Source organism: Orbicella faveolata, unplaced genomic scaffold (genome assembly GCF_042242905.1).
Source record: "Orbicella faveolata isolate gen_17 unplaced genomic scaffold, um_ofav_v1 contig_36, whole genome shotgun sequence".
NCBI classification, from domain to species: Eukaryota; Metazoa; Cnidaria; class Anthozoa; order Scleractinia; family Merulinidae; genus Orbicella; species Orbicella faveolata.
Genome location: NW_028301565.1, coordinates 10,739,508 through 10,958,558, shown reverse-complemented (window position 1 = coordinate 10,958,558; position 219,051 = coordinate 10,739,508). Strand labels below are relative to the sequence as shown.

General features: G+C 38.4%; 14 protein-coding genes, 5 long non-coding RNA genes and 1 pseudogene across 27 annotated transcripts in view; 13 read left to right on the top strand and 7 right to left on the bottom strand.

The window, feature by feature from the left end:
* Nucleotides 1-3,820: 3,820 nt before the first annotated feature.
* LOC110066324 (transmembrane protein 163a-like) lies at nucleotides 3,821-6,429 on the top strand. The gene has a single exon (XM_020773544.2). It carries the CDS (start codon nucleotides 4,840-4,842, stop codon nucleotides 5,659-5,661), a length of 822 nt encoding a protein of 273 aa, XP_020629203.1. The 5' UTR covers nucleotides 3,821-4,839; the 3' UTR covers nucleotides 5,662-6,429.
* Nucleotides 6,430-7,058: 629 nt separating this feature from the next.
* On the bottom strand, nucleotides 7,059-26,403 carry LOC110066321 (kinesin-like protein KIF14). Its single transcript, XM_020773541.2, has 39 exons — nucleotides 25,509-26,403; nucleotides 23,851-24,082; nucleotides 23,278-23,300; nucleotides 23,122-23,203; nucleotides 22,852-22,950; nucleotides 21,980-22,032; nucleotides 21,315-21,345; nucleotides 20,760-20,867; nucleotides 20,190-20,333; nucleotides 19,642-19,766; nucleotides 19,142-19,240; nucleotides 18,444-18,517; nucleotides 18,184-18,322; nucleotides 17,827-17,890; nucleotides 17,619-17,721; nucleotides 17,121-17,190; nucleotides 16,963-17,006; nucleotides 16,571-16,629; nucleotides 16,314-16,351; nucleotides 15,787-15,921; nucleotides 15,133-15,217; nucleotides 14,980-15,054; nucleotides 14,564-14,650; nucleotides 14,377-14,442; nucleotides 13,921-14,022; nucleotides 13,725-13,797; nucleotides 13,377-13,462; nucleotides 13,141-13,176; nucleotides 12,685-12,789; nucleotides 12,412-12,521; nucleotides 12,216-12,286; nucleotides 11,848-12,021; nucleotides 11,351-11,431; nucleotides 10,858-10,974; nucleotides 10,350-10,528; nucleotides 9,794-9,931; nucleotides 9,497-9,640; nucleotides 9,087-9,167; nucleotides 7,059-8,630 (listed from the first exon to the last, which is right to left on the bottom strand). The coding sequence occupies exons 1-39, from the start codon at nucleotides 26,261-26,263 to the stop codon at nucleotides 8,058-8,060; spliced, it is 4,860 nt and encodes a 1,619-aa protein (XP_020629200.2). The 5' UTR covers nucleotides 26,264-26,403; the 3' UTR covers nucleotides 7,059-8,057.
* A 105-nt stretch (nucleotides 26,404-26,508) lies between these two features.
* LOC110066322 (mitochondrial thiamine pyrophosphate carrier-like) lies at nucleotides 26,509-37,031 on the top strand. The gene is made up of 10 exons (XM_020773542.2): nucleotides 26,509-26,840; nucleotides 28,203-28,282; nucleotides 28,912-28,963; nucleotides 29,131-29,206; nucleotides 29,861-29,964; nucleotides 30,866-30,935; nucleotides 31,508-31,608; nucleotides 32,006-32,122; nucleotides 32,376-32,513; nucleotides 36,083-37,031. The coding sequence occupies exons 1-10, from the start codon at nucleotides 26,652-26,654 to the stop codon at nucleotides 36,194-36,196; spliced, it is 1,041 nt and encodes a 346-aa protein (XP_020629201.1). The 5' UTR covers nucleotides 26,509-26,651; the 3' UTR covers nucleotides 36,197-37,031.
* On the bottom strand, nucleotides 36,632-40,419 carry LOC110066326 (protein C10-like). Of its 2 annotated transcripts, none has more exons than XM_089275602.1 (3): nucleotides 40,100-40,419; nucleotides 38,329-38,508; nucleotides 36,632-37,709 (listed from the first exon to the last, which is right to left on the bottom strand). In XM_089275602.1, the coding sequence occupies exons 2-3, from the start codon at nucleotides 38,501-38,503 to the stop codon at nucleotides 37,570-37,572; spliced, it is 315 nt and encodes a 104-aa protein (XP_089131728.1). In that variant the 5' UTR covers nucleotides 38,504-38,508; nucleotides 40,100-40,419; the 3' UTR covers nucleotides 36,632-37,569. The 2 variants fall into 2 exon arrangements, with proteins under 2 accessions (XP_089131728.1, XP_020629204.1); XM_020773545.2 differs by lacking the exon at nucleotides 40,100-40,419 and adding an exon at nucleotides 39,640-39,775.
* Nucleotides 39,797-48,309, top strand: LOC110066323 (transcription initiation factor IIB-like). Its single transcript, XM_020773543.2, has 10 exons — nucleotides 39,797-39,848; nucleotides 39,975-40,079; nucleotides 42,950-43,031; nucleotides 44,059-44,160; nucleotides 44,410-44,496; nucleotides 45,349-45,478; nucleotides 45,859-45,968; nucleotides 46,153-46,247; nucleotides 46,690-46,766; nucleotides 47,639-48,309. The coding sequence occupies exons 1-10, from the start codon at nucleotides 39,838-39,840 to the stop codon at nucleotides 47,770-47,772; spliced, it is 933 nt and encodes a 310-aa protein (XP_020629202.1). The 5' UTR covers nucleotides 39,797-39,837; the 3' UTR covers nucleotides 47,773-48,309.
* A 3,816-nt stretch (nucleotides 48,310-52,125) lies between these two features.
* LOC110066353 (uncharacterized) lies at nucleotides 52,126-84,048 on the bottom strand. Of its 2 annotated transcripts, XM_020773580.2 has the most exons (7): nucleotides 83,232-84,044; nucleotides 81,436-81,714; nucleotides 79,918-80,151; nucleotides 78,745-79,041; nucleotides 75,315-75,611; nucleotides 56,564-56,860; nucleotides 52,126-55,069 (listed from the first exon to the last, which is right to left on the bottom strand). In XM_020773580.2, exons 1-7 carry the CDS (start codon nucleotides 83,965-83,967, stop codon nucleotides 55,026-55,028), a joined length of 2,184 nt encoding a protein of 727 aa, XP_020629239.1. In that variant the 5' UTR covers nucleotides 83,968-84,044; the 3' UTR covers nucleotides 52,126-55,025. The 2 variants fall into 2 exon arrangements, with proteins under 2 accessions (XP_020629239.1, XP_089130754.1); XM_089274628.1 differs by lacking the exons at nucleotides 52,126-55,069; nucleotides 56,564-56,860 and adding an exon at nucleotides 66,146-66,235 and having other exon boundaries at nucleotides 83,232-84,048.
* On the bottom strand, nucleotides 61,072-65,267 carry LOC149102272 (uncharacterized; annotated as a pseudogene). Its single transcript, XR_016202314.1, has 5 exons — nucleotides 65,154-65,267; nucleotides 64,698-64,853; nucleotides 64,164-64,298; nucleotides 63,422-63,567; nucleotides 61,072-62,942 (listed from the first exon to the last, which is right to left on the bottom strand). The product of XR_016202314.1 is annotated as an uncharacterized LOC149102272 (transcript).
* LOC149102271 (uncharacterized) lies at nucleotides 66,515-73,788 on the top strand. The gene is made up of 2 exons (XM_089275245.1): nucleotides 66,515-68,016; nucleotides 73,727-73,788. The coding sequence occupies exons 1-2, from the start codon at nucleotides 66,933-66,935 to the stop codon at nucleotides 73,786-73,788; spliced, it is 1,146 nt and encodes a 381-aa protein (XP_089131371.1). The 5' UTR covers nucleotides 66,515-66,932.
* Nucleotides 73,867-79,282, top strand: LOC149102270 (uncharacterized). The gene is made up of 2 exons (XR_016202315.1): nucleotides 73,867-73,997; nucleotides 78,794-79,282. It is a non-coding gene; the product is annotated as an uncharacterized LOC149102270 (long non-coding RNA).
* A 7,172-nt stretch (nucleotides 84,049-91,220) lies between the features above and the next one.
* On the bottom strand, nucleotides 91,221-120,055 carry LOC110066368 (uncharacterized). Its single transcript, XM_020773597.2, has 7 exons — nucleotides 119,230-120,055; nucleotides 113,860-114,138; nucleotides 112,134-112,523; nucleotides 111,576-111,854; nucleotides 104,990-105,289; nucleotides 94,344-94,640; nucleotides 91,221-93,581 (listed from the first exon to the last, which is right to left on the bottom strand). Exons 1-7 carry the CDS (start codon nucleotides 119,975-119,977, stop codon nucleotides 93,532-93,534), a joined length of 2,343 nt encoding a protein of 780 aa, XP_020629256.2. The 5' UTR covers nucleotides 119,978-120,055; the 3' UTR covers nucleotides 91,221-93,531.
* Nucleotides 115,075-116,758, bottom strand: LOC149102269 (uncharacterized). Its single transcript, XR_016202336.1, has 2 exons — nucleotides 116,623-116,758; nucleotides 115,075-116,180 (listed from the first exon to the last, which is right to left on the bottom strand). It is a non-coding gene; the product is annotated as an uncharacterized LOC149102269 (long non-coding RNA).
* LOC149102268 (uncharacterized) lies at nucleotides 117,088-118,389 on the top strand. Its single transcript, XR_016202335.1, has 2 exons — nucleotides 117,088-117,224; nucleotides 117,989-118,389. It is a non-coding gene; the product is annotated as an uncharacterized LOC149102268 (long non-coding RNA).
* Nucleotides 120,056-123,854: 3,799 nt separating the features above from the next.
* Nucleotides 123,855-133,776, top strand: LOC110066376 (transmembrane protein 198-like). Its single transcript, XM_089275589.1, has 8 exons — nucleotides 123,855-124,081; nucleotides 127,183-127,310; nucleotides 128,092-128,176; nucleotides 128,624-128,772; nucleotides 129,639-129,750; nucleotides 131,733-131,864; nucleotides 132,493-132,554; nucleotides 133,362-133,776. Exons 1-8 carry the CDS (start codon nucleotides 123,964-123,966, stop codon nucleotides 133,386-133,388), a joined length of 813 nt encoding a protein of 270 aa, XP_089131715.1. The 5' UTR covers nucleotides 123,855-123,963; the 3' UTR covers nucleotides 133,389-133,776.
* Nucleotides 133,777-135,594: 1,818 nt separating this feature from the next.
* On the top strand, nucleotides 135,595-155,187 carry LOC110066349 (bromodomain-containing protein 3-like). Of its 4 annotated transcripts, none has more exons than XM_020773574.2 (26): nucleotides 135,614-135,772; nucleotides 136,044-136,194; nucleotides 136,343-136,504; nucleotides 136,589-136,735; nucleotides 137,831-137,899; nucleotides 138,449-138,557; nucleotides 138,828-138,991; nucleotides 139,822-140,010; nucleotides 140,693-140,776; nucleotides 141,520-141,621; nucleotides 141,736-141,864; nucleotides 142,770-142,946; nucleotides 143,229-143,470; nucleotides 143,573-143,688; nucleotides 143,964-144,208; nucleotides 144,383-144,434; nucleotides 146,181-146,348; nucleotides 146,937-146,980; nucleotides 147,350-147,425; nucleotides 150,239-150,646; nucleotides 151,052-151,108; nucleotides 151,227-151,258; nucleotides 151,481-151,618; nucleotides 151,968-152,059; nucleotides 152,610-152,733; nucleotides 153,883-155,187. In XM_020773574.2, the coding sequence occupies exons 1-26, from the start codon at nucleotides 135,708-135,710 to the stop codon at nucleotides 153,949-153,951; spliced, it is 3,411 nt and encodes a 1,136-aa protein (XP_020629233.2). In that variant the 5' UTR covers nucleotides 135,614-135,707; the 3' UTR covers nucleotides 153,952-155,187. The 4 variants fall into 4 exon arrangements, with proteins under 4 accessions (XP_020629234.2, XP_020629233.2, XP_020629235.2 ...); XM_020773576.2 differs by having other exon boundaries at nucleotides 135,640-135,916; XM_020773577.2 differs by having other exon boundaries at nucleotides 135,660-135,772; nucleotides 139,822-139,995.
* Nucleotides 155,188-156,297: 1,110 nt separating this feature from the next.
* Nucleotides 156,298-162,755, bottom strand: LOC110066352 (protein yippee-like 5). The gene is made up of 6 exons (XM_089275590.1): nucleotides 162,518-162,755; nucleotides 161,903-161,946; nucleotides 160,772-160,811; nucleotides 160,349-160,417; nucleotides 160,020-160,052; nucleotides 156,298-158,407 (listed from the first exon to the last, which is right to left on the bottom strand). Exons 1-6 carry the CDS (start codon nucleotides 162,614-162,616, stop codon nucleotides 158,336-158,338), a joined length of 357 nt encoding a protein of 118 aa, XP_089131716.1. The 5' UTR covers nucleotides 162,617-162,755; the 3' UTR covers nucleotides 156,298-158,335.
* A 475-nt stretch (nucleotides 162,756-163,230) lies between these two features.
* Nucleotides 163,231-169,454, top strand: LOC110066350 (protein yippee-like 5). Of its 2 annotated transcripts, none has more exons than XM_089275094.1 (7): nucleotides 163,231-163,277; nucleotides 163,357-163,471; nucleotides 165,288-165,331; nucleotides 166,932-166,971; nucleotides 167,378-167,446; nucleotides 167,741-167,773; nucleotides 167,961-169,454. In XM_089275094.1, exons 2-7 carry the CDS (start codon nucleotides 163,373-163,375, stop codon nucleotides 168,027-168,029), a joined length of 354 nt encoding a protein of 117 aa, XP_089131220.1. In that variant the 5' UTR covers nucleotides 163,231-163,277; nucleotides 163,357-163,372; the 3' UTR covers nucleotides 168,030-169,454. The 2 variants fall into 2 exon arrangements, with proteins under 2 accessions (XP_089131220.1, XP_089131221.1); XM_089275095.1 differs by having other exon boundaries at nucleotides 163,234-163,277; nucleotides 163,361-163,471.
* A 24,107-nt stretch (nucleotides 169,455-193,561) lies between these two features.
* Nucleotides 193,562-196,357, top strand: LOC149102267 (uncharacterized). Its single transcript, XM_089275169.1, has 3 exons — nucleotides 193,562-194,940; nucleotides 195,235-195,426; nucleotides 196,173-196,357. The coding sequence occupies exons 1-3, from the start codon at nucleotides 194,882-194,884 to the stop codon at nucleotides 196,285-196,287; spliced, it is 366 nt and encodes a 121-aa protein (XP_089131295.1). The 5' UTR covers nucleotides 193,562-194,881; the 3' UTR covers nucleotides 196,288-196,357.
* A 358-nt stretch (nucleotides 196,358-196,715) lies between these two features.
* On the top strand, nucleotides 196,716-198,545 carry LOC149102266 (uncharacterized). The gene is made up of 4 exons (XR_016202553.1): nucleotides 196,716-197,087; nucleotides 197,297-197,356; nucleotides 197,460-197,614; nucleotides 197,929-198,545. It is a non-coding gene; the product is annotated as an uncharacterized LOC149102266 (long non-coding RNA).
* Nucleotides 198,546-202,626: 4,081 nt separating this feature from the next.
* On the top strand, nucleotides 202,627-214,702 carry LOC110066359 (uncharacterized). Of its 2 annotated transcripts, XM_089275043.1 has the most exons (12): nucleotides 202,627-203,091; nucleotides 204,205-205,078; nucleotides 205,413-205,702; nucleotides 206,378-206,701; nucleotides 207,381-207,536; nucleotides 207,995-208,397; nucleotides 209,200-209,331; nucleotides 211,485-211,630; nucleotides 212,149-212,229; nucleotides 212,963-213,014; nucleotides 213,575-213,717; nucleotides 214,099-214,702. In XM_089275043.1, exons 1-12 carry the CDS (start codon nucleotides 202,645-202,647, stop codon nucleotides 214,342-214,344), a joined length of 3,294 nt encoding a protein of 1,097 aa, XP_089131169.1. In that variant the 5' UTR covers nucleotides 202,627-202,644; the 3' UTR covers nucleotides 214,345-214,702. The 2 variants fall into 2 exon arrangements, 1 of the variants encoding a protein (XP_089131169.1); XR_002298550.2 differs by lacking the exons at nucleotides 212,963-213,014; nucleotides 213,575-213,717; nucleotides 214,099-214,702 and having other exon boundaries at nucleotides 207,995-208,327.
* A 3,056-nt stretch (nucleotides 214,703-217,758) lies between these two features.
* The window catches only part of LOC110066360 (uncharacterized), a 2,681-nt gene continuing 1,388 nt past the window's right edge, over nucleotides 217,759-219,051 (top strand). Inside the window, exons 1-2 of the long non-coding RNA XR_016202472.1 lie at nucleotides 217,759-218,031; nucleotides 218,205-218,294. This is a non-coding gene — a long non-coding RNA (uncharacterized LOC110066360). The remainder of the gene's footprint in view (nucleotides 218,032-218,204; nucleotides 218,295-219,051) is intronic.

Here is a 219,051-nt window from a genome sequence, read left to right as displayed (position 1 = left end):
TGGAAGACTCTAGCAAGGAAATCACATGATAATCGTAACGCCATCATTTTCGAAAAGCTCCGTTTTCAAAGTGTTTTGTGGCCAGACCGGCCTTTTTGAATTCCTCCGATTTCAACAGCGTGTTCGAAAAGCTTCGTTTTCGTGACGAATTTGTATGGACGGTAGGTCTAACCGTAGGAAAAAGATGCGTTTTCAAATTTATCCGGCGTAGTGTGGACAGAGTGCGTGTGTCACTTTATGCTTTTGCGCGGGTGAAAACCACCTTTAACCAGCCGATACCGAGGAAACTCATCACTTGATGTAAATAAGCAAAATTAATCAACAAGAATTTATCTAGAATCATAACGAAAATAATCTTACTTGCCGCTCAGAATGGATGTAGACTTTCCAATTTGACTCGATTTTTTCACAGAGACAACGGACCCGAATGTTTTATAAGCGAATAGTGAACTAGAGCAGGTAGTCTAATTGTTTTAGTAGGAAAGTAGTCCACTACTTTTAGGTATTTTAAAGCCAAAAATAAGGAAGCATTGCTATTCTCTTGAAGATACATCAACCTTGTCGTGCATCGACAGGCCAGAAACCAGCGATATCAAAAGACTGCTTGCGAACATGTGATCCCTTGTCATCGCTACTATGGAAATCAACCTCAGTCCAGAAAATGCATTCGTTTTCCTTGAAAATACAAAAAATCGTAACCGTAGTGTAAAACTCGTTCCAAAAGACACGCTATACATTTGCTAATTTATTAATAACCCATTCCTGTCGATGTTAAAAAGCTGCAAAGGTCCTAAAACAACCTCATACTACCCTGATGGGCTTATACAGCGATAGAGTCCCAAAAATAATCTCTCTCTATCTTCAGATGACAGCGCTAGTATAAGAGTCTCGCTTATCATAGATTCGAAGTTATTACTCACCAAAACTCACAACCTTTTACGAGCATTTGTGTGGCGAGAGCGATTTTCTTTTCTTCACTACACACAAAATTGAGACGCTTAGAGTCGCGGCCTGTGCGCGCTGCCGCGTAGAGTTACTCGCCTGTAAAACACTAGGTCGGGTTCATCAGGTTATGCAGTGTATCTATAGAACTAGCAAAATCAAGCATAAATTCTGTCAAGCTACTCGACAAGCCACCCGTGAGAAACGTGTCTTTCCAACTATATGTTGGTCTCTTTATGAGGCTTTGAGATTGCATTCAGTGTAAATATAAATTATTATACATATCTAAACAATCGATAGGCAAACAACGAGTGAAAATATAAAGCGATACTACACACCAAAACATCTATTAAGAGATTTATTATTCAACTGCTGTAGTCAATAAATTTATCAATGAAAGAGGGAGAGTGTGACAGTTTTGTGTGCGCGCGCCGTCCTGTCCGGCAAACAGGTTTTCTACTGTACAATAACTCTGCAATATCGCTGTATATTTGCACTGTTATTTGGATGGTATTCGCTGTAGTTGGATAATAAAGTGTAATATTCTGGCGTCTCTGTTTTATGGGCTGCTGACGCGGAGCCTGGGCTTGTAAAATTATTCAGTGACATCAACTTCGCGTTGGAGTCAAGTCTCCTTACTAGACGAGCCCGGTGAAAAAGCCAGGGAACTAAACTCGACGACGTTAGCAACAAAAATGTTGAAGGAGTTGCACGCTTGTACAAACTATATATATTCGGCTGACTGTATGAGTAAATGAGTGAGTGTCAGGAAATAAGAACGGCGAGTAATGTCGACTTGACGCTGATTCCTTAACTGAGTTATTTTGCTAATATTCCTTCCGTAGAGCTGATTTTGAATCTCAAACTTATTTTTTATTCTTTTCTCGTTCAGTCAGTAACAACATCTATAACTTAAGGTCATTCCGCTGAAATAGAACCTGCACTGAGATTTTTGTGAAACTTTGCCTATCGATTGTTTATATTATAGAAACTTAAATTTTGACATAAAAATGAGGGGTCCTCATGTTTGTTTAGGAGCAAAAGCACCTTGTTTATACCCATATAAATCCTTATAACAGCACCATGATTGTAGTTACGATTGCTTGCTAAATTCACGTTTCCGACGATTGTTTTTTGTTCTACACTAAGAATTGGTCCTTATTTATTTTACACAGAAAAATTTATTACTCAATTCAAAACAGCAGAAAAAAATGGTAGGTCACCATACTCTTTTGCGAGAAAATGACGATTTACCTCTATGGCGAGGTCCAGCCGCAAAGAAAAAGCCGCCACTTTTTAATGCGCGCGCGCTAATCACGCGTGAAATTATGCGCAGTAGGGATGCCCAATGCAATACTGGGGAATGACCTTAAAACGAGTTAACAAATGGTAAACGCCATACCGTGCACTATTCAGTTATGGATGCACGCGGGAGGTTGCTAAGCACGAAAAAAGCGTAACAGTCGCACTCGGCTTTCGCCTCGTGCAACCCTAGCTTCTTGAGTGCTTAGCAAACCTCCCAAGTGCATCCATAACTCAATAGTGCACGCTATGGCGTTTACCATTTGTTTTATAACATAACGTTGAGACATTGGAACAACAGAAGTCCTTTTATCGAGCTACATCACAAAAAATGTTCGTGTAGTCTTACATGACAAAAGAAAACAAGCGCGCGAAAATTCATTCATGACAACCGACTGCACACCAGTAACTCGATAAAGTTTTCTCTTCAGACAACTGTGAGGACAGTTTCGCATTTCTGGCAGAAGAACGTCGGCCATTACTTTGGAAACAATGTCTGTCAAAAGATTTGCTTTGTAAACATTAGCACACACGTCAGCAGCGTACACCCATGGGCAAATAGTAGACGCTAAATTAACCAATCAGAGCGCGCGCTTTGCTTTAGTTATGTTATAATGTCGTTTAGTTAGCTTCATCTCGTGCGATTTACGTTGAATAGGAAATGATTTTATGTTTATTTGCAAACCATTGTGTTGTAACCTCGTTCCCAGGAAGATAAGAGACCCTGGGAACGAGGTTTTAAATTGTGTTGTTGCTCGGTGGCAAACTGAGGATATTTCAGTTCATAGTCTTACGAGCTGGCAGGTGGGATGGGGCTGCAGCGGAAATTGTGAAGTTTTTAGGGCAAAACGCTCATGATTTGGGCAACAGCACTTGGGAGGAAACATTCCGAAAGGTTTCAAGCCCTGTAGGCTACTTGCATTGCCAAATCGGACTTATAGCCAAATAATATAAGAGATCCAGGTATGCTGCTTAAGAAAAGCCAAATGTCGGTTGAGCTTAAATGAGAATTGTGGTCTCCATTCCCAATTTTCCATCAACACAACAATGACAAACTCAAAGCCAGTAATGACTAATGTTTGTTTGCCTAGTGGTTTTGAAGAGCCGTTTTGAAACGGCTCCACAAACAGCCGTTTTAAATTCTATATTTTTCTTGAAGTTTTCGTACGAGGAAGAAATAACTTTTTTATAAGTTGCAGATTTTACTATATGAAAATAATAATAAATAAATATATTTATGCAGGATGACCATTTCAGTTACAAAAACTGCTATCAACATGGGTCCTGCGTAAAATAAATAAATGAATAGTTAATAAAATAAAAGTTCATAGAATACACGAGGTTTCAAAATAACTATTTTTGAAATTATAGCAGTTTCGTTGGACTTGAGAATTGTGAACCTTTTTATTTCACTGCAATTTGAGTGCGATTGTATCCCTATTTTAACACTCACCCATTCGGAAATTGTGTAATTTTTTTTCGGGTAAGAAGGTCAACCCCCCTGCAGAAGTCCGAAGGTGCCCGTACGCCTATGTTTCAGTTTCTCCATTGTTTTGTCTGATCTTTGCAGCCGTTGATTCGACACGTTTCTTTCCACGTCGTCTTCAGTTAAAAATAATACGTTGACTGCGAAATCAAAGAATATCAAGACTTATTTAGGTAATGAAAAATTTACGTTTAGCCATCTTGAATTTTTATTTTTTTTAGCCAAAAGAGTGGGTGTTGGGAGATAGAGGGAGACAAGACAGCCTTGACGGTAGTTCCGATGAGATTTCACTTCATTGGCTAAAGTCTTGAGTCCATAAGTAATAAATCACACTATCTTCCAATAGCATCATTGCACAACACCTGCCTCTAAGTCTCCATTCTTCGTTATAACGCAAACGATGTTATATTTTTCGCGATTTCTGCATTTTAATTTCACTCGTTAATTGTATTTTGCGGGGAAGGACCGCGAGAAGGCAAATTAACAAAACATTTGAAATCAGTTGGAGACGGTATTGTCGAATTTCAATCGAGGTGTCCACCGCGATCTACTTTTTCTCGGAACTAAATTTTAACATTTTCTTGTTTCACGAAGTTCGCTAATATGAATATTTAATTGAAATCGCTGATCGATCAACGTCCATTTACACATTAGATTCAGTACGGATCTAACTTTTCCTGTGGCGATTTATTTACCCAGAAGAAAACCACATTTTTTCCTCTTTCGAAAAGTGACGAGGAAGTCCACCGTTCGTCAAGAAAGAATTTTCTTCTACTGCATTAGTAAGACTGGAACAGGCAACTCAACCTGGCTGGATAACACACTGGTCGGTAAATCACAAACTGAATGTTTCTATGGAAAATTAATGACAACTGTAAATGCTTATTCGTCTTCACCGTATAAATCCAGACCAAATGGATTATAGAAAATTACCCTCTGAGATGTAGCAACTGATTGAAGTTCACTTTGAAAGGAACGTAAACGGTTTTGAAGCCGAGAATTCTCAAAGCCTCTCGAAAACTGAAATTATCGATTGAAACAGAGTAAAATCAGATTTACCGGTCAAGAGACAACAACGTTAATAGCTGGAGTTGGGAAAGGACAGAAACATGGATAAGGCACGAGCCGACAGCGATGCATCTATGAAAACTCCAATGCTTGACAAAGAAGTAACGCCGATTAGTGTTACCACAGAACCGACAAATCCTCAAGACGATTTTGGCACTTTTCCCTGCGTTTCGCCTTACGACGACGACACTAAACAGAAGAAAACCAAACTTTCAACGCAGGAAAAGCAGCGATGGCGGCGTGCGGCTTTAGCCGTGTCTTTCGCCTCCATGTACGTTACGCTTATGCTCAGCATTGCTTCATTTGTCAGTTCGGGATATTCTGAGAGTTCTGCGGCGTTCGCCATCGCTTTCGACGCCATGCTCGGCGTTGTATCTTCAGGTATGATCGTGTGGCGTTTCTACCGAGGAGTTAACGGCGACTTGGGTCCCGGTAAAGAGCGCACGGCTTGTGTAGTTATAGCAGTCTGCTTCATCTTATCTGCGCTAATGATGTTCGCCAGGGCGATAGAGTTCCTTGTCAGCGATTTGGAGCCAAGAAGAACAATCGCTCTCCTTGCTATTTCAGTGGTCGGATTCCTGTGTTATTCCGCTTTCTTCTGGCTAAAATACCGCATTGCTGATAAGCTACAGAGTGTGGCGTTAAGGATCGACGCGATAGATTCCGCATGCGGGGCAGCAATGGCGCTAGGCTTGATCATAAGCACCATCATCTACAGTGAAATGCATTCCACATGGTGGCTGGACTCCGGCATTGCTTTAGCCATCGCCTTTATTACTTTCTGTTATGGTTGCTTGATTATTGTTAAAATAGTGTGGAAGAAAGAGAAATTTGGAGTACCCGAGGAATACGAACTGTTTTGAAGAGAGAAACACAAACATTAATTAAGTTAAGTTCTTTTCTTTAACGGGGCTCACAGTAGATCGCGGTTTTTTTTCTCTAATTTATTTTTTTTAGACAAATACATATATTTTTTTCCGCTGTAAGATTTTAAATTTATTCCGGATGCCTTTTAAGCTAACAAAACACCTGCCTCATATGCCTTTGCTTTTTCTCCTAAATTTCGATTTAGTTCAGTTTAAATTCAAAATGTATGCGATTTAAATGTAAGTAAAAGAACTGTATTTTAAAAACTTGAACTGAAAATGTATGGTTTTTCCCGCCGATTTACCCTAAAAAGAACATAATGGAAATGACCGACAGTGCAAGACTGATCATGATGTAAAACTGGACACAACGGGTGCTTAACATTTAGCAAAAAAATGCGGAAATTTCGGTTGAAAGTCAAATGGAACAGTAATTTTCCGGAAAATCCGTTCGGAAATTGTAGGCTACCTCCAGAGGTAGTCCTTCTTTTTCCGTTCGGAACGGAACGGTGGAAATTTCCTTACCATTTGCTAAATTTTCCAGTTTCCAGTCTCTCATCAACCGAAAACAATTACGAGAAATCGAATTGCAAATGGTAAGCGCCATCTCGTGCGGTTGGTTTGCTGATTTTGAAAAAACCGTTATCATTATTCAACGGTCATCCCAACCGGTTTATTCCGCTGACAAATGGTAAGCACCCAACGTTTAATGTTGCCAACTTGTAAAACTAACTGTACAAAATAAAGTTTCACATGACGGAGAAAGGTCTGTGTCATTTGACATCAGTAGTCGATTCTGCACTCTCACTCTGAATTTACGCGATTTTCCACAGGAAATATTGAGTTAATTCAAATAGGCAGGAGTTTAATTTTTATTGGAAATCAAATTCCCCTCGACACCTGCCATTGTAACGATTAAGTATTCTAAAGCTAACTGCTTTTCATGATTTCAAGGTTTCATTGCAACTGGTTTGTACGAATTCGCTCATTTTTTTAAACTATATTTTCAAGCTTTGGTTGGAAACTGTCTCCCGATCAAAATGTGCACTCCCCTGGGTGCTAGAGTTCATGATTTTTTCTGTTTTTTTTTTTTTTTTTTGGTTTCATAGCGGAGCCCCATATCTTAGAAAATTTGGTAACCCATCGATTTCAAAAATTTTGGGTACAATCTTGGGTAAAAAAAATAGTGAAACCACACGCTAAACAATCTCATGCTCACAATTGATCAATTTTTGGGTTTCTGATCCAGGGAAAAATATCCCCTTTTCTGTAATGGTTAATTATTGTAATCAGGGGCTCCGCTTTTAGGCTTGGCTAAATCTATATATTAGCGTTCTAAGAAAGTGACGAAAGACCACAATACCACAATGAGGAACAAAAAGCACACGAGACAGTTTGCTTCTAGGCGTTTCTCGTTATACATTTATTTTTGTTCTATACATTCACCAAGTGATTCATAAGGAAATTCGTTACCAGTCATTCTCTGCAGATCTTTATATCTAGGCCATAGAGGGAAATTCGAGCTCAGGCCCTCTCACATAAATTCACTCTCTCGTTAATCCCTCTCTCGATAATTTTCCACAGTCACACTTTCTCCCCACCCGTTCCCTCACATATTCACACACTCGCCAGTACCACCACACTATATCCAGACGACTATTCGCAGGCCGTCACCACATTTAGTCTATACATCACATTTGTTTCTATATAGCCGTTGTTCCTTTGAACTGCTCAGCTGCATTTCAACCAACTTTTCTTTAGTAAATTAAGGGCGGTGCCTACTTTTGTTAGTGCGCACACGTTCTGCGCATCACGCAAGGCATGGTTTAGGCGCCAGGCGCGCGTTGGGTTCACATTGCCGCAATCAACTACTCTACCAAGTACACGACTAAAATGAAAGCAAAATTTTCTTGCCGTGACCAAATCAAGTCTAATAAACCTGTACTTAAAACAGGAACACCAGAATAGCAGCATATCGCTAACCACTAACTGTTAACGTCTTCCAGCTGAAACACCAGCTGTTGTCTGTCGAGAATTATGCTGAAATCCAGCTGTAAACATGTACCTGCAGATGGCATAGTGTGCCCGCAAAACAAGTGCGAGATACGCAAATGTTTTACTTACTGGGGAGGTGACAGGAAAAGATGTAACGGGCACCGTAAAAGTTTTCAAAAAAAGATCAATAAAATTCCAATAGCCCTTGCAAAGATCTACTTTTTCCGCGTGGTCCTAATTTGGCGCAAAAACCTTTGTGTTTAGTAGGCACCGTCCTTAAATTTAGTGTCGTTGAGAACAAACTCGTCTTTCGTACCATTTTTAACGAGCCTGTTCTATAAAGCAAACGGTAATGAGTGTTTCTTTTCACCTCTGCTTAATCGAAAATGTTTTTTTTGCTAAATTGGTGATTCTTTGCTCCATAGTTTTCGACTACTTTTTGATTCCTTTCCGCTATATAAATCTCTACTCCTAGACGCCAGAGGAGTCCTAACATGGTTTGACCGACGAGTCGACGGAGAGTGCGTGTCTTCGTCCGAATCATCCTTGCCAGTTCGAAACACTCTGAAGTTCCTTCTTTTTTGTAAGGACTTTGGCGGACTAAGAAACAGAAATCTCGTCAAAACTTTCCTCAAGTCTCCAGCGGCTAGTTCAACATCATTGGATTTCTTTTCTAAATACTCCATTTCATCCAAAATGTTTTGATTAGTCCCCACAGCAGCTGAATACTCCGTGTCGATAAACGCTCGTTCTTGCCGCACGATATTTCCTGCCGACGTTGATATTTCCTCAGGCAAGGAAACGAGTTTCTCGAGGTCCATATCTTCACAAGCCTTGCGTACGTTTGAAGCTAAGTCTCTTGTCCTCTGTAGCAGCGTGTTCACACTGCTTACGAACTTCCTCACAGAAATCAGCCGATTTCTCCCTGTGTCCTTCCGGTTATTTTCGTTCGAAGTTGAGACAAGCTGCATCTGAAGAAACAGAAAAAGACAAAAAAGAGACGAATACGGTAATAAATGTGATACAGACCCAGACAAATGGTGCCGGTTTGCCAGCAGACGAGACCCGTACTATTAAACTCTATCTTTTTTTGCCAAACCTTGCTGAATCCAGCAGACCGCTTATCGACATTCTAAATCTAGGCCATCTTAAACCGAGATCGCCACTGCGTTCAAAACGCCCACTGCTCTTCCAATTACGTCCCTGTCGGATACCCTGTCAGTTGAATCTTGTCTCTCGACTCAGTCTCCTTAGGACTGAGCGCATGGTTTTGGTAAGAGGTTCTGGTTGCTAAGTAACATAACATGGTCTTATGTAACACCTCAGTTTCGGAGTGCTCAGAAATGCTCATTCTGTCAGACAATAGCAATCAAAGACTGGTCATGTTCGTATAACTCGGACCGAAAGCGGAAGTGATCTGAAATTACCTGTACTTCTCGTCCTTGGTGAATAAAATCGCCAGTGGTTCGTATAAGTGAGAGCACATTTTCAGTTATTTCTCTTTCCACCTTAAATAAAAGAAAGATGAATTGGTCAGCCTTCTGATCCGTGAAAAGGCTGGGAATGTAGTCCTACAAAAGCTCAAATGAAGAAAACACTAAAAGCCAATTCACGGTTAGCCTCTACGCAGACATTCTGTTGGGAAGGAATTCATGACGAGCTAAAAGAATGTCTGAACAGGAGGCTGACTCGCGATTCCTTTAAACCTGAGGTTGGCATGGCAGAGGGGATGAAGAGAAATTTAATAGCGCGTGTATGTCAATCAAACCATATGAACCAATCAAAACCCTAGCAGACAGACCACTACAGCGCACAACAACGGTTTCCTTTCACGCACCTCAGTATTGCAGGAGTCTAAAGTGTCTGTCTGAAGTTTTTCCTGAATTTCTGATATGACAGAAATGGAATCACGCACAGATATTTCCAAGGACATGTCCTGTCCTTCAATAAACGCCTTGTTTAACTCGTTATCATTTTCAGTCTGAAACAAGAAGACAACTTGATTAGTACTCCACTACAACGAAAGAAATATTATAGATGGTTTATGAAACTAGAACCATAAAGGAGGCACGGGAAAACAATTAAAAATGCGTGGTTTACTCCGCCCCTCTCGCCGTGTGATAAAATCTCTCACCGAGTCGTTCCAGTCTATTGCTTGTTCCTCATGTGATGAAAGAACCGCCATTTTGGCCGTGTGACGAACAATGTGTCTGACGTCATCATTGAAAGCCGAGAATAGACCGTCCATGTTTGAGGTCGATCCATCAAGAGTCTAGAGGAAAAATAACGATAAGCACCGAATGAAAAATTGATTACTCCTCAGGATTTGCCCTCTTTTATTTTGTTCCAGGCCCAACGTTTTTAGCTGTTTCTTCTTTTGGCATCGACAAACATTTAAATAATTTCTACTAACTAGTCTACCATTTGACGCGTTACAGCCAATTAGGATTAAGAGTTGTTCGACTACAATAAAACCACAATCAGCCGATGCGAGAAAACATAGGTTTGTCACGAATTCACGAATCTCGTTATTCTGAAAATAAGACTACGTTTAAATTGAGATCCCTTCCTTCCCTCGAACACCACGATACTAGTACAATAGTGGAAAACAGTAAAATCTCACCAAAAGTAAATTTCAACAGCATATTTAGCAATAGCATGTTCACAGGTCACACAAGAAATGCTCGTACCTCAACAATACCGATCACGTGACCAGCTAGTCGCTTGACAGTGTCAAGCAGTTGTGAGCTCAGCTCAGTAAAGTGCACGTTGTTGGTTTCTGAAGTGCCCCATATTCGCGCATGCTCAATAAGAACTTGTAAGGCCAACGTGGCGGCAAGACAACACTGAGGAACTTCTTTTTGGATTCCTGACATTTAAAAGAAAACGATCAGTGTAGAGTAAGGACAATAACAACACAAAAACAAAAACAAACCAACAAGACTATCCATAAGACAGCAACTTAAACACTGGACGAGACCACTCAACGATTATGGTTAATCATACCGAATTTAGTAAATATGTGGAATTTCATAAGAATCCATTGCAAACTCATAGAAATATAGGACCTCAGACTTGCCAGTTTTACAAAAAATGTAAAATGGTCTATGTAGACGATGTAGACTTCGATGACGCAGGCTATCTGGGTAGACACAAACTGCAACTGAAAGAACTATCAACAGAAATGACTTTACTGACCTCCGACAGAAGACGTTTTACCCTGCGCTTTCACAATGCTTGTTACACTGTTTCTGAGGTCCTTGACGCTTCTTAATACTTTCTCGTACAATGGCTCGTTAAACGGATCAGACATGTCTAAAGAACAAACATACCATAACCATGGCCATTCAATATCGATTCCATTTCACTGCTAGCAACTCGAAACATTGTAAATGTAAAGTGTCTAGTCTAATAACACAACCGAACGAACACTGGTCAGCGCTGGAACCCAGACCTCTTGACCCGAAACCAATGCCCGCTCATTAGGCCGGCATGTTTTGCGTCCTCTGATAATTCGCAACACAAGAAGTAATTCAAGTCTTTCCGGTTTAACGGGTTTCGTTGTAACGTAACTAGGTTCGACTTATATTGCTAAGGAAAATAGATTGCTCTTCACGCTAAAGAACACATATGAACTAGCACACTGAACTTGTAATTTAGCTTGATCTGTAGTTTGTGTTTTATAGCATACCTTTTAAAGTTGCCAGCTGATTCTTCAATGAATCTCTACATAACCTTGACACGGATGGTCCAGGTCTTCTTGTTTCGCTCACTGCAATCAAAAGAGAGGTGAATTCTACATTCATGACGAAGGAATTATCCGATAGACTTACAGTGGCAAGAGAAAATCTAAGCCCTGTAGTCTTGATAGAGTAGACGTCATTATGAGAATTGAATACATATTAGTTATTCTATAGAAAATACCGTGGCCAGCATAATCAGTGCAACATACGCGCACGATGGGAGACCGTCGAATATACAATGGCTTTCCTGTATTCTGGTTAGCTTTATTTTCTTTGGCATGGTATAAATTTTTGTAACAGCGAACACAACTTACTCTGCTCCGCTCAACTATACAGTATTTTAAGGAATATTCCTTCTTATGCTCCCCTTAATCTTGTTTACTTTATTAACTGGTCAACCTAAGTGAAGATATAACGGAAGTAAATTAGATAAAAATGCGCTTACTTCGTCTAGTGGAAGGAGCCACAGGAGGTCTGCTGGATGTCTCTACAACAGGCCTTTCGGGTGAAGTCTCTGGGTCCTCAGAAGGGACCTCGGAGGCATCTGAGGATGACGAGCCTTGGCTCTGTTGATTACGATACTTGGCAAAGATACTTTCAGCCTTGTTTGAAGAAAATCCTGAAAAAAAATTTGCCTTAGTGCAGTCTTAAAACGTAGGTTGATGTTTGACGACACCAAACAAATACCAACGCCGTTCAAAAGTACCATTACTGTTGTCAGAGACTTAAAATTGTTAACTTTTGCCAACCCATATCGTTCTGCAAACAAAACGCAAAATTGCATCAGAGTTTACTGTGTATTACATGACGTACCTTGTGGTTTTCCCGCTGATGACGACCTGGCACGAGACGACAATCCTGAACTACTGAGAGATGAAATACGTCTGTGGAGGAAGATACAGTCACGTGGTCGTGTAAGTGAAATGCACAGTTGACAGTCTATGACACATGCACAACTACTACTAGAGTCTACTTGTCAGTTTAGTATTCATCACAATGTCTCACAAACCTGCTACTGGACGAGTCCAGTTTGAAATCCTTCTCCCATTTATCATCCGGGTCATTGAAAGGATCAACTTCGTCACCAGACTCCCCTGATACGCTGTCGTTATCGCGTTGCTGTTCGGAAAAGAAGAACAGAGTTGACAACAGAAAATTTATTTGTCAGAAAGCATGAAAAAGTAAGTAAGTAAGTAAAATCTTTATTTAAGTGTCTGTGTTTAGCCTAGATAGACTAATTGGGGACACTAGTACGTTTCACTGATCTGGGAGTGTTTCTTACCTGATACAGCTCTCTCATCTGCTCCAAGGCGCTTTGAAATTTCTCCAGAGACCACACAGTCGTCAGACCTTTCTTCGTGTTGTTCAAACGAATCTTCATTTCTGACTGTAGATACAGCAAAACGTTAAAACGTTATGCATCGATTTAGAGTGAACTGAACATTGCAACATCAAGCAAGAATTAAAAGTTTCCTTCTGTCACCATCTGGATATGCGAGGTAACACAAAAACTGATTTTAGCTTTGTAATGACCATACTCCACAGTGTAGTCAGTGCGGTACAGGTCTGGAGTATGCTTATTTAAAAGGACACGACAAACTACAGTTTTAGGATAAGAAAGCGATAAAGAAAAGCGTTTTGATCTTGAATGACTGACGGTTATCCCACACGTAATATGTTTTGCACTTTTCACGAGCAAAGACGTTCTCCACGACAAACACAAGAGAGATTTTGTTACCTTGCCGTCGACAAAAACATCATCCCGGCTAAAGGTCTGCAATGGAATTAAAGAAAGCCTTAGAACTTAACATAAGGGTACAGAGGATGATACTGAGATGCAATTCACAGGAACCTTTTAAGAAAAGGTAAAATTAGCGAATAGAAGGATCTGGGTGGATGGTGGAAGTCTGAATTGAGAAACTTTTATACACGGAATTCGAGTAAATGGTGACTGACTGTCTTGTTATCACTTACGATGTGTTTTGACAAGCTCTGGCTGATCTTGTTGGCCTCTCTTAAAGACATGGTGATTCTTAACAGCTCCTTCTTGTTCGGATCATCTGCAGAAGTCATCACAATTAGTCAGATGAGGAGAACATTATCACCTTTCGCAACCATGTGCAAAGGTAAAGTGTTAAGTCGTACTTTTAGATTATTCTTTAATTTCACTCCTACAGTTAATTAATGGCCACCTTACTAACAAAAATCAGGTAATGACCCAGTTTTAAATCTCTTTAAATCCCTTCTAGTACTCTCTTATCATGCTGGTTCACCACCAAAAAGAGGACATTTTCTAGTTCCATAACATTACAGCAAGCTTACCAGCTAGAGAATTTTTCCTTCCAATGCTGTTAAAAGACGCCCTAAACTCCTCTCTCACCTTTTCGCGGTTTTGCTTGGAAAATAAAATAAAAAAGTTATCGCAACAACGAATGTAAAAAAAGCTTCTTTAGAAAGGATATTTTTTGCAAAAATAACCAAAATACCAAAATCACGCAATGTTGAGGTGTGCTTTTACCTTAGCATCTTTTAGTTTCTGTACATCATCCTGCATTTTCTTCTTTTCTTTCTCCAACTCTGTCATAATTCGAACCTGGTTCATTTTGGTTTCTTCCAAAGCCTGTAAATGCGACAGTGTTGGTTTCATATCATTGAAGTCCTATAGCTTGTTTACGCTGTTATACGAAGGCAAAAGGCGACGCGCGAGACGAGAAGAAAATGGGGGAGGGGAGAGCAACCTCGTTCTCGGAACGAGGTTAGGGAGAGGACAAGACACAGAGAGGAAGTATACCGTCCCTTCGTTTTTTCGCGCCCTGCTTCCTTTTTGTGTACCAATTCTTCAACTCGATTCACCTAAGTTGAAGAATGCATGTTGTTCCCTAGTTTTGCTCTTTTGCTTTGTCAAGGAAAGTTTTATTCTTTCTAATCAGCTGCAGACTATGAGCCAAGTGTTTATTCTAATCAGCATACTGACCTGTTTGGCGGCTAGAGCTTCCATTTGTAACCTTTTTCTGTTGTTCAGGATTTCTTGCTCCAATAGCTGAGAAAAAGTTGAAAGACAAATTAAGCCACACAATTATAAAAGCAGCGTGAAAATGAAAAAGATCAAATGGCTTGTTCAACATGGATACGATAAGTTTATACCGGCACATTAGACCTACCAGTCTGTGTGCTTCTAGTTCAGAAATCTTTTCCACCGCTGTTTGTTTTGACAATTCAGCTTCTTTCTTTTCTGTCGTGAGAGATTCCTATTGAGATAAAAAAGCTGCTGTTTAAAAGATAGTTTAGTCCAGTTCTACGCTGTTATTAACGTCTTAGACGCCAGCCACTTTTGTCAAATACAGAGTAGGACGAAAACTCTTGGCGCGTCACGATCTCAATAGCGCATCCAAAGTGTAAGAAGTACCATGTAATATCGGTTTAACAGACCTACTCAGTTCTGGATATTCGGTTCATTATACCTGGTGCTCTTGATATATATAACAACCATCAGTCAATGCCTTTACTGGTGAAATGGTCAGTATGTTTTTTCTATCGCGGACGCACAATAAGAATAGCGATTTTTGACAGCACTTACCATAGCTTCATGGAGATGTGTAACTCGTTCCTCGTACTGTTCCCTCTGTTGCGACAGTTCCTGTTGAGCGGCCTCCTGCTCGACAAAAGCAAACACAAATTACCTTCTGAAATGCTGGATTCGTTTAGAGTTATCCATTGTGACAATTATTACCTTAGCTTCCTGTATTCGAACGACGATTTCCTCCTGTGCTTTGATTCTCGCCTCTTCTCTGGCTTCTTCTAACTCAGCTTGAAGCCTGTGATGAGAAGTGCACAAGCGATTAAAATGCATTAAGAGTCACCACGTTAATGCGGCCTAGTCACCTCGTTATTACGGCCAGGGTGCTTTGCATTATGCCAGACCGACCGATCAGAGTCCGCTGGGAATACCCGAGGAAAATGGAACGACATTTTCCGATCAAACCGGGCCAACCAAGAGGGATGGCTCTTACCATTTTTCATTCCTTTTCCGAATTTCCTACATAAGTGAAATCTACTGGAGAGAAGTAGGGCAATGAACTGATTTGTCAAAATGGAACGGAGGTGGTCCCATATATTCCGGTCGGACTAAACCGAAGCCGACCTTTCCATTTGACTTCTGACCGAAATTTCCGGAATCTCTGGCATAATGGAAGCACCACTAGTATACTTGATTGGCTAGCACAAAGCGCTCCAACCAATCAGAGAAGAGATTATCTCTTCCACGTTTACCACAAGCGTCACGCTTTCCAGTGCTTGCGACAAATAACACAATTTGCCGCCAGCTCTGATTACAGGTTCATTGCACTCTTTGTATGTCACGGAAACACCACTCTGTGATATTCACCTTGCGTCCTGTGCTTGTGCTAATTCATTCCTTGCAAACTCAAAGTCTTTAACGACTAAAGGTTCTTGATTACTTCCTTCTGGGGCCGCAGAAGTACTCATCTTTCTCCTTCTGACTTCTTTAGGATGGTTTAACCTACAATACAATCAACAATGCATTTGGCGCAGAAAAGAAAACATAAATTGCAGGTTTCGACCCGCAAGAAATACGTAAAAACAAGGGGATAAAACTAGCTGCAAGGACAGGTAAGTGGCTGTAATACGTGCGCCGACAAGCATTGCGAACACCTTGTCACCCCTTGTCACAGTAGCCGCATGTACCTTCACAAGTACCTACTTTTCAATTCACTCACACACACACAATCAAGCCTTTTGAAATGTTGGCAGAGAATTTAGATTCCAGCCAGATCGGGCTTAAAATCGCCAAATATTCCAAGATCCGTTTCCGGCATTTTCGGGAAAAAGGAAGACGAACTGTTATAATTTTAAAGAAAAACGAAGCAAAACAACACAAAAAACTCTATATACCTGAAAAAGTGGTCGCCTCCAATAACAACACGGTCGCCCTACAAGTATAAGATATATAAACAAATAATGTGGATGAGCAAAGCCGTAAATTGAGAAGTACACTACTTATTAGCGTACCGGTTATTAGCGTCCTGTTTATAAGCCCATCCCAAACCCCTAATGAAGTTGTATACGCCCAGGGCTTATAACCGGAAATTTATCGGCATGCCAGAAGCTAATATTACTCACATATCGACAGTCAATTTGCGATCACTTACATGATGAAGTATTGTCTCTTCCACAATCAGCTGACCATTGACGTACGTCGGCGCATCTCCTAAAACAAAACTCTGTGTCAGAACAAATTACAGCATTTGTATTTGCGCGGACACTTGTTTTGAACACGAATAAGCGACAGTCGACAAAAAGCGGTAAAAAGGAATAGATTTAAAATTGCTCTAGACGCAAAACCAACATCAAACTTAACCTCGCTGCTCTATGTGCTGTATTCAAGTAGGCAGAATTAAGTTTTTATCACTCGGCGGTGTTTCTGAGATGATGGCGCAATTCATTCCATTGGCCCTACTTCACTGGAATTTTTGAAAAGTTGAGAATTGACCATCGCTGGAGATTGAAGAATTGAAAACAATATCAAGTGGAAGTAATTTACCTATTGGTGATACAGTAACCTTGTCTCCCTCATTTCGTAAGACACTGAAAAACAATTCGTAAAATTAAAATACGCACAATTTCACCTGCGCTAGAAAAGGTCTTTCAATGGAAAAAGAAAGCACAAGCAAACAGCTATTTGATTAATCAAAAGCCTACCAATGAGACTCTGCCACAAGAGCACCATTCAGTTTAATATCATGATCATGCTGACCTACTGTCGTCTCCCCTACAAACAAGCAATTTGATTTTAAAGTAGTCAGAACAGTTTTTAAATCAGTAATAGATCATATCTGGCCAATCACAATAACCATAGATAACAGAGCGAACCAATAAGAAATGGGAGAAAAAACATGCAACTGGTGCCAAGCGCGTAATTGTCCCTGTTGGTTTTGATTTTGTCGTTGATTGGTTGAAAAACTACACGTTCTCTCTAATTGGTTACAGCACGAATCACGTTTTAATTACGTTTACTGGTCGAAGTTTTCCGCCTCAACACACCATACGATGCAATATAACAGCGTTGAAGAATATGGAATATCCCATCTTTATACGGGACAGGAGGCTTTTGTTGGGTGGTAAAACGCGCAGTTGGTGCTATCATCAACATTGATTCACTCTCTGTGAACCACACTCCACTGTAGATTTACCGCATACCTTCTTTCAACATGTACAGCAACATCTCTGACAGCTGGGGGTCTTCGTTTAAATTGACAAGATTCGGTAGTCGGTTATCCACCTTAAACGAGATACCCGCTTTCTGCGAAATAACGAAACAACAGCTTTAATAGGCTCAAAAACACGAACAAAAAACCGGTGAATCAAGTTTGAAAATTTTCGTTAAATATCTTCCCATTCGCATTACCTTCAACTTTTCTGCCTCTTCCAGTTTTCTCCTTTCCGTCAACGCAAGTTTTTCTTGCCAGTTCCTTGATGTTGATCCGGAGAAACAAGAGTTAGTATTACATAAATCCCCGAGTTCGCCCAGAGAAAGACTTGCTGCCCCAAAGGGTTCTTTCAATTGTGTGTAAGTATGTAAAATGGCGGAAGCCTGAATAAGTGCGAGCGCAAGGGGGTGTGGGCACATGAAAGAACAGTTGGCGTGAGAACATCCCGCATTTTCTGATTCGTCGGAATCAGAATCGTCTTGGGTATGATAACAAGGGCTTTTTACCAAAAATGACAATCTCTTGTTTCCACAAAAAACATATGGTTAACTGACCGAGTTGATTCAGCCAGAAGATATTGGGTTTCTTTGAGTTTCTCTCTCAACAGAGCAACTTCTGCCAGAGCTATTGCACTTATTTCCTGGTTGCCGTCTCCATGAGAAAGTTTCAGCCTCTCGATCTCGGCTTTCAACTCTGGCGAGAGAAAAAATAAACTACATCATTCTGAAGTACTTATACCAATCTTACGGCTAATTAAAGCCACACCGCGATGTTAAAACACCATTAGCGCGTGCGTAAAATATTTCCAACAAACCTCTTATGATCTTTGCATTTGGATCCTCGTTGATAACCGCTCTGTTGACAATTGTACGGGCTCTCTGAGCATATTTGAAAACAGTTAAGGAAAAAAAAGCAAAAATGCACGGTTTGGGAAACAGTACAAAAAGTTAGCTTTGAGCATTATAACGATCCTATGACTGGATTCAGTGCCCTTATGCCAATAGGCGTCACCCCTCAATTAAAGTTGTCTAGTACGTCATACGCGCCATGCATTCCGGTAAGTTTACCTCTAATACGATACGCTCTAAGTTTTACCTGTACTTTGTTTTTGCTTTTTTTTTTCTGTTTGACTATTCTTCTTCGCCTTTATGGACCGTGGACATTACAACACGTCTATTGTACTGTCTAAAAAACACAATAAGCTCCTATTTGCCAATTTATTGCTCTCCAAGATACCGAGTTTAGCTTCAACAGTAGCGAGTTGAGAAAGATTTATTTGTAATTTGTAATTTGTAAATGGTGTTACCAAGGTCACAGTTTGTAGCGTGGGCACTTCAGAGATGTCAGGTAACAAAGTGAAATTACCGCACCGTCCCAAATATGCACCTCTCCCCCCTATTCAGCTACCAAGTTTAATAAACACCTCGGTGGCTAAAATCTGAGGTGACTGATCAGCGAGTGGACCGATGTTTTTAGTCTCATTGTCAAAAATAGCTGTTTGTAAAAGGATATCGTAATGTACTCAGAGATTCTCCAAACGAAGTGCTTGCAGGACTGATATTTGCTATCATGGCTGTTTTGGAGTTTCCACCTAAACTGTCTTTTAGTAACCTGTCAAGGGAAGTGACAGCGTTAAACTCTGACTTGTCCTTTGTGCAACGAGTCGAAATGAGGGAGAAGTGGTAGAGAGTTGTAGTCTGACGTCTTCAGTATCACATTTCTCTTTTTAGCGTCAACTCTGCAATGGTCTCATGGAAGAACACCCCGTGGTCATCTAGGGGGAAACCCTCAACGATTTGTTGCTTCAGTCCACATAAATAGAGAGAAATCTGAAAATGCAACTATTTCCTATCTAGATTGGCCGTAAGTCTATGCAAAGCAGTTAAAACATGAACTAAAAGAAAATTCATTGTGCATTTACATGCATCTAACTTAATCATAATCTGGAGAAATATTGGTCACCTAAAGTAATGAGAAAAAGATTTAGCATCAGGCATGCTTTTCACCCTTACCATGTTAGAGTGGAGTCCCTGTAGGGTATGTACATTTTCTTTTTGGCCTTTTCCGTTTCCCTGTCTGACAGTAGGGAGATGACTTTACCAAGGGTATGCAGTGACTTGTTGATACTCCCACCCTCCTGGAATGCAAGTCAACAACATCAACATGAAGTTGAAGCAATCAGCATTACTTGGCATGACAAATGAAATGCAGGAGTTAAGTTGAATCTGCCACTTGCTCTTATTTGGTTGATTAATTATCATGTGGCAATGGCTAAAATCTAAATGTTGCCCGACAGGTGACAATTAAGCAATTGTGACCTGTTCTCCCACTAACCAGATGTTACTTTGAATTTGGGTTATTCTTTTGGCCTTATTACTTTACACTAAACTTAACTCCAACAAAACAGTCACTAGCAAACTAGCAATAATCCTTATTAGCTCAGAAAGAAATTTACATGGAAGATATTAAGGTTAGTTTTGTTTTCCCTTGCATCTTGATGTGTCCTTCAACTTCATCATGCAAAAAATTGAAATTATAGAGAAATTGTGTATATTGTTACCTTGAGTCTGAGCGCTGCTGTGTCTGCTGTCTTGATCACCTGATTGTTTAGCACTTGACTTGCCCTCTCACTTCCGGCCAAATCAATCAAGTTAATTTTACTGGCTGTCGTCATTTGTGTCTCTGAGTCTTCAAATATTTCAGTCTACAGGCAAACAAAAGATACTACTGCAGTTAAACTGTTTTGGAGAAGTCACTGGAGTTAACTAAGAGCCTTTTAACACTGAAATTCAGTGCAACAGGAGGTTTGACTTATTTTATCAAAAAAGTTGGAAAAATAATTTCAACTAAAAGGACTCTCTGGGGTCAGTGAGCACATGATTGTATGTATGTTGTATGTGTATGCTGTTGGGAAAAGTCCCTCTCTCCACCCAGGTGTATACTCTCAAGCAACCTGACAAGACACCACAATCAGTGACCTAGAACAGGCTAGCATATAGCGAGAGTACGAATACTCTTGGTCACATCATGCTATAAAAACTGGAATAGACTCTGACGGGTGCAGCTACCTGACTTACTAAGTGCTAACAGCCCATACCAGATAATTAAGTTTTACAACTAGACTAATTACCCTTGTCTGCGTCATAACCATGGTAAAGACTGAATGAGAACGACTGCTCTTGTCATTCATTCCTGTGGCAGCTGTAGCTCTGATACTGTTTCCAACAGCTAGCCAAGACTAAAATAAAAGCAGAATAATAATAATAAAAAAACATTAGAAGAAAACAAATTTGCTTTCAGTAAATTCATCGCCTGCATCTTAAAGATGAAGAGCATTATGATTTCTTGTACTTGCTCAGAAAAAAAAAAAGGATTTCCATCAGTAAACCTAAAGCGAATGCTTTGGAGAAACATAATCTTGAGCTAATTCAAAACAAAGTCTTACAGATGCTGGAGGATGTGAGAAACAGACTGGGAAACAAGACTGATATTTTTAGCATCAGCAAAAATATACAATGTCTTAAAGCCACCTTGACTTACTTTTCAAGTTAAAAAAAAAACAGTTAGATTGTGGTATTTATAATATCCATGTGCAAGAGTTCCAAGGTGCCAATTCATGTACTTAAAGATGTTAAGTAAGATTTCTAAGCATCACCTATAATATCACCAGTTAAGATTTTCTCACCTCAACATCTGCAAATGAACTTGCAGTGTATCTAAAGAAGAAACGAATGAAATGGACAAAATATTTGTAAAGGTCAATCAAGCATAGTACCAAACTGTCATTACGAGCCATAACCCCTAATACCGACTGAGTAGGCTTGATGGGCCCTGATGTTTTGGGTGAACTTGCTTGGGGTTGATACAATTCACCCACAAATCAACAGGTTTGTTAAGGATGTGAAGATCAAGCCAACAAGTGACTTAAGACATACATTGTATTAACAACCCTGACTACCATTCGTTAAATGTATTGACCAGTGTAGTCATGCATCCTAATGTATAATTTGAGGAAAGATGTAAATATAAGAAAGGGATGTAGTTTCCAAGCACATTCACATTGCTCATCACCAGGTGAATACAATATTATTAGATTAAATAAGTTTTATTTACAAGGCTAAAAAATAGTTATTTTTTTTAGCCTTGTAAATAGAAATTATTATTTTTTAAATCAAAGCAAATATTATGGACATTATTAGATTACTTGTACTTTATTGGAATACAATAGCAGACTGTCTAAGATAGGATTTTCATTATAATAAATGATGACAATGAAATGAGGTTAAATGAGTGAGGTTGTCTGGTAAGCATTTTAGATGAGATGAAAATGATTTCAAAGTGTTAACTTACGTGGATAAATCTTGAACAAATGGTCCCAGGATTGGATGTTCTCTGACCTTCAACTACAACAGAAATGAGATGAAATGAAAATAGCTGTAGTCAGATTCCATGCAACTCAAAACACAGTATTGATATCAGAATATACATTAAACAAGCTAATGGTACCAAGGTTCTTCGTATACTTTGCAGGCAAAGTTTGGTTGATGCGTGTACCCACAGCAAGACCAAACAAGCCTGATACATGATTGCTGTCTAAGTGTACTAAAAAGGTATGATCAGGCGCCTGAGGTAAATCTGAGAAAATCTGGTGATTGGGCAGTAAACAGAGGCTTATGAATGGAGAATTCCAGTTTGAGTACTGTAAGAAAATGAGAAACTACCACCAGCAGCAGATTGGCCAAGAGGTAGAGTAGTCAACTACTCCATCTTCCACCAATTATTATTCTTAACAAAATTTATTAAGTGTTAATCTGAAGTTTGCAGTGTTGCCAACAAGCTTTAATAGCTGTAGAAGAGTATCCAGTTGTGCTGTATGCCACTTGCAGATTGCAGACTGAAGACTACATTTAGGCCTAAATAGTGCTTGGGTTAGCCTGAATAACTCTCAGGTTAGCCTGGTTATGATCTCTCAGAAATGGAAATGGACAACGATATCAGTTTAAAAGTCTGCAGTCTGAAAATGTCACACACCAATCCAGGAGTCCTGTGAAAGCCTACTTTGTAGGGAAAATTACTTCTTTTGTTCCTGTCCCTTTATTGATTGTTGGCTTGAGCCAAACCTATACCAAGTTGTGGATGCCCAATTTACAGGTCATTATTTAGCATAACTATGCCATCAAACTTTGAACAGAGTTTCCAAATAACAAGCTTAAGAAATTTACCTGAACTTTTTTGTTGTCCTTCTTCTTATTGGGTGCCAACAAGTCATGAATCTTTTCATTGTAGATTTCAAAATAACTTATCTCCACTGTAAACTGCAGCTGCACGTGATAAATAAAAGAAATCACAAAAAAGCAAGTAATACTGACAGGTCTTCATACATGTCTTATAAACCCCTGAATGATAAAGACAACTTTTCTTTGGTACAGTGTAAGAGGCTAAGTAGAATTTGAATTTTTGTAGCATTTACAAATGAACAGTATTTAAATCACCTCATTCCAACATTTGATCCTGTCAAACAGCTCTTCACAGAATCTTGGTAAAACACCAAGTTCATCTCCCTGGCCCATGATACTGAAAATTGAGCAGAAAGTATGTAAAATAATTCATTTGTACATGTTTGAATTAATCTGTTTAATGTGACTAACCTGTATGACTTCCCTGATCCTGTCTGTAAGAAAAAAATGTGAACAGCTGATTAGAAAAATATCCTACACCAGAGTGATTTAAAACTGCAATGACTAACATTCTTAAGCCAGGTTTAAACATCGAGCTTTGCATGAGCCCAACCTATTTAATAATACACATTTTAGTTGACTCAAATAAATAAGTTCTGCAGCAGTTGATTCAGAAGTCAATCCTAATTGCATTGAATTGCTAATTATAATTCAACACAAAATCTTTGAAGTAAAATATATTTTAGATTTCACTCTGTTGTTTTCATTCTATTTGACTGGGGTAATGGAATACAATGGCCAGGTCGACCCAGATATAAATGCGTCAATCATTACTGATTCAGATGTCGAACTTTGGGGTCTTCTCTAATATTGAAAAATATATCATTTTTGCTTTTTCAGTTCCATGTTGAAACGATGACTCAACTTTAAATACAGAGTGACTCTGTTGTTCTCTTTAATTAATCCCTAACTATGCACCTGAATCAAGGTGATTGATACCAGTACTTCCTTAGATCATTGTTTCTACTGAAGTACATGTATTACCTGGCCATAAGCAAACAGACAGGTGTTATATCCTTCAAATGCACTGTTCAGAAGAGGACGTCCCATCAATTCATACAGCTTCTCTTGTCCAACATAATGAGCATCATTTGGATCACATGACCAAATGGAATAGTCATATACAAATTCGTATTCCATTCCAGCATCTGAAGTGATTACTGTCTCGTTGTCCTTCATAGAAATGCAAAGCTTCACTTTCGGGTCACTTTCTTCTCTGTGAAGTAAAAACAAAAACTTTATACATTTGGTTCTTTGTTACTAGGTGTAATTATAAATTATTAAATGTATATACCTAACAAGTGTGTCAGCATTGAATTTCACGAGTTGTGCAAAAATCTACCTTTAACAAAGTAAGGATCTCATGTAGCTTGATGAAAGTCTTCATTTTTCTTTCGAGATGAGAAAGACATTAGGATCCGTTGTATTACATTTCACTATTGTACTAATAACATAACAATAACGACCTAGCAGGGACCTAAAGCATCACACTCCATTAACCGTGCTTCAAAGATTTCCTTTTACTAATAGCCCTTTTATAAGAACCTTTCCTTATAGTTTGAAGTTTCATCATACCGGGAGAAATGTTATGTCAGTAGGAAAAAGCAGTGCATTATTGATTTTCAGGTTTGCATTTGCAATAATTTATGGCTTAACTGATACATAAATATGTACAAAACTCTTTCTCTTTGCATTTTGTTACCTGTGGTTATCATGTGGGTCTGTAATAATTTATTCATTTCATTTGGTTAATGACAGAAGCATTTCTCAAGTTCTATATTTTACAATATTATTAATTCTATTTCCGAGAAAAAAGTCATAATTTCTTACATGTGTGCTTGATAGCATCACTTTGTATACTTAAGATAAATTATGAGAGTCATACTGATTCAATTGAGGAACTGAGTTTTTAAATAATATTAAAGTCTTAAGACCAACTGTTGCAGATGGACAAAAAACAATGAGAATGACCACTCAAAATTAGAGCATGTAAGCCAGCTCCATAGCACACAAGCATCGTAAATCAACCATTCATCTCTTATATTGGTTCTTGAATTATCTTTAAATCTTGATGAACAGAAACAAAGGTGCCGATCACATACAATAGACACAAATGAATTAACGAGGCTTTAATTAAGTCGTCATTGGACAAGAATGTTAATTGTGTAAACAAACGTTTTGGATGCTTCCTGCTCGAATGCTTAGCAATACGAACGTGTGACCAACATCTTTCTTTCTTCTTTTGCGGTGACACGAAAGCAATGATTTGCACGTTGATTTACAAACCAAGTACTCCAATATTGCTTCAAGGTTATGTAACACACTATCGTCAAAGCGTGTTGCATTGTTTCCAAAATTAAAATGTACATCCAGTAAGAATAAAACGATACCAACTTCTCCCAACACCAAAACTTTGTTTGGGCAAACATTTATCGATAAGAAATCAATCATTGCACAACGAATTCTGGATAGAACATGATCGTGATCAGCTGATGATCAATATAAAGTGTAGAGTTTGTCACACTTGCGCATTGTAATATACCCAAGAACAAACAAATTCATTTATAAGCGGTCACAACATTTGCCTTCTGTTAGTAACAGTAAGCTGTTATCGTGTTATCACACAAAACGTATCACATTACCTCGGTAAGAAAGGTCGCACTCTTACACCAACCCGCACACTCGATCCCTCGCCATCATCGCCGGAGAACGGTTGTTGTGGTGTTGTTGAAATGGATGGTGTTCCCGCCATCTTTGCTTGTAAAACGCCGAGTGCGTTGATCTCGGAAGTCTTAGGTGTCAACAAGCCCTTTAATACAGCATTACCATTATTCAGTTCCAACGCAGACTGCAGTTTATTGATTTTCAAAGAATACTCTTCCTCATGTTTAGTGGACGAAGGTTTGTCTTCAGGATTCGTGATCAGGTGTTCTTCAATGAATTGTGGTGTCATTGGCAGAACACGTGCGATCTTTTTCTCAGTACTCCCTGCCTCTTCTTTTGCCTCGTTACCTTCCATTACCGTGGTTTTGTGAGGACCAGTAGAGAATTTGTCTGCAATATTGGCCACCACTGGTCCGACGGTCCCCTTCCGCGTTGCTCGAGGAGAATTATAAGGTGAACTCGTATTGGAACCACTATCGCTCGACGAGAGATCTTTCCTTCTAGAACACAATTCCGATGAAACCTTCGAATTCATGATCGGGCCGTTCTTTTGCTGCTGCTGTGAGTTGCAGTTTCTGTTCTTTTTCACATCACCACACGCAGAGTCAAAATCAGTCCTCTTGGAGATGGTTGATTTCGGCGTCGTTGTAACTATGCGATCAACACTTGCCGCTCTGTTGAGAGGAACGTTCGGCAGTGCGCGCTTCCCTCTTGCTTTTGTCGGAGTAGACATATTTCACATTTCAAGCGAAGAAAACCAACAACATAAGGCAACAATTACCAAAAATCCATAATCTATCAAGTTTCAAAATAACGAACGCATCGAAACCAGCAGCGGGTCGATTGATCATCACGAAAATAAATTCCACAGAGTTTGAAAGCTGATCCGCCGACTCCGAAATAGAACAACCAATCATATGTAAAGAACTCCGCACGTGATAATTTCAAGATCCCGCGGGAATTCGTTGTGGAACACAGTCCTCCCTCTTTTTCACAGTTCGCGTGAACATGGTCAGTCAACATGGCCGACGAAGTAGCGCGTGCAGCACATCACAACTATGACACAATTGTCTGTTCATGGTTTGTTTATTTCCGTTTAGTCAATGATCAGTTGAATGTAAATGGAATCGAAAAATGTTTTCAGTGACGAAATGGTGGTTGGGTTTGATCCTGGTCGTAAAGAGAAGAGCTTATCTTCCCTGCAATGTGGTCTCTGTGGCGCTGTGTCAGGCGTGGTAACAAGAGTGGTTGTTCAACCCCTTGATGTTCTTAAAATACGGTTTCAGCTACAGATTGAGCCAACATCTAAGGTATTATTACATCTAACTGAATAAGAATTTTGCGTTTATCTACTTCTCACAAATACAGTATATATCTTCTGACTTTTGAATTCAGTTTTGTTTACATAATTTAAGCTTCCTTGTTCTTGTGTATTTCACTTACTGGAGCGAATTTTAAACAATGCAAATTTATTTGTATCTGAGAGGAACTGTAACAGTTGTAGTTTATAATTTCTATACAAATAACAGAACTGGAATATTGGCCTGATTGTCAGTAGCCCTTATGCATATGATGACATCGGACAAGAAAATGTCACCACCGAGCCTCGCTTTGAAAACCTTATCATGGACAAATTTCCAAATCGGCAAAGGCGAAAAGAATACCCTCATGAAAAACAAGCCTAAAGCTCCAGGGGTTTGAAAAAATTTTGCAAATGGAGGCTTGGTGGAGAATTTTGAGTGCGTGATGTAATCATGCATAAGGCATATTGCGATATATCTGATTACGTGTGTTATTGTACGATGAAAGATAATTTGATTATTTAATTCTTTTGGCTAATTGACAACATGACAACAGGACTACAAATTATTCAAAAATTGGTATAACTTATAATTTGTCGATAATTTCTGTATTTGAGAGAATTATTGATTAAAAATAGAAGTAAATAAAAAAAGACACACAAACCTGTAATTTGATTATTATTGAATCAAAAGTATTGTTTTCCTGCTCTGGAATCATGATTTTAAAAAATAGAAAGAATAATTTCGGTTCTCAGGGTGTAGTTAAAAATCTTAAAAATGGGATATCTATAACTGTCTACTGCACTTTGTCAGCTGCAATACAAATGTTAAGAAAGGTTATATGTGCATTACCATCTTGAGGGGACTAAAATAGTGTCATAGATGCTGGCTAATTCAAAGCCATTGTCTCTGTTCAAAGAGGGCTTACATAATCTGACCTCAATTGCCTCTGTTACGTGGCATTTGAATGTGTTGCTTTCCGTGGCAAGAACTTTTGTTTTGGTAGATTCCACTGAATGTCCCGTGAGCTGGCAATGTTCATGAACAGATTATTATTGCTCAATTTGTCAATGAGATTTGGAAACACTATATTATAGGGTGGTGAAGAGGAAGTTTTGAACCTTTTTTAGATACTAGATGTTTTTTGCAATTATACATACATTGCATCACCTCTAGTCCCACTGTTTCATTTTATGTATCGTGCATATTTATTTACCCTTTATGCTTGCAAATATGGCACAGAAAATATGTGCAGTATATGTCAAATTGATCTTGAAAAATTTTAAATTTGAATGACTGATTCATAAACTAAGTTGTAATCTCAAGTTGTAAAACACTGACTTCCAGTAGCTATCTTTTTCCATCTTTCAGAAAGCTATCACAGGGAAATACTCAGGAATATGGCAGGCATTCAAACTAATTTACAAAGAGGAAGGATTTACAGCACTTTGGTAAAGAAAGTAATTTATTAAAAGATCTATAATTGTGTGTTAGTAGAGTTTTGACTGTAAACAGTCTATATCTTTTCTTAGCATGCAAGCAAAGCAAAAGAAGAACAGTCAAGTGGCAAGAAGCACAGGCAGGGAAAGAACAAAAAAGAAAGAAACTGCGAGAATTTTTGATTTTTCTGCTTTGCCATCTTTGACACCTACATGTATATTTGATTGATAGTTATGCTCAGTTTGCAAAATGACATCATTAGTGTTGTGTAATTGATTCAATATAAAGGTCTCGTAAACAAACCATACATCCATTAATGATTTCTTTGGCGACTTTAGACAAAGCTTTGGTAAATAAGACTTTTACCAAAACTGGTTAACGTTCTTTCTATTTGAAAGTGGTTCAGTAGTTTCTTGTTGTTCGAGCTTGAGAATTATCCTGCCTAGTTTGCCCTTACATGCCCCTTTCCTCACAATCTTAAGAATGTTCTTATTTCTTTCCCTAATTTGCATAATTTTAACTTTTCCAATCCCATGGAGGATTTCAGGAACAAAACCACTGCTTACAGTCTACTTAGAATGACAATTAAGTGACTATGCTAAACAATTTTGACCGTTGATTATCTGTTTTAATCTAATAGGAAAGGTCATGTACCAGCACAAGTTCTCTCAGTGGTGTATGGATATGTTCAAGTAAGGAATTATAATATTAATTAAATAGCGATATCTACGATAGCTAGTAAAGAACTTTTGTAAGAATTCCTGATTGAAACAGTTAATTGTAAACTCAAATGACTATTTATTTGACATCTTTACTTGAATACTAGAAGATTATTCTGTCTGTCTCTCTTTTTTTTCAGTTCATGTCATTTGAAGCTATTACAGAAGTTATCTGGAGAACATATCCAGCGAGTACAGGTCCAAAATGGAAACCAGGTCATTAAAACTTTCAGTATTCATTTCGTGCCTTAGAAGCTCATTTTTGTCATTTTGAAAGGAATTAAACATTAATATTAGTTGTGTTGGACGAGGTGCATTGGCCTACTTGTTGTGCGTTGCATTTAACTGTAAAAACTTTCACTGAGTATAAGTTTTGAGCATAACATTTTTATTGTGCATTTTTTATGCTGTTAAATGCAATTTAACAAAGTTAACAACAAAGAGTAGCTGGTGCTTCCGGTCAGTGGTATTTGTATGGTATTGCAGGCTCAGTGCACTTCACCAATGTACTAGTGTGTTCTGGCATGGCGGTCCCTGGAACGTTTTGGTTGTAGGATTGAGCAGTTTCTTGCACATCTTTGGTCTATTCATCGACATCCCCCCTCAGTGTTCTCAATTCTTAGATCCACTATAACAGAACTGTTAACGAGATTTGATACTTTTTACCTAAAAGGCAAAGCTTCTCTTTTCTTCCTACAAGGTTGTCATTCCAGTCAAAAAAGTTTAAAAAATGTAATTTCAACAAAGAATGGCCTGAAGCAGTTGTCATTGTTTTAGATTCTGCAGACACTCAAGGACACTGAAACCTGAATTTTATACTCACTTCCATCAAACTGAGTTGTTTTCTTTGGGTTTTTTGTTACAACACAGTGACTCACTTTGTTAGTGGAGGCCTGGCTGGATGCCTGTCGTCCACAGTAGCCCAGCCTTTAGATGTTTTACGAACAAGGCTTGTTGCACAAGGAGAACCTAAAGTAAGGTTACTTTTGGTGTCTTTCATTTAATAAATAATTTAAAAATTTGCAATACGTATCCTGCATTCTGATTGGCTACCCAAGTGGGAATGGTGAGGTCCTCGTGTTCTACAAAGAAATAGTGCTCTTTAAACCATCCAGTATATCCTGTATTGGCCAAGCAATCTGAATTGTGGTCGTTTTGCCAGTTCAACCGAACTGTAAGTCGTTTCGCCCAGACTGTTAGCTCCATGGTAAATGAGTTAAAGAACGAAAAATGAACACGTTTTGTGTAATTTTGCTTTATAATGCCAGCAATGTTTTCCTTTACACTTGTTCAGTGCTCATCCTTCTTTGGACTTTCAGTCCAGGCAAAACAACTTATTGCGGGCAAATTTGCATTGGGTGAACTGGCTTTCAGGCAAAACAACCGGTTACCGGCCAAGCTCTTTCAGTCAAGATGGTTGGATATATAGTGTAGGCCTCAGACTTGGTCAATATTCCATAAAATGGATACTGGTCAATAATGAGGAAAACCTGCCTTGGGGTATACGTAACCTGTGACTGAATAGCATTCTGTTCAGGAAGGGGAGGAGTACCCAGCTGCAAACTGTGAAGCTGTTGAAACCGTTTGAAGCGATTGGAATCCTCTTGTTTTTGTGGAATACCTTCATTGGAACAAGCTTATCTACCTATCTTTAACCCCCAGTCTGTGTTAAAAGTTTATTTTGAAGCTGTACGTAACTTATTTTCAACTGCGACATAAAGTTACCTTTAAACCAAGGGGAACACAGAATCGGAATTAACTATTTATCTTGATCAGTCACAGGAAAATATCATAATTATGTTGCTCTGCTGCCCCCTTAGAAAAGAAACATTAACAGGTTCTATTGTTTTAAAATTCAACACATTTTTTTTCCAGGTTTACGAGAATCTCTTTCAAGCTGCGAGTAAAATGTATGCTAATGAGGGAATTAGGTCATTTTATAAAGGTGAGACTGCTTGGTGTTTGCTTCCTCAGGTTCTGATGTGTATGGAATGATAAAAATTATCACAAATGGCCAATTAATGTGCCTTCCCATGGCCCTAATTAAAAGTACTTTATTTACAATGGAACTTCTTGCAGCGGGCAACATGGATGAAATTTAAGGAATTGAAATGTTTATTTATTGAGAACTATGTTTATTTATTCCACTATGGATGACAATCTTTTTTGAAAACAGACTGATAAATTTGAAGCGTATGATAGTAATTAGAAAATATCAAAGGAAGACTAAAAAATTTGGTTGTACTTGAATTTGAATACTACCAACTCCTCTAAACTGTTAGAATCCCCTTGTTGGCTAACTGTCACATTTTGACTTGAAAACGTGTTAGGAATTAGAGACAGAATCAGGTGGTCTGTCTAATTGAAGGTTTTAAACATTTAAAAGATTTGTGTGGAACAAAATTGCTGTAGGCATCCTACATATTGGGATAACTATTGGTCAGGACAGACTAGCTTCCTTGATGTAAAATTAATTTTGGAAAAAGTGAACTTGACATACATAATGCATTTGTTTAGGGCTGGTTCCTACTCTAGTACAGATTTTCCCTTATGCTGGGCTACAGTTTGGCTTTTATGCCTTTTTCAAGACTCTATGGGAAATGTCAATTAGGATTAAGGTATGTTTCCACCACACACAGTTTGGGACTTGCATTTATACCACCAAAAATGCTATTAATGCAGATTGGAATAATGATTGAAACCCATTTGTGGTTGTAAATGAAAAGGTCTTTTTGAGTATAAAACTTTCACAAGTACACTATTGTATGTTGTTACATAATAGAAAGAAATGCAAACTAAATGTGTCAGTTGATAGCCATCATGTTACATTCAAGGTTGTTCTGTCAGGAGATTGTTGTCTGTTTGTTTACACCAGTGCTAGAATTGACTCTTAGCCAGTGTTGGAAATCATGAATTTTAACAGCTGAGGCAAAGTTGAGCACCATCAATTGAGCATTTAACCAAATGAATAACCTATAACATGTAAACAGAGTTTTAACAATCATTCTGTTACAGCAACCAGATCCATATAAGCCAGCTGATGTTGAGGAGAGCCTTGTGTGTGGTGCATTGTCAGGGATATTTAGTAAAGGAATTATTTACCCCCTTGACATGGTCAAGAAGAGACTACAGGTGTGTGAGATACACTCACTTTATACAGTACCTGATACCTGATATGAAGCTGACTTCAGTTGACAACTATTCTTTTATTAACAAGGTGGTCAGAAGTAAGCTAGCTGCTGGCAAAATCACTATCTAGGCTGGCTACTCTGCTACCTACTCCGACAATAACGTTGCTTACATCAAAATATGTTGACAACCTGTGGATAAGGAAACACTGTTTTTCTACATCTTACACCTTACATCTTATTTTTGTTTTTGAAAGGTGCAAGGATTTCATGAGGCCAGGGAGTCATTTGGCAAAGTCCAGAAGTACAGTGGTATGTTAGATTGCTTCAAGGTTATTTTAAAAGAAGAGGGTTCCACTGGCTTCTTTAAAGGACTTGCTCCAAGCACAATTAAGGTAAGGAAGATAGAGCAGTGACATGTATGTTACAAGTATCGTAGAGCAGGGTTGTTTCCAGACAGAACTCAGGATCGCCGGTAACAGCAACAAACTAATTTATTTCCATAAGATAACTTCACGAATTTACAGCACTAAGCTTCTTCAAATTTGAATCAATCTGTCTTACAGCAGAACCTCTCACTCTAATATACCTGAGGCTTAAAGTTCTAGAAACTTCTATTTGGAACTAAATTAAGTAGTTTGACACAGTTTCTAATTTGAGTAATTACATAAGGATTAGAATGTTCTGGAATGTTCTTATACAAATTGGTCACGGCTGAATGACTTCCGGTTCTAGATTGTTCTAGAAATTGACCCAGACAATTTTTCGTAACAATGTATCACACCTAATGTTACGATTGCTCAGGTATAAGTAGGCTTGGGAAACAGTAAATGCAAGACTTTCCGAGAAGGTAAGACCAGCTTTTTTCCTTGCTAGCCCAAGACATTTTGACTTTTGAAATTGCCAGGACCAAGACTTCAAAGTGTTATAAATGGCAGTGAGAGTGATTCAGACTCTAAGATGTTCAGATGTCAGTCATAAAACCAAACAATCAAATTGGACTTAGTCTTGTAAAAACTGTAGATCCCCAGACAGCTTTTTGAAAACTTCATGACTGCAAGATGTGCATGATTATGGAACGCCAGAACTGTCTTATGATACTTTTTTTATTATATTGGGTGGTTATGTCATTATATTGAGTCCTTATGTTATTATATTCGGTGATTAACTCATTATACTCGGTGCTTATTCCATTATACTCGGTGCTTATTCCATTATACTCGGTGCTTATGTCTTTATATGCGGTGCTGTCTTCATTATATTCAGTGCTCATTCCATTATATTCAGTGCTTCCCTCGTTATATTCGGTGCTTTCTTCGTTATATTCGGTGCTTTTTTCATTATATTTGGTGCTGTCTTTATTATATTCGGTGCTTTCTTCGTTAAATTCGGTTCTAACTTTATTTTTGTGTCTTCTTCATTATTACGGGTGCTAACACTATTATATTCGGTGCTCTCTTCCTTATATTCAGTGCAAAGGCCATTATATTCGGTACTTCTTGTTCGGTGATTACTTCATTATATTCGGTGCTTACTTCATTATATTCGGTGCTTTCTTCGATATGATCATCACCAGTCTTCGCAAGGGGCCGTACAATTTGGAGGTAGTCTAGGGAAAGCCAGGAAAAATGGGTGTCGCGAAAACTCAGACCCCTCGAAATTAAAAACACAGTTGTTATCATCTGAATTGCTCTATGGCCACAATGGGGCGAGATGTTTATCTTCTCCGGTTTATGTTGTCGCATCGATCGAACGGTGAAACACAAATATTTAACTTCTCAGGTTTATCGCTGTCGCGTTGGTCAAACAGTGAAGAACTAACAAGGTTTAGAACAGCAGCCGACACTGTTTTCCAAAACAGACCTTTTTTATGCAATCTTATGCAGCAAAAAGATGTGTTGTTCTCTGAAACATACTCGTTTGATCGCAATCTGCTTTTTGACTTTATGTGCGTTGCATGACTGTCGGCATGTAACCCGCAGAAATTAACAAAATTTAGAAAAAAAAAGAAGAAAAGAGTACATAGAGATAGCTATGTTTGCGTTCCAACTTATAACGGGAATAGTGAATATTTCTTACAGGAAACAGTAAGTTTCAAACCAAACACTTCTATTTCTTTTTTTCATACCGCTTAGATTAGTTAATTATTAAATCTGCCTCATGGCGGGGCCTTCACGCCAGTTTTCAATTTTCATTCACTCACATTTCGAGACCAGACATGGCGGTTCAATCGGTTCGACCTTCACCTGCTTTTTACGTGTTGACTTTTTACATGCCAACAGTCACGCAACGCACATAAAGTCAAAAAGCAGATTGCGATCAAATGAGTATGTTTCGGAGAACAACACATTTTTTTGCTGCATACGATTGCATAAAAAAGGTCTGTTTTGAAAAACAGTGTCGGCTGCTGTTCTAAACCTTGTTAGTTCTTCACTGTTTGACCAACGCGACAGCGATAAACCTGAGAAGTTAAATATTTGTGTTTCACCGTTCGATCGACGCGACAACATAAACCGGAGAAGATAAACATCTCGCCCCATTGTGGCCATAGAGCAATTCAGATGATAACAACTGAGTTTGTAATTTCGAGGGGTCTGAGTTTTCGGGGTCTGAGGTTTCGGGGTCTGAGTTTTCGTGACACCCGTTTTTCCTGGCTTTCCCTAGACTACCTCCAAATTGTACGGCCCCTTGCGAAGACTGGTGATGATCATATCGAAGAAAGCACCGAATATAATGAAGTAAGCACCGAATATAATGAAGTAAGCACCGAATATAACGAAGTAGTCACCGAACAAGGAAGTACCGAATATAATGGCCTTTGCACCGAATAAAAGGAAGAGAGCACCGAATATAATAGTGTTAGCACCGTAATAATGAAGAAGACACCAAACAAAGTTAGAACCGAATATAACAAAGAAAGCACCGAATATAATAAAGACAGCACCGAATATAATGAAAAAAGCACTGAATATAACAAAGAAAGCACCGAATATAACGAGGGAAGCACCGAATATAATGGAATAAGCACCGAATATAATGAAGACAGCACCGCATATAAAGACATAAGCACCAAGTATAATGGAATAAGCACCGAGTGTAATGAGTTAATCACCAAATATAATAACATAAGTACTCAATATAATGACATAACCACCCAATATAATAAAAACAAGTATCATAAGACAGTTCTGGCATTCCATACATGATCTCTAAAAGTACAAGACTGTGAGATCCTTAAAATTTGACGAAATTTTGCAAGACCAAGGGTTTTTAAAGAACCATCCACCAGCAGGGCTCGAAATTGCTACTCACTGGTCGCCAATGCGACCAAAAATTGAGCACTGGCGACTTCCGTTTTGTCCGATAACTAAAGAAAACCACGACACAACTTTTGTTTTTAAATCTTTATATTAGGAAATCAATCGGATATGGTAGCTAGTATACAACTCACCTTTCCGTCCCCAGTAAAATAATGTCTGAATATTGCAAGATAATCGAAAAAATTGAATTTATTTTGACACGTCGATACCATGTTCACGGCGTGCCATATTGTTTCAGCGGCTTCTTCCGAAACTGAAAAGGTACTTCATGTATGATACCTTATAATGTACCGTTATATACACCTTAGGACCAGAGACATGCCACCTGAGAACGGCGGTAGCTTTATAACTTAGTGTTACTCGTGTTGTTTCTAATTGGTTTCGCTCTTCAATTGTGACTTTTCTTACATGCAAAGTAACGTATAAAATCGTGTTCTTGTGTAAGGTATATATAAAATAAGTTGGTGACCAAAATTTACGATCTGGCGACCAAAATTTTTCCGTTGGTCGCCAGCTGGCTCCCAAACAAACAGTTAATTCGAGCCCTGCACCACCCCTATAACTTTGAAGGAAACCTGTATATTGGTCCATTGAGCCCAGCCTTAACTTTTGAGAGTGAACCAGAATTTTTTACTTTGTTTCAGGCTGGTTTGTCAGTGGCTCTTATTTTCTGCACATATGAACAGTGCCTGATGATGGCAAGAGGGTACATTCATGATGATGACGTGCCTGTGAGCACTTCCACATCACCAAGTTAACAACATCACAAGGTGTAAAGTCCTAGAATTGAACACTTATCTTGAGGATGAAAAGAACTCTTTTTTATTATGCCAGTCACTTTTATTATGAAAGTAACTTTGACAAGATTGGTATATTAGTATTAAATAATGCTTTGAATGTTTTACTGTCATATAATACTAGATTGTATGTAAATAATAGTAACTATTATTTATATTGTCAGAATTAAGTTAGTATATGTTATTTGACAGTTAGGTTTTTCATTTAACGTGTAATATAATACTTATTAAAAGCCGATTAGAAGTTTGAGGTTCTCGTTATAAGTCGTAAAACTAAGGAACTGTATACAAACAAATTTTTGCAATATTAGGGAAATACTATTTTGACATTCTGAATTTCTCACATTCACATTTACATTTAATGCTACAAAATTAATATAGGAAGACATCTGGAAATGTCAGTCAGTTAATATATTTATTTTGATGCACTACTTTCAAAAAACAGAGCAACAATTTTACAGATATCATATAACTTATGATACAAAAAGCATGTTCGCCTTTTTTAACAAGTAAGTTTTGGGGTTACATTTGGATTCTACAATTTTTGTGCACAAATATGATTTATATAAAATATTATTATTCAGTAGTGAAGGTGGATTTTTGCTGGAAACCTTTGATCTCTTTTGGTTGAAAATCTAAGTTACTAAACAAAAATTATTACTACAGAATTTTCAAGTATCTTTACTTATAATACTCTTACCCCTTTTCTGGGCATTTTTTATTACCAAATATATGTATCTTGATGAGATTTTAAAAATTACCTACAGACTGCAATAAAATCTTGACCAGCAGCAAACTTCTATTTAACTGAGTTTCCTTTTAACCTTTCATCTTCAGTTTACTTATAACAAATTCAAGAGATGGGATACAAGAGTAAACAACCTGATCATCTCAGTAACAAATCCTATGTTGAACCTGAGCCAATCAAAATGTCACTCCTTTTCGACATGAAACTTTCATTAACATCAAATTTGCTCAAGAGAGTCATTGAGAGATTTCCTTTAATTTGACTCACACTTGCTGAAAGTTAAAGAAAACTCTTGCACAGTTCTCATCCATAACTACTTATGGCATCCTTGCCTCCCTTATAAAGGTGTCATATTACACCCTATCTCCCTATAATGACCACCCCACCCCCTACACTGTATTTACAACATCAAGAACATATTAAATTATGAAAGAATGTGTAGAGTCTTTCCTGTCTTTGTAAATAAAGACATCATGGTCCTGTCCATGACGTTTCAAAAGGTAATATACATTTCATATCTGTTCAAAAACATATTTGAATGATGATGTAATTTAAATTGCAAAATCAAAATTTGGGGCAATTTTGATCATGTGACATCCCTTGGAACAAAGAGAGGTGGGTGTGGTAGAAGTGGAATGAATCTTGTCTTCAGATCTGCGGCCATTTTAGCAATTTCTTCATCATCTCTTTCGAATAACTTGATGGCATGTGTGAATGTAAGGGAACCTGTTAAACAATGAAATTACTTAGTCACTTTTACATTTCCATAACACAGTATAACCTAATATTATTTAACTTCACTCAAACATCCCTGTTACCCTGGAAGCAGTTGGTTTATCCTACGCCGAATGTTCAGCGTAGGAGAAACCAACTGCTTGCAAGGTACATCCCTGTGTGACCATCTCTTAAAAGTAACCACTTTTTCAAAACAGTGATCAACAAATGATGTGACTCCATCAGGAAATGAGGGATGCATTACAATCTAAAACATGTGAGCAAGGGTAGGGGATAAAAGACTTGATGGATGATCTCCAAAACGTCTTTGTTCCATGTGTCACATTCCTGATCATAAACTGACTCTTCATAGCGGAGGAAACAAGTGCCATTTTTGAAATTGACTAATTTCTTTGTTGAAGCATTCATAAAGCTTCAGATTATTATTATCCAATCAAAGAACAGCAAAACCACAGTAGAGTAATCACTTTATGGCATGTTCAGTAACTTTGAGGCTCAGTCAGTATCAGACAAAATTCACCATTAACTCATACTGAACTGTTTAAGCCATTTGTAGAATAATTATTGTTCTAAATGACACAGCTGTTAGAGAACAGACGGTTCAAGTTACCTTGATCCCCATCATCTGAAAAGCCATGACTTTTTATCACCTCTTGCTGAATCTCGGCAGCAAATGGCAGTCGATCTTGAAGAAGCTTTACCAAGTCATTTCCTGCATCCTGTTCAATTTCCCGTATTTTAGCCTTGTTTTCTGGTTTCTCAAAGGTTTGCAAAATGTCTCTCATGGCAGCTGTTAAACATAAAAACAATTCAGTGATAGATTTGGAGAGTGGTGCCAGGGTATATTTTGTTATAATTTTATCTCACAGTAAATAAGTCCATGCAAGGATTTTAATTTTGTTGTTTAGTGATTAATATAACAGAATAAATTCAACATGTTTCCAAAAAAGGGTTATAAATTTTAAATGTTAACTGACTGTGTAGGATGAAGATTACACATCAATCAGCAGCTTCCCCCCACAGGGTATGATCCTTGGGGACCCTGGGGGATTTGTTCAAAAGCCCAATGAAATCTCATAGTGGCGACCCCCTGTTAAGTGTTAAGTACCCAGTTATCAAATTCAAAGTCCCTTCCCCCCCCCCCCCCTCAAAAAAAACGTGGACTTGCAAAATGTTTGTATTTGAATAAATAGTCATTTCTACAAAGCCTCATGCTAATTTCTGACAAATCAGTCTGCTAGGCGGCTAACCCCTATTAATTAAGCAGCCTGGTCTCTTATCAAATATAAGAGGTTCAAAATGTTTTTTTAACAGGCCATATTTCTGTCATTTCTAGCCCTTAAGAAAGAAGGTTTAGAATTCATAGCCACTGATATGCAAAACATTCCCCACCCTTCTATGAAAAAGGTTGGTTTTCATGGGAAAATTCCAGTCCTCGACCCTCTCCCTCCCCTCTCTCAACTCAAGAAGCTACTCCCACGGCAAGATTGTGATCAAAACCTTGATTCTCCATTAAAAACAGTATTAACTTCCCTTAGACTCCTACGTAATAGGGTAATAATACTGTGTTACTGGCATCAATTCCCTGAATTCCTGGAGTACTCTAGCCTAGCATAATAATACCCTGAATAATAACATTGTTCTTTCGTATTCCACAGAAGATGCGTAGATGACGCGCATTTCTGAGAGGTTCAGCTGTTCGCGTCTCGTGTAGTTCTATTTTGAGCTGGATCCTTTGGACAGGACAGATTCAACAGATTTTTCATTCCGATTGCAACTTAAATGCTTAAACAATCTCAGAGTATTTTCCGGTCGTCAAGTAAAGCAGGGAAAATTAGAAGCCATTAGAAAATTCTGTATGCAATTAGCAATGAAAAATTTCACTGATTAGATCGTAAACAAGGGAACTCGGTCATCCCACCTTTCACTTGTTCCACCGTTACATTCGACAACCGATTTTGAGCCATCACAAAATGAAACGAAACTTCCAAAAGCCGTCGTAAACACAGAAAGTCCCAAATGCCCAACCTCTTCCCCCCTTACGTCACTTCCGGTCTGGAAGCTATAAAGAGCGGCACCTCAGCACTTTCTACCAAACTGTGTTTGACACGAGTGCGTTATGGCGAGTGGGTCAGTACAATCTGTTTTCCGTTAATGTTTACAGTCATTTCTGCTGATTTATTTGACCCTAATGTGATCTGATATTCTGTAGAGCTGGTCCAACTCATTTCCTCGTTTTCTCGCCTTGTATTTCAGTTCGCAGACGATAAAATGTTCGCATCATCCCGAATCTCCGTTGATCGAAGACTATCGTGCGGGAGATATGATTTGCTCAGAATGTGGTCTTGTTGTCGGAGATAGGTAAGATTCTGAGTATTTACCTCTAAAATATACTTCTCTGATTTCATAAGAAACCGGTGAGTTCCTTGGCTGCTGTTGTTGTGTCTCAAACAGCTTGAGATGAATTAATTTTAAAACCACTTCCACGAGCACCGAAACATATTTTCCAAGATAGAATCACTTTTCAATTTGGCTTCTTCCGTGTTCAGTGCTCTTTTTCCTTTCCATATGTATCTGATTTTTTTTCTTTGGCGAAGATAAAATTTTGCCAACCTGTTGGTTATAACGTGAAACGCAAACACGTTAACACCGGTGAGAACTGGAACTACCAGTCAGTTCCCAGCGTGTGGGTCACTGATTCATGACTGCATATTGGTGTGCTGACGTCATCTTTTTATATAACAAGGAACTAAAAGCTGCAGTGGATAATTACATTAAAGGTTGATGCTTGGATAAGTTCTGCTCTTTCACTTACTAACAGTTGAAAACAAAACACTTATATAATGAGGAACTAGAAGCTGCAATGGATATTAAAGGTTTATCCTTGGATAAGTTCTGCTCTTCCAATAGACCATTTTACAGTCAGTAAATACAAAATGCAGACTGCAGACTGGGTACAAAATGCAGACTGTACACTGCAGACCGGGAACAAAACACAGACTGAGAATAAAGACTGTTTTTTGTCAAATGCATGATAACATGTCATTTTCAACTTACCGAGTGTCACGCAATCTCTTTTCTGCAGTCATCTTCCACTGCTTTTTTTTTTTCATCTAATAAGTGATAACATGCTGTAACATGTCATTTTATAGCTTACTTAGTGTATTCTGTGATCATCATCCAAATTGTGGATTATTCTTGGCTATATTCATTATCTTCTTTCTTTAACAGAACTTTTAAAAAGCTTTCATAACTTGTTTCATGGAAATATTATCTGGATCTATCTAAGAAAAAGTGAATAAATAAAAGTGAATCTTGTAGCAAATTAAAGAAAGTCAAAGTTTCCTACACGTGCAGTGTGTCTTTAAGTACAAACGAAGAACAATCGGCAAATTCTTACAGGAAAAAGCAAAGCGTCATTTTCATGACTGGTCGTTTGTTTACTTTTCTTGTCACTGCTTGGTAACTAGTTATCTACGCAATCATTAAATAATATAGAACAATCAGTGAGTGTTCACCCTGAGCATTGAAAAGCAGAGAGGTCTGTATCAAAGCAAGGTCACTGCCAGCCTTGCTTGCATTCATAGGCCAGGTAACTAAGCGCACAATTGTAACATGGCCTCTATAGGGGTATTTATTTAAGGTTACTTCCCACCTTCACAGGTGCCCTTCGAGAAATAAATCGTACGCGCGCCAGTTTCAATAAAACCCCAACAAACTATATATCATAAGAAAGCTTAGTAAATGTACTTTACGAAAAAAATACAATTTCAGCAATGCATTCTTTTAGGAAGTGTCAGGAGGCGGTAAGGCGTGAAATGACCAAGGGTTCTTCTATTGAATTTATCGGCTATCGAATTCCGCAGTATGAGCAAAATGGCTGCACAGTCTTATTCACAAGGCATCAATCAACAAAATTGTGTCGGGCTTTTTCGATATTCTGATTGGTTGTCTAGATATCCATATCTGAAGTTGGAGTAGCTAAAAATCTGCGAGACGTGTTGCGTAAATGGACGCCATGGGGAAAATGTGTTAAATATCAAAATATCCCGACACACTTTGGTTTGTCATTATCTCTGGAATGTTCTGGCGAAATTTCACATCAAATCTGCATACCCTATAAATTCGCTCAAAGTGGGTGTATTTGGCCAAAAATTAAATGCGAGATTTTAGCTTGTAAAGGTTCGTAAACAACTCGCGTCACGCCCGGAGATTATCACGCCTAATGAAACCGCAAACCAATGGACCAACAGGACCTCCTAGTGTCTCTGACAATAGATCAAGATTTCCCAGGAAAAGCATTGCATTGCAACATGTTTTTTTTATCTCGCTCAGTGGAGTTCAATTTAGGACGGCGACGTAATATAATGGGCAAAGACGCCAAAGGCAAAGGCAAAACCCACGCCAAAAATGTTTAAGGCGGAAAATGTGCTGCTGAAAAACAAGACGTTAAGGAATCGATGGACAGCTTAAGAAATACCTTTATTGCTGAAATGAGTTCCCTTGGGTAGGTTTCATTTTCTTCATCGCTTCCGCCAGATTCCGACAAAGAATCTTGTTCGCAGCCTGCACTGACGTTGACTTTGATTTTTAAGCTACTTGTTCCAAGAATATTTGAACGCTCCGGATCTTCAGCAGATGCCGAGATTGTCGAAGGCGTTTGGCCAAACCAAGAGCCTTTGTCGCTCCTGGCAAGGTTTTTTTTTTTCTTTCCTTGACAATATGGAGCTTTTTCTTTCTTCTTTGGGCCAGTTTTTTTCGTTTTCTTTACCCAAGGACTTTTTTCTGCTTTTGGTTTTTCAATAGGAGTTAGCGTAAAGAGCTTTCATGGGGGAATTTTTATCAAGTGCGTGATGTAAATAAAAATATGCAAATGATATGAAATATGAGCGATGAGCGTTTGCCGCGAAAATTTCCCCAGGGTTCTCACCCGTTGACAAGATTATGACACCTTCCTAGTTTATTAACTTTATTTGAAAATACGTTTTTACTAAATAACTCGGCCACTTTTTGAGATTTTTAATGTTTTTCCTTTGGAAACACTAGATAAAATAACGAACTTAAATTTTGTCAAATAAAAGAAAAAACGATTTTTTTGGCCTCTGAAGGTGGGAAGTAACCTTAAAAAAATAGAATTTAAGGGGGAGTGCTTATTAGAAAGGGGCACTTACAGGAAGGTCCCCTCCTGTAAGCCAACAATTTAGCTTTATTTGCTCCTTTAATTTATCCAGGGTTGTTGATGTTGGCTCAGAATGGCGTACCTTTAGTAATGAGAAGTCCACTAGTGATCCATCTCGTGTTGGAGCAGCCCAGGTAGGACGGAAGGCTAACAACAAAAGTCAGCAAAATCGGATTTCTCCCCAAGATACATCCATGAGAGTAAAGAAAGTATCAACTAGATACTACAAAAATCAACTTTCAATGTGAGAATTGCTAAGGAAGGAGATCAGCTGGGGAAGAAATGAAGGTGTTATGAATGCATTCATAACATTGGACTTCACGCCTCCAAGTTCGACTTGTGCATGTCTAACTCAACAAAAGTTGTTACCAGACTGCTGCCATCCACATAGAACACCTTGCAAATATTTTGTTTGAAATCACGTAATCACCACCTTTGAAAACACTCCTTTTGACTCCTCTGTGGCACAAGTCACTGGTAATAGATGGTCCTGAGCTTGACTTTACTTGTAATTATTTGCATAAGAAATATCTCTTCTAAACATTTCAATGCAGATCTTGCCAGTCAATCAAGGAATTGGGCATTTATAGCTAGCCCACTGGGCTAGGAAAGCACTTTTTGCAAATGAAAACGTTTGCTAGCTATTGAAGTCAGCCTTACCCATTTTCTGAGCCCTGTTTAAAAGCATTTTAACTAATCAAGGTTAAAAATTAGTTGCTCATATCATGCCCACCCCACAACTAAACAACGTAAAACTTGGAAATTAAGTTATCGTAGCAGGGTGGTTTCAAATTTGTCTTCTCAAGATGACTGGGAAGCATAATCAACAAATTGGAACACCCAAAGCCTGATTTAGTTAAACTAGTTTAGTTTGTGTGAATGGGACATAAGTTTTGATCCAGTGACAACTGTTTTACTTGACAACTGTTACTGTTTTGATGTGGTGGCAGTCAGTGTGAAGCACTAGCAGTAACAACCCATCTGGTTAGCAACAGACTTAACCTTCTATTCTTCTTACTAGCAACTATGTTATTTAATTCGCATCCAAGTTGACAAGTAAGAAAGAAGTTAGAATTTTTTCCAAAGGGATTATTACACAGGAATGTAAGAAGACATTTAGGAGAGCTTTGAGGCTGATGGACTGTAAATGTTTGTTTGCAGAATCCATTGTTGGGTGGAGGAGACCTCTCCACAATCATTGAGAGGGTGCCACAGGGAAACAGTGAAACAGACGGCTACTCCAAATACCACAATCGAGGCGGGGTTAGTTATTGTTGTTGAAACACATGTTTGTAATGTTTGCATAAAAGAGATAGCATAGTTTTTTTATGTGTCATCAAGATGCAGATTTTACACAAACCTAATACTTACTCAACTGTCTGCTGCACACAGTACTTCAACACTTAAAAAAATTAATAATATCGTTTTATCATTTTTTAGATTATTATATTAAATGATTTTTCTATAACAGTCTACATGTTTTTAATAATTATTTGTATCTTGTTCATTTAGTTAACTGGTTCAGACAGAAGTCTCATGAATGCTTTTAGAGAGATTGGTATCATGGCTGATAGAATAAATCTTCCCAGGAAGATAGTGGTAAGCTTTGTTATTTGTGACCCTCCACAGGATTTCCTACATAATGGTGATGACACCGTGCGATGACACGGCACGCTGAGCATCACATTTAACACTTGGTTTATTGCAGAGTAGTAGTTGATGTAAGACTTTTGCGATTTTGACCATAACCCTCAGTGGGTATAGGGCCAGGAGTAGTTGATGTAGCAACATTATTCAAGAGAATGTAACCAAAAGAGGGATTTGTTGACAATGAGACAATTTGCTTTAAACTGGAGAGCCCAAGCTCTCCACAGGAATCCTCAGTGGTATAACAATCAAACGTTAAATTTTATAAGTCTATTTTTTCCCTGGAGTCAAAGTATCCCCAACACCCTTTGACATGGGAATTTCAACCATATACACATGTAAACACTTGCATACCTTCCTCTGAATCCAGACAAATAGATATTTTTGTATATTTATTAGCAAAAAGCATCCTTAATAATGCAATCCCCATGTTTTGATTTAGGGAAGTTGTTCCTTGAAAGACAGCGGAAATGGCATTTTCAAGTCCCTAAAAATACATGACCCTAAACCCCATAAGTGGCTCATCCACTCAATTAACTTTCTCTGGAATGCATGCTCCAGGAAAATTGTGCACTACACCCCTGCTTGAGACCCTATTTGTACATTACCCTTGTGCTCTCCATGTGCCTGACAGTAAATGTTCACTGCAGCAAAGAATTTAGTAGACAAGTTTATATTAAATTATTCTTGTTGACTGAATAAAATCTTTGTCTCCGGTTTTCTCAGTGGCAAGAGATTTTTGTGTTTTTGTTACTGGCAGTACAAGTGAACTAATTAAGCTATTTGTGGTTGGTTTATCCTCAGGACCGTGCGAATCAGCTTTTTAAACAAGTTCATGAACAAAAGAGTTTAAAAGGTCGGAGCAATGATGCTATTGCGTCTGCATGTTTGTACATTGCCTGCAGACAAGAGGGAGTACCAAGAACATTTAAAGGTAACAACAAATCATGCACTAAAAATAATACTGTGAACACATTCTCTGGCTAAAATTCATTCTATTTTACCCTTTGAAGACTAGAGACAGACATTTAAAAGTAAGGTGTTTCAAAGTATGTAGCCAGAGAAGGTGTTCACAGTTTTGTTGTTGTTGTTGTTGTTGTTGTTGTTACGCCCCCCTTTTCACATTGCATCGAAATTTGAAAGGAAACTGATTGTTCTCAAACTTGTCGATAGTTATTAAGCCTTATATCGAAGCAGAATATTAAAAGTTGGTAACAGTAACGAATTTCGCCTCAATTTAAATCTCTCTATGTAGCATAAAGCTAAAAAATCTCGGAGATCTCGGATTCACCTCTGTTTGTCTTTTGTTAACAGAAATTTGCGCTATCAGTAAAATCTCCAAAAAAGAAATTGGTCGGTGTTTCAAACTAATATTGAAGGCGCTTGAAACAAGTGTGGATCTTATAACGACAGCGGATTTTATGGTAAGTCAATAAGAGTGTTGTACCACATAACCTATGAGGCCAATCAGTTTGAGAGAAAAATTCTTAGTCGATTAAAACATTATGTATAAATGATATCTTCAACAAAACCAACTAGTCAACCAAATAGTGCATGACCTTTGTGATATCCAATTTTTGGAGTCGTTGAATTATTTTTTGGTTTTAGTCGAGGTTCTGTTCCAATCTTGGTCTTCCGCCGGATGTACAGAAGGCTGCTACACACATCGCCCGTAAAGCAGTTGATTTGGATTTAGTACCGGGGTAAGTGTTGTGTTGGACGTTCTTTTGTCAAATAAGTTGCAGTTTCGGTTGTGAAATACAAAAGAGCTGGCGTCACCATTCTATTCGCACATCCAACGATCACATAAAAATATGAGAAAATAGAGAGCTGTGAACAGTCTTATTGTTTGCTTCTAATATGACGCTATAAAAGTTAAAAATAACTCTCAACAAAATTTAAAGAGACTGAGATCAAAATTGATTCTCGCATTCTCGCACGAGCTGACCAGTAGCTATTCCATAATTATCCCAGTCTGGTTTTGTACAGAGATTGTTTCATTATTTAGTTAATACAACTCAGCACCATTTTTTCAGTTACGTTCTTTAATCACCAACTTTTGCCGTTTTAATCCTACTGAGCAAAGGGTATCATACATGTACTTTCCTCCCTGATGTGTCTGTATTTCTTGTTTCTTTCCTTTAGTCGAAGTCCTATTTCAGTTGCTGCCGCTGCAATTTACATGGCTTCTCAAGCATCAGACGAAAAAAGATCGCAAAAAGGTTCAAATGAAAGATTTTTTCCCTCGTGACTTTGAAATACTGTATTACTGTATGATCAGTGTTGTCTCGATCACTCACTGAATCAAAAATTTTACTTGTGTGTCAAATCGTTTCAGTATTCACTGGTAATAATCGAGGGGTGTGTTACATTCATTACCTCTCTCCCTCCACATACAAGTTTAATGCATTACTGCGCTTTCCAGTGACATGCGGACTCCAAAATTCAGAGCTCAACCGACAAATGCGTTTTACGCTACCGTGAATCAATTGTTCGGCGGCTCCTCTCGGCTTCCGACTACTGCCGAGCACTGTTTCGCTGTCTGAACTTTGCTCAACGATTTGATTACCGCGCGCTCGGCAGTAGTCGAAAGCTGGGAGGAGCCGCCGAACATTTGATTGACGGTACTGAAAAACGCATCTGTCGGTTGAGCTTTGAATCTTAGAGTCCGCGTGCTATTGAAAGGCGCAGCAACGGGTATCGACGCTGTTAGTTTGTTTCTGGTTCAGTGGAGCTGGAGGGTGTGGACTGCTGGCAGCTGTTTTTTTTTCTCTTAGAGTCACTTAGAGTTGGACGAGTGTTTGGCCATCGGAAGCGCAAAAGGGCGGTATGGCCGAGTAAGGAATGCCCATCCTTCGACCCATTCCCCTTTAGGCTAAAGCGTCTCGCTGCGTCTCCCTGCTGAATTTTGAGAGAAAAATAGACTGCCAGCATTCTAGGAGGGTGTGAAATAAATATATTCCCTTCTGTTCGTGGAGAATTTGAGAGAAACAGCTTAAAAATTCTACAATCAGTTCAAGTACTCGGTCTTAAAGTAGACCTTTTTATCCCAGATCAGTCATAAAAATCAATACACTGTTTTTTCTTTTTATAGAAATCGGCGACATAGCTGGTGTAGCAGATGTTACAATTCGTCAATCCTACAGACTTATCTTTCTACGAGCAGCAGAACTCTTTCCAAGCGACTTCAAATTTACCACACCCGTGGATAAGCTTCCAAATCTTTGATCCGTGTTCTCCGGCTCCTGCTTTTTCTCAGTTTAGATATTTATATTTATTGGCAAGAAATATTCTTCGATTACTTGTGACACTTAAAACGTGACCATTTTTTCTGTGTTTCAGTCTATCGTATCGACATTTCTTTCAAACTTGGTGAGTTCTGGGTTCACTTAATTCTACAGGCCATTTAAATGCGTGGATTCTGACAGTGTCGGGTTTGGCCTGCCCTTAACCTATCAGTTCAGTGCAAACTAAACGCTACTGACCAATGTATCGTCGGTAGAGTTGGAAACATGGCTCACGATGTCGGGTTTACGCCGGTTTCGCTACCTGTCGAGTTCGCTACATGTTCGCTGCCCACGGACACCAGCAAACACCAGCAAATACAACCAAATCGGCGATTCCTTTATAAAAATCATTTTTAATTGTATTAAAATAAATTATATTGGTTTATCGTACAGTTGCAGCGAAGTTTGATGATGTGTAACAGCCGTTTTTACCCAGGAAAACGTGTTAAAACAAGTATTAAACTTCAGACAACCTTAACTTATTGCATTTCTGATATTTTAGTAAGCCGAGCAATATTCTCTGCACATGACACACACCGCAAACAACAACACAAAGTCTATAACCTCCAAATGGGCCTGGCTATGTAATCAATAAATTCGGCGCATTTGCTAGAACTAGATGATGCTAATAGACAATTGCGAGATTATTAGCAACAATATCGTTCTTTTTTAACGATGTGTACCAAAGGCTGCTTGAGAAAATCGTCGCCTCAGTAACGGGGACAAGTGATGAGGATCTGATCCCCTTTGAAAGGATTTCTCGTTACTATGCAACATAGGATGGGAAGCACGGTGGCCTCATGGTTAGTGTGCAAGACACCGGATTGAGCTGTCCAGGTTCGAGTCCTGGCCGGGGTGTGTTCTTGGGCAAGACACTCAACTCTCACAGTGCCTCTCTCCACCCAGGAGTATAAATGGGTACCGGCTAATTTAATGCAGGGGGGTAACCCTGCGATGGACTAGCATCCCATCCAGGGGGGAGTAGAAATACTCCTAGTCGCTCCATGCTACACAAACCGGAATAAGGTCCGGCCTGATGGGCCACTTGGCTCGTATTCAGACTTTACCTTTTTTATGTACGTTAGGATGACCTCGTTTATTGAAAGGTTAGCAACAGTTTACAGCAAAGATATCATTTACTGGCTAATGAACGAAGAAACGCATGCACTGAGCACAAACAACACGCCGTCCGTTGTCGCTTTTTCGAAGCCCCTTTGTTAACCTCTTAATTCCGGTCTAGTGCGCAGGCTGTAGTTTACATATGTACACTTGCTAGTCTGTTTGTTTTACTGCCGCGATCTATGACCTTTTATCGACTGTCCACTATACACAGTAACCTTCCGGTAGATTCAATAGGACTCGTTTTCAATTGAAAAAAAAGCATAAATAAAACATAAATAACATTCATTTATATAAGGCAGACATCTTTACCGTGCTACGCGCCACCAGACACACGACTTAAGACTTTTTTCAGCGGTGGTGTTTCCCTTTGCCCAATCACTGGTTGTAGTCGCACGAAGGGAATCCGAAGGGAATCGTTTCGACTTTCTTTAGCGTTTCGTGTTGACATAAACTTAAAAAGACGTTTCTTTGGTGTTAGCTTAGCGATGACGAACCTCGTTTCCAGGGTATCTCTTCTTCCCGCACCCAGGAGCGAGACAGAGAGACACCGGAAACGAGGTTGAGTAATGGCACATAATTTAACACAGTAGGTGTTCCGTAATTACTCCATCTTAAAAGATCCAATAGACCTTTCCCGCATTCCACTTCAGTGCGTAGGAACAATAGCACAACAGCGAGGTTGCGGTGGACATTTTCATACATTTGCTGTATTTTTGTCCACCCTAACTTCGACTCGGTGCCATTGTTTGTTGGAATGCGGGAAAGGTCTATTATAGGCTCGATTACCAGTCGCTGTTCGGGAAAGGAGCCCCCGAAGATATATTTCTTAATAATAAAACCAAATCATCTCAAAATAATATTGTTTTTTCGGGGAGGAACGTAGATCGGACAGGAGAGAGCGGCGGAAATCGAGCCTACATCTATTAGGGACTGGTCAAAAAGCACGGGGGAGGAGGGGGTGGACCAAAGCATTTGGAAATGAGGTGGTTAGAAACCCTTTCCATTTGACACAAAACTGAGTGACCCACCCCTAAACGAGGGTTGAAAATCACATGACCAACCTCTAAAAAAACATGACATTTTTGGTCGCATAATCTAACAAAGCCACATTTTGTGCATGAAATTTTGATATTATTTACGTGTTAGTTATATTTCTTAATACTAATACCAAGTCATCTCAAAATAATATTGTTTTCCTTTACTCTTGCCATTTTAAGTCATGTCTGTAAACTTCAAGAAAACTTGACCTTAAACCTTTCACACTAGGCCTCCAGCCTCGCTATGCGTAGAACAGTGATCCATCTAGAAAAAGGGCTTAGTGAGTCCTTGGAGTCACATAGCCTGGAGACTACGAGTCCCAGATCTATGAACATGTGTCCCGTACCCTTGGGGACAAATAGCATGTGGACGCAAGTTGGCCATTTGATGTTCTTGAAGACCAGCATGTCGACAGAGCGCGGTATTTTGAAACTTTCCGCCCTGGGACTCCTTGCTCTATCCATTAGACTTTTTAGCTTTCGTACAGATTTTACAATACATGAAATTGTCATCCCTATTGTACTAGGAGCCATAATCGGCTCCTGATTGTACACCAGCCACTTTCTCAACCATGGCTCGCAGTTTTCGTCTTTTGAAACTGGAAGGAGCTATCTCTGTTGTCGATTGTGCCAAATGTGCGCCAATTCCTGATAAATAAACAGGATGACGCACCCCATGGGTAGCTGAAAATTGAACGACCCACCCCCTACGAAGGGCTCAAAAACTGATGACCCACCCCCTCTCTGCTCCAGCCCACCCTCCAATAGGAGGGGGGCGCTTAAATTTACCTTGATATCCCTCAATACGAAACAATTGTTAGGCCAACGGGAATGCAGGGGAAATCCAACCCCTTCCCAGGGCTTTTCTCATAATGAACGAGAGAAAAGGCCTGGGAACGAGGTAGGTAAAAATCCGCTTATCATCCTGGAGGGGAACCAATGGTATGGTAATAGTTAATGTGCGATCTTGCAGGAACAGACTTTGCCAACAATGAAGAATTTGTTACTTCTATTTACTGTGCGATTCCCACATTCAAGTGGGCAATCTTTGAGAATACAGAAACTATTTATCTCAGTAGGGTGAGCTTGGATGCGGTCAATTGAAAGAAAAGCTGTAATGTTCCCTTGCAGAATCCGTTACTGTGTGATGGAAACCTCTCCACAATGATTGAGAGAGTACCATTTGCACCAAGAAATAAGGATACTGATGGTCATTTCAATTATAATTATAATAAAAGTGGAGTAAGTTGGTTTCTAGTGTAGACATGTGAAACAACGTTAAGCCCCATCCACGCTGATACTGAAGAATTTGAGATAAATGTGGTATCAGGTTGACAGTGAAGGGGCGTGGCCATCGTTGACGTTCAAGCCTCAATTCTCGGAGTCATTGTGTCGTGTTCTTTAAACAAGACACTTAATTCTCATCGCTGTCACTCTCCCCTCCCAAGAGTATAAATGGGTACCGGTAAACTGTAAGACAAATCTGACTAGTCTGGGGGAGGGTGGTGTGGGGGTAACCTAAGCTAACCTATGATCCGTTCGTAACCAAACGCGTCTGTTTTCATCAGTCACTAGTCTCCGAAAAAGCCTCCTTTGTTGAGTATGGCGGGGTGTGGGAGATCGAAATTGATTATGGTCGTTTTGTTTTGCTCAGAAATTAGTTTCATCAGCAAGTATTACAAGTTTGAGAATTTCTTTCGCACCCGTCTTTTAGTTGATGTATTAGTTCGGTTGTAGCGGATGCAATTTGCATGGCCTCCAAGGCATCGGGGGAAAAAGAGGTCAAAAAAAGGTTTGCAGTATTTTCCTGTTTGTCAGGTCTTCAATGTTAGGCAGACTCTGTTATCACGTTTGAACGAGTCACAATGATACATTTGTTTATTTTAAATCAAAGTTCCCACTGAGGCAAGCTTAATTTTGTCTGAATTTGTCCGTGGGAATGTTGTGTGATATGCTAAACTTCGCCCCTGTGTTTGCATTTACTGTGTTCCCGTCTTTTCAGTTTCACATCTAGTGAGCTGACAGCATCTTTGTCGCAAATTATAGCTATTCCGCCAGCCCATGATAGCTAATAACAGTTTTATTGACATATGTCCAATTCTTTTTGGCTTCGTGAGCGATGCAACGCAAATGAATCGTTATAAAATCACTTTATTTTCTAATACGTGTCAGGGTATTTTACACTGCAAACAAACATTTTCCCTTAAAACAGAAACTTGATAAAAATCCCAACCGGCCGGAGGCTAACCAGTTGGCCAACTGGAAGGCCAACCGAAGCAAATAAAAAATATTATACGATACAATTAAGAATGTATTTGTGTAATACTAATCTCTTACTAACCGAGCGCAAGGGTCGTCCTAGAGAATTGAAACGGTCCGCACGGCAAAATCCCAAACAAGAAGGAACCAATCAGAACGTTCGGATTTACCTGAAGACAACCTTCCCGCATTATTAAGTGTAGTATATAACATTTTCCATTTGCTTGAAGTCGACAAAAAAAAAGATCTACAGTCGAACCCCTATTAAACGGCCACCCTCGGGGAAATGGATAGTTGCCGCTTTAATAAAGGCGGCTGGGGCCCGTTTCTCGAAAGCCCCGGAAACTTCTCGGGCCCGTGCAACCATAGCAAACTCTCGAATCTTACGATTACAGAGCTGTTTTATTCACATATTCTTAATATGAAGAGAAGTTACCTCCATACAATAAGTTTCAGGCGTAAACACTTCTCCGTTTTTAGATACAGATGGACTAAAAATGGCTTTACGGACCCGAAAGGTTTCCGGGGCTTTCGAGAAATGGGCCCCTGGCCGCTTAATAGAAGTAAAAACAATAGAAAAGCCATCATTGCGACTTTGATAACTGGTCGCCAAATAGGGGTGGCCGCTTAATAGGGGTTCGACTGTATTTCTCTGTTTCTCTCTGGCGATATTAAAGTGCACTATGTGATTTGATGAATATTACTATTGGTTCTCTAACCTGCGACAAGCTGAATCCCTTGTTTCTCTTCTCCACAGGAGATTCCCCAGATGTTCCATGTTTCCGTTTTGTCTCAGATCAGGGTATGTGCCACTTCTATTTTTTCTACTTCGTCTTTCATTTTTATTTACGATTTGTTAGTTTTAATTTTTTTTTCTTTTCTATCTATGATTGTTCCGTTAATAATAACATCAAATGTATCGAAAGTTAAAAAAAATGCTAGTTATTCAGTATTGTATAAATAGTGTAAAGTGGCTGTGTGAGCACTGTAGTGTACTGACCGAAAAAATGTAAAATATCTTATAGGTATTGCCAGCAATGTGAAGTAGCTGTGTTTGTATTTTAAGCTGTATACGTAGATGTATTGTAATGTTAGTTGTGTAAGTATTAGTAGTGTAAGTTATGTAACTGGCTGTATTGTATGCAAATAAAAGTTTATTAAAAGAAAAAGAAAGAAAGAGAAAAAAGATGTTTCCGTAAAACAAAAACAAGATAAGTGACCGAGGATGATAAGACTAGAAAGTAGTCTGCAGAAAACACCTGCAGAGCATTTCCCACACGTAGGCAAATTGTGCAAGATAAATCCTCCGGCAACAGATCTGCTTAGCAGGCTAATTCGCATCTTCTACTTACGGGCACTTTCCATTCGACGAAAAACTCCCGAAAACTTTCGAAACGGAGCCAAATGGTAGGGAAATTTCCTGGAAGGTTTAAAATATAGTACAAACCGCGGTCACTTTTGAAAATGTATGTTTTCTAGCATACGAAACGTCAAGTTTATAAAATGCGTTGGAGTACAATGTTTAACGCCGCTGTTTGTGTTATACTTTCCTGGGAGAATTTCTGGAAAGTATGAGAATTATTAAATTTCCGAAATGCGAACCATTTAACCGAAAATTCTGGAAATTCCGGGAGGAAAATTGACTGGAACGGAAATTTCCGGCAAGAAATTTTCGCAAATTTGACTATACGTAGCAAGGTTGTCCTCTTTTACGGAAATTCCGGAAAATACTGTTCCCGATTCGCCACTGGAAATTTTCAGAAGGCAATACCGGAATTTTTCGTCGAATTGAAAGCGCCCAGAATCCGATCAAGGCTTTGAATAATAATATCAGATTCCGCTCTTTGAAATCAGAAATCAGCTGTACCTAATATATCTAAGTTTTAACCATCTGATCAAATGTTTTGTATGTACTATCAATTCGAATCAATAAACTACACAACAATGGGCCACTTTTAAAGGAGTATCTATATATCTTGTGGTTCCGGCTGGGCTGGACACTGAATTTACAGAACAGGGAAAAAACGATATAAATTTGTTTGATCTACGCAACTGGCGCTCGTTTGTCTTAGAAGTGCCCCTCCCCTCATGGAGCGAGAATGATACGTTTTGAAACCAAACAAGCCGGCTGGTAGTTGACTTAAATCCTGAAGCAGCCCTTTATGCTGTAGTTTTGTCCTAGAAAACACTTGTTAATTCTAAAATAGACTGTGAATGACTCCTTCCTCTTCCTAGAATTTCCATTTGTTCAACCAATGAGAAATACACTGGAAGAAGACCAAGTATTTATTCCCTTGTACCTTATTTGTTAAGTTAGTTATTAATTTTCCTAATAAATGTGGCCCGAGATTATAGCTATTATCTCTCAAGATTCCTGATCCTGGACAGACTCGACATCTCATTTTGCCATGTAATCCAATTCCTAACCTCATTCAAAGTGTATGAACCCTGGCGGGTACCTGAGACCTAAGTTATACCCTCCCTCAAAGTCTATGAACCCTGGCGGGCACCTGAGACCTAACTTATACCCTCTCTAAAGTGTATGAACCCTGGCGGGTGCCTAAGACCTAAATTATACCCTTTTTCAAAGTGTATGAACCCTGGCGGGCACCTGAGACCTAAAGTATACCCTCTTTCAAAGTGCACGAACCCTGGCGGGTACCTGAGACCTAAATTCGATATACCCTCCCTCAAAGTGTATGGGCCCTGGCGGGTACCCAAGAGCTAAATTATAACCTCCCTCACATTATCGAACATTAAAAGCGTACAGCGGCACCTAAATTAGCTTCAGTTTCTTCTTTATGGCTCTCATGTCTTCCTCTGGAATCGAAGTGCAAAAACGAATAATTAATTACAAAAGTACATTAATAAATAAATGGATTTATAGATAGACTCAAAATTGCATGACTTCTTGATCATATTGAGTTTTGTTTTCGCGATACCAGTGCAGTGCGCCACCAACTGAGTTATCAAGCCAACTGGGAGCTGGTCACTTTGTGAGTTCGTAATATACCCGTACGGATATGTTGTTGTATTAGTTGTTGTTGTTGTTGCTGTTGTTATTGTTATTGTTGTTGTTGTTTTTTTTTGTTGTTGTTGTGTTAGAAGTAGACCAAGCTACATTCACGCCATTAGTTTTCAGCACGACAGGTGGAATGGCGGTGGAATGTAATCGATACCATAGTAGACTTGCTGAGTTAGTTGCTACAAAGAAGGGCGAAAGTTATGCGACTACCATGTCATGGATCATGGCAAGAGTGTCTTTTGCGCTGATGAGATCAGCATTACTTTGCTTAAGAGGCTCGCGAGCTTCTTTGAGAGTCCACTTAGAACTGTCGGACATTGACTTAGATATTGAAAAAGGACATGCAAATATTCGTGAAGGCACTGAGAATGCTGTTTCTGGGGAACTCTAGCCAAAGCCAGGAATACTGAGCCAAGAAGTGTTTGTAATTTTTGTACTTGACATAATACGATGTTTAGACTACTTATAAAGCAAGTTTTTTTATTAGGTTAACTTTTTTGTCACATTTTCTGGAAGCTGAGCCATTATTTTGTTTTTCATCTTATGTCATTTATAACAAGGGATTAATACAGTCTTCTTATTATAGCTCGTAAGTTAATAATTTTTTCTGTATTTTATTGTTTTGTAACTATTCGATGATTTGTAAATAAAATTATTATTATATTTAAAAATTTTTATGACAACAAGAACTTTATTAAAATTTCCTCAGAAATCAAATTATTATTATTATATTTATTATATTATATTATATTTAGAACTTTACTAAAATTTCCTCAGAAATAAAATTATTATTATTATTACTATTATTATTATTATTTTTATTATTATAGTGGAATGTGTGAAGATTTGTAAATAGGTTTTCTAAGGAGATTTCAATAAAGTTCTTGTTATAATTATTATTATTATTATTATTATTCAGGCTTTAATTTTACAACTGCTTTAAAAGTTGTGTCTATAACTGCGATGATGACTAAACTCTTGTACGTGGATGAAAATAAAACGGTCATGCACACTTCCCAGTTTTACACAAAGCAAAGGCTCTATGCCTACAAATGGTTCCCATAACGAAGTTTATGAACCAACAAGTGTTGAATAAAATGTTCTTATAACAGAAAAATGTCTTGAGTTGTTCTTAGTTTTCAAAAAGTAAGCTACTTATTTACACTGTCCTCCCTCCTCTCTCCTTCCTCCAGGACCCTCAAGTCTCCTCGCACCTGCTGGCGTTCTCTGTCCTTCCCCCAATTAAGAGCCCGTTCAAAGGATATTATTTTACTTTCATCTTCTCTTACCTACAAAATAGGGGCTAATAGCCTCTATAACATCCACGCGTTTCATGTCGCAAAAATTTGTGATCAGTTCCTCCACGGTAAATGTTGGTTTACGCCTTACGATGTCGTCTAGAACTTCTTTAGTAGGGCTCTCAGCAGATGGCGGTTGAAGGCTCTCGTACTCGTCAATGGTAATACCACAAATATCCGCTAGATCTTTGTAGTTTTTTATCTGGGAATTATCTGCTCCATTGAGCATGCTTGTGACATCTCGCATCAAATCCAAGTCTTTGTACAGGTCATAAATCGTCCCCTTTCCTGTTCGTGAGAATCAAGTACGCGTATATGGTTAAAGCACAGTACTAAAAATCGACTGCAGAGCATCATGTTTCAGCTTCAGTTTCAGTTTTTTATTATTGCACACTATTTACAGAAAAACAACTTAACATACGATGGTTTAAAATGATATAGGAAAAATAAATACAGATAGAAATCAATTAGAAGAAACAATATTTAAAGGCTTTTGTTCTTGGGCCATCGTAGTTTAACGAGGAATAAAACACAAATAGCGGTGATAAACATATTAAACTTACGCATTTTAATAACTTGACGTTTCGTATGCTACGCAACATACATTTTCAAAAGTGGAATAAAGACCGTTACAATTTTTGAAAACTATATATGAAATGTAAATAAGGGGTCTGGAAACGAGATTAAGAAACATCTGTTTCTTAACAGTAAAACAATAAAAGCCTAAGCTTATTAATAAAGTATCAGCTTCTCACTGCTGACGTTTACATTAAGAGCCGGCTTAAGTTCTTGGATGAGCAAAGTTTCTTTAATTTTACAATGATAATCTGTTTTACCAGAAGCTAGAATATCAAAATGATCCCACTTGATGTTGTGACCTGTGGCTTTTATATGGTCGGCAATGGCTGATGTGGGGTCATTCTTAGTGAGAGCCTTGAAATGTTCCGTTTTCCTATCATGAAGCCGTCGTTTTGTTTTGCCTATGTAAAAGTCACTGCAGTCCCAGCAAACAGCTTTATAAATGACCTTAGATTTCTGTGAACGATTTAGACGGTCCTTGTATTGAAAGGAAGATTTGATTCGGCGAGTGCTTTGAAAAATTATCTTAAGATTGACAAATGAACAGAAATCGTATACACATGATTTCAGACGCTTAGAGACTTGGTCACTTTGTACACCTAAGTAAGGTAATAAGATGATAATATCTTTCTTCGGAACTGTAGGGACGGGGCTGCTTGGCTTGTTTCTGTTTCTGTTTAGGACGTCGTTAATGTTGTAAGTGATAACACCTAGTGGGTAGCCATTTTGAAGCAGGAGTTTGCGAAGGTCATCAAGGGCAGATTTAAGCAGGAAAGCGGAGGAGCAAATTCGGTAACAGCGATAAGTAAGTGTACGAATGAGATTTATTTTGTACTTGCGTGGAGTGAAGGAATCCCATTTAGTATAAAGGCCACTAAACGTCTTTTTCCGGTAGATGGATGTGGCAAAAGTGTTGTTTGGGCAGCATTTGATGAGGATGTCTAAAAAAGGAATTTCATTGTCTTGTTCAAAATCAATAGTAAATTTGATACTCTCGTGACGACTGTTTAAGTATCGCAGGAACTCATTAGCAGTGTCTTTGCTGTCAAACATGGTGAAAGTGTCATCAACGTACCTATACCAGAGTGACGGACGAATTTGACCTTTCGTGACCCATCTTTCTTCAAAGTGACACATGAAAATGTTCGCCAAAACTGGGCCTAACGGTGAACCCATGGCTACTCCATCTATTTGGTCGTAGTATTGGTCATCGAAGAGAAAATGGCTTTTCTTAGTGGCAAATTCTAATAATTTATGCAGAGCATCACGAGGTAATGTCGGAGGATCGGGTAGAGAATACAGTTTTTCAAGACAAATCTGTATTGTTTCATCAAGTGGCACATTTGTAAATAGTGAGCAGACATCAAAGGAGCACATTATTCCATTGTCATGTTTGTGTTTTTTTGCCCAGTCTGTAAAGCTAAAAGAGTCCTTAACAGTGTGTTGGTTTGTCGAAATCGGCTGAAGTATACCAACAAGGTAAGAAGCAAGGTTGTAGTTGTAGGTGTTAACAGATGAAACTATAGGGCGGAACGGGCAACCGGTTTTATGAACCTTTGGAAGACCGTACAGCACACCAGGAGACGATCCACTGGGTAAAATCTTGTGGAATGTTGCTTCATCAATAATTTTATCATTTCTAAGCTTGCGAAGATATGTGGACAGACTTTCTTCTCTAGATTTAGTTGGATTGTGCGTTAATGGTTTGAATTTGGTGCCATCAGAAATTAACTGTTTCATTTTGTTGAGATAAACAGATCTGCTAACAATGACAACGCCATTTCCTTTGTCCGGTTTGGTGATGATGATGCTGTGATCATTGCGTAAATCAAATAGGGCTTTCCACTCGTCCTTACTAAGAATGTTTTTCTGTTTAGAAAAGTCATAGGAATAAATGTAGTTATAGGAAATATTCCTCAGCTGACTTCTGAGGGGTCTGCCTAATGTGCGAGCCAGCGAGCCAAGCGAGTCATGCGAGCCAGGGTGCGAGCCATGCGAGTCATGCGAGCCAGGGTGCGAGTCATGCGAGTCACGGTTTTAACGTGAAAAAAAATATTAAATAACGAATATTATTATCCAACTGCAGCGACTACCGTCCAAATAACAGTACAAATATACAGCGATATTGTACAGTTATTTGTACAGTAGAAAACCTGTTTGCCGTACAGGTCGGCGTGCGCACACAATACTGTCACACTCTCCCTCTTTCACTGATAAATATATTTAAATCTCTTTACTAGATGTTTGGTGTGTAGACCTGTGTAGTATCGCTTTATATTTTCACTCGTTGTTTGTATTTTGACTGCCCTACAGGCTCGTCAAGATACGACACAACTTGTAAAAATATACCGCGATACTACACACCAAAACATCTTATAAGGTATATATGAATAAAGCTGTTTAAAAAAATAACGCTGTATTATAATATATACATGATTCGAGTTACATTAGTTACATGTAGCGACCGTTTTAATTTCATAGATGAGTCTAAAAAGTGAATATATTTAAGTGCGTGACCGTATTTATTTCGTTTTATTTATTCATTTATTTATTTATTTATTTATTTATTTATTTATTTATTTATTTATTTAGTTTTTTAAGATTTTGAATATCATTTTTTTAAAGGAGTGCAAATTGCGAAGAAACCTAAGTAAAACGATTTATCCATTGGCATAGTCAAGGTTCAGATACTGACATCAATACTGTATAGATTAGATAACACTATCAAAGTCACGCATTCTTTGTAGCCTTTAGAACGCGGTGGAGACAGAGACGTTCTTTGTTGTTCTTTGTGTTCTTGTTCTTGTTGCTGCTACTCACAGCTTGTTCACAATTTCCCTTCAATTTTAAAAAGTACAGTAGAATCCCTATGTTTTGGAGCCCCCGATTTTTCAACTTTCTATTATTCGAAGCAATCTTTTGGTCCCATTAGCAAAAGAGAGTCAAAAAAAAGTTAGGAGAAATTTACACTCATCCCTATATATCTCGAACCATTTTTCGTTTCTCTGGGAGGTTCGAGAATCGGGAATCCATTGTATATACAACTCGAATTGGCCTACTCTCTTGACTATTTTTCAGGTTTATTTTATTTAGTTAGTTGGTTACGTACTAGCAAGGTGAGTGTTTTGTTTTGCAGAGTGTTGAAATATCTCGTTTTAAAACTAGATGGGCATAAAAAAGATCACTTCGCAAATGCAACAGGCTTCATTTTACCGAAGAAAAATTTTTGAAAATATAAACTGAAAAACGATGAGCCCGCCGTCCTTGATGACGTTTTTGAGAGAGGAGGCGGGTGAGATCGTTTTCAAATTATGTTAAGTTTTCAAGTCTATTTCTTTCTTTTGCTGTTCAGTCAAAGGTGTTTCGATTAACAGTGTCATTCCAGTTTTGTATGGCCAAATAAAAGAATTCCTGGGCAATTTTCCCATGCACTGAAAACGAGGGCAAAAGAAGAATGTTCTTTTAATCCAGGACTTCTGTATTGTCCTGTAAGGGCCTTCTGTTGTGGCTTGGATATTACCCTCTGATAATTCTTTCTTACAGGTGGCGCATTTAGCGTCCTTTTTAGATGTTCTTTTGTTTATTGTATATTTTTGTTCATCCTCTGGGGGACAAGTCACTTTAGATAGTGGGACGTTTTCTGGGAATGCCTCAATTATTTTTTTCCACTGTTGCTCAGTGAATTTTAGCTGGTACATAATGGGCTGCTCTTTATCAAATTTGAACAGATTGTGGAAAATCCACATCAGGTGGTGACATTCCTTTCTGCACCAAGCAGATGAACAGATGGAAGATTCCTTTTTGAGGCAAATCTCTTCTAGATACCCCATTGTATCAAGCACTTTAAAAGTGAAGCTGATCATGGAGGAATGACAATGAAGTAGATCCATATGAACTCCTTCAACCTTGTCGTGGAATAATTTCTTTTGTTTTTTGGTCACGTGTCCATCGTTTCTTTTGTTAACTTGTTTATTCTTCTGTTTTGTTTGATTTTTTCTGTCAGCCCTGTGAGTGTCTTTCGTGTTAATTTTAAACTGATGCTGTGCATTTGCGATTTCGTCAGCTTCTAATTCAAAGTCACCATCGATCATATCCTCTGCCTTCTCCACGATTTGTTGAATTGCGTCGGCCGACGCTTCCCTTGCTCTAGCCATACTAACGGATTGTTTCTCAGAGCGGTCTGCCGCGGAAGGGCCACGACCTACTGTTTTTAGGCCAAGGGATTGTCTCTTTTTTTCTGCAGCCTCCAAAACAGCGCTTGCGCATTCCGCGGTTACCACGTCCAGCAGACTTTTCCTATATCCGGAGGCATGCAAAGACTTGGCATTTGCCACCTCCGCAGAGGATGCTTCGCTGGACGACTGCGTGCGGCACCATTTCTGCCAGCGTGCTTTTCTTCGCCACTACCATGCCTTAAAAGACTTCATTTTTTTGACGTTTGTTGCTTTTTTTTCGATCAGTTTTTCAAGTCTTTTTTCCGCATCTACTGCCTGCAAAGAGGTAGGGGAATTGTACGCATCCATCATTATTGATTTGAACTGATCTTTACTTTTTTGGTCGCTAAAATAAACGGAATTACGGTTGATGTCTTGTTTGAAATGGAAGAAGTCTGATATGGTCTTGTTTTTGACGTCTTCCCCCTTTGCCGTGCAAAGACCTCGCCACAGAGCACCACCTTCATCACCGACGTATGATTTGGGATCCAATCCCCGTCCTAAGACCTCTTCAGCATTTCTGTCATATTCGCCAGCCACTGTTGGGAGAACTTTGTTAACGGCCGCATCAAAAGACTGCACCATTTTTTTCACGTTATCTGAATTTTCACCGGGTTTGGTTGCAAACATGCTGACTAATTTGACATTGCGTCTCAAGATGGGATCGTATGTGGTCATCTCAATTTCTGTGTAATTTTTTGCGCGGCTTTCGCAGCCATCGAGGCTTACTGGTTCGTCAACAATGCCAAGACTAATGACTGCACCTAATCGCACCTTCTGCTCAGACGAAAGAATGACATAATCGTCGCCAACACACACAATTAAATTTTCATCTAAATTTCTAGCAGTAAAATCGTCCTTAAGCAATCGAACAGCTTCTATTTCCGATCCTCCAGGTCTCTTTTTTTTTGTTGATGGTACTCTGTATATACTGAAGATGTTTTTTGTTGCTGTATTTTAAAGCTATCTCATTCACCTCGTCTCCTTCTTTACCACTAAGTAAGGCCTCACGTACAACGTCCAACTGTAGTTGACCTGCTGATTTTGTAGGTTTTATTCGGAGAATGTTTTCCAGTTCCTCCTTAGACGGCTTATCTTCTTCCTGCTTTGGAGAGCAATTGTGTTCCTGTAAATAGATTACTGTCATTTTTTTGTGGCACCGGTCGTTTTCAATATATTTTCTTGCTGAGCAATGCTTTTTAATGGCTCCACAGTGACAGTGCACGCAACGCTTAGATCGATTAAAATCGACTTTGTTTGGAGACTTTTGAATTTTTAAATATGCGCACTTCTTGTTTGCGCATTCTAAGGAACCGAGACACAATTGAAGCGTCCTTCGCCCGCCCTTACAAAACCCCGCTCTTTTGCATGGTTGTGCTCTACCCCACTTCCAGTTGTCTACAACCACCGACAAAGGCTCCGCGTCATTGTATTCCACTTCATACTTTGCAGAACCTTGAGGAGCCGGAGGAACCTTCTTCACCTGAACTGGTTTGAGTTTGTCAATTTCGTCTTGGTTGGCATACAGTCTACGTCCCTTTCTTAAAACGCTGATGTCCATATTCTCGTCGCTATTTCTACCAATAAATACAAAAGGTCATTAACACTTCAGGATGAAAATTCTATAAGAAGCATGGATTTTTGATAAACTACCACGACTATTTTCATATTTTATCATAATTACCCCCACTAACACATATGCAGCTATTTACTCTACCCCTCCCCAAGAACAAAATCACAACGTTTATTTTCATGCGCACTTTTGTAATGGTCTCGAGGGCATTTCTCTGGTTTCAGTCACCTGACGTCTTGAACTAATTCGTTTTTTGTATTGTTTGTTCGTCAGCAAAAAAAAATCAGCTTAGTTAAATAGTACCCTCAAGTCCTTGAGTCGTTACAATAACTAATGAAGAACCTAAAGCTAGTGTTTTTCTTTGGTGCGAGACGATGTCAATCTGTGCATCTTTTTATCAAAACAGAACACCGTTACCCTAAACCATAAGAACAGAGCATGCAGCAAACTCTCTATTACATCAAGAAAAGAATGATAACGTACTCTTCGTCAAATAGCTTTTGCTTTGCGGGTGACCCGTGGGCTTGCTCTTTAGGTCTTTTAACTGGTGGTAGACGTGGCTTTTGAGGCGTGTTGTCATTGGAACTAAGTCCACTTACGCTGGCTATTAATTCTTCAATGCTGTCATCCTGTTATAATCAAAAACAACGTTTAGCTCGACTTCTGCTACTCTCTCGAACAGTGGCTGGTAATGGAGCCTAACAGAACATATCACTCTGTATTTTTGTGTGTTTAAAAAAGTCGGAATCTTCTCGGCTTCAAGTTACAATTACTTGCGGAGCTACTTATGGACATATTTAAACGTAAGGGAAAAAGAGGATTTTTTCCTTGGATAAGAAACTACTGGTCAGCTGTCAATTACTCATAACATGGACGTCCAATATCAAAGAGGTGTCTATGGTAATGGTGCTACTCTCTTATTCTTCAAGGTATGGGGTTGGGCGTACGAACGGACGAACGGACGTACGGACAGTCACGTCACAACCAAAATTTTTTATATCGATGGGTTACCGAATTTTCTAAAGTAACGAGCCTCCACTAGCGCGCCTTCGGCGCGCTGGAGTCTGCTAAGAGCATCTGAGTGAGAGGGCACAACGTAAATTATTGATCACTTGGGTCTTACTTTAAAAGCCGATAAGAGGTACTGCGTCGCGAAAGGAATCATGGAGGAGGAACATTGGGACAGTAATTTTGTTCTGCGTTCAGTCAGTATACAATCACTTACAGATGAAATACGCTGTCTCTTCCTTGTGGGTTGCTTAAGGGGTGATTCGACCTCCATGCCATCGTCGGAGCTTATTTCAACCACACTCTGATCACTGGTATCCGTAACTGTCGTGGTAATTTCCAGCTTGCATTTCTAAATCCAAAAAAGGCAAGGCCTGTATAGGTAAAGCGTTGCAGTTCTGTATCTTCTGGTCATAGAGTGATCTCGAGTGGTATGTCATATTATAGCACAGGTATAATTTGATTTTTGTTGTTTATACGAAGTAACCTTTGGATGAGGAGTGTTCATACAAAAATATTAAGTCGCATATCACGAGTAACAACAAATCATTGAACTGCAGTTTTTTTCTGAAATTAGACACAACAGAATGAGTTTTTCAGTGTATATACCGCTAATGCCGTTCATTTGATCTCTCACCTCTTCCCACTTCCTCCGAGAATAAGCCCCAACCCACCACCCTCCCCCTCCAAAAGAAAGGCAGAACCAAGAAGATTACGTGGTTAGAATTAGCAGTTACCCTTAAAATTGTACCTTTGTTGTCGTTGTCCTTTGGGCTTTGAAAGTTTTACTGGACGACTTTTTAGTTTCTTGAGCACTTTTTTCCCGTTTGATTTTAGGGGAAAAACTACAAGTACGTTGCTCAGAATTTCCCCAGGAAGATTTCACCGCCGTTGCATAGCTTGACGCCTGAAACAAACGTGAAAAGATTGAGTAACTCAGCAAAACCGAATGTTTACGATAAAAAAAGTCCTGAACATAACCCAGTGACCAACTATCACATCAAAAACTCTGTCTGAAATTTCAACAGATCTTTATGAGTGAAAACGGTGTGCTGAAAGAAATTTCAATGTTAGCCTAATTGATTGGTTAATTGTCTGTCAGAAATTGTATATTACAGGTCAAATCTGAACATGTACCCAAGTTCCGAAATGAACCCAGGCACATCTGTTTACATTATGTATAGTACATGAAAGTAACCAACTGTACCCTTTGCTTGGACTTCAATGCGACGTAGTGATTACCACTGTGTCCGAAGTAAAGAGTGCCGACTGAGGGACCCAGCTGAGGCTCCACAACTTTAACGAAATTGTCATCCTGTAAGATAAAGTGTAAACAAAACAACTTATTACTCCTTAGTTAAAAAAATTAAAATTTCGTCTGAAAACAACGGAAACAAACATTGTGAAACATTAGATGACAACAATTTACCCCGTGCACTGTAATAATCATAATTTTGTAGTGCATCACGTCTGCAAAGGCGCTAATTACTAAAGAATTAGCATAATTCTTTTGCAGGATCTTCAATGCTTCTGACCATACAGCAGGCACCTTTTTACCACCCGTATCGACTTCACACAAGAAAGCCAAGCGGTCATTTCCCTGGTTCTATTAGAAGAAAAAAAGCAAAACAAAATGTCACAAAACTTCGTGCAAGAGACTTTTCAGGTCGTTGTCTAAACTATAAACTATTCATTTCTCCTAAAAAATGTCTGCCTTATAGCCTTTCAGCGTGCACAGTAAGAAAAGTGTGATACCTAAAACGTTGCTTTTCAGATGCTTTGTCACGAACATCGTGACAATGTACACGCAGCACCTATGAATTGAACCTCTGAACCAGGAGGCAAGGAAACTTAGGCTTAAAATAATAAATATAGATAATCATAGAGGAAAAAAATGAGCTCCAGTGTATAATGAGAAGAAAGACTGGGACTAGGGCTCAATTAAGGAATGGAGGTTAACAAGAAAACAATGATGTAAAAACTAATTACCAGAAAAATATTTCATTTCACTCCGTTTGTTTTTAATTCTCTTGACCAGATGTCATTAATGTCATCATCTGTTGTCTGTCACGCAATCACTTACACAATGGTAAAATAACTTACGTCAAACTGATGGCTTTCCAGATAATCAAAAATGAGGTTGTGCAAGATCTCTGACTTAAATCCCAGTTGAAACGCTGCAGCCCGATAGAAACAGCTTCCATCACCGGGAGGATTAAAAGCAATTTCAAAACCTTCTTCTTCTATCCTCTGCTGAAGTTCCATTTCAATTTCCATTTTCTAACAAACCTCAAAAAGTAACATTTACAGTTGACAAAAAAATACTTTTACATTTCGCAATGTTAACCTTGTCTAAGACTGTGCTGAAAATGTTCAGGAAATGCAACTAATACGTTAAAAAAATGCTTTGTATCTGAATCTCAATTACCTCACTTGAATGATTTTAGGGGTAAATGTCACAAAAAACACTTTCTACCTCTCCTAATAATTGATTCCGACAGGATTGAAGAAATGCACCTCTTCGGTTCTCTGTAATGTGACAAGGAAGAACGCGGTAAAGGAATGGGGTTTAATATACACTTCTGTCCGAGAGAAACTGGGTTGGAAAACATTCCAAATGGCGGATGGACTCACGAATAAGTAGTACGGTATGATATATCTCATATACATGCTAATTTTTTTCATTTTATTCATTCTTTTTATTTTTCATTTTTCATTTTTCATGACTCGCATGACTCGCACCCTGGCTCGCATGGCTCGCATGACTCGCACCCTGGCTCGCATGACTCGCATGACTCGCATGGCTCGCTGGCTCGCATATTAGTACAACTCACTTCTGAGTCGATCTTGGTTATCGTTGCTCAATGGAAGTTCCAGTTTAACAAGATCACGATAGAGTAACTCAAAAGAGCATTTGACATCATATTTATCAACGGACAAAGGAAATGGCGTTGTCATTGTTAGCAGATCTGTTTATCTCAACAAAATGACACAGTTAATTTCTGATGGCACCAAATTCAAACCATTAACGCACAATCCAACTAAATCTAGAGAAGAAAGTCTGTCCACATATCTTCGCAAGCTTAGAAATGATAAAATTATTGATGAAGCAACATTCCACAAGATTTTACCCAGTGGATCGTCTCCTGGTGTGCTGTACGGTCTTCCAAAGGTTCATAAAACCGGTTGCCCGTTCCGCCCTATAGTTTCATCTGTTAACACCTACAACTACAACCTTGCTTCTTACCTTGTTGGTATACTTCAGCCGATTTCGACAAACCAACACACTGTTAAGGACTCTTTTAGCTTTACAGACTGGGCAAAAAAACACAAACATGACAATGGAATAATGTGCTCCTTTGATGTCTGCTCACTATTTACAAATGTGCCACTTGATGAAACAATACAGATTTGTCTTGAAAAACTGTATTCTCTACCCGATCCTCCGACATTACCTCGTGATGCTCTGCATAAATTATTAGAATTTGCCACTAAGAAAAGCCATTTTCTCTTCGATGACCAATACTACGACCAAATAGATGGAGTAGCCATGGGTTCACCGTTAGGCCCAGTTTTGGCGAACATTTTCATGTGTCACTTTGAAGAAAGATGGGTCACGAAAGGTCAAATTCGTCCGTCACTCTGGTATAGGTACGTTGATGACACTTTCACCATGTTTGACAGCAAAGACACTGCTAATGAGTTCCTGCGATACTTAAACAGTCGTCACGAGAGTATCAAATTTACTATTGATTTTGAACAAGACAATGAAATTCCTTTTTTAGACATCCTCATCAAATGCTGCCCAAACAACACTTTTGCCACATCCATCTACCGGAAAAAGACGTTTAGTGACCTTTATACTAAATGGGATTCCTTCACTCCACGCAAGTACAAAATAAATCTCATTCGTACACTTACTTATCGCTGTTACCGAATTTGCTCCTCCGCTTTCCTGCTTAAATCTGCCCTTGATGACCTTCGCAAACTCCTGCTTCAAAATGGCTACCCACTAGGTGTTATCACTTACAACATTAACGACGTCCTAAACAGAAACAGAAACAAGCCAAGTAGCCCCGTCCCTACAGTTCCGAAGAAAGATATTATCATCTTATTACCTTACTTAGGTGTACAAAGTGACCAAGTCTCTAAGCGTCTGAAATCATGTGTATACAATTTCTGTTCATTTGTCAATCTTAAGATAATTTTTCAAAGCACTCGCCGAATCAAATCTTCCTTTCAATACAAGGACCGTCTAAATCGTTCACAGAAATCTAAGGTCATTTATAAAGCTGTTTGCTGGGACTGCAGTGACTTTTACATAGGCAAAACAAAACGACGGCTTCATGATAGGAAAACGGAACATTTCAAGGCTCTCACTAAGAATGACCCCACATCAGCCATTGCCGACCATATAAAAGCCACAGGTCACAACATCAAGTGGGATCATTTTGATATTCTAGCTTCTGGTAAAACAGATTATCATTGTAAAATTAAAGAAACTTTGCTCATCCAAGAACTTAAGCCGGCTCTTAATGTAAACGTCAGCAGTGAGAAGCTGATACTTTATTAATAAGCTTAGGCTTTTATTGTTTTACTGTTAAGAAACAGATGTTTCTTAATCTCGTTTCCAGACCCCTTATTTACATTTCATATATAGTTTTCAAAAATTGTAACGGTCTTTATTCCACTTTTGAAAATGTATGTTGCGTAGCATACGAAACGTCAAGTTATTAAAATGCGTAAGTTTAATATGTTTATCACCGCTATTTGTGTTTTATTCCTCGTTAAACAATATTTAATTGTGTACAGCGACCAAAGTAGCCAATGAGCTTTCGAGTTGGTCACTGTCATGCAGATATAAGTTGGCGTTGGCCGCATGCTAAGTAAATTTAAATTAATATTTATATTAAAGACGATATTATTTTATGTCAAACTCTCTTTTCTTGTATCGAGTTAATTTGAGAGTTTCTCAAAACCAGCAATGCTTAATCACAACCCAGATCTGTTTTCGATAGTTTCTTGTTGTTTCTGCTTGTTTGGCGAGCTTACAGAATGATAAGTAAAATTTTGACATTTATTTTGTCTTATATCTACTTCAAATAGTGTCTTAGTAAGTATATTCACAGAGGACACAAGACCCGCCGCAGAGTTTAATCATAAACTGAAGAATTTTCAGAACCTCCCGACAAAATAAAGAAAGACAGACCTATAAGTTCAGTCTTTATCAGATGCATGTTTTCGTATCGCAACGGTTAAATCGTTTTCGTACTGTAAAATCTACACTAACGTGTAGCTGTTACTAGCAGTATTATCTTTCGAGATATGCTAGAGAAAAAAGTTATTTACACGAAACAATTAGCACTGGTGTATTATGAAGTTGTCTTTATCACGCTGCGACCCGATGGGGCCGGAAACATAGCACGAATTAAAATTGACCTTTAGTTTTGAGAAATCTACTTTCTCTTAGCTACTGCGCTCGATTTTCGCGTCGTTAGCGCTCACATAAGAGCGCTAAACTCAAGCTAAACTCGACAGCGAGCACGGTGACCTGTATTTTTTATTGCATAATTTTGGTGTGCAAACTATCCGCTTCAAGTTAGAAATTGGGAAAAAAACTGTTCAGAAAGAAAAGATTTAGCTAAAAGAGTGCACAAAACCGTTACTCGAAGATGCGAATTATGACTTCGAAACAACGATTCCAGGAACGTTTTGAGTCAATGTCGTTTAGAATTGTGTGTGACTTTTCCATAAATTATGTATTACAATGTTCCAAGTGCCCGATACTTTCTACCTATCAATTGTTTTGGCTTAACCTTTGCTTCCAGCTACCGCAAAATGTGACGTGAACTGATCAAACAACGCGCATGGTTAGGCATAAATGGGGCAAGATTGGCCCATGATATCTCTTAAGCGAGCATTGTGACCTATCCTTCTTAATGTATTTTTCCAAACAGTGGAATTGACAGAGCCATTAGCCCGTTACATAATAAAGTCAGCAACTGGTAGTTTGGAAAACATGGCATCCCGGAAACCGAGATACTCGAAATACCCGGAATACCCGGAATACCCGGTGACTGACGTTTCGACAACCAGCGCGGAAGTCATCTTCAGAGTCAAGTGAACAGTGTTTGTCAGTCGATGTTATAAGTCTGGTCCGTTGACTTGACTGGTCAGTTTAACCATGTTGGTATTGGCTGAAAGACTCGTGTAAAGTTTGTCATCAATCATTGATCGATTTCGATCCGTCTATTGTTAGTCAAATTGGCCGGTTTTTTGGTCCGTCTTTTGTTATTCAAATTAAGTCGGTCTGTTAGAAGTCCGTTTGTCGGTTTCGTTTCCGTCGTGGATAAGTCGTTTGTAAGGCGCCGGTAGTTGTTTACATCTGTTAAGAGGCGTTTGTTCTAGGTTAGTGTACCAGCTTTCCAGAGTCAGTCGTTGAAAATAGTTTGTACAGTCGGTTAAGCACTGAGCAGAGTCCCAATCAATGCTGTGGTTTGTCAGTTGATGATGTACAGCAAAGTGATTGTTGGCATCACCATTTCTCGTGGCTCGTTTGCGTTCAGTCTGCCAGTCTCAACAATGTAGGAAGCCTGGCAGTCGGAGCATTTGATCTTGTAAACTGCTCCCTGTCTATTGTTGGGTTCGTCCCTATCTTTAACGTTGGTCAGCAAGTGTAGAACCGTAGTTGTAGGTTTATGGGCTACACGGATGTTGTAGGGCTGTAGGATCCGTGAGATGGTCTCGGAAGTGCCCTTAATGTAAGCTATAGTCACTGTAGTAACAGGTGTTGGGTTCCTGTTCGTTGCGTCAGCTTCAGTAGGTGGGTAAATGTTTCGTCTAAATAAGTCAGCGTTGCCGGGTTGTTTTTGTGAAAAACACGTTCAAGGTATCTGTTTTCGTCACGTAAGCTGTCCGGTGTGTCACAAACTAGTTGCGCTCGTCTCGTCAGTCTTAAGGTGGCTCAAAACAGTTTCCAGCTTTTAGATTTCGATGGGTCCTTATAACCACTCTTTATCACTTGAGGCTACAATCATGGTATCAAAAAAATTGCCCAATCATTGGTGAACACGATTTTATCATTTTTGTGATGTAATAGGTTACCATAGTAACGGTATGACCTGCTAAAAACACCTTTAATTACAGCTTTAAGGGCTTATAATTCACCAATGGCACGGTGAAATTTTTTTATATTATCAAATTTCAATAAGCATGATAAAATGCAACTTTTGGCAAAGTTTTAACAAAATCTCTACAGAGGGTTAAGAGCTACCAAAAATGTTTGAAAGTTTAAGATAGCTCTGAACCCTATGTACAGAATTTTTTCAAACTTCGCCAAAAGTTGCGTCTTATCATGCTTATTAAAATTTGATCATATAAAAAAATTTCACCGTGCAGCTTTTGAGTTATAAGCCCCTAAAGCTGTAATTAAGGGTGTTTTTAGAAGGTAATGCTGTTGCTATGGTAACTCATTGCGTCACGAAAATGATAACAACGTGTTCAGCGATGATTGGGCAGTTTTTTGACACCATGATTGTAGCATCAACTGATAAAGGGTGGTTATAACGATCCATCAAAATCTAAGTGCTGGAAACCGTTTTCAGCCACCTTAATAGTCGTGACTTTGTGTGAAGTTGCGTTGTAGGATGATTCGTCAAGTAATCTGTCGGTATGCGTCGGTTTTCTGTACACTGTCGTTCGCAGTTCGCAGTTCGTTGTTGTCTTACCAAACGCTCTTTCTGATATGATCGCTAGACGAAACCATTTCATAGCTGTAAAAATCAAAGAAACTGTTGGTTAAATAATTTAAAATTCCTCAAAGATAAGGTAAGTGGCTGGTAACGAATAACATTGATTCGCATTCCGTCGAGTGAGACTCGCAAACATTAGAGTGCCGAGACTGCGCAGTACAGACTGGAAATCATCTTAAATATGCACCTGTTGAAATGATACAGATCAGGCGGCGTCGACAAAACCTGGATCGGATCACGGATCGGATCACGGACCGGATCACGGATCGGATCACAGAAAAAAAAAAAGTTTTAAAGAAAAAAAAATCAAAAACTAAAATCAAACCGTTTATAAGATAATGATAAATAAAAAATAAAAGTGGAAAACTAAAATATGTTAAATGAAAATAAGAATCCCGAATTTGACGCAATGACATGTTAATTACAGAGAATGACAAGAGGTCATTTAAAAAGCCACATAAGCGCCTAATTTACGACGAATTTAAATTGTAATGAACAGGCAGATGTAGTTATATTTGAACGTTAGTTGGCTCGAAGCTTGCGTGAACCTCCCATTCTCGTTTTTGAAATTGTTATCAGTGGCTAATTCTCAGCTACATTTTCGTGTCAGATGTGAGCGTTACAGTTGGCGTTACAGTTAAATGAGAAAACTTACGTACGAAAGCTTAAGGACATGACTTGTTTTGAAGGAGCTACGTCACGATTTGCACATCTTGAAAAAACTAGCCTAGTTTTTCAAGTTCGTCATTTGCAATCCCCGTTAATCTTTGCCATCCTTGACGATCCTCATTCCGTTTTGATTTGTTCTTGCCTCTTAAGTGTTTTCTATCCTAGAACACGATCATTTTAAGGTTTTATTCTATCTAAAGGCAACTCTTTACGACCCTAAAAATAACTCTAAAACTCGTGACGTAACTCCTAAAATGTTGTTTATTCTCGGGTTGCGTTATCGTTCACACTATCGATGTCATTCCTAGAATTTTTTGTAAAACAGCTATATTTCCTTGAAATACAAATGGTTTGTTTCGTTTTATTCCAGTGCGAAATATCGTATTCCAAACTCACATCTTGTAAAAGTATAGACTTGTCTCAAAAACGGAAATTGTTTGAAATCATCAGGTGTTTAATTTTTTAGTGTTTTTGGTTTTTGTGTTTCTATTCATACGTTCGTCCTATTATTACCATGCTGACTCGTTTTATGACAGTTTGATGCAAGTGAATACACGAAATATCATTTATCTGAACTGCGGAGAAAGATATGAAGACATGATTGATCATCGCAATCAAAACCCAACAGCCTGAAAAAAATTCATCTGTGACCAGCTCCCAGTTGGCTTGATATTATAAAAGAATAAAGGAATATCACACCTGAATTAAATAAAACTTTCTGCTCACAGTAGTCACTCTACTGCAATTTGCTCAACAAAATTTTGAATTTTTTTCCTTGATCCGATCCGTGATCCGGTCCGTGATCCGATCCGTGATCCGATCCGTGATCCGATCCGTGATCCGGTCCGTGATCCGATCCGTGATCCGGTCCGGTCCGATCCAGGTTTTGTCGACGCCGCAGATCAGGAGCTGTCAATTTTTAAAATTTTAAAAAGTTCCTGTTAGTACGTTCTTGTTACTTGATGAAAATCCTACGGTTTTTGTGTTAAAATGGCGCAACGTAAACTGACAAAGCACAAATTGACTTTTCTCAACGCTTTGTGGCATAAGCGATACCTTCCCTTGTTGTAGAGTGCCTTGATCGTATAGTAACTTTCACTTGACTATTGATTGGGAAAATAGATATACTACTGAACCTTGGTCTCCCTGTTTTCAGAGTAGGCTCTCTTGTTTTGGAGGGCTAGCTACTTTTGGGGGTTGTTATTTTCGGGATCTATTGGGGGCCACATTTTTTGACGTTACTTTCGCGGGGTCACTACTTTCGGAAGTATACAGTAGAGATGCTTTGTACTCAGTGACATATGGCACATGTATATTTTGCCTAGTAAGATTATACATGACATGTTGTTCTCTGTATCAGATTCAAAATCAGCACGTCTTCTCTGTAGTGGGGTGCCAATTGAAATCAAACAAGCAAACTGATTGCCTGAAATGAAAACCAATCATTGCAGCTGATTCACCCCACTATCCCAGACTGCATTGCAAATACCATGCAATGCACATTGGGATGGATACAAAATGGTGGATGAGTGGCGTGAAAGTAGTGGTCATTACTCTACTCTTTGAAAATCAGAGCAGAAAACAAAACACACAGACAAACAAAAACATCTTATCAACTGGAATTTTGATCGGTAAGGCTGAATATGTTCATGGCAACACGTTTTTTCAGTTGGTTTACTATCTCGAACTTGATAACGACACAGTAGTTCTCAAAACAATCATCACCATGGCTTGCTCACTCACATTATTTCTAAATAAGACTTACCCTTAAAATTTATGTACACAAATGATATAAAACCCAATTACATAGGGTATTGGGCCAGGCAAAGTAAAATAAACATGTGAAAATCTTCATATGTAGTAGAACAAAGTGTCAGTTGGGATAATTTATGATTTTAAGCATGATGCTACTTCATCACGCATTAATGTAATTAGTTCGAATTGCTCTGGGAGAGAGTGGTTAATCAAAGGGGCTCGCTTTAAAAAGAACATTTAATTATTGCCCTTACACTGTAACCAAGCTAAACACAAATTCAGTCACTATGCTGATAAAAATGGTTGGTGATGTTTGGTTATTTACATCTATGCCAACTATCCTGGATTATCCAGGAGTCTCCCGAATACAGACTGAATCTACTGGGTACAAAGGAAAGTGCTCAGAGTATATATTTTTTTCTACACTGGGACCCCGTTCATTCGAACTCAGTCAGTTCGAATTTTGGCGCTTTAGGGGGAAAATGTTTGGACAATTGATTCATTTTGTAAGTTGAATTGGCAAAGCTCTCCCTTTGAAAAACTTTTGCTAAAATTGGGAATTTCCAGGATTGCAATATTTTTAGCTTAGCATCTTTGCATCTTACAATTTTATCTCTCAGTTTTTTCCCTCACTTTTAGTTTCGATTAAGATGTAAATTATATAACAAACATAGACCCTATTCATAAATTGCTGCCAATTATAAATTCTTTTGTAAGTATTAAAATTAGCCTGACTAACCTCGTTTTTGAGTAGATAATTCAAAAGAAGTTTTTGTCTGTCAAACGAGTTTAGTGAGGCTAATTTAAATGCATACAAAATAATTTCATATTGGCAGCCATTTATGAATAGGGTCTACGAAAGTCGCTGTGTTTGACCACATATGTCCAAACACTGAGAAGAGAGATGAAAATATGACACATAGTGGAGTATTTTCGACACTCATCTCAGTATTCGGAAAAGGGGTCAAACACAGCTTTACGTGTTTGACATATTACTTCATAACAAATATACTAGCATGATAATGAAATTGAAACTTAATTAAATTCAGGTGGCAATGATATCAATGTGATTGGTTGTTTATCTGATCACTTGATAACTCAAACTTGCTTTTAAATGTCAGACAAATTTGCTATCTTATTTTATAACAAATCATATTTTAATTTTAGATTACTGGTAATTGCACCTGACATACCTGATATTTTGTCTAATTTTTTTGCCACGTCAGACCGTCCTATATTGGTCAAGTGTTCCTCAAACTTTGCAACGGGCATTGTCGGCTGTGATCTGTAAATGATGTTGATTACATGGCTTGCAGGATTTTCTTGTTGATTTGCACAATCAGTCTTGATGTGCTTGAGTTTTTCACGATTAACACCCAGTTTATCTCCAAGATCTTTCCAGGTTTCTTCTGGTAGAAGATCTAACATGATAAGTAGTCTGCCTGGGATGAGATCAGGTGATTCTAAAAAGTCTGCAACCTTCTCGTCATCTATCAAAGAGAAGTAGGCTAAATTTAAATATTTTTAATTGCAAGTTGAAATAATGTAATTGTAGCTTTAAGTACATGCATTTAGACAGTGTATTTTTTGTGAAGGCAATGTCATTTTTAGTTGACAATCCTGTAGAGCAATTCAATTGTACAAAATGATTTGTAAAAATGCTGTCCAGATTGTGGTTCCAGTGAGTTCTTAAAAACTACTAATGTTTCTAAAGCAAACTTCCAGTTTCTTCATTTGACCACCTTGTTTTTCCTATATGCACTTCATTGTTTTCAATACTGACTAAATACTAGTTTACCTAAATGGTACAAAATGCTACTGATTAAGGAAGGAGGATGTAAGGAGTGTCAATGAAGAGCAGGGTTGTTCCCTTACAGAAATCAGAATTGTCAGTAACAGTAACAAACTGGTTTATTTAACTTCTCAAATTACAGCACTCAGCACTAAGCTCCATTACATTTTCACTGCTCCCTTACAGACGAAACTCGCACTTTTATACAAGTTCACCTGGAGTTTCCAGAAACTTCTCTAAAAAATTAAATAGCATTGTTGCAAGGTTTCTAAATTCGAATATTTCATGAGAAATAGAAGTCATTCCAGAAGGTTTTAGGTCACAGCTGAATGACTTTGAGATTTTTAATAACAATAACAAGCCATAATATTTGCGATGGATTGGAATGAAGTGTACTTTTCCCTTTGTGATTTTTTTCCCTTTGTGATTTCCAAAATGTTAAATAAAGTTGTGCAGAAGAAAAATATAAACGGTACCAGTAAAATCTGTGATTTTTTTAATAATATTAACTTCGACAGATTGCGAATAACACTTAATGAGAGGAAACTCTGCTTCAAACTAAAAAACAGGTGCCTGGCTTGCTGTTTTGGCAATTTACACAGATAAACATCATCAATTGCACAATACAACATTGAACCTTTTTCACAATTGACTACAACTGGTTTACTTCTACACATCAGGATTTGAGAGCCTTAATACTTATGGTAAGCTAACGATAAAATTTTGAAAACTGACTTGGTTCTCCAGGGATCCATATTGGGCTTTTTTCCAAGCCGTCTGCCAGGCAAGTATGCCAGATTACATACTTACCCTGGCAAAATTTTACTTGCCCATTCAATAGGAAAGAATGGCAACCAAACAGCATGTAAATGGAAAGCTTACTTTTTTATTATTTTCAGTGATCAGTCTCCCAGCACTTCATGTCCGTAGTTGTGGTTTTTTTTTTCTTTTTTTTTTGTAGTTGTGGCTGTTGACGGACACAGAAAATCCAAGTAGCTCCAAGTAGAAAAGAAAACCAAGGCCTCTTCTACTGCCATGAAGGTTGAAAGGAATGCTTTCCCTCTTCCTGCTTGTATTTGGCTTGTTTTTCAGAAGTGTTAACATTACTAAACGACATATCCTGATCAATCACGCAATGTGTTTTTGCAGCTGCAGATGCAGTACAGAGCATCAGCAGTTGACAAAATGAAAATTGAGCCTGCAATGATTTCATTCAGAGAGAATACCACATCATCCCAGATGGTGGACCAAAATGACAATTTTATAGCAAAAGAAAGCTGCAAGTCTTTTTCTGTTTTCTAAAAGTTCCAAATGGATGACAAGTGGTCAGAATACAGGGAACTCATGAGAAAATTTAAGAAATGTTCATTTTTTTCTGGTAAAATCAAACTCAACTCATCCAGCGGACAAGTTTTTGTATTGATTTGTCACCCCTACGATTTTTTAGTTGTCATGGATGACCGCAAATATGGATCCCTGGTTCTCTATCATGGTGGGCACCTTTGACTTACTAACTTCTTCATTTCTGTAATTTTCGAAATTACTTTTGTTAGTATTACACTCCACATGAGTCTCAACACGAGTCCTACAAAGGCATCACGCGAGCATGAGTTACATGGTTATGTGCACAAGCTTCACGCCACTTTAAATAGTATATGACAACGAACTTTGCTTTCATACCACTGATGAAGGCTTAAGCATTAGCCGAAACATCTGTTGAAAATATCAAGAGTTGTGGCAAACTTTTTCCATAGAACTTACTCCACATGAGTATTTTGATGGATATTATGGACTGATGCTCCTGTTGTTCCCAATAGCTTTCATCCTTGCTTTATCACATTCTCATCCCCAGAGGCCGTGCTCCTTTTGGTCAGCACCAAGAATCGTGACCTCTAGGTAGGTCCAACACTGGAAGTCCGCGATTCACAGACTTTCTGTCACTCTGCGCATGCTCAGAGTCAAGTCTGACAAATATGATTGGCTGAGAATATGAAACGATTACTCGGCATATGCTCAGAAAATTGAAGCTTCACAGAGGTTGCGCTTCTTGGTGCTGACCAAAAGGAGCGTGGCCTCTGGGAAGGAGAATGGTTTTATCAATCAAAGAGAGCACATGGAAAACAGCGCATTTTAATAGACCGATTTTGATATATTGAAATTCAGCCCAACAAAATAGACCTCCGTATGAGGCTCTGGGTGATTAACCCCACAAACTCTGTAGTTATTCCCTGGAGCCTCGTACTGAGGTCTATTGTTTTGGGTTGAATTTTAATATATCAAAATATTGATCTATTCTTCCATTTGCACATTACCACAATTCCTATTGCAAATTCCTCGCATTTTGCACAAAAAGCGATTGATTTCTCCTATATTGTAAATTAGATCTGCTGCCTCGTTTGTTTGCTTCAGGCTCACTCACTGCAGCAGCAGTTATCATGCTCAAATCATCAGTATCATTATTGTAAATAGCTTCTATCTCTTAATTGAGCTTTCTGGTGACAAGCATCGTTCCTTGGTGGTGTAATTAGAACCAATGTGCAGCCTCCAATCCAATTAATATCATGACCAGTGAAAACATGCAAGAAATGATAGAGGATGTAGCACAAGTTTGACTTAATCAATTAAATTATGCTCAATGCCTTAAAACACTCTACAAAATCTTCCTGCAGGATAGTCAAATGGTTCCTGAACACTTTCACCCAACAATATTGAAAGATAGATCAAAAGTTTGAAACTACCACAGGGCTCAAGGCTTTAAATAAATGCTTGATTAAGTGCTCAAGTAACACATCCAACAACAACATCGTTTAAAATGACGCAGCACTATTTACCTCTCAAATTGAGTTCTTTTATGTAATGCTCCACATTATTTATTTTCAGATCTCTGAGGTGTTGTTTCAGAGTTCCAATGAGGAGGTCAGGATCTTCCGCTGATAACAGATCAAACATTTTCTCAGACCTGGAATGATGTTCCCCTGTTTGGCATTTCAACCGCAGGTAGACAGACACATCATGAAGACTGGCCAAATGGCTCCAGTTTTGAATGCCTTTGCAAGACATATCCAAATGACGGCTAATTGCATCCATTAGATAGACTTTGTGCAAGATTACATCTTCAACCCCGGTATCTGAAATGACAGTTGAATAGTAATTTGAAATTGATAATGAAATTAATTGTTATTGATCAATACTTTCAAATTTACCAAAATTAACAATAATACAATACATTTTGTAGTACAAAATTCATACAATATAAGAAGAAGAACATCTAAATCCTAAATTACAAATTTGTAATATGAAGCTATGGTAATAACGGAGGCTTTCAACAAACAATTAAGAATAAAAATCAGTGATAATAATTTCAAATGACATTTCAATGACTTGTTCATCATCTATAAATTCTAAAAAAGTCAGATTCCTATGAGTTCTTTATATATTGAGAATGCGTGTGAAAGTCTTGTTGCATGTAATTAAAAACTCTACAATGTGGAATGTAGAAGCTAAAAATTTGCAAATATCTGAACTTAGTTTAAAATTACCATCATGGTTTTGGCACTTCTGATAATGATTGGTGCATTTCAGAGCTTTGTTGCAGTGCAAGTACGTGTAAAAGAACATTACTGAGGGTTGCCCTGGATTTAAAACAAGGACAACTCAGGAGAAAATTGTCCATTGCATTTTAAGTGGTTAAAAGTGCTTTGAACTCATTTCTAAAGTGAATGGTAACCAGTGCAACCCAGGTTACTCTTGAAAAGTCAACTTGCTCAAGCATACTGCACAAATTGATAGCTTTCTTTAATTCAATATTTGTGCTAAGTCTAAACTTTACTGATAAGAGAACTCCATGATAGCTACACATCTTGTAAGTTACTGTTAGTTTTGGAACTAACCACACACTAGCATACCATTTTTTTTTACCACATTTTCTACACTCATCCCTATTTCACAGGTGTTGGCTAATGGGAAGGTTACACTGCATAATGATTTATTTCAGGATTTAGTACCTGATTTCAGAGGTATTTCTGAAAGCTCCCTTTGGCTTCTCTGTGGCCTTGGTGTCATGGTACTATGAGACCTTCTTGATACTCCACTGACAGGATGAGTTAATGTTCCTTCTGTCTGACATTGCAATGGATGTCTTAATTCCTCTTCAACAACACCAGTGCCTTCCATTGTTTGTGGCACAATTGAGCGAAATGACAACTCCTGTGGTTGATGTTTGTTACCACGCATTTGTTCTAGTTGGAAGTATGATATGATGGAAGATGAAGCTAAGTAACATGATGTTTTGTTACCATCTTTGGATTTATGGAAATTAAGCGTGGTATACAATTCTGATTATATGCATTCATGAAGTGAGATGTTGACAGGTAAAAGAGCATAATTTCTATAATACAATTAAACTAAAGATTAAAAACTCCTAGCTCGTTTCTCCTGAGGATATCAATATGCTGTCAAGCAAAAAGGTGATGAAAACAACAGAAAACCAGCAACAAGGGAAATATATGGTTGTATAAAACTCACAGATCTGATTACTTGCATTAAAAGAATTCTGGGCAATCAGCTGGGAAATTTTATTTAAAAACTTTATGAAAACTAATTTGATATTATGGTAATTTCAGGGGACCATGTCCATACAATACATGTATCTGGAACCAGGTTCAAAATAAATGGTTATCCAGTGTTTTCCTTTAGACAATTGACAATATTATTCCATGAGCGTGCATTGGATATTAGATGATGGTTATAGCCAACAAGATGCGTAGCGCTGAATTGGTTTGAATTTCCAAGTTTTCGCATTCAGATTGCATGACCAAAGATGAGTTAACACTAAGTTTTTCTGGACAGTTCTTGGACTAGAAGAAGCAATATTTCAACATGTTGGAACTCCAGAGTAATAACTTTTTATTTCAGTAGCAAAGCTTAATAACAGATGTTTAATTCTGTTACTTATTGGCCACCATGTTGGTGCCCCTCCAAGGGGCACCAATTTGGCGTATCCATACAAAGCTTTATATATTTGGGTGAAACACCGATCCACATAATGCAGGAATGAAAAACCGCACAGAACTAAATCTTGGTGCAATTGTTTATATGTCAGTCATCCATCATGTCCCGGATTCATGACTTAATTTGATGAATGATTAGGATTTTTTTTGTATTTGATGGCATAACAGTGAAAGCCAGCAATTAAAACAAGTCTCAATCTGAGACATGATAGATGACTGATATATAAACAACGGCACCAAGATTTAGTTCTGTGCAGTTATGCAAATTATACAACAAGAAATTCAGATAAACTGTTCACCAGTTATGATTCCAGTTCAATGACTAACAAAACAAAAAGGACCCCAATTATTTTGTTTCTTAGAGAGGGTATTAGGGAAAAGAGTTAGGTAACCACAATATTCCTCAAGCAACTAACTAACTCTTAAGATCCAGCAGGCAGAGACAGATGCTTGCATACTTAGTCTACTGCTAGCTATGTGATAAGATGTAGTCAAGTGAATTGAAAAACTTACGATTAATCTCAAATCCCTGCAAGCCTGAATCTGGATCTCCAATGCCTGACTGCAAACCAGTTTCTGAACCATCAGATGTTGTTATACTGTGTCTTGAAGACTCATCAGAAGCTCCTTCATGTTCTCTTTTTAACTTCAACCGACCATTGTTGTTAAAGGGAAATTGTTTCTCAGCATTCTGGTTTGCATCACTCTGCATATCATGACCATCACTGCCAGAACATTCTTGACTTGGGGCTTTGTTTGTGTTGCTCTCAACATGGGTTGATGGGTCATCACCTGCAAAAGTTTTAAATGAAACTTCACTCTAATACAACTTTAGTAGAATTCTACTAATATACTAATGCAAATGCTGCAATCTGATTGGCTTATATTAGCCACTCGTATACTATCAGCCATTAGAGTGCAATGTCTATTGACCATCCATAAAATGCAAAGTTTTTATCGTTTTTTTTTTTTCTTGGAAGAAAGTTTAGATGTAAATGGATAATTAAATTTCTGAGAAGACTAAAAGAAGGACATTAGGGGTTTCGTGACTTTAAAAACTTGAAATTATTGAAAAAACGGGTGCGCACACGTAAACAACAACAAATTCAATGCGTGCGATTTTGTTAAAGTGTAAAGTTCAATAATGCGTAGAAAGATAATTAGAAACCGTTATTTGTGTTTATTTCAGTTAGAATTCTACTAAAACAATTAGATTATTCGCTCTCGCTTTCTAAGAGGTGATAGTTGATGAGGCCGAAGGCCAAATCAACTTGTTGAAAGCTGAACTTTCTAGACTAGCCGTTTTGTACTAGAGATTGGATGTGACATTGCGTGACAAGCCGAACATTCTAGATAAGTCGTTTTGTATTGTTTTGTAACCCGGATGTGACGTTGCACGAACTGTTGTACCCCCCTATAGGGGTTGTAGAAACATGTGCTCGAAGAATAAATATGGAGTTCAAACACAACTATCGCCTCTTAGAAATCAAGAGCAAATAATCTAATTGTTGATTATAAAACTGTAGATTTTATAATACACAAGTCCATAAGCCTTGTAGGATAAGTAGATTGCCCTTTTACTGTTCAGCTTAGTAAATCTTGTTATATTTAATAGATAACTAGATTAAAAACGCTTTGACGATTATTGTTAAACAGTATTGTGAATTACATCTTATTCATCTTTAAGTCGTTATAGGACATCACGTTAACTATAAAACTAAAAGTAAAATAGGTAAGATAAGCTAGTCTAAGTTAAAAGTTATAAATATAATATAATTGGATGAAATACATTAGTTTGCCATATGACAGTGGACTGAGTTGGGAGAGTTAGAAACAATTTGTAGTGGATTTAGGTTGAACACAGCGAATCTCGCGTACAACGACATTTCGAGGAAATATATTCATGATTAAAATTTTGCTATGTTGCGGGAGCTGCCGAAATAACTGAATGACGTGTCCAATTCAAAGCTCAACATAGCATTGAGGCAGGGCTAGGCCCAAAACGTCTGGTATAAACATCGTTTTTAATCTGGCACTGCATTATTACTATTTACAACTTTTGAGCTGAAATAACTGCCCCAACAAAACTATATATAATGTTTAGACAAATCTGTTTCGTATCCCAAACACGTAAACGCGTCTTACTCTACGTTTTTAGCAAGAATTGTACACCTGTACCCCGGGACCTGTAGGTCCTGTTTGGAAGATAAATTGCAACATGTACCATGCAAGGCCTCTGCTCTCCTGAACGTTCATCTTGCTAGAGAATAAAACGAAGTTGGTTAAATTATAATGAAACGTGAGCTTACCCTGCATGTTCTGTGCAAAGAACAGTGGCAGAATCTCGTCTATGTCACCAAACGCCAATAATCCCACAACATGCCCACTCTCGTTTAAAATTACCGATCCCCTCGGTTTTTCACTAGAATGGAAATCTTTTAGCGTTCTGATTTCCGCCTTGTTGCCATGATCGTGCAGGAAATATGACCCGCTTTCATTCCTGCAAAGCACGTAACAACGAAGTGAAAATTTGTCGTCTTCCAACGTTGTTTCCAATAGTACGAAACAAAGAAGCTGTTTCCTATCAGCTGCTTCATTGCATGTCTCGTCTTTGTGATGGCAGAGCTTGGAACGAGATGTTTTTAATTGATCAGTGCGCCACTTTGACATTGTCTTCTGATTGTGCAATGTCTCTGTTGGAATGAAAGTTAGCGTGATAGCGTGTTTTTGACTTGGCACAGGAACCTCGTGGACCGTAACACCATTTAGACTAAACTTTTCACTTCTACTCCACCTAGTCAAGGGTAGGAAGTCAGCTCTCCAAGCTGTTTCTGAGTTTGAATCACGCTGGCTGAAAACCTCACTGGTTGTGACTACAAACGTCCGGTTCTTTCCTTGTGTTTTGGAAGAAGCAAACTCGATTTCCCAAGGCCATCTTAAAACGCATGCACTTCCAGTTGTCACTAGATGATTTCCGGCGACTTCCTTTTTGATTTTACACATAGAAATATTTATACCGCCGCTTTGTTGCTTGCTTTGAGCCATGTTTAATATTCTTCAGGTAACTAGATAGGCTGTCAGCTAGTCTATTGATGGCGGAAGCGGAAAAGTACTTCCTTATTCAGGGTGGGCTTGTTTGAGGGGAGCCTGGAGACGAGACAACCTTCTGTTAGGTAATACTCACAACAGATTTTCTTTCAAACTTTACCTGCTGGCTGCTTATATCAGCAGCACTTAAAATTTGAAATAAAAAATAAGGATCCCCATATTCGTTTAGGAGCAGGAAGACTGTCAATAAACCCTATAATTCCTGAAATTATCTGCTTTCAGACATTTATATTTGAACCATTCACCTTACGCTTTAAGAGAGCAGAAAAATAGGGAGAAAGTTAGGCGAGAAATACAATAACGGATGTACTGCATCAATGTTAAGGAGCAATTTGATGTACATTTCATTATAAAAGCACTCATATTTAGTCCACAGGGATTCAATATGTTCCAAGCACACAGTTTTCTGGGGCCACATATTTTTTACAAGTGCTAGCTATGCTCTCATTTTCCTTAATAACTTTTTACTCTGCAATAGAAATTGGTCCTCACTGTATAGAAAGAAGGTGATCTCTGTATTCAAACTAAATAAAAAAATCGTTAGATCCCGGTACTCGTTTCCGAGGAAAAAACGATGATTTGTCTCTCGCAAGCCAAGCCGTTTAGAAAAAGCCACCATTTTCAGTGCATTTTGTACATGTTGTGTACGTGCGCGCGCTCGTGAGCGAGCGCTAATGACGCGGAAATCGTGCTCAGTAGGGATGCGCAATGCAATTCTGAGGAATCACAAATAACCCATGAGTCAATCCATTTTTCCACAGGTCTTCCTTTGTTAAAAAGTAGTTGTTATACCTCCCAACTCAAATACGTATTCCGATTGGAGGAGAACGTGTCACGTGTAGTGGGTCAAAACTCACTAACTCCCTAGGGAAATAACAACTTGAACTTTCGACTTGCACGTGATCAGGTCGTGCTCCTTGAAACCACGGCAAATTTGTGAGCAAGCAAACGATTTCTTCGCACTTTTTTCTATTTTTGAGTTCCTGTTGGGAGGTATAACAAAACACCTAATGACTGGTCCCGCGGGAAGCAGTGAGTTTTTTTCCCCTCAATGTTCCCCTCGGCTTCGCCTCGAGGAACATTGAAGGTCTTGTGATGTACATTTCTGGTGCCAAGTTTAAAGAACACTGCTTTAATATTTCTAGAGATATTCTTGATTGAGTGTTGAACTGTTTTAGTGGAACCACCTATGACGTCATCACTTTCCTCATTTGCATAATACAAAAACGTAAATATCTCTAAAACGAAAAACGATATTCCAAAAAGAAAACGCCATTCTTTACTTTGAAAAGCCTTTCAAACAACCAGCAATTAGTTTTTACTTCATAGGCACTTTAAGGGCCTTTATGTTTATGTTCTGCTGTGTGTGTCTTGGTGTTAAATAATTTCAGGAGCCATAATCGGGGATTACGGTTCCTGAAATTTGTAAAAATCACTAGTTCGAATTTCGTGTGCTGAAAATTAAAGGTATTATTAAGGTAACTGAGTCAGTCTTTTTTAATTGGTACTTCATTTCTAACTGTAGTTAAAAGGTGTTTCGGGATGGCACTAATGAGCTGATAATATTGAGAAAAAAATAGTCTTTTTACGGTGGTAATTGTTCAAGAAATCTTGATATGACATTAGTTGACCAGTCGTTGTGAGAAGATCTTGGATTGACAGGATGCCATTTTGATACCATTCCCTAATAACAATAAAAAGGGTCTGTCTCCAACGAGTATGTCTTTGTTGTTGTGTAGAATTATATTTTGATCTTGATTATGATTATGCATAGTTTTAATTCTCCAAGGTACTGCTGTGTTTACTTAGTTGAAAACCATCTAGATGTTTTCAAGATCACCTTATTGTAGCTGAACAGAGAAACATTCCTTTACGATAAAAAAAGAATCAAACATGAATTCCTTGCTATTCCTGAAAACATCCTCGCTTGTACTTTAAAACCTTTTCAGGCAATCTCGAGAAAAGTTTAAAGGTTTCCGAAAAGGGTGTCTACTGGTTGACGTTTTCTTTAGTTAGCGACCTTGCATCTATAGAATGATCCCTTTCGTAAAAGATCAAAAGTTTTGGAAACAATCTGTCTTGTTGCTTATCGTAATTAGTAGCTGTTTACATACAGTGGAATCCTGATTTTTCGAACCTCCAAGGGAAACGAAAATTGGTTCAAGTAATGTTATCGGATAGTTCGAGAAATCGGGGGTAGAATAACAGCGTCTGACTGAGGAGGGGAAACGACTTTTGATCCATGTTACCGGGAGGTTCGAAAAATTGAGGGTTCGAGAAATCAGGATTCCACTGTGTTAAAACATTCTCTGGCTAAAATTCAGTCTATTTTACCCTTTGAAGATTGCAGACAGACATTTAAAATAATCATTGGTGTTTCAAATTATGTAGCCAGAGAATGTGTTCACAGTTTTATTTTGTTTTATTGCTATGCTCCAATTTTCACAGTGCATCAATATTTTAAACCAACTCTGTTTCGTTGGCTGAACTGTGCTCAAGGATTTGATTACCGCGCGCTAGGCAGTAGTCGGAAGCTGGGAGGAGCCGCCGAACATTTGATTGACGGTAGTGAAAAACGCATTTGTCGGTTGAGCTCTGAATTTTAGAGTCCGCATGTTATTGAAAGGCACAGTAACGGGTATCGACGCTGTTAGTTTGTTTCTGGTTTAGTGGAGCTGGAGGTTGTGGACTGCTGGCAGCCGGTTTTTTTTTTCTCTCAGGGTCACTTAGAGTTAGACGAGTGTTTAGACATCGGAAACGCAAAAGGGCGGTATGGCCGAGTAGGGAATGCCCATGTTTCGACCCATTCCCCGTTAGGGACTGTGCAATAATTACCTGAAGGGAGGAGGAGCTGGGAAATGGGTGAAATATGCCCCAAAACTAAGTCATACCCCCCTCTGATTAAGCAAAAATTAATTTCAACCCCCCTCCTATAATGATAATATTAAGGCTAACCCCCCCCCCCGCCTTGAAAAAAGTCTCCTCCCATATATAACAGAGGCATTCCTTTCCTACTGCATGAGAGATAGGAAAACAACAGTTTACAGATCAACACCTTAGGGTTGCTAAATTTGTTAGTTTTATTCTAATGTTAGTATTTATATTTGAACTCTAATAACTCTTCCACTACTTTTCCAGTTTGCAGAAAGGAATGAAAAAGTAATGCCCCCACTGTATGTAGTAAATTTTACATCCAACCCCCCCTCTCTCTTGATGTCATTTTTTCCTATGCTTTCCCCCCCCCCCCCTCTAACTTTCCAACCCCCTCCTCTCCAGGTAATTATTGCACAGTCCCTTAGGCTAAAGCGTCTCGCTGCGTCTCCCTGCTGAATTTCGAGAGAAAACAGACGGGAAGCATTCTAGGAGTGTGTGAAATAAAAATTATTCCCTTGTGTTCGTGGGGAATTTGAGAGAAACAGCATAAAAATTCTACAATCAGTTCAAGTACTCGGTCTTAAAATAGACCTTTTTATCCCAGATCAATTATAGTGTAGTGCCTGTCATAAAAATCAACGTACTGTTTTTTTCTTTTTTTAGAAATCGGCGACATCGCTGGTGTAGCAGATGTTACAATTCGTCAATCCTACAGACTTAACTATTTACGAGCAGCAGAACTCTTTCCAAGCGACTTCAAATTTACGACACCCGTGGATAAGCTTCCAAATCTTTGATCTGTGTTCTCTCCTGCATTTTCTCAGTTTAGATATTTATATTTATTGGCAAGAAATATTCTTCGATTACTTGTGACACGTAAAACGTGATTATTTTGTCTGTCTTTCTGTCTCTCGTCTCGACATTTCTTTCAAACTTTCTGACAGTGTCGGGTTTGGCCTGCCCTTAACCTATCAGTTCAGTGCAAACCAAACGCTACTGACCAATGTGTCGTCGGTAGAGTTGAGAACATGGCTCACGATGTCGGGTTCACGTCGGTTTCGCTACCTGTCGAGTTCGCTACATGTTCGCTACCCACAGACCGAGTTCGCTACTTTGGCTCGGCAGTGGATGAAAGAACGAGGAATATTCTAAATGTACGTGAAGTCTTGGGTCTAGATCTTTTTGTTTCCCGAAGTTTTAGTTTATCGGTAGTAACGGACGCGAATCATAGGCAGCGACCTGGAATTTGTGAGTAGCGAACATGTAGCGAACTCGACAAGCTTCGACAGTAAATAGCGAAACCGGCTATTACCCGAAGTCGTTACCTTTGTTAAAAACAGCAAACCTCTATAAAGTTGAAAATTGCGGATCCCCTGTGTTTTAAACGTTGCCGTAAAATGTAAGAACTTTCACTAACAAACACCAGCAAATACCAAATCAGCGATTCCTTTATAAAATTCATTATTAAGTGTATTAATTAACCCTTTGATGCCCAAGTAGCCATATACGGCCACTTAATGGTCGTGCTCTTTGTACCACTTGTGACGTCATCAATTTAAATGTCACCAGATTCTATTGATAAGCAGATGGTAGTACTAGGCTAGGCCTTTCCCTACAATGGTCAGGTTTAGATATCGACGACATTCCGACGTCGCAAATCGAAAAACAACGTTATCAGCTTTGGTGCAAAAACGGTGGTAAAATGGTCCACTATGCCTATGATTGATTTCTGGGCTTCGCCCATAATTAACATCCAACTTTTTACGGCAGCCAGAAAGAACATGCAACGCAAAAGGTAGCCAGAGTAAAAGGGCCGCGAAAAAAAAAGAAAGGAAAGGGGCAACAAACAAAATTGGAAACGGTTAATGGAAGTCCAAATTTTGGCTTATGCGCATGCCCAGAATTGAAATATTGCTCAATTTTGTACGTAATCCTCGAAAAATCTCTCCTTTTGGTAAAAAAAGCTTTCTCAGCAGAACTTAGGCTTATTTAGCGTCATGGCAGCCAAAAAACCTGACTAAAGGGTTAAAAACGGTAGTTTTTTGGCGAAAGTTTGGTATTCACAGGGTTAAAATAATGGTTTATTGTACAGATGCTGTTTTTACCCAGGAAAAGCGTATCGAGAGAAGTCATTAAACTTCAGACAACCTCAACTTATTACATGTAGAAGAGGCATAAAACAAAAGAATTGAAAAAGGACTTCCACAATGGCAACGAGAACGTCACCAAACAAACATTTTCTGATATTTCACGAAGCCGGGCTATTGTCTCTGCACATGATACACACCACCAACCTCGTTCCCAGTGCTCCGGAAGGGCAGAAAGATGAGAGACCCTGGGAACGAGGTTAACACACCCAGACCTAAACACACCACAAACAAAAACATAATCTCTAACCTCCAAATGAGCCTGGCGGTGCAGGCTATAGAATTAATAACTTCGGTCCATTTGGGAAACTAGATGATGTTGACAGACAATTGCGAGATTATTAACAGCAATAATATCGTCTCGTTTTTTAACGATGTGTTCGAAAGGCCGCTCGAGAAAATCGCCGTCTCAGTAGCGGGGACCAAAAATACCGGAAATTTTGGTAACAACGTAAATGGTAGGACAATTTTGGCTCGACTGACCCCTTAAGCGAAAAATATCTTTTTCTGCTAATGCGTTTTGTCAAGACATGTATGCTCATAGGCTCCACTCGCGTTGTGCGCGCTTCCAGCGATTTCCTGCCAGAAATAAAATGACGCAAGTAACCCTAGGAAAAAACGAAATCAACTTCAGCAGTTGAAACGCGTTAAATCACTTTGGGATGCGTAGCAATAGCTTCAAACTGCTTTCAAACTTGTCTTTAAGCCTAAGACCGATAAAATTTGACAAAAACGAAAGATAAACAACTGGTAAATGAGCTCTAAATTTATTCTTCCTTTCTCGCACGCATTTTAACATTTTCCCTTGCATTAATGTTTAGTCAGAGCCAATTTCTAATTCTCTGAAATTCTGAGGTATCGCCGGTGGGTAGATTTTGAGAAAAACGTATAATTCAACCTACTTCTGCCCAGTCGCTCCTAGCCACTCAGTTGTTTATTTCGGTTGTTCATTTCAATTATTACATATAATGGTAAAAGAAGTTAAAAGGATTAGAGAGAGAAAAAACATCTTGGAACAATTTTCAAAAGAGTGAAAAGTTGGACTCGTAGACCAAAATCAAACATTGGCAGGATAACATTTTCGATCCTAACTGATATTAGACAGAAGATGTGTGTTTTCCTTCCTCACCCAAGGACAGATCTCTTGAAGAAAAAAATATAGTGCAATGCAATCATGAGGAATCAATGCCCTGCTAACAGACACCACTTTTATATTTATTTAGTTTTTCACTTTTATATAACGCTCGCTCGTCTCCGGAAAAGCGCACGGTTAGTGAAGTTTCTGGAAAGAAAATTAATCGATATTCTAAGAGATAAAAAATCAGATGCATTAAATTTGAGAGTGGAAACCACGACGATCACGGATTTACGGTAAGTCTCGTATTTTTGAAGCTTCTGTATTACGAACGGAGTGGTCAAACTCTCCTTAACGCTTTTTTACCTGCGGCAATGGATGGGCCTAGGTAAAGACGAAGAAGCAGTCAGAAAGTAAATGAAAGGGGAGGCAAATCACTGATATTGGCAGAGAAAATGAAGGACAAAAAACAAAGGAAAGAAAATGAGAACCCGCAATACAAGGAATTTGCTTTGGTGATCAGATAGAAGCAGTACCACTTGAAAAAAGATGACTTCATAAATGTTTTTAACGGTGTAACATCTCCCTATGTATTCTCTCACCGTTGCGTTTTGTTCTCCACAATCGTGGCATTTTTCTAAGCATTTTCAGTCGTGTAATAAATCTGTCTGTCGGACCCCTGGGTCCGTATTGTCAAGACCTCGGGCCGATATTCTCCCAGTGCGACTTTCGCGCTAGGTTTATAAGATATATGTATTTAAAAATTGAAAGCGATTTATCCTCGCCCCACTCCCCCTCCCCGAAAAAAAATGCTTATCATACTACACCCCCTCCCCATAACGGCCAGTTCTGTACATGCCCTCCAGGGTGGCCGTCGTGGAAGAGTTCGACTGCAAAACATTCTTCTACTTCTCCTGGAATGTTATTTAATAGCATAAAGCTGTTAAGTAGTGGCCCCTCCGGTGAAATGGGTCACATGTAAGGAGGAAAGGGACGAGGTTTTGATTTCTGTTGAGAAATAGGTCTTTTTATACCATGAGCTCCCCAATGGTACTGTACATTAAAGAATTTGTTGATGTAGCGACTTGATCACGTTATTGCAGTAAGCGCTTCGTTCTTTATTTCCATTTACTCGGTGTAGTAATTAACATTCGTTAAAGATAAGTATAAGTAAGCTAATGATTAATGTATGTAACTTGTGCCGTAACTTAAAACTTTCCCATTTCAACTATTAACGATTTACACCTGTCAGTACACTTATTTCAAAAATGCAATTCTCTAATGATATCCTCTTATTTTCTTCTATATACAGTATGGTAATGTCATCTTCTTGAAATTCTCAATTGTATCAAATTTCCGCCGGTATATATTTTACTGAAAAACACCACGATTTGTTCTGATCTGCTTGACTTTTCACGATCTGCTTGACTTTGATTTGGACCATTTTGACTAAGTCATGCTTAGTCGCAAACCATATGCGTGAATTTCACTATTGCGAAAAAATTCTATCGCGTGATAGTACGTCGGCAAGGGCGCAGCCCGTGCCCATAGTATAAATCTACTAGTAGTTCAAAATTTTATCTCAATCCTCTTCACAGACATTTTTAAAACGCAAAGAAACGGCCTCCACTTTGCTAACAACCACACGCTGCTAGGCTACTCACTATATCTACAAGAGATAGTGAGTAACGTACCTAATAAGAGAACGGCATTCATGATAGAATGCAATTTATACTAATTTATGTTTGGTAGAGCCACGTGCCAAACTTAAACAAAGAAAACAATGTCTAGTTGTATCTAATTCTCTGTTGGAAAAAAGTTGGCGACTGGTAGATTTACCCATAATTCTTAGTGCACGAAAACTTTAACAATGCTCATAAAAACGTACAGGAAAGTTCTGAGACTTTCAAACTTAGCACACACAATGTCGTTAGCACAGGGAAAAATATCGCAAACATATGGCTCAGTCCTTGTACTTTATGGGCTGTGTAAGGCTCGCATGTACTGTGGTAAAATCTACAGCCGCCATCTTAATTATTTCCGGCAGTGGATTGTGAACACGGGCTCCACAGAACATTCTCCCAATTCCTCTCGCGACCTAGGTAAGCTATAATGAGCCTGTTGCTTGCCTGTCGCACATCTGGTGTCTGAACCATGGCCCTACATGCGACATGGTCCATACTTAACATTAAAGTGTACGTTAGCCTATTTAATTAGTATATGTCGGGGACATATGTAGTTGGAATTTGAAAACTAAAAACAATTCTGGTGTTTTAAAAACATAAATGATTTTCCTGCCAAAAATGGACGACGATGTACGGTAAATGATTTTGTTAGCTAGTGAGAGTACACTGTTACTTACATCATGGAGGACAGTTGGTGAAGTTAAGATGAAGACACCTTTGGATGTTTTTATGATGCAAATGCAAAAACAAGGCAGGAAAGCAGCTTATGGAGAAAACGGAAGCATTTGCCTTGTGTGTGATGAATATGAGCAAATATGAAGTCTTGACTGCTACCACTATAATTGCGCCTATCAGTTCATAGTACCTCGCCTTTCTACTACAACTGTGCACTGTACTAAACGTTTGGGACGGCTTCCAGACGTCTGCCAGGACGTCGGCCAGTAATAAAGTCAATAAAGAGACGCGCTTAGTAGACGATGATCATTTGTTTTGCGTTTGTCAGGAGTCCACTCTTAGCGTCTCTCTAAAATTTTTCTCTAGATGTTCAAATCGAATCATGTATGTAGGGAGTCTCTGAGTAAACAGTATACACATTACTTTTACGTGAACTAACTCGTACCCAAACGTGTCAACTCTAATGAAAGTGCTACACTAGCTCGTTTTGTTCTCTAAGAACGTCTACTTTTCGGACTGTTGCTGAACTTTCTCACCTTACTTTTTTCGCCATTTGAGCCTGGAACGTTTGCCAGATGTTCTGGCTTAAATTACCATTTTCAATTTGTAGATCTGTTACAATTCTGACTTATACCTTCTTACTTATTTATCTCCATGGTTCCGTGGAGAAGCATAGGGCATCCAAAAACACCCACCACTTATAATTATAACGCCTTACAGTTCCGAATGAAAAAATACAGACAACCTCACAGGGGTACATATTCTTGAATGAAATATCCGATATGACGAGTTCCTCTTTTCTATGTAAATATGTCTTTAAAAGCATTTGGTTATTTGATTTTCGATGACTTAGTATATACTTGAGTTCTGAGATTCACATTTTACGAGGGTCATATTGTTCTTTCAAGAAGTTGTAAGAAACAAAAGATTTCCTCGCGTGACTATCGGACCACCTGGTATGTTCCTAATATATTCTTACAATATGGGTTTATCTCAGCCACAACTGAAAGGTTGTCACAAAAAACAGAGTGTTACCACTATCGATTCACTCATCCGAAATCTTTAGTTTTCTTTTCAAAGCCCTCACATCCTCCTCTGAAATAAGGTGAAAGAATAATAATTAGCAATAATTCCAGCAGTCTCTTCTCAGGGATTCTGACACTCCGATTTGAAATTTGCCGGACATTTGTAGCTTGTAGCTCACCATATCAGTCAAGTTCGAAAACGAAAATGCTAAGGTAATTTTACAATAACTCTCAATTGGTATACCGTAATGAAATCACTGTATAAGCGTCTTTCCTTGACTTTCCAAAACCAATTTAGCCTCCACACACCCAAATACTTTTGAGAGCTCAGTGGAGGGCGCTTAGAAAGGACTTATTAATTTTAAAGAAGATACGCTTATTGGAGACTGACACTCATTTTTTTCGACGTAAACATAAGAATGCGATTAAAAAACACTTAAATTTTACAACAAGACATGCTATGACTCAAGAACTGTAGTAGTAGGGGTTTCGCATAGTCCACGTAGCAGCATGTTCAATATTTCGCGCAGTTAAGATAACAGATAATTATAATTACTCACTCCCTTCTAATCACTCCATTCTATGTTAATGTTTTAAGTGTCATTCTTTTCTGTGGGTGCACGCCCCCTACAATACGCCCAAGACGTATTGCTTATGCGCGATCGAGGACTTCAGCTTTGCTCACAGGAATTGAAAAGGTTTTGGTACCCTCCGAGAATGGCACCTAAGTTGTTGAGTAGTGTTCCGGCTGCCTGAGGGAGAAGGGCCATATCCACGCTGAAAAAAAAAATGATACTCAGTCATTTGAGCTCAAGGAAGGTTATTTTCTTACCTACAAAATAGCGGCTAATGACCTCTATAGCGTCCAGACGTTTCATGTCGCGCAAATTAGTGAAGAGTTCTTCCACGGAATATGTAGGTCTACGTCCTACAATGTCGTTTATCACCTCTTTAGTCGGGCTGTCAGCACCAGGTGGCTGAAGACTCTGGTACAATTCACCGGGAATATCGCATTCATCAGCAAGATCCTTGTAGTTTTTAACCCGGGGATTGTCGCTTCCACTGAGCATGGTGGTCACACAGCGCATCAAATCCAAATCACCCCTTAAGTCGCTAATCGTGTCCGTTTCTGCCAAAAGTTATAGAATGTCGTAATTAGCATTTGCAGAATAATACAACATAAAAGACATGTTTAATTTTGCCTCATCAGAGAGCGCACAGCGGAGAACCCATAAGAAAGGTCTACTAAGTATCCCATATCCCGAAATCTCGTTACCATGGCCTTTTCCCTTACTTTAACTTCGTTCCCATGGAAGGGAAAAGACCATAGGAACGAGGTTGTATATCGCGATTTTGCCTCGTGTCCACGTGACCAAAGTGACGTGCGCACTAGGCTACGGAGTGACTTCAGTACATTCCTGTGTAACCATTCTTTACATTCGTGATGTAAGATTCCTGTGAATGGTGGTTCAGGCAACTTGCGGGTTAATAAATTATGGCTGCGAAAGACAGGTATAAAACCGACGACTACTACAGCAGCCGACAACAACCATTACAGTTACTATAGGTTGTACAGGTACCACACTTTGATACTACAGATAGTAGTAGCTGTAGTATCAAGTATTCTGCAGATGCTAGTATTCTGCAGATACTACAGATACCAAAGTTGCCTAGATCAAAAGATGAGTCATTGCTTTCGTTTTTGCTAACTGAACTGTTCTTGTACTGGAAGCATTCATTTCAATGTGTCGGAGTTCTGGAGTTATAAATTCTCGTTCAAACAGCAAAACGTAACGTCAGATGTCTCTGCTACTTTACGGACGCCATGTTGGTACCCATTTGGAGCTGGATGGACACCAGCGTGGCGTCTCCATACAAAGCTCTGTATATTGCGTGAAACACTCCTCCGAATAACACACGAATGAAAAACCGCACAAACCTAATTCTTGGAGAGACTGTTTATTCATCGATCATCTATTATATCCCAGATTATTGATTTTATTGACTGAATGGTAACGAATTTTATATATTTTTTTTTATGAAAAGCAGCATACCCTGCACTTGCGAGACAGTAAGTAGAGGATCTGCTTGTAGGGGGCAATTCTAAGTTTAAAAATTTACAATTTTCCTACTTGATAATCCGTTTTGTTAAATACTGGATCATTGGATAACGCAAGTCAAGAGTTTCAGTGAAGCCATCATTGTATTTTGAGCAATTATCTGCAAATATAGAAGGTGAACGCGTTTTTAAAACAATTATTCCACTCGCGCTTGTTGGATATATCTACCAGCTGATATCCCCCGACGCCCACTCGTCGAATAAATTGTTAAATATCTGTTCAAAGAAACCTGGAGATTTTTGGCAAAACGGATTTCTTAGACGTTTTAAACATTTGCAGCTTGGATGAGTTAAGTTAACTCCAATCGACTCAAAAAGAAATTTGCAACATGAAAACATGCCTTTCTTATTCTTACCACTAGCATCGCGTTTTATGACATTTTTGCTTGAGGATGCGCTTAAATCCAAAGTTTGAGACCTAAGACTTAAGCTTTCGGTTTTTAATTTTTTCTTTTTCTTCAAGAATTCTAGCCTGCGTAGCAGGCGTTTCCAAAAAGCACGCGAAGGGAACGAAACTACAAGCGAGTGCGAAAAATAAGGAGCCGGGGGGGGGGGGTAGACGAGCGAAGTTAACGATTCCTTTTCTCCTTACCCACTCCCCCTTCTCGCTCATCCCCGCCCCACTTCTCTCCAATTTTTTGCTCATTCCAGGTGCGCCCCTTTTCTCGCCCGCTTGCTCGCTCGCTTGTTCGATCTCTCCACCTGGAAAAGGAAAGGAAACGGCTGCTAGGCAGGCTACATGAATTCCCGAGTAAGTAAGCACTATCGAGACGGGAAATTCTTACCACGGAGTATCCAAGTTTAGTTGAAGGAAATTCTCCTCCGAGATTTTCACTCAAATTTCTAAGCATTTTCGTGCTTATTCCACGCTCAATAGTTTGCAATTCAGCCTAAAACAGTACCTCAGCACGTGGCCCCGGGTAATAACTACAGAGTTTGTGGGGTTTATTCCCCGGAGCCTCGTGTTGAGGTCTATCGTTTTAGGCTGAAATTGGGCTATTGACCCAATCACTCTGATCTGGGAAAAGATATTTTCCTCCTGCAGAATTTGAGTGTAAGTGAAGCCAGTTTTGGCCAAAGGTGATGACGTCAGAAATAGAACAGAGTCCAACGCTCGTCACGGCCAGTTACGGCCGGCACAGGCGTCAATGGGTTCATTTCCCGGGGTTCAGTTCTTCCCAAGAACATCCTGTATCCTGAGAAGTTTTCGTTGCCGTTGTGGTTTGTATAAGGTCCCTGCTGTTGTGGTCTAAAAGTCAGGATGTCGACGTGTCAGGGGTCTGTTCTTTAAAACGTCGAAGTCATTGAAAAATTCCAAGCGGACAAAAGTGCGGCTTATTGTTTCCACTCTGCAGTCAACCGGAAAATTCATTAACCCGCGGAAATTTCCGGAAATAAATTCACACCGGAATTTCTGGTCGAATGGAAAGTGCCCCTAACCTCTGTTCGCCTCTGTTTCTTTTGACCACGTGGTCAGCGGCGACGAGAATGTGCAAGGTAGGTACGTCATGTATAAGGACATATATTGTACCGAAATATATGTTTCATATATGCTTTATATGCTTGTCTTACTTGAGATTCTTGTCTTACTTTAGGTGCTTTCCTTACTTGAGGTGCTTTGCTTACTTGAGATGCTTTCCTTACTTGAGGTGCTTTGTCTACTTGAGCTGCTTTGCCTACTTGAGGTGCTTTGCTTACTTGAAGTGCTTTCCTTACTTGAGATGCTTTCCGTGCTTGAGGTGCCTTACTTACTTGAGGTGCTTTGCTTACTTGAGGTGCTTTGCCTACTTGAGGTGCTTCGCCTACTCGAGGTGCTTTCCTCACTTGAGCTGCTTTGCTCACTTGAGGTGCTTTCTCTACTTGAAGTAATTTGCGTCCTTGTACTTGAGGTGCTTTGCGTACTTGAGGTGCTTTACTTACTTAAAGTGCTTTCCTTACTTGAGGTACTTTGCTTACTTTAGTTGCTTTGCCTCCTTGAGGCGCTTTCCTCACTTGAGGTGCTTTGCTTACTTGAAGTACTTAGCTTACTTGAGCTGCTTTGCTTACTTGAGGTGCTTTCTTCACTTGAGGTGCTTTGCTTACTTGAGGTGCTTTGCTTACTTGAGGTGCTTTGCTTACTTGAGGTGCTTTGCCTACTTGAGGTGCTTTGCTTACTTGAGGTGCTTTCCTCACTTGAGGTGCTTTCTTCACTTGAGGTGCTTTGCGTACTTGAGGTGCTTTGCTTACTTGAGGTGCTTTCCGTACTTGAAATGCTTTAATTACTTGAGGTGCTTTCCTTACTTGAAGTGCTTTGCTTACTTGAGGTGCTTTGCCTACTTGAGGTGCTTTGCGTACTTGAGGTGCTTTGCCTACTTGAGGTGCTTTGCCTAATTGAGGTGCTTTGCTTACTTGAGGTGCTTTGCTCACTTGAGGTGCTTTTCTTACTTGAGGTGCTTTACCTACTTGAGGTGCCTTGCGTACTTGAGGTGCTTTGCTTACTTGAGGTGCTTTCCTTACTGGAGGTGCTTTGCCTACTTGAAGTGCTTTCCTCACTTGAGGTGCTTTGCCTACTTGAGGTGCTTTGCTTACTTGAGGTGCTTTGCCTACTTGAGGTGCTTTGCCTAATTGAGGTGCTTTGCTTACTTGAGGTGCTTTGCTCACTTGAGGTGCTTTGCTTACTTGAGGTGCTTTACCTACTTGAGGTGCCTTGCGTACTTGAGGTGCCTTGCGTACTTGAGGTGCCTTGCGTACTTGAGGTGCTTTGCTTACTTGAGGTGCTTTCCTTACTGGAGGTGCTTAGCGTGCTTGAGGTGCTTTAATTCAGTTACTTGAGGTGCTTTGCCTACTTGAGGTGCTTTGCGTACTTGAGGTGCTTTAATTACTTGAGGTGCTTTGCCTACTTGAGGTACTTTGCTTACTTGAAGTGCTTTGCTTACTTGAGGTGCTTTGCCTACTTGAGGTACTTTGCTTACTTGAGGTGCTTTGCCTACTTGAGGTGCTTTCCTCACTTGAGGTGCTTTGTTTGCTTGAGGTGCTTTCCTTACCTGAGGTACTTTGCTTACTTGAGGTGCTTTGCTTACTTGAGGTGCTTTGCCTACTTGAGGTGCTTTGCATACTTGAGCCGGGTGCTTTGCTTACTTGAGGTGCTTTCCTTACTCGAAGTGCTTGACTTACTTGAGGTACTTTGCCTACTTGAGATGCTTTGCTTACTTGAGGTGTTTTTCTCACTTGAGGTACTTTACTTACTTGAGGTACTTTGCTTTCTTGAGGTGCTTTCCTCACTTGAGGTACTTTTCTCACTTGAGATGCTTGTTTTACTTGAGATACTTGACTAACTTGAGATGCTTGACTTGCTTGAGGTGCTTGTGCACAGCCCCAGAACACTAAGGCTAAGCGCTAAAGACTATTAATTTCCTCCTTATCGTACATTCAACAGCAATAGCTTCCAGCGTCTTATAGCTCTAGAAAAATAGGTAATGAGTCCACCTCCCCCTTTGGTTCTCTCTCTGCGATACATATGGTATCCTTGTAGCGTAAACTGCTCTTCGAAATAAGAGCTGTCAATTTGGGTTTCAGATACATTAGTATTTGCGCTTTAAAAGAACCATTCGGCAAGTTTAGTTACTCAAATTTGTTTTGTAAGCTGTTAATGTTCAAGTATGCTACAAAAGCATTGTGTGAGTTGTTTTTTCGTACTGCAATAATCGAACTCTCCTGGGGATTAAGAGGGACATCATTACCATATAATTCGTCTTCAATTTCGTTGCCTTCCATCGACGAACCTGATAACAGTGTTTATTTGCGTGTTTAACTCTATTTAAACAAAAGATTCACATTCGCGAATGAAAGATTACACCATGAGCATGTCAGAGCGAAGTCGGGGAAATCCAGGTAATATACTTGACGGCTGTCTTTGTAAGACCGACACATGTAGCGTGCGCCCATGTATTACAACTAGAGCACAAAAGGGCGTAAGATGTCATTAAGAAGCAATAACACTGTGTTGCTCCTCCCTTTTTACCCTTCTCTGAGCGTGGCATTTCTAGTGAATAAGGTGACGGAATTAAAAATCTTTAGAGCATGAAGAAAAAAGCAGTAATAAAACCCCTAAAGTACGCTAAACACCTCAACTAAGCAAAGCACTTCCGGTACGTAATGCATCTCAAGTAAGCAAAGCACCTCAACCAAGCAAAGCACCTCAAGTAAGGAAAGCACCTCAAGCAATCAAAGCATCTCAAGTAATCAAAGCACCCCAAGTAAGCAAAGCACCTCAAGTAAGCAAAGCATCTCACGTAATCAAAGCATCTCAGTTAAGCAAAGCACCTAAAGTAAGCAAAGCACCTCAAGCAAGCAAAGCACCTAAAGTAAACAAAGCACTTCAAGTATGCAAACCGCAACAAGTAAGTCAAGCACCTCAAGTAAGCAAAGCATCTCAAGTAAGCAAGGCACCTAAAGTAAGCAAAGCACCTAGAACGAGCAAAGCACCTCAAGTAACGAAAGCACCTCAAGTAGGCAAAGCACCTCAAGTAAGTCAAGCACCTCAAGAAAGCAAAGCACCTCAAGTGAGCAAAGCACCCCAAGTAAGTCAAGAATCCCAAGTAAGTCGAGCATTTCAAGTAACCTCAAGTGCGTCAAGCACCTCAAGTAAGGAAAGCATCACAAGTAAGTCAAGTACCTCAAGTACGTCAGGAGCCTTAAGAACGCAAAGATTCTCAAGTAAGCAAAGCACCTCAAGTAAGCAAAGCACCTCAAGAAGTTAAAGCACCTCAAGTAAGCAAAGCACTTCAAGTAAGCAAAGCACTTCAAGTGGGCAAAGCACCTCAAGTAAGTCAAGCACCTCAAGTAAGGAAAGCACCTCAAGTAAGCAAAGCACCTCAAGTACGCAAAGCACCTCAAGTAAACAAAGCACCTCGAGTAAGCAAAGCACCTCAAGTAAGCAAAGCACCTCAAGTACGCAAAGTACCTCAAGTAAGCAAAGCACCTCAAGTGAGTAAAGCACCTCAAGTACGCAAAGCACCTCAAGTAGGCAAAGCACCTCAAGTAAGTAAAGTACCTCAAGCACGCAAAGCACCTCGAGTAAGGAAAGCACCTCAAGTAAGGAAAGCACCTCAAGTAGGCAGAGCACCTCAAGTAAGCAAAGCACCTGAAGCGAGCAAAGCACCTCAAGTAAGTAAAGCATCTCGAGTACGCAAAGCACCTCAAGTAGGGAAAGCACCTCAAGTATGAGTAAAGCACCTCATGCACGCAAAGCACCTCAAGTAAGGAAAGCACCACAGGTAAGCAAAGCACCTCAAGTATACAAAGCACCTCAAGTAGGCGAAGCACCTCGAGTAAGCAAAGCACCTCAAGTAAGCAAAGCACCTCAAGTAAGGAAAGCACCTCAAGGAAGCAAAGCACCACAAGTGAGGAAAGCACCTCAAGTAAGGAAAGCACTTCAAGTAAGCAAAGCACCTCAAGTAAGGAAAGCACCTCAAGTAAGTAAAGCACCTCAAGTACGCAAAGCACCTCAAGTAAGTAAAGTACCTCAAGCGAGCAAAGCACCTCAAGTAAGTAAAGCACCTCGAGTACGCAAAGCACCTCGAGTAAGGAAAGCACCTCAAGTAAGTAAAGCACCTCAAGTACGCAAAGCACCTCAAGTAAGTAAAGTACCTCAAGCGAGCAAAGCACCTCAAGTAAGTAAAGCACCTTGAGTACGCAAAGCACCTCAAGTAGGCAAAGCACCTCAAGTAAGGAAAGCACCTCAAGTAAGCAAGCACCTCAAGTACGCAAAGCACCTCAAGTAGACAAAGCACCTCATGTAAGCAAAGCACCTCAAGTAAGCAAAGCACTCTAAGTAAGGAAAGCACCTCAAGTACGCAAAGCACCTCAAGTAGGCAAAGGACTTCAAGTAAGTAAAGCACCTCAAGCGAGCAAAGCACCTCAAGTAAGGGAAGCACCTCAAGTAAGGAAAACACCTAAAGTAAGACAAGAATCTCAAGTAAGACAAGCATATAAAGCATATATGAAACATATATTTCGGTACAATATATGTCCCCATACATGACGTACTTACCTTGTGCGACACACCAACCTCTTCCCCCGTCATGCGCAAAAGAGAAGAACTTTGGGGTCGAGAATAGTGCAACTTTTTGACCCGTTTTCTTATTCTTTTATTTTTAACCACCTTTATTGCTGTGACCTGGACCTAAATCACTTATGAAAGGTAAAATTTGTCATTCGCTTCTGTTTAAAATTCTTACTTTACAACGTAACACCCGGTGTTTGCTAGTCTGAATTTCAGCTGTTTCTTCTCCCTTATTACGTCGACATCGTGACTTTTTAGAGACGACAACAGTAGGGACCTTATTCAAACCACAACAGCAGCGAAAACGTCTCAGGATACAGGATGTTCTTGGGAAGAAATGAACCCATTGACGCCTGTGCCGGCCGTAACTGGCCGTGACGAGCTCTAGCCGTTGTTCCATTTCTCTCCCGCGCCCCCCCTCGTGGGTAAGGGAGAAGAGACGGCTGAAATTTAGACTAGGTGTTTGCATTCTCTTCCAAACTTAACAGGTCTCAACGGTAAATTTCAATCTTTTATCATAGAAATTTTTTTAAATGAAAGATCATAATTAGACAGATAGTATGCAGCTCTTACAAGGTCTCTCCTGATTGGCTCGATCAAACAATAAAAAACGATAGGGTGCTTAAAATTCAAAATGGCGGACGATAATAGTGAAGCATGAAGTAAACAGAATAAGTTGTTTGGGAGCAGTATGTTTTCCTCTTCTGTTTTTAAAAGCCTGCCAATGGCAGAAGCATATCACCTCGTAGCTTCGAGGTGATATGCTTCTGGCAATGGTTAATCTATAAACAAAGAATTATAACAGGTTTGCATTGCGTTTTCATTTTGGCATTTTTGCGTTTTAAGTGCAGAGTTTCTCTAAGCATTATGAGTTAAGAATCGAAGCAGATTATTTTCCACAAATTTTCAAACCAACACTAAATATTAAACTTATTTGCAGATTATTCTTGCAAATGTTACCAGTAGTATTATTTTAGTTTAAGTAAGCTCGCATTGTGAGTACAAACATAGTAGAATTTTAAGCTATTATTTACCTCATGAAACTTTAATAATGTTGGATCGCATGTGGTGTTTGGAGGTGTTTATAAATATACTTCAGGGCTGTCATTAAGTTTTCAAGCAGCCGTTGCATGTAAGTTATCACCCATAGCAGTGAAATACGTGGCCCACGGCCACATTCTGAAGGCCCGAAAGGGCCTGAGCATCTAGGGGGGTCTGAGGGCATGCCCCCCCCAGAAATTTTTTGAGCATGAAACCCCTAGAAATGCATTTTCCTGCTTTCTAGGGCATGAAAATGGCAATTTTTCAATCAAAAATGCTGATAAAGCAGAGTGATAATATGTTGTAGTACATCATCAGCAAATAGTGAAATAGCATCTTTGTGGCATCAACCTATGCAAGTGGTCCTTATTTTAGTACTGTTTGTTTTTCACAGTGCATAATTTCAAATTCATGCACCTTAATTTACAGAGATCAAATGAATAAAGTTATGAAATATCTCCAACAGACCTGAGTGTTCCTTGTTTAAAAAAAAAAAAAATGACAGTCCATAATCAGCAATATGGTTTTATGTTTGCTAACAGTTATAATAATTTGTTATTATGGTCAAATGCATAAAACAGGAGTGAAACCGGAAATAAAAATTATAATAACATCTCTACATTACCGAGCTATCTTACCGTTAGAGGAACTCAAATAAGCTGGATCAGACATTGAACATCTCTTTCCGTTACAGTGGTAATAAGAATGAAATGCTTTACCATTTCTAGAATCGGGAAATTTTTCTTCCACTCTTTGTAGCATAATACTCAGTTCTACAGGCTGCCCACATGTGGCTGAAGTACTTGCAGTACTTGAAGCTGTGATCGCTGGTATTTGTCGACCGCCTTGACCAGCTGTTTTGTGAGCTTCCTCATTTCCATCGGTCCGTTGGGATTTAGAAAAAAATCTGTCGATCCCAGGCTGTTTTGACGTGGGTTCTTTTCTCTTATTCATATTAAAACATAACTTTCTCTACACACGCGTGGGACCTAACACGATCGATCAGCCTGGACAACACCCTACATCGGTCGGCGGAATTTCTCAAAAGGCAGGAGCAGCGCATTGCGAGATAAGTTTTGCTGCTTAAAATGGCGTCTAAATGTAATTCACGACGATTAAGCAAACTGAAAGTTCATCTCCAGGGTAAAATATAAATAGTAGAACCAAGGAGGTAAGACACCAAGAAACAGTTATGTTTATTTCAACAGGGAAATGTTTAAAAATAAATTCAGTAAGTGTAGCATGTTCGTACCATCCATCGACATCTTCACCCGTAACATCGAGTGAACTCAGCCGTAACAGGTGTTACGGGTTACGGCCCTTAGTGACAGCCCTGTACTTCATCAAGAATTAAACGCCACAAAATGTACATAGAATTTCCAACACAATTCCGGTTTAAACCCCGCTTGTTTGAAAATTTATGGCATTTTCTCTGCAAAGGGTCAAACACCAACTTCATTGAAGTTGATGATTAATTTTTCATCGAAGTGTAAAGCCTTTTGCTCAATCCTCAAGAATTACTGATCACTACCAAGAACAACATAACAAAATAAATACAAACAAACAATATTAAATCAAGATGGGATCTTTTAAAGTAGCTAGCCAAGTTTTTGTAAGGCTTACCATAAGTTACTTAACCAGATCAGTAATGTTTTGTCATTAATGGTGCTGTCTTGTGGGAGAGTTATATCAAAATCATTGAAAATCAGCTTAACTTTTCGGTTTTAACACCAGATACAGCTTTCTGTTCATGAAGTCTAAGCTTACATCAGCACAGCCAATGGTAAATATGGGCAAAATCATTCTTTTGGACACCTCCATAATAAAGACACCTTCCTTTTATGGATAATTTACAGAGGCAGGTTCAGAGATTTTCAGGGAGGATGCATGGGTGAGGGAATTTTTTCAGCCACAAGGGGGACCTACCATTGATAATTGAATATAGGCAAACTCATTGCTGTGGACACCTCTACAATAAAGACACTTCCCTTTCATGGATAATCTATAGAGGCAGGTCCAGAGATGTGCAGGGGGTGGGGGTGGGTGAGGGAATTTTTTCAGCCGTAAGGGGAAACCTACTCCAAATATTGCTCTAATTAGCTCTAATTGTAAGGATGTTGAATACTTTCTTCCACTGATGGGTCTGTTTGATCAGAGTGACCTTATTGATTTTGTTGGCTCTAAGAAATGAGAAAATCTGTAGCTTTTATTCTTCCATGATATCTTCAACTTAATCATAAATTAACAAATTAGAATTGCTACCTCTTATACTTACCTTCTAGGTGGTCCAATTTATTCTTCACATCAGTCCTTTTGATGTTGATCAACTTTTTCTTAAACTGACCTATTGTCATTGTCGGATTTCTTGTGTAAATCAGTTCCATTACATCTCCTGCAGGGTTTTGATGTTTATTTGCACAATCAGTCTTTATGGCTTCTAGGTCGTTGCAATCAAATCCAAGTTTAATGCCCAGTTTTTGCCACTTTTCATCAGTTAGAAGATCTAGTGTGTTGAAAACTTTGCGTGGGGTGCTGGGGTCTGTTGCTTCTAAAAATGTTTCAATTGTCTCATGGTCTGAAATGAGAAAACAAATAATTGAAGGTGTTGTTGACTTTAATGGACAAGTCCTTCCCTTGTTTTAAACCCCACAACTAAGGACTACCAGTATATACCAGTATTTGACCTCATTGCTATGGGCCTGTATGTATCACTTATGTGCCCTGATCCCATCCCATAGAAATACATAATGTATTCAACTTAAGTTTAAGTCAGTTTAAAAGTATCAAGCAGCAAACATTCCAAGAAAAACAACTGTGTCCTGATATATATAGGTTTGTGATTGTAAAAGGATCCAATTGTAAAAGGATCCATGTTCATTGTGTGGTTTTAAAAAATATCCATTACCCACCCCAAGAAGGGTTATTGGAAATTCCAAGGGGGAGGGAGGTCTCAAAAACCAAAATTTTTAGAAGAAGGTATAAACCATAAAGTTCCAAAATTTCCAGAGGGATGAGGGGGAGCAGGTTCAAACCAAAAATCCCATGTGGGAGGGGTAGGGTTATATTTTTGAACGACATTAAATGTTAAATGATATATTGCTAGTAAACATCAAAAAGATAAGAGAGGGGTCTCTACTCAGTAACGTAGTGTTGTCAGTGCTAACCATCCTTTTTACTTAATGACTAAGATGGCCCTTCTGAAATTACACATTCAGACATACCATAAACTTCTGAAAGTAACGGACCTCGTTACTTTCAGAATTAGCAGCCTTTGGGGCTCATTACTTTTGGGGAGCAAGAAAAAAAATATAAAGTTAGTATGACTGAGCTATTTTACAAAATAAAATACGGAAATTTTTAAAAACAGTTTTTAAAATGAAATGCAATTCTGCTTTCCAGTTTAAATCTATGTTGCTGCCAAATGGGTGGGATCTTCCTGCCTAGACCGTGTTGTCAATGGTCGACAGGAAAGCTTGTCAGATACCATAAACTGTTTCTATCTCATGATGCACTGTTACGTCAGTCTGCTGTAACAGTATCTGAGTGCGCTGGTTGAATTTTCAAGTTAAATTTGAAGAAATATTCCTTTCAATATTCTCCTGTTGAAAATGATATGAATTTGAATCAAATTCTCTTATATTATGTTAAGTATGGGTTTTATTTTAACAGGCTGCAACATTAACTGGTGAAGCATGACTTGAAATGCTTCGTGGCATTAGCGATTCCTTCCCTTGTTGTAGAGTGTCTTAAGGTTGCTCCAAACCTTTGCGGACGTCCTCAGAAAAAAATTTGGTGCTGGTAGTCAACAAATGGAAGGAAAGCGATGGGTAACAAAACAAAAAGAAACTGAGTAGCAGGTGCTGATGCACGATTTCAAGGAGGCATAATGACAAACATGAAATCTGTGGGTTAAATTTTGTGTCCAGTAAAATGGAAAGTATTTGATACAGGAGCTTTTTTGCAGGAACATTTTCAATAGCGATTTCTTACATGTTATCGGGTTTAAAAGCCTGCTTAGCCATATGGCTAGTATACAGATATCCCACTACTTGTGTGTAAACAAATGCTAAATTGAATTGAAATAGGATCTCCAGGTAAAGCCATTTGCTTCAAAAAGATCTCTTAGGAGTCCATGCCTTTTAGGGATTATGACAGCTTGGCGGGTTTTGATTTTTATCAAACAATCTCTTTTTCTCAGTAACTCGTGTGCGTTGTAATATTTTATTTTCATTTTTGGGAAAATGTTACCTTAAATATTGAACTTTATAATTAAAGTTCAATATTTAAGGTAGGCTAAGAAAAAATAAATTTGGTAAAAGTAGCCCGCAAATAGTTTGGAGTAACCTGAAATCAAGTTACTGGATGTAACTTTCACCTGACTATTGATTGGAAAATATATTGAACCTTGGTTGAACTATTTTTGGGGAATGGCAAGGGGAGGAGTTGGGAGTGTTCTCATATGGCTACAAGATAGGTCAGGAATTCTCAAGTATGATTGGATAAAAGAGATGAAATATACATCTGTGGGTTGTAAAGGTATAATTGAAATTGTGGTAATAATGGCAGTTATAAGCAGCAGGTAAACAAATGCATGTCAGAAATGTTAGCTAACATTAACAGTAAACTTGCAAAATTAGTGCAGTTGTAGACAGCACTCATTTCATAGAAGCTAGGTAAAATGAAATCAAATCAGTTGATACTCACTAGACAGCATGCAGCATAGAGGCCATATTTACCAGCCATGCCTAAGATAAAGGCATGGTTAATGTTACATTTATGTGAAATGCTTGAATACGTTTCCTGCTGATCTTCATGTCCACAAACATCCTTCCTGATTGAGTGTCCTGATTTCGTATAACTGGCAGTCATGGAGATGTAGCTGATCCTTATTAAAATTTTGCCCTTTTCAATAAAATTGTTTTACCCATTTTGGGATTTTTCAGTTCCTCTTTCAAAACACTGGATGAAAACCCAGTCCCTTATGACAGCAACTGGATATTGAAAACAGTGCAAAAGGCTATCAGAAATTTAAAATGTATCACTGGAAATAAACTGCTGCACTCTTGTAAATCAACCTGCTGAAAATGGCTTGGCTATCATTTGGGTCATGTTCATTAACATTTCAGGGGCGATACTTGGCACCATGTGAAAACTGTAGTGTTTAAGTGGATGACATCTAATATATTTCAGTGAACTTAGGGGACAAAAATTATTGTTTAAAACATGAGTTTTTGGAAGTTGGCTCACTCAAAGTTGCCCTAAATTTTGGTTATTTTAGACTAATTGGGGCCTATGTGATAGGCCAAAATCAGTGTGGTGAAATAAACATAAATAAACATAAACTACTGATGTTAAACTTTTTAGGATGGCTCTTATCCAGTAAAAGAATGAATGTTAAAGGCTGACCTTCTTTTGGGCTTGCGCAGTATTCTCTAACAGTGACACTTGAGATGCAATTCCTAGCAAATTTGAATTGACTCTGTTAAGCACCCAAGATGTTTGAGAAACATTCAAATATAGAGTGTAAGTTCTTGTGGAATGCATCAAAAATCTACTGAAGACAAAAACTGCTCTAGTATAATAAGAGGACACTTTTAATAGCATCACAGAGTGTACCTGTCTATGACATATTACTATCTTATGGGGATCTTAGCCACAACCTACGACATGGGAACTGTAACGTCAGGTTCACAGCGACTGTTGAAAGGCTGAATTGTCACTTGCTAGACAACTTGTCGCGATGAGACTAGCGTGTGTGGGAGATGCTTTACTAATCGAAGCTGTGATTGACGGTGATTTAATTGATGATAATCGAACGTAAACTGAAATATAATGTAATGAATAAACTAATTACTAGATAATAGAAGATTACAAGATGACAAGAGTCACGAAACAATAATAGCGAACATTCCAATCATAACTGCGATATGACAATACTTCCAGTCAAACTTCTCAGTAAAGATACAATTAAAATCATCAGTGATCCCAAGCAGATACGCATACTGCTAACTGTCCTAATACAATAAATGACAACACTCTAAAAACTTGAAAGCAATAAAATTGTACGATGTGATAAAAACGTGCTTGCGTGAGCGCCTCTGAAAGCGATGTGGGAATTTACTAGCAAAGAAAGGACTTAACTGAATTACCAGAGATTCTTATAGGAAAGTTGCTAAATAGAAACCTAAGCTAGGGGGAGTGTGAACTATAAAGATCTATCGCTAAAAACAAGATGAAATAAAAACTTTGAAAACTGGGGCTCTGCCACGTGTTGGACTTAGTACAATAGGCTGTTGTATAAAAAAACCGAGACTAAAGGTACTTAAGGTTAAAAAACGTCAAAACTTGAAACTTATACTAAAAAGCAAGCATAGAAAATAGTTTGTACTTACACATCGGTTCCCGCTTGCACTCTAAATAGTCAAGGGTAGCTTAAAACTTAATTTACTTGAAAACACGTACTGTGCACGCACGATAACTGAAACTTGAACTACTGGCGGGAATATGTTGCTAACACTATCTATATTCATCCACGTGTAAAAACGGATGACGTCATTGCTAAACAACAAATTGGCGAATCAGAAAGAGTTAAGATTACTCACTTAATTAGAGAAGCCTCGATATAGTGTTCATTACATGGCTCCCCTGAAATATCCAGATATTTCACTAATCGCTGTTTATGTAACTAACTAATGTTCAATGTCTACAATGTTCATAAGCTATATTTATCATGAAAATTAATGTCACAGTTCATGGTTGGCAGCAGGCTCCTCGGCCAGGACTACTCCGGTCTTTACTCAGGGGATGGCACAAGAAGTACCAGTTTCTGTACCGGTCTCTTCAGATACCGTATGGGTCCTGACCTCCTTCCTTTCTTGTCCAGGCAGGCATCTGGTAGAGCCACTTGAACTTTGCGGACTTGACCATCCTGGCTTGGGTAGACCGTGGCGACGCGGGCGGGTTTCATTACTCCTGTAACTGATTCCAGGCGCGATTACCGCAAGTTAAGAATTACAAATTGAAGGATGTCGAAGCACTGATCAAGAGCACTAGACTTCGTGTTGATTCCAACGATTATCTTTATTACAATAATCCAATGCTCAAAAACGTCAAACTAAAATACAAGTAAAATATCTAGTCTAAGCGACACGAAATGACAAAGCTGAACAATAATCGGATATGATAAACACACCAACACAGGAAAAGGCAAAAACAACTAAAGTACAAATAAACCGACGAAATGAAACTAAGAAAGGTAAAAACATGCTTACCGATTGTCCTCTCTGTATGCCTGAGTAGTTATAAATGGATCCAAAACTTCGCAATAAACGCAACAAACTTCGCAAACGCAACAACAGATCATGCACACAGACAAATGGTAAAACTGATGCACAAGGTTCTGAAATATGATCTGATGGAAACGTCACTAATATCTAACCCAGACAGTTCCAACTCCCCAGTGTTTAACACCATCAGTTCTTATATACATTCAAAGTTGTTTTTGACATTATCCCTATTGAGATGCTATAATTTGCAACTTTAGCCTTAATTGGGTTAATAAACCAACTGAAACTACTGACTATGTAAGGGTTCACTTGTTTTATCTTGGTTTGTAATTTTTTCTGTCCCCCTTCTAAGCCTGGGGTGGGGGGGGGGATACTCCCAGAAAAATCGGGTGGGGGTGTGCAGCCCGCTTCCCAAAACCCTTACCCTATTTATGACCAAAATCTGCGATATTCCCTACCCCATTTATGACCTGACCAAAAATTCAAAACCCTGTTTCAGACCTGCATTATAATAAGTTCTCTAGTTCAGACCAATGTTAAATTACCATAAACATAATTTGTGGAGAGCTTTTGTGGAGGGCTATTTATGACCTAACCCTTAAATCAAAACCCTGTTTCAGACCTGCGTTATAATAAGTTCCCTAGTTCAGACCAATGTTAAATTACCGTAAACATAATTTGTGGAGGGCTTTTGTTGATATTCTTTTTGATAATGATGAAAAGTGGCTTCTTTTTGAAAACATACCCATATCAAGGCTAGAGTGCAAAAACCATACCCTATTTATGACCAAAATGGCCAAAATCAGCTCAAATCGATACCCTATTTATGACCAAAACAGCTGCAAAAACATACCCTTTGGGGCTGCACATACCTATATAGCCCATATAAGGGAGTACCCCCCCCCCCCTGGGCCTCTAAGCAAGCAAAGTGACACCTTTCACAAATGCCATTCTGCTCACCGTCTCCCTTTGTGATTTTCTGTTGCACTTTTACTTTGCTTGGTGTCTTTCTACTCTAGGAAACTAACCTTGAGATTCTCTTTAGTTTGATATACTTTATTTTTTGATTAAATGCAGGTTCTGAAATAAACCCTGGGTCTCCAAGGTAGAGACGAAAATAAGCCCCATTTAAGTAGTATTTTCTTCAGGTATACTAAGCTTTAGGCAGCGTGTAGCAATATCTGGCTGTCAAACATAATAGATAAAAGCCCTTGTTAAATAGCAACCTGTTTTTAAAAAATTGATTGCATAAGTCAAATGCTGAGTCAATTAAATTGCTTGGCCCTGTGGTCAGTATGGTAAATTCAAAGATAGAGCATTCTAGATTTGAGTGCTGGTTGTATACTGCTTTTGGGCATAATAATTTACTCTCGCAGTGCCTCTCCACATAGGAGTATAAATGGTTACCAGCAAATTGAATACTGGGGGCAACCCTGCAATTGGTTAGTATTCCATCCAGAGGGAGTATAGACATGATAATTACCATTTCATGCTATGAAGATAACCTTAGATTAATGCAGGCCTTATGAGCCACTCGGCTGAAACTGAGCCTGTTTGATTATATACAGCACTTACCCTCAAGGCACGCTATGTAATCCCTCACTGTATTAATTTGCAGATCTTCAAGATGATGTCTAAATGTTCCAATGGGAAGGCTTGGATTGGATGCAGCTAACACTTTAAACACTGATTCAGATCTAGAATGACGTTCCTGTGACTCCAGGTCTGTAGACACATCATTAAGTTGGGCTAAGTGCCTCCAGTTCTGAAGACCCTTGTTAGTTGGGTCCAGCTTTCGACTGAGTGCATCAATAACATAGGCTTTATCCATCACCTCATTTCCAACCAGCGCCCCTGAAATAGTAGTTAGCAGATATAGTCAATATGTTTATTAGCCATTTCTATATCTTTACAATTCTGTTGAGCAGCATTCAATTGGCACAGTCTAGCCTTAAGTAACACCTCCTGGTCACTTAGTCGTGATGAGTGAAGTAGAATCTCTGCAGTTTTAATTTCTGTAGTGAGCATCTCCTCAGAAGTAAAGTGTTTTCTCTGGTTTACCAGTGTCACCATTTGCCTACGTGAGATGTTAAACCATTTAAATACATCATTATAGTAAACATGTTTTAATACCTGATTTCAGAGGCATTGGGGGCATTGCGCTGTAGCACTTTTGTGACTTCCTCATTGTTTTTGGTGTCATGGTTGCTTGCGCACTGTAACACCTTGAAATAGGAGGAGCTTTGGCTTCAGGCTTTTGAGGTGTACTTGAGCTGGCTCCTCCACTGATGGAAGCTTCTTTCCCCTCAGTACCATCATTTTTAGGATCAACAGACATAGTGCTAGTTGGGTTTTGCTCCTTATCTTTTGTCACAGTTCTTTGCTGTGAATGTGATTGAATTCTTTCCTCTTCACCATCCCCACTACTTCTTGCCTTAGTTTTGTCATTATCAGGATTGCCTTCCCCCGATTGTGAAACATATGACAGCTCAGATGGTTGATTTGAGGTGCCAATGATGTGCTCTAGTTGAAAAAATATGATACAAAAATATGGTCTCAATAATGGTCAACATCTTATTCTCTGTCAAGCAAGCAGTTAATGAGAAAATTGAAAAATCTTAGAGAGATGGCAAATGAAAAATTTGACACTTGGTGAGACAGCAAAATGGACATCTTCTCCATAAGCCCACATCTAGATGATAGCCTTGAAAAAGAAACCTGCACTCTGTGAAGTATTTGCTAGGAAATTTAATGTGCCAAGACTTGCCAAACATTTGACTAAAGTTCTGTGACTTGCTTGTGTTACCAGATTCTCAGAACTGACATTAAATTGTGTGGTAGCCATCTGTAAGTGGAATTTATATTTCAGCTTGTTAAACTGCCCAAGAAACTGTCAATCGAGGGCCAATCAAAAACATTTATATGGTCATAATTACACAAATAATAATATACATGAAAAAAATTACTCGATTCTGATTGGCTGGGAGATGTGCAGTCCAAGTGTAACACCAGTGCAAAAAGTGTAGCATCAGTGCAAAAAGTGAAACTTACACCAGTGCAAATTACACATCGTAAATCTAGATTATGATTGGCTGAAAGAAAATAGGAAATTTTCTAAGCCAATGATATCACATAAAATGATGACGAAAATTTAGTGCAGAAACTTTGATAAAAGTTTTCTCAAATGAGGAAAAATGACTTCAAGAAAGGTCTTCTGGCATTTCCTCCACGCAATTTTTTTTCATGGTTATATTATTAATAAGTAATCATATGGGATTTTCTTGTTCAATTTGGAGTTAATTAGCACTTGTTAGTTTTTGAAAAAGCTGAAATTGCACCCGCTGAAGCGGCTCATGCAATTTCAGCTTTTTGAAAAACTCACTTGTGCAAATTCATTCCAAATTGAACTCAAAACCGTATGATTACCTATACAAACTTTAAAAACAAAATAATTTGTTGCAAACGTGTGTTTTCTTTTACGCTTGACTAGCTGGGTGAACCCATGGCATTTTGATCAAGGTCAGTTACTGTAACCCAATCAATGACTCTTTCCCAAAAACATTACCAGCAAGAGGTTTGGAAAGCCATGGGGTTAGTGGACTAGTTGATGTCTAAGACATCTTCATTCTGCCCGTCACCCTTGTCAAATTTTCACTGCGGTGCAAATTAAAAACTAATGATAAATTGGTCTGCTCTCAGCCAATAACAATGAAGTAATTTTCTCAGTCATTTAATAAAGACTACACAATTTTAGGTAAAATACCAGTTGTCTCCTTAGCAGGCGAAAGACGGACAGTATTGGTTGCTTACTTAGATTACTGCTCTGTATGTGTTAAGGTGAATGCAAAAGAACACTTACCATTTTCCTCAATTTCCATGTCTTGATCTGGATCTTCACGGGGTGGCAGTAAATCCTCTTCTGCATCTCCAGTTGGTGTTTTACTGTATTTTTCAAACTCGTCTGAACCTTTTAGTTCGCCTTTTCTTGATGTCTCTATGCTGCAAGGAGGGAGTACATTCTTCTTATTCTTGTTTCGATTGACATCCCCATTTCCTGAAGCATGACTTCTCTGTGATGCCTCACCATCCGTGCCAGTGTCTTCTGGGCTGATCATTACCTGCAGTGGCTGGTTATCATCTGCAAAGGTGTTTGAGTGGAAGAACACTTCACGGACACCATTGCACAATAATTACAATTATTGTAATTTAGTTAAGTTAAGACACTTCGGATCATGGAACTTTCTATGTTCAATTGTTCTCGGCATTGCCTTACAACAATCTTTTTATTTTTGTTAAATAGTGCTTTTGTAAAAGAGTAAAATACAAAAAAAATCTGGCTAGTACACGAAGAAATCTTATTAAGTATTTTGGGGTAATCTCTGCTATTTGGATGACCAATGTCTGATAAATTTCTCATCATGTCTTATTAAATTAAATTTTTTTTTAGAGACACCTATTGTATTTACGTAGCATTGCGAATGTAATTGGTTTGTTTTTGATGTTCGTTCAATTTTATTTGGTGTTATGTATTTGAGTCAAAACCGACAGATGGATAAGCAAAATTGGTAAATTTATGTTTCGTGCTGCAACGATTTGAAACCACCCTGTAAGGTATCTTAGTTTCCCCTGAAACACGAGAAAGCCAAACTTCATCCGAAGAGGGGTAAATACCCCTGCGAAATAAATTCCCAGTAGTCTGGGAATTCCTAGGAATTCCTAGGAATTCTTAGGAATTCCAAGTTATTCTAAGACATGCAAATTATGCTTTATCCAAGACCTTGGAATTTCTGGGAATATTTGGGAATAGTGGAAGTATGACTGGGAATTATTGGGAATTCCTAGGAATTCCAAGTTATTCCAAGCCATGCAAATTATGCTTAATCCAAGACCTTGGAATTTCTGGGAATATTTGGGAATAGTGAAAAGTATGACTGGGAATTTTTGGGAACAGCTAAAACACATGAAATATTGTGTTTGAAATTTCTATAAATTTCCCAAAATGTCAAAATTAAAGATGAACTCAGTGCATGAATCAGTTTCTGTGAATTAGTAAAAATCAACAGGATCATTTCCCTGGAGTTCCATACCTTTTTATTGTTGTCAAGCTCCAAGGTAATTATTTCCAAACAAATGTTACTACATTAATTCCAGTTTAAGTCTGACAACTCAACATAAAACTATAGCACTCATAACATTGCTTTTTAGATCCAACCTGATTTGTTAGTGTATATGTGCCCGTATGGACCCTTAAATCAAACACCCAGAGCTTAACTGATAGAAAAATGGATGCTCTCAGATCTGATAAATAGATTAGGCAAAAAATTCCTGTCAGCATAAATGTATATATATTATTTACAATTTCAATAAAACCAAAAGTATATATATGCATGTATATATTTAATATAATTGTAGATTCACACACATACCCATCACAGCCCACTGTTGAACAATTTTTGACTTGATCCTTTATGACTTTAGGAAAAAGAGGAAGACATCTCTCACAGATGTCAGAAATGAAAAGCTCACAGTTTCCACACACTTGCTGTAAATTTGCAAAACTGTACTGTGACATTCTCTGGACAAATTACCCATAGTTTCATTAAAACAAGGATATCTTTAGCAGCCTCTCATTGTCATACAATGTCTTGAAATTAAGGCCAGAATAGCCATACAGGCATATTCTTTGGCAGAAAATGTTCTTTTCTTGTGAACAATTAGTTTCACTTTCATCAGGGGAGTCCAGTGAATGGCCGTCAGTGTCAGAGTTCTCAATTTCTTCAGAGGAGTCAGAACTAGAAACTTCAACATCATTATCTGAATCACTGTCTGTGGACAAATCTGAGTTGTTGTGTGTATTACATCAATTGGTATTTCTGTGGTCTTTTCAGGTACAGTGTATAGGCAACTCAATTTCATCAAATGCTTCTGTGAAGCTTCAATTCTTGCATAAAGGTTGACTCCATAGTCCATCAAAGTCATCCACAACATTTCTGTCAACAGCCATCTCCCTCTGGCGAGCCGAAAACTCTGAGGTGTTCTGTTCATGGTGCTGGAAATGATCTCCAGGAAAAAGTGATGCAAGAGAGGGAGATGACATCAACTGGTCAAATCTTGTAGATTTTGGTATGGGTATAGTGGGATCATCAATATGTTTCTTGTATTTCCTTGTCCTCGCGGTCACTTTAATTCATGACACAACAAAATCAAAAGAATAAAAAAGATTATGAGTCAGTGGGAAACAAATAAATAACTGACATAAATAAATGACAAATAAAAAAAACCTACATCTTGATGTATTGAAAAGACTATAGATCTCATATAATGTTAATCCTTATAAATAATTCAAAGGAAAACATGATAAGCATTGCAAATTTCTACTTGCTGCATCGTGCTGACTGGGTGTTGAAACACGTGGGCTCTCAAAACAGATTTGGTGGACTTACAACAAGCTTAAGCTTATTTTGCAGAATTAATATCTCGTTTTCTGAGGTCGATCTGAAACCTTTTAGGTGAATTTCGGCTTTTGGGGTTTTTAAAGAGCACACAATGCATTGCTTAGTTTGATTTATTTAGAATTATAGCTTATCATAACAGAAAATCCCTATAAAATTGGATTCCTTACTTTTGCAGTGAACTTGATTTATGTGCCTCACGATCCTTTGTTATCTTGACAACCGTCGGGAACAGATCAACTAGTTAAAGTACGTTCCAGTTTCCTCGATTTCTTCGTAAAAAGTTTGTGTAGTTTTTTCCTTTTGAAGCAAGACCCATCTTTCAAAAGACCACCAACACAGCGTGGAAAGGGAAGCAGAGTTACTCTCGAAAGCGACTGGACTGGCAACCTTGTTGCCAGTCTCTCTCTCCTTCTCCAGTTTCCATTCTCTCCTCAACTGATCAACTGAACCAATCACAGCACGCGAATTTTCACGTGACTATCCTCGTGACTGAGCGTGACAAAGATCGCGTTAGTCATTCTCTTTTGGCGCCCATCTTTGAATTTAGCGTTAACGGTTGATCGCTCGTGCGTATTAGTAGATTTCACTTCCAAAATTATATCAAAATGGTTTTTTCTGCGGTCCTGTGACTAGAAGAAAACAGCGTGAGTGTCATTAATGAGAAACATGTTATTCTTGGCGAAGATTTGGAGCTAAAAGAAAGTCTTACTGTGGATGTTTCAACAGGGAAAAATTCAAAGGGCAGATTAGCTGTATACAAAATTATTTGGTGAGTAATCAAATTCAAGTAACCCTATATTATACAAAGTAACTTCTTTTATTTAGACAAAAGCTTTTGAATGAACTTTGTCATCACGAATCATACACGAGTGGGTCACTCAGTCATGGCATGAAATGAATTCTGGCTAAAGCTAGGTTGAAACAATTTAGGTTGCCCAGAGGGCATGCCTAAACAATTTGATTTGCGAATAACAAGTCGTTTCTCTCGCCACACTTGTTCAAACGAAACAAATATAGCAGTTCTCGCTGATCCCAGTCAAAGTTCTTGACGAAAACTTCAACGAGGCAGCCACAGTCTGCATGAGTTTGATATGTCTCCTGTGTGTTTCAGCCTGACTGTATGGCAATCCGTGTTGATCTTCAATTTTGTCCATCCGTATATTCTTTTGCGTTTACTCTATTATTTCAATGTTCCTTTAATGTTTTAAGTGTCTTTTTTAATATTTCTAATGTCTAAATTTGGCTAAAAACCGTGATATATATCCTCCAATTCGAGAGTTGTTGATACACTTATAGAAGAAGGAAAACCTTGATTTAGTCTGCTGTAAACTCAAGATTTATGTAACATATTTATCAATAGTATACAAGCACCTTCACAATTATCAAGTCTTCTCTTTTAACATTTCAACCAGCTTACAGTCAGGCCTTAATTAGCTGCATGTATTAAACTGTGAGCACATAAATATTTGGATCTTAGTCTTACAGTACCTCATATATATCGCAGTGTAATGTATCTTTTTAATTTTGTTTTAGGTGTCATACAACAAAGATGAAGATGAAGAGGCTTGCTGCAGAATCAACAGAAATAACTGAACAGCAGCTAAGTTTGCCCAAACTCAGCCTTTTTTTAATTTTAAGGAATGTCTCAGTTTTGTTCTTATCATTGATTCCTTACAATCATGAAAATCCAGATATGTTCCACACAATAACAATAATTTAAGGTAAAATCTTGTGTATGGAAAATTGTTGGATTTGTAATCTAAAAAAGTAAATTATCTGAAAAAGTTCTCTTTTTATCAAACATGTAAAAGTTTGACCTTCATATCTGTTTTCAGTTTTACTTTTGATTCTTGATGTAATGAAAAAGAAACAGGATGATTATTCTTATGTTTAAATTCATGAGAGCCAATGTAATAAACCACTCATTTAAAACCTGTTTGATGTGATATCAGTGACTTTATTTGTTATTTTAATGCTAGGCATTTATCATCAAAATTTTGTCTGACCTACAAATGATACAAAATTCCCAGTTTTTCTCAGATTTTCCCAAAAATTCCAACCTATTCTCAAAAAATCCTACAAATTCCAAGTTATTCTCAGAAATTCCTAGGAATTTTTGGGAATTTTAAGGAATTTTCAACGTGAGTATATTTCAGTTGGAATTCCTAGGAATTCCTAGGAATTCCAAGTCAGCTCTATGTAAACTTGGAATTCCTTGGAATTCCTAGGAATTCCGAGTCCGAATTACCGTGAAAATTCACACCTTAGATTCCTAGGAATTCCTAGGAATTCTTAGGAATTCCTAGGAATTTTTTCCTAGGAATTCTTAGGAAATTCCTAGGAATTCCTAGGAATTCTTAAAGTCATCTCACAAGGGTATCTGGCCAAGCTGTTACACCGTTCAGTTTTACGCGAAACTTGCATGCAACGTTTTGAGATAATATTACAGCAGTGGTATAAATATTAATTTTGTGTTGTGGACGTTGCCCAAGTAACTGCCCCCAAAGTGATTATTTAGTAGTTGTGTCCCACATCGCGCTCGCTCACATGCAAAATGCTTCCACAACTAGAACAACCACGTCAAACTCTTACTGTAACTTCCGCGGAGGTTTCACGCAAGAATTGAACACGCTTACGTACTGTGTGAAAAATAAATTGCAACATAATGGTAACACACACGGCAACAGTAGACCACGTATCTAGAAAATGTGACCTCAACTTTCTTATTACTATAAAGCAGTCAGTTAAGAAAGTTTGCCAAGAAAATTGCTTACCTTGCACATTTCGTGGAAAGAACAATGGAAGAATCTCATCCTCGTCGCTGAATGCCAAAAATCCTACAATGTAGCCGTCCTCGCTCAAAATTACCGAGCCCTTTGGTTTTTCGGTAGACGGGAAATCTTCGGCTGTTCTCAATTTAGCTTTGCTCCCATGGGTTTGAAGGAAATATGACCCGCATTCATCCAAGTATAGTAGGTAACACTGGAGAGAAAACTTGTTGTTTGACGAGGAACTTTCCGACAGCACATAGCAGTAAAGGAGCTGTTTCGGATCAGATGCTTTAAACTCCGAATCACTTCCTCTTTGATAGCAGAGCTGAGAACGTACAGACTGAAATTGATTTCCTCGGAATAGTGACCACTTCATTTGCTTGCGTAAAGCATCTGTAGGAATCAAGATTAGAGTTATTTCCTGACTTGGAGTAGCCACTTCATAAACCGGGACGTTGTTTAGACTAAATCTTTCAGTACCCAGCGATTTCCTGATGGTTAAGAAGTCAGCTTTCCAAGCTGTGTTGGAGTTCAAATCTAATTTGTTGACAACCTGACTTGTAGTTACCAAAAATGTTTCCGCTGCCGTTGCGGTCTGTGTTGTTGTCTGTCCCTGACGTTCTTCTAGTTTCCAAGGCCAGGTTAGAACACAAGCACTACCTGTCGTAGCAAACTGATTTCCCGGCACTTGTTTCCTAATTTGGCACATAGAACTTTGTATATTCCCACCTCCCTGCCTGCTGTGAGCCATGCTTTTTACAAACAGAAGGAGATGATTATAGGTAATCGTTCCATGACTACGCGGAAGTGAATAGGAAAAAGCATTCCAAGGGATTGTTTTTCCCTCCAGAGGGCTGGGTAATAACGGGCGTTTAAAGTCTGAGAAGACCTTGGGGACGAATTCTGAGGGCGAGATTTGACAGATTTGTCTTCAAGGCCATTTACCCTTAAATTTCAGCTCTCTAACAGTTAATTCATTCAGTGTTGCAGTATAATGATTCAAACCACAAAACAGAGTTACAAAGAACAAGAATAAAAACAAGCCAAATAACCCTGCTCAAGTTACAGTTCCCCCAAAAGATGTCTTAATCCTGTTACCCTACTCAGGTCTTCACGGCAACTAAATCCCGACCTACCCTTTCGTCAACCTCAAGATCATATTCCAGAACACACGCCGCATCAAATCTTTTTTTCCATACAATAATCGCTTGAATCGCTAAAGTAATCTATAAAGCTGGTTGCTGGAACGGTAATGAATTTTACGTTGGCAAAACAAAACGAAGACTCCATGACAGAAAAACAGAACATTTCAAGGTCCCCGCTAGAGGTGACCATTCATCAGCCATTGCTGATCATGTGAAAACCACCGGTCACAACATAAAATGGGATCATTTTGACATTTTAGCGTCCTCAAACTGACCTTCATTGCAAAATTTAAGAGACACCGTTCAATCAAGAGCTAAAGCCTTCCCTAAATGTCAGTGTCCGTAGTGAGATGTTGTTGCTTTACTAGCTGTTCAGTTACCCCTCATGTCGTTTAGACAGGTTAACTTACTGCTGCAGTTTAGGTTCCAGACCTCTAATATTTACGATATAAATAGTTTTCAAACATTAGTAACGGTCACTTTTGAAAATGTATGTTGACTAGCGTATGAAACGTCAAGTCCTGTATTAAAATGCATTGGAATACAATGTCTATCACCGCTGTTTGTGTGATTTTCTTAATCAAGCTACAAGAGTTTATGTCATAGGGTTAGAAACATCATTTCTAACATTTCGAAGAGCAATGGATTTCTACTTTAAGAGACCCTGATTGGAGGAGGGAGGGGCTCTTCAGTAATTGATAAAACACAGGAGGGGGCTGCGAATAATGTCTTTTGGGTATGAAAGACCACTTTCGATATATCAAAATTCTGAATGGCAGCGAGGCTTAGAGGACACAAACAAAGGAATTTGAATGACCATGTTTATTCGTTTCTTTTGTTTGTGTCCTCTAAGCCTCACTATCAAGCTGAATTCTAATATGTCGAAAGTGACCTATTGGCGATGGTGCTTCACGGTGGATGAGGAGTGACACGTGGGGAGTGAGCCTCAGTAGCAATCTAGTCAGCCTGACAAGCACCATGGTTAGGTTAGACTGTGTACGGTTAGCTGTCAATAATGGTAATGGCAACTTCCCCCTATTCACCACTCAACCCTAACCCTCTTGCTTGACCTGCCGTCCCTCGGCGCTCTCCCCGGTTATACGCCGCTCCTCTAGAGGTTACCAGCCCAAAGAGCGGAGGCTATACATGAACTGGAGAACGATATAACAAGAGATGCACAATGCAATACTGGCTCGAAGGGGACTTGTTGCAAAACATTTTCTAAAAAATGCGAAACAAATAAGACACGAAAAAGGGAGACGGTGCTTTTACCCCGGTGACGAGCAATTGTAGGCACTTTTTATCGCAAAAACCAAGAAACGGTAATGTTTCGCATCAAAACTGGAAACAAAAGGGCGAGTCTCTAAGGCACCCTGGAAGATTCTTTGCAATGAAGCAAAATCTCTGCACTAAAGCGAAAGAGTATTAGATCGAAATGTGCTAGGGGTTGGCGCAAAATGCCGACATAATAGTGCCATTTTGTGATAAAAAGATTTATATTTTTTTGTTCTTTTAGAACTTGTTTGCATTTTTTCGTTGCTAATGTAATGGGAAAATGGCGTTTTGTTTAGCAAGAGGACGATGAATGAGAAATAGTTTTTACTGCATAATTAGGAGCGTAATAGTCAATTTTGGGTGTGACGGTAAAAAGCATACCCTGTCTCATACCCTAGAATGTGCTTGAAAAAGCTACATTTGGCCAGTTATTTTTCTTGCCTAACTAGAAGAGAAGGAATTAATGAAACCGCTGTGCGTGCTGTGATTGGTTGATTAATCCGAGGGTAAATAAAGCAATGTAATGTAATGGTATTATTACCGTACGCAAATTGGTTATAGACCAATCAAAAGCCGTGTCTACTGTTCTGAAATCCTGCAATATCAAGTCACTGACCCGATATGGTCGGATTTATGGCCCAATTTGGGTACGGTAACTACCTAATCTTACCGCTCGTTTGGTCCCGCCTTGGGTATTTTGACTTCGACCAAACTCGGCTGATATGCCACGGAAGTGAACCGTACCAAAATGGTAAGATAAGATGTAACTATCGCACCAGCAAAGTGCAGAGGTCGATTTGTAAAGGAAACCCTAAATAGCTACCATGGCATGGTGCAAACTTGATTTGGTCGGAAATGTTGCTATAAGCATTCGATTTGCCTGGAGACCTTGGCAAGGTTTTCGAGGTTAGCGTTGGTTGTTTTTGGACGTTGTATTCCTTCACTGCTTTTGCCCACTGTCACTGGGCTTTTCGAAAAATAAGGGAAAGCCAGTGTCTGCCACGTGATAGTATCTGTAGAGGTTTCTCGCGTCGTTGGCAATAACAGCTGACTCTCCTTTTCACGGTTACAAAATTTTTGAAACAAAAGAGCCGATATAAAGTTGACAATAACTACAGATAAATGGAAACGGTAAATTTGCATCGCTCTAAAATTTCTTGATCTGATTGCATACCTGGTATCAGATTTCAGCATACTCTTGCTTTATTTTCTTGTCCTCACCGCTTTCTTCCAAGGGTAGTTGTAAAACGAGGCGAGGGCGGAGGGTTAATACTGAACAAGAGAAAATGAGAGTGTACTGAAAGTGTACTGAAGGGTGACTCCGTAAAACTTGAACCTAAAATCTTAGAGCGTTGAATTCAAGGCGTTGAAGAGCACTATGGTAAGTTCTCAATTCCGGGGGGGACTCCAATAAAAAGAACCCCTCAGAGGTACCAAGATCCTGTTCAACCCCTCAAACGTACGACGAGCACCCCCTTCCTTTTGATATGGGAGTTCCCTCCCGCACCCCCGATACTCCCGTCTCAGACCAGCTGTCTTCTGACACCCTCCTGAAAGCCTTTATATCCTCATGAGGTCCCGACCACACTACTGGTTTACATTTGAAACGGATACCTTAAGCATTTTCCCATCACCATTATTGTGGACGACAGGCGAAAACGTACTAAAGAGTATGCGTTTTCATACGAAAATGTATTAATGCGGACAGATGAAAATAAACCGAAAACCTGAGTGTGGGCGAAAATATTTTGCTTCGTTTTCGTTGAGACTAGCCTGCGTGGCAGGCCGTAGAAGGGGAGGGAAAGGGTCAAAATGAGCGCGGGAAGATCGAGCACACTTCAAGGAGGGACGGTGTCGCTTACCATCACGCGCTTCGCGCGCTCATTTTTTCCCCTAACCCCTCCCTTTCGGACGCCTACCACACAGGCTACGTTGAGACCAGGGTGAGACAAAAACGGATACTTTCAAAAACACATTGGTGTGGTAAAAGACGCCCTTGGCACAATCTTACTTCCGCTTTCATTTAAAATTATTATGGGAAAAACGGAGCTTTCAGTGTCCAGCTGAATCCTGCAGGATAGACCCTTTGCACGATCCGGTCACATGGTACGGAATTAATTATGCTGGGACGCAAGTTACGCAGTGGGACTTCCAAAACAAAGGAATTCTTACCAGTCCAGCCCACTGCGTAACTTACGTCCCAGCGTAATTAATTCCGTACCATGTGACCGGATCCTGCAAAGGGCCTATTTTGCAAAGTAACACTCTTGATTCATTGGAAACAAAAGTTGTGTTCCTTGAAGGCAACGGTTTCTCGATGGCTATAAGTCTGGAATCAGATGCCGATAATTGCAAGCTGCACAACTCGTATGACGTGCAAGGTTGTATTCTGGCCGGAGTCAGCCTTGTACTTGGAACTACTGTTTGCTTTTATGGTAAGCAAGAAAAGAAACATTGGAATCAAATTTGCTGGTCTTCCTTCTGGCATTTATTAAAACCCGAAGCAACGTACAAATCTAAACGACTAAAACGAAACCACCGAAACCACCGAAACGACCAAAACGAAACGAGCGAGACGAAATCACCAAAACGACCGAAACGTAGCCACCAACCGAAACGATACCACCGAAACGAGTACGATCGAGTAATGAGGGATTTTGCAAAATTTGAAAATGCGGAGTTCTGACAACCATCTAAAACTGCGCAATCTTAATTGTGAAACATTTATTTTGATAACTTCCATCCTAATAATTCTATGGCAAACTCCCTCTTTCATATCAATTAACCCAGTGAACATTTTGAAAATCTTGAAAATTTGAGGTCAAGAGCTAAGGCCCGGTTCATACGTCGCATTTCTGCCGTGTCGAATTCAATTCAATGAATTAAATTCGACAGAAATTCAACGTCTGAATCGGCTGCCGCATTTCTGCCGCATGTTTGACTGGTCTTGTCGCAGTATCCGCCAGAAATGCGACACTGATTCAGACCTCGAATTTCTGCCGTGTCGAATCTAATGTGTACATTATGTTAATGTATTGAGCATGCGTAAATGTTTTCCTGCCAAAGAAAAAGCGGAAACTTGGCCGCTCTCGACCCCTTGCAACCTGAACATATTGCACCACATACTGCTCCGTTGTCAGCCTTCTCCTTCTTGTTCCATTGGCGGACAATTTTTCGCAAAATTAAAGTCCTTTGTCACCAATATTTTCGTCTGCCATATTGAATACTCTACATTTAAAACATCTCCCGCTGGCTGACATACCCGACAGTATAAATTCTGAATTAAGTGCGACACAAGTGCGACATATGAATCCACTGTCGCATTTCTGCCTCACTTAATTGAATTGAATTCAACACGGCAGAAATGTGACATATGAACTTGGCCTTTAAATCCTTCTCGAGATATCTTTTCTCAAATGCAAAAGTGACTTGTTTTGAGAAAATGAGCTTTGAACTTAAAGTAACAGAAAATGCTTCTCAAAAGGAAACTTTAATACCTTAAAGGGGCTCAATCAAGCTATTTTGAGTTATTTTGCCCACGTACAAAATTACCTTTAAATGGTAGGAAACCTGAAAATAACAGTTTAATAAGATTTATATACCGTAATTAAATGAATGGGCGCGCTCTGATTGGTCAATCAGCTATGGTTTACGAAGAATTAGAGCTATGATTTACGAAGAATTCGTAAATCACGCAGGCAAGTGATTTACAAATTCTTCTCATGTTCTTCCAAAATCCTGTGTGGTTTATCAGCCTATAAACCATAAAAACTTGTGGTCTATTGCTTAAAGAAAAACACCGAAGAGATAATGATAAATCATAAAGAAACAAGGATGGCCAGTTCAGCGCCTTATTTGCTTGCGCTAACGAAGCAACAGTAGGAGAACTGTGTAATTATATGAATAATAAAACTAGCGGCGAATACTGTACCATGCTTCGGTGACTTCATCGTTTAGCAAAACAAAGGTTTCTTTTGTTTTTCGCTCAACAAAAGATATCCAAAAGATACCCTTGGAAAACTGAGGTTTTTGCATACATTATTTCTCGAAAACGAAGCGCAAATCAACAAAAACAATTATGCAACGATGCTTTTCATGTCAAAACAAGTCAGTGCCAAAAATGAGCTCGATCCTGCAAAAAATAAAAATCGGCCCAAAATGTCAGATACGCCCTTTTTGCACGAAACCCTTCAATTGTTTTCATTCCTGCAGCTGTTACCAGTATTTTGTCAATGATTGTAAAAGATATGCAGGCTATGATGAAGTGACTCAATAAAACCATTACAAGTTTTGTCAAACATATCATCAGTGGAACTTGTGAAAGGACAAAAATAATTTCCGATTACAATCGATAATAATCGATACTAATCGATGACTCAATTGTTGTCGATTACTATCGGCAATCGATAACTCGCAACTTTTTTTCTTCATGGATTTTCATCGATTGCTATCACCAATCGATTTCAATCTTCTAGTGATATTGGTTGTTATTGATTATTATTGATTATCAGTTTATCGATTGACTATGCCTGGCATGAACAAACCTCTGCTGGGTGAACCCTAAAAAGCTGACCGACAGCTTGAACATACTCTAAGTGAGACTAGTAAGACGTTATGAATGATTACTGTTTTCTTTTCTTTCTCTCCTTTTCCTATCTGCATTGGTCAAACTGACATTGACATCTGCATGATTAGAGTCAAATTATTGTTTCATGTAACAAATATCAATTTTTTTCAGTTTTGTAAGACAGCCAGGATTTAGTTCAATCATGTTTGAAATTCTTTAAGGGATATGGTCCACAAATAAGATATACACATAGGGACAAATTAACATGCATGAGGCATGTGGGGACTTGAAATATTTCTCACACACTGAATGCCATTTGTCTGCCACACGACAATGCAACAGCACTTTCTTTACATTTTGAAATAGCGTTTGGGCTAGCCTGATTATCACTCAGGTTAGATTAGCCTGAAAGAATGAAGGATGCGAGTGCAGCCATAACACTACTGGAAAAATGACCTGAAAAAATTTCAGGCTCTGAACGGGATTCGAACCCACGACCTTTGCGTTACCGGTGCAATGCTCTACCAACTGAGCTATCAAAGCCACATGAGAGCAGTCGTGTGTGAGTTCGGCCCTATATGTTCAGTGGACGTAATACTCGGCTCAAGCATCTGAATTACACATGACCGCTTTATATACTCATGAGGCCCCAACCACACTAATGCATTTACGATTGAAAACAGATGGCATCAGGTCTTTCCTTCAGGTAGAAGGTACCAGCAGCACCCCCGTCTATTTTATTTGGGAGTCACCACCACCCCCCTCCCGCTTCGATTGCAGTTAAAAATTCTGCAGTCTGCTGTCTGCAAATGTCTTACACTAATCAGCTGTTACCTACTTCAAAAATTACGTGTATTGGAAATGCTGCTTGTGAGTATCTTTGCCAAAATCATTTTAAGTTGTTTGTAAGATCTGTAAGGTCTCATGAGTGACATTTGTAATGTGCTTAACTTGCACATTTTATTTCAGGATACCGGTTATTCAAATTTATCCTCTTCCTCTCTGGTTTCCTGGTGGCATTTTTCCTCACTTATGTATTGTGTAATGAATACCTCACTGATAAGCTGTCTGGAAAAACTCTGGAGTATAGACACCAGGTATGACAATATTATTATTGTAAACAGTAGGATGATAAAAACTTGGCATATTCATTGCTTTTTCGAACTGCTTACTTTGGTGACAAATGGCAATATTACAGATGTTGAGGAGCACCCTCTACACTTGCAGTGTCCTTGCCCATCCAGGAATCTTCAAATAGGTATAAATTTGATAAACTGTGTCAGCAGTCCAACAAAATGCTGGGTTTAACCTGTGGTGAATACCACAGTTACCTCATGTTATGGAAACAGGGATGTAATAGGCCCTTTGCAAGACCAGGTCACTTGGTACAAAATCAGCCATGCTCGGATGCAAGTTGCCCTGTGGGACTTCCAAAACAAAGGAACTCGTACCACTCCAGGCTGACTTGCCTTTTGATGGGACATCCCACTTGGTCATGCAAGGGGAAAGTCCTAGGATGTTATGGTAACATAGGTTTCTGGTACCATGTTTTTACTGTGATTCAGAAATAACAGAACCCAAAAACTGTTTGCCATGGATATCTTCAGCCTTGGTGATCAAAATTTGTTGATAAAAGCTGTTTACTTGTTTTGATTCACAACAAGTAGAGCAATTCTTTTGATTAGCGCTCTGATTACATATGAAACTATGAAACCTTCAAGATTTAACTTTACATATGCCACTGGGTACATGCATTTAGAGATCTTGTGTTCATTTCATTTCCATCTCTATTTTCAATGTTTTTTTTCTTTCCTTTTTTTGTGTCCAAATCAAGCGTGAAATTTTGACGCAAAAATTTCCATTACTTTCTTGTTTCAGATATTTCTCGGTATCTCTGCTGGTGTGGGGCTCATTGCTGGGCTGCTAACACTGTGCCTTTTCTATGTTGGACTTTTCGTTCTTGGTAAGTGTTTCCTATATCTTCTACACAAGTTAGTCAAGAATCTTATGGCTGTCTCAGCTAACATATTTGAGACATATATCCATTAATATTAGATTGAAAGGTGTACTACTAAACTTGCGTAAGTCTTTGGGTTTGTGGAATAAAGGTCTCATGAATGCAATCAAATAATCACAAGAAGAAAAGGGCTATTTTTGTTGCTTTGTTAATTAATCAAACCACAAAATTTTTTACTAGGCTATCTTCATCTTACTCCCTGTACAGGAACCTGTAAAATTACCATTGAAAACTAAAACCTGACCTTATTCAGTGGTACTTGCCTATGCATACATGCCTTCAATTTCCACCTTGGCAAGGCTTGCACACTATCTGACCCATCCATCTTGTGGCTGATGAAATGATTGTAAACTGTGTCATTTCTGTGTTAATTTTTTGTTACAAATTTTTCAGGAGCAACCATGGGATGGTTTATTGGCATGGCTTTTCTTCCTTTCCTGTACAAACATTCAGAATACTTATCTGAACACAACTGGCTGCCTTATGTCATTCTCTCTGCGTTTGCTCTTGCTGGAGGAATAATTATTCTTTGTATGCAGAAGGTACACTATTTTTATATTGGAAGTATTTTAACTTAACCCCTATAAACTAGATTTTATGTTACCTCTTTTGATAAAATTTTGATCTTACCAGTCACTTTTTTTTGTTTTTTTTTTTTGTGGTCATTATCATCTGAAACAGGTGTGTTGACTAAGACTGGGGGAAGTGCCATAGCATGCCACATAACACCGATGGACATGAGTCTTTATCTGGTTTTAAATGCCTGGCTTGGACTAGAACTTGTGCTATTTTAGCCTTTTTTATTTCAGTGTCTATTTGGTAAAATAACGTGTTATTTATACTCCTTTCAGATTGTATGTGGCATCAAAAGTGACAGTTTTTTATCAACGGATTTCTCAGTTTAGCTGCTGTAGCTTAAGGCCATGAAGCTTTTCGTCCATCAGCTCATCAGGGAGTTGTGTGATTGTTCACAAAAATTTTGACTGCCAGCAGAGCATGTAAACTTAAAGAAAACTACTTTTCTTGAAGGAGTCAGTGTTTAATTTGAAGTCTGTGAGAGTTCTATCCAAAAGACAGCAGCAAATTAATCATTTTTTGAGACCACTAGGATTTATGTCATCAGGAGGGTAAGCAGCATTGTAAATACCTAAGTGTAGCCCTTGTTTAAATAGCTTAAAACAGAGATTATTTCAAAGATATTACACAACCAACAATCATCCCTCAATGCTGGAAATCACGTTTCTGAGGACCTAAATCCCAAATCTCAAAGCTGGGTGCATGTCCCCAGACCCACCTTAAAGATCTGTCTTTGGCAGACAATTCTCTGAACCCCCTTCACCAAATCCTGGATTCTTCCCAGGGATGGGCTGCCATGTTCTAACTTGGATTCCTTGTTCTGTAATTCAAGGTGATAATTGTGATCTCAACATCATTTCTTGGAGCTTTCTGGAGCATCAATGGGATTGATTACTACTTGGAGAACAGCAAAGCCCTTTACTATTCAGTCAACATTTTGCATGGTAATTGGGAAGATAATTTTAAGACTAGAAAAGAAATAAAGAAGTAAGAGGAAGATGTAATATGAAATCATTAGAAGCTTCCTTTTAAAGTTTTCAAATTTGTACTTATGCCTATACCCCAGCAAAATTTTGACCGAGATCTCGGCGAGAATCTTGGCGAGAATCTTGGCGGGAATCTTGGCAAGTTTTTGGCCGGTGAGATTGCTGAGATCTTGGCGAGATCTTGGCAATCTCGCCGGCCAAAAACTCTCTGAGATTCTTGCTGAGATGTCACCAAGATCTTGAAATCTCTGCAGCCAAAAGCTCTTTGAGATTCTTGGCGAGATTTCAAGTAAGATCTCGCTGATATATCAAAATCTTGGAGGCCAAAAAAACTCGCCGAGAAACTGGGAGTTTTCTTTGCAATCCTGTCAAGATGTCAAAATGTCAAAATGCAGATATCATAAATTCGTTGAGAGAATAGTCTCTAGCAGACAAATAAACACACTGAAATACGACTCCACTATGTCAAAAACAACCAGATTTATTGACAGATAAGACCGTTATGTACAGTTCAGAAAAGCTTAACAGTATCAGACACTTTCACCTTCACTTCACATTCAACTACATTTAATGAGAGGAAAATCATCATTACTGAAACTAGAAATACAGGAGAACTAACCTTTATTCTCGGTCGTCATATCCTTTACCTCAAGCAAACAAGAATAATTAACCTGATGTCTAAATAAATCTGTCAGCCGTAGAGAATCGCAAGAAATTCGTTTGGCTTGGCTACAACTTCACCTCAAAGCGGATGTCATGAAAAGAGTCATCATCCCCAAGTGAATTGAAATGGTTATTGAGTAACTCAAAGGTTATCCTGCTGATAATGGCTTAAAGACAAACCAAAATTTCAAGATGATCAACGAAACTCTCATCTAAAAAATCGATTAGCACGCGTCTCTTCATCGCCATAAAAAAGTAGGTTGCTCCATTCAACTTTGTTAAATAAAAATTTGGTAAATAACACCAATCCATGTTGGAACGTCTTATTCCATTTTTGGGCTTCCCGCATTTGAAATCGAACTGAAAAATAGACGGCTAATGGTGAACCACAAAGCATTTTATTTCAATGCAGAACCTCTGAGAATGATCTTGGATTATAACTATTCTCGACAATCTTGCCACTCTCGGGGAGATGTTCACAGTTTTGGCGAGATCTCGGTGAGATATTTGCAGTTCTGGCAAGATCTCGGCGAGATTCTTATTCTTTCTAAATCTCGGGGAGATCTCAGCGAGATGTAGGCAATCTCAGTAAGATGTTTGCGTCTTTCAAAATCTCGGCAAGATCTCGGGAAATCTTACCAAGATTTAGAAAGATTCAAATATCACGGCGAGATCTTGGCAATCTCGCTGAGATGTAGACAATCTTGCCGTGATCTCGCCAAGATTTGATGTACCCACAACATCATGGTAAGATCTTGGCAATTTTGGTGAGATCTCACCAATCTCGGCAAGATGTAGGAAATCTCGCTGAGATTCAGAAACTCACAAAAATCATGGCAAGATCTTGGTAAAAATTTTGCACGGATATTGCTTGAATTTAAGCCATCTTCTTGAGTTGCATACTCCTGAGAGAGATGTCTAGAGCTCTGTTTATTCTGCAGTCACTGTGCCCTTGACTTATGCTAGTCAGTAACCTGCTAACCTCGTGAAGGTTTGCTATTAACACCCTGCAAGTAGCCCAACACCTCCAGTCCTGTAAGCATACATCTATCCTGTGCAGACTCTTCATCTGATTCTGAGGGTGTCCAGTAACATATATGGGTGTTCAATTGTACTACAGGTTATTTAGTTAAAAAGTAGTCAAGAGCAGATTCAGGCCTCAATGTATTTACAGAGAATCATATTTTTATAACATATCCCTGGTTGAAAATGTAGAGGAACTTGCATTGTGTCTCTCTTTTGTAGCCAGGATTTTTGTAATACGTTATATTTTGCAGGCCATTATAACAAGTCCATGCTGCCTCACTGCTGGTACACATGGTTGGTTGTGTCACTGATTCCAATCATGTTCATTGCTGGCATGGTGGTGCAGTTTCTCAAGACTGGAAAAGACCATGATCATAGACAAGGTGAGTAGAGACAGACAGATGTAGATAGACAATCAGACATTTATACATGTACATTCTGCCAGACAGTCAGACAGACAGACACTAAACACAGTAAACACAGATAGGTAAAATGGGAAGGCAAATAGCAGACAAAATACAATTAATACAATTTGATGAGTTTTCATTGGCGTAGCCATCATGGGTTATGAGCCATTATACCATGCTCTGTAAATATGGTAAGTGTACTCGTGATTTTTGGGGCATTTTTATTTTTATTTTAGTTTAGTTTTCTATATTTTGGGAGCATTTTTAATAAAACAATTATTCCACTTGCACTTGTTGGATATTCATGAGAGGATTATAGCCAACACGGCACTACGAGCCTCCTTGACTATCTGCTATCTCATATCCAATGCTTGCTCATGGAATAATTGTAAATATCCTCTTTCTTGATTACATGTTCAACAACAATAACAATAAAGTTTGTTTATCCATGGTAGTTATTAATGCTGTAAGCTTATGGGGCCATCCTAGGCCAGGTCCAAGGACAAGTTAGTTACTAGATAGTCAGACAGTTAGCTAGCTTAGTTATCATTATTCTTTACCAACCTGGTAATAATTATTTTGTCATGGATGTTTTCTGTGACAGCTTATGGAAAAGGCCCAACTGCTGTCCGGGTTGCAACTCCTATGAGAGATTTCTCAGACCAGGTAAAATTGTTCATCCGTTATTCACAACAAAAGGACCAAAATTTAATGTTATCGACCAAACCCTCATGTGATGAAGGTTTTGTTATTTTGTTGTAAATCCAGGAGGAGTAGCAGCAATACTTCTTCTTGCTTCATGTTACCAAAATTCGAGATATGCAGCAGCTGTATTTTGCAACTAATGTGACAAGGCTTATTTTCTAATCCTTGTTGTTGGGAATCAATGACTAGTAATTTTGCAGTACAGTTGAGGATACTTTAAGATGATTTCCAGTCCGTACTGCACACTCGAGAGAGTTTGCTTTCGTTTTTTTGTTTTTGTGTTATGTAAGACATCACAAAATGTGAACATTTTGCAACTACTTAAAATTCAAAATTTCATGTCAACTGCCATTGTCGATGTGAAGCTTTATGCTTCATTCTTTCTCATTTCATTTGATAAAACAACTTCATAGCTGTTAAAATCAATGAAGCTGTAGGAAAGAGAATTTGAAAGGCCTCAAAGATAAAGTATGTGGTTTGTAACGAATAACAGCGATTTGCATTTCATCGAGTAAGAACTTATAATGTTTATAAACATTAGGTTGCTGAGACGGTGCAGTACAGACTGGAAATCATCTTTAAGGCCTAATGAGTTGGGAATTTTGGGGTTTCCACCGGCACCTTCATTGAAGGCCAAAAAGGGCCAGAAAAGTCTTGGGATGTTCTCCTTGTAAAGGGGTTTTTTGTTGGTCATAGTAGAGCAACAATAGAGTACTGTCTTGAGATTCATGATTTTAATTCTAATTTGGATATTTTTCTTTTCTTCAGCAACCAATTTTAACAGACTATGACTAGTTATTGCCTGGAGATGAAAGATTTGTGTTCAAAACTTCAAAACAGTAAATAGTTGAGAATGTGCAAGGTGTATGTGCCACTTGGAGATGTGCCACACCCTAGATTTTTGAGAACTTTTTAGTCAAGTAAATGCCGAAAATTTAGCTTTCGGATTGTGTGACTTTATAAAAAAGGTGACCTGAGTAAGCTGTCACATAGGTGAAAATGTTACTTATCTTTGTGTTTTTGTTATTTTGTAACAGTCCTTGAATTAGATCAATTTCAATGTGCTGGAGTTCTAGAGTGAGAAAAATAATACAGGAATATGAAGTAAAACAGTTCCAAAGTTCCAAACATCCTAGGAACACAAAATAGAAAGTTGAATTCCACAATAAACCATGGAAACTGAGCTGTGTATCCACTTTCTTGGAAATGTTATTGATTTCAGACATGCTTTTCGTTAGACCTGACCCATAACTGTAAAAGAGACACCTCAACTATTAGGGCTTCAGATCCCTAGATGAAGCCTGAGTAATTAAAATTGGGAAAGCAAACACCCCATTTCCAACAAGAAAGAAAATCACCGTTCTCCGGACCAAATGATCAAAATCTATAATAGTGAAAACAATTTGCATGGTATAGTTGTCACATGCTAGTTGCATGGTCTGGATGTTGTTCGTCTCAGTGGAGAGAAGAACAAATTATGCGTAACTGGTTGATTATATGCTTTTTTTGTTGTTCGTTATATGCATTTGCCATGTTCAAGACTGCAATATTTTAGAGCATTTTGAAAGTACTGAGAGGATTTGTTGGAGGTGAGTGATGCAGTGTTGTTCTCTTTTTCCAAAAATATTTATAAAACTCCACTTAAACAATTTCGTATTTTGTGCGTTCCTCAAAACATTTGTCAAAATTATAAACAGAATTATTGAAATATGTGAAAATTGAACAAATACTTGCATAATAATAATTTCTTATTAAATAGCTTTAAATTATCAGGAAATAAGTCTAAAGAAGAAGTAGATAAGAAGTAGATAAACAGTGTTGTAAAAACCCACTTTTTTCATTCCCCATAACAATTTTTGGTACTTCCATTGGTCTGTTTCTTCAGGGTGTTTCAACCTTGACCGCAGGCTGTCGTTCTCTCCTATGTCTGAGGAGACTAGAGAGAGAGCCTGAAATTGAGTGTTACGCGTGTTTACTTTGTTTGCACTTGGTTCTGTTGGGTACGTAGTTCTGAGCAGATTTCATTAGTTCGGGGATTTAGCTGAGTTTATCTATATCTCCTCGTGGTCAGAGATCAAGCACTGGCTGATCATTGGAGCAGTTACATCGCTTTACAAAATGGATAAAAGTCATCTATTAAGCACCAACCGGGAATGTTATTTCAGACAATAAAGGTGGATCAAATTCACCCAACAATGCAAAGCCAGCCGCGATGGATTTAACGTCATTTACTCCGTGTTTATCAGGAAGAACAAAAATCTTTGCGATCCAAGTTCTGGTAAAATATGAAAATATTCAGAGAACTATAAAAATTGATCTAGTGGATAAACCTCATCCACAATGCAGTGAATCATCGGCGGTGGAATCAGAAATGTAAACAATGTCACGCATGAACGAGGAGTTGTTTCACCTGACAACGTATAAACCGCGAAGGGTCCGCGAGGGCTAACAGCATCGACAACATCATATCCCTTTGATCCTGTTTGATACATCTGCAAGTTTTCAACCATATGTAAGGGTAAGGAGAAAAAGATTCCTCGCTCTTCAAAATGACTGGCTGTCTTATAATAAAAGTACTGTCCGCTGCGTGACAAGTCGACTACCCGGAACTACTTGTTTTCATGTCGATCTGTGGTCCTCTGTCGTTGTAAGTACTCAATTAGTGAAAAGCGAGTTTCTTCCTTGGTGACTTGATCTCGTTCATTGTATGTAAGGACAAAGTGGAAACGGGTGTCGGTAAATAGATCATACGAATGAAATAGAACGCCACCTTTTGTGACCCTTTTGTGGAGTGGTGTTTTTTGTTGTTTGCAAAGTACACGATCGAGATCTGTTGAGAATCTACTTGGATAAAATTAAGAAGTGCTCTGGAAAATAAATACGAAAAAGTCCTCAATTTCTGAGAGTGCGACGAAAATTTGATCGCAAAAACTTCAAATTCACTTTTGCATTTTGGCGCGCTGAGTTGGGGCACGTGACACTTATAATAATGACGTGGCTTGTAAGCTCTTTGCTGGGGGTCGATGAAGAATTCAAAAGGGCGGCCTTCGCTCCACAGCGAGCAGGATGGATTTGTGAAGGAGGGAAGAATCTTTGAGGAATCTTTCGCCGTGCATGGAAACGCAAGGCCATCCAACAATCCAAAGCTTGCAGAACCCTCTAACGAACCTTATCGAACGGTATGGTCCGGTTATTATTGGGTTCTTGGGCTTGTGAATTGTGATTTTCGTTCGTGAATAGTTGTGCGTGTCACCGCCAAAAATGGCGTTGGCAGTGTAAGATGGCGTTGAAGTGACGCGGACTTTTTTCTCGCTCACGAGAAGGTTTTTACGTCTTCCAAAGTAGCATAAACTGTGTCTAAAGTTATTCTGCACATTTTTGTGCCATTTTGGAGACTACTTGGGTAAATTCGAGGGCGAAATTGACGAGGTTGTATTGCATCACCTCTAGGCCCAGCTCAGCTTTACAGTCTGGTCTCACTAATGAACATAACTCTGCCGATTCATTGAATGGATTGCGATCAGAGACGAGCCCCGAGGGGCTCGGGAAGCGAGTAAGGCGTTTATCACACAAGTACGACGATTTTGAACAACAAACAGTGGTAAATATTACTGTAATCCATTTCGTTGTTCGTTACCTTCGCTCGAGCAGCGTCTTAAGCTTGAATTTATAATTTGATGTTTGGTATAACATGCGAAACCGAAATAAATTCTACACGAACTGTTGTTTGTTCTAAATGTCCTTTGTAGCGAGGAATGACTCAACCACCAACAACCGGCCAAGAGCCAAAAGTTTATCGAACTACAAACCAACTCCAGTATTTGTCGAAAACAATCATGAAGGCGATGTGGAGGCATCCATATTCCTGGCCGTTTCACGAACCTGTGGACGCTGTGAAATTGAATTTGCCGGTTAGTATACGCTGAAATCACACTTAAATTATCTGTTCATTCCTTTGCAAGACGTTGTTGACTGGAGGTCTTGTGGTTTTGTAGGATTACTACACGATCATAAAACGTCCCATGGACATGGGTCAGATCAAGAGAAAGCTAGAAAACCTCGAGTATTCCTGCAGTCAAGAGTGTATAGATGATTTTCGCCTAGTGTTCAACAACTGCATCACCTATAATAAACCAGGAGAGGTGAGATTTTAGTTTGCCAATTGTATTTTCGTTTTGTGTGATTCCCACACCACAGAAAATACAGAAATTTTTTGATATTTGAGCTGAAAAGTCAAGAGGAAATTGAATTAGGTTGAATATATTTTTGACGAGAGTTTTGACAGCATTTGAATTAAATTTGCATTTGTTCTTCGGTGGCTCAAGGCTATTTAAATCCCCAGGAAAGCACAACTTAAGTGGAGATAATTTAGTAGTATGCCTTCAAACTGAGTGTACATGAATTGATTGTTAGCCAAATAATTGTTGTCCAAAAGTCTGCTGGGATAATATTCCAGTCATCAAAACAGAATAGGATTCACTTGTTAAGTAAATTTTTTGACTTGAGGAAGTGAGCAGTTAACAGTATGTAAAACTACATTTTGATTTGTAATGGTCTTGTTAAAACAGATTGTGGGACAATTTCCCTATAGTACTTTGGACAGAGTGAAAGTAGTGAATAAAAGAGGAAATACATATTCCATGCTCTGGTGATAATGATGGAAATTGACTGACCTGTGGCATGTTGCCATGGTGTTTTTTAATCAAGATAAAATTCAGTAGTTCATCACATTTGACATCATTGTTCCAGAGTATGAAGGAATCCAATCAACTACCATACACTAATTATCATTTTTTCTTTGAATGCACACATGAGATAGTAAGTTTTAAAACTACGAAATCCACCATGACAGTATAATGTTGTCAGTTTCCATGGATGCCATGTAAATACAATTAGCAGTAATAATTTAGTGGTAGTTTTATATACGTGTAGATTGCTGTAACATATTGAAATACTGTAGATATTTCTATATATATAGTTCAGCATGCATCTCACTTTCCTTGCAAGTTATTACCCTAGTTTTGAACAACTACATGTATCAATAATCACATTCATGAAAATCTGACATGACAAGTCACAACTGAAAATCCAGTGATGTTTGGCTCATTAACTACCACCAAGGTTGACCACTGAAAGAGAAGGGTTAGGGTGAGGTTTGGCAGGTGGGGTCTCCCATGCCTTCCTTTTAAAAAAATATGCAATGTTTCCTTCATTATATAATTGCTTTTCTCCTATAGGATGTAGTCCTCATGTGCCAGACACTGGAGAAAGTGTTTAACCAGAAACTCGCTACCATGCCCGCTGAGGTAAGGGTGATGAATGGCCTTGTGACAACTGAGAGAATTCAAAAGGTTATCTACCACTGTAAATAAAAACTGCCCTCAAATGTAGGAAATAGGGACTTACCTACACATGCATTTGTTGAGGCAGTTGAGGCAGTTGAGGCACAGGAATACCAAGATTGATTGCAGGGATGTCAGTTGATTGTATTGCCCTGTAATTTCCAGCAGTACTCGGAGTGGGTAGTGATACTCTAACATACATTGTATCCTTTAGGGCAGAGTAGTTATTGTCGCAATGTTGTAAGTGTCAGGATTCCCCCAAAATAGTGTTAATCTGTGATTTAGATTCACTGTTTCTTTGATAATGCCAGGCCTCCACTGTGTTGTGACAATTATTTGTCAAGAAGGACTCTCTTGATCTCTTGACTTTCTTGTACAGCTATATAATAAAAAAATATTCTGTCTAGGAACTACATATAACTTCTAATTTCAACTAATAGTTATAACTCTGTTCAAGTTGTGCGGTATCAACAGTATTGACTGTGTTTTTTAAAATTGTTATATTTTCTGTAGGAATTCGAAATTATCCTAGGACCCAACAAAAAGGCTATGCCTGGTGGACCTGGAGCAAAAAGAGCCAAGAAGGGTGGTGTGACATCAGTTAAAATGGAGCACATTCCAGGTTATTATCAATGACATATTGTGGATTATGTGTGCTGAATTTGTGTATCTTTGCCACTGTGCTAGAGAATTTGTAAGTCAAGCAGTCAACATTTAGAGTTACCACAAACCCTATATCTCTGTGGAGTCAACAAGCTTAGCTCACCCCTCACTGTTCATGTACATTAAAAAACCATCTCGAAAGCCTGATTACATGAGGCATTCGAGTAAGGAAAGATACAATTACATTGTAATTGGCTGTTATTTACATAATTTCTTCATCTCATTTTAGTTGCTCCAGACAGTACTCCAATGACAAGTTTGCCGTATGCCACCCCACCCGTGTCGGTAACTGCAACTACAGCACTTCCAACTCCCGTGGATGCAACTACTGTACTACCCTCCCCTGGTATTTTGGCTGCTCCTGCTTTACCTTCGGCTGTTCAGCCTGCCAAGGTTGGTAAATATTCCTTCTGAAAGTACACTAGAAATCAGATTCTTTCAAATCCTTTGGAAGCTTTGTTTGCTGTGTAGATATATGCAAGAGAAATATAGGAAGAAGAAAATCAAGTTCTCTTTACACTTACATTAATTGTCTGAGAGTGAAGATTGAAAGACTCGTCAAAAAAGCAAAGGCTAAGAGAAACATGTTACTACTTTGATTTCTTAACCAGCTTTGAACTTCGGTGACTAATTAACATTTAGACTACAAGCTGGAGTTTTCTATGAAACAATTAGATTATGAGCTCGAGATTTCTATTGTTTGATAGTTGACGAGGGTGCAGCCCAAGTCAACCAGCTCGCATAGAAATGGAGAGCGAATAGTCTAATTGTTTTAGTATAAGTCTACTAGTTGTTCAAAACTTTATTTAAATCCTGTTCACAGACAATTCGAAAACGCCAACAAGCGGCTGTCATTTTTGTTAACAAGGGCACACCGCTACGCTACTCACTATCTGTTACAGAAAAGATAGTGAGTAGTGTAGCCAGCCAATCAGAGAACATTATTCGTGATAGAATGCCAGTAGATTTTACTAAAAGCCAAGTTGACTATCGCTCATAGAAAGTGAGATTCAGTAGTCTTATTGTTTAAGTAGACACTCTAAAGGACAACAGCACAAAACCTACAATTTTGTGTACGTGTAATCCTAAATCCTTGTCTATCAGGGAATAGAAATTGACAAGACAACGAATCAGATTTGCAGATTTCCAGTAGAACAGCTGAGTGGGTACTGGACTCCATTACTAAATCCAGTAACTTAGTATTTGATGATATCTGTTTGTAGGTCAAGAAGGGGGTAAAGAGAAAGGCTGATACTACGACTCCAACAACTCCTGTTAGTGGAATGGGTGATCCCATGCCCTCTGTCAAGGCAAAAGCAGCTAAAATACCAACTCGAAGAGAGTCTACTAGAACGGTGAAAAAACCAAATAGAGATTTGCCTGAAGAGCCACAAGTGGTAGGCAATATAAAAGTAAATGAGACAAATAATTTTTGTACACATAGTTTGCTATTTGTTATACAGTTTCATTCCTGGTTTAGAAGAGTGTTCTTTCTATGCTGTATTTTCTCTCTACAGGTTTTTTTGGGAATAATATAATTTTTATTGGTGCACAGGTGTAATAATAGTGTCAATTTGTAGGTTTCCCGTGGCATGACCATTAACAATAATTAACAATTAATTTTTATGAGCCCAGTTCTACTACAAACAAGTAATCCCTAACCAGTCTTTAGCAACACTGGTTTTTGTATGCAGGTAGTGGCAATTTGAAAGTTGGTAATATCCACACTTGGTATGCTTTGAATGTGTAAGGGTACATTTCTTTAAGAAATCTAAGATTGGATTCTTAAATCCGAAAATGGAGTTTGCGTTTCTTTTCTAAACAGATCAATCCAAGATCACTCAGATCATGGCACATCAAAGGAAAGAATTCTTGCCCAGAGTGGATTCTTCAGTTCCTTTGACACATCATGATCTGAGTGATCTTGGATTAATCTGTTTAGAAAAGAAATGCAAAATCCGTTTTAGGATTTAAGGATCCAATCTTGGATTTTCTTAAAGAAACGCACCCTAAGTGACATATCTATTTCTGCTATGCAGATAGCATTCTTTGCTATAATTATTTTTGTAATTCAGGATATCATATTTGTTTCAGTCTCGTGGCAAAAAGAAACCATTGTCTGAGCAGCTTAAATACTGCAGTAACATTATAAAGGAACTGTTTTCCAAGAAACATGCTGTAAGTAAACAACAGTTTGTCATTCTTATTGAACAAGTTTGAATTAACATGGTCAGAATTGACTTGAAGATGGTTTTGTAATTTTGGTTACTTACTTATCATAAAGGCTGTTCCTTCTTATTAACTACATTTCTTCAATCTTAGCTTAAAGGGCCCTAGTCAGCCACACCTTTGTTTTTGTTAACATGTGAGAGTTTGGCCACTATATTTAATTCGGGGCGTGTCAAAACAAAGGAAATCACTATGAAAATACTAAAGATAAATAAACATACTTTTAGGAGCACAACTTAAGTAAAGCAAAAAGATTTCACTTCACCATGCAATATCAATAATTTTAATGGCATTGAAAATGGTGGAGGCTGACTTGGGTCCTTTAATATTGTACAGTTAGATACAACAAATAGTCTGTAAGTTAGTCACAAAGTAGAAAACAGCTTTTCCCTGTTGGGATGAAAAAATATGCTCTGGTATTGACTGGGGTTCATAAGTGAGTTTCAATTGAAATTGAGAACTTTGTTTCCAAGTTTTTTGTATTACTGTAAATTTGATTGACAATAATTATATTGAGGTCATGGCCAACTAAAAAATTAATGATGACCTTTGCAACAAACATGGCCAAAATAAGCAGAAATTCCCTGTACATGGATAAGCACTTGTACCCATTGAACTGATGACCATAGGCTTGATAAAACATTTTTTAATTTTTAATTTAATTTAATGAACTGTTTGGAAACTTATTTTAGGCATATGCATGGCCATTTTACAAGCCTGTTGATGCTTCTACTCTTGGATTACATGATTACCATGATATAATTAAGCAACCAATGGATATGGGCACAATTAAAGTAAGGAAATTCTCTTACATTCCTTATTCCATTTCTGTTTTCGCATTGGTCAAATTGTGTTACTACCTTTTAAGTTGATGATTTGCACAGCTTATTTTACAAATTCATCAACAGGTAAAAATGGATGCAAGAGAGTACAATTCTTCATCTGAATTTGCTGCTGATGTTCGGCTCATGTTCAGTAACTGCTACAGATACAATCCTCCTGACCATGATGTTGTTAAAATGGCAAGACAACTGCAGGTTTGTGACAACTCGTCAGGTTGTTTTGATGTTCCCTGCAAAATTCCTTTAATATTTGATATTTGAAGTTAAATAAGTGACATTGTAAATCATCTAATATCTCTTCTTTGTTGATTCCAGAGGTTAAAGAGACCTCAGACTGTTGTTTCAGTCTTTAGCTCTGTACCTTCTTTTAAATTATCCTGTTTAATATAGGTGCCTTTTAACTTTACCATTCAATACCATGCAAACTCTGGAGGTGGAACCCAGTTATTAACTAGTGATTGCATTAAAATTGCTACCCAGAGCCAATTTCAGTAACAAAAGTAGCAACAGATGAACTTCCCAAAAGAGGGGATAAAGTTAAACGATAACACCACAGATAAGACCCATTGTACCCTTTGAAGTTAACTTCTTTGTTTCCTGCAAAGTTTTTATGATGATGGCAGTGTAAAATAGAGCCATTTTTGAGAACTACCCTTACATGTCATGAAAGGCATAACACTGTCACTCTTTATTACTGCGCCTTTCAATAACATGCGGACTCTAAAATTCCAAGCTCAACTGACCAGTGCGTTTTTTGCTACCATCAATCAAATGTTTGGCGGCTCCTCCCAGCTTTCAATTACTGCTGAGCATGTGGTAATCAAATCAAATCATTGAGCACAGTTCAGACATCATAGTCGGAAGCTGGGAGGAGCCGCTGAACATTTGATTGACGATAGCAAAAAACGGGTTTGTTGGTTGAGCTTTGAATTTAAGAGTCTGCTTGTTATTGAGAGGTGCAGTAATGGGGTTTCACTTAAGTGTTGTAGGAACTGTAGAGAGGATAATAACAACTCAAATACAGCTGTAGATTAACTGATTTTATTTTGTTTCATATTAGCCTTTGCAATAACATCAGTTCCTCTTTTGTCTGTTGATAGGATGTGTTTGAAATGAAATTTGCCAAAATGCCTGAGGAACCTGAACTTCCTCCTCCGCCAATGATAGAACCTCCTGAACCAGAACCAGAGTCTGCGGCAACCCCACCATCATCTTCACCACCATCTGAGGATAATGAGGCCGACAGAGCTGAACAACTTTCTCAGCTTCAACAACAGGTACTCCACTGTTTGCTGAGTTTGCAGTGTTTTAATTCTCATTTTTCAGCACAAACAAACAAAAAAGATATGCTTTTAATGAAATAGTTTTTTTATATTGATTAGACCTTTAGATTTCTAAAGCACCAGTACAGTTAATCCTGCTTAATCAACTGGGCTGCATAGGTTAACAATTAAATTCCTGGTTCTGTCAGCTTTTAGTTGGGTTAGAGTAAATAGTGAGATATGCAGATCTTAGTAGGTAACCATGTTTCAAGGTGAGAATGTCTTCTTTTTTGACAGCTCATATCAGTTCATGAACAACTGAGCAAACTTACAGGGGAAACTGTTATTGTGACAAACAAGACAAAGAAAAAACCAGAGAAAAAACCTCCAAAGAAAGAAACCAAACAGGTGGCCCCGCCACAGCCAAAAAGTCAACCTAAACAGAAATCCGCAGCCAAAGCTCAAGCAGCCCAAGCTCAACCTAAAGCAGAAAAGCCAGCTAAGAAACAGTCGGCATCAAAAAGATCTGCAAATAGCAAGTAAGTTGGGCAGGTTCTGTAAAATTTGGAGTAGAGTATAGTGGGTCAAACAGAGGTTTGCCTGGTTGCTTATAGTCTAATTTTGCTCGATTTGAAAAATAGGATGGCTGCTAAAAAGAAAACATTAGAAGTGGATAGTGATGATGAAGAAGATACTGCAAGACCCATGACGTACGATGAAAAAAGGCAACTTAGCCTGGATATCAACAAGCTTCCCGGTTGGTTAAAGTCATTATTTTATGTCATTTCTTTTATTTAGTTGATGGGTTGCTCTTTGAAACAAATTTACTGATTACCAAAATGGTTGTCCTGAGACACACAGTTTACTCATTATGTAAGTTACTGCTGCACACCATGGATCTATAATGTTTTTCCACATGTAAACTGATTTACTTGGTGTAAATAGGAAGATTATATGATGCTACCTACAAAACAGTAATAACATCCCTATTTGTAGTTCTTATCTTGGCCCTTTTCCTCTTGTGTAAATTAGGTGACAAGTTAGGAAGAGTGGTGAACATCATCCAGTCCAGGGAACCTGGTCTGAGGGACTCGAACCCAGATGAAATAGAAATAGACTTTGAAACGCTCAAACCTTCAACACTGAGGGAATTGGAAAAATATGTTCAGCAGTGTTTGAGAAAAAAGGTTAAACCTCAAACAAAGAAGGCCAAGAATGCTGAAGAACGAGAAATGGAGCAAGCAAAAAAGAAGGAGGAGCTTGAAAGACGACTTCAGGTATGTAGTAATAGTACTTTTAGTAATTATACTGGTAAGGATATTTGTATGATTGTCATGTAAAATAAAGCGCTCCTGTTATGTATGTAAGTTGTTTGTATAATGTTGTAAGTTAGATGTGCTAGCTGCAATACAGGGGTTCGGCTGACCGCGTGACTCCTTTTCCTCATCAAGGATGTAAGTGGCAAGCTTGGAGGCACAGGGCAAAAGAAACAGACCAAGAAAGGTGAGCTGGCCTTCTATTTCAAAATCTGTTTGACCAGACCAAAGTAATAAACTTGTAGTCACTACACTCATAAAATTTTCCAACTTTGGTGTATATCACAAACTGTAACTGAACCTAAGTTTGTTTTGTGGTTTTCAAAAGGAATCGTGTAGAAAATGACATACATGCATGATTTAAAAACATCAAGAAAGTTTGGAAGAAATTAAAAGTTATTGTAAACATAAGCTTAAGGTGAGGGTTTATGTAGCCCTGCACTTTTGAGTTCCTCCAAACTTCCTCAAGTGCTTGCTCAGGTTACGCAGAGTACTGCTCAGAGCTAAGCGAACATCCCATGCATGTTATTAACACACCCCTAACGCTTTAAAGTGGCCTGTGCGTTTTTGCCAGTGTGTTAGGGACAGATGTTTTTGCGAACATATTAGCCTTTGTTATTCGTAACCAATATTCCTTTAGTGGTGCAGTGTTATGGCAAACAAAGCATGACTCCAGCTCAAACAAATGTGTGATTTATGTTTGGAAATTCCACGCTTAGCGAGATTCAAATCAAAACACAGCGAATTAACAAGTGCAGTTGGAAAATAAGGCTCTGTACCTCTTCTGCTGAAATAAGGTGTCCTGATGTTGACAAGATGACAAAAAAATTCAAGCACTTTCACATCAAACCCCGGCTAGTTAGCCCGAAAATCTGAACACGTTCACCTGTATAAGCTCTGTTCTCAAAAATTTCTCAGTGTTCTCAAAAATTCTTTGTGTTGGATAGAAATAACGACATGCACTTCGACAAAATAAACAGCAGATTAAAAGCTAGACGATTTCAGTTAACCCAACACTCAAAAACGAGAAGGTTGTAAATTATGCGAGAAGGAAAAGACAGGGCTCAAAAAAATCCCCTTCCAGTTGTCCAGGACAAGTAGATTTTCCTCTTGGGCAAGTATAAACTTTCTCTTCTTACTCGCCCATGGACAAGAACCCGGGTAAGCTGTCCTCAAACTAAATTTTTGATGACGATTGAAACAAGTAAATTTTAGACACAAGAATAATCAAGTGTTAAGCTAAAGTTTGACGAAGGTTACAATTTTAACGCGTTGTTTAGTTGATTGCGCGACTCACTTCAGAACTGTTTACCTAGCGCATGATAAAAATCTGCCCCGATCAAATTTCTTTCCAGGATTAAAGGAGCTGTGAATGAAAATTAAGACCATTGCAGTGTTTATCTCTCGCAGATGTGAAGGCTGATAATTTTACAAGAGATGTTTGACATCTTGATATTTCCTTTTTTCACTGTTAATGTATGGCACAAGGAGTCAAACAAAACAATTTTGTTTCATTAGTTTTCTTGCTTATCTGGGACTTGAAGACACGCATGCTTTGAGAAGAGATATCGCAAACCAAACATTGAATTTTACTCTCCACAAGACAAGCCACAATTAAATTAACAAGATTGGAATTGGAATATTAATGTTCTGTCACTTTCATTTCAATGATGCGCCAAGTTTTTATTTTGGATTTTCATCTTGAAATAACTTGTTTACGGTTCATTTTGTGGCCCAATTAGTTATTGTCTTCTTCAAGCGTCGTGAAAACTTCTTGGTCACACCACTTCGATACCTCAAACTTAAAGAGCCTGTTTTGTTGTTGGTTGGTTCTTTTATTTCAAAACCAAGCAATTTTATGCATAGGAAAGACACCAAATAGTCATTATTGGTTAAAACTAGTTCTAAAAATCTCTCCTGTTTACATTTTCAGATTCACAACGTGCTGATCATTCTGTCGTGGATGTTGTAGGCAGTGAGCCTCGGCCATCAAGACTAAGTGAAAGCAGCAGCAGTAGTGGTAGTGGCACAAGCAGTAGTTCTGATTCAAGTTCAAGCTCTGGCTCATCTAGTTCAGCAAGCAGCTCTGACTCAGAATCAGGTAGTGAAGAGTAAAGACTTGCGGCAACAGCTACAAAAAATTTGCTGAAAAGGAGTTGCACATTTATTAGTTAGGAAAAAATTATAGCTGTTTTCAGTCATGACAATAGGGATGCCAAGTTGAAATGATCTTTGTCCGCATGATTTTTTTAGTGTAAATAGTGTACAGTGGGTTCTTGCAATGTCGTAAGTTGCTGAATAAATCGTTCATTGACTGTTTAAAAGTGTTTTCAGTAGATAGGTACACAATTAACCAAGTTAAACATGACCATAACTACTTACATCTGTAAAAACGTTGCTAATGCAAGTTTGTCATAAAATATCAGGAAGAGCTTTTCCAATCCCCATAAATATGAACTCAGAGCTGACTGGACTCTTGCTGTCGTCAAATTCATGATACATTTGAATGGCTGCCAGGCAGTGCATTTGTAATTCTTTTGTGTCTTACAAATATCGTAATTAGCAAAATAAATTTGTATTTTACCATGTTGGATTGTTTGTCATTTGTACAGTTTTAGCGTTAGTAACTTGGAGAGTTTAGGTTGTAACCCCAGGTCAGGTGGATCTAATTTGGTTTCTTGTTCGACAGAGTCTGGTGGTGTGAGCCACAAGACTTCTCACAGTACTGGAAAGGTACTTATGATTTCATTCACTCCTTTGGCATTAGCCATTCCCCTCCTTGTCTTTCAACACCTTAATCTACACATTAGCCACTCTTGCAAACTTTTAAAAAGAAGCCATTTATTTTGTGCTCTGTGTTTTACATATTACATTGTATTTCTTTTTAGTTGCACAGTTTCACATGAAAAAAGAAAAGATTTAGAAAGGTTTTCAGAATTGGAGAGCACTGAGATTGATTGTACGTTGAAGCTCACTTGTTCAAAAGTTTAAGAATCACCCATTCATTTCTGAAACACTTCCTTCACAACCTCATATTTCTTCTGACTTGGCTGTTTGATACTAATGAGTCAGATCTCATTCTGTTCCTCCTGACATTGCCAGAACAAGTCTGCTGGTCACACATCCAAGGCGACACCAACGCCGTCCAAACCAGTAGCAAGTCATGTGACCCAGCCTGGTATGTCTGCTTCCCCTCTTTTACATTTTTTAGTTCTCAAATCTACCATTTCTTTTGAATCCCAGAACTTCTCTAGAAAAGCCCACTCCTCTTAAAACCCATGTGTTTATTTCATTCCAGTTATCTACCAGAACTAAAGCTACTGGTTTTGTTTGATGTGCCTTGTTACCCTTCCCTTATTTTTCCAAAAGAAATGGTCGATTTGAAATACCTCCTTGTCTTGTTTTAAGATGTTGATTTGTACTCAAATTTTGTCTTTGGACATGTCATCCTTTTTCAAACTCGGGAGAAAAATCAAAGTCATACTGCCAGCATTTCTCAGAAATTTCATTAACCCGAGGTATTTTATTTTTGTTTGTGGTAAGCATGGCCGCAAGCTTTTAGCGTGGTATGCTGAATCTGTTTTATCTACAAAGTCGAGTTTAACTGAAGAGTGTTCTTGTAAAGTTGTTAAAAGAACACACCTGTAAACCCTTCAAGCCCATGGGTGTTCTCCACTAACTTTATCTCCTTGCAATGCCGATACATATACACTATGAAGCAGAGAGGTGATGACGAAAAAAGAAAATTCCAAATACTCCAAGATCCTTTCAACTGTGTTTAAAATAGGTGCATGGCAATCAGTTTGGAGTAGTCTTTACTCATTTACCCTTAAAATTGACTCTATCAACATCAAAGCTTGCACATGACAAATTAAGAGCAAATCAGCATCTGACCTATAAAAATTTCACTTGTATGAACATCAAAGCTTCCTCATGTCAAATCTAGTGTATATCAGCCTTGAAGGAGGACAACCAATTTAGCATAGCAATGTAACTGGACATTTTCACAAAACTCTTATACAAGAATTGTGAAGGTTTTTTGAGGAACTCCAAGTTAGAAAACATTTTCTTTTCAATCTGAATTGAACCCACGCTTTTAGTAAGCCAGGCTCGTACCCAGAGTCCTCATTACCCTTGATCAGCAGTCGGGGAGCAGTTGACACTAGAATGTTCTGATTGTAAGTCTGCAATTACTGGACTGGCTGAATTGCACATGCTAAGCTGACAAATGTGTGGCTCAATCAAGCTTGATGTTTTATTGCCCATTTTGTCAACTTTTTGCCATAAGTAACAAAGATTCCCATTTGAGATTGATTGCAAGCCATTTTCACCGTAAGGCATCCTCACTTCCTTGTCGGTGAATTCTGTAATGGTTGAGTACTGTTGTCCAAATTAAACCATATATTGATTTATTCTTTGAAGCTTCTCAGAACTGAGCTTAAAAAGATTATGGCACAATAAATTCAGTTCATGGTCACAATGAATGATGCAGAAAAAGCATTGTTAAAAAGACCCCTTTCATATTGTCAATTACTTGAACCACCTTACAGGCAGACAAAGAAAAGAGGCCTTTAGGCTAGAATAAGTTGTCGTCTTGTTCCCATACTGCCTTTTCACCTACAAAATAAAGTTTTCACATCTTTGTGCTAGCCGTTTAAACAAGTTGTCATCCTTTCCACTCCATTTTTCCATGCCTTCTTTTCCCCTCGACTGACTTTTATTTTTCTTATTTGGTTTTTATACCCTTGTGTACAAGGGATTGAAAAGATGTTCAGCGAATCATTTCTTCAAAAAGCTGGTTTAACTACTTTCAAAATATGGGTTTCCCTTTTTCTTCTCACAAAATACATTGTTGGTGAAGTAGTGAAACTTGTGCCAACTTCTTTTCATGTCGATATCTGGGATGTGTTCAGAATTTTGGATCCACATTGTGATCATTGTATAAAATAATTATTGTTGATGTAAACAAAATCAATTAGGCACCCTCTAAAATGGACTCTTTTTTTATAGATTTGAAATGTGATGGCTGCAGCCCTTTGAAAATAGCTGTTCAGGATTGCATTGTCACAATAGCGTGAACCTGTTTGTCACAGAAAGTAAATGAAATGATTCTTACAGGAATCTGTCAATTGTTCTTATGCTAAAATCTGCAGTTTTAAGTGCGACATAAATAGACAAAGAGTTTACTCACTTTGCATTTTAAGCAAAAGAATGGTAATACAAATTATTTGTCTTAGTGATACCCATCTTTTCTTGAAATGTTTAGAGTTTTTTATTCTTATGGCAACAGGCATTAAATTCTTCTTTTGTACCAAAAATGACTGAATAACTTTGACGCATAAATTATACAGTTGACTATGATTATCTTGTCAGCGCAGTGATAACTTTATGGTTTGAAGTTTTCCTGTCGATCATCTCGTCTGTAAATGGAGGTTTCTAAGAGATCATTTCATGAATTACGGTGATCATTGCTGATGAGACCAAAATTCTTGTTTTCATGCATGGGTTAAAAATTTTTGGAGAAGGTACCTTTCGTTTCCTTCTTGTTGTCTGACAATGCACTGACAATAATCTTTGAATGAAACAGTGTGGTGCAATGTAAAATGGGACTTTTGAAGTTCAGCTTTCCACCAAGCATTTTTTATTTGTGAAGCTTTGATCTCTGGTTTTTGCTGAGTAGATAGCTCCCAAAAGAATGTGAAATGCAGATTGCTTTGTCCTTCACACCTGACAATTGTACCTTATTCTTGAGAAATATATAATTGTTCTATTAGGGTCACAATAAAAGTTTGATTTTCCTCACTGATTGTCGCACATCTTTTAATGTTCATGATAAGGATTTGGCGGCACATCACACTATTACCTTTTTGGAAGTTACATTTCTTTTCATCACCTTTCTGCTGTTCAATTAATGCAGCTCAATATCATAAAGCAAAATTATCTTGGGAGCTGTTAGCTTGGGAGTCTCAAGCCTGTTTCTTACTGCTTTAGTTGTGCCACCCCCCAAGCCTACTCCAGTACCAAAGCCTCAGGAGAAACCTGCTGTGGCCAGTGCTGTGTCAACCACTTCTCCCACACCAGCAACAAGTCATCCCCCTGCAGCAACTGTGGCACCTCCTAAACCTTCTAGAGTTGGTCCGACAAGCATCCCTTCAGCACTGTCAAAGTTGACAGCTAAACCTGCAGTTTCTACAGCACTCAAGCCTACACCCACCAGCACCACCACGACACCCAAGCAGTCAGTCTCATCATTTGCAAGGACAGCAGTGACAACAAAGGCTACTGCACCAGTCACACCAGTCAGTACCACAACAGCTACTGGGCTGCTCAAGGATAGAGCACCTACTGCTGCTGCCACTGCAGCTCCAGCAGAAAAAAAATCAGCAACTTCACGATCAGGTGCTGTTCTGCTTTCAAATTTAACCTGATTTTCACAGGTGCTCTGCCGTCCTTTTGAAACTAACAAATTCTCTAAACAGTAGAGTGAAGAAGTACATGCCTGTTTTTTAGGCCTGAATTTTATCAGCCTCCTCAAGTCATTTTTGCCGAGTTCACCACTTTGTTTCTAATGACATCTTTACCCTGATTGTCACCTAAGAGGATGGGCAATCTTCAGATGAAACTCTAGCGCAAATGAACCACCTCCATACTTAAGTAGCACCCAACCAGCTCATCATTCGCCAAATGTACCCATTTACTTGCAAGATGAAACACTTCTATGGTGTTTGAAAGTATTTACTCTAGAGTGTATTTTACTCTTACTCATAAATGTTAACCAGTACTTTCCCTCCCTGGTGTTCACAGGATCTAGTGGTTTGACATTCACTGTAGGAGAGTTACCAGGTTCTCTTGCCTCTATTGGTAAGTTTCCAAATATATATATATTTTCAGATCAATTTTCTTTTTCACTTTTCTTCAAACATGAGGGATTTCCTTCGAGGATCGAGGTTTAATGATTTTTGTATTATTCTCTTTCTAGGGCAAAGGAATGAAAATCAAGCTACAAAGAAGGTATGTAATAACTTGAAAGATCAAAAGTTGATTCCCCTTACTTTTGCCATGCAAGTTCTGAGAAATTGGTAGTTCATCAAGAAAATATCCTATGGTTTTTGATTATCATCACTTGTCTCTGATTTGAAATTCCAAGCAAGGCCCAGACCAAGAATTGCAGAACTCTGAAACTGAAGTGTGATTTAGCACTTCCATGTGGTAATCATTAAGTTTGTTTTTCAGGATTTGGCCCCCAAGGCAATTCGTCAAGTACCGTCTTGGTCCAGTTTGAGTAGTTCAGGTTCATCTCTGTCCCGTCCTGTGTCATCTGCAAGCAGCTTTGAAAAGTTTCGTCAGCAAGCAAGGGACAAGGAGGAACGGGTAAGTTACAAATCAAAACAGTTTTGAATCTGAGTCTTGAGACAGTACCAAAAAAAAAAAATTGTGAAACTGTACATGCTAGAGACGAGGTCTTGTATGTGTTGTCAGTAGCAGTAACAGGAATGATTAAACTTGTTTGGTATTGTCTGGCAAGACGTTCATCATCCTCTCACTGTGTTTGGAAGCTATTTTGTGAACGGTTTTGATTTAATCATTCCCAACATCTTGCAGTTGTTGTTGTTTTTTTTCATTTTGAACAGTAATTTTGTAATCCAGAATGTTACTAACATGTCTTGCAGCTTTTTTTTTGGAGTTTTTAAACCTTTATCTTTATCTTGATATCTAACAGGAGAAAAACTTGAAAGCTGAAGAGGAACAGAGACGCCAACAACAGGAACGAGCAGAAATTGAAAAGTTGCGCCAAGCTGAGGAAAGAAAAAGGTACACACATGCATATACTTTTTGATAGGGCAGGTCAAATATGCCAACCTTGGGGCTGATGTGGACCTGGCATAAAATCTAACTATCCTAATATTTATACAAAGCAAATCTTAAAAATATAAAAATCCAGGTTTTTAGAACTAATCAAACATGCCGCTTTTTTCAATTTTTTTCAAATCGGATATGGTCTACAGACCTGGAGCCATTTTTAAGTCTTCCATAAAAAAGTTGCAAGAATGAAGCGTCCCTGATTACTTTAGGGATGGCATTCTATATGATAGGGCCCCTATACCTTGTGTTATTTGTACCAAGTTCACTGTTATACCGTTTTGGAGAAAAGTCATTCATGCCTCTCAATTTATAGTTATTAACAGTGTTACCTATCCCACGCAGTTGCTCAAGGTAAAGTGTTATTGTACACCTGGTAGGTTTACCCTGTAAAACAAGAGCTTAACTAGCTGGAACTGATGGTCTCTGAACTTTCTCTAGTTGTGTTATTGTTTTTTCGTCTACTTGTAACAAGAGGTGCTGTTATGTATGTAAACATTAGGGAAAAAGAAGAAGATGATGCTTTGGAGCAAGCTAGGCAAAATAAAGAGCAAGAGCATGCCAAGCAAGTGGAGAAGATGAAGAGAGAACGAATGAGAGAAGCTGAACGGCGCAAAAGAGAAGCTGTAAGTGAAAATATAATAACTTTTTCTCTAGGCACACACAACTTTCTCACACAAGACCTGTCCAACATTCAGTACCAGAACATCTTAAGCATAGTGTTCTGGTGGGATGTTAGACAAATAGGTTGGAGATGCCTCCTTATTGTGTCAGATAATCTCAATATTATTGTTTTTAAGTAAGAAAATTTCTGACCACCAAAGTCATCTGTGACATGTCAAAAATTTTCTAACTGATGTTTCATGCACAACTATTCTAGCCAGCCAACAACACCAGTTGGTACAACTTCATATTGTCTCCATACAAGATATCATCTTGAACAAATTTGACTTACCTTAGGTTGCCGAACAGATGACAAATTAAAAGAAATCAGTAATTGATATTACAGTGACAACTCTTGAACCATGTACACTCGAGATATTTTTTGTTTAGCTCTTATTAACCGAGCAGGAGGTCTGTATGGGAGAATCTTGACCGAGGTCGTGAGAACAGAACGAACGCAGTGAGGTCTGTACACATGACCTCGGTCAAGATTCTCCCATACAGACTGACTAAGCTCGGTTAATAAGATGTTTATTATATGGCAAACAAGAAAAATTTAATTCGTTTAATGTAACTGGGTTGTACAAGTTGACATTTTGCTTGCGAACGGTGATGACCCGAACTTAATTTGGCCAAAGTTTGCTCGTCCTCTATACTTTTTTCATCATCAGGCTCAGTTTGGCACTTGCATAAATAAATATTGTTAGAAGAAAATAGTCAATATTTTTGCATTTTAGTTTGAAACTTTTTCACCGCAAAATGTAACCAGTCTAGATGCCGGTCTAGATGGGAAAATCTAGTCCGCTTTCAATATCAATTTCAGCCAACCAAATTCATGAATTCGGTAGTTCCCAGTCCTTGTGAGACAGCCATATAATAAATGTTTTTTAGTGACTATAGAATGAGGGTTATTTATATTGACAAGAAAGAGTATTTTACATTTGTACACCGTAAAAATGCTCATCTTTTACATTATATGAAGAGCCTTCAATGTACAGTCAACACACTTTCATACCTGTCTCACACATACAGCAAATTACTTGCTTGAGGTGGAAAGAGTATGCATTTGTAACTAAACACTTGCAATTTTCCTGTATCTGTGTTATCCACAGCTGGCTGGAACAATTGATATGAACCAACAAAGTGACATTATGGCAGAGTTTGAAGGAACAATGAGCTGAAGTTGTGTTCAAAGAGAGAATTGACCATATTGCGCCATTGCGGGCAACTGAATTGTCATTGCAGCCACATTCTTAATTGGATAAAGGATGCAGAAAGCAAGTGTTCATGTACTAAGCCCCCAGCAGTCAACACTTCTACAACTAATTAAGGACCACAGGTTCAAGATATCCCATGAGCTGGCATTTATAGAAGATCTAATGAACCTAAAAGTTTGAATGAATGAACAATTTTTACCTTATTTATAGCTTTTATATGTTCCTGATTGCATTGATCCTAACAAAGGAGTTTTTTCAAAGACCTTATAATACTGAATTCTGCCATAGCTGATTAAAAAGTGTCAGAAGAAAGAAAGCAAACCATTTTCACTGTAACTGTCTGTTACTGAGAGATCTTGTTAATACTGACTAACAACAGAAAGGTGTTAGTGGTAGAGGAGTGAATTTATTGTTTTGTGTGTATTGTTAGAAATTACAAGGTAATTCTTTGTCTTGTGTTCCTGTAATTTGACAAGTTTTAATAAGAAGGAGTGGATGCACTAATGATAGCTGGATTATCTACATTTTTTACTCTTTTTTTGTAGTTTAAAACAATGTTTAGTAGAGGACTTAAAGATAATATTAAACTGTTAAATTTTTGATGATTAAGAGTTAGATTAGAAGCAACCTTGTGTTTTCTGTTAAATATTCCGTAGACAATACTTGTTCAAAATAATGTAATTTCAAATATATTACCTACATCCATAAGCTTTTCATTGGGTTTACTCTCGTGCTTCTAGAATGTTTTGGCTTGGCCTTGTGTACTTATATATCCTACGCAATGAATGTGATTGTTTCTGATAGTTGCTTGGATGGCTTCAGTTATAGTCAAGTTAACTTCAGTGTTGTAAAATTCTGGCAGAATCACAGAATTCAAAATAACTTCATAATTAACAGAAAAATTGTCTACCCCAATAGACAGCATTTTAGCTTGAAGCTAGTGAATATGTTTGACACTCTGCAACAGCAAACAAAAATTAAAGAAAAAAGAAAAAGCAAAAAAATTTACAAGTTAGAGGAGATAAGAAAATAAGAAAAAATGTCACAAATACAGTAATTACTTGTCCCGTCAGAATTGCAGTTCGTGATGGTTGTAGTTAATGTAAATGTACACTTAATGCAAAACTACAAGTAAAAGAAAACTACCAAAAAAACTAGAACAAAACAAAAACAGTTAATAAAGAACAAAAAAAGTTCAAACTGAGTTGTGATAATTGATTTACTTAAGTCACAAGTGAGCTTTGTGTTAAAATGGCTGAACACAGTTTTTGATACCTGTGTTTCGTTCACCTTTTTCTCTAAAACCAACGATCCTTCGGTCGCCAAAAATGGCAACACAAGCGAACAAAACAAACTTCGTTTTTTCGTATGTGCCATTGCTATGGCAACATGAATGAATATAAACAGGTCTTTAAAATCGGTTTTGTTTGTTTGCAGAAAATCTAGTCATTGGATTTTCTTTATCATTTGCATGCAGCAAGCTTGTAATGTTGCTCACAAGTTAACCCTATTTTAATAAGTTTAACAGAGAGCTCTTTAATTATCCCTTGTAGAATGTGAACTGGAATATCTAGAATTTCCTTTGTTAAATTTCAATTTTTTCCATCTTCCGATTACTTACTCCCTGAACTATTTTCATGCCAAATTTTGTGAATTCAATTGAGTGGTTCTCGAGAAATGGCGGATCTCTGAGAAAGCCATTCCACATTCAATCGCAATTTTTTTTTTACTTACTACACGTGCTGCATTTAACTGGGTTCTTTCGGTAACAAAGAAAAATCTGAGAATTGCTGGGTTCTTTGCGTTATAGGGTTGTCACGCAACACTTCTCCCCCCCCCCCCCCAGAAGTGTTGCATGACGACCCTAACAACGGCTGCAAAGGAGACTAGTTAAAAGTCCTACTGAAGGAAAAAACCAAAATAGCCAGTCCAAATAGTTCCTGTAACAGTGAAATATACAAACAACTCTTGAAATTAATTATTACTTTGAAAAATGAAGGTGAACTGTTCATGATCCTATTGTGCTCTGAACAAATGATACCAGTGAAAAAAGAGAATTGAATTAGAATTAAAAAGACATAGAGAACTTGCAATCACAAAACACTTGATGCAGGCATCCAAGGTAATCAAATCCCTGAACATTCCAAAGATCTCTTTTTTTCTTTAATACTATTGTCATCCCACTTTATGCACTGCTAGAATCCCATGGTGGAAAGAAAGTTTGGAGAAAATACTGTTGGGAGTAAGTGCCAGTTCTGTTGGATTCCATATCCACTGTTTCTATTTGTAACTGTAACATAGCATACTGGAAGCAGTAACTAAATAATATGTTTATTTCAGTGTCAGAGTCTTAAGCACTGCTGTGCTAGTTGAGGTCTGCATCACTATAACACTCTATCACTACAACATCACATACAGTCAGTGTTCCATAACAACCCTAAAAATTACATCACCTTGATCAAAATGCAGTCCTAAATGACACTGAACAAATACCAACATTACAACTGAACAATAGTAACATAGCAACATTGGTGTTTACAAACAATTACATAAGAACTAATTTTCCTAAGGAGAGAAATTTCACTGTTTGGAAACACTAATATGGCTAAGGTGATGTCATGAAAACTCTCCATAAATAATAGTAATAGGACTGAGTGGAGTCCAATTCAGTCTGTAATCATACGAGTGAATAACAAAATCGGACGACCACGAAGCAGGAGTCCGATTTGTTAATCACGAGTATGATTACAGAATGAATTAGATGACACGATGTCCTGTTACCAGTTAATCAAAACTATGACAAAATTCGAGAAACGAACAAACCATCGATTGAGCACTGAATGATTAAACGTCGTTATGAATGAAAAACAGCAGTTTACTCAACAATGTGTACCGCAACAGCGCGCGCAAAATGACGCGTACTGTCCAATTACAAGCATGACGCGTACACTGTCCAGTTAATGCTCAAATCGGGCTGCTGATAGCCAATCACGTTCGAGAATTTCGTTATAGTTTTGATTAAGTTGTTAATCATTCAGGTAAGGTAAGCCCATCATGAATTGTAAAGGACACAACAAAATCATACTGGGTCATTTTTATGTCGGACAAAATAGCCTTTCAATCGGGGATAATTCCAAAAAAGGCGGAGAAACAAGAAAGATGATTGATCTTGACACTAATATTTTTGACGTCACTGGGCAGTGTTCAGTGTTGTGAACGATCGAATTCAGATTCTAGTCCTCATTTCACAAACCAGTCTTCAACATCTTCATATGCAGATCCAGGATTTTTCAAGGGTGGGTGGCTGGTATCTTGGGGTTCCAGATTCAAATGGGCATGTACCAAAAACGTGACAATTTGATAATTGGAATCTACTGGTAATTGAAAACTATTAAACCAGAAGTACTAGCAATGTCACAAAGTAGAAATTGTCATGAGGTACCTGTCCTGAGTGTTTCCCTATATTTCGGCCATAATATTCACATTTTTCTTATTTTTCTTATTTTTTGTTCTTCCAAAGAGGGGTGGCTAGCTGCCCAATTTATCCCACCTTACCCCACCCCTAAATCCACGTCTGTTGTTACCCTTCATCAAATCAGGGGTTTTCATTTGGGTACCATGTGACCACAAAGAGAATATCACAGGTAAACGGTACAGGTAAGACAACTTTAAATTTAATATGGCTTGCACAATTATGGTAACAGCATACTTGCAAAATGCTCAACCAAAGTGTTAATCCAATATTATTTCAACAAATTTAATGTTCAATTACTTACAAATCTGGCCTATCTATTTGCTAACATGATAGCACCAAATGTTAACACCAAATTTTGTATTACCGTTTTATATAAAATTTCATCATTATTAAATATACAAACACTGAATTTTAAACAAAGTACACAATATCTTTCAATATGCAAATGTACAAACTCTACAGAAGTTAAGCTTAAAACTCTTTGCATAATAGTCATAAATTTACATTTTACAATCACAATGAACAGAACAGGCAACTGTCATAAAAATGGTGTCCATAATCATGGTAAAGAGGAAGAAGGAGTACAGCACTATAGATATGAATGCAGGTTTACTTGAGTGTACTGTTATCAGATCCTTGGCAGATCATCAGTACTTTTCAGTTCTGATTACCAGCAAGTTTTCATTTGATACATGTGATACTAACTACACATTTGAAAGCACAGAACATAAAAAGCCATAATAAATTAGCTTAGATATCATATTGTTAACAGGTTTATTCAGACAGTTGCCTAGTTTGTCCAGCTGTGCCACAGAAACATTACAAACATGGTCCTTGTTAAACACAACAGACCATAACTTAAAATGACCATAACTACAAATCACCAATTTCTTCAATTCCTTCACTCTCAGTGACCAAGGCCCGCTCCAATATCACTTGACCTTCCTACAAGTATGGTGCAACAGAACACAGTCAACTTAAAAGGGGTTCAATATTGAAGTCCACAGGATGGTTTGCCATGAGACAAATGCAATGATAGCTATTAAACTTCAGGGTTTAATTCTAGATAAACATTAATTCTGTTTAAAAACAACTGGTTGGCATTGACAAAACCTGGATCGGTCCGGATCGGATCACGGATCGGATCACGGATCAGATCGCGGATCGGATCACGGATCGGATCGCAGAAAAAAAAAAGTTTTAAAGAAAAAAAACAATCAAATCGTTTCTAAGATCATAATAAATAAAAAATAAAAGTAGAAAACTAAAATATGTTAAATAAATATAAGAATCCCGAATTTGACGCAATGACATGTTAATTACAGAGAATGACAAGAGGTCATTTAAAAAGCCACATAAGTGCCTAATTTAGGACAAATTTAAATTGTAATGAACAGGCAGATGTAGTTATATTTGAACGTTAGTTGGCTCAAAGTTTGGGTGAACCTCCCATTCTCATTTTTGAAATTGCTGTTAGTATCAGTAGCTAATTCTCGGCTACTTTTTCGTGTCAGATGTGAGTGTTACAGTTAGCGTTACAGTTGATGAGAAAGCTTACGTACGAAAGCTTAGGGACATGACTTGCTTTAGAGGAGCTACGTCACGATTTGCGCATCTTGAAAAAACTAGCCTAGTTTTTCAAGTTCATCATTTGCAGTCCTCGTTAATCTTTGCCATCCTTAACGATCCTCGTTCCGTTTTGATTTGTTCTTGCCTCTTAAGTGCTTTCTATCCTAGAACACGATCATTTTAGGTTTTATTCCACATAAAGGCAACTCTTTACGACCCTAAAAATGACTCTAAAACTTGTGACGTAACTCCTAAAATGTTGTTTATTCTCGGGTTGCATTATTGTTCACACTATTGATGTTATTCCTATAATTTTTTGTAAAACAGCTATATTTCCTTGAAATACAAATGGTTTGTTTCATTTTATTCCAGTACGAAATATCGCATTCCAAACTCACATCTTGTAAAAGTATAGACCTGTTTCAGAAACGGACCGGAAATTGTTTGAAATCATCAGGTGTTTAATTTTTTTAGTGTTTTTAGTTTTTGTGTTTCGATTCATACATTCATCTTATTATTACCATGCTGACTCGTTTCATGACAGTTTACCTTTGATGCAAGTGAATATACGAAATATCATTTATCTGAACTGCGGAGAAAGATATGAAGACATGACCCAACAGCCTGAAAAATATTCATCTGTGACCAGCTCCCAGTTGGCTTGATATTATAAAAGAATAAAGGAATATCACAGCTGAATTAAATAAAACGTTCTGCTCACAGTAGTCACTCTAGTGTAATTTGCTCAACAAAATTTTGAATTTTGAATCTTGAATTTTGAATTTTTTTTCCTTGATCCGATCCATGATCCGATCCATGATCCAATCCGTGACCCGGTCCAGTCCGATCCTGGTTTTGTCAAAGCCGAACAACTGGTTACTGACAACATCAACTTTGGTTTTGACCCTGTTCCCTTAGGGCAAGAGCTTTGTTGTTGTTATTGATATATTTTGTGCAGTCTCACCCACACAGGTTTTAATCCACAAACCTTATATTGTTGTGTTTCCTCGTTTGCATATTCCTGTAATTAAACAGAACAACAAAAAAAGGTCAAAGCCACTCAAGAATACGTAATGGCCTTATGGGGTTAATGTTTGAGTGGTCCCTCTTTTTCTTCTAAATTACAGCATTAAATGATTTCGCAACATGTTTTAAAAACACAAATTATGCAGCTAATTTATGACTTATTAGCTTACTTTGTTTTGTAATATGACATTTTATTCCATTTTGTTTTAATCTATTTCTGTTTGCTCTGTGTAATCTAATTTCAGACCCATTAAGAGAGGAAGGTTGCAATGGACACTAGTGGACACTTACATACATCCAGCCCAGTTTTGTATCACAGTTCTTGCAGAAAACATCCCGCACCATGTGCCTCCCAGTAAGCTACAAATAATTATTACGCAAAACCATTCAGTACAGTAAATAGACAGCAATCTAGGACAATACCGTGCAGTATAAGCTGATCAGACTGAAAAAGGATTTCAAAAAGATTATAAACTATATTTAGCTGTAAGATTGAATGGTCTGCTGCTGGAGCCTTGCAAACTATATAGTTATACTTTTGTTGTACATGAGGACTCTGAGTGCGTCTGCAGGGATCAGAGAATACAAATGAGATATTACTGAAACTGTTTATAATTTACGTTCTATGTCTTCTTTTTCTTACATTGCTTCTTCAGTTAGGTAAAGACTATGTTTTAAGATAAGAACTACTGAGAAAACAAAATATATGCATACCATTACTCTATCTTGAACTTCACTGTATGATAAATTGACCCTGTTGAAAAGATGTTACTGGGGTTTAAAACTCTGCTGACAGTCTGACACAGCTGTTTAGGTTCAATTTGTCTATCCTGTTAGCAGAATTCCCTTTAGCCATATAATAAATTGCTTTAAAACATTTGGATGTAAAATACACCACTTCTAAAATTCATAAGAAACAGGTGTCTGGAAAGCCCGAATAGCGAATAGCAAATAGTGCGAATAGTGGCGAACAGTCTCGAATAGTGGTGAATAGTGGCAAATAGTGGCAAATAGTAACAAATAGGGTACCCAGTATCTTGCAGTTAACCTCGTAACAACTTAGGATGGGATTTTTCCACTAAAAAGCACAGACGCTTATCAGGACAAAAGGTGTTTCTAAATGTAATTTCTTCTGTTTTAACTGCTGCAAAGCGTAAATATGTCTTTATTAGGTCATCCTTGCGTTTTCTGTTTTCCTAATGTCAGCGATGGACAGTCTACTAGCCTGAGTCCGGAGAAGAAAAGGCAATAAATTCACTGAAATTCTGTTGCTTATTTGGAAAATTAATTAACGCTGGCTATTAGATCTAAAGCGGTGACTATTGACGAATATTCGTCACTATTCGCCACTTTTCGCGACTGTTCGCCACTAATTGTACTATTTGAGACTATTCGCACTATTTGGTACTATTCGCTATTCGTGACTATTCGCTATTTGCTATTCGGGTTTTCCAGACATCCATAAGAAACTTCATCTGGGACCTGCATAGCTGGGTGACATATCTTCCTTATCCTTACTATAGCTAGTGAGGGTCTATGTCCTCACTAGTAAGGATACTGATGACATAATTTCCCACTTTCTGATGGTTGATTGTACAAATAGTCAGTTTGTCTACATAATAAAGAGCAAATTACATAGTGGCTTAAAAATATTAATTTGAATTTTGAGTGTTATGAAACAATAAAATTTTTAATCCCAGACAGCTGCACTCGTTTGTAAAATTTTTGTTTTACCTCTTGAATATAAAATTTATATCTTTGCACCACCATGTAATATTCTCTGTAAATTTTATTTTTGACAAAAACCTATGTTTATAATGATGTAATTATGTAAAGGACACTCACACTTTTTTGAACAGGAATGCTCTTCCAGTTGCTCCATTAAACCTCTGATCATCAAAATATCAAAAAAAGCATTAGTTTTACCTGTCCAAGAAAAGGCTTGATTAAAATCAGGAATAGACTTCTGGGCATTTAACAAGAAAGTGGAGCCATCAAAGGAAAAGCGTCAATGTTGAGAAGAAAGTAGATCTGTGATAGATGGCATGCACAGAATCCCTTTTATATACGGTTTGAAACTCTCCTGGTGGTAAACTACCCTTTGATCAGTTTTCAATTAGCGACCCATTATTGCGCAGAATTCAATTGCATGCATGTAATTAGCGGCACTACAATGTCAATTATTAGACACCCAATGAAATTCTGTTCATTTTAAAAGAAATTAGTCTTCAAGCTTATGTTAATGAAACTTATGTAAAGTACATCTCAATATAGGTATTAAGTTACCTTGAAAACAAATCAAGCGATCTTTGTTTACTCTCTTTTTCCCATCGATTCTCGAATGTATTAAAGTAAGCCAAGGAGCAATCTGTATCATTTATTCCACAACATACTTCTTGGCACAAAAACTGGCCTAAGATACTCAGCAGGATGTCCACTATTTATTATTCGCATACGTACCATGGATGTTAACTCCGATCGATTCGTCAAAGCAGTGTCGCAGTTCGCACAAGAATAAAGTGTAGTTCCACCGGGATGATCAAGAAATATACGACCCATGTTTTGAGTTCAGTTCGATAGGAATGGGACACACAAAACTGAAAAATTGACGACAAACACAGAAACCGAAGTATTTACCGCGAACTTCAATCTTTCCGGACCGTTCTTTGTTTTGGTTTTCAAGTCACGTGACGACTAACTGGATACTAAGAATATACGAGACACCATTGGTTACAAACGATTGATGATGTCACCTTTAGACAAATTGCCTTCCGGCATGCCGTATGCACGCGGGTTGTACATGTAGGGGCTAGCACTGCTTATGGAGTTTTTCCAACTTCGTGTCATTTTATTTTTTACATCAATCACCTGGTAAATCAATGAAGGAATTTTCAGTCATACCCCACCACGGGGCAACCCTACCTACGGCTAACGTATCAGCTTTGAATGCAGAAAATTTGGCATGTCGCTACGACTGCCAACTATCTACGTATTCTTTGCATTTCTTTCGTAGGTCATCGCTCAGAGAAGAAGTGGAAAACCTCTCTCGAAAAGCATATAGCTCTTTTAGGACTTTTTGTTTTTAAAGGTCCCGGAGGCCGGTCCCGGAGGCCGGTCCCGGAAGTTTCAGAGAGTCCTGACATCATCATGTCCGCCAATCATACCAGCTTAATGATCACGTGACTAAGAGACCAAAATATACAAGAAGGTTCAGTTCGCGGTAGGAAGATTTTCGCTCTGTGTTTGTTTACAAGTATCATAAGTATATCTTTTAATTTTCCGCTCTCATTTTCGTCAAGAAAGGAAGCTCAGGACATGGGTCGTATCTTTCTTCATCACCCTGGTGGGGCTAGACTGTATTCTTGCGCAAACTGTGACACTGCTTTGACGAATCGATCGCAACTCACATCCATGGTAAGCTAGTTACAGGACGAATGAATATATAGGATCGAGTTCTTCCGTTTAATCTGTTTTGCCAGGCTAAATGATGTAGACTTACAAGATAGGTAGAAGAACCTGTGTAGAGAATGAATTAAACAAGTAACATCTCTTTTTCGCTTGAATTCTTTGAACATTAAGCTTAAATTTCGAAGTAAGCTTATTAAAATGCCTGGCATGAATGGCCTTATCATTATTATATGTCCTTCCTTTGATACTCAGAGGAACGATATTTCATTGGCTGCCCTTTAATTAACATTATCATTTTCCTTTTATTGGTATACACTCTGTATTAGTATACAGTTCTGCCAATTGGAATATAACAGAGCTATATGTTACATCTCTAACGTAAATCACCATGTACATAGTTTGGGGTTGCGTTTCATTCTTCTAACCGGAAAATTTCAGAGTGGTTGTCGTAGACCTTTTACTGATATTGTTTTCTCTAACATAATCATGATCTATATTGAAATATCAGTTAATTTTGTATTACATGTAAATATAGGAGCAGAACATAAGCCAAGTATTTTCATAATAATATTATAATTTCTCTCTTTCTGAGACTGAACTATAGATAGGAAGTCTATCTATTGAGACATGCTTAGGCAAGTTTTTTAGTGTCTGGTTATACATGAAGATAAACCAGTATATCTAAGAGATGAACTTGGCAGAGATGGACAACCTTTTGCATGCATATAGACAATTTATCAAAAATGACATTCAAATTACCTGCTTTATAAGTATATGGCTTAGAAAATTACTTCATTGTAATTGGCTGAGAGCAGGCAAATTTATCATTAATTTTTAATGTTTGCACTGCAGTGCAAATTAATACAGGGCTGTCTGTAATTTTTTAGTGATATATAAGAAATGAGTTATACATGGATGTTCAACTATAAAAAAAAATAAGGTCTTGCACTCTGAGTGTTATTTCAAAAGTTTTCAAATTGCACTCACCTAAAGACTGAATCATTTGTAAGTCAAATCAACTGAATAATTCTTAAATTATTTCACTTGTATATTTCATATGATTACCAACCTATAATTAGGTGTCTGAATGGTTATATGCATCTCAGTGTAAGATGGTACAGAAAGATAATGCAAAAACACAAACTACATGTATGTGGTTTTTCTTGTACATCTTGAATGACAAACTGGGGATTTGCAGGATCTGATAGTGCATGTCTTATCTATACTAGATGTGTAAAAGGGTAGACACATTATTTTTGCAGACTTAGTTCGGAAGGTTTTATACAAGATGAATAAAACAGCAGATGCATAATTATTGCAGACATATTTTGGATCTGACTGCTAGTGTATAAAAATTAGGATTAATAATTTGGAGAGAAACGCCTCCTGCTTTCTGTGCTCTCTCACAAATTCTATACATCTTTCATTTATCCCAGACTCCCAAATTATGTACTAAGTGCCTGCAGAAAAGGTCAGAACACACTCGTGTAATGTTTCCAGTTTTTTATTTTCCTAAGATTAACTTGAATTTCAGGAAATTTGGGGAAAAATTGGATGCTCAGGGCTATTGGCCAAGATTGTGACAGGCCAAGGAATGTTTGTTCAGATAAATCAAAATGGGTACATGCTTGCCCAGTCTCTGAGAAACTTTGATTTATTCAGTTACTCCGAGACTGGGAACGCATGTAGCCCATAATTAACACACATAGCCAACTTGAGCTCTAATTTGGACAATTTGGAAAATCAACAGCTAATGATTTTAATTAAATTAATTATACCCTTACCTAATGTTTCTTACTTGAGTCCTGTTTTTGACTAACAGAAATTTACTGGAGCTACTGGGAGAGCATTTCTATTCAAGAAAGTGTGAGTGTCTATTGAAAATGTGATATAATGATAATAATAATAATAAACTTTATTACCGTGTCTAAAATGTTTAGCTGAGGGGTAGTGTCCCCTCTACTAATTGTGTACACCTACCTAAAAAAATTACAACTATGCATATGCATAACAACATGTATACATGGGTACCAGTGAATGCTGGTGAGAGTGGTTAACCTTGTTAGTCCTATCCAAGGGGGAGAAGGAGTAAAGATACTTCAAGTTACTTAATGCTGTGCAACCCAGAATATGCTATGGCATGAAGGGATACTTTGGGCCAGCAGAGGCCTCTTTTATTGTTTTACCACCCTCTCTGTCTTTTTGAAAGGTCTTTAGCCTGCTTGTAAAGATCTTTGCTCAATAAATTCACTCCTGGTGTGGCAAAGTCTCAACAGACTTATAGCAGCATCTTATTAACTTTTCCCAGGCAAGCTTTTGTTGTCAAATATTTGCCTTGAAGCCAAAAGTTGTTGTGTTAATCTTGTCAAATCCAGCCCATTTAGTGCTGACCAGTGCCAAGAAGATAAGTACTCAAGGCTATCTCAGTCAGCAGTCTTGCTCTAATCCTCAAGTTAGTGAGAAAATAACTGAGGGTTAAGTTTTTGAGTTATTGTTTTGTAAAAAAAAATATCTCTTACCTACTAAAAAAAATACCTCTTAGTCTCACCTCTTAGTCTAGAGCTGACAAGTTATCAGATATTGTTCCCAGGATATTAAACAAAAAAGAAGCTTTCATTTCTGGACAGTTTTTATGTCCCTGCAGTAGCAGTTTAATATTTTTATTTGATGGGCATTTTATGACATTCTTTTCAGTCTGGTATTTTTGAAGGTAAAAAGTATGAAAATTGTTCAAATGTACTTTGAAGACTGCGTGACACCAAGTTAAAGTGCAATTTAATTAAATCAGACTTTCAGCGTGTCAGAGAGGTTTTTTTTTTCTCTTCCTTTCTATTTTCGGTGAAGTAGTGGTGTTGTGTTGTGTTGTGTTGTGTAAAAAAGGTGAACTTATGACTCGTATAAAATGCAAAAACTTCTCTGAACTCGAGTATTTTTGAGCAAAAATCCCTCTTGGGGGCTGGAAGGACTATGTGATCGGTGAGTGAGGGAGTTATGCATGTGTACGTGTCACACCAATAACAGTGTGGGTTGTATCAAAGAATGAATCAAATTGCCTGTTAGAAAATAAGATGGTACCTACATTAATCTGGAGACGTGTTTGATTACTGTAGTTTGTTCAGTCAAACATTTTATGGCTTACTATTTAGGTATCTTACCATTACCGATGTAACATTGTATGTACATCATAAATTTCCAGTTTCTTTCTTGCTGTACATCGCAACCAAAAACACTTGTCAAATTAACCAAACCATTACTGTAAACAGTTCCATGAATGCTCCTATCTCCAAGACGTTTAGTTCACCAAAAAATATCTCTTGCAGGCCTTGCGTACCTATGTTTGTTTACAGGCTTTAGTTGTGTTCCCCCTAGTGACGTCATTGTGGTGTTGTTTACATTGTCATTGCATTACTTCATGTTGCTTTTTCTTTACTTTCATGCAATGTCTACGTTTTTATCTGTGGTATAGGGTGAATTTATCATACAGTGAAGTCCAAGATAGAGTGATGGTATGTGTTGATAAATTTATTATATATGCAGTTTAAAATTTGATATGGTTTAATTTTCCTTTATGTCATGTTCTGTCAATGAAAATGACATGCTCAGGAAAATGAAAACCAAAATTTTAACTGGCATAACATAGATAGTTTTAGTTGTTTGTGCAAACAAGAATCACAAGGTTATTATCATTACAATTAACTGTCACTCCCTCTAGATAAAATTTTGCACAGAAAATTTTGTCCAGAAAAGCTGGAGAAAAAATAATATTATATAATATTTATTTTCTTGAAAGTTATTGATATTAAGCATTGAAAATAATCCAATTTGGCTGCTATAAGTGGACACCTCTCCTTAGTGAACAGCTGTTTTTTTGCATCTGCTGACGGGAGATTTGACTGTAATTCTATTTTGTAGCTTACTGGGAGGCACATGGTGCGGGATGTCTTCTGCAAGAACTGCGATACAAAACTGGGCTGGATGTATGTAAGTGTCAAGGTTACCATTTATTAAAAAAATGTTTGATGTGCTTGTCCTAGCATTTTGTTAGGTTTTCCAAATAATGTGCACTTCCATATTATTTGTACACTAGGGAATTTAAAATAATTAAAAAAGTGTTCTGTCTGAGAATGTAGGCTTCGACATCCTGGAGGCTAACACACTAACTCTTAGGCCTCTGCCCCTTCTAAGTTGTAGCTAAGTGACATACTTTTGATTTCTTATACTTTACCTGTTGGTGGGAAATACTCAATGTGCATGTTCTGTTTGTTTATGATGCAGGAGTATGCAACAGAAGAGTCCCAACAATATAAGGTGTGTATTACTGGTATATCTAACATTGTAATTTATGATTGTCCCAATTATTATAATATAATAATAATGATAATAATTAATAACAATAATGATAATGGTGACAATTTTTTAAATAGAGTTCTGTGTGTCATTAGATTTGCCAAGTAATAAAGCAATACTCATATACCTTCTTTATACCTGCATTTAGGAAGGGCAAGTGATTCTAGAACGTGCACTGGTGACAGAGAGTGAAGGCATTGAAGAAATTGGTGACTAATAATTTCATTCTGTTGTGTTTTAAGAACACGTTAACATTTTGTAACTAGTGATAAATTTGTGTGGCACATGGAGAAATAGACAACTGTCTGGTAAAGCAGTATTTCAATTTTGAATAATGAATTTCTTTTTTGAAATCAACATTTCACATGACTGAAATGATGTTTGCTTGTGGATTGTAACTTTAAAAAAGTCACTCAAGTCTGTTAGTAACTAAGCAGCTGCTAAGCTCCTTCAATCTGTAGTTATCCATTCAGTCTGACTGGAATATTTTGGTTGATTGAGACAGTTGCTTCTTTTGTAATTGTGCCAATATATAAAGACTGTAAATATTTTAGATAGAATATATTGCTAACAGCATCAATAATTATTAGCCCTCTTGTATATTTTGTTCACTATTGCACGTTAAAATGCTGCTTAATGTACCAAAATTTAGTTTAAGATTCGGGGCTTCATATATTTAATGACATTTTTATATCAAGGAATAGCAAAGTAAGGGAATGTATAAGTAAAGAAATGTGCTTGTAGATTTTGTTGGTATAAAGTGACTGTAAGTTGTTTCATAGTATTTAACACATCAAGGAATTAATATAATTATAGATTTCTTAACCAAATTCATTGAATACTTGTAGTTTCTGTTGTCTTTGTCCCATCAAAACCAGTGTCCTTTGTCCTCTGAACTTAATATTTTTGAGATCAGTCAGCTAAGGATTCTTCACCCATATTATGACAGCTGTAAGTATTGCATATCAAAGTTTAAGGCATAGAATGTATTTATTTAACTTATGTATGTCCCAACCTAGCAGTGTAAAGCCACACAGTCATGGTAACAAGATGTTGTGGTCCTCTATCTGTGTCACACAGTGATCTACAATCCTGAGAGCGTAGTGTTGTGTCTTAGACTTTTTTCATTCCAAGGTTGCTAAGAAACTGATTGCAATATGGTGATCTCATTACTGACTGGAAGTACACTCAGTGATCACGCTGACTGGATTGAAAAAAACTGAAACTGAAAAGTGCTTGAATTTATCGAAATCCTTGGCGTGTTGCCATGATTGTGTTTATAAACTGGTACATTCAAACTACATTGTCCACAGACCATACTTGTTCTCACTTAATTCTAATGTCGGCATAATATGCATCATGACCAAGCTCTAAATGACTGTATTTTGTAAACTTATAAATTCAGCAGGGGATATAATTTTTTAGTGAAGGCCAGTAGACTTTTGAATAGTTCCTCTACTTTTCCCTGGTTGATTACTGAGAAACAAATCTCTGTAGAAGAGAAGACTAAAGTAATTACTAGACCGGAAATATCACAATGTACAGATAAACTGTTTACAGTCTTTTTTGATAACAGTAACTATTGAATTCTTGGTGTCTCATGTATCGAACAATGGAAATAAAGTGGGCCTGATGAAATGAACTTTTGTTTTCAGTCTCTGCATTCAATTTAGCCGTAGTTCACATCATAGTTCATGCCTTTTCTAGTACAGAAACCAGTAGATAGGAACGCAGGGATACAACTAGGGTGTCGATTGGATACTTTATTTATTTATTTATTTATTAAGCTTCGGCCTACTATTACACATAAAGAAAAAGAAAAAGAAGAGGAAGCAAAAAAAAAAAAAACAAAAAAAAACAGACAGACAGCAAAACAAAACAAAATGGCCAGGGGAGCCGCTACAGCTTAGCCAATTACAGCGGCCCCCTTAAATGTAATTAAGAGACAAAATTATACAATATATATAAATCTAAATCTAGTATAGGGAGCTTAAAAGCAGCAATGCGGTGGGCGCGTTAAGGTCTTAGCGGTATTGCACTTTGGGCAAATTGTCCGCCACGTCCTCATATCTTCTTGATCAAAAATATCTACAGCATTTGTATAATATTTTAGTAAGGATCTCTTAAAAGCAAGGGGTGTTTGATTGTGTTCCTTAAGACTTTCAGGCAAAACGTTCCAGATTCTAGCACATCGGACAAAAAACGAGCGTTGATAGGAAAGAGTACGGCATTTCTTAGGTATATAAGTGACAGAGCTATTGCTAGAATATCTTGTTATTCTGACCGGTTGCCTAGCAACCGGTAGAGCATCACTATTTACATATATTAAATTATTTACAACTTTGTAAAAGAAAACAATGTCCAAATACTCGTGCCAGAAGGATAGTGGAATTAAGTTGGTCATCAGAAGCCTGGTCTTGTAAGGAACGTCACAGCGAAAAGGGAGCCTCAGGATGTACTTTGTCGCGCGTCGCTGAACAGCTTCCACTTGCTTCAGCAGGCCTACTGCCTGGGGAGACCATACTTGGGAGGCGCGTTTAAGAATTCCTGCTCTTGCTGCGTTCTCGTGCGCGTTTCTTTCTGTTCCCCTGCGTTCCCAGGTCGTGAGCTTTCCCTCGTGTGGTCCACAACATGCATGCGCAACAGGGCTCTTTAAAAACTAACATTTTCGTTTTACCTGAGCACCTGAACAAAAGCTAACGTAAGTTGTGACTATTGTTCTGGTGCCGAGGTCAGACGAAAAATCTTAAATTGAGATTGTAGTTTTTACGAAGGGTGTGTTCATCAATGGGATCCCTGGGCCCCTTTTAAGATCCGCGTGCATTCGCATTGGGTACCGCCCAACCCACCCCTACCCAAATTTCGAGTTTCTGCTCTGTAACGTTAAATTCTGATAACCAGCTCGACCCAAAACAACATGGAGAATGGTTGATTGGTGACTGTCAGCTCTAGCGGGGAATTGAAGTGGATGGAAGAAGAATGTCAAAGCCTTATGGCATGTAGAGATAGAGAGGTATTGATAGGTATGATGGGTGCTATTTTCAGTGAAGGGACCCCGCCTCAAGAGTGAGAGAAAATCCGAGTACAATTTTATCCGGGCCCTAGTGAAAGTGACCAAAAGTCTTGTGTAGTGTTGACCGATTTTTACAACTCTTTTAAATTGCAACAGATTTAGAAATTTTCATCCACGCGATTCAAGTGAAGCAAACATATCGGACCGGCTAATCGTTACGTTTAAGGTGGCCGAACACAGTTTTCGTGCGCGCTTTTGCTGTTTTCAGCGCGCGCACAAGGATTGCAAAAACAAACATGCCGTCAATAGAGCGATCATTTTATTTACTCAACACCCGCAGTATCTGTGCTATTTTTCTCTCTAACTGAACGCAACGTATTGATGGCCTTAGTCTTTTATTACAAAGATATGTTAGAAAAGGTAACGATGTAAACAACCCAGCAATTCTCAGTTTTTTCTTTCTTACCGAAAGAACCCAGTTAAATGCAGCGCATGCGTAGTAAGTCAAGAAAGTGCAATTGAATGAATATTGCACTCTCGGAAATACGCCTATTTCTCGAGAACCACTCATTGGAATTTCACGAAATTTGGGACGAAAATTCTTCAGGAAATAAGTAACTGGAGTATCGAAAATAATTGAACTTTAACAATGGAAATTCTAGATATTCCAGTGAACCTTCAACAAGGGATGATTAAAGATCTCTGTTAAATTATTCTTGGTTTTCATGTGACGTAGTCACATTCCAAAATTAGAAATTATCCTTCCTTCTGAGGTTTTAGTTTCATCAGATAAAAGGCCCTCTAGGAACGTGACGTTTGGCAATGTTTTAGCTCGACAGAGTTCTTCTTTTTGTAACAGAGCACTCCAAGCTTTTGCGTTGCGTGATATGAAAATGGCGGCCAGAAAAGACTGTCGCGTAGGTCAAAAGACGAGTTATCGCTTTAGTTTTTGTTAAATAAACGGTGCTTGCACTAGAAGAAGCATTTATTTCAATGTGTCGGAGAACTAGAGTAAAAATTTTCGTTTCAATAGCAAAACTCAATGACGGATGTTTTTGTTATTTTACGGTCGCCATGTTTGTGCCCCTCCGAAGGGCACAAACATGGCGTCTCCATACAAAGCTCTATAAATTTGGATGACACGCTTCTGCGAATAACGGGCGAATGAAAAACAGCAGAAACCTGATTCTTGGCGAGGTTGTTTATATAGCAATCATCTATCATATTCCAGATTCTTGAATTTATTTATTGAATGGTTACGATTTTTAGTTTTGATCACATGACTGGTGAAAACCGAGAATTAGCAAAATGGTGTTAACTTGTGAGAATCGTTACAAACTTGTTGCATGCAAATTAGAAAGAAAATCTAATGACTAGATTTTCTGCAAATAAACAAAACCGATTTTAAAGGCCTGTTTACATTTATTCGTGTTGCCATGGCAACGACACATACGTCAACTTCACGATCAAAAAACCAAAGTTTGTGTTGTTAACTAGCTTGTGGCCATTTTTGACGACCGAGAGATCAAGGGTTTTAGAGAAAAGGTGAATGAAACACGGGCATCAATAACTGTGTTCAGCCACCTTAACTTTGCTTGTTCGACTGAACAACAAATAGGACGGTCAAATTGCAGCGTATGAAAAAGCAGGAATGAAAAATCCGCGCGAAACAAAGAGCCAATCAGGAATTGTATCTATCCCACGTGTGAAAGACTGTTACACTGTTTGTCACTGTCACAGTGCAAAAACATCCGCGAGGATAAAGAGCCAATCAGAAATTCAAACTAACCCACGTGGGTTAACATCAATGTTCACGAAAAATCCTTGCAAGTAAAGGCTAAAAATAAACCATCAGAACTTTCTATAACCTTCCCTTGTGAATCAAAAAACAACCTTAGTTCTGATTTACCAAAATTAAAATGAGTGAAAGATTTTGTAGTTTTAAGCGAATTGCTCAAGTGGTCCACAGCTGTTCCGTGATGGGAAGCCCTTGTAATGCAAAGAGCCACCGCCAATCAGAGTACAGCATTAGCATGTGCGGACAATGAGGTTACGTAAAACCCTGGCGCAGTTTGCAAGGTGAACTTGCAAGGTGAACTTGCAAAGTGTTCATTCAGCTTTTTTCAGACCAGCGAATTCGAGCGCGAAGTATCCAAAAAAGAACTTTACAGTTTGCTTTCTTCGTTAAACTATCTACGTCTAAAATGATTCATCAACATTTAGAAGCTTGCTGAAAGGAAAATTTAAGCGACAAAAGGAATGAGGTCGGTGTTTTTTTAAATTTGTGTAATTTTCGGTTCATTTTATCGCGAAAATGTTTCGAGACGTAACGAAGTAACCATGTTTTTTTATTTTTACATCGTAATCTTTCACAAAATTTAAGTACAATTTAATTTAGCCATTAATTTAAGTTTTAATGCTGTTAGCAGAAGTGACTTACGCCCAGCTCATGAAGGAATTCAGTTCCAGCAGTGTTCACTGATCTTCACTCCCGAACAAAACACGTGGCGTCATTGAAACACCGTGTTCACAACCTTGGTGTTTCTTCGTCAACCCGCACTCGAGGTAGGCGCCTTGTTCTATTGTTTTAACGATAGTCCTTTACTTTTGTTTGTGAAAAACTATTGATTCATAAAATTGTTTGTAAAGACGCCGCGTAGAAATTTTTTCTTACACAAACACTGATGGACACTGCACCAAGACCTTTTTGAGAACTTTGGATTTTGTTTCAGAATTTTCTACAATGAATGAAGTTTACAAATGCGACTCGACTAAGTTCAGTTCAGTTTCCATTGGAATCCTTCTCGTCCTAAAGTGTTTTCGGATTAAATTTCACGCAAAGTTAAGGAAATGCTGGGGTTAAGGGTAAGGTTTGGCGGGAAAACGTTTCGGGAAAAAAATTTTAGCAAGCGAAGGAAAACAACTCCATCTGGGGAATACTTCCCTTGAAAGTTGGGTTAAGGGTTAAGTCAGTAACAGAATGAAATAACTTATTAGTTTCTGTCCTGAGAAATAACTTTAACTGCCATTTTTACGTTTGGGATCGGACTAAAATATTCCACTAAGGGTTCATTCTATGTCAAATAGTTTCAAAAAATCTGATTTCGAAAATATTCCCTTCACACACACAAAAATTTGCAGTTTATATCTGAGCGATACTAAATCGCGAAAAAAGGCTGCTGCTACTGTTTTTCTGTACTGCACTTACGGGTAAATTTTCCCGTGGATTCAACTCTCAAAACCTGACTAAACGTTTGTAATTTTTTAGAATTTTACGGCCCATTAAATCCCCGAAACCGTCTGAAAATCATAGAGGTGATCAATGTGAATAATTATAAAAATCAGATTTTACAGAAATTGTCTGCCATCGGACTCCACAGGTTACTTCGCGCCATAACTGTTCGCGCAATGATTGCTTGATTTAAAAGATAGCGGAAACTGTACAAAACCAAATGTGTTATTTGAAAGAAAAACGTGCCAAGATAGGACAACTATTTTTGTTCCACAAAAATCGGATGACAGCTCCACTATGCCTCTAAAACCTCTACATCAGTTTTATTTAAAGACGAAAGTTCCAAACTCAAGTGTCAATTGAAATGCTGATGCAACAAAAAATTAAATTGACCTCTTAGAAGACTGAAAAAATGCTGCAAAAATTGAGGGTGTTTGAGAAGCTAGATATTTTGTTCTTCAATAAGGATCTCTTTATTTTTCAGTTTCCCTCATTTCCTGATGACAAGTTCTTCTCCAATCAGCCATCGCAATCTAACAGACATTTCAAAGACAGACTGCCCCAGCTTGTCGTCCATCCACATGCTGAGCGCTGCACCCAAGCCTTACAAGACTCTGATGAAAAATAATTCTGGTGGTCAGTACATTCACTGTGGGCTGGGAGGGGTGGGTAAATAGAGCTCTGGATGAACCTTACAAAGCATACAAGCACACACTTTCGGCCAGAAGTCTATATACTTCTGAATTCGCTTAACTAAAATAGATAATCTAATTAGATTTACTAATGGGACCCTGGATGTGGGATGGTTCCTCCCTCTAGCCTTTTTTTAATTTGGGTTTCTTTTCAGGTTTTTCGATCACTGATTGGAATTCGGCCTTATTTCGACTTTAGTCCGGTTCTAATTCAACTTCAGTCCGACTATCCGGCTCTATTCGACTTCAAACCGACTTTATTTCAACTTCACTCCGGCTTCGTTACGACTTTACTCCGGCTTCATTTTGCGACTTCATGTTCTTGTTGCATTTAGACTCCCGCTTAGTTGCGCCTAGGTCAATTATTTTTTTACGTTTCACTTGACAGTCTACACACTGATAAGTGAAATATTTTGGTAAGGTTCACCCAGACACCTACAGATAGTGCAGGTAGTTAAGTTACGAACAGCTCAACCTAGTTGCCAGGCATCTAAGTACTCACCCTAATGCCTTTTATTTTGCAAGGTTTAGAATTTGTCAAAAAAGCTTCCAAAATTGGCTTTTCAACTTTTGTTGGTAATATTTACATATGGATGAATCATAAGATAAATATTTTTCCAGGGGTAAATTTCTATCAGTGTGGCATCTATGGAAAGTAAAAAACCTTCTCAAAATTTAAAGGCACTAGGGGCATGGGATCATGGGACAAAGCACACACCTCAGTTTTTTATCGGTTAGATAGGTAGCCTTTGATAATAACTGACAAGAATCATCCACCCAACGAAAAGAGGAGAGGCAGCCGGCCGGTTAGCAGAGAGCACAGGAGTGGCAACAATGAATCATTGTAAACAGCTAGGAAGCTGTCAATGTAGTGACAAAAGAGGAATCCAGGAACTAGACAAGAAGATAATCACCAAACAATAGGCTGTTTATGATATGTCATTTGACTACAGCAACCAGAGTTCAGTTTTTTTTGCCTCAAAATAACAAAAGATATCAGTCCAATTACAATGAGCTAAACAAAAGCTTTTAGGATTCTCACTGATGGCATGACATCATAATGAAAATCACCCATTGCTACAGTTAGGAAGATAAGAGTAGCAGTAGAAGGTAGACAGGCAGTATATAATATTGTAGAATAATTTAGCAGCTGAAGAACAGGACCTGACTTGGAATGGAGATGTGGAACACCTGCGCAAAGGATTGCAGTGGACGCCAACATATCATTGTGGCCTTGACTACCTAGGTATGATGACTTCAGCAAGCACAATGCCACTGAAGCTTCACGACTTGAAGACAACTCATACAACAAAAGCAATCTAGATGCAACAAAAGTTACCTGCCCACATGTAAAGTGCATGTCTAATCCTTGTTGTTGTCATGATCATCATGAATCCTGCTGTTTAGTCTGTGGTGGAGCATGGGCGGCTGAAAACAACACAAGCAATTAAGACACAACAAATATGAAACTAAGTTTATCCAGTTGACTCATCTTCATCTTCATCATCATCATCATCATCATCATCATCGTTGCTGTCATCATCATCCTCACTGTCATCGTCATCGCCATGATCAACATAAATCCTTTGGCACTAAGTGGCTCACAGGGAAACAAACAGGTCTCTCCATTCTTGTTGGTCCTGTAGCTAGAATTAGGAAGATGAAAATAGACCAGTCATGTAGATAGAGTGCAAGTTGTAGAAAATTTGAAATGAAACAAACAGGATTGCTTTGGATGGAAAACAAAGGACACCTGCCTTAAGATGTCCAATAACCAGACTAAATGTAACAAAGGATCGCTCTGGCGTTGTACAAGTGACTGCAAAACAATGATGTCAATAAGCACAGCCATTGAAACTCTGTTGTCCTCCTTAGTTGTTGCTGATCCTTTGGATGCCATGCTTTGCATAAGGAAACAACAAAGTCTCTCCATTCTTGTTGCATTTGGAAGTCACTTGAAGGCCTCCTAGGTTTTTAGCCTGGAGGTTTCCCCTCTCCTCCAGGTGGGCCTGAGGTAGGCTAGGGCGTTTCCTTTCTATTTTATGGCCCTCTAATATCCACCCAAAAGCAACTTTAAAAACTTTGTTATTAATTTCTTTATGGAGCATCTCTTATCCACCCTTGTGTAGACATCTCTAATAATTGCATATCTTTCTCAGCCTAAGAAATGCAATACTTTTGTCAGGGAACATACAGGAAAGCGTGGTTCTCCTTCATTTCTCACGACCAAGTTAATATTCTTGTGGCCCTGACTGCCTAGGTAGCTTGAAGAGTACCCAAGATTGGTAGATCTCATCTGTACTCTACGTGTTCCTGCAATTGTACTTCCCATCCATAGAAAGAGGTTATACATTAAGGCTTCTCATTGCCTTGGGACTCCTGTGGCTACTGTTTAACTTCATTCCTCCATTATGACAGTCAATAACTAAATGCTGTATAAACCCAGGCAAGTTCTGAAGGTCTCCAACCTTGGTGATGGATATTGGTGGTTTAATTTTCACAGTTGGACAAACAGGGTAACAAATGAGATGCTGAGGGAAAGAACAGACAAGGAACCAATCAAGACTCAGATTTTAAGGAGAAAGTGGAGGTGGATAGGTCACACCATAAGGAAACTGGCAAGCAGTATCACCCAGCAGGCACTACCACGGAAACCTCAGGACAAGAGGAAGAGGGTTGCCCAAGGAACTCCTGGAGAAGGGCTGTGGAATCTGAAATGAAGAAGTGGGGCCACACCTGAAACACACTAGGAAGGCTTGCCCAGGACGGAAGCTGATGGAGAACGGAAGTGGTCAATGGCCTATGCTCCAGCCAGAGCTAAGGGACAAATCAATAAATCAATGTTCACAAACAAGATCTCAGTATTTTTAGGCCTGATTTTCAACCTACCCCCTGTACAAATTTGATGCATGCCATGACCAGAGGGAGATACCAACATCACATCCAAGGAGGGTGGAATACTCTTCGTCATTTCCAAACTCTGAAACTGGAGTAAGGCCGGCAGTGTAGAAATGTTAGCTGGATGCAGACTACCTACCTTATGATGCGAGTGGGCTAACATAGCATATTGCATGATCCAGATCATCCAGAACAACAGAAAGTGTGCAACATATTTCTCTACTCCTATCTTTGTCTGTTCAAAACGACAGTTAGTTGATGGCAGTGCTTGACCATAAAGCTGACATGATGTATCCATGTATTACCCCATAACTCAATTACCACCATTGCTATTAAATTGAAGGTGTTTTGTGTGCTCTCATCCCTTTCTCAATCCTGCTGAAGCATTTCAGCAGCAGCTGTAGGTATCTCACAATAATTTTACAGAAGATTTGCCTTAGGATAACAAAGTCACATTTTTCACCTGTTTGTGTGTTGAACATCGGTATGATGCAACCCTGATCCAATTACTAAATACTGCTTCTTTATCTGCAAACTTCAGAAAGACACAAGAGTAGTACTTTGAGCCAGCTCTGTGGGTCGCACTTAAAAGCTAGCTGCTCTGTCATTCCTATGACTATCAAGATCTTTGATGTCATAGCTGAACCAATGCTCATGTACAAAAATAATCAAGCTCTTCAGAGTGTCATTGCCTTAGACAGTACTTAAGCTGGCTTCTCAGACCTGAACCTGGCTGTTGAGGAAAAACACTCCTGTTTTAATTCCCAGTTATGTAACACCTTACATATCCTGGAATTTCTCTTTAAGCCAAGAAGAGTTACAATCTTTCAACAGCAATACACTGGGGCAGAGGCCCACGCTACACTATTCCCTGCCACATAAGAGCAGAATTAGTCCTTTTAAAACAACAGTTCTATCTGTTCACAACATGTTCAAGTCCATGAGCTAGACTGTCTTGTACACAACTGTTCTAACACAGCCTCTGAGCCAAGTTGGCTCTCTCCTTTCATGGCTCTATCTCTGACTTGGTTCGGCAACTGGCAGGTCACCCTTTGAAGGAGTCTCAGGCTGATGTGTAATTTCAAGGACTGGACAATCCCGAGAAGTCGGAATCAACACACAGGTATCTTTGCAGGCATTAGGCTGGCATTCAGTGACTGGATGAGCAGGAATTTCCAACCATTCCAACACAACCTCACCAGAGTTCACAAGCGCACTTTGCATCTAGCCACCGTTTCCAGCCACTATTTCAACCTTGCTAGAGTCAACAGGCTTTCTCCGCACCTGTCCACCGAGCTCTTGGGATGACACAGAAAGAGTCTCTTGAGGAAGAGAATGAAAAGCAGTTGAAGTGTACCACTCTCCTTTGTCAATACTTTCCAGGCTTCTTTCACTCCTCCTAAATGGGATAGGTAACATCAGAAAGGGCCTTTATGACCCTCCAGAGGCCACACAAGGGCCTAAGGAACTTCTTCCTCCTGACCCTGATTCAGGTTCTACACCACACCTGGTCTCTAACATAGACCTGCTGACCATAGTACTTTGTGTCATAATAGGCCCTCTGAGATTTCTGTGCTTGCTTGAGGTTTTCTTGCACCAGCTGCTGTTTTCTCCACCTGAAGCTTCTGCTCAACAACATACTCTGGATATGTTTTTGCTGACCCAGAGAGTGGCAAGGTATCTAACTTAAGGGTAGCATCCAAAGGCAAGATTAAGGGATAGGGTGTGAATCCTGTTGACTCATGGACACTAGTATTATTGGCCAACAGGGCCTTTGGAACATAGTCTGCCCAATCCCGACAATGACCAGATATTAACTTGTTCAGCCTCTCCACCTGACCATCTTCTTTGGGAAGCCACCTCAATCAAATCACACAGTCCCTGAAAGACTGCCCCGTGGACATTAGCACCTTGATGAGGGTGTAAGTTCTCAAAACATCCAAATCTGGAAATGTACTCAACCATCACCTTTTGGTTGAATGTGACATAAAGTGGTCTGAGACTACTAGCAACCTCTCATAGTCAGAGCTAGACCTTGAGGTGAAGGGCCAATAAATTATGTCAGGGCCTGACTTAACACTGATCAAAGGAGCTTTGAGCACTTTAGGAGGGTCGTTGGCTTCAGCACACAGTCCACACTTCTGGACATGGTTTTCAATATCCTCTCTCAGGCCATGTCAAAAGAATCTTCTCCATAGTTTCTCTACCATTTCCATTTCATTGGCCTGCAGTGGGAACTTTGTGAAGGGAATACAACACTTGCAAGACAAGACTTTCTGGCAAGCAAAGCTGCTACTTATATGGCTTTTTTGAAACTGATATAATTAAATGATCCCTTCCCCCTAAAATGCTCCACTCACTTGCTATCTGGTCCTGCTTCACCCACACTTTTGAGTGAGAGAAACATTTTATGCAGCCAGGCCATTGAGTTACACTTCATCTACTTATGACCACTACGTAGCTGACATCTTCAAAGGTTGATTAACGCCAATGCGCACGTGTTCTTCACCATGTTAGATATCGTCTGACTCATCTACAGCTTCCATGATAAATGCTTCTCTGAAATGATACTTGGTACAACATCCTTTTTTTCTCAATTGTCAGTAGTACATCTTAAAGTCCAAATTTAGATCTCTGTATTTTTGTTACTTGTGGTTAACTAAAACATCAAGAATGCTGTGTTAGGAATTTTCAACAGACAATGTTAATACCAAAGAAGACTTGGTTGACCTGAATAGTACAAGAACATCAAACAGCAACCACGGGACTCTGCAGTCATTAGTACCGCTGTTTAATATCTTTGACAACTTGGGTACAACATCAAACTCTACTGATCAAAACAAGATACGTTTAGTGAGCTGGTCTTGCTGTAAACATAGTTGATACCTGCAGTGCACAGAAACCATTTTGAAGGATCACACTTCTTGGACATTTTAGTCAAGATGATTTCTTTACAAGATCTCGCAACTAGCTCAGTTCTTTGAGTTTCCACTTTGGCATTTAGAAAATGCCTCAACCTGCCCAGGGTTAGCAACATTTCTTGTTGTTGTTGTTGTACATCACTGGATTGCAGTCATCCTTCTGAAAAATCTTGCTTGGATCTCATCTTCTCATTGGTTTCCACTCAGGGATAGATCTCTCAACACCTGACATCAAAGTGAACACTTATAGTCAGTAACCCAATACAACAATATTCCATGGTCTGTGTTCTCTGTGAACCAGTGACCTACCTTTTGACCTATAGATTTGTTGATCTACAAATGCTAGACAGTATATATTCTAGAATTCAGTTCTAGCCTTTGATTTTGTTATTGGTATTGACTTCTTGCTGTTGTTTCTAAGACAAATTCATTTCTCTTGAGTGAGGTCATCAAGCTCATGCCCAGCCCTAAATTATGAAGGTAATTGTGAGACTGTTTTCAGTCAGTACTGATTTAGTCGACTAAGTACTCTCCTCACAAGATCATCAAGTATTGGAACATATTGCACAACATCACAATACAACGTGAGGTAGTCTCATCAAAAGGGTTGGACACACCTGAAATTTATGGTTAAAGGAAACCGCTGGATAAGACCAACATGTGATGTTATTGGTACATGCCAACCAGTTGTACCTTTGGTTGCTCCCCTTGTATACTTGTCGTGTCATTGAAGCATCTCTCTGGTGGCGCTTATGCTGAAGCAGCAGTAATATCCTATGGCTGAAGGTCTGAGCAATGATATACAAGCTAGGTTTCTACAACCTGGCATGAGGTATGTTGAGAGAGAGCAATCCTGTATGTTATGTTGCCATGCAGGATGACACAAGTGTCCAATTTTCACTTCATTTGGCAACTGAAAAAAATTATGTCATCTACTATCGTGCTGCAAAAAAAAAGAATTAAAACATCATACAAACAGAAGTGAGGTTTGGAATACGTGTCGTCTTCCAGTGTAATATAACATACAGTTGCTTTTAATTTAGTTAATTTAAATTTAACATTTGTATTAAGTATTTGGTTCGGCTTTCGGTTTTCGGCTTTTGTGTTGGCTTTTAAATAATCCAACTACAAACATGTGAAGGCTTGGTAATGACATTGTCTTGTTAGCAAGCCAAAGCTGGCAGACAAATGCGAAGTCCATTCAGGGGCCCTGGGTGTTCCAAATAAAGTGTTGACTTTACTGACACTGGAACACTCTCGGCTTTCTCTGGATGCTAAATTATTCAGCTTAAGGAGCGCTTCCCCTCATGGATTAATTTAGGTCCTGTGGATTTTTTGCATTGTAAGAATATTGTTGTTATTGTAAAAAGCATAGTACTCATGGCTCCTGTGCACTGCTCATTTTCGGGAGCAAAAAACATGGCAAACACAAGACGAAATCACAGAGAGTAACATCGTAAAATTGTAACATAACTTAAAATAAATAATACATACCACATTATAATAAAACTACCAAACATTGGTGTCAGTGTGATTTTTTTCCTAAACTAGTTAGTATAGCTTAAGATATTATTACTAATTCAACATTAAGTAAACTTTCAGCAACACAAATGTCTTCCTTGAATAACAAAAAATTCAGAAGTGTCCATCTTTCGGGGACATAAATCTTTTTTAAAATGAGCCCACTTTTGGGGGCAAACTTCTTTTTTGAATCAATCACGTCATGTATTATAATTAAAATCATGAAAATAAAAAATTGTCCATTTTCGGGGACATAAAAAATATTTCTTCAAGGAATAGATTAAGCAAGCTTTCTGGCATCATCTGAATTTGGCAGGTGTGATTTGTCTCAGGATTACGAATGACACCACTGATGGCTCTTTGGATCAACTTAATATGAAGGTAAGTTATATGTTCAACTTTTCTCACAGCTACTAATGTCTTGTAATGTGTTTAGTTTCCTAGTAGAATTTTCCTTTAGCTGCCACACCAAGTCATCTCTTGCGACCAAACAAGCGTACCAGTGTAGACAGGCCAGCTGTTGTAGACAATCACACAAATCTGACAGACACCTTTCACATGCTGCCACAGCTAGAATAACAGAAAAGAAATGGACAGATGGATCAGAGAGTAAGTAAGAATTAGCACAACAACAAAGCAGTCTTGAGAAGTTTAAAACAAAGCCAAGGTATGAACTAGGACATAACAGCTTGGTTTTGGAGGACAAATTCCTGGAACATTCATTTTTAGCAAATAATTGAAATCAACAAGAGGATATCCTCTTGATGTAGAACCAAAATCTCAGAACCAAGAATCACTGAAGAAAATTACTTGGAGTGCATGATTCCTTAATGTTTTCATATTGCAGAAGTTTTGATATATTACATGACTGATGCAGGGAAAAACAAAATAATAAATTATTGCCATTTGGTTTTGAACATGCTGTTGAAAGGCAAAGTGAAACCTACTAATGTTCCTCCATCTTGAGCAGTACTGTATTCAGGTGAATTGTTAGCATGATGTTGGCCAGTCACTGCATGAAAGACCTCCATGATATAGCATTTCGTGCTGGGATCCACCTGTTATTCAGCACCTAGATGTCCTTGCCTGCATGGAAAAGAGGCCAGGGTTGGTGAGCAAACCAACAACATTGATAAGTCATTTCTAGTGCCCTACCAACAGCAGCCCACCATAACAGCTGTCTTTAAATGTCAGGTAGAACAATTTCAACTTTTAGATTTAAAACTTTTCTGAAGTGCTTTAGAATTGCGCTTAATCAATAGAACTCTGGCAATATTAACAGAGAGGGAGAAACATGTACAACTTATCCAGTAGAATCACTATACTTACATGGTGAATAGAACCTGCATATCAGCATTATCCTAGAAGTCATTTACTTGACACAGCAACAAACTATCCAAACTTACATTTTACCATATGTATGCCAGGCATTACAAAGAGGAGGAAGGAAGATATGTAGTGCTTACAGTACATTTCTTTTAAAACTTACTAAATAATATTCTTCTATCTTGAGCAGCTTTGCGTTTAAGTAAATAGCCAGAATGTTCCAGCAGCTGCACTTCAACTGCTAGATATGGGAAGACTCCATGATATCAGAGGCATTTTGTCATATTAAGGCCAGCCCAAATATCAGGTGTGTACCTGAAGATGAGGAACTACATATTTTACAGTGATACACCTAAGGGAAAAAAACAACACAGAGAAATGCTCAATCACAGGGCCTTGAAGATGAACCCTTTACAGAAGCTGTCTTTCCACAAGAAGTAAGGAATACTGAGTATTATTTTTGCAAAACAGTTGATAAAATTGTTGTCAGTTTTTAGTTGCTCCTCTCTTCACTCAGGAGAATAAATAAATACTGGCAAGTTGTTGGGGCAACCTGACAGAATGCTGGGAGTAAATAAGTTGCAATGAATTAGCATTCCATCCAGGGGGAGTAGCAAATAATATTCCTAAGTGCATCATCCTCACAACCCACATTTTAGTATGGTACCACAAACCAGCTAGTTGGGCTTAGTGATGTTAAGCTAGCCATTTTCACTGTATATATAAGGCTTACCATGGGAACTGGAGTCAAGGCCATCACAGGAACAGCTGGAGGAGGACAGTGGATGACGACTGGTGGGCAAGGCAGGCTACACCTGGGGGTAGATTGATAAGGTAGCCCAAGATCAGACAGAACCAGACAGCAGGCAGCTTCCATGAACCTGTGCTACACAGAGAGTATAGGGGAAGAAGTAAGTATGCAAAGGCTTTTGAGATGAGTATATAACATCTGGAGTATAAGACTAGTGTCGAATATCACAAAATGGTCAGAATCACATTCAGATATGCAGTTCCAGAAAATATCTATGTCTATCCCATGGAAGGCCATCTGAAATTCCAAGGGGGTTGAGGGTGTCAAAAACAAAAGTGTTTCAAGTATAGTACAGAGCTGAACTGGATTTCCAGTCATGTGGGAGACCTAAACGAAAACAAGCCTTCCATTTTGGAACAATAAAATATCAGGTTCAAGACAGAACAGTATGGTCCAGACAGAAAAAGTCAGCTAGGACTAATCTTATCCATGCCAGTATACTCTTAAGCAAGTTCAGATAATACAGGATCTATTACAAGATTTAATGACTAAAACAGAACTGCTGAGTAACTCTTGTTAATCTTCGATTAAGCATTCATTCAACACTATACTTCAGCTATCAAGATTGTTTTTTTTTTCTGATGTTTATTTTGTTCTTGAATAAAATTTTCTTTTTATTTTTCAGGTTCCTTCATTTCCTGATGATCAGTTGTTACATCCAATCAGCCACCACCATCAAACAGCCATTTCAAAGACAGACTGCCCCAGCTTGTCTTTCATCCATATGCTGACAGCTGCATCCAAGCCAGAAAAGACTCTGAAGTAAAATCATGGTGGTGGTCAGTACAATCACTGTGGGCTGGGAGGGGTGGGTAAATAGAGCTCTGGATGAACCTTACAAAGCATACAAGCACACACTTTCGGCCAGAAGTCTACATACTTCTGATTTTGCTTAACTTAAATAGATAATCTAATTAGATTTACTAATGGGACCCTGGATGTGGGATGGCTCCTTCCTCTTGCCCTTTTAATTTGGGTTTCTTTTCAGATTATTCGACCAGTGATTGGAATTCAGCTTTATTTCGACTTCAGTCCAGTTCTAATTTGACTTCAGTCGACTTCTTTTTTACTTCAATCCAGCACTATTCCACTTCAAACCAACTTTATTTCAACTTCACTCTGGCTTCATTTCGACTTTACTCCGGCATCATTTTGTGACTTCATGTTCTTGTTGCGCTTTGACTCCCACTTAGTTGCGCCTAGGTCAATTATTCTTTTACATTTCACTCGACAGTCTACACACTGATAAGTGAAATTTTTTTGGTAAGGTTCAACCAGATGTTTACAGATGTAGTTTGTAGATAGTTTAGGAAAAGCTTAGCCTAGTTGTCAGTCATCTAAGTACTCACCCTAATGCCTTTTATTTTGCAAGGTTTAGAACTTGTGACAAAAGCTTCCAAGATTGGCTTTTCAACTTTTGTTGGTCATATATTTGCAAATGGTTGAATCATAATTTTTATCTTTTTCTAGGGGTAAATTTTCATCAGTGTGACAACTTTGGAAAGCAAACAACCTCAAAATTTAAAGGCACTAGGGGCATGGGATCATGGGACAAAGCACACACCTCAGTTTGTATTGGTTAGATAGGTAGCCTTTGATAATAACTGACAAGAATCATCTATCCAACCAAACGAGGAGAGGCAGCCAGCCATTTAGCAGAGTGCCCAGGAGTGCCAATCAATGAATCATTTCATATAGTTAGGAAGCTGCCAATGCAGTGACAGAAGAGGAATCGATGACCTAGACAAGAAGATAATCGCCAAACAATAGGCTGTTTATACTATGATGTAATTTGACTAAAACAACCAGAGTTCAGTTTTTTTCCTCAAAATAATAAAAGATAGCGGTCCAATTACAATGAGCTAAACAAAAGCTACAGTTAGGAAGATACGAGTAGCAGTGGCAGGTAGACAGGCAGTATATAGTATTGTAGAATAATTTAGCAGCGGAAGAACAGGACCTGACTTCGGATGGAGATGTGGAACACCTGCGCAAAGGATTGCAATGGACGCCAACATATCATTGTGGCCTTGATTGCCTAGGTATGATGACTTCAGCAAGCATAATGACATTGAAGCTTCACGACTTGAAGACAACTCATACAACAAAAGCAATCAAGGTGAAACAAAATTTCTCTGCCCACATGTGAGGTACATATCTGATCATTATCATTATCCTTGTTGTTATCATGATCATCATGAATCCTGCTGTTTACTCTGTGGTGGAGCATGGGCAGCTGAAAACAACACAAGCGATCAAGACACAATAAATATGAAACTCTAAGTTTGTACAGCCACACATGGAATTCATGGCTTATCATCATCATCATCATCATCGTTGCTGTCATCGTCATCCTCACTGTCATCATCATCATCATCATCATCATCAACATGATTAACCCAAACCTTTGGCATTAGATAGCTCACAGGGAAACCAGGTCTCTACATTCCTGTTGTTCCTGTAGTTGGAATTAGGGAGGTGAGAATAGACCACCAAGCTAGATAGAATGCACGTTGCAGAAAAATTCAAAAGGAAACGAACAGGGTGGCTTTGGATGGAGAACAAAGGACACCTGGCTGAAGATGGCCAAAAACCAGACTGTATCAAAGGATAGGTCTGGTGTCATAAAAGTGGGGCGGCAAACGCATTGCCTTTGAAACTTTGTTGACTTTGTCAGTCATTGCTTATCCTCTAAATGCCATGTGCAACTACCTTTTTCTATTCTTGTTGCATTTGGAAGGCACAAAGCCTGCTAGGTTTAAAGCCTAGAGTTCTGTCTCATGGTACTCTTCCAGGCAGGCCTGGGATAAGCTAGGGCCCTTCCTTTTTATTTTATGGCCCTCCCATTCAGAGGAGATGGAATATTCTTAGTCATTTCCAACCTCTGAAACTGGAATAAGCACTGGCAGTCTGGAAATGTTAGCTGGATGGAGTCTTCTGACATGAATGGGCTAACATAGCATATTGTCTGATCTAGATCATCCAGAACAACAGAAAATGTGCAGCATATTTCTCTACTCCTGTCTTTGTTTGTTGAAAACAGCCAGTTGATGGCAGTGCTTGACAGTAAATCTGACATGATGTATCCCTGTATTACACCATAATTCAATTACCAGCATGTCTATTAAATTAAAGGTGTGTTGTGTTCTCTCATCCCTTTCCCAATCCAGCTTCTCCTGCTGATGCATTTCAGCAGCAGCTGTAGATATCTCACCATCATTTTACAGAGGATTTGCCTTAAGATAACAAAGTGACATCTTTTACCTGCCTGCATGTGATGAAAATTGGTATGATGCAACCCCTTGCTGCAATCACTAAATGCCACTTCTTTACCTGCACACTTACCAAAGACACAAGAGTCATACTTTGAGCCAGCTCTATGTGTCACACCTAAAACATTCAGGACTAAGCTGATCTGGATCAGCTAGCTGCTTTGCTAATCCTGTGACTATCAAGATCTTATTTGTCATAACTGAAACAATGCTTATGTACAAAAATGATCAAGGTCTTTTGCCACTGCCTTAAACAGTAGTTTAGCTGCCTTCTCAGATCTGAACCTCACTGTTGAGGACAAACACTCCCTCTGTTTTAATTCCCAGTTATATAACACACTTACATATCTGATTTATAGGTGTCTATCTTTCAGCTTGCAAATTTCACAAATTTGCATTCAAGACCTTGTTGGCTGTGTTTTGCTCCATTTGCTCTACCGAATTATCCTGCCCAACACACCAACTGTCAATGTTACCTCCAGTCATCAGTAACACAGTGTGTGCTTGTCATTAACTGGTGAAAAGAAATGTATATTCATTTACTGATATCCACAAATTGTAGAGTGATCCTGTAGCTTGTGACTTGCTTTAATGATTGGCAGAAGCCTCAGCTTCGGACACAAGGTCTCAATAGATCTTTATATCACCCCCTTTCTGATCATTTCACTTACCCATTGAGGATACTGTGTGTGGGCCTAGAATTTGGCTTGAGGCCAATCTTTCAACAAAGGATACAAGTAGACAACTTGGTTGAATTAGAATGGTATAATATTGTCAAGACTTCCTAATATAATAGCAAGTACAATGTCTTGTATTCACTGCACTTGTATTCAAGCAGAAGATTAAGCATAGGAGAATGGAGTGGGATACTGTCACAGGGAGGAAGAAAGCTTAGTAAAAGATGGGAAAACAGATGGGAGCTTGATACACATTCTGTTCTGAACAGAACGATTAATCCTTCAGTAAATAATCCTTGAGTCCTTTAAGGCTGGCAAGCATCTCCAATGTCTTCCTGCCCCTTTTTGTTATGTCAGTGTTTCTTTGGTTTAGCCATAGCAGTGACAAGTTCACTGTCAAGAACCTCCCATACTGATTCTTCTCAAGTGCAAATGTTGGAAGAAACATCTTTTATTTTTCCCATTAATGTCCAGGAAGCCAAACAATGTGGGTCTTATTGGAACATGGATGAAAGAAAACTATTCACATACAGAACACAACACCAAAGCACATACACTTCATACACGCTCACATTGCACAAGCCCGGCAATTCACTGGGGCAAAACCCCTCCCCCCCCCCCTACATTATCCCCTGCCACTTAAGAGCAGGACTAGTCCTTTTGAAACAACACTTCTAACTGTTCTTATGAAGTCCATGAGCTAGACTGTCGAGCACACAACTGTTCTAACAGTCTCTGAGCCAAGTTTTCTCTCTCCTTTCATGCCTCAGTTTCTGACTTGGTTCAGCAACTGGTGGGCCACCCTCCACAGGAGTCTCGGGTTGATGTGGAATTTCAGTGACTGGACAATCTGAGACATCAGTACCTGGAGAAGCAAGAATCAACATGCAGGTATCCTTGCGGGCATCAGGCTAGCATTCCGTGATTAGACAAGCAGGAATTTCTAACCATTCCAACTCAACCTCACCAGAGTTTACTGGTGCACTTTGCATCTGGCCACCATTTCCAGCCACCGTTTCAACCTCGCTTAAGTCAATGGACTTTCTCTGAATCTGTCCACCGAGCTCTTGTGATGATCTAGAAAAAGTCTCTTGAGGGGGAGAATGATATGGTTTCAAGTAGTTGAAGTGGACCACTCTCTATTGTCAACACTTTCCAGGCTTCCTTCTGTCCTCTCAATGCAATAGGTAACATCAGACAGAGCCTTTATGACCCTCCAGGGACCACACCGGCTTAAGAAACTTCTTCCTCCTGATCCTTGTTCGCTTTCTGTACCAAAGCCAATCTCCAGCATAGAACTGCTGACCATAGCATTTTGTGTCACAATAGGCTTTCTGAGATTTCTGTGCTTGCTTGAGGTTTTCTCGCACTAGCTGCTCTGTTTCCTCCTCCTGAAGCTTCTGCTGAACAACATACTCTGAATATGTTTTCCCTAACCCAGAGAGCAGCGAGGTATCTAACTTAAGGGTAGATCCAAAGGCAAGATTGCCTCTCTCCCAAACATATGGTGATAGGGGGTGAATCCTGTTGACTCATGGAGGACCAGTGTCTGAACACTAGGACCATCCCTGGGAAGGAGCCAACCCCACTGTGACCAGTATGACAGCAGTTTGCATCTACCTCCTTCAAGACACACTGACCTCAAGCCACTTCACTACTTAGGTAAGGACAGGATCCTGACTCTGAGCCACAAGAAATTAGAAAAGGGACCATGTTTACAGACTGAACCCATGCAATATTGCTCTCTGCATCAGGGCGCACTGTTCCTTGCTCACCCCAGGGGAGGTGAGACAGGCCATCAGCATTGTTATGCAAACTACCGGGACGATGCTCTACTTCAAAGTCAAAGCCACTCAACCGTTCAAGCCACCTAGCCACCTGACCCTTAGGATTCTTTAGGTTCCTTAACAACTGCACAGCATTGTGATCACTTCTGGCGATAAAGTGTCTTCTAAAGAGATATGTTTCAAAGAGCTCTGAGCCCCACTCAAGGGCCAAAAGTTTCTTCTAGGTGTCTAGAACACTAGTTCTTTTCTGGATTTGTTAGCGCATGTGCAGCAAATGCTATCACAGGCTATTTTCCACCTTGAACTTGGGATAACACCAACCTCAACCCACTATCACTGGCATCTGTGTCCAGGATAAATGGCACCACCAACTAAGGAAAAGCAAGTATTGGGGCACTTTTCAAATGGCACTTAATGAACAACAAGGAATGAACCTCCACAAGAATCTTCAGCAATGAAGGATGTGGGGTAACTTGGAAGAAGAAGAAGAAGAAGATGGCCTTCTGACATTCGGCTGTCCACATGAAATTGTCTCCCTTGAAATTGCTGTAGGAATTTTGGATATGTGCATATGTGAACAATACACATCATGGCAATGTTATTCATGACTGGACAAAACTGCTACAACAGTTATCTCAACTATGCCTTCCTAGACTCTCTTATTACTTGTGGCTTCATCCTTGTGCAGAACTTCACCAAATGCAGATTTCACCTCATACTGATACAGAAGTAATATCTGGCCTGCTTCTTATATCACTTTTTTCTTTTTGAAATTAACATAAATACCACCCCCCCCCCCCCAACTCATTTGGTATCTGGTCCTTCTTCACTCCACGCTTTTGAGTGAGAGAAACATTTAATGCAGCCAGGCCATCCAGTGAATAACAATTCATCCACTTATGACCACTGATATCTTGAGGGGTTGATGATTGCCAAAGTCCACAGCTTCTTCAGCATGTTAGATATCAGCTGACTCATCTACAGCCTCCAGGATAAAGGATTCTTCTAAATGATGCGTTGTTCAAGCTCTTTTTTTCAGTTGTCGGTAATGCACCGTACTGACCAAATATAGATCTCTAACTTGTGGTTAACTAAAACATCAAGAATGCCATGTTAGGCATTTTCAACAGACAATGTTAATACCAGAGAATTTATGAAGTTCCTTTACAAGAAGACTTGGTTGACTTGAACAGTACAAGAACATCAAAGAGCAACCACGAGACTCTACAGTCATTGCTACCGCTGCTTAATATGCTTAACAACTTAATGGGCACAACATCTAACTCTGCTGCACAGAACCAGATAAGTTTACTGAACTGGTCTTGCCATAAATATGGTTGATACTTGCAGTGCACAGCAACCTGGTAAAAGGATCACACTTCTGGGACATTTTGGTCATGATGAGCCCTTTACAACATCTTGCACTCAGTTCTTTGAGTTTCCACTGTGGCATTTAGAAAATGCTTCACCCTGCCCAAGGTTAGCAACATTTCCTGTTGTTGTTGTTGTTATTGAATTGCACCACTAGATTGCAGTCATCCTTTTGAAAATTCTTGCTTGGATCAACTTCTCATTGGTTTCCACTCAGGGATAGGTCTCTCAACACTCGAATTAGTGGACTGAGTACTCATCTCATAAGATCATCAAGCATTGGAAGATATCGCACAACATCAAGATACAATGCCGAAGGTAGTCTTGTCAAATGGGATGGTCATGCCTGAAATATATGCTTAAAGGAAACCACTGGATAAGACCAACACATGACATTAGTGCGTGCCAGCCATTTGTACCGCTTTGGTTGTTCCTTTTGTATGCTTGTCATGTCATGTCAATGAAGCATTTCTCTGGTAATGCTTATGTTGAAGCAGCAGTAATATCCTATGGCTGAAGGTCTGAGCAGTGATATACAAGCTAGGTTTCTACAACCTGGCGTGAGGTATGTTGAGAGAGAGCAATCCTGTATGTTATGTTACAATGCAGGATGACTTCAGTGTCCAATTTTCACTTCATTTAGCAACTAAACAAATTTTATCATTTAGTCTACTAGTAGAATACATTGTGGATTGTTTAAACTGTCATGCCTCATGTAAGTGAGGTTTGGAAAAGGTGTTGTCTTCCATTGTAATATAACATACAGTCGCTTTTACATTTACTTAATTTACATTTAATGTTTGCGTTAAATATTTGGTTCGACATTCGGTTTTTGGGTTGGCAAATAATCCAACTACAAACATCTGAAGGCTTGGTAACGACACTGTTTAGTTAGCAAGCCAAAGCTGACAGACAAATGCGAAGTCCATTCAGGGGCCCTGGGTGTTCTAATTTAAGTGTTGACTTTATTGACACTGGAACACTCTTGGCTTTCTCTGGATGCTAAATTATTCAGCTTAAGGAGCGCACCCCCTCATGGATTAATTTAGGTCCTGTGGATTTTTTGCATTGTAAAAATATTGTTGTTATTGTAAAAAGCATAGTACTCATGGCTCGTGTACACTGCTCATTTTCGGGAGCAAAAAGCGTGGCAAACACAAGAAGAAATCACAGAAAGTAAACAATGTAAAACAATATTGTAACTAGCTTAATATACAATACATATATATAGCTTATTCTTATAATAAAACTACCAAACACTGTGGTGTCAGTGTGTTTTTTTAAACCATCAAATAGCTTAAGATATATTACTTATAAGTAATAGATATGTTGAGTAGATACACAGTCATTCACATAAATTAGGAAAATCAAATTGTCCATTTTTCGGGGACGTGAAAATTTCTTTCTTTCATTCAGTGGGCCCACTTTCGGGGGCAAACTTCTGTTTTGAATCACTTGGTTCATTTGTTAATACTACATGTTCACTCAAATAGCAAAAATTGAAAAGCGTCCATTTTTCGGGGACGTAAAAATATTCTTGCTGGTTAAACAAGTTTTCGAATCACCTGATTTTGGCACATGTGTTTGGTCTTGAGCAGCGTTTTTTTTACAAGATCTTTGCTCAGCATTGAGTATTGCCACTGAAGATCAACTCTTTGGATCATCTTATTATGAACTCAAGGTAAGTTACAAATTATTTTCACCTTCCAGTTTGAATATTAACATCTTGTAATGTGTTTAGTTTCCTAGCAGAGTTCATTCTTAACTGCCACACCAAGTCACCAAGTCACCAAGTCAAGGCCAGCTGTTGTACACAATCACGCAAAACTAACAGATGCCTTTCATATGCTGCTGCTAGAATAACAGGAAAGAAACGGACAGATGGATCAAGAGTAAGTAAGAATCAGCACAACAACAAAGCAGTCTTGAGAAGTGTACAACAAAGCCAAGGTATGAACTGGGACAATTTAGAGCTTGTTTTTGGAGGACAAAAAATTCCGGGAACATACAATTTTAGCAAAGAATTGCAATAAATGAGAGGATATTGTCTTGATGTAGAACAAGATTCTCAGAACCTAAATAATCAATTCTGGATTATTGTGGACATTTTCTTGACTGTCTTGGTGTACAACCAAATCCTCTCAACCTACATGAGTAAAGTGACCATTACAGGAAGGAATAAGAATGTGTGGAATTTACCCCAGACTTGCTGCATAAAACTGTTGTGTTTGTTGAAAAATACTAAATACCTCTGCATTTTGAGGAGCTTTTACCTTTTAGGGAAAATCCAGGAAGTGTACCAGAAAAAGCTTGAGAAGGCTTCATGATGCAGTCTTTTCTTGGTGGTGTGCTGTCCATTACTACTTTTGCTGGAAAGGTTGTTCCTCTCAGCATAAAACAACATCCACCTGAGATGACAACATTGAGAAGTGCTCTGTGATCTACTGTCTTAAATTCAACAACAATAGGCAGGGATTTTTATGTTTTCATATTGCAGCAATTTCTATATATTTTGGCTGATGCAGTGAAAAACAGAATTATTTTCAGTAGACTTTTGACCATGCTATTGAAAGGCAAAATGAAACGTACTAATGTTCCTCCATCTTGAGCAGTTTTGTACTGTTAGGGTGGTACTGACCAGTCACTGCATGATGAAGAGGTCCCTCTATGATATCAACATTTCTTACTGGGATCCACCTGTCATTCAGCTCCTAAATGTCCTTGTCTGCATAGAGAAGAGGCCACCGTTTGTTGATCATCCATACAAGAGGAAAGAAAGTAACAGCTGTCTTTATATGTGAGGTATGGAATTTCAACTTGTAGATTTGGAAAATTCTCTGAAGAGTTTGGGATTGAATATAATCAACAGAACTCTCACAATGTTAACAGGGAGGGAGAAACACAAACAATTGTGATTGATCAATACACCACTATCTTGAGCAGAGAGAAGTCCAGCTAAATGTCAACAACAGAGTACTGCTAGAGGGGATCACATAATGTCACCATTCTTTGATGTCCAGCTGTGTACCCAGTTTGCACTTGGAAATGAGAGTAAGTCCTAGTAACATACATACATAACCCCATCTAAATGAAACATTGTGAAATGATACTTTGAAGTGCTTTGTAGCTTTTAAAAAGCGTCCTATTTCAGGAGGTAAGGAATTGTAGGGTACTAATAAACTGTTGCAGGTGTCTCTATGTTTAAGATAGGGAATTTAGTACATTAATTTGTCTTCTGACACTATACTTACATGGTGAATAGAACCTGCATATTATGAAAAAAAAAAGACTTCAGAATTTTGACAGGACAAAAGATCAGTACATTTCCTTTAAAACTTACTAAATGTATTCCTCTATCTTGAGCAGCTTTGTGTTTGAGTGAATATAGGCAGAATGTTCCAGCAGCCATACTTCAACTGCTAGATCTGGGAAGATTCCATGATGTCTGAAGCCTCTTTTCATATTGATGCTGGTCCAAATATCAGATGTGTACCTGAAGATGAGGAATATCATAAAGTAATATACAAGAGGAAATAGAGAACACAGAAATGCTCAATCACAGTGCCTTGAGGATGAACCATTTACAAGAGCTGTCATTCCAGAAGAAGTAAGGAATACTGAGTATTATTTCACAACACAGTTTACAAAATTGTTGTTAGTTGTTAGTTGCTCCTCTCTTCACTCAGAAGAATAAATGAATACTGGCAAGTTGTTAGGGCAACTTGACAGAATGCTGGGAAATAAGCTACAATAGATTAGCATTCCACCCAGGGGGAGTAGCAATATTCCTAAGTGCTTGATCCTCAGAAACCACAGTTAAGTATGGTACCACAAACCAGCTAGTTAGGCTTAAAACGTTTTACTGTGATGTTTAGCTAACCATTTTCACTATGTATAAAAGGTTTACCCGGGGAAGTGGAGCCAAGGATATCCCAGGAACAGCTGGAGGAGAGCAGTGGATGATGACTGGTGGACAAGCCAGGCTACATGCCACCCGGAGCCAGATTGATATGGTAGCGGCAAGATCAGACAGAACAAGATGCTGGGCAGCTTCCATGGACCTGTACTCCACAGGGAAGAGAAAGGAATACATGTAAGTAAGTATAAATTAAAGGCTTATGACATGGGTATATAACATCTGGAGTATAAAACTAAGTGTTGAATTGAATATCATTACATGTTCAGAATCACATTCAGATGACATCAACCAAGCATGAGGGCCATATTGGGAGAATATGCAGTTCGAGAAAATATCCATGTCTACCCCATGGAAGGTCATCTGAAATTCCAACAGTTTGGTGATTTCAAAAGCCAAAGTGTTTAAAGTGGGAGGAGAGTGGGGTCAGAACCTCCCACTTCCCATACCGTACCCAACTCTCCTGCTTCCTGTCCCCTATTCTCCATGGCCTCTGTCCCCCCTCCCCTATCTTAAAGGATAGTATGGAGCTGAACTAGATTTCCACTGGGAATCCCCCAAAACAACTTCCATACCAGTGGTAATGGTATTTTTTGGAACCCGAAAATTTGAGGTTCAAGAGCTAACAGTATGGACAGGTCCATTATTAAAGGTCCAGACAGAAAATGTCAGAGGACCAATGTTATCCCTGCCAGCTGTATACTCTTAAGCAAGCTCAGATAAAATGGGATCTATTACCAACAAGACTTTATAACTAAAAAAATTCTGAGTAGGAACTTTACCAGGTCCAATGCTTGTTTGTGCCATAAATAACAAGGTCTGAATGGCTGATTTTAGTGATTTAAACCTGAAGGCCTTAGTTATGTCATAATATTTATTATGATCTGATATTTAAATATGATTTTCATCTGAATCTGTTTCAGGACTGTTGCTGATGCTGTCAGTTTGGACTGTAATTTCCAAGTGGAAATCTTATTACGATTTTACAACTCTTTTAAGAAATCTTTTGAGATCTTATTGGAATCTTATGGGAACTAATCAGAGAAAGTACTAATCTTCAGTCTTGTAAGAATCTTTCAAAAGCTTGAAATTATCTTACAAGAACTTCTCATAAAAATATTCTAAGAATCTTACAAGATCTTGTCATAAGTAATGTACAAGATCTTGTGGGAATCTTGAATGTTTTTATGTTTAGTTATATTTATCTCAACACATGCTATAAGATCAGTTGTATGAATCTTTCAAATACCTGTAAAACATTATTACAAGAACTTAAAAGAATCCTACACAATCTTATAGTAGTGTGAGATATCATATTAAAATCTTACAATAGTCTTACAAGAACTTGGAAGAATTTTGTAAGAATCTTACACTTGGAGGCTAAAATGTAAGAATCTTCCAAAATCTTGTAGGTATCTTGAACTTGTAAGATTCTAACAACACAGAAAAATATCTCTGAGAGACTCTGCAAGAATCGTACAAGAACCTGTGATTTATTTTACAAGGATGTTGTAAGATTCATGTAAGAATCTTATAAGAACTTCTAAGATCATGTTATAAAGATTGTTAATAAGGGTCTTGTAAAATTCTTATCATGATTTCCACCTGGGTTTCGATCCTCTGGAGGACTTGCCCCACCTTTGGTGCCCTTGAAGGCTACCAAAGGCAGGGCAGACCCAAGGCAACAAAGAGGAGGAAAGCAGAAAAGGAGACGGAATCAGCAGGATGGCAGACCTGGAACGTGGTGTACATCCCGACAGCCAAGAGAGTCAGAGTGTACATAGGGTGTTCACTTGGCATGAGGAAGAGTTGACTATGTAGAGATGGGTGAAAAGCAAGTAAGTGCTTTTAAAATTATCACAAGGTATACATCTTAAACTTTATTATCTCACTCCCCTCCAAAAAGTGTCCCAATATAACATATCATCATCTTGAAGGAAGGGTGGTAAGTTTTGTGATGGTGAAATGGCCGAAGTGCTGGGGTATCAAATCACAAGACCTGTTGTTCTTTGATGTTAAGAAATGTTTATTTTCTGAAATTCAACAGGTCATGAATGATTTCTCAGAGATTTTAATCCTTTTGGTAAACACCAAGAACACTCAACAGGTAAAATAACCCAGCTCAATAAAATATTGAAATGAGCATTCTGACTTTTAAGTCAGTATTGATGTGCTGATAGTGTAATAACAGGGATTAAATATTGTCACAGGATCACAATAATGACCACAACATAGTGATGGCCTAGGTGCCAGACGAAGGATCAGTAGGATGACCATGCAAAGACCACCTGAAGTTGACGGTTCTCCACAGCAGGGAAAGAAAGCAGCATCAAGGCCTGGCAGATTGATTAAAATACAGTGGGAGGTGAGGCAATTAATCAAAAGTCTTGATGTGCATGTATGATATCCATCAAGTTTTAAAAGAAATCCGTGAAATCTTTCAAGTTTCAAGCTTTGGACTGAGAGGGCTTTACAGTAGTTTTTAATGGAAGACTACTTGACATTTACATGTCAAAATCCTCTTCAAATCTACCTGCATTATAAGTAAATCATATTAAATATTAAATAATTATTAGGGACAACTAGAAATTTGAACAGTCTCACTTTTCATTAAAAAGGATCAACTTTAACTGTTGATTTAAATAATGAAAATTGCTATTTGTTTGCTACTGTTTCCAGGATCATTTCATCCAGCTAATGATGTCATCCTTACCATTAAACACAACTTCCACTGGTTTACACTTCAAGTGATTAATCTGCTGGAGAATTTACCTCAAGTATAAATCAAACAAAAAGAGACAGACAACTTGCCCTGACAAGGAAGTGAAACCATCAGACAAAACTTATTAGTTACGTAGAGAAAGGTTAGTTGCGAGTTGAAATAATCTCAAATAAAAACAAACAGTGGTGTGGATAGTTGTTTTTGCTGGACTGAGTTTTCTGCCAGTTTTGTTTAATTATAAGTTACATGGACTTCAAACATTTGGTACCTCAATTGTCTTATTCAAGCATCACTAGAAAGACACTTACAACAGAAATACAGAGAGGAACTTTTAATCAGCAACCTTGAAATGTGGAATTGAAGATGACTTATCTACGTGGATCAAGAGAAATAACAACTAAGAAACTGACTCTGTTTTTAGTAATAATCTCATTGTAAGCTATAGCTAAATTATGCAAATCTTTGTGGCATTGTTTAGATCACTCTGACTGGTTGAAAAGTAACGTAAGTTTCCAAGTATGTATTAAGGGGGTGAATACAATTGGTGAACAGAAACCTTTGTGTTAAATGACTAATTTCATCTCAAGAGGATTTGTATCGGAAGCTGCAAGCTGAAATCTTAACCTCCCTAACCAGGCTGAAAGTGCTGCCTGGGTTGATATTCATCATATAATCGCCTCCTTAACTACATGACCTGCAGTATGATTATGATGATTCAGTCACCAGTGAAACAATAAATTTGTAATAATCAGAAACCTCTGTGAGTTATGCATCAGTTGGACTTTGTTGAACTATGGAGCTACAATTGTCAAACCATAATGCCACATGGCAATACAACCCATAAAATTTGACCTTTCTTTTTATCTCAGATTCATTTCTTTAAGTCCTCATAAACCACTGCATTACACCAAAATTTCCCAAAAGTACACAGAAGAGTTTGGCTTGAAAAGTAATTTGTAAACCCAGTCATATTGGTCACTCACCAAATTCATTGATTTCACATTTATCTAAACAAGTATTTGCCTGTTCCAACTCAAGGAAGTGTTTCTCTTATCATGAAAGCAGGTAACTGTAGTTTTTAAACATTTGATTACTAATATCCCATGTTTTGATTTTTATTCATGAGGTCATGAAAACCTATAAACAAAGAAAAAATATATCCTGACCATTTAACTGCAAAATGAAATTGTCACAAAATTTTTTTGTAAATATTAAATATTAAGTTAAAATGCCAAGACGAGGCAAAGGAAGGATGCTGCTTAGCTTAAAGCGAATTAAGGCATGAAAATTAAACAATTGGTCATTTTGCTGCTCTCACATGATCAGACAAAAAATTACTTTGAGATTGGTGTTTTGGAGTCTTGTTAAGTATATATCCTGTGTAATGTAATTGAAGAGCTTGGTGCAAACAGGTCCATAAATTACCTTGCACATCACTGTACATGTATTTTTACCAGATTATTTAAGGACCTTGTTGCATACAGCCCTTCATTTACAGCCTGCCTTACAATGTGACCATATGAAACATTAAAGGAGTTAGTGCCCAACTAAAATTCAACTGGACAAGACCTCAGAATACTGATTTCAAAACAAGCTAGCATCATCCCTTTGTCCTCTCATGACAGCTAATAAACATAATTTTTTATCACATCATTTCCCCGGAAAACCACTTACCTGTGACATGTCCTTGAGTTGGTTCTTACAAATACAGTTTGAAACTGGCCCAGTGAATTGAATTGTCAAGCATACATTGTACAAATTTTTTATCAAGAGGTTTTCTTAACACAAAATTTACTGATCAGATTATTGCATACATAACATTGTAAAATTGGGTAAAAACTCCAAATTTAATCTCACAAGGGTGATGCAATGGTCTAGCTAGGACTACCATATTCATATGTTTGCCAATAATTTATTATTCAACTACTTTGTTTAAATCGCTTTCCAAGGCCTGCAACTGACAGAGGTTTCACAGTAACAATTATCTGTGTGTATGTGTTCCACACGTCAAGGAATGATCCTGCACAAGACCAGGTTTAACCCTGTTTCAATGAAGCTATTAATAATTAAGTATTCAGTTTTTAAAGCCTATAAACATATAGGATTTACATTACCAAAAGCGTGCTGGTCAAAGGCATGAGAGATAGCATAATTTCAAGTACATTTCTTTGTGTGAAATGTCACTTATGTTAAGAGTTTTGAGCTGCTTACTTATAGACAAAGTGTAAATTTATCAAAACATTTAGTGGGATTTAAATTTTTCTAACCCTCCTGATTACTTGAACCAATATTTTGCTCCCTTAGCAGAAAAAGGTAGGACAAATTTACCCTCAATTTATTAAACCTCCTGATTTTTTAAAACTAATTTCCATTCTTTTAGGGGATTGAGATTCCACTGTATTTTAACTGGCAAAATGGTAAAGATGAGAAGTATAGTTGACCACAGACCAAGATGATGTTTCCTACATGTGAAACAAGTCAAATTTACAGCAACTTGTGAATGGCTGCGTAGACTTGTGACAAAGCAATTTCTGAAATTATTATTTGAAGCAGGGTGATATTATTTTGTCACAGCCTTATATAAATTTGGCATTTATTTTGTACAAGCACAAATTCAAAATTATAGTGTTTTCACTAAACTTGGAACATCTGAATTCTTCTTGATTTGCCTCTTAACCTGAGCTGATATTAACATTGAACTTAACAATGCCTGATAACCTACTAATACAAGAAGAGTTCTGAAGTTCCAGGTCACATTTTGCGTCTTTTCATGAGACACAGAAATTAGTTAGTTTTTATTTGGCAGCAAAGTAAACAAAAACAAATCTAAACATATTTTTCCATTTAAAGTGTAACACAAGAAGAAATAATTAGATACAGGAAGTAAAAATAAAATTCTTGGACAAAATAATATAACTTTGCAAAAAAACTGTTTTTATTTTATATTTTAAGTACTGTAAAACTAAACAGCTCATTAATTATTATTATTATTATTATTATTCTGTAATAATTAGATAGTACACCATTCAACTAATAAAACGAAACAATTTTTTTAGAAAGGCAGACAAGCAGTAAAGTTAGAGCTGACATCTGTATTTAGATAACAATAAGGAATTAATTAAAGGTAGTTTGTTGGCAGAATTGCAAAATGTAGTCTGTACATTGTTTGTCTTTGTTTTGCTGTGCGTGACTGTGCATACTGGGCCTACCCTTGATTCAAAGGGGAGAGAGGGCGATATAGCCATACCTTCTGAAATCATCATTTGAGTAGGTGCCCACATCTTTTGCATGACCACAGTGAATGACTAATATGATCCAAAATTTCTCCATGCAGCCAAATCATTGTTAACAGCTGTAAGAAAGCACTCAAGGCAGGAAAAGCCCAGGTCCAGTTGCCTGGGGCACTACATTTCTCTCTTGACAAGTGAAATGGAGAGTGTGAAATTAGCCTCTACGTAGTCTGAGTGCAAATGTCTGCTTGAGCTAGAGTAGTGAAACCTACCTTTCAACTTGAGGTTGACAAGGTCAATCACCATAAGAAAATGGCTTTGGAAACCTGATGTTTTAAGTGTGGACTTTTTATCGGAGATAATTACGACAAAACCAAAGCCATGTGGTTAACTGGCTGATGCTTGAAATTTCATATTCCAAAGTTGCTGTGGTAGTCAGTAGGTCATATTCATATTCTTGGCATTGGACTGCAACCAGCTTGCAATGGAGGTTCATGCAGGGGAATATTATTAAAAAGAGATCAATGTCAATTGTATTTGAAAAGACTCCTTGCATTAGCCTCACTTGCAAGTTAGTTCCAATCCAATGCCGAGAATATGAACATTGTCTATTTAACTCTTATCAAAAGGGATACTTGAAGTTGACGGTTATTTTAGTAACAGTGATTGGTCTATGTGGAGTACAATTTAGAGAGTAATCACACCAGTAATTTCCAAATCGGACAAGCACAGAGTGTAAGGCTCATTTGAAATTGCTAGCATGATTGCCTCGAGCTCTGCGCTATTGTATGACACGCAGTCCAATTACAGTAGAGCCCTGTTAAATCTGACCCTGTTAACAGGGGTTCTTCAGAAAAGAAAATGATGGACTGATCTTTTGTTGTGGCCAGAATAAAGTGGTCGTAATAAGGAAGTGGCCATATTAACAGGGTGGCCGTAAGGGACGATAGGGGGGGGGGGGGGGGAAGTTCCACTGTGCTAATTAATTGCATATTCAATAACAAATTGCGAGATTTAAAAAGTCTTTAGAGAAGTACAGATCTGAAGCTTCTAGGCTGAAATAACATGTCAAGTTTACAGCGTATTTGGTTTCTTGGCAGAAAAGGGTTTCCCAGCAGAAGTTATCGATCAGCTGAACATTTGAATGGTTTTCCCTCATAACATTTGCCTTGATCAACAGTTGCAATATACCAACCTTCTCCTTCAGTGTCATTGCTGCTAAATCGGATATCCTTTTAACAAACGAAAATTCCGCCAACTGAGAAAGGATTGTACTTTTCTTACTAAAATTTCAGGACAGCGCAAGACCGCGCAAACGAGAAGCCAGGAGGTTCTTTTAGCGCAAAGAGATCGCATAAGGATTAGTGCCAGTCTCCCTCGACCGTAAATTCGCGGGTTTTTCATAGTGGTCAGCAGTATGTATTGCGGCTTTACAGAACCAAAATGGCGGAGTTCGGGCGGCGGAGGTGGAGAGAATCGGTACACGAGAAAGAGTTTATTCGTTTGAAAGAGATGAATTATTGCCCAGAAACTGTTGTAGTACATACTGCGTTTTTGTTAGCGGACATAGAGGCTGTCCGAGGTCTAAACGAGTTAGAGAAAGGCAAGGGCAGTAAAGCGATACAAATCGTTTCAGAGGCTATCGTGGAAATGACGCAGAAATCACCTCTTGACGAGAAAAACAATTTACACCAAGTGGGAGCTACAGAACTTGAGTTTAAGATCCATTCCTGGGTATTCTCCTCGCTGTTTAGGAGATATGGTGGCCTTGAGTTTGGCGAGTCACTCGAGGAAGATTATTTTGACAGCTTTCCGCCTTTGCCCCAAATTGGCGTTAGTTTTTACCTAGAGCTGGTGCAGGAAGTGGGATGGAGTGAGCTTTTGGTAGAAGTATGTAATTTAAAGAGCTCTGATACCGTCTTTGTGCAAAGTCCATAGGTGTATACTAACCTGCAGTGTAAAATTTTATTGGTCAATGTGCTATTTTGTGGTAAATAGCTACATAGATATAGATCACCTTTATTTAAACTAATAACTATAAGAGCTATAAGCTTGAGGAGTCTTGTAAAGGGACCTATAACTAAAAATTAAACATATTAAAATTAAATTGATACAAAATCTTGAGTCTCTGGCTGTTGAGGCCAATGTAACCATTCAGTGCAAAATGCAGACTAAAGACCCATTGCAAAATGCACACTGTGCAGACTGCAGGCCTGATGTTGGAAATTGCACAAAGCATTAGTGATTGTTGATTGATAGTGATTGTTGATTGATTATTGTAATGAGGATTGTTTATCTCAACTAGACAACAATAGCTTTTTGTGTAGGTTTTTAGGGTGCAGGGTTTTTATGTTCTTCAGTGTGGACTTTGAGCGCCGTGTGTTTTTGGGATCGGGTGATTAAAATCTGTGAATCGTGAAATTGTGAAAGTGTGGACGCCTTCCTTGTGTTTCCCACACTGATACAAAATGCATACTAGATACAAAATGCAGACTGCAGACCTAATACAAAATGCAGATTGCAGTCCTGATACAAAATGCAGGCTAGTCTGGTGATCCTTTCTTCATATATTTTGTTTTTAAACAAAGCATTAAGGCCATATTCATTCTTAAATAGAAATATTCAAGCCTTCGTGGTCTTCTCACTTCACTTGCAGGATGTCAGTCTTTAATTAACAACATCCAATATGATACTAAAAAGAAATTTAACAGCTATAAATATGCAATCACAGATGTTACATCGGTTGTTACTTATGTAAAATATATATAGGTATATATTTTATCTGAATGTGCAGTTCTAGAAAATATCCATACTCCCCCTGGGCACAGAAGGGATTGGAATTTCCTGGGGGGTGAGGCATTCTGGAAGACCAAAAAATTTAAAGAAATCTATGGAGCTTAACTGGAATTTCCAGAGGGGTGAGGAGGTGTTAGAAAAAATCTCTTCCGTGGGGGAGGTATAGATATTTTCAGGAACTACACAATATTATTTTTGTTATCACAGTGTCTCTATGCCGTTGGTGTGGAAAACATAACATCACTTCTGGAGGATGTCATCAAGTGCCTTATCCAAGACCCCAGCTTTAAAGATCTCTCTCTTTTTCTCTGTCTTTTTAACTCTTTGTTAATGACAGAAAATCAGCATCCATCAACTGAGGAACAGGAGAGAAAACTATGTGATGTGCCTGGAACCAAGTCTCACTCATTAGTGTTGCTGGAAGGTGTAGCTAGCCTCAAAGGGGATTTTATCAACTGGCCAGCAGCACAGCTGGATTTAATTAAAACTGTTATTGACTTCGCCATTACAGATGTTGTTACTTTGAACTTTAGAAAACATTGTGCAAAAGGGAATGAGGAGACCTTATCCAGAAACTGGCTTGGTCAAAACTCTGTATCCTGTGAACATGGGACGTGTTCTGTAGAGGGTGATGGCCTGGTAGAAACATCAAGTGTGAAATCAATCCATAGAGATGATCTAAAGGCTCATGGACAACAGAAACAAATGTCAGACCTTGTTGTTTCAGCTGAATGTACAGCTTGTTTTGATTTTCTATGTCATGTTATTATAAATGATTGGAGAGTAACATCATGCTGGGATCAAGATGATCAATTGAATAGTATTGGTGAGATAGATTACAGATCATGGCATCCTTTACACAAGTGGATCATAAAACTTTATGCTGTGGCATGCTTTTTTGTTTTGTACTCTGGTGACCACAAGCTGCAGGAGCAAGCTGTGAGGCTACAAAATGGTCTCTCGGGGTATGTCAAAGAATATGCGACAGAGAATGAGCATACATGGGTCAATGGCTTTAAAAAAAGAGAATTGATTGACTGCAAAGAAAGTTGCTTTAAAGAGGAATTCATTTCACCAGTTGGTAAGCAAACAAAGTGTTACAAGTCATCTTGTTATCTCCAATGATATTTTTACAAAGATAATTCTTTTAGAAATGTAACACATTTCCCATGTTTATGTCATTAAGTTATAGAAGCCTGAATGGAAGTTTGAGAAAGGGAGAAATGTTATGAGAATATGAACTACTGATGAGTGTTTCCATGGTTTTTTGAAATTCTCCCAAACTTTCACACTATATACATGTAGGAAGGTAGTGCTCATTACATTTTACTGTCATACTTAATGATATTGTTTGGGTGACTGTGGAAGACTCAAGGATAAAAGTCTTAGCTACTTTTCTGTCCATTCAATTTCAGGATCTGTGGATTTGTTGCTCTTTCAGCCAGAAACTATGGAAGAACAATTCCGCTTCTACTTACAAATAGTTGATGGCAGGTTAGAAGACTATAAGGAATGTTTTGATTGGTTACTGAGTGCAGAGGAATTTCACGGAGAATCTGATTGGCTGGAATGCATGAGGAACCATGCAGTTGAGATAAGTGATGTTCAACATGCTCTTAAAATGATTGACATTATCTACATGCAAAGGCAGTGTCTTTGTGCTGATGAGAAATCCAATGACACAGTCTACAGAGAAATGAAAGAGGTAAACTAATATATTTATGCACTGTGTGTATGTACTATAGATTTGTCTACATGTATTTATAAAGTGGGTGTAAGCTATTTTCGTTGATGGTAACTAAATAATGTGTGTGGTAAGTGTTAAACTCGTATTCAAATTAGATGGTTGGGTTTTTGGCTTTCAGAAACACAATAAAAACATAGTACTTTATGTCTCATTACATACCTTGCTGTAATTATTATAAATGAAACAGAAGTAAAAAATATCAGCTTTTAAAGTCCTTGTGTAAGCCTGACAGCCACAGGTCAAGAGTGTTTGAGATATTTAAAAAAAAAAATGAGAGAAAAGTAACATAAAGAATTTACCTTTTAATTATTGTTTACAAGTAGTTAGGTTAGGGAAGTTTTGTCCTCTTCAACAGTGGCAGCCATGAGTGGGTTCAACTTTTTACAGTCTGACCTTCTGATGAGTTCTATTTGACCAGCAAAATGCTGTGAAGTAATGTGGCGTGGAGTCAATGAGGCATCATCTTAGTCGTGGCAACCCAGCAGTGTCCTTTAGTACTTTAGGAATGATGATGATGATGATGATTAATCAATGTTTAATTAGTCAGAAACTATGTCATCTAGCAGTATCAGTAGAAAAACTCTGATGTCCATGGTTAGTAACCATTTTGTTGTGGTTTCAATTCACTTTCAGACTTTGTTGACTTTGCAATCCCAGTTGCCTTGTTCTGCTCAGCAACAGATCATAGAGTATGCTTTCTTCATGAGTTGCTCTTTAAGATGTCCTGAAAATGAGTCAATATTCTTTCACCCTTGGTTGGTGGCTGAGGAGAGAATGGCATTTCAGCAGGAGCTTGTTATGACCTTCAATAAACTGATTGACATTAGCGAGGAAGATCAACTTCAGTCATCTGCAATAGATCTGGCTAGAGCTGCACTGCTTTCAGCACCCCTCACTCTTAACAAGGCTTTAGAGGAAGGAGTTAAAAGTGCCGGTCACACAAAGACAATCTGTTCTGTAAGTTAACTTCTATAATCACCAGCAGAGGCTTGGCTTATTCTTTATGATTCCATGACTTAGTAACTCATCATTAAATCAGACTTCAAGACAATGGTTTAAAGTAATTCACATTAACAGGAACCAGTTAAGAAGTATGGATTGACAACATTGTCAAGATTGAAAACAAACTGGAATAGTAATCGATCAATAAGTCATCTTCTCTGACAAGTAGAAGATAAGGTCATTTTGTTTTGAAAGTAAGGTCGTCTTGAAATGTAGCATAACAATCCACTTTGACCAGTTTCTGAAACAAATTCAAGTTAGTTAGGTTGTGAAAATATGAGAATGGACACCAGGGGACCAAACATCTAAAAACAATACTTTGATTTAAGAACAAACTGATCTGAGGAAGGTGATTACTGTATGATGTTATTAGCAACATGTTCAGTGGTCAGACATTGCATAGGACAGTACTGATGCATGCAGTTTATGGAGTCTTAAAAAAATAAACTTCAAATCCTTTTTTATTGCTACCAAATTGTGTCAGTAATAATTAATTCTGATCTTTAATTTGCTTAAAGTTAATATATTTGCCTAGTACCCTAAGGGGAAGCTCAGATACAAGCCAATAGTCGATACGTTTTAGTTAATTCTTCCAAATGATTTTTATGGTGTCATCATTGTTTTGATATGTTAGGTGCTGCAAAGGTGTCCTGTATTGTGTTTGTTGAGACATGACAAATCAGATTCCTCGAGAACACTACTTTGCCAGGCAATCATTACAGTCACAGTGAGTGTATCATCAAGACAACAGGAGAATAATCTGTTGAACATGATGGCTGCCTTTTTGACTGTAAGTAATCTGTTATTATGTCAGCATGAAAGAGGGCATGCGCTATAAGCTGGCATTTGTACTTGAGAAATAGAAAAACATTTTCCTTGTTTCTATCAAGTTATAGAAACACAAGTGTAAGGTCTTAAGAACATGAAATGCTGTGGCAATACAAGCTGACAGGCAAGTGTTTCCACAGTTTCGCCCAAACTTTCACGAGTGTTTCTATTTGACAATTAGATTATGATCTCGAGATTTCTATCGTGTGATGGTTGAGGAGGGTGCAGCATGAGTCAACTATATAACTTTCATAGAATCAAGAGCGAAATAATAATTAATAATCTAGTAATTGATTTTAAATCTACTGGTCATTCAAAACTCTCTCCAAATCATTTTCAGACACTTTAAAATGCAAATAAACATCCAAGTTTTTTTCAGTTGACAGTTGTTTACTCTGTTTTCTGTCACCTGTTTTACAGTTCAGTCCTACACAACTACTCAGTGTTCAGGAGTTTACAGAAGCCATTGTGCTACCATTTCTGAACAACAACAACATTCAAGGAGCTATTCCCACAGCCCTTGCCCTTAAACTTCACAACATCTCAATGGAAGCAGTCATGGCATCCATTTCAGTCCAACTTCCATTCCTCCAAAAACATGTGTTACCTATCATCCTGTGCCTGTGCGAGCTACTGAATGATTGCAATGTGTTCTGGGATGGTATAGCTCCAGTGCACTCTCTGTCAGAGATAGAAGAGCTTAGAGAACTGATACTCAAGGCTTTGGAGGATGAAATCAAGATTTGTTTTGAGGTACTCAAAACAAACCCTTCATTTGCTAGGGGTGTAGAATGGCTACAGAAAAGGCTAAAGAGTGGATTTGGTAATTAAAAATATTTTTGCATCAGTTTTAAGTTCATGATAAAATATAACCTGACCTTTGTCATCCTGTGATTGAAAAATACATATTCAGTGGTGAAATAGTATACCTGCCAACAGTTTTGGGAATCACAGGCTGGGGTGAGATCATTTATCCTGGCAAACTTACATTTTTTAAGAGGAACTAGTCGTATCTGAAAAGGTCTTGAAAAGGTCTGGAAATTTCCCTGTACATTCCAAAAATTTCTGAAGATGTTTCCAACATTTTCAGGTCCCAGTCCCAGGATGTGTTTTGTCAAACATTAAGGGGTTGCTAGATTTTCCCTTGAAAATCAGAGAATTGGGAGAAGTGTACTGTTTAAATGGACTTTACTTTTCATTGGTTTGAATTTATGTATTTTTTTATAAAGTGTGTTAGGTAAGGTTGTTGAAGCTCAAATCTTTCAGCAAGGCTGATGTTGCATCCAAGGCTTGAGAGTTGGCAGGTATAAGATAGTTGGCAATTATAAGGTAGTTGGCAACTATAAGATAGTTGGCAAGTATAAGATAGTTGGCAAGTATAAGATAGTTGGCAAGTATAAGATAGCTGGCAAGTTGAAGTTGGTAAAGGTAAAAGAACCCCTGTGTTTTCTGGCATTGACCAAAACAGACCCTTTTGTGATCCATAATGGTCTTAACAATTATATTCTTCCAATATTTAATGGATTTTTGAGTCAACAACCTGTGCAAAGAAATTATTAAGTATGTTCACTTAGCATTTTTAAGGAGATTTTGAGGTGTTCTGTTCCTTATAATATTTTCAATAGATTGGACTATTCCACTTCATTTGGAGCAACTCTTTAGTGCAGCATACATCACATACAAGTTGTCCATCCCTGACTGTTTGTTGTTGGTGTGTGAGGAGTCTAGAAACAAGTGGATGGCAGACTTGGAATATGGTAACAGATTACATTTCTCCTTTATCTTGAAATGTGGACTCTAGATAACATGTTTTGATTGGAATACTGGTCCAGGTTATTCTGTTGTATTCATGGCAAGGCAAATTACTCTTGACATGCCTCTCTCCACCCAGGGGTGCAAATCGTTTCTAGCAGAGTTCTCTGTAAGCTCTGGTGACCGGCGAAATTCACCGTCTAGTTGTCCTTAGCGCGCTGGCTGCTTATAGTAAACAAATTATGAAAGAATTTTATTTGTAACAATGTGAGTCTCTCCATGAATAAAATTAAGCATAAAAACAATATGTCTAATTTTCTCAACAAATACGTAGCGATTAAAAAATACAACTCTTGTAGCTGTAAGATAAAAGAAATCTGAATTCATTCAGGCCGTGAGAACTGCCGCCAAAAACATGACGTGGGCACTGAGCCACGACAGCAGCACTGAAATATTTGACAGTCGGGGTTAAGTTAAAGCTCAGTTTTTCCTCTGAAAATGAAGCGAAAAACACAGCAATCGCTGTTCAGTACCTGGGATAAATTGAAAAGAAAATTGAGATGGTACGAACAAAGGTCATAAGTTGTTTTCTTTCAAAAATATAATTAAAATTAGTTCCTTTATCTCCAGTGAATGTACGCGTAATTTAATTAGTTGTTTAAACACAACGACATGCAACCCAGTGCTTGGCTCGTACATGGAGGATTTTCAAGAACAAATAACTGCAAAGATTTCTTTCAACAAAAGAAACAAACTGCAAGATCTTACACAATCTTTAAACTCAGCAGCTGTAAGATGTTTGTGTAAATATTGAAAGTGAGATATAAAACTGGCGAGCTTATCAAGCAGGGAAGTATGAATGAATACATGCACTATTTCAAGGCTTCATTATAAAGCGAAACATTTGCAAAATATGTCAAGTTTAAGTTTGAATGTATTAATTTTATCACTTTTGAAATCATGAACGAAAAACCCAAACTACCGCAAAGGTTCAAAACATTGATGATGGTCTGCACACTTAATCAGAAAAAATTCTGAGCTTAAATCCGCAGGAAACTTCACCAAGTATCACGGGCTTGCGCTTGCAACGGTTACCAATCACAAGCTTCATCATGTTCAATGAATTCCACACCTAGCACTGTGTTAAAACCATTCAACACTTGTCTTTTAACAAAATAAATGTCAAACCTCAATCTAGTACCTTCAATCCCAGCAAAACTCTTCTGTCGTTTGGCTTTCTCATCTGTTTTTACATGCGTGATTGACCACAAAATGAGAACGTTTTTGACTTTTTTGATACTTTTTTCAAATTTGATACGGATGATGATGATTAACATGTTCAACTAACACAACACATTACATGTATGCTTCTCTCAGTGAATTTGCTTCTTTAACAAAAGAACTTAAAACCATGATTGCTTAAAATATGCTGAAATGCACTTTTTAGAACCCCAACTTCAAAATTTTCCTGGGGAGATTCCCGGACCCCCCAATAAAAGGTTGCGGTTGCCCCCCCCCCCCCCCCCCTTCCAAGTGGCTCCAATAAAACCACTCCACGTCTTTTTATCGGCATTGTCCGCCGCCTACTTAAGGTTATTCTCCCTCTACTTCAAATTTTCGAGAGAACCCTGCTCTAGCTGAATTGTTAGGACAACCTGAATCTATTTGGCTAGAGCAAAAACTCAAATTGATGTTCTGGTGGTAAATTATTTGCAAGGGCTGTTGAAGAGCTCCCATCAGTGTCAAAAATAGAGGATTTAGTCTCTGATATTGTGGCCTGACTCATTCACATTATATTTGAGGGTGGGGTGGGTGTCATGAAGTAGCAAATACATCTAGTGGAGTCTAATCTCACCCCAAGTTGAGTGCGCCATTTTCGAGTTGCGTTTTGCCTCTGTGTCAAAACGAGTCTTTGTGCAAAACCATTCATATGAAAATGAGTTCTGCCTACAGTTTCATTTTCATGCAAATCAAACTTATTTTCATAAGAAGAGGTTTTGCACAAAGAAACAGACTCAATTTGAAACAGAGGTACAAGGTAACTTGAAAATGGCTTATTGTAAAGCAATGAGCTGTAAATGCAGCATCATTACCATTATTAATGATGTATTTCATCATGATGATGTTCTCTTAGTGTAAGATTTGGTGTATTTGCCAGATGCAGAGAATGTATTTACTGTGCTGTTCGAATACTGTCGTGTATCTGACTCAACCCTGGAATGGATTCTGGAAAATCTCGTCCCAAACAAATTAACCAGTGGCTTTGACAACATTTGGAGAAGTGTAGTGACTAGTTTAACACAGGTAATGAGCTGCCAAACAAGTCAAGTACTGAAATTTAATGCTATTATATCAGGTTGATGGGAAACAGGGATCACTCAGTGGTCTGAGAAAGCTCACCTCCAAGAAATGAGTTTATTGTTGGTTCTCACCTTGCTCCAAGGTTTTTTCTCTGTCTACTCCTGACCAGTTGTTCCCCCACCACAAATGCCAATATCTCCAAATTCCAATTTGACCAGCATAGAGGACCCACTCAAAATGCAGCTAAGGCTGAAGTGGCTTCCTCTTTAACTGTTGTAATTTATTTATTGTGTTATTTGTGTGTTAATCATATATGATCATCTTTGCCTGCCAGTAGGGGTACATAAAATTGTGCTTTGACATCTTTGAAGTGCTTTTGAACTAAGAGAACCCTTGTAATTACCCACTATTATCCAAGAAGTTTTTGAGTTGTCCTAGGAATTGAAATGTGGGACTTATAGTTTTGGATTGATTGCTGCATAGAAAGTCAAGCCCGTTTTGTATTGTTCCTGTTGTTATAGATTCTTCCTCACTGTACCTGGAAAGAGTGGAAGAGAATACTTGAAATGTGTCGACATCTTATCCAGAGAAGTATATTACAGGTGCTTATTCTAAAGACTAACTAAGACAAGTCTTGTATGTTACAAATTACTTACTTACAGGGTTGTCCTTTGAAGTGGACAGCTTTATTGTTGAGCATTGCCTTACCAGTAAGCTGCATGGGCTGACTAATTTGATACTCTTCGTCACCCAGGGAGATTGTTGGCAAATCCTAAAATTCACTGACACATTACTGGTTGCTCTGTAGAATACTGCTGACAATAACCTGGAAGTAATAGCCTACTATGCTAGCCTGATTTATAAAAATGGTCAAAGTTTAAGATATGAGGTGCCACCACTTGACAAGTTATTAAAAATACCTCATAATAATAATTATAATAATAAAGGTGATCTAGCCTGATTCACCAACAGCCTATGTGTACCTTAAGAAAAGCAGAAAAACTCTTCATGTGAAGCATTTATTATGTCCTGTTGGTCAAACAGAACAGGTTCTCACTGCTCTTGATGTTAAGTAACACAAAAAAATGCCACTTTGCAACAACGGTTGAAAAAATCTACCCCAACTTTCTCTTTGTAAAAGGTAATTTTACCACAATTGTATCATTCATAACAGGACAGCAAACCAACTAGTTTGGCTTTGCTCTTGGAGGAATGTATTTTGTCAGAAAATAACTATCCTAATATGTTTCAGGTGATAGGTTATGCTCCTGGATATGTAGAACTAATTTTGATAACTGCAGTTTCTTCACTTAGTTTCATTATCTCTCTGTATAGCCTGACTTCACAGAAAGTGTTCCTTGTCTGCAGAAAAAGGAAAGTAATCAAGGTAATGTTTGACAACAGTTTTGCTGCTGGTGCTGTCTTAATAAAAACTGAAATTCCCAGTTTTTGTTGTAAACCAAGAACCACCTACCCCACCCAATCTAATGATGGAAGTTAAGACAATATGGGGTAGGACCCTTTGTCTCACTTTAGAGGTTGCAAATGGGGATATTTGGTTTTTTGACAGAAAGAGACTGGAGCCAAAAGAGTTGCTATGGCAACAGCACTAAGGGTGTCGTTTTGTTTCTTTTGTGATGCACATTTGTGGTGCTAAGTTTCAAGAACACTGCTTTAGTATTTCCAGAGATATTGTTTATTCAGTATTTTACCATTTTTCAGTTGCAAACAATATGATGTCATCACTGCTCTAATTTGCATAATAGAAAAACGTCAATATCTCTAAAACGAAAAAAGATATTTCAAAAAGAAAACCGCCATTCTTCTGTATTTTGAAAGGCCTTTCAAATAAGCAGAAATTATTTTTCATGTCATATGCACTTTAAGAATTCTAAGGATATTGGCTCATATTTTAGTTGCACATTCATCAATTGGTTTTCCTTGCAGACCTCTATCAACTTTCTGCCTTGTTGTTTGACATGTTGGAAATTCTTCACAGCCCCTTATGCTCTGCATGGGCCACCCCACATGTGTGGCTGTATGTCATAAGGCATTACATCACAGCAGTAAAGGGAATTGTGGATGAAAATGTGAGTCTAACAAAGTTCTAATATGATGTTCTTCTTTTTTCTGTTCTTGCGTCTCCAACTCTACTTCCTTCACATACAATTTTTAACTGGAAGTTAATATGGAATTTGAATGTAATGTGAAACATTCCTTTTACAAGTTCTCAAAAGTTTGATACACATATTAAGTGAATTTTTAGATGATAAAGAAACATGTCACACTGAACCACAAAGTACTTTCTTTTCACATGAAGCTTCGAAAGGGAAGCACCCAGAGACTTGAGTGACAGAGGATGGCCCTGTATCCCTTATGTATTGGATGTTAAACAAAAGTCACTTTATTTATTATGTAATAGTGTTTATCCATTGTCTCTTTGTGAAATTTTGATCTTGGTTTCCTTTCAGATCAGTGAGGCAGTCATAGTCTCTGTGTTTGCACATGTTTGTCATGTGATGACCTTTATACCTGCTGACTGCATGGATCAACTATTTGTCCTGACTCTGGACTTGGTGACCAGGCCAACAGTGTCAAACAGTAATATCAGAGAGCAGCTGAAGAGTTCAGTCAACATTTTATCATCTGAAGTACACAGGGCAGCATTGACTCAAAAACTAAATCAAAATTTGCAGACTATTGCTGGCATAGTATAAAATGTAGGCATTGAAATGGAATCAAAAATGACAACTGTGGACACCCAGTGACACTCTTTTCTCACTTTGTTTTATTTTCTTAGCCACTGATATGGAACTGAGTGAGCCAAGAAATGCCATTAAAATCGCATAATGCTCTTTAACTTGCAAACTGCTTTTCTTTGGTCGAAATACTATGAATCAACTTGAAGCACCAGCCAGATGTTAAAGTTAAATAATCAAAGCCCAGAATGCCACCACAGCATAGATAGAATAAAAATATAAATGATAACAATGTATAAACAGCAGTTTACAGATTTCTGAGTAAATAATTGTTTATAAGTGCATATTATAAATAAAGTTATTACAAACAAAGGGAGACAGGTAATAAGAAATGATACTGAGAACAAGACACTGATTCCATTTAAATATGACTTCATGTTAAACAAGAATTATTTAATGTACAATAACTTTAAAAAACCTGTATTTGTGATGTACTTGGAATCCGGCCATAGTCATGACAAGTAACACACCACGTTGGTGATGGATTCTTGTGTAAAGATGTGGTCAGTGCTCTTGTTGAAGTTAATTCCGTGGTAGAAGTACCTGGTATTGGAGACTTCTACAGTGAAAAGGAAATCAGTGCCTTGTCGAGGCCTATGCTAGGAAGGTAAGTTACTGAACATGTTTAGTTAAATTTAAGTGCATTTTATATAAAGGAGCCACATCACAGATGACGAATCTTGAAAACAAACTTGCACATAAAAAAGTGTACATACGGTTAATCCTCTCCTTACAGAAACCTCGGGAAAAGCTGCACATAATGAGTGTTACTTACCTGAAGTTCAACTGGTAAGAGTTATTTAATTTTCTGGCATAAGAAGAAATCCTGTTGTTGTAGCTGTCAAACATGGTGCAAACTATTATCAAGTGTATGTTGCTGTATCCTGTTACAACTACAAACTTAAGTAGATTTCTTTGTTTTTAGGTTATGTCTTCAAATTGATCCAAAGCCCAGCAGTTCTAACCTCAATAGTACAGCTACCTCCAGGTCAAGAGGGTCCATAAGTCACTCACTCACTCGTGCCATTGCCCATTACACCTTGGTGGCAGGTAGGGCAGCAACATAATCCTTCCACATCTGCTGGTCCTTTGCCATGACTTGAACGCCCCGTCAGGTCTTTCCCCTCTGCTTCATTTCCTTTTGCCTTGCTGTCCCTCTGGCATCCAGTGTAGGGTGGTCTTGATGATGGACACTTCTTGGTGGGTGACATGGCCAATCCATCTCCAACACGTTCTCATCAGAATGGTAGCCATGGATTTAAGAGCATAAGTGGTGGGTCTTTAAATCTTATATACATGTGACATTTGACTTGCATATTGATCAGTAAAACCTGGTTAAGAATTGCAACACAAAAATGAAGGACAAGGTAGACATTTTATTGCTGTTTTCGTAGATTTGTGCCTTGTTTCCGTGCACATTTCTTCATAATTTTGTAACAGATGTTCTGTGATAGTGATGTAAAGGCCTGGGCCGATAAAGGAATTAACCTAACCGCATGGTAAACTGCAGGCAACAGTGGGTTACACTGCAGTTCAAATCCCAGCCCTGGATAGTCTGTAAGGATGAATACTGACTAGAAATCTCTTTCCCGTTCAAGACTGAATGCATGGCCATGCCAATGCCTTGAATAGTTAAAATCTACATTGTAAGAAGTTCGAGGCAGAGTTGACAGTACCCCACATGCTCCTCCCTTCAACCCCCCAATTTCTAGAAATATTTACACACAGCGTTTCATTGTTCTCATGATACGGTATATATTTCTGTTACAAACATCTATTTTTGCTTTCTTTTTAGATTTACAAAGGAATTCATCTACATAGCTAATTTGTTCCAGGACACAGAAAGACTGTCAGTTTAGAGGCTAAGTAAGTTGTGCACGATGTAAAACTTTTATTTAATGTAACTTTGGGGAAACATCCCGGAACTGGCCATCTCATTAGTAAAGACAACGCGTTATCAAAGAGTGCATCGGATATATGTTCATTAAATAGAACGTTCTAGGAATTGTGTGCAGTTAGAGTCTAACACTAGTCTAGGGGACTTACTGGAGTAGGGTGAGGGGGACAATGTCATGGATGTCATGCTCTGAGAAACTGGTTTGTGAAGTCAATAGTGGTGGGAGGCGCAGTGGCCTCATGGTTAGTGCGCTCATCTCCAGATCGAGGGGTCCGGGCTCGAGTCCTGGCTGGGGACTTTGTGTTGTGTTCTTGGGCAAGACACTTTACTCTCTCAGTGCCTCTGTCCACCCAGGTGTTATAAATGGGTACTGGCAAACTTAATGCTGGGGGTAACCCTGCGATGGACTAGCATCTCATCCAAGGAGTAGTAGAAATACTCCTAGTCGCTTCTTGCTACAGAAACCAGGATAAGCTCCAGCCTGATGGGCCACTTGGCTAGTATGCAGACTTTGGTTTTGGTTTTACTAAGGTTTGAGATTGGCTGAGTAGTCTAATTGGTAAGTAAACGGTTTGGTTTTGGTTTTACGACACTCAATTGAAAACCGTTCTAATACGTGCGGGTGCTTTGCAAGTTACGTGGTATTTTTCCAAGTCCCGAAGGGGTGAGGAAAAATACAGGCAACAAGCAAAATGTTCCTGCGTATTACATGTTAAACCATCGAATAAGGGATTTGTTATTCCACTATCGTGTTATTTTCTAGTATTTTGTTGTCTGGTTTTTGAAGTACATTCTGCATCATCCCGAAAATCGCACCGATCGAATAAGGCGCGTGTCAAAATGCCGTTTATTTGATATGTTAAATTGAAGAGACAACTGACAAGTGATTGGCATGGTAACTTTTCGGAGTTTGTATCGTGTTGAAAACAGTTTGGGTCGCTCAGTACGGCCAATTGAGTTGAGTTCATTTTGCGTGTTCTCTTAACCTTATATGGTAGAATGGCATAGTGGGATAATGTTGTTAATTATTTGGATAGTGGTACACCTCTGATCTCTTGTCATTGACTGGGACGTGATTGTTTCTGTTTTAGTGCGTTGAGTATTGTTAGAGGAAGTGCTTTGTCAACAACGGAGTCTTTTGCGTAAACCCTTATCTCATCACTATGTTCATTTTTTTGTGTAGTTTGAAAAGAATCCTTACAAATGGCTGAATTTTTCGCAGTTTCAACTCGGTTTCGGAGGTAAGTCTTACCCACGCTTGTAGTATTTGTTAGTTTTCAAATGAAGAGCAGCATGTGTTCTTGTGATTCAACTTTCTTAAAATTATTCAGTGAACTTTCTCTCGGGTATGATAACAGTTTCTTTTGCCAAGCTTTTTTTGTCATCCATCATTGACTTCTTTCAGAAGCCACGATCCTCTTCAGAATCTGTAATTTCATTCGCTCGCCCTTTCACGGTCACTTTTTGTGTTAAGGGTAGGCTCGTGGTTTCTGTTCCTCGTCTTATTGTTTTCTCAGCCAGTCCTGTAGGCTTTCTGAGATGTGCGTGGCGCCTCACTTTTTTTGTCTACAGCTTTCCCCTATTTACCGACCTGAAGGCTATACTGTCTCTTTACTATCCATGGTACATTTAAAAAAACACAGAATTGGGTGGTAGACTTCTTTCTTTGGCCTTTAGGGCAGGGGCGGATCCAGGATTTTTCTTAAGAGGGGGTACACCACTAAGGAATGGCGTAACTGACTGGTGAGGTAAACAAAGTTAAAAAACGAATATGTAATCTCAGGGAGGGGGGTGTGCACCCCCTGCACCCTCCCCCTAGATCTGCCCCAGTAGGGGGCGCTAGTTCAATCCGAATTAACTGTGCTGTTAGTGGCACGCTATGCCTTAGAGTAAATTTACATTTAATCATGTCTGTCCACAGGAAACTTTTGCAAGTTCAAAGTGGGAGCTGAAGCCAATGCATTAGTGTGGTACACAAGGAGAAGCCACGAAAGTGAAACGTAATTATAAGGTCAGTGTTGATGTTGTACAAAAAATTGTTGTCTTGATCACCCTTGTCGTGATGGTCTTAAGCTCTGGCTATAACTGACTGTTTAGTAGGAAAACCTGGAGGAGGAAAAAATTAACTGGCTGTATAAAGTTCGATCGAAACTTTATAGTCTGACAGTCGAAAGCTCGAAAGTTTTTCACTGTATATAGTCAGTGAATGTTTTCATAAACTGTTTATATGTTTTCTCTTGGCTACGGTTCTTCTATTTGTAAACGAAAAAAAATTAACGCAAGCAGAATAATCAAGCAGTGGTTGGACATTTGTAATGTTGCATATTTAATTGTCTGCACAGAAGAAAGTATACGCCTCTGGCTGTTCATGTATTACAAATTCTAGCATGGCGCCGAGGTTTAGGGGACTAAAACAGAACGAAAAGTTTATTCGTGTCTCAACTACAATGTGATTTCTTTTATTCATCCAAGCCTCGGCGTAATGTTGGAATTTTAATATATCGAAAATGGCGTATTCTGTTTTCACAACCAAACTAACTAATAATTCAGTTTCTGGATAATTGTATCTTCCGTGATGTAAAAGTGATTGTTACTGATGAACACTAATGTGATTATATAAACGATAGCCTCCACAGATGCTCGGATGTTTGTCCGCGGACATTATCTTTTCCGATAAGCGAACTGTTTTCCCAGAGCGAAGCTCGAGGAAAACTGTGAGTTTTGAGGAGCAAACATATGTCCACCTGAGGACAAATATCCGAGCATAC

Bases quoted from the DNA above. Each gene is read 5' to 3' on its own strand.
- LOC110066324 (XM_020773544.2), top strand. From the start codon at position 4,840: ATGGATAAGGCACGAGCCGACAGCGATGCATCTATGAAAACTCCAATG.
- LOC110066321 (XM_020773541.2), bottom strand. From the start codon at position 26,263: ATGTCTACTCCGACAAAAGCAAGAGGGAAGCGCGCACTGCCGAACGTT. The intron at 22,033-22,851 runs GTAAATTTCTTA...TTTCTGTTGTAG, and splicing joins AGGACAACAAAAAAGTTCAG to TTGAAGGTCAGAGAACATCC. The intron at 12,790-13,140 runs GTAACAAAATCT...CTGTATCTACAG, and splicing joins ATGTTTTTGTCGACGGCAAG to TCAGAAATGAAGATTCGTTT.
- LOC110066322 (XM_020773542.2), top strand. From the start codon at position 26,652: ATGGAATCGAAAAATGTTTTCAGTGACGAAATGGTGGTTGGGTTTGAT. The intron at 28,964-29,130 runs GTAAGGAATTAT...CTTTTTTTTCAG, and splicing joins TGGTGTATGGATATGTTCAA to TTCATGTCATTTGAAGCTAT. The intron at 29,965-30,865 runs GTAAGGTTACTT...TTTTTTTTCCAG, and splicing joins TTGCACAAGGAGAACCTAAA to GTTTACGAGAATCTCTTTCA.
- LOC110066326 (XM_020773545.2), bottom strand. From the start codon at position 39,685: ATGGCTCAAAATCGGTTGTCGAATGTAACGGTGGAACAAGTGAAAG. The intron at 38,509-39,639 runs GTGGGATGACCG...TATGTTTAACAG, and splicing joins AACGGTGGAACAAGTGAAAG to CTGCCATGAGAGACATTTTG. The intron at 37,710-38,328 runs GTAACTTGAACC...ATTGTTTAACAG, and splicing joins TTCAGATGATGGGGATCAAG to GTTCCCTTACATTCACACAT.
- LOC110066323 (XM_020773543.2), top strand. The intron at 43,032-44,058 runs GTAGGACGGAAG...GTTTGTTTGCAG, and splicing joins CTCGTGTTGGAGCAGCCCAG to AATCCATTGTTGGGTGGAGG. The intron at 44,161-44,409 runs GTTAGTTATTGT...TTGTTCATTTAG, and splicing joins AATACCACAATCGAGGCGGG to TTAACTGGTTCAGACAGAAG.
- LOC149102271 (XM_089275245.1), top strand. From the start codon at position 66,933: ATGACACAGTTAATTTCTGATGGCACCAAATTCAAACCATTAACGCAC. The intron at 68,017-73,726 runs GTAGCCCCGTCC...TCTCTGTATCAG, and splicing joins CAGAAACAGAAACAAGCCAA to ATTCAAAATCAGCACGTCTT.
- LOC110066353 (XM_020773580.2), bottom strand. From the start codon at position 83,967: ATGGCTCAAAGCAAGCAACAAAGCGGCGGTATAAATATTTCTATGTGT. The intron at 79,042-79,917 runs GTACTAAATCCT...CTGTCATTTCAG, and splicing joins AGAAATACCTCTGAAATCAG to ATACCGGGGTTGAAGATGTA. The intron at 56,861-75,314 runs GTATGTCAGGTG...TCTCACGAACAG, and splicing joins AAAATTAGACAAAATATCAG to GAAAGGGGACGATTTATGAC.
- LOC110066368 (XM_020773597.2), bottom strand. From the start codon at position 119,977: ATGGCTCACAGCAGGCAGGGAGGTGGGAATATACAAAGTTCTATGTGC. The intron at 112,524-113,859 runs GTAAGTGTTCTT...TTTTTCAACTAG, and splicing joins CATGGAAATTGAGGAAAATG to AGCACATCATTGGCACCTCA. The intron at 105,290-111,575 runs GTAAGTGCTGTA...TTCTCATTTCAG, and splicing joins TTACATAGCGTGCCTTGAGG to ACCATGAGACAATTGAAACA.
- LOC110066376 (XM_089275589.1), top strand. From the start codon at position 123,964: ATGGCTATAAGTCTGGAATCAGATGCCGATAATTGCAAGCTGCACAAC. The intron at 124,082-127,182 runs GTAAGCAAGAAA...ATTTTATTTCAG, and splicing joins AACTACTGTTTGCTTTTATG to GATACCGGTTATTCAAATTT. The intron at 129,751-131,732 runs GTAATTGGGAAG...TATATTTTGCAG, and splicing joins TTCAGTCAACATTTTGCATG to GCCATTATAACAAGTCCATG.
- LOC110066349 (XM_020773574.2), top strand. From the start codon at position 135,708: ATGGAAACGCAAGGCCATCCAACAATCCAAAGCTTGCAGAACCCTCTA. The intron at 137,900-138,448 runs GTAAGGGTGATG...TATTTTCTGTAG, and splicing joins TCGCTACCATGCCCGCTGAG to GAATTCGAAATTATCCTAGG. The intron at 152,060-152,609 runs GTACACACATGC...TGTAAACATTAG, and splicing joins CAAGCTGAGGAAAGAAAAAG to GGAAAAAGAAGAAGATGATG.
- LOC110066352 (XM_089275590.1), bottom strand. From the start codon at position 162,616: ATGGGTCGTATATTTCTTGATCATCCCGGTGGAACTACACTTTATTCT. The intron at 160,418-160,771 runs GTATGCATATAT...AATTATTTGTAG, and splicing joins AAGTTCAAGATAGAGTAATG to CTTACTGGGAGGCACATGGT. The intron at 160,053-160,348 runs GTAAGTGTCCAC...GTTTAATTACAG, and splicing joins CAAAACTGGGCTGGATGTAT to GAATATGCAAACGAGGAAAC.
- LOC110066350 (XM_089275094.1), top strand. From the start codon at position 163,373: ATGGGTCGTATCTTTCTTCATCACCCTGGTGGGGCTAGACTGTATTCT. The intron at 167,447-167,740 runs GTAAGTGTCAAG...TTTATGATGCAG, and splicing joins CAAAACTGGGCTGGATGTAT to GAGTATGCAACAGAAGAGTC. The intron at 167,774-167,960 runs GTGTGTATTACT...ACCTGCATTTAG, and splicing joins AAGAGTCCCAACAATATAAG to GAAGGGCAAGTGATTCTAGA.
- LOC149102267 (XM_089275169.1), top strand. From the start codon at position 194,882: ATGCTCAATCACAGTGCCTTGAGGATGAACCATTTACAAGAGCTGTCA. The intron at 194,941-195,234 runs GTAAGGAATACT...TATGTATAAAAG, and splicing joins GAGCTGTCATTCCAGAAGAA to GTTTACCCGGGGAAGTGGAG. The intron at 195,427-196,172 runs GTAAGTAAGTAT...AATCTGTTTCAG, and splicing joins GGGAAGAGAAAGGAATACAT to GACTGTTGCTGATGCTGTCA.
- LOC110066359 (XM_089275043.1), top strand. From the start codon at position 202,645: ATGGCGGAGTTCGGGCGGCGGAGGTGGAGAGAATCGGTACACGAGAAA. The intron at 205,703-206,377 runs GTAAACTAATAT...ATTCACTTTCAG, and splicing joins TCTACAGAGAAATGAAAGAG to ACTTTGTTGACTTTGCAATC. The intron at 211,631-212,148 runs GTAATGAGCTGC...CTGTTGTTATAG, and splicing joins TAGTGACTAGTTTAACACAG to ATTCTTCCTCACTGTACCTG.